Below are 244,224 nucleotides of genomic sequence, written 5' to 3' on the forward strand. Positions count from 1 at the left end.
CTGCCAGTCCCTGATTTTTTTTCTCATTCAGAGAAGGCTGATTGTTGGCAGCTGGTCTATACATCTTCTGCACCTCCAACCTGCTTGTTGCTTTCTGCCATGCACTGAAGCAATACTAAGTCCTCATCAGCATAAACAAATCCCTCAGCTCTTAGAACTCTGAAACCTTATTTCCTTAAAAATGTATCCCTACTCAGGCAATTGGTCATGATAGCAGAAAGCAGCCGAAGACACCATCCATCCATCTCTGGAAAGAAAGCATATTGCATACCTATTATATGCCAAGCATTCAGACAGGAGTAAGCCTTGCCTTCAAGGCCATCCGTTATCAATCCCCCAGATACCCACACAGTAAGATCAGAACGCACATATAAGGAGGAGGCTCTTCCTTACGACATCCACATGTTTTGCAAGAATACAATAAGGGATGTTGGTGAGAGAGTCATGCATGGTCTTGGAGAGGTCCAGGATGTATTGATTTGCTTGGGCTGCCATAATAAGGGACAATTGATGGAGGGAGAGAGCTTAAACAGCAGAAATGAAGTTTCTACTGGCTGGGGCCTAGAAGTCTGAAATCAGGAGATAGGCAGAATTAGCTTCCTGTGAGGGATCTCTGTTTTGCTTATAAATTGCCATCACTCCATCAGTCTTCACACAACCTTCCCCACACGTGTATTTCTGTCTCCATCTTGTGACATGAGCACTATTCATACTGAGTCAGGACCAATTCAAAGGAACTATTCTTACTCTCTCACTTGCTCTCTCTTTCCATTTGCCAATATTATGGCTTGACCTCAAAGCCTTGAGTTCTCACTAGGTTTTGTTTTTTTGTCCAGAGCTGACACTTTTCCAGTGAAACCAGACCTCCAGTTTCAGCTTTCTTGCTGGTTAGTTGGAGATAAGAGTGTCTGAAATTTGTCAGAATGGCCTGGTTTCAAACTGTGATCTCCAGTCTCAGCTTCCTTAGAATGTAGGATTACAGATGTGAGCCAGGGTCACTTTATCTCTTCTTTAGCTTGGTGCTGGCGACTCATACCTGTAATCCTAATTACTCAGGAGGCTAACGTCCAGATAATCGTGGTTGAAAGCCAGCCCCAGCAGAAATGTTTACATGGTCCATCTCCAAAACACCCCAAAAAAGTGGGACTGGAGATATAACTCCATAATATAGTAGAGTGCCATTAGCCCCTGAGTCCAAACTAATACTACCAAAGGAAGGAGTAACCAACCTAAAATTGACTACCAGAGTGCATGAAGTGGTAGAACGTGTTCTTAGCAAGGAGAAGTGCAAGACCTTGAATTCAAACCCCCATATAACCAATGAACAAATAAATACCACAGATAGGTGCATACAGTTAGTTGGCTGTTCAGTTTCCATAAGGGGAACCAGCATGGTGTGGGTGATGAAATAATATTCCTTGTTTATGGAGTTGGGGAAGTGCTTTCACACAGATGTTTTGTTGTTGTTGTTTGTTTGTTTGAGTCTCACAGATGAATCTCAATCTATAGCTGAGAAAATTAAGGCCCAGAGAGATAAAAGTCCTTACTCATACAGCCTAGAACAGACTTCTGATCCTTCACCTTTGACCCCTGACTCTTGACCGGAAATGAGCAGCAACCTTTCAGCATGGCCCCCTGCATTCTCTAGATTGTTTTCGGAACTTTCTGCCATGCATGCTCTTCATATGGTCCTTGACATCCTTGTTAAAATGTTCACTCTTTGAAGGGGCGGGGGGGGGGGGGAAGCTATCTTTGAGATGCATTTACTGTCGTAATTACAGCCACCATTTGGTGAAGCTGAGTGAGAAAACCCCAGTGATTTAAAAGACAAACCACATTCCATATGCCACAATCTGTCAGGGGCAAGCGTTTGACAGAAAACAGTTTGATGAAAACTTTTCTGTTGTCGTTTTAAAGAGCTGAGCGCCTGGCAGGGCCTTGCTGACTGAGGCTCTGTCATGATTGGGCTCTGTCATGATTGGGTTGTGAGTTTCAACTACTTTCATGCACTATCTTTTAATCTCTGTTCCCCCTATAGTCTTTGTTCACCATAACCTTCCCTCCCCCTCCCCGCACCACCCCCCAACTCTCAGGACTCTGGATACTATTAGCAAAAAAAAAAAAAAAAAAAAAAAAAAAATCTTTCTTTTCATTTTCATTGTCTGGCCATTTGTGGAGTTCCAGGGGAGGTTTGTCTAAGACACAGAACAAGGAAGTTTCCTGAAGATGTGATTTTACACAGCAAAAGGACTGGTGGGGGGAGGGGTGTGACTTTTGTGCCTCGCCTACTGGAAACAGAGCTAAGATTCCCACAGCACACCACCCTTCTCCTTTGTATTTTCCATCTTGGCCTCTCCATGTGCCCTCTGGCTCTGATGGACCCTCAGGTTGAGCCTGGAGATTTGCATAAGTTACTTATAGTAGAACTGCATATCCCCACATTCCTTTAGATCAGTGGTTCTCCGCTTGGGATGGTTTTATCCTCTGAAAGACCTTTGGAAATGTCTGGAAACATTTTTGTCTACCACATCTCAGAAGGAGGGACGTGAGTAACGTGTAAGGGGCAGCAGTCAGGGACAGAGGGAAACATCTGGACAGGACACAGCGGCATCCTGAGCAAAGAGCTCTCCGGCCCTGAATGTCAATTATGCTGAGATGGAGAGATCCTGATGTAGATTTTATCCTGTGCAGGCCAACTGTAGAAACAAGGCATTCTGGGTCAACAAGACTTTTGTCCTCTAAAATTCACTGACAAAGGGACATATAACACTGGGTACTGGTGGCTCAGGTCTGTCATTCTTTTATAACCTTTAAAAATATAAAAGAGTACTTTTATCTCATGGGTGCTGTGAAAATGAGCCATCCATCCTAAGTGCTTGATCTTTAAGATACAGAATACAGTTGTGTTAACAAGGAAAATGATGATGTGGTGGTAGCCAGATCTCTTAGAAAATGGTGGTGCTGGTAGCACATACCTGTAATCCTAGCTACTCAGGAGGCTGAGATCTGAGGATCATGGTTCAAAGCCAGCCCAAGCAGGAAAATCTATGGGACTCTCATCGCCAACTAACCACCAAAAGTCAGTAGTGGAGCTGTGGTTCAAATGATAGAACACTGGCCTAGAGTGGAAAAAAAAAAACCCACTAAGGGACAGTTCTGGCATGCAGACCCATAAAAAGGTAATAATTACACGGAGCTAAAAAGAGGCTGTGTTGTCTCTGAGCTCCTGCATGTTGGCCCCTGTAGAAGTGACCATAACTTTTGAGATGGGAATATGAAAGCCACGGCCTCTTCCATGCCTATTCCCAGTCTAAGGAAGCCATTGCCATACTGTAAAGGACTCTGGGGACAGCTGTTGAAAGTCTTATTGTGAGGAAATGGGTTTTTCTGCCTACACCAACAAGAACTTGCAGCCTCATGAGGTAGAAAATGTTCTCCAGACCTAGACAGTCCTTCACAAGGGAACTGCAGAGCTGGCTGGAATCTTTGACTGCAACCTTCTGAGCGAGCTGCTGAGCCCACAGTACTATATGGTTTTTTCTTTAAGTCTTCCAGTTTGGGGTGATTTGTTCAGAGATTGTTAAAGCAGAGGCCTCTAAGGTGGTGAGGATGCCTTTGGCCCCCTCTCTCACTTAACTAGGTAGCCAGTGAGGCATGTGGCGGTATCCATGTTATGTGGACCACAGATGAGGATTTTAGAAACCTGGGACCTCCAGTTCGTTTGTGAATGAATGCATTTCTTTGAATGCCATACACAAATTCTGGGAAGGAGAAGTTACATAATTATCAGAACATAGACTATGGGATGACCTTACTTGCTCCTTTTAGAAGGCTCTGTTGTCTTTTCCCTTCCACCCAATGAATCTTGAAAGGAGAAATCCAAGAAACCCCAGAATACCTTTTTGGCAGAGTCCATGTGTCCAGTGCTAAGTGAGTGCACACAGAGGGCGGTTCAGAGCCAAGGATAGTTGCCACCCAACCCCCAGAACATGTGGGACTTCCTATGCAATTTCCCACATATGTTTTCTCAGATCCAAAATTGAAAGAGTTGAATCATATGGTATTTTAAACTCTGCTCTGATATTTTATAAATTCATGATTGTACATTACTTGCATGTTGCTTTTTTTTAACTTCTGCCAAACACCTTTCAGCCTCTGCCACTGCAGGTCAGTTCTGTCAATCAGATGGATGTGGTAGTGAAGGTAAAATTCAGAACATCATTTTCCCAGAAAAGAGAACAGCAATGGGTGCTAATTTATTTCCCCTATATCACTTACGCTTGTTTCTGTGTGCTATGCCAAGCCCTGCAGGGGCTAAAAAGAAAGGAAGTGGCAAATTCTTCATTGAAAAACAAAAACCAAAAACAAAACAAGAAAGAGTTCAGAGGGAATGGCAAGGACTCTGGTAGCTCTTCTTACTGCCTTTTGTCTGCTCCTTAGACACAGAGCACTTGGTCCAGGAAAAATGATGTCCCCATGAAAGATCTTGGAATAGTTAAGTCTACTGTTAAGGTTTAAAATGCACTAGAACATTAATCTATCTTATGGCAGGACTTAATCTTCTGTTAAAGAAATTGGAGGCTGTAGTTAATATGCATGTATGTGTATATGTGTACACATGTGTGTGTACCAGTCCTAGTACTTGAACTCAGGGCCTGGGCCTTGTCCCTGAGCTGCTTTTTGCTCAAGGCTAATGGCTTTGCCACTTGAGTTACAGCTCCACTCTTGGCTTTTTTTTTTTTTTGCTAGTTGAGAGAAGAGTCTCTCAGGGTGATAGGCCTGGGCTGGCTTCAAGCTCCCATCTTCAGATCTCAGTTTGCTAAGCAGCTAGACTTACAGGTGTGAGCCACCTTTTAAGCACCTGGCTTAATAGAAAATTTTTTAATCAAGTTCGTTATTAGGTTTTCTTCCCGGGAAAAATTAAATAATATAGACTGGAGCTTTCTTCAGCCTAGCACCCCTCTTTTTCTACTCCCGATACATATGGGTTTGGTTAAACTGTCAGTCACTTCTGGTGCTTGCCCAGGTTTGGAGGTTGTGAATGGAAGCCTTGACTCTAATGTCATGGAGACTGAGTAGAGGGAAGGAGACATAGCCTCCATCACGCTATGTCCATATGAGCGGACATCCACTTCACCTGATGTCACAGTCTATAAGGATGAGGTTAAGTGTTCGCTGCCTTTAGGCCATCATCTGTCACAAAATAAAATGGTATTAATATGTTAAAACAAAAGGCGAAGCCAAGACACAGAGAAGGAAAGAGAATGAGAGAGAATAACAGTAGAAAGGTAATAAGGAGAAAGAACCTCTGGATCTAGCCAGACCCGAATATGCCCCCATTTCATACAAACCAATAAATTCCCTTTCATGCATAGGCCTGATCCTTTCCTTGACACACTGAAAGGATCCTGATGAATACCTGCTACCTCCAAGAGTTTTGATGAGGACCGGGTAAAGTAAGATTTTTGAAAGCACTTCTACAGACATCGTCTAGATCAATAATGATCTCTGGGAGCTAACCTTTCATCGCTCCTGAGTACTTAATAAATATTATTTCATTCCCTACTAACCCTGCAATCCTAAGGCCCCAATGATGATGGGAAACCTTCATCTTCCTTCCTTGGATATTAAGCTAATGCATTCCATCTAAATAAAATTCCCAATAACTTAAACCAAAAGATCTCTGTGTTTCTTCAGTGTAGGTTAAAGGCTTACAGCGGCTCAAAGTTAAGTGCAACCAGCCTTTTGCATTATGTAGTAAGCAGCCCTCTAAGGGAGCCCTTGCTGTGTGAGGTTTGACTTGAACAGTGGCAGGATGCTTACTGTTTGGAGTGGAAGAGAAGCCGCTGTCCCCTGCATTTGGTTTTATTGGCACTAATAGGAATCATAGTGAAATGGAAAGATAGACAGAAACTTACATAGATGTGTTCTCATACTGACTTGTTTTTGTTTTCTACCCCAAACTTGAACTCTGCTAAAAGCACATGACTTGGCCTTTTCCTCCAAAAGGTGACATGTGTTTGGAATATACTTTGAACATGTTGAAGATCTATTGCCTTAAATGAAAGCAGAGGCAGGCTGAGTCTCAAAGGTTGGTGCTGACATAAGCCATCTGGGGGCGTGAAGACGCCATGGAGCTCAGTACTTCCTACAAGATGAGCTGTGACCCACAGGTCTCTATCACTTCTGCTTCCTACTTCATGTAACTCAGCATTTTGGCTGGGTTCATGTCCCTGGCCTTTCCTACGTGGTATGATTTTGTCCTGGCACTACTGGACGCTCTGTGGGTATCAGGTCTATTTGTGAGGAGTCTTCTGAAGCAAACATTAGGAACTCAGTCAAATCAGATGAAGTATAAAAAGAAATTATTGGTTGGAGGAACAGAAGGTTCTGGGGTAAGTCACCTTCAGGCAGACAAAACTGTCAGGACTGTACTCGTGTGTTGGGTTACCATGGCAATGAGCTGATGACTGAGGGGCTTATAAAACAGGGTTGTCTCACAGCTCTGGAGTTTAGAAGTTGGCACACCTTTTGATGCAGCAAAGGGGAATATGTTTTGTCTCTAACTTTTTTTTTTTTTTGGTGCTGATCCTGGGGTTTGAACTCGGGGCCTGAGCACTGTCTCTGAACATTTTTGCTGAAGGCTCTACCACTTGAACTACAGATCTATTTCCTATCTTTCTGGTGATTAATTGGAGGCAAAAGTCTCATGAACTTTCCTTCTGTGGCAAGCTTTGAGCTGCAGCCTTCAGATCTTAGTCTCCTGAGTAGCCAGGACTATAGGCATGAGCTACCAGCACCCAGCTCAGCATCTTCCCTACTTTTTATTTTGGGGGATAGCTGGGGAGGGTAGTTGTGAACAAGGAGCCTTGTTCTTTGAGATGGGGTATTCTTAATGTTTTGCTTAGGCTGGCCTTTAACAAGGATCCTCCCATCTGTGCCTCCCAAGTTGCAAGGATTATAGACAATGAGCCATCATACCCAGCAAATCTTCTTAGCAACTATTGACAAACTTTGGTCCTTTGGGGCATGTAGAAGCATTCTTTCCCCATCAAAGAGCTGTTCTTCTGTGTGTGCATGCTTGGCTTTGTGTGCGTGTGTGTTGCTATTCCTAGGGCCTGGATGCTGTCTCTGAGCCTCTTTGTACTCAAGGCTAGCACTCTGCCACTGGAGCCATAGCACTGCTTCCAGGCTTCTCTGAGTAGTTTATTGGAGACAAGAGTCTCTTGGCTGTTCCTGCCTGGGCTGGCTTTGAACTTCGACACTCAGAGCTCAGCCTCCTGAGTGGCCAGGATTATAGGCATGAGCCACTAGAACCCAGCCCTGTGTGCATGCTTTTGTACCAAACATCTCCTTTGAACACCAGTCAATAGATAAGAGGCCCAGTCTGATTAGAGACCCTATTGGCATTTCAGATTTCACATATAAATTGTATGGAGTATATATTTCTACTACTAACAGGCTCCAACAGGATCAGGAGTAATGTTTTCTGTTCATCACCTGGCTCTACTCTCTACTTGGTTGTCTGTCGTCAGGTTGTTACATTGTGTGATGAGAACAGGCACAGGCATTTCCAAATTAGAAAAGAGGCATTTGCTGTCCAGTTGTTTTCAAACATAAATTGTTGCTGAGTGCCAGTGGCTTATGCCTATAATCCTAACAGATCATAGGAGACTAAGATCTGAGGATTGAGGTTCAAAACTAACTGGGGCAGGAAAATCTGTGAGACTCTTATCTCTAATTAATCATCAGAAGAAGACGGAAGTGGAGCTGTGACCAAAGGGCTAAAGTGTTAGCCTTAAGCAAAACAGTTCAGGGATAGCACCCAGGACTAAGACTGGCGCGCGCGCGCGCGCGCACACACACGCACACACACACACACACACACACACACACACACACACACACACACACACAGAGTTTGTCTCTGAACTGGCCTTGGTACTTGGCCTGTATCATGGGGCTGTCCCTGATGTGAGGCTTGACTAAGGAAATGGACACCTTTGAGCTAGGATGTAGGTCAGCTCTACCTACACATAGATTGGGAGCAGAAAATGAGTCCCCAGAGCAAAAGGAGAGATTGCTACCAGCACAGGAAGCTGGATTTTCCCCGTGTACAAGAACTGATGACTTCAATGGACAATGCAGTTCTTTTAGCTGTGCATCATCTGGGAACCTAAGCAAATATTTAACAGTCTTCAGTTTTGTTTTCTTCACCTACTTGAGCCTATGTCACCTTTCAGATGTAACACTTTTATTCTCTTTGGCAATATATTTAAACTCCTTTCCCCTTTGATAGCACTGGATCTAAGTAAGAATTAATTCTATAAAAGAGTAAACTTTCTTTTGGTTCTGATAAAGAATGAGTTTTATTTCCCATGATAACACATTGTCAGCTATCTGACACTGGGAGGTCTTGATAAGATTTATTTAAAAGGAAAAGAAAAGAAAGACAATACAAGTCAGGTACTGTGGCTCACTTCTGTAATCCTAGTTACTCAGGTAGCTGTAATCTAGAAGACAGGAAAGTCCAAGAGACTATCTCTAGATGACCAGCAAAGTGCTGGACTGGTAGCATGGTAGTTCAAGTGGTAGAGCATTAGCCATGAGTAAGAAAGCTGTGTTGTGAGAGTGTGAGGCCACGAGTTCAGCTTTTGGCAGGTGAATGCTCATGCGCACGCACACGCGCGCGCGTGCGCACACACACACACACACAGCTTAATATAGCCAAGAGTACAATGAACTCCCTTACAATAATATCAGAGGACAAGTAGAATGTCTCCATTCAAAATTCCACACAATGAGATTCTTTTCCCGGATAGTCAGTTGCTAGAAAATTCAAGGACCCCACCAGCCCCTCATCTGTAGCAGGCGGTAGCTTGAGAAATTGTACCAAAGTTGGAAGAATTCAGAAGACACACATCTCTCCACAGTAGCATTTCTGTCCACATTTCCATTTTGAACCAGATTTCTTAGAATCTCGCTTACACTTTTGTCAAAGCTTTCGTAAGTAAAGAGATGCTGTGCCTTGGGCATTTATTAATATTCATCATCATTTCCAAATGAAGACCCAGATGAGATGATGTTGTCAGGCTTATGCAAATGTATTATGAAAAGCTGTGCCAGGGATGCTTCTGTGTGTTTTCAAAATGCAGGTGGTCCAGCTTAGCCCACCTAGGAATTCAGCTAACCCAGAGAATGAGCAGCCGTGGGTGGAGGCCTCTATGATTCAATGAAGCATACTGGGGGCCAGCTGGCAAAACTAACCATACTGTGTTAGAGACTTGCAGTGGACCCCAGAGGAACACCACCAGTAGGCGGCATATATAGATACAAGTGCACAGCTAGATGTTTAGGACAAGGAAGGGGCCCATGTGCTTCTAGGGGTGGAAGGTCTGAAGGTCTCAGTGTGCAATGGCAAGCTAGAGACTCAGCCAGTGGTGTAAGCTCTAGACCGAAGGCTGGCAGTCTCAGGACCCAAGAAGAGTTGAGTTTTCAGCCTGAGGTCAAAGTCAAACAAAAAATCAGGGTCTCTGCAAAGATAATCAGGCAAAGATAATCTCTTCTTTTTCTTTTTCTTTTTTTCAGTTGTGGGGCTTGAGCCTAAAGCCTGGGTACTGTCCCTGAGCTCTTTGCCTAAGGCTAGTGCTCTACCACTTTGAGCCACAGTGCCACTTCTGGATTTTGGATGGTTAATTAGAGATAAGAATCTCACAGACTGGACTGGCTTTGGATGATGATCCTCAGATTTCAGCCTCCTAAGTAGTTAGGACTGCAGGTGTGAGCCATCTGTGCCCAGCTTGGATTCTCTCTTTCTTGAGGAAGGGCTACGCTTTTAGGTCTATACAGCCCTTCAACTGATAGGATCAGGGCCATTCACATTAGAGAAGGGAATGTTCTTTACTCCACTTACCATTTAAATATTGATCCCACCCCCAAGTACTTGGATACAGAATACTATTGGCCCAAATCAAAATGACACATAAAGTTAGCTGTCACATGTGCAGACCTAGTTCTAGTGTAGATAGTCTGGGCAAATAAATGAATTTCTCCAAGAATCACTCTCCTCATCTACAAATAAGTAACAAATATACTTGGCTACCAAAGCTGAAACCCAATGGCATGGCAATTGTCTGTAGAAAGTGCTGAAAAAAGCCATGTTATCTTTCTTGTGATTTTTCTTTTGGTTGGTTGTAGTGCTTGAACTCAGCTTGGTACTGTATCTGAGCTTCTGTGCTCAAGGCTAGTGCTCTACCACTTTGAACTACAGCTCCACTTCCAATTTTTAGATGGTGAATTGGAAATAAAAACCTCACAGACATTCTTGCTTTGCCTGGCTTTGCGCCTCAATCCTCAGATCTCAGCCTCCTGAGTAGCTAGGATTACAGGAACATACCACCAGCACCTGGATTCTGTGATTGTTTTTTGAAAAGCCAAGTACTCATTTATATAGAGTTCTTTAAGAAAAAATGGTGGGAGCAAAATTCTGGTGCTTCCCATTGAATCTTAGAAAAAAAAAGTAAAAATGAAGGATGGGGTGGGAGAGACAGAGGAACAGAGGGAGAGGGAGAGAGAGAACATTTTTACAGCCAGAGAGGGAGGAGAGAGAGATGGTGGCATCTTTACAAGTGACAGTCTCTGTTTCCTAGAATACACTCTGCTAATATAAATTCAATGAGTGCCTTGGAGCCTAGTAAATCAAAACTACATTTGAAACGTATTGATTAAATAACAAAAATCAAATCAGTCTTCTCCTGAAACCTATTTGCAGGCTGTTGACAGGGAGAAAGGCCAGCCAGAAACAGAATGTCATATTTCTCTGGTTTTCACTTATGACTTCCAAGTCTAACATGAGATTATACTGACCTAATGAAATAAACGGAAAGGAGCTATAGGATATCTTATATTGTCCTCCCCAACACACACACACATACACAGGTCCCCTCAGAATTTTGTATAATCTTTTTTTTTTTTTGGTAGCTTTAATTGGGAAAGCAGTAAGCACTGAGAGGGATAAGATGCAAGGTTAAGGTGCTGAAAAATATATCTCCTTCCCAGAAAGCATGAAAGGGAAAGGACGCTCAAGATGCTATTTCTATCACATAATTGAGCTTACCATTCTGTTGATAAATGACCTCCTCTGGTTTCTTTCTAGACCTCTAATTTTGTAATTCCAAGAATAAAGCCTCTTGTCTAGTTACTAAGGCAATTAAGGTAAGGCTCATACTCCAGCAGAAGTGAGATTATGGCTGGAGCTACGCAGATAGTGACCGTCAGTTGTTTTCTGCTTTGCTTTGGTACCAGAAGTCTGGCATGCAGAATCAAAAGAAAAGCCCTCTGGATGAGCAAATGGACAATTAGCTCAAATCTCTGAGAAACTACACATATTTAATAAGCTTTTGGTATTTCTGCCCAGCAGAATTGTGGGAGAACTAAAATGATTACCCTGATCACAGAAAAGTATCATTTAGGTTTGGGCAAGCTTAGTGATGATAAGTAAGAGGAGAGCCCTGAGCAAAGGTGATTTCCAAGGCTACTGGAATAAATGATCTTTTGCATGTAAGGATGATCTCAGAAGACAGTAACTTACAAATATTCCCCAGCCTCAAGCTTCCTTGGAGCAACTGCTAGCTCCCTGCAGCACTTCTCACTCCACCTCCACAGTGAATCCCCACCATGAATCCCCACTCTTGCCCTTTTGCCCACAGTAGAACTCATGCTATGGACTTCTGTTTTTCACAATACACTCATCCTTTGTCCTCTGGTTGCCCATGAGGAGGTAGTGAATGAACTACGTGAATGACCTGGATGGTGTATAAAAACTTTTCAGGGCATAAGCTCCTCCCCTTAGAGAGTAATACTAACAAAAGTAATGGTGGAGGTCAACACATCATGATAGGTTTACTGAGCACCTACTGGAATCTGCTGGAATTTTCCAGTCACACACAGTCATTCCTTTCTACTGCAATCTAATGCAGGGTAGATGTGGAAAACATCGCTGATGCATTCACAGACCCAGGCAACTGATTGCTCCTTTTCCTTTTAGGAAAGGGGAGGGATTAGATAAGTGGTCTACACCGTGCGGATTGTGTTTGGTTTGGGGTTGTAAGAGATGAATGGCTTCAAAGATGGTGATCCCCTTCAAATCTGGAATTTTCTGAGACAATTCGCGAGAGATGGTAAACTTGTCCTCCCTATTATTTGCTGAATTTGAGCAATCAGGTTAGGTCTACTTGGTGTAGTAGTTTGTAAGGAAAACAGAGGCCTTCTGTTGGCTGCTATTCAGCTTCTGTGACTCCAACTAAGGCCAGGGTTCAGTTGGCCCCATAGTTCTGGGTGAGTGGACCAGTTGGGGTGTGACCAAGGCACAGTGAAGGATCATTAACTGTACTTCTCTCTTATGCTGTTTGGGGCTTTTCCCGTCACCCTCCCTATCTGCAGAAGGTACAGGCTAAATTAAGCTTGCACCCTAGGGAAGGAGCTTACAGATAATGCTCCATGTCTGCTTTCTTTGGACAGATGATAGTGGGATGGACTTTCTGTACTTTCCAAGAACCCTTGACAGAATTCATCCCTGCAGGGCCAGGAATTTTGCCTAGTGGTTAAAGTGCTTGCCTAGCATGCACGAAGGCCCGGGTTCGATTCCTTGGTACCACATACACACAAAAAAGCCGGGAGTGGTGCTGAGACTCAAGTGGCCGAGCTCTAACCTTGAGAAAGCCCAAGGACAGTGCTCAGGCCCTGAGCTCAAGGCCAGGACTGGCAAAAAAAAAAAAAAAAATTCGTCCCTGCGGCCTACACTCATATCTAGGTATATTTATCCGGTTTCCATACCTGCCTCCCTGCTTGTCTCCTGCTATTCTCCTGTTAGACTAAATGAATTCAAGTCTTTGTCCTCAAATTTGAGGTCCCCAACTGACAATTCAAACTAACTCTAGCTACTCAGAAGGCTGAGATCTGAGGATCTTGGTTTGAAGACAGCCTACTGTGGAAAAGTCCACGAAATGCTTACCTACTATTGATCATCCAAAAGCTGGAAGTAGAGCTGTGGCTTAAGTGATAGAACGCCAGTCTTGAGTCAAAAAGCCTTTAAGGCCTCTAGGCCCTAAGTCCAAGTCCTAGTTACTGGTATACATACAAAAGTAATTCTATATGGTGTACTGTGGGTGTCTCCCATTTACTCTGATTTTTAATTGATAAAATGTCTTATCTTGCTAATTAGGAGATATAAGCTGTTGTTAAATTTTAAATATTGCAAAAAATGTCACAAAGGATCACAGAGGGGAAGCTTTCAAAAAAGCTTCACACAGAATAAAAACTTAAGCTGAAGAATAATAGAATAAGATATTTGTATAATTGTTTAAAAACACCTCAAACACCATATTATAAATATATATATATATACATATCTATATGTTTATGTGTGCCTGTGTGTGTGGCTAAAGGATATATTCCCAGTTTCTGGTGAGGATCACAGGCATAGAAATAAGCCATACAGGAGGTCCTGAGAAGATTTCAATTTTATCCATTTTTGTGAGGCATTTTATTTATTTAGTCAATTAACTTTTTCAGAGTTACTAGCACTTTTAGGTGATTTATTATAAAACAGTAAGGTATAAAACAACAGACAAAGGCCTCATATCTAAAATATATCAACAACTCAAAAAATTGAATCACTCCAAAACTAATCCCCAAAGTAACAACCATCCCATTAAAAAATGGGCCAAAGACTTAAAGAGAGTCTTCTCTGAACAAGAAACAAAAATGGCCTATAGACACATGAAGAAATGCTCCACATCTCTGGTCATAAAAGAAATGCAAATCAAAACAACTCTTAAGATTCCACCTCACTCCAGTTAGAATGGCCAGGATCAGGAAAACGAGTAACAACAGATGCTGGAGGGGATGTGGCCAGGAGGGATCACTACTACACTGTTGGTGGGAGTGCAAACTTGTTCAACCACTATGGAAAGCAGTATGGCAGTGCCTCAAAAGGCTAAACATAGACCCAGCAATTCCACTACTTGGCATTTACCCAACCATCCAGAAACTAGGGCATACTAAATCCACTACCACAACAATGTTCATTGCAGCATTATTCACCATAGCAAAGATATGGAACCAACCTAGATGTCCCTCAGTTGATGAGTGGATCAACAAGTTGTGGTATTTGTACACAATGGAATTCTATGCTGCTGTCAGAAAGAATGACATCGTCCCATTTGTTAGGAAATGGAAAGACTTAGAAAAAATCATATTAAGTGAAGTAAGCCAGACTCAAAGGAACTTAGGCTCAATGGTTTCCCTCATTTGTCATAATCAGTAGAAACCTTGGGCTCTACTAGCAGAGATCTGCAATAGAGCAAAACCTTGATACATAAGGCCATATAGTATGAAGCTAATTGAAACGACCTCCAGGATATTGAAACAAAAGCCATATAACGAATGATTGTTGTCCTTAATGTACTATGTTACCCCTCATCTCCTTTGCTGTCCCTTGGGTATCTCATATTGTTACAGTATCTCACTTTGTTATCTAATATATTGAATTTATTTGTATTTGGTTATCTGAAACTTGATAGGGAAGGGGGGAAAACCAATACGGGGAGTGGGTGGTGGGTGGGGGGAGGGTAATGGATACCAAGACATGTGAAAGGGTATCAATGTATGTGAATTAATGCACCTTCTATCTGGCAAATATCATGTAACCCTTTTATTAATTACAATAAAAATATATAAAAAACAGTAAGGTATATATTTTATTCTGACTTTAACAGGAACTGGCCATTTCCTTTCCCTCCCTCCTCCATTCCCTTTTCTCCCCTCCCTCCCTCCCTCCCTCCCTCTTCTCTCTTTCTTTGTCTTTCCTTCTTTCTTTCTTGTACCAAGGTTTAAAATCAGGGCTTTCCATTTGCTCAGCTTGGTTTGCAATCTACCATTTCAGCTATAGCCCATCACCATTTTGCTGGCTAATTGTATATGAAGTGTAATGGACTTTTCCTAAACTGGCTTCAAATCTTGATCCTCTAGTTCTCAGCCTTCTGAGTATCTGGGATTACAGGAGTGAGATCCACTAGTGGCTAGCTTTATTTTTTGTATTTGTAATTACAACTAACCTTCATTAGATGGACAAACTAAACCCACATTTTGGACTCTTGTGCATTGATTCCATTTGGGATTACTCAGTATTATTCTTTTATTCTTATTATTAATTAGATGTATTGGGAGACAGAACATTTGGATAGATACTTAGGAGAAGTGCCAGATCGATGCATATTTAGGGTGTTTATTTGCACAAAGCAATGATGTGAACATATGGCTCACAAGTTCCAAAGTCTGATACTGTTAGATAGATTGATGCGGGTAATTTATCATGTGCTACTAGGAGATGAATTTCTAATGGCTTCTGCCATCCAGGCTGCACACACCCCTCCGGCCTTTCCCTCCTTGTTTCCCTCTCCAGGTTTTCATAACAGTTGGAGAGGACTTGGTCCTGGGCAGGCCTCAAGAGGAAACACTACAGGATTAAACCACAATTTATTTTCCTCAGAGGCTTTTCTAGAAGGATCTGGGTTTTGCATGCGACAAATCATTCTATTTTTTCTCTTTGTCTATCTTTTTACCCCTATCCCTTACCCATGGGAACCAAGAAAAATGGTTCCTAATGGCTTTAGGAGGAGGAGACGAGGGAGGGTATGTGTAGCAAACCAGCAAAAGTGATTTTAAAACTCTCGACTCCTTTAGATCCACCAGTGCCAAAAACTATAAATAGGAATGCCTGGCAAGAAGGAACAGGAGACAGAGCACTTGGCTTCTCCGAGTCTCTTGATCAGGAGGGAGAAGCAGAAACACTCTAAATATTTTGCACAAAGCCAGGCAGAGCTACCTGGCATTCTGGGAGAGCAGATCGCTGGGGAGGAGTTGGAGCTGAACATTTTTTTTTCCTGCAGTGGCTGTTGTTGTCCTGCTAAAAAATTTAAAATGTCTCCTGGAGGAAAAAAAAAAGAGCAGATGGTTTTCCTCCCCCTTTTTAAAAAGAGTATTTATCTATTTCATAATCTTTTATGGACTGAACTGTGTTCATCTCAATTGTATATGAAGCCCTCACCCGCAGCATGAAGATATCAGGACCTTGGGCCTTTAGGAAGAAAATGACATTAAATGAGGCCAGAGGGTGAGGCCCTAATCCAAGATAATTGATGCATTTGTAAGGGGGAGAAGAGACATGAGGGCAGTGTGCTTGCAGAGGAAAAAGATGGGAGAACACATGGAGAAGGAAACCACTGTTTTAAGCTAGGAAGGAAGCTTCTCTAGAGGCTTGCCCTGATGCCATCTTGAACTTTCAGCCTCCAGTGCAGTAAGAAAAGACATGACTATTGCTGGGTGCTAGTGCCTTATCCTTGTAATCCTAGCTACTCAGGAGGCTGAGATCTGAAGATTATAGTTCAAATACAACCTGGGTAGGAAAGTCTATAAGACTCTTAATCTTTAATCACCAAAAACCTAGAAGTGGAGCTGTGGTTCAAGTGGTAAAGAACTTGCCTTGAGGATAACACCCAGGCCCTTGGTTCAAGCCCTAAGACCAGGACCAAGAAAAAGAAGGAGAAGGAGAAAGGAGGAAGATGAGGAGGAGGAGGAGGAGGAGGAGGAGGAGGAAAAGAAGTTACTGTTGAAGAATCACCTGGTGTTTGGAATTCTGATACAGCATTCCTAGCAAAGAATTATAATACTAACTTTGGCTCGTTTGTGTGTGTGTATGTGTATGCACTCATGCTCTTGTGCACTGGTACCGGGGTTTGAACTTGGGATCTTCTTCCTTCAAGTCTATATACAGTGGTTTATCCCTTGAACCATACTTCCCCTTCCAGAGTTTGGCTGGTTAGAAATAGGAGTCTTACAGACTTTCCCTCCCCAGACTGGCTTTGATCCCCAATCCTCAGATCTTGGCCTCTAGAGTAGCGATGATTGATTGTAAGCACAAGCTTCAGGCACCCAGCTTGACTTTTAACATTGGGAAGCACATTTTATTTCATTTGTCCATGTTACAAAGCACAGGATATATATATATATATATTACATGTAAGGTGGTTAAAAAAAATGGATTGCTGACCTCAGGCAGATCTGATTCAAATTCTGTCGATCTGACTAGTTAGTTGAGTGACCTCTGGCAAATTACCATCACTCTTTATGTCTCTTTACCTGTGGAAGAGGAATAATAACAGATTATACCTGCAAGATGTCTGTGAGGCTTTAATGTATGTAGAAAATGTCCTAGTGGCTCACAGACAGTCCTCTAAAAATAGAGATGTGACACTGATGCTGGGGGCCTGGGGCTCAGTTGCTTATGCCAATATTCAGTTTGTAACATACTTCAAATCAAACAATAGTTTGATTTGATTTTCACAACAATTATCTGGGGGTTAGTTGGGAAGGAAACAGTATACCCAGCCAAGGGAGGAGGAAACCAAAATTCTAAGAGGTCAACTTGTCAAAACTCCAGTTTCTAATGAATGTGGAGCCAGCCTTCAAATTCAGGTCCCTGGCTCTAAATTCATTGCTTTTCTGTCTAAATTCAGTCTCTCTGGACTCCTTACTTCCTTTTTCATTCTCTGCTCTTTTGTCTTTGTCTTCTCCCCACCAAACTTACATTAAATTCCTATCCAATACCACAAGTTTCCAATCTTCTCCTGGACTTCTTTGTCTCTCTCTCTCTCTCTCTCTCTCTCTCTCTCTCTCTCTCTCTCTCTCTCTCTCTCTCTCTCTCTCTCTCCCATTCACTTGGATTTTGAGTGTGCATGTGTGTGCAAGCTTGCCTACATGTGTGCCCAGGTACCTGTGGTCATCCCTCTGGTGCTGGCATTCTCATTGGGAATGACCTCCTATCTTGCAACTCCTTCCCCTACCAGTCAGTCTTTTAATTTGAAAGTATTCTGTTCTCAAGGGCATATTATAAATAGAGCTTTAACAGCACTCTGCTTTCTTATCTCAAACCTGACACCAAGCACTGGGACAAAAAGAAAGAACAGTGTCTGTGGTAGAGCAGATAATCAATTTATCAAAATGATTTGAGACCAGACATTCTCAAAGGGGAGGTGAGAATGGCCCTGAAAATGACAGCCTGAGAAAGTTGACTGGGGTCTCCTCTGTAGTGGGGGAGGATATTGTTTGAATAAGCAGATATCATATTGTGGTGTTCAGATGTAGGAAAATGTCAAAAAATAAAACTAAAAATTTCTTACTCTAGAAACGAGAGGAATTCAAGCTCTGCACAATCTCCTTGATGAGGAGTTGTAGCAATAATGCCTACTGGACAGGAAGATGGATTGTGGATTATGAGAGATGAATTACCAAAATATATCTGGACATTTTGGGAGCTGGATTGAAGAAGCCAAGAAAATGTTCTGTGCTGTCTTTATAAGAGAAGAAGGCCTCAAAGGTTAACAGGACTCTGTTCCCATAGAAAAGGCCAACCAACATTGAGGTCCCCTGTGTTCCAGACGAGGCAAAAGTAGGTACAGAGAGAAGTCACCCGCTCAACATTGTAGTCAAATTTGCGCAGCCAGGTTCTTGCTTCAGCCTGCAAGAAGAAGATAGCTGTGGAAAATAGCAGGGAGCCTCCGTCATCCTCTGCTATATAGCGAGCAAAGGAGCCCTAAGGAGGCAGATACCCACCTGAGTGCTGACTCAAGGAGCCTGGGTTGGAAGATGGAGAACATGCAGAGTAGATTGTTCCTGCTCTTCTCTGGGTGTCCAGAATCCCATGGTGTTCCAGCAAGCTGTTCTAAGGAGCTCAAGTAGTAGAGGGGGGTGGGGGTGGCGGAGGAGGATCATGATACAGCTGGCGGCTTTTTGTGCATAGAAATACTGTCCAGATATGGGACCTGTGGGGTTATTCTTATTTTTTAAATTGTATTACTTTCCAATAGTTGTACAAAGCATTTCCAGTTCAATGTATCAGTTCAGGAGTAGAATGCATCTTGATCATTCCTACCCATTACATCATCCTCCCTCATCTCTCCCAATCCCTTCAAGTTACCTGGCTCAATTTTCACACACACACACACACACACGCACACGCACGCGTGCGCGCACATTGCATATTAGAACTGTGTTGACCCACCCTTCCTCTATCCATTCATCTGCCCTCCCTCCTCTGCCCCACTCTCTCACCTGATAATACATGTTTGGACTTCTTGGTATACATTTTGGTAACAAGAGTTTGGCCTTAGGGCCCTTACCTTGCTCACTCTGCTGTGTGACTGGTCCTTATCACTTGAGCCTCTCCTTTAAGCCTTTGATTGATTTGTTTTGAGAGATGGTATTTCAAGAACTTTTTTTCTTTTTAAATCTAGGGTCAGAAGTGGTGCTGTGGTGCAAATGAGAGAACTCTAGCCTTGAGAAAGCTCAAGGACAGTGCCCAGGACCTGAGTTAGAGCCACAGGCCTGGCAGTCAACAACCAAACTTCCTGGCCTGTGGCTTTCACCCTGCCCCTCATCATGATGCTGAATCTATGACCCTCATATCAGTCTGGGCATTTCCCTCCCACACTTTCTGAATCTTGCCCTTGCTTCTTACCCTCATATTCAAATGACTCAGATCCTGAGCCTGATCTTGACTCAGACACTCGCATCTTTTTCTGATGGAGCTTTGACCTTTAACTTGAACCTCTGATCCCTGGACCTAGCCTGGAACTTGACACTACAAAACTCTCCTCTCTCACCCTGACCCTGCTTTCATCTGCAGATCACATTGTCTCACCCTTACTTTTACTCTGTTCCTTCAATCTGAATATGACATTGCTCTCATTTTGATTTCAGTTTCACCCTAATGTTGAATCATACTCTAGTATGACCCTCAGCGTAACTTTCGGTGACCTTGAATGTGACCTATAATCAGGAGATCACAATTCCTACCATGAATGAAACATTGAATTGGCTGTATACCCTGAGTCTGACACACTTATTTCACTCTCACCCAAACTCTAATACTATCCTTTACCCTTCATGCTCCACCCTAACCTTGACTGTGAACTTGATCCTTGATCTTTAAATTCACTTCACTCTGATACCTACACTATGTCAGTCTTGGCCTGACTCTGATGAATTCTATGCCTTTGACCTTAGCCCCAACCCTCACCTTAGCATGAACACTGACTTGACTACACCCCAGACTGTCACCCTCTCTCACAAACATGGCACTAACCCTCACCCTGAACCTGACCCACATCTTGACAACACTCATCTTTATCTCGATCATAACCTCATCTTTAGCCTGATCCTAACTGTAACCTCACATGCACCCTGGCACTCAGAAGTCTTCCTTCACTCTGATGCTGTGACATTGTCCCTAACTGAAACACTTTTGCTGAAACATACATTAACTCACCCTGCCCTAAGGCCCACTTACCTTTAGTTTACTGAGATATACCCTAGGCCAAGCCTTTGCTCAGAACCTAAACTTGACTCTGACTTCTTTTTTTTTCCTATATATTTTTCTTGTAATTAATAGAAGGGTTACATTATATTCACCAGTTAGAAGATGCATTACTTCACAAACATTAATACCCTTTCTAATGTCTTGGTCAGCTTTTCCCTTCCCTCCGCCCCTCATCTTGTTTTTCCCCCTTCCCTATCCACTTTCAAATAATAACCAAATAAACATATATATAATATATCAGATTACAAGGTAAAATACTATAACAATATGAGATAACCAAGGGACAGCAAAAGAGATGAGAGATAACATAGTACATTAAGGACAACAATTATTCATTATATGGCTTTTGTTTCTATATCCTGGAGATCCTTTCATTTAGTGTCATACTATACGGCCTATGAATCTATGTTTTGTTCTATTGTAAATCTCTGCTAGGAGAGCCCAAGGTTTCTACTGGTTATGACAAATGAGGGAAACCATTGAGCCTATATTCCTTTGAGTCTGGCTTACTTTACTGAATATGATTTTCTCTATTGACTCTGACTTCTGATCTTCTCCTAGAATTGGTCTTCCATTATTCCTCCTCTTAACTCATCTGCATCATGTTTATGATTCTCATCCAAACCTGTCTCTCTCACCCTGGCATTGCTTTGGCATTGACCCTGGCCTCTCTAATGTTCAAAAGTTACCCTGGAACTTAGGTATGAGGGTATGACTCAACTGGTAGAGTAGTTGCCTATCAAGTGCAAGGCCCTGAGTTCAAATCCTAGTTCTGCCAAATGAGAGAGAGAGAGAGACAGAGAGAGGGAGAGAGAGGGGGGGGAGAAAGTTATCTTGAATTTGACCTTCATCCTGATCCACATGTAGATCCTGACCCTAACCAACAACTTCACTTTGACCCTGATTTTAATTATCAACCCCACTTGACATTCACTCTTATTTTGACCATCATGACATTGAACCTAACAATCCTAATTTCAATTCTCGGATAGATCCTTTTCCTGATAGTTTCCTTGAAAAATGCTTCGTTCAAAGTTCTGTAACTTTTTTTTCATGAATGAATACAGAAAATGTGGTATATATACACAATGGAATTCTACATAGCCAACAGACAAGATAAAATAATGGCATTTGCAGGGAATTGGATGAATCTAGAGCGAATCATGTTGAGTGAGACAAGTCAAGACCTAAGGATCAGAAGGTGCATGGTATCCTTAATATGCAGCTATTAAATCCAAAGAGTACAAGAGCGAGGACTCAATTACTGCATACCCAAAGCTATGGACATGGTAATGGAAATATAAACATAACTATATAGACCTATGACTCTATAGACATAATGTTTTATTTCATAAATTAATATGTTTCTATGACATACAAACCCTTAGCCTAATTTTGATTAAGTTCTAAATACTAAGTCCCAGTGATTGTAAATAGAGATTCCCTTCTTGAACACTTGTTTGTTAAACTTGTCATTTAAAATATGATATAAAAATCAACATTAATAAATTCTTTAATAAAAAAATAGGAACATACTTTTAAAAATTATATGTAATTCTGAACTTGCTTATACTTGTACTCCAAATAGTCTCCTTTGATCTGTATTAATATCATCTAACTCAAAGTAAGAACATTCAAAAAGAATGTATGATATTTTTTTTTGCCAGTCTTGGGCTTGAGCTCAGGGCCTGAGCACTGTCCTTGGACTTTCTCAAGGCTAGAGCTCTACCACTTGAGCCTCAGCACCACTTCCAGCTTTTTTCTATGTATGTGGTACCGAGGAATCGAACCCGGGTCTTCATGCATGCTAGGCAAGCACTTTAGCCACTAGGCCAAACTCCCGGCCCATAAATGTATGATATTTTTTTCATTGACTTGCCTCAGATAATGCCAAGTTGATTCTGGCCATCAATAAGAATTTTCATTAAAGACCAATGTCCGCTTTCTTCTTTACTACTAGTTTGTCTAATATTTTCATAAAATTTAACTTAAAACAAGTTACTAGTGAGAACAGTGGGAAAGTAGGAACTCAGTTTTATGGATAAAGCTTAGCTTATCTAAGTTGTTGTAACTTAAAGGAAGAAAATGTAATTTAGCTGAATGTGGGTTTCTGTGGAAGTTTTGATATCAGTGTTATATGCTCTGGTTGAAGAAAAGAGAAGTAGTATTGAAAAAAATTATATATATGTAGAAACAAGCTCAGTCACATATATTCCTCTCAGAAGAACTCCTTATTGCTTTTTAGATTAAACTGAAATAAACACGAACACAGATGGACATGTGTCATTCATGTCACAGGCCCAGCATTACTGTGAGGTACATGAATGAGAAGGGGTCTTAGCAGAGGTACTGAAAGGAAACTGTACGAGGATATACACACTCAGTTTCAAACTTCCTTCTCAGAAATTGAGTGCCTTGTTGCTTCTTGAAGTAAATTAGGATGAATGTAAGAACAACACACTTCCATCTAAAAGGCGTGTTCTTCCCTTTGGAAGGTATTACAGACCTTAATATGTGCCCACCTCAAGTGCATATGTTTGAATTATAATGTGATGTGGTAGGAGGTGAGGCCGCCAGATCCTGTGGTTAAAGTTTTCACCAATGGGATTCTTCCCCTCTCTTTCTCAGTCTCTTTCTCCCCTTCTTTCTCCTTTATTGCCCCTCTCTCCTTTCCCTCTCCTACTTCCCCCACTTTCTCCTTCCCTCCCTTTCCTTCCCTCCCTCTCTGTCTCCTTCTCTGTCTCCTTCTCTCTCTCTCCCTCCCTCCCTCCCTCCACATGAAGACATAAGAAAAAAGGCCATCTGCAACTAGAAAGTCAGGCCCTTACCAGATGCTAGTGCCTTGATCTTAGACTTCCAGCGCCCACAATTATGAGAAACAAATGTTTGTTGTTTATTTACATAGTCTGTGACATTCTGTTATAACAGCTCTAGCTAAGACGCAATAGGGAATCAGAGTAGATTTAAAAAGTCCTATTGAAAATGGCATCAAACTCAGTGCCAGACACTCCTCTTTTAAAGACCTCCTTTTTAGAGCTAGAGATGTGGCTCAGTGCTAGAGTGAGGACCAAGCATGAGGTTCTAAGTTCAAGCCACTAGTACTATAAGTTTCTCTTTATTCTCAGAGGAAACCAAGATAAACTCAAGTAAGCAAAATACATCTCAAAGGCATATTCTCACTAAAAAGAAACACCAAACTTAAACATAATTTTAATCAACTTTTTTTATTCTTGAAAAGTCAGCAAATTAACAAAATATCATCAGTGCTTTTGGTTCATGGGACATACATGTTTGATTTGTTTTCTGAAGTTGTGAATGAACAGGAGATACATAGTTGTAAAAGATACCTGAGCAGTTTTTAACTTTCTGTCCTTTAGGTGTCCCCTATGTCTAGATAAGAAAAGAATGATTACTTTGATTGAAGATAGTAATTGACAAAGAGAGTTGGTTATGCCAGGTGCAAAGATATATGTGTGTGTGTGTGTGTGTGTGTGTGTGTGTGTATTATTTGATTTTCTCATGTAGTTTTAAAAGTTATATAGTTCAATGTGACAATAATAATATTGGTTTAGTATACTGACAATTGTATTTTAAAATACAGTTCAAAGTTTTACAAGTTATACTTGTAAATCTATATGTGTCTCCACACATAAAAAATTAGTATGTCCTATACTATAATTCATTAGGTAAATGATGTTTCAAAGTGGCAATGTTAGAATACAGGTAATTTTTTGTAAAGATGACTTGTATTTTATGCTCAGATCATTCTAATGCTGATTTTTTTTCCAATTCTTCCATCATTATCTTAGAGCTTTTTTGAATGTCCTTCACCCAATTTTATATGTTCCACATTAAGTTCACCTTTTTTTTTTTGTCAGTTGTGGAACTTGAACCCTAGCTCTTCAGCTCAAGACTAATGTCCTACCCCTTGAGCCACAATGTCACTTTCAGCTTTCTGGTTGTTAAGTGGAGATAAGAGTCTCATGGACTTTAGTGCCTAGGCTGGCTTTGAACCATGATCCTCAAATCTTAGACTCCTGAGTAGCTAGGATTACAGGCATGAGCCACTGCGTCTTGCTTTAAGTTCACCTTTAAAATACAACTTCAGGAAATTAAGTCAGCTCAGATGGCTAGGAAATTGTCTTCACCCAGGCTCAACTTCTTAGAAAAAAATAAGAGAAAATATTTATAACTTAAAAAATGAGTTTTGGAAAAAAATGAGTTCTGGGGATTGTCTACAAATTGGATTCATTTAGAAGCAAAGATGTTTCAAATCTTGATTTAAAAACAAAAACTACTACACACATTGGAAGACAAATGAAAGAACTTACCATGGAACCATGTTAACCCAGATAGGTACTCATATTATCACACAGACTAGTTTGGTATGCATCACATCAGCCGTTACTAGTGGCCAGAGAGTAGTCCTTAATTCAGTTTGGCTTGTCATTAGATCTCAGGTTGGTTGAATGATAACACCCAAAGGCTTGAAAATGGAAAGCAACAATATTCTTCAAGTTGGGACCATAAAACAATGACAAGCTAGCAACAGTTATCAGACCAATATTGGTGGCCTAATTTTAAATCTAGATGCTAAACACATTTCCAAAGCCTGTCCCACCTGGCAGTAACACAATCCTAAAGAGCTACCAATGCTACTAACTCTATTAAGTACTTCCCCCCTCTCCCCCTCTCTCTCTCTCTCCAAGCAGGAACCCTACAAATTGAGCCACATGGCAAACCTATTTTGCTTATGTTATTTTTCTAGTAGAGTCTTACAGTTATGCCCCAGTGGCCTGGACCACCATGCTTCCCATTTATGCTTCCTGCTTAGAATGACAGACGCTGCACTACTAAAAAGCTAGATGTGGTGATGCAATTGAGGTGAGATCTTGCAAACATTTTTTTTTAACCTAGGCTGGCCTCGAAACTACTATCCTCTAATATCTTAGCTTTCCCAGTGGCATAGGTACAAGCCACTGCACCCGGCTGATAGTACTTTCACACAGAAACTTCAGCGTCCTTATCATCTGCAGTCCTCAAGATGAAAACAAAGAACTAAGAAAATGGTATAGTTCAAATGAACAAAGCTCCTAGGATGTTTTGATTTCTCAGGTTCCAAAGCATTGCCATTAGCTTTCATGTCTTACCAGTTCTGATGCTCCTTGCTGTGCAACAACTAAACTTTCTGAAAGGCAGTTGAAGCAAGATGGTTGAACCCTATAATCTAGCTGATGCTTCCTTTCCATTTCTTCCCTTGGGGACAGAGGGAATGGAAGTCTCTTCCCACCCCAGGCCCCATGGCCTTCTCCAGTGGGTTTGGGAAAAGACAAGGGAGAATGATGGAAGGGTGACATAGATCAAGATGCTTTGTACTCATAGCCTGACAAGTTGAATTGAGACTCCTCTGTACCGCTACATCATCATCATCATCATCATCCTCATCCTCATCCTCATCATCATCATCCTTTCACAGTTTAATTCTTTTGCCATCCGTCACCCTGCCATTGCTCCAGGGGCATGCTAGCCAGTGTGCAGGGGTGCCCCTCTGGGGAAAGTTTGCAGAAAGAACCTCCTGAGCCTTCCACAGTACCGGAAAGGGCAGGGCTCACTGTTGCTGGGAAACAAGTTGCCATCCTTTGGAGAAAAGCCCCTAGCCCGCTTTGAGCATGCACTACTAAGCATGCAGCTGCCATTCGGCACTCTGTGCCCAGCAGCAACCAACAGGGCGCTCCAGGGGCGCCTGCCCAGACTGCCTTGAGGAGAATCGGGAATTAGCAGAGAGATCTGCTGTTTTCCTCTCTTGCCACTGAAGGAAGAACCATTCAGCAGGCCGGGTCCGGGCCTCGAGAAAGATCTGGATCCGTCCACCTGTTCCTTGAAGCCAGTGGGCATGCGCCAGGCCTGAGCATCTGGTCTGTGTTAGGGGTGAAGGGGAGGAGGTAGAGGGGAGGCAATGGAGAGAAGAGGTGTGGGTGAAGCGTTCCGAGCTCGGCGTCGCCCCCTGCTGGCAGCCAGCTCCACGTATGCACGAGATTTTACAACCAGAAGAAATAAGATCCAGGCATGGTTGAAGAGTTTGCAAAACACATTGAAAATTAACAGAATAATTTGGTGACGAAAGGAACCTCTACAAGGCGGGGGTGGGGGGATTGTAAAAACAGTAGACATTTGACGTGAAAGACTACATTTTGATTTATTCCGTTGGCACATTATATAACAAATAGTAAAGTATATGTATTTACTTGTAGGAATTTAGGCATGCATACATAAAAATTAAAACAGAACAACTGTACATTAAACTTTATTTCTATGTAGAGACCTGTATCTTTGCAAGACTTACTTATATCGAGTGCTGCCTAAGCTACATTACAATCTTACAATCTTTTCTGTTCTCTAGACAAGAAACAGTGAAGCCTAGTGTCCCTTAAAAAAACATCTAGCTCATTTAAGATATAAGAATTTAAATGTTGGGCCGGGAGTTTGGCCTAGTGGTTAAAGTGCTTGCCTAGCATGCATGAAGACCCAGGTTCCATTCCTCGGTACCACATACATAGAAAAAAGCCAGAAGTGGTGCTGAGGCTCAAGTGGTAGAGCTCTAGCCTTGAGAAAGTCCAAGGATAAGGCTCAGGCCCTGAGCTCAAGCCCAGGACTGGCAAAAAAAAAAAAAAAGAATTTAAATGTTTTTGAAATTGCTGAAATGCCTAAGGATCCAATCCTGGCCAAGCTGACTCTATGTCCCTGAATACATAGATGACCTTGCCAGGGCCAAACTAAGAATATTGCTGTCACTTTGATGGACATCATGATGTCTCATAAGAAAGCCCCTGAATGGACCAACTATCCATACAATTTTGTCTTTTGTTGAGCAATTTGGGAGGGATGGGAGGTGAGGGTTTTAGAATGGGTGTTGCAGAGAGAAGGGCCAGTTCTGTGACTGGAACTGTGTCTATGTAGAGGACATAATGAGGTAATAAAGATAGTTTTTAACTGTAGTTATAAGGTATAATTTAATTATCAGTATATTTTAAAAATGTGTCCCAAATTAAATTTATGGTGTAAAGAAACAGCAACAGCTACTCAAAATCAATAGAAAACCAAATAGCACCTGTCAAACCCAGTATAATCAACTCTCTGCATTATTATTATTATCGTAAAGAGAAATAATCATGCATTTGTTTCTTGTTTTGTAGACATAAGTGACACCTAGAGGACAGAACATTAAAAAACACCTGTTGTTTTTACTAAGCATCATCTCAGGCTGATTTACAAGTTTTTCAGCAGCATAAACACACCTGTATTTTCATCTAAACATGATTTTCATATTTTGTTACCACACTGATATTTTAAGAAACCAGAGTCAATGATGACTATGGTTTGTAAACAGAGATATTGTATAGGTATATGAGTGGGCATGCATTTTCTTTTAATAAGAATGTGTATTTGAAGCCACACATTGGTGGCTCATGCCTAAAAATCCTAGCTACTCTGAGAATGGAAGTTCAAAGGCAGCCCAGGCATGAAAGCCCATGAAACTTTTCATTTAACCACCAGAAAACCAGAAGTAGCACTGTAGTTCAAGTAGTAACCACAGCACCTTGAAGTCAAGAGCTTAGGGATAGCGCCCAGGCCCAGAGTTCAAGCCCCATGACCACCAACAACAAAAAAAAACAATGTGCATTTGAAATGAATAGGTTTTGTTATGTTTACATTTTTCTCAGTTAACCCTAAGAAATAATAAGGACATTTTGTTTTAGTGTGCTAAGTCTGGGGCTTGAACTCAGGCACTAGGTCTCTAAGCTTTTGTGCTGAGCCTGGCATTCTACCACTATGAGCCACACCTCCACTTCTAGCTTTTTGCTTAGTAATTGGAGATGAAAATCCTTGGATTTGTCTGGCTTCGAACCTTGATCCTCAGATAATGAGCCTCATGAGTAGTTAGGATTATAGGCATGAGCCACCAGTGCCTGGCTTTTCCCCCCCAATACAAATATTATATCCATCTGCCTAAACTCAGATGCATGTGAGGAAAAACAAACTTCTTCAATATTCAAAAACTCAGCCATCCTCTCTATGACTTAGAACACAATCTGGTAGTCTATCCCATGTATGTGAAATGAACTTATGTTTACATATTGCTCTTATTTTTTTTCTTTTTGTCTGTCATGGGACTTGAACCCTGAGCCTGGGTGCTGTCTCTGAGCTCTTCAGCTTGAGGCTACTGCTGTACCTCCTTGAGCCACAGTGCTACTTCCCATTTTCTGGAGATTAATTGGAGATAAGAGTCTCATAGACTTTAGTGCCTGGGCTAGCTATAAACCTCAATCCTCAGATCTCAGCCCCCTGAGTAGTTACTATTACAGATGTGAGCCACTGCACCCAGATACATACTGCTTTTATTGAGAGCTACAACAAATACAGCTGAAAATTATAGATAGGTATAGAGACAAGTTGTGAAGATAAAGTTGAACTCAGATTAGGACATTAACAAAGACAATTTTTAATGGCTTTTAGAATTAATAGACTTGAGCCCAAGTTTTATTTGAGACAAATCAATGAAAGCCATACATTTTTCTTAACCAAACTTTCTTACTCTGAGACAGACCATTATTAACACAAATCAAAGCATCATGTTTGAAAGTACCCAAATACAAATGGAGGCCAGTTCAGAATAATGTACTGTTCTCTACTTCCTATTGTGAGAAGAAAGTAGATGTTTGGACAAAATTTCATGTTCATACCTAGTGTGTGGATAACCTGTCTCAGCATCTGGTCTTGGGTCTCACCAGGATCAAATCAGTACCAGGCTCTGGTGAGGATCAAGTTCCATTTCATGAGGACAGGAAGGTGGGCGTCAGAATCTGAGACAGGTTTGGAGTCAAGATGTGTGTCAGGATTATATATCAATGGTGAGTGAAGAGCTTGTTCAAGTGCCAGGTCAAGTGCAGAGTCAAGATCAGAGTCAAAAGAGAGGGTATTACAAGAAGTGTCAAGGATAGTGCTCAGGGTCAAGTTGAAAATCATGTGAGCATGATAAGATTTTTGATCTGGAATTTTGTCTTTACGTCCTTTCTGTTCTCCTTGACACTGACAACTCAACTTCATATTAACTCTGTTCCACGGAACTCCAATGTTGACCTCACTTCTATGGTGACAGTGACCCAATGCTCACTGCCACATATCCTTGACAACTTCCTTGACGCTGGCTTACTTCCAGATTCAGTCTAACACTATGACCTTGAATCTCACCTTCATGTTCACACTGGCTTTAACCCTCCTGACCGTCATCTTTATTGTGGGCCTGACTCCAGTCTTCGCTCTGTGATTAGTGTTCACAGTGACACACTTTGACCCTGGCCCTCCCCTCACTTCCCTCTGAGCCAGATCTTCTTTGCATCTCTGGTCCTTAACTTGGCTTTCATGCGAAACCTGAGCTTCATCTTGATCTTGGACCCTGACATTGAACTCGCGCCGTTTGCCTTCAGCGTGACTGTTAGTCGTGATTCTAGCCGTCAGTCTGGATCATGCTCTGAACCAGACCCTCCTCAGATCTCGATGCATACATTCATCCAGTTCATGCTCCTTAACCTGACTCTAAACCTACTGGTGCCCTAACACTGCCTCTTCTTTCTTTACCTACGCTGTAACCTTCATTGTCACCCTGTTCCTATAAACCTTACTTTCACCTTGTTATTAACTTCATCTGAACTTCTCACCTCCCTTTACCCTGATCCTTACATTACCCTGACTGTGATGTCAATAGCAGTTAATTCTTGCCTGGCATTGGACACTGGAAAATTCTTTGACCTTGTCTTTCTCACCCTCCCTCCTTTGGGAAAAAACAAAAACAAAAACCCTTATCCTAAGGACTCTTACTCCCACCTTAACTCTAATTATGAACCCTCTTTCTGAGCTTGAAACTGACCTTTCAGCTTCATCTGAATCTTGACTTTGACTTGACGCTACTCTCATCACAACCCTGACTACACCCCTAAGAGTGGCCTTGATCTTCATCTGAATCTCATCATCCTCACGAGACCAATACTAACCACGAAAGGTACGCTCACCCTTTATCTTCAGGCAAACGCCGACCTTTGAACTATTCTTAACCCTCTTGTCACTAAGCTGCCCTTCACCTACACAGACCCCCAACCCTGACCCTAATTCATGACCCTGAAGAACACGTTGCTCCAGACGGACCTTAACCTTGACCTTCAACCACATCTTTGTATGACCTGGACTGTGTATCATACCTTGTACATCCATAGTCTAGTTTTCATTTTACTCTCTTAAACCTTGGGACAAGCACATAGTCTGAGAACTCTATGTATTTATCAATGGGCTTATACTGGTTGCACTCATTTTCAAAGATGCTTTAGTTCGTGTAAATGTGGTCTGATCCAATGAGGTAAAACAACCCCCATATGGTGGCTGTACTATTCTTACTCGTTGCTATGGTAACTTATCTCAATGGTGGCTCATAAATCAGCAGATTGAAAACTGCACACTTTCCCAGGATTCCAAATGAATTCAAGCACTGTATAATACCATTCTGATTTTTACAACAAAAGATACCAAAGCTGTACGCCAAACATAATCTTAGTAGTATTTATTTGAGATTGGTTCATAGCATACAGCTCAGCCTGGCCTTTGAACTCATAATATTCCTGGCTCAGCCTCTTGTTTACAGGTTTAAATCACCTGTTCCAGCTCCTGCCCCCTCTCCTTTTCTTTCTTCCTCCTTCCTTTCCTCCCTCCCTCTCTTATCATATCTTAAAATGTAAATAGAGGCCTGGAATTTGGTCTAGTGGTAGAGTGCTTGCTTAGCATGCACGAAGACCCAGGTTTGATTCCTTAGTGCCAAATACATAGAAAAAGTGATGCTGTGGCTCAAGTGGCAGACCACTAGCCTTGAGAAAGCCCAAGGACAGTGCTCAGGCCCCAAGTTCAAGCCCCAGGACTGGCAAAAAATATATAAATAGATCAGTAAAATATGAAAGTGCCTATAAATGATATTACATAGATAGTTTTACATTTTTAAATTAAAAATAGGAACTTAGTAGAGCTTATGCTGGCTTGCTTGTCTGGTGTTCTACCACTTGAGCTAAACCTCCAATCTGTGTTTTGCTGGTTATTTTGGAAGTGCTGTCTCTCAGACTTTGCTGCCTAGGCTGACTTTGAACTGTGTTCCTCGGGCTCTCCAGTCTCTGAGGTAGCTAGGATTACAGGCCTGAGCCACCAGTGCCTGGTTCCAGGTGGCTCATGCAAAAAGGTTCTTTAACTTTGACTTTTTGTCTTCTTTTAACCACTGTTTGCTCATGGGAGCTTGTAGCAGTGTGTTGAGGATTAGGATGCTGTATTACTGATGAATTAGTAATGTCTGCCATGTGTACAATATGGCAAAGTTAGAATTCTTGTGATATGTTTGCCATAAATGTGTTAAACCACCCTTCTTGCTTGTGTTGACAGCTAACATTTAAAGACAATTAGTTGACTGTAAAGAAGAAGACTACAGAACTAGGCACTAAGGTTGAATATGGACTAATAAAACTAAAGGGACCCTAAGATAGAAAAGTGACTATCAGAAAAAACAGGTAGTGCTGCTTTCTTACTTGATTAAGAACACTTTTTCCAGGAGAAAAAAAAAGAAGGATTTTTAGGCTTTATTTGTTAGTTGCTGTTACATTTGGATTTTCCAGAAATTAAAAGGTTAGACGGTTCAATGTAACCATGTTTTAACATTTCACTGATTGAATGAAGTCAATGATGTGTAACAAAAAGGTTTTCATGTTTATTTATTGAGATTGTGCATGTACTGTGTTAATTTCACACTTCTTGAGCAGGTACTGCTTGTCCAATTGGAAAGACAAAGGAACATTATTGAGGCTCAGAGATAAAAACATCATTTTAAAGAATAAAGCAATAGATTTTAAATTTTGCGTCCCCGGAGTCTTATATCTTTTTTCTAGTTAGGTAGAAGATACATTTATAAGTCTAGTTATTATTCCTAAACTCGGTTATCTCAAAGCTTTGGGTTAAGATTGACATGGAAGTGTTTGATGTGTTTTATTAAGAGATTGAAGAGGTGCGATATGTTGTTCATTGGTAGAGAATTTTCCTAGCAGGCATAAAACCCTGGGTTTGATCCCTAGTACTACCTACCCACCTAAAATATTGAGAAGAATTTCACTGGTAGAAAGAGATACTGGACAGCACAAACACAAGAATCTAACACCTATATCCAGTCAAAATTACAAGATTTATGTATAGGCCATGTACTTTTCACATTTAGAGTGGATTGTACTTAATTGAATATGTCTATCTGTTACATTTCCTGTCATGTATCACAGGCACAGTTGAGATATTTTAACCTTTTACTTTTGCCTCTCACCTTCTTGATAAATGAAGGACGCTCCTTGGACTGTAGGAAAGAATTATTCCTTCATTCAATCAACATGTATTTAGCCACAAGCCATTATTCAGGTCATTTCCAACTTAAGGCCTCTTGTTCATAAGCACATCTGTCTTGTTTCATAGACAAGACCTAATTTGCATTTCATCTAAGATAAAACCCAATACAACAACTTGGATGTAAGTAGTTCTTAGGGAAGATAAGCCCTGAAAGTGAAGATAAGAAAGCAGAAGACTGAATTGATTTGAAAAGTTACCATCATATCTCAACTTTTGGATGGATGTAGGAGCACATACCAAAGCATCTGCTTCACTGGGAGGCTCAGTTGCTACCCAAATATTTAGATTTTGGACCCTTCTCATCTATAGAAGGTATGTTATGTTGGGGCTGGGAGTTTGGCCTAGTGGTAGAGTGCTTGCCTAGCATGCTTGAAGACCCGGGTTCGATTCCTCGGCACCACATACATAGAAAAAAGCCAGAAGTGGTGCTGAGGCTCAGGTGGTAGAGCTCTAGCCTTGAGAAAGTCCAAGGACAGTGCTCAGGCCCTGAGCTCAAGCCCAGGACTGGCAAAAAAAAAAAAAAGGCATATGTTTGGACCACCTCCACACAAAGAAACCGAAGTCTCTCCCCCCATTTTTCTCCCTCTCTCTCTCTCCCCCCCTCCCTTCCTCCCTTTTCCTCTCTCCCTCTCTCGCTTTCTCCCCCCTCCCCTTGAGCTTCTTTTGTTCAAAGCTAACATTCTATCATTTGAGTCATAGCTCCACTTCTGGCTTTGTTTTTGGTAGTTCCATGGAGATAAGAATTTCTTAGACTTTCTTGCTAGGTCTGGCTTCTAACCACAATCCTCAGATCTCAGTCTCTGGTACCATGCTTTTGCAGTTTTCTCTTAACACAGAGAAAACCTCAGTTTTCCTTTCCACAGCAACATAGGAAGACTCTGCTTCAAACAAATAAGTAAACAACTGCACTGAGTGCTACTCATTGTATAAGCACAATATTTGCTGAGTGCTTATTGGGGTTAGCTTGTATACATCTCACATAATAAAACAAATTTTATAGTTAAAATACTGTAGAAAACGACATTCTTTCTGGGACTTACTCAAAAAAATTGAAATTTTTTACCTATTTTCAAAATTTTTGGAAACTTTTGTTTTCGTTGATTAGAAAATTAAGCATTGCTAGGGAATGAACCCAGAGCCTCATGTGAGCTATGCAAGTGTGTCTTTGAGTCCCATGTCCAGCCATCTGATAACTTTTACTTCCCACCATTCTTTTTCTAACTTTGCAAAGATGAATATCTGTGTTCTTCCTTGATCTTTCTATCTTCTGTCTGCAAGTATCATCTAGTCTCATCAATCATCATAATAACTTTAAGAAAGAGAGATGATTTTGCTCTTGTGAAATGGCCAATGCTTTGCCAACTGGGAGACAGTGATTGCCCTGTTTGGAACCAGTTAGGTTTCTGAGAGAACCCAATTTGTCAAAAGAAATTATGGCAAGCAAATGTCATTCAACTCTGGGAGAGGCCAGCGTTTAGGGGAAATGAGACAGATTACTATATGAATTGCATATGCTATCTCGTGAGAAACACATATTGTAAACATGTGTCCTTTGTTTTTCCAACTGTCACAAACCTAGGAGCAATGGCATAGGTCGTAAGGAGTCTTAGATGTTTGCAGGATGCAGTTAATGAGCCTCAGCTTTGTCACTAAGCTGACTGTGCCACTGTGCTCTGCTCGCCTTCATTCTTTTCCATCCTCTTTTTTTCCCCCTCATCCTTACAGCTGTATTGGGCACAGTGTTAAAATATAATAGACTTTATCCTCATCTCCATGCAGATAACACACAGAGACAGAGGTTAAATGAGCACACAGACCGAGAGTTGCATGTGGCAGTCGGTGCTGAGTGAAAAGTATGATGCTATAGGAAGCAAAAACTGGTGAGAGCAGGATGATGCCAGGGATGGGCTCTCTGAGGAAATCAGAACTCTGGGTAGAGGCTGAACAGGAAGGAGAAACAGGAGAGTGGAGGAAGGATTTGCCACTGAAACGATGGACATGCAAGACTTATGGGAAAGAGGCTGAGTGCCCTTAATGCTCTGCTAAGAAAGAGGAGTAAATGGTGGGGCATGAAGTTTGAAGGTATAATCAGAGTCCAGATCAGTCAGGTGAAAGGTAAAAATATTAGATGTCTGTTGGGAAATAACACCTGTGAAAGGTACCAGACTGAAAAATTAATGGAGGACAGAGACTGCACCTGAATGACAGATACATTACCCTACAGGTAGAAACAGGTTCTCTTGTAATTATCTGGGAAAAGGGCAGCCATTTTGCAATATCAGCAGCACTGAGGCCGACTAAACAAAGGTATTATTCATTCACCTTTTGAACTCACAGGGGCCCACCTGGGGAGAGATCAAGAAGATGAATGCTTGGTTTATAACATTAAGTCTAATGTGTTCATTTAGAATGCATGCTGATCCTTCAGAAGAATAAAAGGTTGTGCCCTTTGGTGTGAAGGCCTGCTGTTTGTTTGGCAGAAGGTAATAAATAAAAAAGACCACACTGCCCCAGAGCTGTTCCAAGAGTTTGCAATGAACAAGGTAAAAATGGCAAACTGAGCCTGGGAGGCAAATAATGATGAGGGAGCTGGTGAATGGAAATTCAAAGCAGTAGCTCTCTTCCTTTAAAAATTTTTTTTTTTATGTAGTACTAAAATAACCCAGGGTCCTGTAGCTCTTAATGGAACTCTTGACTAGTTATTAGTTTCCCCTTTCCTCCTGTCCAGAACAGCTTCTGAAGTAATTTATTGGCTTTTGAGGGGGTAGGGTAGAATGATTGTTTGATTCAAGAATTGCATGTCAGCATGTTCTGTGAGATGGAAATACATAGCTAGACATGGTGACTCAAACCTATAGTTCTAGCCACTTAGGGGGTGGAGATTGGGACATTGTGGGGGGAATCTTTAGTTCAAGGGTATCATGAGACTCCATCTCAGTGGCTAGGTACAGTGGTGAATGCCTGCCATCCCAGCACAACTGGGAAGGAAAAACAGGAATTTACACAGCTCTCGCTAGCCTGGTATACAGTGAGACACTTACCTGAAAAATAACTAAGGTTATAATGGAGCTGGAAGTGTGGTTCAAAGGGTAGAGTGCCTGCCTTGTAAGTGAGAGACCCTCAGCTCAATCTGCAGTACAGGGACTGGGAGGAGAGGGGAGAGAAGAGAGAGGATAGAGGAGGAAGGAGGGAGATCATCTTTGAAACTAAACATAGTAAATAGTTTCTACTTCCTGTAAAGAAGTGTCTTTTTTAACATTCTTGTTTTATTATATTTTATTATCTTTAGGTAGTTGTACAAAGGGGTAAACATTCAACATGTCAGTTTATGAACACAATGCATTTTTTATGTTGTACACATTTTACCACAGTAAGTCTTCCTACTGTTTTAGGGGGGTAGAACATCTGCCTAGTATGTATAAGGTCTTGGGTTGAATCTCAGACAACACAAGTAACTAATTAGAAGGTTACCATTTTAAGTATAAAGCTGAGCAAAACGAATTACATTCATGTCCTAGTGCAATTGTCAACACTATATATCAAAGGAATATTTTTCAAATCTAACAACAGAAAATGTACTCATTAAGCAATAGCTCTTCACCTTCCTTCTCTCATTCTGTGCCGGTCTTTATGAATTTGACAACTCCAGTCAACTCATACATTGCACTTATTTCACTTACCATGAAGTCTTGAAGGCTCAAGCATGTTACAGTGTATCAGAATGTTGTTCCCTTTTAAATCCTAATAATGTCCCGTTGTGAATATAAATATATATAGTTTATCTATTCATTTGTTGGTTCAAGTTTAGGTTGTAAAAAAAAGTGTCTTTATGTGGAGCAAGACTTGATCTTCCTTTTCCCTCCCGTCCCCTCCTTCCATCCAACCCTCCTTCCCTCTCTCCCTTCCTCCCGCCTACCCTCCCCCACCCTTTCTCACTCATTTTTTTTTTAATTTTCTGCCCTTTCTTTTCTCTCTTCTATCCTTTCTTTCCCTCATTTGTTCCTTCCTGGGTAGAAGGAAGTTGGGATTTCACTAAGGAATATTATGGTTGAAAATTTCCAAGAATAGTAATTTATTATTATTAAAATAATTTATTGATTATTTTAAAAGTATGCAATAGAGTATTGTTTGGAGCATTTTTAGGTTCACAACAAAATTGATTTCAAAAGGATTACAAAATTCCTATTTTCTAGATGCTACCTGTGTGACAGGCATAGTTCCTGTAAGCCCCCTCCTCCCAAAATCATCTACCTTAGCTTCAGGACAGGTACATTTATTATTATTATTATTATTATTATTATTATTATTATTATTATTATTATTTTGTCAGTCATGGGGCTTGAACTCTGAGACTGGGTGCTGTCCCTGAGCTCTTCAGCTCAAGGCTACTGCCCTACTCCTTGAGCCACAATGCCACTTCGAGTTTTCTACTGGTTAATTGGAGATGAAAGTCTCATGGTCTCTAGTGCCCTGGCTGGCTTTGAACCGCGATCCATAGATTTCAGCCTCCTGAGTAGTTAGGATTACGGGCGTGAGCCACCGCGCCTGGTTCAGGTACACTTATTGTAATTGGGTCTGAATTTAAATATTGTTATCACCCAAACCCAGTAGTCCAGTAGGCAAATCATATGTGTCTATCATTGCTCTATACAAAACAAACTTTTCTTTTTTGTGCCGGTCCAGTGACTTGAATACAGGACTTGGGTGCTGATCATGCGCTTTTTTGCTCAAGCTAGTGCTCTGCCATTTGAGCTCCACTTCTAGCTACTGCCCCTCCCCCTCCTCCCCTCTGCCCCTCCCCCTCCTCCCCCTCTCCCCCTCCTCCTCCTCCTTCCCCTCCTCCCCATCCCTCCTCCTCTTCCTACTCCTTTTTTCTCTTCTTCTATTACTGCTTCATAGTTAATTGGATATAAGAGTGCCATAGACTTCATTGCTAGAGCTGGATTTGAACTGTAGTCCTCAGATCCCAGCCTCCTAAGTGGCTAGGACTACAGATGTTGACACCTAGCCAAAATAACTGTCACTGCCCTTAAAACTCCTCTCTCTGCCTATTCATCCCTTTCTTTTCATAGTGTCCTGTAAACACAGATTATTTTTTTCTCCAATGCTGAGGATCAAACTCACAGCCTCATAAATGCTATGCCAGCCCTGAGCTATAACCTCAGCTCTCCACTGATCTTTTTATTGTCACTATAATTTTATCTTTTCCAGAATGTCATATAGTTGTACTCATGTAGTATGTACTCTCAAATTGGCTTCTTTTACTTAATGAAATGCATTTAAATTTCTTTTGTGCCTTTTCATAATTCAGTAGCTCGTACCTTTTTAGCACTAAACAGTATTCCATTAACTAGATTATCATAATTTATTGATCCATTCACCTCCTACAGATCTTCTTGGTTGTTTGCAAGTTTTGCCAAGTTAGCTGGTATAAGATATCACCTCATTGAGTGAAAACTAAGGAACTAATTGCTGGATCGTATGTTACGATTATGTCTATATTTGTGTGAAACTTCTAAACAATCTTCCGGAGAGGTAGTGACTTCCTCTTATGGTCTATTGCTTTCTTTGTAGAAACCAGGAATTGGATTTTGTTATGATTTAATTCACAGGATGGTAGTTTGAACTAAGTGACAAAGTAAACAGATTTGTAAGTCAGACTTCTACATAGGGACTGCCATGAAATGTTTTCTTTTTCTTATGCAGAAATGCTCTTGTGAACTGAGAAGGGGAATTGAGAGTGGGAGGTTTTTATGCCTGTTTCAGCTATTCATTAATTACCTAATTAAATTAAGTTTGTGGGTTTTTTCCTGAGACAACGTTTCACTGTGTAGCCCAGACTGCCCTTGAACTGTGATCCTCCAGTATTACAGATTAGCTCCACCACACCCAACCTCATTAGAAACAGCAGCTGCCAACACAGCCAGAGTGGGAGGGGGAAGTGGGGGCTGAGAGGAGGAAGGAGGAGGAAGGAGGAGGAGGGGAGGAGAGGATGAAGGAGAGAGAAGGGAAGGAGGGAGGAGGGGAGGCTAATTTTGAAGGTGTTAGCCAAGGTGTTTTGTAGAGAGGATGTGGGTAATCTCTCAGAAGGACTGAGTGATGGCTTGGGCATTAAGAATAAATCAGAAGTTGTTCTAGAGACAGGTTTTGTAACCTAATACTGCAAAGATAATGGAACTATGAGAAACATCAAGTTGGAGGAGTGGGATGATTATAAAGATAAATGATATTTATAAATAGATAATTGGGGTATGACACTTCCTGAAAGTTCTTATTTGTGTTTAGCTGAGAGACTATAGTTCAGCAGTGGACATTTCTGTTTAAATTGGTTTAAGTGGTAGTACTATTACCCAGCAAGTGTGAAGTCCTGAGTTCAAATCCTAATACCACAGTACTCTACACACACACACACTCAAATTACAATTTGGTTAAGTAATTAACAGGAAACTATGACACCATTTTGCGTTTTTTCCTTCCTTCCTTGTCCCCCCTCTCTATTTCTCTCTTTCTTTTTGTGCCAGTCCCTGGGGCATGAACTCAGGGCCTGGGCATTGTCCTTGGGCACTTTTGCACTCTGCCACTTGAACCACAGAGCCACTTCCAGCCTTTTCTGTGTATGTGGTACTGAGGAACTGAACCCAGAGCTTCGAGCATGCTAAGCAAGCACTCTATCACTGGGCCATGCTCCTGGCCCCCCTCCCTATTTCTTTCTTTTTTTTTCTTTTTGCCAGTCCTGGGCTTGAGTTCAGGGCCTGAGCACTGTCCTTGGACTTTGTCAAGGCTAGACCTCTACCACTTGAGCCTCAGCACCACTTCCAGCTTTTTCTATTTATGTGGTATCAAGGAATCGAACCTGGGTCTTCGTGCATGCTAGGCAAGCACTTTAACCACTAGGCCAAACTCCCGCCCCCCCTTCCTATTTCTTGTACTGCAAAGAAAAAAAAATCTACATTGTCCTTAAATATAGCAATAGTTGGGGCTAGGAAAGATCATTTGCTTTCATTATCTGTGTCAGGGAAGACACCAGGTTGAGCTGCAGTTATCTATTGCCACCTCAGTAGAGGGAAATGATTACAGCAAGAACATTTCTGTGTCATATCTTAGGGTGACAAGTGACAGGCACCTGATGGACACTCACTGCACAAAGCTCATGGTTTTAGAAGAATTGCTACAACTGGATAGAGTGGAAATCTTTGTCAGAATGAAAATTAGCTGAAGTACATTCTATGCTGATATATACACACACACATATATACATATATTTATATGTGTGTATATATATCAATATATATATATATATATCACCTAACCAGAACATTAGGTCAAATATTGACCATAATCCAGTTATGAAAGTAATGAAGTCATTCTTTGTGACATCTAGGCAGGTATATTTCAACTTGCTCAGGGAGAAGGTTGAAGAATGAAGCTGTAGTGAGTAGCTGTCAGCTGGACACAGGTCAGCAATAAAAGACTTCTATAATAACTAGAGTTGCAGCAGTAGCCATTATTCATTAGAAATAGCCAGAGCAATGTGAGCAGAAAACAGATGCATCACTTTAATATACCCCGAGATAATCATTCATTACTGATTTAGTTCTGTGTATCTATAAATTATATACTGCCTGTAAGACGACTCACCAATGAGTCCTGCTGCCTTGTATTCATGCCCTTGTAGGCTGGCAAAAGTCATGGGGTGTTACCTCAGAGATTAGGTTAATTGGGAAGGGGATGGTGGGTGTTTTAATCTAGGACCTTGTGCATGCCAGGTGCATAATGTTATCATTGAGCTACACCCTCATCCCAAGACTGTGGCTTTCAACTGAGTGTCTTGATCACTTATTCTTAGGGAAGTCAGGTCCAAGTTTCCAGGCCTCAGGTGGAGATGCTTATGTGGCACTAAGGAGGGCTGCCAGTCAGAAGGCAATGAAGATGAGTCTCTAATCCAACACAGTAAAAGGTTATTGGTGTTTCAGGTTGCTAATTTGTTAGAAATAGATGAGAAATACAGATTTAGTACCTAGAGATAGAGTGCTGCTGTCATTCCTGAACTGTGATAGTGCCTTGATACCTAGAGCCGTTGAAAGGTGGAAGAACTTAGGAGAATATTAATGAAAACTGATTGATATAGAACCATGGTGGCCTTTCAGGAGGCTGTCAGTGAGGTCTTACAGGAAAAATGTAATTGGTAGAATTCTAAGATAGCTCTGAAATCTCTCTTTATGTACTTACCTAGTATAATTGTTCCCTTTGAGCCTGAACAAGAGCGTGATGCATTATGGGATATTATTATCATGATTTGGCAAAAGGTATTTTGCATATGTATATTAGTTTCCTAAACAATTGACTTTGAGTTGATCAAAAGCAGAACTGTCATTGTATAGATTGTTAACCGGGAGACAACAGCAGTAAAGAGTCTCCTGTTGGTCTTGAGGAAATGAACTAGTACAGTGTCAAAGAGGGTGTTGTGGCAGATAAGAAAGGAGTAATGTTCTACAGGAAGCATGGGAGAGAAGTGTTCTGGGTAAACTGTATTTGAAAACAAGGGGCTTGAAAATGCATCATTTCTTGGACTGTAATTAGAAAGCTCAATCTTGGAGATGTTATGCCCAAACTCCTTAGATGATAGCTTAGGTGGTGAAGCCCACCTCACACCTAAATTATTCTGCTAATCGTCTGCAGATCATTTTATCTAGAAGAGAATAGTTTGGGTGTGTGGCTCACGCCTGCAATCCTAGCTACTCAGGGGGCTGAGATCTGAGGATCAAGGTTCACAACCAGCCCCAGCACAAAAGGACCTGAGACTCTTATCTCCAATTAACCTCTAGAAAATGGGAAGTGGAGCTTGGCTCAGGGGTAGGGTGGTAGCCTTGAGCTGAAGAACTCAGGGACAACGCCCAGGCTCAGGAGTAGGGCTGTAGCCTAGAGCTGTAGAGCTCTGGGACAGCACCCAGGCTGAGTTCAAGCCCCATGATCCACAAAACAAAAAACAAAAACCCACAAAAAAACCTCAAAAATGTTTCTAGCAGCAGCATGGGAAATGGATTGAAAAGAACCTAGATAAGGAGTTTGCTAAGGTTATTTGTGAGCATTTTGAGGAAAGATGATGAATGCACTAAACAAATTTTGGGTTGGCCACTTAAGTTAAATTGGGGAATGGCAATGGTGCCCACCTCATAGGGGTGAAATGTGAGAAAGTATCCACCAGTCACCTGGTACCATGTCTGAGATGTATGCCCTTAATATATAGGGGGGGTTAGAGGATTTTTACTACATGTAAAGGTAATTCTACCTCAAGAAACTCATACTTAAAGACGTGAACTTCAAGGTGTACACGTGGGCACAAGCCTGAGTAAGATGAACTAGTAAATATATGTGTGTGAATGTGTGTGCACACACATGGTTAACGCTGATCTTCCAGCTTGAACTCAGGGCCTGGATATGGTACCTTAGCTTTTTCACTCAAGGCTGGTACTCTACTGGACACAGCTTCATTTCCAGTTTCTTCTCATTTTTGGGGGGGTGGCTGGTGGTATTCATAATTAATTGGAGACCACGGTCATCAACTTTTCTGCCTGGGCTAGCTTTGAACTACAATCCTCAGATTACAGGCATGAGCCTACTAGTGCCCAGTTTACCAAAAAAAAAAAATTTTAAATGAGGCAATCTTTTTTATTAATCCATTGTCTTTGACATAACAGCACATATTTATGCGACCGACGGTACACATTTATGTATGATAATTCATATACACCTATGCGTAATAATGCATACACGTATGCAACAGTCAAGTCAGAGCAACTGAGCGTTTCCATCTTCTTAAAACATTTATCGTTTCTTTGTATTAGGACTCTTGGGACTTCCAGGGCCATACACCCGTCGGGCAAACCAGTATTTGATACTGACTCACCTACCTCTTCCACCGGTGTCCCATCTCCAGCCTCTAGAAACTACTCTTGAACTCTCCTCTGTAAATAATTTAGGGTGAAATAAATGATTCCTGGAGGATGCCATTTTTTTAGATAAAGGATTTTTCTGAAGCATGTTTTCTCTTTTAATAATCTTTTGATAATGAGTTAACACAATAGAAATTCCAAAACGTAGTTTGTAAAAGGGAAGATCCAGGAAATGAACAGCTGATTTGCCTTCCGAATAATGAAAAGAGATCACTTTGGAAACCAGCCCTGCCTCTAGTGGCGGGATCTCGATCGGGAACAGCTGCTCCCATTCAGCTTGGCACCCGGCTGGTTCTCCCAGATCCTAGCCGGACTCGTGTGCTCGCGAGAGCTCGTCCAATTCCAGCCGCTGGCCCCGCCTCTTTCCTACTCAGCTCCTCAAAGGCCCCGCCCCTTCTTCCCTTCGTGTCGCACGTGTACTTGTTGTGGCCTGACGTCACCACGTCCCGGAAGTGGTTACTCTAGGTCCCGCCCCCCCAAGATGGCGGCGCCCAGCTCACGGGTCCGCCACCCGCTTCTGCTCCGTTTCGATTTTCCGTCTTGACTGGGATTGCGGGACCCATGGACGGACCGGGGTTCACTGCCTCGCTGGTGGTGAGTGCGGGGCCCTGGGTTGGGTGGCTCGGATGACCACAGTCCAGCGCTGGAGCCCGTGGGGGCTTCTCCGCGGGACGACCTCTTCCGGTTTTGCGCATTGGCCTCTCCTGGGGTCGCTGGCAGGCGCCGGGCCCAGCGTCCTGTCCTCGCGCGTGTCCTGTCTCCCACAGTGAAAACATAGTCAACCTCCTGTATTCACGGCTGTGCTGATTATTCTTACTGGATCTTCTCTAACAGAGAGTCCACACTTGTTAACAAACACCTTCCTGCGTGCTCATTTGATTTCTGATGCGCATAGAGATAGAACAGCTGTGTACTGAGCCCTTCAGCAGGTGTTGGTGCAGCCTTTTCATAGCTCAACTCCCATAGGTATAGATGGCTGTTTTGCTTTAAGAAATAAGTTCAAATGATGAAAGACTTCTAAAGCAATGTGAATGTTGTCATTTCTCTTAAGTTTTCACTTAATACTGAGCTGTCCCCTGCCATGGGTAGCTTGATTTGGTTTGTGGATGAGCTAGTCCATGGGTGACTTTGGTCCAAATACCCGACTTTTCCTACTTTTTTTCCTCTTTCCTTCCTTCTCTCCCTCCCTTCTTTCTCTCTCCTTCCTCCTCTCCCTCCCTCCCTCTCTCTTTCCTTTTTCTGCAGGTACTGGTGTTTGAACTTCATGCTTTCTTGAGGTTTAATTGGTGCTCTACCACTTGAGCTCTGCCTCTAGGTCTTGCTTTTTTTTTGCCATGTTGTTGTTATTATTTGGTAGTACTGGAGATTGAGTTTAGTTTCTTAAACTCTGTAAGCACTAGCCCCATGATTGTCTAGATCTTTGTTACTGAATCTGGCCTACATGTATTTTTTTTTCCTTTGGGGGATTAGTGTGGCCCTGTCTTTTCTCCTCCTCCTCCGCCTCCTCCTCCTTCTCCTTTTAAAATTCAGTGTACTTTTTTTTTTTTTTGCCAGTGCTGGGGCTTGAACTCAGGGCCTGGGCCGTGTCCTTAAGTTTTCTCAAGGCTAGAGTTCTACCATTAGAGCTACAGCACCACTTCTGACTGTCTCTGTGTATGTGGCACAGAGGAATTGAACCCAGGGCTTTGTGCATGCTAGGCAAGCAAGCACTCTGCCACTTGGCCACATTCCCAGTCCTATACTGTGTGTGTGCTTTTTTTTTTTTTTAAAGTCTGATCTGTAATACTTTCTAAACATGGGGGTAGTAACCCCTTGCTGTCGTCATCAAATGCCTCCTGTGTGCTGATGACAGGAACATTCATAATTAAAATGTAAGTCTAATGTAACCTAATGGGGGCAGATATTAAACACATAGTCAAGATACTCAACTATAATTTTTATTTTGTCATGGGACTTAACTCTGGGCCTTGTACCTGAACTCTTTAGCTCAAGGCTATCTTTCTACCTCTTGAGCCACAGCACCACTTCCAACTTTTCTGGTAGTTAATTGGAGATAAGAGTTTCACGGACTTTTTAGTTAGTGCCCGGGCTGGCTTTGAACTGCAGTTCTGAGATCTCAACCTTCTGAGTAGCTAGGATTACAGGCATGAGCCAGCTAACATTAAATTTTTGACTAGGGCTTAGAATCAGGGAATCTATACCAGAAACAGAGGCATAGGGAACATCTACAGCAGGTCTCTGAAATAAAGAAAATCTAGATACGAGATAAAGATATCTGGAAGGAACTGGGCATAGGAACCTGGAAGGCTTTTCTGGGCTTGAATTCAGGCTTGAATTCTTGAGCACTCTCCCTGAGCTTTTATGCTCAAGACTAGCACTTTGCCACTTTGAGCCACAGCTCCACTTCTGACTTTCTGGTGGCTAATTGGAGAATTTCACAAACTTCCCACCAAGATCCACATCCTCCTGAGTAGCTAGGATTACAAGGGTTAGTGATCATCACCTAGCTTGACTTTTGTCTCCTCCCCCCCACCCTCACTCTCCTGTTCTGGGGCTTGAATTCAAGGCCTACACATTGTCCCTGAGCTGATTTTGCTCAAAGCTGATGCTCTCTCCCTTAAGCCACATTGCTACTTCCATCCTTTGCTGAGTAGTTTATTGGAGAGCTGGCTTCAAAACCAAGTGCTCAGATCTCAGCTTCCTGAGTAGCTAAGATTACAGGCATGTTCTTCTGGTGCTCAGCTTGTCTTCGTGTGTCTTCTATTCTTAGGGAATCAATGCCTTCAAAGTAGCCAACTATGTTAAAAGAGTAGCTTATTGATTAAAACGTAGCAACAACTAGCAAGTATTTCTTTGAACCCTCTGAAGTTATTTTCATGTCTCAGGCTGTTTATGTAGAATTATAGTATTCATAGTTATGGTAATTTTCCAGTGTAAGTGGATTTTTGGGATTTACTTTTGTTAAAAATAGGCATTATTGGGGCCAGGAGTTTGGCCTAGTGATAAGAGTGCTTGCCTAGCATGCATGAAGACTCAGGTTCCATTCTTTGATACCACATATATAGAAAAAGAAGTGGTGCTACAGCTCCAGTGGTAGAGCTCTAGCCTTGAGAAAGCCCAAGGACAGTGCTCAGACCCTCAGTTCAAGCCCCAGGACTGGCAAAAAAAAAAAAAAAGGGCAGTATTAGAATATTTAATTCTTGTAGTTAACTGTTGCATTAGTTTTATAGAGAATACTCCTGCAAAACATTTAAAGTATTGGCTAGGCACCAAGCTTTGTACTACCAGAGCATTTTGTAAACTGAAAGGATGGATATGGCTGAATTTGAACTTTGCCTGTGTGAACAGGAGTGTTTCTTTCTTTCTTTTTTTTTTTTTTTTTCTGTCTCATGGAGTGTGTGTGTGTTTTGTTGATCATGGGGCTTGAACTCTGGCCTGGGCAGTGTCCCTGAGTGCTTCAGTTCAAGGCTACCACCCTACCCCTTGAGCCACAGCGCCACTTCCAGTTTTCTAATGGTTAATTGGAGAAAAGTCTTTGAACCTTGATCCTCAGATCTCAGCCTCCTGAGTAGCTATGATTTCAGGTGTGAGCTGCCGCGCCTGGCAGAATGTGTTTTTTGAATGTAAACTTTTATTTTTTATATATGCAAGGTGGTTTATTGAAGCACTTTAATGGACTAAATCATTTTTACAAGAAAAGTAGCCAAGTAAATTAAGGTCCATCCTTATAGCATGTTATGTAGCTTTTTAAACAGAGAAATTTCCTGTTACTCAGCTATGTGGAAATAACTAACATATGTTATGAATTATTTTAATTCAGTTTTTTCATCTGTACAATGGGGAGGTTAGACTATGTACTAAAGTATGACTGGATAAAACTTAGTGGTAGAATGCATGACTAGCATGCACAAGGCCTTGAGTTCCATTTCCAGAACTACAGAACATCAGATTTTAAAACTATTCTTTATAATCTGAAGAAGTGATACATTCACATGATAGGAACAGGAGAAAAAAGAAAGAGGAAATTCAGTGGAAAATTATCCTGTAGGCTCAAGCCTGTAACTCTAGCTATTTGAGTGGTGGAGACCAGGTGAGCTGGTTCAAGATTTGGGGTCAGACCCGGGGAGCACAGAGGAAAACTTACAAGTCTCTCTACCATTGCCTGGAGTGGTGGTGCATGCCTGTATCCCAAGGTAAAGGGCTGGAGGGAGGGGACAGTTACCGGGCTGGATGCTGGGGTGCTTTAATCGTGTTAGTGATGTATCGGAGCACAAATAGGATCAAAGTAGTTACAAAAATGTTCTCTAATACACACTGGAATCACAACTAAAGACAGAAACAAAGAATAGTCTCAGCAAGGCAAAATTTACTTTTCCACAGAACAGTGCGTGTACCACCATTACCCAAAATTGAGGCAAGGCTCACAGTATCCTGTTTGGATCCTCAACACAGCAGGCCCTGCCCTCTGTTGAAAATGGCTGAACTTGGGCTCACAATATGCTGGTGATTGGCTAGTTTAAAGAAGGGAAAAAATGATTTTTTTCCCCAGAATGTGGCCTAACTAACAGAAATAGGATGCAACGAAAAGTTAATGAGCTTATTTGTAATGGGATGGCTTGGCAAGAACAGGGATAGGATGTGACTAAGACGTAGGCCTGTAACAAGATGGAGGTGACGTTCTTTGACCCACTTTGATAGAAAAGATGGCTTCCCCCTCCCGCTAAAGTCCAGGCTATTGTGGGTACCAATGGAGACCATGCCACAGAAATTACCAGTGCAATGAGGGACTGGCATACAGCTCAAGGGGTAGAGCACAAACTGTGAGGGAAAAGGCCATTGAAGAGATCGATCAGGCTCCAGTAGCAAGCACATTAAAAAACAAAAAGATGAGGGCCGGGAGTTTGGCCTAGTGGTAAAGTGCTTGCCTAGCATGCATGAAGACCCGGGTTCGATTCCTCGGTACCACATACATAGAAAAAAGCCAGAAGTGGTGCTGAGGCTCAAGTGGTAGAGCTCTAGCCTTGAGAAAGTCCAAGGACAGTGCTCAGGCCCTGAGCTCAAGCCCAGGACTGGCAAAAAAAAAAAAAAAAAAAAAAGAAAAACAAAAAGATGAATTCAGTAACATTCATTTAAAAAAATTTAATACAAGATTTACAGTTTGCAATCACAATTATGGTTATCTTTTCTAGAAAAATGTTTAGCTTAAGATAGAAAGTCCTTTGTGCACAGTTTGCACACTGGAAGGTATGTGAAAACCTGCATGGCAGCCAGCTTACTTTAATGTAACCTTTTTTTTCTCTCTCCACCCCACCCCACTGTTTCTTTAAAGGCTGGAGGGGTAGCAGGTACATCTGTTGACTTGATATTATTTCCTCTGGATACCATTAAAACCAGGCTTCAGAGTCCTCAGGGATTTAATAAGGCTGGTGGATTTCGTGGAATATATGCTGGTGTCCCTTCTACTGCTATTGGATCCTTTCCTAATGGTAAGTTTTCTGATGATACTCTCTGATATCTAGCCCAAATAAGGGGATTTGTTTTCAGAATGGCATATGGTATTGTGTAACACAGAATTCCTTTTGTGGCTTTATTTTATCTTTTTTGACTCCATTGCTTTTGAACAGGTAGCGCTGTAGAGTCCATTCCAGTGTTTTTATCATTGGAAAGAGTGATTGGTCTTTTGTTCTTTTTTGTGGGGGGAGGCAGGGCCAGAAAGGTCTGCTAGTGTCCAATAGCTGGCCTCTCCTTTGCTTGACCTTGCACAGACCTTCACCTGGAACCTTTGTGCGCCTTCATTTCTAGTTAGAGGAGTCTTTCTAGATGCCTTCTGTTGGGGGGCAGCCAGGGCAAAGAGCTGGAACTTGTGTTCTTAAAGGACTCAAGATGCCCAGAAGTAGCTGTAAGGTAGACAGGCCTGAGGCACTTCTTGAGACCCAGGAACATCATTACTGTTTTTCTCCTTTTTCCTGGGTTGGGAGTGAGGTAAGTATAGGGCTCCATGTAGCTGCGGAATTTACTTAGCTCTGATTTGCTGGAGAAAGCCAGGCAAAGACCCACATATTGGAGTTGTCTGTGACTGCTGCGTTATGAGTTAGTAATTATTCCTGTGGGCTCCTAATTTGTCCTGTTAGCAGGCAGAGGGCCCTTCGGAAGCTTGTTGACTTTGGGAAAGAAAACTGCTTTTCCCCATCAAGCTGTCTCCCCAAGTGTTCTCATCCTTCCAGAGGTGAATTTCTCATTCCTTTATCTTCTACGCCTTATCGTTTATGAAAGTGATACATCTTTTCATTAATTACGTACGGAAAGTCTTAAAGCCCTTGTGCACACCTATGATTTGTTCATGGCAGTGGGAGGTCACTTTCCAGAGATTTTGATTTCTGGTTTTAATTAAATGGTTGATTTTTTTTGTAAAGGTGAATGGAGGTAGTAAAATGTAGCCATGGTTATTTTGAGTAACTACCCATAAAACACAATAAGTTTAAGTTAAAGAATATGTTTGCAGTTTTAATCTATTTATAAATCAAAGAAGCTGATCATTTTATGGCCATGTATAATGATACTTCGGATCACAAAACCTTTATCCTTTTCTAAAAGGTCAACTAAAAACTGTTCAGTGGCTTGTCAGTACAGCATGACAGTGCTGGGTTCTGTTGAGGGGAAAGATCATGTTTTCTGAGTCCTCCAAGCATGTTAGTTCAATAAATTCTTTAAGAGTGAGGATGGAAAAAGATACGCATTTGTCATCTTTCTATCTTATCTCATAATTGAAAAATTATTGTCAGAGGATTTTGTTGTTGTTCTTGTTGATGTTGTTGGTCGTGGAGCTTGAACTCTGGGCCTGGGTGCTGTTCCTTAGTTCTTCAGCCCAAGGTTATCACTCTACAATTTGAGCCACAGTGCCACTTCCAGTTTTCTGGTGGTTGATTTTTGTTCCTGGGCTGGCTTTGAACTGCGATCCACAGATCTCTTGAGTAGCTAGGATTATAGGTGTGAGCCATTGGTGTCCGGCTTGTCACAGGATTTTAAGAAGCATTTTTTGGAAATGTCTGGCTTGCATTTCATTTCAGCCGCTGCATTTTTCCTCACGTATGAGTATGTGAAGTGGTTTTTGCGGACTGATTCAACTTCTTGTTTCGTGCCTGTGAAGCATATGTTGGCTGCCTCTGCTGGAGAAGTGGTGAGTGACAGGTTCTGCGGTACTGGAAATTGATTAAAATGAAATCTGTTTTTACATTAATAGAGAAAGCATAAAAACTGCACACAATTTTTATACTTGCTGTTATTTTAGCATGTGTGTAGATTGTGTAATGTATTTATTTGTATTTATTTATATACCTGTGTTGGGGCTTGAGCTCAGGGCCTGGGCACTGTCTCAGCCATAGCTCCATTACTAAGTTTTTGGTGGTTAACTGGAGGTTAAAGTTTCATGGGCTTTCTTGAACTAAGAATTTTAGATCTCAGCCTCCTGAGTAGCTAGGATGCAGGAGTGAGCCGCTGTTTACCATTTATTTTGATGCTGAAGAATGAACCTAGGCCTTAGGTATGCTCAAATAAGCTCTCTATCACTGAGCCATGTCCCTAGCCTTTATTCTGTAATGTTTAAATCAAAGTAAACATGTTTATTCCCTCAGATTTTATTATTTATGTATTAGAAAAGTTATTTCATTAAAAAATAAAACAGTTAAAATTAAAACAGTTCTTTTAGTCAGGTATGGTATGGGCTCAAGTCAGGAATTGTAGTTATTTGGAGATAGAGATTGGGGGATCACAGTTGGAGGCCAGCCTGGTCATAAAATTTCTTGCTATGCCTGGTTGCTCATATTGTAATCCTAGCTCCTCAGGAGGTTGAGATCTGAGGATTGCAGTTCAAAGCCAACTGAAAGTCTGTGAGACTCTAATCACCAGTTAAGCAAATAGCCAGAAGTGAAGCTGTTGGTCAAATGTTAGAGCACTATCTTTGGTTAGCCTTAAACTACATCTTTATAAGATTTGTGTTATTTTGTAATTGTATTTTTATTGATTCATTTCTGATATATTTTCCTAGGTTTTATAATTGGTTTAAATTTCCTAGTATGCTGTTGGAAGTAAGCAGTAAATAAACTTTATATTTATCTCACGTCACACGAGCCCAAACTTACCTTAAACCTAGCATTCATATTGAAGAACAGACTTTCTTCAGTTGTTAAACTTTCTGTACTTTTGACTTACCAAGAAACTATAAAATATTATAATAAGGTAGGGCAGTAACAGCTGTTAGATTTTTCATGCTAATGATTCATCGCTTCAGTTTTAGAAAACATTGTGTTTTTTTTTGTTTGTTTGTTTTTTTGCCAGTCCTTGAGCTTGAACTCATTGCCTGAGCACTGTCCTTGGGCTTTCTCAAGGCTAGAGCTCTACCACTTGAGCCACAGCACCACTTCTGGGTTTTATCTATGTATATGGTACCGAGGAATGGAACCCAGGTCTTCGTGCATGCCAGGCAAGCACTCTACTACTAGACCAAACTCCTGGCCCAACATTGTGTATTTTAATGCCTGTGTTATTTGCAGTTGTTATTTTTTTTTGTAAGTTAGAGCCTTTTAAGTGTAATAACATTCTTCTGTGGATTATTGAGCAGAAGAGGTGAGAGAAGACTGTGGAATTAGGAAACAAGTATCCATAAGATTGGAGATATGCAGTTCTGAGACATGTTCATCTTCATCCTTACTGCTTGTCTTAGGAATTCGTGTGTGTGTGTGTGTGTGTGTGTGTATGTGTGTTGTGGGACTTGAACTCTGAGCCTGGGTGCTGTCTTTGAGCTCTTCAGCTCAAGGCTACTGCCCTACCCCTTGAGCCATAGCACCCCTTCCAGATTTCTGGTGATTAATTAGAGATAAGAGTCTCATGGATTTTTTTGGTGCCTGGGCTGGCTTTGAACTGCTATCCTCAGATCTTAGCCTCCTGAGTAGCTAGGATTACAGGTGTGAGCCATCTCGCCTGGCTTGTCTTAGGAATTCTTTGGTCCCTTAAGCATAAGGCCTAAGTGTCAGGCACTTGTTACTAGTTTCCACGGTTCCTGAACAAGCTTAAGAGGAAACCAGTAGTAGGTCATGGACGTGTATGAACCGTTTCTTGATGGTGACTTTAATTGATCTCCTTGTTTTTGTAATTTGTTTCAGTTTCTTAAAGCACAAACCTTGGTTTCTGACTCATGCTAGAAATAAGACAAGAAACAGGTGAATTTAGAAGGAAATAGGCTTTCATATGTAAAATAAAGAATAAAAAATGAAAATAGTTTTAGCTGTCAATGGTCAGAAAGGTGTAGAAGCCTAGGAATAATAAGAAATAGCATAATGGGGTTGTCATTGTATGGCACATTGCTTTGATACAAACCTGGGTTGCAAACAGGTTGCCTAGAAACAATAACATATTTTGTTATTATTAAGCATACACATAGTTCTTTTGTTGTAGCAACCATGGAAGCAACTAAGAAACTAAAGAACACTGTCAAAATAATAACCATTCCTTGTAGCAGCCGCTTGATTAAATCTTAATGATGAATCAATACTACTATAATTACAATCGTCTATCTTATGCTTGCAATTTGAAATACAGGAAAATCAATCAAGTAAGATTTAATAGATAACCACAGCAAGAGAGACCCATTTGTGCCCCTTTTATTAGTAAGTTTGCTGTACCAAATCTCTAAATCCCTACCTCAATTATTTTACAGCTCAGATTTCATCACACACAGAATAAGTGCTGTGAGAAGAAGGATCTGTAATTATACCCAAGATTGGAGCAGGTTTCCTTTAGTAGTACTGATGTTGTAATAGTATAGCAGCAGTAATTTTTTAAAAAAGTTTTCGTGATTTGATTTTTTTTCCAGCCTCAGAGCTTGAACTCTGGGCCTGAGCACTATCCCTGAGCTTTTGTGCTCAAAGCTAGTGTTTTACCATTTGAGCCATAGCTCTACTTCTGGCTTTTTGGAGATAAGAGTCTCACAGACTTTCCTGCCCTGGCTGGCTTCAAACTTGAACTTCAGATCTTAGCTTCCTAAGTAGCTACAATTACAGATGTGAGCCCCTGTGTTCAGTATGCCCAGGTGATATGTAGATGTTCTCACACACAGAAAGGATGGTAGAATGCCCTTTTCTAGCATCTTAGATAGTGGTTCAAGTTCAGCTTCAGCAAGACTCTATCTCAGCAAATACGCAGAGCATGGTGGTTCATGCTTGTGATCCCGGTTACATGGGAACCATAGATAGGATCGTGGTCTGAGGCAGCCTAGACAAAAAGCATGAATCTCTAAAACCAAAGGGCTAAAAATGAGGCTGAAGTGCTAGCAAGGACAAGGCCCTGACTTCACAACCCATTATCACCAAAGGAGAAGAAAAGAAAATACTCATTTCATTGGAAGCTGCTAGTTTGTAAAGGTGAATGGAGGTAGAGATTTCCCAGGCTTTGTCACACAGAAGCTGGAGCAGGGCCTCGTGTGAGTCAGGCACTCTCCTTGCTGATACATCTGATCATACATCCCTGTGCTAAGGGGAGCGTTTTCCTTGCTTGCCAGCCTGGAAGCAGAGAAGCTTTTGTATTCATGTGGAGGCATTGAATACACAATGCAGGCCAACTTTAATGCCTTCTAAGCAACTGTTAGCTATGAAACTACACAAAAATGATCCCAGTGCCACCTTTTTAAACTCTCTAATTTCTCATCTGTATAAAAAGTCTTCAGTCTGTTCCTTACATGGTTTTTTTTTTTTTTTTTTTTTTTTTTTTTTTTGCCTGGGCTTGGGCTCAGGGCCTGAGCACTGTCCTTGGGCTTTCTCAAGGCGAGCGTTCTACCACTTGAGCCACAGCACCACTTTTGGCTTTTTTTTTTTCCTATGTATGTGGTACTGAGGAATTGAATCCGGGTCTTCGTGCATGCTAGGCAAGCACTCTACCGCTAGGCCAAACTCCCAGCCCCATTACATGGACTATTTTATCAGCTAATCTGGATTCTTTTTTCACTGTCTGATCTTGTTCAGCTCATCGTGGCTTCATCTCTTGTTCACTTTGCCTGGTAGGAAGCATGGAAGTAGTTGTGAGTCCTTTATGACAGAAATGACAGAGATGTTGTGTTGGAGAGGCTTGCTGTCTGGAAGTACAGGTGGACATAAACTGTTTTCAGGTGGTATAGGTGTTTGAAGAAGAAGCGGGTACCCCTCCCTTGACTTCCTTGTGGAGTGAGAGAAGGAGGGGTTGGTTGGTTTGATATGGACTGCAGTGGATAGATGGATGCTGGTACAGAAAGGCTTCACACAGTGATTTGTCTTTGAGCCATAGTCAGTTTATATTTAAAAACAATTTGTGTACGTTTAAGTGCATATCATGTTATGGGACATATATTGGGGCAAGGTTGTTATAGTAGTGAAATAAATAGCACATTCACCATCATCTCCCATAGTGTGGTTACAAGCTACTCCTTGTTCAGGCTTAATAGTAGTGAAATCTATAAATGTATGCATGGGGCTTTTGTCATCCTGTGAAGCTGTAAAGAAAATGTGAAAGTGAAAAAAGCCACATCAGGCATACCTTTTGGCTGTATAAAATGTTTTTTGGCTGTATAAAATTCTGTGAACAGCTTTCATACACAAGGCCAAACATTGATTATACTGCTTTTTGTTGAAAATACTATTAACCAGCCATGTAGTCTAGATTATCAGGGACAGTTGCAGGAAAAGAATACCAGCACCTATAGAGAGTTTTTTTTTATTGGCCATTAAGTGGGGAAAAAAAATTTAAGGAAGATAGTTGACCTTATAAACACAAAATTCTGAGTTTAAAGGCCAGTACTGCTAAGAAAGAGTTTAATACTCTTAAGCCTAACTGAAATGAATGAAAATTCAAAGTTTAAGCGGTCAAAAATGTACAAATTACTTTTGGATTTGTCAGATGGTGCAATTTTATATGCAACCAGAAGGTGGCAGTCTTGACATGCAAATGAATTATTCAGTTGTAAAAGTGTTCCACTTTAAATGGTGTATAGTGTGTGTATGTATGTGTGTATATGTGTGTGTGTGTGTGTATATAAAACACCATATACACACACACATATATATATGTATATACATATATACATTGCTTTCTGAAGAGAATTTTGGGAAAGACACAAAGCATTTGGAATAAAATAAAAATAAACTCAGCATTCAAAAAACCTTAAATATTATGAGTTCTTCTAAATCTATAACATATGCTTTATTTTGAATAGTATTAAGCTTATTTTGGCTCTAAATAGCATATCCTTAAATTCCTGTAAGTTTGTTCTAAAGTTGCTAATTGAAATATGTATAAAGTATTTATGGATAGCAGACTTTGTAAGTTCATTAAGTATGTGTAAATGTGATATAGTATAATCGAAAAATGACAAGATTTGGATTTTACTTTTGATTCCTGAGCCAGGCAGCTCTGTAATTAGTAACATTCTCTGATTGCTGACTTTATTAACCAGTTTCTAGTTAACATTCTAGAAGAATGTTCATAGCTTGTTAATTGAATTACTTACATCAGGTCTTTTTTTTTAATTTTTTTTTATTTTTAATTTTTAATTTTTTTATTGTAATTAGTAAAAGGGTTACATGATATTTGCCAGATAGAAGGTGCATTAATTCACATACATTGATACCCTTTCACATGTCTTGGTACCCATTTCCCTCCCCCCCACCCCCCCTTATATCAGGTCTTAAATCAGGTTTTTATTTTGTAGGTGGGGAAAGATTGAACTTAAGGCTTTGAACTTGCTGGGCAAGTGGTACAACTGAGTCATGCCCACAAAAATAAAATTATTTAAAAAGCAAAATACATTGAAATGCTTGTGGAAAAGATACATTAACATAAAGTACCAATGGGTGAATGGCTTTGAAAAATATTTCAAAAGTGAGAGGACAGTGTAAAACCCTAGTAGAAAATATGTTGGAGGTCTGGAACTTGATTGTAGTAATGAAAGGAGCCACAAGTTTAGTAGCATCTGCCTTTTTCTCCATTTTCTCCCTTTGTTGCCCTTCTTCCACTTTACCTAATGTGACCATGAAGTTCTCTGTAATTTACTCTTAGGCTTTGTATTGTTATTAATTCTAATGGCCTTAGCATTCCATCTTAATGTACGTTCTTTGTGGAAACCTTCATTGTATTATTGTCTTTGATAGGACTTTAACATGAAATATTCTTGGGTTTAGTGAAATTGCCACCATTCCTGTGTTGTGGTTTGATCCAGAAGCCGGGATGGGTGAGGAAAGTGTGCTTTTCTGGTGGATTTGCCACCGATGACACCACCTTTATTTGTTTTTCACAGAACTGCAGTGCTATAACAAGGTTTTGTTCTTGTGCAGTGAAATACTCTGTTGTAGCTCAGATTCAAATCTCAGAAAGATCAGAGTTAATGGAAAACCAAATGGAAAGCACAAATTCGCCACGCCATACAAGTCAGGAAGCCATACTGGGCTTTGTACCCTCTGGTTCCTTCCATTGCTTTTCATCTGAGAACCTTTTCAAGGTTTCTTTTCTGCCTTTGTGTTTCTATAAAATAAAATTGTAATATAAGAACATGGAGCGTTATGAAGCATGAAGTTCCATAAATATTTATGCCAAGCCTCAAAAGTAGACAATTCCTATTTTCTTGACATATTGGGGTCTTATTTCACAATTGACCTCTTGAATTGAAAAATAAAAGGAGTTAGTATACCCCTTTCTTTCTTCTTTTCTTTGTTTTCATTGTTTTAATGAGTTTTAGATGCTGGGAACTCTCCTTTAGGTTCATGTAAGTTTCAGTGGATTTTATCTTTTATCTTGGTTTGTAAGTGTCTTCCTGAAAGTTAATACTCTTATCAAAAGAAGCAATTTATATACAATTTGAGGCTTCACCAGTAAGCTATTTAATCTGTTTTCGTGGATTTGTTCTTAATAAATGAAAAATAAATCTTTTTTTGTCAAGGCTAATAAGTAGGTTTGCATCTACAGTGATATTTCAAATTAGCCCTTTCTCTACCACTTGTAATCTTTGGTCCATATAGGAATTTTTGTCCTTTGAAATTATTGTTTCTTTTTGAAAAAAGAACCAAATCCTTACCAAATAATAATACTAGTAATGGGGAAGAATGTGGAAAAAACAAGCAGAAAAGATGCAACTATGTAACCCTTTGCTATGTTTTCTGGTCTTCATGGAAGTATGTATATAGGATGCTTAGTACAGTGAGAGCATTAAACAATGGAGAAAGTATTTCTACAGAAGTAATTATTCGGGTGTTTTACACCTTGGCTAATTTCATTGGCTTTCTGTATAATTAATAAAATTTTTTTCTGTGTTTTGATTAGTAAGGTTGGTACATAGCTTTTGGTGTTTATGACTTAGTAATAGATAATAAATACAATAATTTAAGTTGTCTAAAGGTGATTTTGGATTTTTTTTTTTTTTTTGCCAGTCCTGGGCTTGAGCTCAGGGCATGAGCATTGTCCTTGGACTTTCTCAAGGCTGGAGCTCTACCACTTGAGCCTCAGCACCACTTCCGGCTTTTTTCTATATGTGGTACTGAGGAATCGAACCCAGGTCTTCATGCATGCTAGGCAAGCACTTTAACCACTAGGCCAAACTCCCGGCCCCATGGATATCTTTTTTTTTTTGTTCTAGTGCTTGAACTCAGGATTTGGGTGCTGCCTTTAAACTTTTTTGCTCAAGATTAGTGCTCTGCCACTTGAGATACTTGAGACACTGCTCTAGTGTTCAGCATTTTTTTTTTTTTTGGAGATATGAGTTTCACAGACTGCCTAGGCTGGCTTCCAACGCAGTCATCGCTGGGATCACAGGTGTGAGTCACCAGTGCCCTGCAGAAAGGAATTTTTGAGGTAGAGAAGAAACTTATGATTTCAGGGAAGTAAGAATTCTAGAATAAGTACCTGAAGATATCTGGTGCAGGTCAATAAGAAAACTTACCACATGGGGGCAGGAGTGGGGGGGGGAAGTGGGACAAAAACATGAGAAACGGGGATGGGAGTTTGGCTTAGTGGTAGAGTGCTTGCTTAGCATGAATAAAGACCCAGGTTGGATTCCTTGGAAAAAGCCAGAAGTAGTGCTGTGGCTCAAGTGTTAGAGCATTAACCTTGAGAAAGCCCAAGGACAGTGCTCAGGCCCTGACTTCAACCCCAGAATAGGCAAAAAAAAAAAAAAAAAAGTGAGCTGGGTGCGGTGGCTCACACCTGTACTCCTAGCTACTCAGGAGGCTGATATATGAGGATCATAGTTCAAAGCCAAGCCCGGGTACTAAAGTCTGTGAGACTCTTATCTCCAATTAACCACTAGAAAATGGAAAGTGGGGCTGTGGCTCCAGGGGTAGGGTGTCCCTGAAGAGCTCAGGGACAGTGCCAAGGCCCAGAGTTCAAGCCCTATGACCCATTAAAAAAATAAAGAAAAACCCAAACCCACGAGAGGGTGGTATCAGTGTTCAAGAAGTATCCACTATCTGACAAATGTAATTGTATCCCCTATATGCATTACCCGGACAATAAAATACAATTAAAAAAACCCCCACATATACTGTTGGTTTTCCTCCTTCCTTCCTTCTCTTCCTTTTTTTTCTTTCATTTAAGTAGTTGTGCAAAGGAATTTCACATCAACAAATCACTTTACAAGTACAACACATCTTAATGTCACCTCTTCTATCTTTCTTATCTTCTCCCATCTTTCCCAGCTATTCTTATAATTGTATTCATACACATTTACTACTCGTAGGAAGGCTTTTAATATGAAAGACAGTCATGCCACTTAATTTTGGAAAGGCAAAGTCTTACACATCCAAATAGAATCCTAATTTTTTCTTACTGTACATAAATATAAGGCTCCCACAGAGACAGTGGACCTGATCTATCTATGGGTCTTCTTCCCTGAACCCTGCTGCCCTTTCCTCAGCCTTTCTTTCCATCCTTTTGTAGCAATGTGCCATGTGGTTCGGCCAGTTCTTTAGTCTTTTATTATTTATTTTATTATTTCTGAAAGTAAGTAGGCTACCTTTAGAGTGTGAAGGTAAAATCCTGGAAGTGTGAATTTGTAGTAATAGGCACTTCTCCCAGCAGATCACCAAGGCCAGTGTTAGAAGTGTTTGTTGACTGATAAAGGTATGAGTATGAGAGCCAAGGACTCAGCTGGAGTTTCTCTTCCAGATTTAGGTGCTGGGCTTGGGTGTTGGTGGAACCTGGGAAAGGTTGTGGAAGGGTAGGGTGACCAGCTGGTGACCAGCATTGAACCTGCTAACATGTTTAAACAAGGTTCATTCTTTGACCAATCAGGATTAGGATTCTGCCATCTGTCACATGCTATGTGGGTGTTGGGAAGACTCAAGAAGTAAATGTACTTCCAGCTGGTGAGTGGCTCATGGATGCACTCAGAATGCTGTGGCAGGAAGTGAGAGCATAAACAAGACAAGGGAGAAAGCTTTGGGGCTGACAACTACCATGTTTATCCTTTAAGGACCATTTTAGGTTAAAAACAAGAGAGGCTAGGTGATGGAGGATCATGGCTTGAAGCCAACCCAGTCAGGAAAGGGCAAGTACCCAGGCCCTGAATTCAAGCCCCAGGACAGCACAAAACAACAATAACAAAACAAGAGCCAGATTGTTTAACATTTTGAAGTAAACTTGTACAGAATACATTTTATTATAAAATGTGCTTATGAGAACATTCAATTTTTGCAGTAGTTACTTCTTTTTAGGATATATTTAAATGGATGTATTCCAGGTTGCCTGTCTGATTCGAGTCCCTTCTGAAGTGGTCAAGCAGAGGGCACAGGTCTCTGCTTCTTCAAGGACATCTCAGGTCTTCTCTAACATCTTGTGTGAAGAGGTAAGCTTTATTTGGGGGCCCACTGTCTCTGTCTGTGTTGAGGAAAATTTCATAGTTGTTAGTATGAGTGATTTGGGATGTGTTCTATGAGCCTTTAAGGCAAATTTCACATCCCGTTATAGTAACTTTTTGCTTAGATTGTATTTGCCTTGCATTTACTTGTTTGAGGTTTTTATTTCACATTTTGAAACAATGTATTAATGTTACTGTTGTAGGTGCCATGAATTTAATCTTCCTGTAGTTATTTCAGAAGCAGATATAGAACAAATGATAAATATGTAGAGTGAATCCAGATATTAAAATATATCCATACAGAACTTAAAGGTTTACCGAAAGGGAGTATAATAATACTGGTATTATAACCATTGTGATATTTACATCTTAACATAATTTCTCTTCTTCTGATGTCTGCTAGCTGTGGCTCAGAAATTATTCCCGCTAGCCATGTGAATAGAAAGTACTTACCTGTTTCCTTTATGTGTTATATAGGCTGGCCTAGAACTCTTGGGCTCAAATGATTCTCCTGCCTCAGATTTTAGAATGGCTAGGATGATACGCATGTGCTGCCACACCTGGTGGATTTTTTTTCTTTAAATACAAGTCAATCTAAATGAGTGTAGGTTTTAGAAAAACTTCCTTTGGACTAGGGCTTGAACTCAAGGACTTCTTGCTTAATTATTTTGCTTATGGCTGTACTACTTCCAGGTTTTCACTGGTTACTTGGAGATTAGAGTCTTACGTATCTGTCTATCTGGGCTGGCTTTGAGCCTCAGATCTCAGTCTTCTGAGAAGCTAGGATTACAGAAGTAAGCCACTGGTGTCTGACCAGAAAAATTGCTCTTAATGGTCACTTCGGTGAAGAAACACTGAATATCCCTTTATGGAGTAAGTCAGTTTTGTAGGATCCCATTGGACTGTTTTGTCAGTCAAGTACAGAGAGCCCAATTTATACAGAAATATTTATTATTATACTTTATTGACTGATTATTATTGAATTTCTCATGTGAAAACTATAAAAACTCTCTCTCTTTTTTTTTTCTTTTTTGAATGTTGGTCCAGGGGCTTGAACTCAGGGCCTAGATGCTGTCACTGTACTTTTTTGCTCAAGGTTATCATTATACCACTTGAGCTACCACCTGACTTCTGGGTTTTTTTGGTGCATGATTGGAGATGAACATCTCATGAACTTTTCTGGCTTTGTAGATCTCAGCCTCCTGAGTAGCTAGGATTGTAGGTGTGAGCCACTGGCACCTGACTATTTTAAAAGGAGCTAACCTAGGCGCTGGATACCATAAACCAGTTTTGAACATTTAGCTGTTGTGAGGATGAATGTTTTAAAACAATTCAGAATGTCATCTAGAAATGTTTGCTATTCTAACTTACTCACCTCTTGTATGTTTCAGGGTATCCAGGGATTGTACCGAGGATATAAAAGCACAGTTTTAAGAGAGGTAAGCCACTCAATTCCAATGTGAGGGTACGAAAGAAAGATGAGATTGTCCAGTAAAGTTAAACTTATTAACCATCAAGAATACATTTGGAGAAACTAGTTTAAAGAATCAAACACTGTTGAGTCTTGTCTTGGTTCTCAGATGTAATGAAATGGTGGCTTAGGTTGCTGGAAGATCCATCCCCATGTTCAGAACAACCACACATGTAGCTAATCTATTAGTCTAGGTGCTAACTGTCCCTTATAGCTAAAATATTTTTTTAAAAAATTACCAACTTAGAATAAGCTAGTGAGGGGCTGGGAGTTTGGCCTAGTGGTAGAGTGCTTGCCTAGAATAAGCTAGTGAGGTAGTTAAAGAGCCATCAGTGAGCAGATGGAGAGCACAAGTCTCTGAGTTTAAGTCCTAAAACTGGTATATGATGTGTATGTGCATACACACACACACACACTCACAGAAAACTATCAAATTGCTTCTTGTATACAGAGACTAATGAAAACTGTCAATGGAAAGAGGCACTTTTTTTTGGTGGTTTATTGGAGATGAATGTCAGTGATTTTTCTTCCCAGACTGGCTTTGAATCCTGTCCTTAGATCTCAGCCTCCTTAGTAGCTAGGATGGCAAATATGAGCCACAGCACCCTGGATGAAAGAAGCACTCTTAAGAGACAAGCATTTCAAAAGCCTGTTTGGGAGATGGCTTTGTTTCTCCGACAACAAAACACAGTGTGCTGAAAGGTCTGTTCTGGATTGGGAGGCCCGGCACTGTAACAACACGGTGTACCATTGGATAACTCACTTCTCCATGCTTTCCAGATCTAAAATTCTGTAAGTCAGCATGTGGTCAAACCCCCTTCTGCCCTCCCTCCCTAAAAAAGCAAAATAGTTTCAGTGAACAATTTCAGAGAGCTTATTTTATTTTTGTGTCTCCCACTAAGGAGGCTACTTTCAAGTTCAGATGTTAATTTTTAGATATATACAGTTTCAGACTTTGATTTTGGACATCATTTTCTTTCTTTTTTTTTTTTTTTTTTAGGGAGAGGGTGCCAGTTCTGCATCTTGAACTCAGGGCCTGGTTGCTGCCCCTAAGTTGCTATTTATTTATTTATTTATTTAGTAAGTTTGCGATCCTGGGGCTGAAACTGAAGACCTGGGCACTGTTCCTGAGCCTCTTTGTGCTCAAGGCTGGCACTCTATTACTTGATCCATAGCTCCACTTTTGGCATTTTCTGTTTATGTAGTACTGAGGAATCAAATCCAGGGCTTCATGCATGCTAGGCAAGCACTCTATCACTAAGCCATATTCCCAGCCCTCTGAGCTTCTTATTGCTTAACACTAGCACTCTATCACTTGAGCTACAGCTCTGTTTCTGTCTTTTTGGTAGTGAATTCAAGATAAGAGTCTCACAGACTTTTCTGCCTGGGCTGGCTTTAAACTGAAATCCTCAGATCTCAGCCTCTTGAATAGCTAGCTCTATACGTGAGTCATGGCTACCTTCCGTCATTTATACAAGTAAGACCCTGAGTATGTCTGTTCTGTGTCTGTTTTCTACTTAAAGTTTCTGGGATACTGAAGCAGGCTAGTTGGTATTTTTAATGTAAATAATATCAAAGTTGGTAGAATGTTAAAATTCTTTGAAAGTTCTCTTTTTTATTCTCATGTGGTTTTTTTAAAAAATTTTAACTTTAGCTATAGATTATAATCTTTTCAAGGCATATCACACTGTACACATGACTTAAAGATTTACCTTTCAGCCAGGCATAGTGGCTCATGCCTGTAATCTTAGCTATTCAGGAGGCTGAGACTTGGGATCTAGATTCAAAGCCAGCCCAGCACTAAAGACCATGAGACTCTTACCTCCAATTAACCACTAAAAATCGAGAAGTAGGGCTGTGGCTCCAGGGGTAGGTTGGTAGCCTTGAGTTGAAGAGCTCAGGGACAGCGCCTAAGCCGAGTCCAAGCCCCACAACGGATGGAGGGGGGCGGGGGGAGAGACTAGAGACAGAGAGAAAGACAGAGACAGAGAGACAGAGAGAAAAAGAGACAGAGAGAAAAAGAGACAGAGAGACAGAGAGAGACAGAGACAGAGAGAGAGATAGAAAGAGAGACAGAGACAGAGAGAGACAGTGGGAGAGAGACAGCTGGAGAGAGACAGGGGGAGAGAGACAGGGAGAGAGAGACAGACAGAGAGGTCTTTCACAAGGTAATATAGGACAGCCTAGTTAACATAGAGCTTGAAGAACTTCAAGTGACATACTGAATGTTTCAAAATAAGTCATTTGTGTGATGATGTCTATGCCTGTCTTTGAGAAACATCCATATTGGGCCTTCATTCTGTACTGATTTTCTGCATCACTAAATCCCTGTTACTTTCCCACATTTCCCTGGGGAGGAGGGAAAAGGGGAGGGGGGAGAAATAAGCCTTTCTTTCTGAAAGGCACCGAATAAATGAATATATTTACATTCCAGAGAGTACTCATTTTGCATACAAAAAGATAAAACACATGGTTACAACTGTATTCTGTTTATCGAAAAATTTGTTTTGACATCTGTTGTGCTAGTAATTAATTTTTTGGCTGCAAACCTTGCAAATAGTGTGACCTTACTGAGATGACTTAGTTTACACAAAGTGGCAGTTCTTTGTTAGAAATTTAATTGGGGTCTTCTGCATTATGTGGATTTGCAGAAGATCCTTCAGGCCTGATTTTATTTGAAGTATTGCTTCTGTACAGATTCTGAGTTGGAACGAGAGAAGAATTATTGCTGAGTGAAACATAGCTTCTTCTCCATGTGAGAAAAATAAGAAGTGATAGGTCTGCTTTAAACAAATTTTTTGCATTATAAATAGTTTCGATTCTTCCATTATTCTGACACCAATATCAAATCTTTTGCCAAGAGCTTGTTTGATTGTTTCAATAAGAAATACATGGAAGCTTTAGTGAGAATCACTAGGAAACTTATACAGTTTATTCTGTGTGCAATTTTTTTTCTTTCAAATAGTTTTTATCTCCCTAGCAGTAGCCCATTAGAATGAGATTGAGCTTTGAATCTATGCATTATAAGGTAGATTATGTTTGTTCTTTAGATTTTGTGGATTCTGTCACTTTTTCCCGCCACATCTGATGTTTGTGAAGATTGCATGCTTATCCCTTATGTTCTCCTAAACCATTTGACTTACTGGGGATTTTACACTGAGTCTAAGCAAGGTCAACAGATGATACTGTTTATCTCACCCTTTCAGTTTTCATTTTTCTCATGATGTCACCAAATTAGATGTGGCCGAGCATCTTGGTGCCATGGTTTCATTGCAATAAGATGTAAGTAACTGCTGTCATAGCCAAGGTGATTTCAGGTAGCCCATCAGCCTGCAAGTCCTGTACAGAGCAAGCTAGTAATGATGAGTGTGAATTAAAAGGAGTTCTGTAGAGAAAACTAGCTGAGGAAAGCAGTTTTTTTCAAAAGAACTTGGAATGAGCTCAGTTCAGCAGGTGTCTATTATTCACAAACTCAAGGGTCATTTTTGAGTGCCCACTGCAGGTGGACATTGTGCAAGAATACTCTCTTAAAGGTGTCATATCCTATGGGGAAACATGTAGGGAGTGTACCCTTTGAAATACAATGACATGTGTACCCAAGATGCACATGGGCTTAGAGAAGAAGCACTGTTGAAGTTTTTGTACTCAACTGTCATTTGTTATATGAGCCAAATGAGTTTTAGCTAAACATACTGGCACATACTTATAATCCCAGCATTTTAGAGTCTTAGGCAAGCAGCTTGAGGCCAGCCTGGAATATAGGGCTAGGGCCAGATCCTGTCTAAGGAAAGAGAGATGGAGGGAAGGAGGTAAGGAGGGTGGAAAAGGACAGGGAGAGGGAGGGGGCTTGAAACAGAGGGAGGGAGGGAGAGAGAGACTGAGATACACTTTTGACTTGATTCTTGTGGGAGTGAAGGAGACAGGATGATTAAGCAGCATGAGTAAAGTCACAAGGGAAGAACATGCATGTGTGTTACTTATCTTTTTTTTTTTTTTTTTTTTTTTTTTTTTTTTTTTTTTTTTTTTTTTTGCCAGTCCTGGGCTTGAGCTCAGGGCCTGAGCACTGTCCTTGGACTTTCTCAAGGCTGGAGCTCTACCACTTGAGTCTCAGCACTACTTCCGGCTTTTTTCTATGTATGTGGTACCAAGGAATCGAACCCGGGTCTTCATGCATGCTAGGCAAGCACTTTAACTGCTAGGCCAAACTCCCGGCCCTTGTGTTACTTATCTTAACAGAATTGAGAATTTCATGCTATAGGAGGGAGTGGTTTTCCAACTCTACCCCAAGCCAATGGAAGATGCTTCAAAAGTGCGCCAATGCATTCTGGGTATTTGCAAGTGGTTAAATCCCTCACCTTAGCTGGTGGTTTGTCAGGGGACTGGAGGGGAACACGTGGGAAAAAGCACTGGGCAGAGCATCGATTTGTGGCCTGTAGAGTTAGGAGGACAAACTATTGGCGTGTGGCTCCTGACTGTACAAGTCTGAAGGAGAAAAACTGGTTGGAACAATGTTAGTAATCCGCTTTCTTCTTGGGTAGTGTTTAGAGATTAGGATTATTCCCTCCAATCCATGCTTGCTATAAGCAACCAAACAGTCCAAGCAACCCATTCAGTGTGTTCCATAAGATCCCAGTATTTAGGGCCTGGAGTTTGGCCTAGTGGTAGAGTGCTTGCCTAGCATGCACAAAGACCTGGGTTTGATTCCTTGGTACCACATACATAAAAAAAAAGCCAGAAGTGATGCTGAGGCTCAGGTGGTAGAGCTCTAGCCTTGAGAAAGTTCAAGGACAGTGCTCAGGCCCTGAGCTCAAGCCCAGGACTGGCAAAAAAAAAAAAAAAAATCCCAATATTTAGGTGTAAAATGCCACTCGTTCAAACCATATCATAATAGACACAACACCTTTCTAAACTTTACTATAAGAATTTCCCGAATCGTTGGATTATGTACAGGACCCCGTAGGATTCAGCCTCTTGATTATCCTTGAAAGTTTCCTTCTTGGCCCTGCTGTCTGCCCTTGGTGAGTCTCCCAAACTCTCCATGTTATGGTAGTCTCTCAAGGGTCTTCCTGAGGCTTCCTTTCCTAAAAATTCTGCAGTCTGTATCTTGTTATATGTTAGTCTCATGCATATACAAAGCCATTTTCTTATTTTTGAGATGATTTCAAATCATTTCATAAAGAATATCATTGTTCATGTGATTGTGTAGTACTTCCTTGAACACGTCAGTCATAAAGATTGAAAGGAGGAATATGGAACAGTCAGATGAAGAGAAACAGGGTGAGGTCTGCAGAGGCCCCCAGGTACAGAAATGGGTGCTCTACCTTGGAACACTCGATGTGTTTACTAAGCTAGAAGTTCCCTGAACTCAGTCCTTTCGCATTAAAACAAATATTGTGGCTTTTTTTTTTCCTTTTGGGTTTTCATAGGTAATTTATCACATAGTCATGATTGACAACCACATTGGCCACTGATCAATTCCACTTTTAGCTCCTTTTCCCTCCCAAGAAGTTGTGGATGAGCCTGAAAATGCCAACTACCCAACCATGTGATTGATCCTAACAACTTTCCTCCTAAGGTTTCTGAAGAGTCCACCAGGTCACATTCGAACAAAAGAGACTGATCACCCAGAAAATTACAAAGGTTTCGGGAGCTCTGTGATGACTGTGGCCAAAGACCACATGAGCCATTACAAACCAGTTCTCATAGGTGGATATCACAAATGTGCTACAGTGCATAATATTGTACATGAGTCACTGGTTTATAGTTGAGACAGTTTTTAGGTTACATGCCAAGAAATAAAATTACTTGGTTAAGGTGCAGACCCTTGTCGTTTGATGGTTGTTCTTCATGGAAGTACCAGTTGACACCTTTGTGAACAATGCAGGAGCCTCTTTCCTGCCTCCCTTTCCCCCTAGTTGTCCCAGTGATCTAGAAAGTTAAAAATGTCATTGTGGTTTTAACTGTATGCCTGAGCATATGAAGATATATTTGGGAACTATCTTACAGTCTTTGTACCGATTATTTGAAGAATCTGACGTTCTTGATAGAATTAAATGAGAGGATTCATGGGTTTTCTTTGGTGCCTGTATAATCTTTTGTACTCAGGATGTACACACAAGCTGTGATTTTCTCAATATTCTAGTAACTAGAAGAGCCTTAAAGGATACCTGATGGAAAGTAAAACCCTCCTTACTAGTGATTGTCCCTTGGCTAGTAGAAATATTTTGGAAGTTAAGCTTGCCTGCACATCTGAGGAACTTGGTGTAGTCTGTTATCCTTGAAGTTTTAGAGCAATCCTGATGGAGAGCATGACAGCCATATGGAATACAGAAAACTCAAAAATTGTCCCACAGTTGTTAGTTCTTGTACAGGAGTGTCACCTGGAGCCGTTTGCATGTGTATGTGTGAATGCTGTTTCCTAAGGCTAGTAGCAGTTGCTGTGTTTGCATGAGAGGGTAGACAACAGGTACTGCTAGCATGGCTTCTCAGCTACAGTCCCAGTATTTTAGCCAAGAAAATTGATAATTTAGAACAGAGGATGTCCACGTATGACCCAAAGACTTTCAGAGATTACAATATTTAATTGTTTACCATTGAAAAAAATGTTACGAAGCAACTATAGCAAAGTTTCTTCATTACTTCTTTTTATGATAGTAAAAATAAGAGAGAATTAGTACTCTGTGATGACTCTTGTATCTCTGCTGTGTATGTAGGTCTAGTGGGTGTGTATGACATTGTTTTTTCTTTTTGTTTTTATTCTTTCTCCTTTTTTCTTTCCCTCTCTCCCTCCCTCCTTCCCTCCCTCCCTCCTTCCCTCCCTTTCTTTCTTTCTTTCTTTTTTTTTTTTTTTTTTGCCAATCTTGAGGCTTAAACTCAGGGCCTGGGCACTGTCCCTGAGCTTTTGAGCTCAAGGCTAGTACTCTATCACTTAAGCCACAGCTAGCTTTTTGGTGGTTACTTGGAGATAAGAGTCTCCTGGACTTTTCTGCCCGGGCTGGCTTTCAACCATAATCCTCAGATCTCAGCCTATTGATTAGTAGCTAGGATTATAGGTATGAGCCACCAGTACCTGGCACATTTCCCATATTTTAATGTTTGTGTTGTGTCTTGTCTTCCCAGATAGCATAAAATTCCTCTTGAAACTATTAGATTTTTTTTTTTAACCTCTGCACCAGAGGCTAGCGTAATACCTTTCAAATACTGAACATCAAGGAGCATTTACTGTTTTCCATTCTGTTGAGCTTATTTTTTGTTCCCATGCCTCTCGGACACCATAATTCATATTAGGGAGGGAACTCTACAGGGTAGTAATGGAGCCTTTTTTTTTTTTTTGCCAGTGGTGGGGCTTGAACTCAGGGCCTAAGCACTGTCCTTGTGCTTTTCTCAATTCTAGAGCTCTACCACTTGAGCCACAGCATCACTTTCAGCTTTTTCTATGTATGTGGGAGTACCAAAGAATTGAACCCGGGTCTTAGTGCATGTTAGGCAAGCACTCTACCACTAGGCCAAACTCCTGGCCCTGATAGAACCTTTTGATGCCTCATTGCTGTGCTCTGTGTACTAGAAACTGATGAAGTTCCAGAGAAAATAATTCTGAAACCTGGGAAAATAGTTTTTGTAACTATGGTTCTAGTAGAAAAGTAGTGAGTACTGTAATAACTCACTTATTTGCTGTATCCTAGCAATTCTACTGAAAAAGAGAAAATAATAATTAAAAGCCTTTCCAAACTTTTAATGTGAATTTTTTTTTTCAGTTAAAATCCTGTGCAAACATATTGGATCCTATTTTAATCCTGCATAATTCATTTTATTAACTATGACCAAATAGAACATCTGTTAAAATTCCATACTGTTAGCTTCATGGGAAAAGAGAAAAAAAATCCCTGTTTGCTCTTGGAATTTGTCCATTGTTTTGTTGTCCAAGCTTTCAGAAAATGTGTAATAAGACATTCTTTTTAATGAGAATATTAAACAAATGAAAATAAAATTCCCTCTTTAATCACAGATGTCTGTAGAATGAGTCACTTACATTTACATTATTGTAAATTATGTAGATGCGTTGTATGAGGAATGAGGGACAATTCAATTAATTCTGTCATATAGAAACTTAAAATTATTACTCCTCTGATATGAATTTGAATGTGCAGTTTTTTTTATCTCCTCTTAAATAGACATTTTAGGGAGAACAATTAAGTAAAATTATCTTAATGTAGAAAAGCTACTTTAGTCCCTTTAGGACATATTCTCATGTGTTTACATGAAGCCAGCTGTTATTCCCTTTTCTCAGTCTTTGGACAAATTTTGTTTGCACTATAAAATTTTGAAAATGCTGCATATTTTATTTCTGCACATTGATCTGTTTCCCCAAGTGGTACAGTGGTAGAGATGTAGTTTACAATAAAGCTGAATAAAGGTGACAATTATCTCTTAATTCTTCATTTTAGATGATGCAATCATAAGAAAAAGTTTTGAAGCCGTTCTGTGTTTTTAACCCTTGGTGTTTTTCATCTCATGAGGAATATCTTCTCTCTGGGTTAGTTTGCCTCATTAGATTTAGGGTGCAGGGCATAGAAAGGTTTTATTTTATTTTTCTTTTTGTAACAAATCTGACGAGGGTTAATTGAAAGCTGATATATTTGTTCAGTGATGGAAGAATCTTTTCCCTCCTTCCATTCTTCCCTCCCTCCCTCTCTCCCTCCCTCCCTCCCCCCTTCCTTCCTCTCTCTCTCTCTTTTCTTTTTTCCCAGTCCTGGGGCTTGAATTCAAGGCCTAGGCATTGTCCTTGGACACTTTTTTTTTTTTTGTCGGTCATTGGACTTGAAATCTGGGCCTGGGCACTGTCCCTGAGCTCTTTAGCTCAAGGCTATTGTTCTATCCCTTGAGCCACTGCACCACTAGTGGTTTTCTAATGGTTTATTGGAGATAAGAGGGTCATGAGTTTTAGTGTTCAGGCTGGCTTTGAACTTCGATCGTCAGATCTTAGCCTCTTGAGTAGCTAGGCGTGAGCCACTGTGCCTGGCTTGGACACTTTTTTTTTGCTCAAGGTCAGCACTCTGCCGCCTGAACCACAACATGACTTCTGGCTTTTTTTGTGTATGTGGCACTGAGGAATCAAACTCAGGGCTTCATGCATGTTAGGTGAGCATTCTACCACTGAGCTACACTCCTGGCACCTCTTCCTTTCTTTTTTCTTTTTTGGCTAACACTGAATGCCTTGGCTGATTGAGACTTCAAAATGGCGGACATACATTTAGATATTATAGTCCTGTTCCAAGTGTGAGGAAGGAGAGGGTAGGACAGTGTACCTGCTTCCTTCTGGAAAACAACCTTTTCTGGGCCTTTCTGAATTACTTGGGACCAGAATGCTGAGTAGGTAGATTTTCAATCTAGAAGATGAAGGCAATGCTGTTCCTGAGCCTGCCACATTCTGAGTACTCAGATCCTTATAGTTCAAGTTCAGAAACCACTGTATGCATCTCTAATTTCAACCCATATTTCAGTATCCTGTTATCATTCAGGAAAGTTGCTCCTGTGACTATTTTATATATGAAAGAAAATTTCTGAAACAGCATATAAAAATAAAGCAATTTGTTCAGATGTGTGCAAGGAATCTTCATTCAATGCTGTGTGGAATAGAATTAACTTGAAGATTCATCTTTATATCATCTTACTGTCTGAAAAACACCACTATCTTTTTTTCTATTCCACGGCTTGAGTGCTGTCCTTGGGCCTTCTCAAGGCTAGAGCTCTATAGCACCATTTCTGGCTTTTTCTATGTATGTGGTGGTAAGGAATCAAACCCGTGTCTTTGTGCATGCTAGGCAAGCGCTGTACCACTAGGCCAAACTCCCAGCCCCACACCACTGTCTTATAAGGAAGATTAAGAAAGTAGCTATATTTAGGTATTAAGAGAGGTATAGTTCAAGTAAGGTCAAGGACAGTGGTTGAAAATAGTCATTTAAAGGAACTATTAAAAATGTATATCTCTAGAGTTTGGCTACCTGGTCCCAGATTACCTTGGTCTTCTACAATAAAAATAGTTACTTACTAATTATAGTTGAGTATTTTATATGTGTTTTTCACATCATTAGATTAAAGTATCAAATGCCCAGGCATTAAAGTCCATGTCCATGAGACTCTTATTTCTAATTAACTACTAGAAAACTGGAAGTGACACTGTAACTCAAGGGGTAGGGCAGTAGCCTTGAGCTGGAGAGCTCAGGGACAGTGCCCAGGCCCAGAGTTTTGGCCCTACAACTGGCCAAAAAAAAAAAAAAAAAAAAAGGTGATCCCAGGCTAGGAGTTTGGCCTAGTGGTAGAGTGCTTGCAGCCTACCCATGCATGAAAACCTGGCTTCCATTCCTTGGTACCACATACATAGTAAAAGCTGGAAGTGGTGCTGTGGCTCAAGTGGTAGAACTCTAGCCTTGAGTAAGCCCAAGAATAGTGCTCAGACCCTGAGCTCGGAAAAAAAAAAAGTTTTGAGTGAGTAATCTGTTCTTTTCCCTGGACTTCAGCACATGTTATGAGTGACAGGGAAATAGGTGGGAAAAAGTTGGTGATGTTGGTATGGAGGTGGCCTTGGTTCATGTCCAAGTAATCAACTGATGATTCGACTTCTTGAATGACAGATGGGAAAGAAGAAATCAATGGGACGTGGGTATTTCTTTCCCTTTCTAAAAATGCTCTTTTTTGTTAATGAACTTGTGTGTGAGAAGCTTGTAGCACTAGAGGGTGCTCAAGGCCTGTGTTTAAAATTGTGATGGCAGAAACTTTACTATGAAGAACCTAGAAGCCGGGATGCTTGCCTGACACTGATAAAAGTGGTTCAGATTAGAAAACCAAAACCCAAGCCATGATAAGTAATTTTTCAGATCTGTATGTGTGTGAACACAACTTCATTTAAGTTTTGTTTCTCTCTCCCCACCTTTCCCTCTCTTCTACCTTCTGTCCTTTCTCCTTTTTCCCCTTCTCTCCTAGGGCCCCTTCCCTGTCTTTCTCAAAACCCTTTCTTCTCCTCCTTCCCTCTTCTCCTCTTTCCTCTCCTCTTCCTCTTTCATACCCCAGTCTAGCTTTGAATTTGGGATCTTCCTGCCTCCACCTTCACTTAGTATTTTATTTTGTAGCAAGCTTTAAAGACACCAAATTAGATTACTAACTTCCATCACAAAGCTTGAGCAGTTACCAGCTCTTGACCAATATTATTCCTTGAATACTCATATATTCTTCCTGCTTTTATATATTAAATTGAAAGGAAATACTAGTTACCGTGCTATTTTTCCAGAAATACTTCATTGTGAATCTCTAAAGGTATGAGTTTTAAGTATATTTAACTTCTCAAAATGAATGTCTTAAAGACAAGTACTGCACGAACTTACATGTAGAATCCTAAAAGTTGAACTAGAAGTAGAAAGGAGAGAGATGGTTTTCAAGGACTGGGGATGGTGGCATGAAAGAGATGTTTGGGTCAAAGGGTACAAACTTTCAGCTACAAAATGAAGATCTTCTGGGTATTAAAAATAAAGAATGGGGGCCAGGAGTTTGGCCTAGTGGTAGAGTGCTTGCCTAGCATACACGAAGACCCGGGTTCGATTCCTCGGCACCACATACATAGAAAAAAAAAAAAAGCCAGAAGTGGTGCTGAGGCTCAAGTGGTAGAGCTCTAGCCTTGAGAAAGCCCAAGGACAGTGCTCAGGCCCTGACCTCAAGGACAGTACTCCAGGTCCTGAGCTCAAGCCCAGGACTGGCAAAAAAAAAAAAAAAAGTACAGAATGGGTTGACAGGAGTATGCTTTGTTAATTTGCTCATGAGAATTATACAATGTAAGCATATGTCAAATTATACATTTTAAAAATTATTTTTGTGTGTTTATTTTTTATTAAAGAATTTATTAATGATTTTTATATCATATTTTAAATGACAAGTTTAACAAACAAGTGTTCAAGGAGGGGATCTCTATTTACAATCACTGGGACTTAGTATTTAGAATTTAATCAAAATTAGGCTAAGGGTTTGTATGTCATAGAAACATTATGAAATAAAACATTATGTCTATAGAGTCATCGGTTTTTATGTCTATATAGTTATGTTTATATTTCCATTACCATGTCCATAGCTTTGGGTATGCAGTTATTGAGTCCTCGCTTTTGTACATTATACATTTAAAATTATACATTTTAAAAATTATTTTTTAAAAAATGAATGACATTGTATCAAATTATTTCCCCAAGCTATGTATCCACTACAAAGAGCAAAATAGTAATTTTATAGTTGGGAAATCTAGCAGACACTACTTTATCCAAGTGAGCTGTTGTAACATCACCAGTAAGAAGATACAATGACATAATAATCCCCAATACGAGGCATCAAGGGACATAATGTCATTTCTTTGATTTTCTTGCCAAAAGAATGATTAAATGTGATTATGAGAAACCTAAATGAACAAAATAGTTAAGGTCATGAAAAATGAAGATGAAAAACTGTCACATACAGTGACAACAAGAGGCAAGAAGTAAATGCGGGAGAGAACCTACACACTGGATCCCAGAGCCAGGAAAAGCTGTGTGTGGGAAACTGGTGCAGTTATATAAGGTCTGCAGTGTAGCAGTGAATATTGCAGCAGTAGTAGTAGCTGGTTGGTTAAGTTGGTTAAGTTAGTAACAGGGAAACCAGCTGTAAAGTAGGCGTGAACTCTGCCATTTTAGTAACTTTCATGAAAGTTTATACAGTACTTTGAAGGCTAGAGAAAAGCCAGAGTTGGATATAGTTTGCCATACTTCACTTTAAATGATCTTCTAATGACAAAGGTAAAACTTCATTTGTTCTAAAGTTTTGTCAGTTATCTGTGTAGTCTGTTGTCAAGTCTGATCTCACAAGACCAATGAAAAAGCAGCAGATCCTGTCTGTCCCTCTCCAGTCCTCCCCTTGCTCTTTAGAGGTGAGCTTTTAAAATGGTTTCCTTTTGGTTTGTTTTCGTTCTATCCATCCTTCTGGAGGATATGTTTAAATGTCTTTGTTCAGTGCTCAGCGGTTGAGTGAATCTTTGGGACAGAAATGTGATGCAGCCCAAGTCACACATTTCCTCAACCAGATACACAAGCCTCATTCCTTCCTTTTTGTTATGTATTTTCACTTTTCTTTCTTCCTTTCTTTTTTAATGTGTGTGTTGGTTGAGACTTAGGGCTTTGTACTTGCACCTGTTCTTATATATTTCTTGTCCCACACATTTTCAGCACCTTTAAACTTTCTCTTCACTGGTCATTGTCCAAGCAGATGACAGCTTGGTCCTGTCCTTCACTCAAAGTCACTGCTTCCTCTATTTGAAAAGTTGAATTCTGGCGAACTGGGAATGTACTATTGAGACCGAATGTGACAAACAGTGTTTGAGGACTCTTCCTTCTGTGTCCTTCCTTCTCTTGCACTCCACCTGTTGCTTAAACTTACTCCTACAATTCAATCTCCTGAACATTTGGGACATGACCTTTTTTTTTCTTTCTTGGAGTTTCTAATTGTCTTTGTTGCTGCTGTTGTTGGACTTTGGGGATGCATTATTCCTACATTTAGGTGTGACAGCTTTGAAGTCATACTGTCTTTTGTGCCTAGTCTCTTTCCTGTAAGAATCTTGGAATCTGTCATCTTCCTTTTCTTATCCAGTGTTCAGTGCTGACAGCCCTTTTGTGCCTTAGTGAATTGGTTTGGTTGTTTGCTGAGGGGCTGCAGAGCCAGTGGTTCAAACCATAGATGCTTTAGCCAGGCCCCCACTCTGCCTTTGTCTTTACCAGACTTGTTGGATGACAGTGGCTCAAGGTCTCATAAATGTAAGGCTACAGCTCATTTGTAGGAGTGCCTTTTATTTTATCCCAAGGTATTGGTAAGGTAATTATATCTTTCTCTAATACCAAATATAATTTATAGCTCTCTTATTAGAGATGCCTGATGATAATCATTGTGATTCTTAGGGCCTTAAATATATTTCACTGATTTTCAACATTTATTTTTATGTGTTTGAGGCAAGGACTCAGAAGGTAGCCCACGAGGAATTTGGACTCATGCTCCTTCTGCCTCAGCCTCTTGAGTGCTGGATTACATACAGGTGTGTACTGCCAAGTGCAGTTCTTAGTTTTTTGGGCTTTTTTTAAGTAGAAATAAAATAAGTTGATGTTAGGATTGTTATAGAAGTAAGTACCTTGATCTTTGTAGTTTACTGTTAGGAAAATTATGTTGGGAAAACAGTGATTAAATTAATGTCTGTAGGAGTTTTATAAACTCATGACCAACCAAATTTCTGAAATTTATCCACATATTTTAATTGTTTCCTGTTGTATGTGAACTATTCTGTGCTTCTGCTTTGGATAGTGGGTTGAGGACCAAGTTGCAAATTCTTTTGGGATTTTGAGAGTACATTAAATATTTGAGTCATATTCTACTATTAGGTATGGTAGAAGATACCAAGAATATCTATGTTGGGAGGTGACTGTGTTGTCTTCCGTTGCACAGATCATGTGAAAGTTACAAACTGTGCTGGTTTACCCAGATGTTTTATGAGTGGTTGCTTCATCTTTTTAAACACTTAAGTTAGAAAAAAGCATTTGTGGATCTGGAGTGTGGCCTAGTGGTAAAGTGCTTGCCTAGCAAGCGCGAAACCCTGGGTTCGATTCCTCAGCACCTCATACATGAAAAAGCCAGAAATGGTGCTGTGGCCCAGGTGGTAGAGTGCTAGCCTTGAGTTCAAGTCCCAGGACTGGCAAAGAAAAAAAAAAAGAATTTGAAATACTACTGTCCCCTTCAGTAGTAAAAACACAAAAACACTTCCTTGTTTATTCAGGAGCCAACATGGATCACACACTGTGTTTATTTTTCCCAATGACATGGACATTCTGGTAGGCACTTGTCCTGTGAAGTTTCGGGGCAGTTTGTTTGATTTCCTTCTGATTGGATTCAGATTACTTTATTCACACTTTATTTTTGCAGTAATCTTACTAGGTATTGTTGGGTGTTCATTTAATGCTCTCCTGGGAGGTATATAATGTCCCACCCTTGGGCCAGCATTAGTCATTTCAGTGAGCTGGTCTTCTTGTTTCCATGCGCTAAAGATCACTTCTTTGTTGTTAAGAAGTGGTCTGTGAGGCATTAGACTTTTTGATTATCCTGTTCCCTAATAATCTTTCACCCAATAGTTTTTAACATTTGTAGATGCTTCTTGCCTGAAACATTTATTACATCAGTATTGCAAAATTATGTTTCACTTAAGATGGTCTTTTTTTTTTCCCTTTGGATTTATAAATTACCATTCTTTAGTGAAAAAGAGCTTCTTCTTTCACCCCAGTGTTTTGTTTCACTTCCTTTCCTCCCTCTTTTCCTTTCTCCCTCCCTCCTTCCTTCCTTCCTTACCTATGGACTAACTAACACCTTAAAAAAAACAACAACAACAGCTTCACTGAGATATCTGTGTATCACACAATTCATGCTTTTAAAGTGACAGGCCAGTGGATTTTGTGTGATACAAATGCATACTACCAACCACCACAGGTTAATGGGCTCGTTCTTATTCAATATATATGGTTCATTATCACTATTCTTGTGGATACTTACACTGCCCTAAATTTGACTAGTTAGAAACTATTTAGCCCTACTATGTCTCTTAGGGCATTTGCCCCGTTCGTCCTTGAGAACCTCCCTTACTAGCATAACAAACGGTTCCAGGCTTACTGTTGCCTCATAACCCAAGTCCTTGTCATTCCCTACAGCCCTTGATTAAGCTTGGTAGGGAATAGCTTTCGGAAACTTAAGATCTAAATATTGACAGAAGATCTGAATGAATTGTGTTTTCTTACCATAGAGATTTATTTGTTTTGTTTTGTTTTAAAAAACTGTTTTGTTTTTCCTGAGATATGATCTTATTATATAGCTCAGGTTACCCTTGAACTCATCATGATCCTCCGCCTTAGCCTCCCAGATGCTGTGGTTCAGACATGTATCACCATACCAGTCCATTGAGTTGCCTTTGTACCTTTATTAAAATTACCTGGCATGTTTGTATGCATCTGTGTCTGGAGCAAATGTGTATTTTCCTTGTGTCTCCCAAAATAACTTAAAAGAAAAAGCATGACTAAAGGCATTATAAAACAAATGTATCTTTCACATTTTTTCTTCCATGCCTATTTTCTGTTAATATGTATACATCAGTGAGTTAGGTCAGTTACTCATCTAACTTTGATTCACCCCTTATTATCCTCTTATCAAGAGATTGAGAGACAAAGTTTCTGCCTTTTAATTTTTTGTCACTTCATCATTAGTAAATCTATTCAGCGGTACTTTTTTTTTTTTTAAAGCCCAACCTTCTAACTGAAATCCTTAGATCTCAGCCTCCTGAGTAGCCAGGATTACAGGGGTGAGCCTGGCAAGTACTGTTTATTTCCTTTTCTCCTGGCACAAAGCATCTTGGCTCTCTAGTGTTCACGAGATCTGAACTGCCTGGCCAGGATTTCTTGTCCTCTTTGTGATAAAGAGAAGCTTAGAACTCAGATTATTTGTTAATCTAGCAGTCAGTATGAGGGTTTTTTGTTGTTGTTTGTTTTAATGTTGAAGGCAGGTTAGAGAACTTGTCTTCATAGCCTGTGGCTCTTGCCTTGGAGACAAGAATGTTTCTGTTACTGAAGTGGATCTCTTTGTGACTCAGGGAACAAAGCTTCTCCCTGATTGCCTCATTGTGTGTGTGTATGTGGTGTAGCCATGTACATGTGTAGCACATCTCATTAACAGGTGGACATGAAAGCGTGGATCAGCTTCAGCTGGCGAGAAGCCCCATCCCCAAGTGAGGTGAACCTGGGGTCATGTTTTTACAAAACTTCCACAACAAAGGAGAGAGTAATGAAATTGGTATGTTGATTTTTTTTTCTTTTGCCTTTAAGACAAAATTTTAAGTGAAATATTTGTCAAGAAGTATTAAACCTCCGAGTCTGGACTTCCTGTCTGGATCAGATGTACTAAACCCCTTTGGGTTGAGTCTTTTGTCAGTACTTTTTTATTTTTTAGATTCCTAACTCTAGATTGAAGTTAGAGGAAAAAAGTAAAATTCCAAGTTGCAGTGGGATTTGTTAGGAAGGCTCTCTATATTTTCATGAGGATTACAGGAGTGGGTTACCTTAGAATATCAGTATTGGAAAGAAAGAGTTTAAAATGCCCAAATCTAATTTCATCCTTGTCCACACTCTTCTTGTCATGCTTCGGCTGATTAGTGTTGAACTAATTAGCATGGTGGTAGTCTCCCTGCTAACTCACAAATTGGTGATACGCTTAGTTTGTACCCTGTTCACTGCAGACTTTTCATGGATTACCACAAGTAACAGGGAAATTGGGGTGGCAAGTGTAGCCACAGGGCTCAAATGCATAAGTTACAGAGATAACTTGGCTGCCAAGTGTGGGGTTTCACATAGGAGATCTTGAATAAATTTACCTTAAAAAATAGATTGGTAATCTTTCATCACGGATACTTGACCTCCATTTCTTATATTAGAGTAGCATTAGATACATGCCAAAACCCACAAAAAATGATTATACACATTAAAAATCGCTGAATGTATTTTGAATAGAACATGTGCTACTTTAATAACCATGGTAAACACTGAATAGAAAACAAGGATGGTAAATTAAGTTATTCTTTTATTTTTTGGTCCGTCATGGGGCTTGAATTCTGGGCCTGGGTTCTGTCCCTGAGCTCTGCAGCCCAAGGCTACCACTCTACCACTTTCAGCAACAGTGCCACTTCTGGTTTTCTGGTGCTTAATTGGAGATAAGAGTCACGCGGACTTCCATGCCTGGGCTGGCTTTGAACTGTGATCCTCAGATCTCAGCCTCCTAGGTAGCTAGGACTACAGGCATGAGCCACCGGTGCCTGGCTCCTTGGGAAATTTTTTTTAACAAGGACATAAAATTTCACATTTAAGGAAACAGATGATAGGTATTATTTAATATATATCTTATTACCTCTAAACTTTTACATTTAGTATGACTTGAACTGAAAAGTAGATATATACCACAGAGACAGACACATACACACATGAAATGTGTCAGAGATTAATGTGATTTGAAGGTATAGGAATATGGTTATATTTTCTATATTTGTGCTTTTTGAACTGCATTTTTAACTATTGTTGTACTTGGTATTTTGTTACATAAGTATGAGTAAAACACCATCTTTAACCTCCACCCCCCCACACACAAAAAAAATTGTTGAATTAAGCTCATGTAAAAATGAAACACTCAAATAATTTATGGCCCATTTCATGGCCTAGAGAGTACTAAGCAGGTATCATGAAGCTATGGGTTTTTTGAGGTGATACTCAGTCTGTGATTTTATGTGCTTGAGCTGGCCTTTGCCTTTACTCAAAGTTGCCTGTGCATGTGTTTTAAAAACTATTATTTATATTCTGTTCCTTAAAGAACTGGAGCCATCAAAATTGGCAAGGGTTAGGCATGCTAATTAGTTCAACATACTGACCAATCCTCTGAATTATTAGTTCAAAGAAGCACATGGACAGGGATGAAATTAGATTTGGGCATTTTTCACTCTAGTTGTTTTAGGATACTCAGTTTTGCTTTGATCTGTAAATAACAGATGTTTTTTTCAGTGCACGGTCCAGGATACATCAGACATGTTCAAAATGTCTTCTTAGATCTAGCACTCATCATTTTGCAAATTGAATATGCATCCACTTTTAACTCTTGCTGCTTGTAGACAAAACTTTGCTGTTTTGGTAGTTAAAGCCAGCAGATTTGGTGATTATCTTTATTAAAAAAAAAATCTGGGCTGGGAGTTTGGCCTAGTGGTAAAGTGCTTTCCCACCATGCACGAAGACCTAGGTTCAATTCCTCAGTAGCACATATATAGAAAAAGCCAGAAGTGGTGCTGTGGCTCAAGTGGTAAAACACTAGCCTTGAAAAAACTCAAGGACAGTGCTCAGCCCCTGAGTTCAAGCCCCAGGACTGGCAAAGAAAACCAAGAAACAACCTGATATAACATAGTTATATCATAAAACTTAGCATTTGCTAAAATATATTGTTATTTAAATCCTGATTTTAAGAATAAAAACAGGCAACTATGAAATCATAAACATATGTTTGCTTGTTCATGTTTGTGTCTGGACACATAAAATTACATAGGAGATAGATGCATCTATGCATGTATATGTGTATATCTCTATATCTATATATATGGTATATATCTATCTGTCTGTCTGTCTATCTGTCCATTACTGCATCCTTTTCATACAGGTGGTAAAGGTAAACATGTTTGCTTTATTTACTAAGTATTTCTGTTTAGGTTTAATAATAACTAGAATTAAGATGTAGTGCCTTGTTTTTTAACTCAAATATCATAGTTTATACATTGTTTGGCTCTTAATGTGAGAGAATATTAATATTGGGAAACTTTTTTGTAAAGAATATATCAAGATGGGATGAAATGTTACGACCAGGAAGGTAAGAACAAAGAAATTCTCCACTCCCTGCTTTCTCCATTCCCTTAACTGAAGGCTCAGTTGGTATAAACCCTACTCCAGCCTAGGTTAGGAATTCAGGCCATGTGACAATATAGATACTGTGCTATGTCAGCCTTCTATTTACAGGTAACATTAGAAATAATACTGTCTTCCATTATAGAAATGAGTTTTTGTTGAGTAAAGTTACCTCTTTTTTTCTTCATTAAACTATGTGATGTAATATAGGTTTGCTCTAACAGTAGTAGCTCCTTTGCTATATCAAATGCAAGGGTATTGCCATGGATCTTCTGAAATGTTTTTTCATTCTGGCATTTATTTCTTTATTTTAATTTTTTAAATTTTTTTTATTATATATGTATTTTTATTGTAATTAATAAAAGGGTTACATGATATTTGCCAGATAGAAGGTGCATTAATTCACATATATTGATAACCCTTTCACATGTCTTAGTCCCCATTACCCCCCCCCCCGTCTTGGTTTTCCCCCCTTCCCTATCCAATTTCAAATAACCAAATACAAATAAATCCAATAAATCAGATAACAAAGTGAGATACTGTAACAATATGAGATAACCAAGGGACAGCAAAAGAGATGAGAGATAACATAGTACATTAAGGACAACAATCATTCATTGTATGGCTTTTGTTTCAATATCCTGGAGGTCGTTTCAATTAGCTTCATACTATATGGCCTTATGTATCAAGGTTTTGCTCTATTGCAGGTCTCTGCTAGTAGAGCCCAAGGTTTCTACTGATTATGACAAATGAGGGGAACCATTGAGCCTAAGTTCCTTTGAGTCTGGCTTACTTCACTTAATATGATTTTTTTTCTAAGACTTTCCATTTCCTAACAAATGGGTCAATGCCATTCTTTCTGACAGCAGCATAGAATTCCATTGTGTACAAATACCACAACTTGTTGATCCACTCATCAACTGAGGGACATCTAGGTTGGTTCCATATTTTTGCTATGGTGAATAATGCTGCAATGAACATTGTTGTGGTAGTGGATTTAGTATGCCCTAGTTTCTGGATGGTTGGGTAAATGCCAAGTAGTGGAATTGCTGGGTCATAGGAGAGTTCTATGTTTACTCATTTGAGGCACTGCCATACTGCTTTCCATAGTGGTTGAACAAGTTTGCACTCCCACCAACAGTGTAGTAGTGATCCCTCCTGGCCACATCCCCTCCAGCATCTGTTGTCATTCGTTTTCCTGATCCTGGCCATTCTAACTGGAGTGAGGGGGAATCTTAGAGTTGTTTTGATTTGCATTTCTTTTATGACCAGAGATGTTGAGCATTTCTTCATGTGTCTATAGGCCATTTTTGTTTCTTCTTCAGAGAAGACGCTCTTTAAGTCTTTGGCCCATTTTTTAATGGGATGGTTGTTACTTTGGGGATTAGTTTTGGAGTGATTCAGTTTTTTGAGCTGTTGATATATTTTAGATATGAGGCCTTTGTCCGCTGTATGCTTGGTGAAGATCTTCTCCCACTCTGTAGGCTTCCTAATTAATTTACTAGCTATGTCCTTTGCCATACAGAAGCTCTGCAGTTTAATGCAGTCCCACTTATCCAGCCTTTCTCTTATTTGCTGTGATTCTTGGTCCTTATTAAGAAAGTTTCCACCTGTGCCAAGGAGGCCTAGTGTATCTTCTATTCCTTCTTGTAAAGTTTTTAGTGTGTCAGCTTTTACCTCCAGATCTTTGATCCATTTGGAGTTAATTCTAGTACAGGGTGACAAAGAAGGATGCAACTTTAGTTTTCTGCAGGTGCTTAACCAGTTCTGCCAGCACAACTTGTTGAAGAGGCTGTCTTTCTTCCAGTCTATTTTTTTGGCTCCCTTGTCAAAGATTAGGTGGCCATAGGTCTGTGGTTTAATATCTGGGTGCTCAGTTCTATTCCATTGGTCTTCAGGCCTGTTCTTGTGCCAGTATCAAGCTGTTTTGATAATTATAGCTCTGTAATAGAGTCTAAAGTTTGGAATTGCAATTCCTCCAGCGCTGTTCTTTCTGCTAAGAAGTGGTTTTGCTATACGGGGTCTTTTATTATTCCATATGAAATTTTGGATTGCCTCTTCTATTTCTTTAAAGAACTGGCATTTATTTCTTCATTTAAAAAAATGATGGGTAGGGCCAGGAGTTTGACCTAGTGGTAAAGTGCTTGCCTAACATGCAAAAAGACCCAGGTTTGATTCCTGGGTACCACATACATGGAAAAAAAGCCAGAAGTGGTGCTGTGGCTCAAGTGGTAGAGGCCTAGCCTTGAGAAAGCCCAAGGACAGTGCTCAGGCCCTGAGCTCAAGCCCAGGACTGGCAAAAAAAAAAAAAAATGGGTAAAAGCTGTGACTTGTGAGCCATATTTGCAAGTTGCAGCTTTTACTCATCTTTTTTTTTTTTGTAAGGAAAATTGTTTTTTTGTTAGGAAACGTCATTGATACACAGCCACCCTGAGGTTGTATAGTCATAAGAGATGTTTTGTGGCCAAAAAAAAGCCTAGACTGTTTATTATCTTATTATCTTGCTTAATATGGGGGAAAAGTTTGCCTAAACCTGGACAAGGTAACCTCTAAAGACTGCTTTGCCTTGGAGTAGATTTCCTTTATTCTAAAGTCCAACAGTCTTTCCCCTGATCAACCTTGCTAATAATCAAGAGAACGATAGTGTCTACTAAATTTTTGGTTCTCAAAGTGTGTGTGTGCCTGGATCCAGGATAGTAGCATTATCTGAGCACCTATTAGAAGCATCCTTTCTAATGCAACACTCCAGACACTCTGGATCAGAAATTTGTGTTTATACCTTGAGATAAGAACTGAGAGGACCATTGCACTAGATCATAGCAAGCTCACTTCTAAGATTTTTTTGTGGGACTAGAGGTGTAGCTACGTGATACTGTTTGCCTACCCACGTGCAAGACCCCAAGTTCATCCCCTGGTTTTGCAGGCCAAACACACCAAAAAAGACAGGATTCTCTTGATCTGTTTAAAAAACAACAAACCCAAAACTTAAATTCTTCAGCCATTTGGGAGGTAAACCAGGAGAAAGATAAAATACTGGATATTACAACTTGTATGGCTTATGGTTTCTTCTTCATAGAAGATTCTGTCATAACTTGTGAATTTTTACAATTTAATGACAGATTGCTGAAAAATGTGTCCATGTCATCTTTAGCATGGTATTTTTAAGGGTCAGAAAGTAAGCAACGTGAATGTCTTCATATGGTTTTTCTTTTTCTTTTGAGAGGATACTTTTAAAATTATTTTAAAGCTAACAATTTGAAATAAGCAGTTTTCAGTATAAAAATGGCATTAAGAACTATTGTACTTATGCTTTAAGAAAAGAACATTTAATCATCCATCTTCTATGGCCAGATTTCTTACCCATTTTAAGTGAGATCACTGTTGAATTGACTTTATTCTTAGGGTAAAAAGCTCTAGAAATGAGTGCCAGAGTATCATGTCAGTTAGGAAAGATTGTAAACATGGTGCTTTGTACAAAACCTCAAAGAGAAAACTGGTGAAGCTGTGCATGTCAAGAAAACATTACAGGATGACGTTGTTATTTGGAGAATTGCTTTCATCTCTGAGAGACTCACACCTGCTTCATTTGGCACAGAAGGTTTCTGTCTCCTGAAAAACAGCCCTTGCGTTCCCCACAGCCCAGGAGATAGGGATTTAAGTGCAGTAACAGGGGCAAAGTTTTAACACAAAAGCTTACTTATAAATGGCCATCTAAGAATCGGGCATAAACAAAGTTAACAAACTTAATTTTGTTGAAGAGGATCACATTTTCTGGTATATACAAGCTGTGTGTAGGTATATTAGTTGGTTGATGTATGAATGAATATGCTCATGATACCTTATGTGTGTACTAGATGCATACAACAAACTTTTATGTATAACTACCTCTGGATCTGTGGTAACCATCTATCACCACAACATTGCTGTAGGCGGTAGTGCATCCTATATATGTATCTGTGCTGATTGCTTTAATTATCTCCTTTTTATTTGTAAAATTATTTACTTGTTTATTTATTGGAACTTGAGCTCGAAGACTCTTGCTCAGCTTGCTTGTTTAGCTGATGCTTTACTGCTTGAGTCATACCTCTAGCTCAGTTTTTTGCTGGTTATTTTGGAGACAGAGTCTCATAGACTTTTCTCCCAGCTGGTCTTGAACTACAGTCCTCTGGACTTCCCAGTGTGACTCATTTGTTTATGTGCCACACATCCAGTGTGATTTCCCAGATCTAGAATGTGTGCTTACATGAATTTGCATATGCTTGTGGATGAGTTCAGTGTGTCCAAATGATACATCCTAAATTATGTGAAGCTACTTTTCTTCAGAGAGACTTGTCTGCATATTGAGTTTGTGCTTTTGTTTTTTAGTAACTATCATAGTTATTTGTATAACTCTTTGAGAAGCCTTTCTTGTATCAGGAGGTTTTAAAGAAAGAAGTATTTATTCCTTTTAGTTTTTCAGAAGGTGAATTATGACTTTTTCCCCCTCACATTTTATAGATGACACATTTGGCTATCCTTGGACAAAATCCAGTTAAAAATAATAGCAGTTAATATTTAATAAACTACCAGGATTTTGAGCCATCTGGAACTTTATTTTCTTTGCACACAGCATCTGAGTTTCAGCTGTTAGCATTCTCCTTTGCTCTGGGAAGGGTCAATTGCTTTAAAAGTCTTTGATGCTTGCTGTGTCAGCTCTTTTCATATTTTCAAAATGCCCGTGTAAAAGAGCTTTTCATCCATTCATGCTGATAATTCTTTTGAACTTGAGGTTTGAACCAAACTAATCAAATTTAATTATAGCTCAAATCTTGTTACAGTGAACTCCAATAGACTTCTAGGCTAAGTTCTTTTCTTTTTCCTTTTTTTTGGTCATACTGGAATTCAGCCATTCCCAATATTACATTAAGCAAGAAGGCCATTGACTGCAGTTGGGGAGACCTATTTTAATAGCCAGATTTTTGTCATATTGACATTAGTAATATGATTTGAACTTTATTCTCTTCTAAAGGAAATAATGCATTGGTCACAAGTAAAATTTCTTTCTTTGCCTAATACTTGTAGGTAATCTTTTCCTGTTCCTCATAATACTTTAAATGATTGGAACTCACAATTAAAATCTATAAACTACTTTAGTAAAGCCTTATTTGGTTTTGTAGCTCATGTGATATATTTTGTTGGTAAGATCCAAAGCTGAATGAAGATTATCCATCCTCCTGGGACTACCACGGTGATTTGTGCATATTCATCCAGTATTAAAAGAAACAGTGTCTTCGTTTTTGCTTCATTAAAGGACTTTGTTTTGAGTAGTAATATTTGGTGGAGAGAAAGTAGGAAATATAAATGTTTAAGACTGCAGCATATGTTGAAGGGGCATGAATTACTACTGATATTTTCAGTGCTTCAAAATGATTGGCAACATGTGTATATTATACTGTAGTCTTGTTAAATTCACTTGCTAATCTATATTTATGCCTCTGTATATGCAGTGTGCTTTCCCCCTAAATTCTGTTCATTTTATTTTATTTTATTTTGCCAGTCTGGGGCTTGCGCTCGGGGCCTGAGCACTGTCCTTGGACTTTCTCAATGCTAGCACTTAGCACTTGAGCCTCAGCACCACTTCTGGCTTTTTTTTTTTTCTGTGTATGTGGGACCAAGGAATCGAACCCAGGTCTTCATGCATGCCAGGCAAGCACTCTACCATTAGGCTAAACTCCCAGGCCTCATTTTATTTTTTTTATTTAGTTATTTTGCCAGTATTGGGGCTTGAACTCAGGGTCTGAATACTATCCTTAGACTTTCTCAAGGCTAGTGCTCTACCACTTGAGCCACAGCACCACTTCTAGCTTTTTCTGTGTATGTGGTACTGAGCAATTGAACCCAAGGCTTTGTGCTTGCTGGGCAAGCACTCTACTACTAGGCCATTCTCCTGGCCCCTGATCATTTTTAAATTAAGTTTTGTTTGCATTTCTAAGCAGATTTAGAAGAAATGGTATTAAAATACTTAATATTATTTTTTAAAGAAAATGGACACATCTGTATAATTGACATGTAGGAATCAACTCCCAAAGCTCATTCTTCCTTCAGGACACTTATTCTGAATGTGTAGGATTCCTGTTAACTTGAAAATTGACTTTTTGAAATGTTTGATAGTGGGGTTTGAACTCTTAGGCCTCCCAGGACATTGCCTTGCCTCTGAGCCATGCCTCCAGCCTTTTTGAGGATGGTTTTTTGTTTGTTTGTATTTTGGGGTGTATGTGTATGTATATGTATATATATATATGTATATATATATATATATATATATATATATATATATACACATGTGCATGTACATGCACTGGTACGAGGGCTGGAACAAAAGGTCTTCCACTCTCAGCTTTCTTGCTCATGACTGGTGCTCTACTACTTGAGTTCAGTTGTAGTCTTGCTTTTTGCTGGTTAATTGAATTAGAGTTTTTCCAACTTTTCTTCCCAGACTGTCTTTACCCACAGGTCTCCAGGTCTCTGCTTTCCAAATATCCAGGACTAAAGGCATGAGTCACTGGCATCTAACTTTACCACTAATTTTTTAGAGCTCCGTTGAGGTATCTGCCCAGATGGAAAGAGACTGTTTTAGGCTTTCTTTTGAGTTGGGATGATAGGTGCATGCCACCATTCTCAGCTTATTCCACTGAAATGGAGGCCCTAGATCTTTCTGCCTGGGCTGGCCTCCCAGTCTCATCCTCCTGTGTGTCTTAGGGAGGTAGATATGTACCACCTTGCTCAGCCATTCATTGAGAATGAGTTTCATAAGTTTTTCTACTCTTCTGGACCTCAGCCCTCCTAAGTAGTGAGGATTATAGGAGTGGACTACTTGTACCCAGTGACTTTTCTTTGTTTAATTCAACCTAGAACAGCCAGTTTTCCTGAACTAATTACATATAACGAGGGCTCTTATTTTAAAATGATGAAGTTAATTTACATGTTGGCTACTTTAAAGCATGCATTGTGAATACATACTTAAGGGAATGTTACTAAGAGTGCTGCCATATGTAGGCCACGCTCACGCTGCAAGTCTGCTTAGCAGTACAGTTGTTGGCCAAGTTCCCGCTAAGGTAGGCATGGCCAATTCCTGGACACCTTTTGACTCAAATTCCGGGGAGTGTGGCGTGCGCATGTTTGTCCCATTACTTAATGCACTGACATGCTGTACCAGGTTTTGGTATATCAAAAGTGATTCCATGTAGGTTCATATAAGTTCAGCGGTTTTTACACAGTGATGAAATTGCTAAAGGGTGCATGTCTCAGGACATTCTTGGTTGTTAAGCAACCTATTAATGTATCTACCTAGAACTTACTTTCTGTAGCGTAGAGTATTATTAATGCAGTAGCAAAAAGAAGTGTATTTTGTCTCCTGCCTCTTTGTAGCTAAGCCTGAGTGCTACTGTCTGTTAGAAGAGGATACCTAATAGATGTCCAAGGACCAATTAAATGGAGATCCTGAGCTCTTGTTGGGAGCTCTGTGAGCCTCTGAGCCTTTCTGTGTTTGAGGTGTCAGAAGATGATAATCAGGATGTCTTCTGGGTGGAACGGAGGCTATGAGTCAGAAACATGACCATTTAGTCTTTTGAAGTGTTCTATAATAGCAGGATCCCATAGACAAGCATCTAGATGTATGCTCGGTAGGTGGCTGCATTTCTGTTACTCTGTGGAATAAATCACTGCACATTTAGTGGCTCCAGACAAGTACTTGGATGTCACAGCTCATAGGCAACAGTCTGGGCATTGTATGGCTGACTTCTCTACAGCCAGGGTGTTAGCTGAGATTCCAGGGGCAGATTTTACTTCCTCGTGACTGCATGGCGAGAATCCTGCCTTGTGTTGGTTGTTGAAGAGGGACCACACATTTTCTTCAGAAGTTGTTCTTAGGGCCTTGCCCTGTGGCCCCTCCATCAACCCTATCACAACATGGCACTTAGCTTCTTCAGAGTTAGTAAGAACATCTCTTTCACTTCACCTCTGAGGAAGAGAGGCCCACCCAGCATTAGCTCCCTTCCCCCCCCTTTTTTGGGGGGGTTCAGTCATGAAGCTTGAACTACAGGCCTTGGCACTGTCCCTGAACTCTTTTGCTAGAGGCTAGTGCTCTACCACTCTTTTGCTAAAGGCCAGAGCTCCACTTCCAGGTTTTTAGTGGTTAATTGGAGCTAAAAATCTCCTGGGGACTTCTCTACCCAAGCTGGCTTTGAATTGCAATCCTCAGATCCCAGCCTCCTAAGTAGCTAGGATTACAGGTGTGAGCCACTGGCACCCAGTAATTTTGTGGTTTTTATAGTTTGCTAGAATGCTGAGATTCCTTACTAGCAGTTCCCCCCCCCCAACTGAGAATTTTTTTTTCCCCTAAGAACTAAAATTTGCAATTGCAGCTATCAAGAGACAAAGTTTTTTGTTTTGTTTTGTTTTGGTTTGGTTTTTTTTTAGGTGTCTCCAGCACACTCGCTACATACAATAATTCTCAAGCTCATTACATGTGCCAGGTTATCCTGCCTTCTCTGTGTTGTTATGTATCAAGAAGTTTGGAGAAACAGTAACTAAATTTAAATGAGTTCTTTCCCTCTTCAGTTGGCAGAGTGCTCTTGTCCTTGGGAACGGTGTGTGGCTGGCTCAGCTGTGATGCTGGCCTTCTCAACCTCTTCTCCCCAGCCCCAGCCACTTCCTGCTCTCCTACCTGTGAGCTCTTGGCTCTTAGATGCATTGTTGCAGCTTGCTGATAGTTTGTTGGCTATTTTTTCCAGTTTGTGAATGAATATATTTAGTGTGGGAAAGCATATCTATTTCAGTTTTTATTTATTTATTTTAGTATCATGGCCTTGTGCTTGCTAGGCTGGCACAATACCACTGAGCTGTGCCTCTAGCCCATCCTGGAGGCTGCAAATATGGTACCAAGGGACTGGCATCTGGCAAGGGCCTTGTGTGCCATCCTCTGGGGGACGTGGAAGGGCAAGGGCACAGTAAGGGGATAGAGGTGCTGTGTTGTGTACCAATGAGCCAGAGGCCCCAGCTCTTCATACTTAAGAGAACAAGATAAGGGCGTTGATCTCATGAGGGCTTTCAAAACGATAGCAGACTTGTTTTAAATACAACATTGTTGGAAATGATGGACAGAGGTGGTTAGGAAGGGTGGAAGTTTTTGAGAGGATTCTGTTTTGCCCTGAGAATATAAAAAGGGGTTTTTAAATCCAGTCCTTGGTATTAATCCAATGTCACTTGAATGAGCTTTAGTATCTGTTAAATAGGATACTTTTACCTTTTACATCTACTACTTGAAGATAGTTGGAGTTGTATAACACATTTTCCTATTAAAGAAGTAATGAGCTCTACACTGTCCAGTTTCTGGGGTAAAAAAGTAAAACTTGGTCAGTGATTGCCACAGCTCCATTTCCTGACAGTGGGGGTAGAGCTCTGTAGTAAGACACACCAAGCACAGGTACACATTTCAGCTTAGACCTCATAAGGCTTATCACCAGAGCTAGTATTGGAATTGAGTGTCTTGGCTTTAGCAGAATGTTAGAGCTCTATTTGTTTCCCACAATTTTCTACATGTTTGTCTCAAATGAACCATAAGACCATTCAGTGCCAACATGTGGTTTTAATAACAAATAGGCATGGGCAAATAAGTGTTGACTTATAATTTGAAGCTTTATACCATATGCCATTGACATCTTCTAAATCAATTTATAATCAATTTAGAGCTCCACATTCAATGTTAACAAATTTATCCATCATTCTTTGGGCATTAATGTTTTGGGGGTACCTATTGATTATAAGCCACACATTTCCAGTAAGCTTTTCATAATATGTTTTTAGTCAAATTTTATGATTAAGTGAGAACAAATTTCCCTCAGGACTCTTTTTTTTTTTTGGCCTCTTGTCTCTGAACTATTATGGTTTATATTACATCAAAATGAGACTTTCAAAATAATTAACTATGGTCTTAATGGTATTATGTAGTTCACTTCTTCACAAAAGTTAACTAGACTTTTTTTTTTTTTTTGCCAGTCCTGGGCTTGAACTCAGGGCCTGAGCACTGTCCTTGGGCTTTCTCAAGGCTAGCCCTCTACTGCTTGAGCCATAGCACTACTTCCTGCTTTTTCTTTCTTCCTTTCTTTCCTTTTCTTTCCTTTTCTTTCCTTTTCTTTTCTTTTCCTTTCTTTTCTTTCCTTTCCTTTCCTTTCCTTTCCTTTCCTTTCCTTTTCTTTTCTTTCTTTCTTTTTTGTCCAATCCTGGGCTTGGGCTCAGGGCCTGAACACTGTCCTTGGACTTTCTTAAGGCTAGAGCTCTACAGCTTGAGCCACAGCACCACTCCTGGCTTTTTTCTATGTAGGTGGTACCGAGGAATCAAACCTGGGTCTTCATGCATCCTAGGCAAGCACTCTACCACTAGGCCAAACTCCCGGCCCACTTCCTGCTTTTTCTTTGTATGTGGTACTAAGTCTTCATGCATGCTAGGCAAGCACTATACCACTAGGCCAAACTCCTGATCCTAGCAAGACTTTTGAGGCCAAGTTTTCTATGTTATCTACTTTGAGTGCTAGGATTGGGCACAAGGGTATCTTTCCTCTTTTTTTCCTCACCTGATGGGAAGCCAGAAGCAGCTGTTCAGTCTGAATGTTTCTTCTCGCAGGTAGCTTAAGGAGGGAAAGAATAGATGGCAAAGGATGGGGAGAGACAGCTACTTACAGAGGCCATACTGGACTTGGGTATCTTGTCTTTAACTGACCTGGAATCACATTTTCAAATGGGCTTTAAGGTATTAAAGTATTCTGGTGTGAAAAGTTGAAGTAATGTAATATCTAAAACAATGTATTGCATTAGTTTTTGAAGTTAATTTGTAAATCTAGTTTTCTCTTGCCTTATTTTATGTCTATATTTTAGGATGAAAAGAAATTTAACTCTTGGAAGTAATGGTTGAGGGCCTGTAAATTATGCTGACAGATTAACAAGGAAAAAAAAGAGTTATGTGTGCATACACAAAGGTCACAACAAATGTAATTCAAAGAGTTAGTTAAAATTTTGGGACTGTAAAACTTGGGCTCTCCTAGCAGAGATTTACAATAGAGCAAAACCTAGATACATAAGGCCATTTAGTATGACCTTGTGAAAGGACCCCAGGATGTAGAAACAAAAACCATATAATGAGTGAATCGTTGTCCTTAATGTACTATGTTATCTCTTATCTCTTTTGCTGTCCCTTGGTTATCCAATATTGTTACAGTATTTTACCTTGTTATCTGATATATTGTACATATGTGTATTTAGTTATTTGAAAGTGGATAGAGAAGAGGGAAAAACAAGATGAGGGGCGGGGTGGGGGGAGGGAAAAGTTGACCAAGACATGAGAAAGGGTATCAATGTTTGTGAAGTAATGCACCTTCTATCTGGTGAATATAATGTAACCCTTCTATTAATTACAATAAAAAATACATGAAAAAAATGTTGGGATTGTATACCATTAAAGAAATGTTTTGGGTCAGTACTGGGGTTTGAACTCAGGAGTTTGTTAGGCAATTACTCTACCATTCTTTACCGTGGCCCATTTGTTTTTTTTTCTTTCTTTTAATTTAATTTTATTGTTGGGTTAACATATAGAGGGGTTACAGTTACATTCATCAGGTACATTACTTCTTGAACATGGATATCCCTTCCCATGTTTTTCTCCTACTTTCCCTCCCCTCACTCCCTCCCAGTTGGGTCTAAGGTTTTGTTGTTGTGTTTGTTTTGGTTGTTTTTGCTAGATCTTTCCTCCAGCCATGATCCTTCAGATCTCTACCTCTCAAGTAACTGGAATTACTGGTGTAAGCCACCATACCCAGCCTGTATACTACCTTTAATAGAGCAGAGGGTCCCATCTGAGAGAAGACATGACTTCTGAGAGTGGGGAGAGGGGAAAGGACATTTATGGAAAACCAAGATAGAAAAGAGGGGGAGAGGAGGAGAGGAAAAGGGGGGGAGAGGGAGGAGAGGGAATGGGAGGAGAGAGAGGGAGGAGAGAGGGAGGAGAAGGAGAAAGAGAGGGAGAGAGAGAGAGAGAGGGAGAGAAAGCACGCGCGCGCGCAAGAACAGTTTTGTAATAGTGGTATTGATTTCTCTAGGAAGAGGCTTCTGGGGAAGGGCTTTGTACCAGTGGAGTTCTTGGAGCAGATTGTATAAATGTGCCACAATTTGTTTATCCATCCTCTGTAGACATTGAGTCTCCAGTTTGGGGTTCTGAAGCAACTGTGGGTATTGTACACATCTTTGTGTAGATATTTGTGTTACTTTCTTTTGGGTAAACCCTTGAGAATGAAATTTGTGGGTCATATGTTGTGGGTTTAACTTTTAAAGAAACTGCCCAAATATTTTCTATAGTGACTGTGCCATATCATACTTTGCCAGCTGTGTGAAAGTCCTAGTTGTTCTGGTGCTTTCTTTTTTCCATTCCAACTCAGGGTCATTGAGTTTCTTCTTACTTTATGGCATCAGTGCATCGTGTTGTTTCTCAGCTCAGGGGAGAGGCACATGATCTTTTGCCTGATTAAGTGTGGTAGTTGCAAGGTTTCCTATACATATTCCTAAGATTGGAAACATTCCCTATTTTTCATAGTTTGCTACTTGTTTGTTTAATTTTTCAAGTACTTTTCCTGCATCTGTTGAGACCATCTGGTGTTTGTTTGTTCCATCAGCATGGCAGATGATGTTGACTGGAGGGAGTGAAGGAAGGACGCGGTGTCCTGGGATTTCTGGGATATGCTCCTGGCTCATTACTGTGAATCACGATTTTCATGTACCTTTGGGTTCACTGGCTAGGGTTTTGTTGAGAATATTTTCCCTTAGTTCTTTTCCCCTTTGGGTTTGGCTTCACTTTGTTGATTCCTTTCCAGCATCTTAAGTCGCAAACTTATATAATTGATCGATAGACCTACCTTTTTTCTCATGTGTTTGAAATCATACATTGATCCCTAAACACTATGTTAATAGTGTCTCCCCAAACTCTAGATATGTTGTTTTCATTTCAGTCATTACATAAGATTTTAGATATTTCCTTATCATGTATAAAAACCATAGAGAAAATAGGAAGCTAATATATAAAATGATAGTTCTGTTCCTTGAATTCATCACCCAGCTGAAATAAGGAAGTGAACTGAATTACCAAGGGTTATAATCCCCTCCAAGAAAGGGTAGAACACAGCAACTTTCTGCTATGGTAGAAAGGTGGGGGTGGGGATCATAGAAGTAGGAAGAAAACATACTCTATTATTTTTTAAAAAATGGTTTGTGACAGTACTAGGAATTGAACTTTGAGCTCCAGTGCTACTTGCATTTTTCCTGCTGGTTAGATGGAGTTGGAGTCATGCACTTTCTTCCCTGGACTGGCTTTGTACCACGATTATTAGATCACAGCCTCCTGAGTAGCTTAGCTTACAAACAGGAGTCACTGGTGCCCATCTCCTAGTTAATATATTCAATTACTTGCAATTTACTGATAATAAATTGATATCTTAGAAATTAAATCTTCATGACCATGCCGTTATCTTATAAGTTGCTTTATTGTTTATTAAAGGACCCTAAAGTTACAGTCCAATACTTGAGGAAAGGTAAGCAGCTCTCATCAGATGGTAGATGATAATGACCAGAAAGGTGTTCATAATGTAATTGTATGCCACTAGTGATACCTGTCTCTTCCTCCTGTTTACCGCATGGATTCCTCTTTATCTTCCTCCCCTGGAATCCTCAGTAATTGCTGGAGTACAGTTGTTGCTATGTTTGTTTGTCATTAAGTAGAATCCAAATTGAATTTTAGCAGATTTCCTCTACATCTGTGTCTTTGATGGTAGCTGGGTTTATGGCCTCTTACTTATTAGTGCTGCGGGTCGTAACAACCTTATTCAAACAGAACATCTTACACAGAGGCTTTAAACAGGTCATGACAGTGAGTGACTTTATAATGTTTGGTGCAATAAAGTGAGTATGCTGCCTTTTGGAGTAGAAGACCTCTAAGTGCAGCTATTCATTTTGTTCATCAATAAAACATTGTAGAATAACAGCTTACATCTGTTTGGGGTATAAAATTGCACGTTTTGAAGAACCATCACTGTTGTGTAACTGCAGAGCTGACTCCGGTGGGGAGATAGCTTTCAGGCAGGGCAGGGCCTGGCAGCTGTATTGTGCTGAGGCCAGGGGAAGTGTTGTGTTCACTGTGGAGCTGTTTGTGACAGTTCTTCCCCACGTGTGCAGCACATTGCCACCGTGGTTTTCTGTCCTGGAAATGATGGGAAGTATGCAACACAATTCAGCTTGAAGAACTTTGAAGAATTTTCACACATTAGGAGTTTTTTTATTATAGAATTTATTAACATTGATTTTTACGTCATATTTCAAATGACATATTTAACAAACAAGTATTCAAGAAGGGAATCTCACTGGCACTTAGATTTTAGAACATAATTGAAATTAGGCTGAGGGTTTGAATGCCATAAATACATATTAATCTATGTGTTAAAACATCATGTCTATAGAGTCACAAATTTTTATGTCTGTGTAGTTGTGTTTATATTTCCAATACCATGTCCATAGCATTGGGTACGTGAATGATGAGTCCTCACTCTTGTACTGTTTGGATCTAATAGCCACATATTAAGGATACCATGCACCTTTTGATCCTTAGGTTTTGACTTGTCTCACTCAACATGATTCGCTCTAGATTCATCCACTTCCCTGTGAATGCCATTATTTTATCTTGTCTGTTGGCTATGTAGAATTCCATTGTGTGTGTGTGTGTCTGTGTGTGTGTGTATATACACCACATTTTCTGTGTCCATTCATCTGCAATAGGGCATCTGGATTGTTTCCATCACCTGGCTATTGTGAATAGTGCAGAGATGAACATAGCTGAGCAGATGTCCTTATCATATCCTGGGTTATGATGTTCAGGATAGATGCCCAGAAGTGGTATGGCGGGATTGTAGGGTGCCGGGGCCAACCGGCAGCAAACCAGGGTTCGCAGATTGGGGTTCCTGAAATAGGGGACAAGGACTAGGAAGAAAAAGAAGAGAGACAGACACACCGGGTCCGGGATGTCCGCAGTCCAGGCAAAGACTGCCGAGACTGCCGCGTTTATTTTCCACTCCCCTTTCTTCCCTCCTCCTCTCCCAGGGAACCTCCAGGTGTTACATTCATATGTTAATTCTCAGGTCATTTACATAGAATAGGGCCAGAAAGCAATAAGACAATATAGCCATCATCTGATGCAAGTCAAGGTACAGTTTGATTCCACTCTGGCTCCCAACAGTAGGGAAGGTCAATTTTCAGTTCTTTAAGAAACCTCCACATTGCTTTCCAGAGTGGCTGAACTAGCTTACAATCCCACCAACAGTGTAGTAAGGGTTTCTTTTGCTCCACAACCCTGCCAGCATGTGTCATTGTCTGAGTTCAAAATCTTGGCCATTCTTGTTGGGGTAAGGTGGTATCTTAGGGTTGTTTTTATTTGCATTTCCTTTATGACCATAGATGATGAACATTTTCCAATATGTTTTTCTGCCATTTTAACCTCTTCTTTTTTTAAGTTTCTCTTTAGTTCCCTTGCTCATTTAGTGATTGGTTTATTGGGTTTGGGGGGGGATTAGTTTCTTGAGTTCCCTGTAGATACTGGATAGTAAGCATTTGTCAGATGTATTATTGGTAAATATCTTTTCCCAGTTGGTTGGCTATCTTTCTACTTTAGTAGCAATGCTTGTATCTGTGCAGAAACATTTTATTTTTAGGTAGTCCTATTTATCGAGTCTTTCTCCAATCTGTTGTGACCTTGGGATTCTGTTCAGGAATCTTCTGCCTGTGCCTATGAGTTCCAGCACACATTAGGAGTTTTATCTTACTAGAAGCCCAAAATAAATTTAATTATTTAGGCACTTGTCACATATTTAATTGTCTTTGGCTGTCAGTTAGTTTTGTTTTAGAGAGTAAAGTTGGGGTTTACTGTTAGTTTGCTTTTAAAAATAAGTATCTAATGGAATAATTTGGCTCTTCCAGATGTGTGATTTTTTTTTTTTTTTTTTTTTTTTTTGGTGCCAATCCTGGGCTTGAGCTCAGGGCCTGAGCACTGTCCTTGGACTTTCTCAAGGCTAGTGCTCTACCACTTCAGCCTCAGCACCGCTTACGGCTTTTTTTCTATGTATGTGGTACTGAGGAATCGAACTCAGGTCTTCGTGCATGCTAGGCAAGCACTCTACCACTAGGCCAAACTCCCGGCCCCCAGATGTGTGATTTTTAAATTACCTCTTTAAGCCAAAAACTTTTGATAAATTTAATAGAAGAAAAAAGGCTGAGTGTTTACCCATAGCACGCATACTCTAGTATCAGTAAGTACCAATATAAGATAATGTTTAGCTGTAACCCATTTTATGGGTTCTAGCAACGGTTGTTACAATAAATTTTAAAGCTTTTTTCATCTTACAAATGTGAAATATTTATATTGCTATTAGAATATGATAAATTTACATCTGAGAAGAGAAGAACCAAAGAAGAAAATAAAATAATCTACAATGCTAATGCTACCAGTTAGTCCTTTGGGGTATATTTTATTTTTATTGCACATCATAAGGGTTGTTTTTTTTTTCCAGTTGTGGGGCTTGAACTCAGGGCCTGAGCACTGTCCTTGGACTTTTCTCCAAGCTAGAGCTCTACCCTTGAGGCACAGCACCACTTCCAGCTTTTTTCTTTGTATGTGGTGCCAAGGAATTGAACCTGGGTCTTCGTGCATGCTAGGCAAGCACTCTACCACTAGGCTGAACTTCTGGCCCCACACCATAAGGTTTTAGAACTTTAGAAAAGCCTTAATTATTGAAAATGCAGCTCATATTTGAATCAGACCATGCCAGGTCCTTTAATGTTTGCTACCCAACAACTACAGTTGACTTCTCTAGTGGAACTTGGATACTCAGAGTGAAATGGTTGCTCATTTGTTACATGACAAATGTTTCTGAGGTTCTATGCTGCCAAATTAGTCCAAACTGTCAGCACTGATCATTCCCCCCCCCCCCCTCCATCTTTGCTATTTCCTTCTGAATAGAAGACAGATTTTCTTTCTGTGGTCACTGTCAAAATTCAAGGCTACCTGTTAGTCTACAGAGTTATGCAGATGTTGGTGAACTTTAAATTTCTGATTAAATACAAAAGCCTAAGAAGCAACTTTATGCCCTGATTCGTAAGAAGCAAGTTCCTCTTAGGTTTCTGACCGTGCAGCACACACCCTTGCTGATACGTTCAAGTCCATGTTGACCACCAGCCCAACACTAGAGGCAGAGGGCCACAGTGGGCCAGGCCTCGTGGCTGCAGCTCTGGTCATTTGGGCAGCGGGCAGATGGTACACAGGGGGAGTCCACTGGGATACAGGCTTTTTTATTCATCATAAGAAACATTTACTTTGTGTTTCTGTGGCCAGGTCCTGTCCAAAGTGTGCTTTTCCCTCCATTTCTCACTGTCACTTTATGTCCCGGGGCTAGAAAGCTAGAAATCTGCAGTTATATTGCTCCTCTTTTTCTCAACCTGTATATACCTACGAATTTGCTTAATTATCTCTATTTTTATGTATATGTATATGTAAATTTGTAAATATAAAAAGTTAAAATGAAATGTCTACAGATTTTTGCAACAAATAATGCGACATAAATGCTGATTTTTCCTCATCTAATTTTTTTTTCCTCCCCAGATTCCTTTCTCTTTGGTCCAATTTCCCTTGTGGGAGTCCTTAAAGGTAAGTTTTTCAGTGTTTATATTGAACCTTTAATTTTCACAAGTAGAATGTAATTGTGAGTTTAAGATTCAGTACTACTAACAGCTGAGAAGATCTTGTGCACATGACTTTCACACTGGTCTGGTGTTAGGAATGCACAGAGCAGGCAGGACTGACAAAACAGCTTTGTGTTTGCATCTTTCTATATTGCTGCTGTTTCTCTCCACACAGATGTGTTTTATTTCACTATGTGAGTGTGTAAGCACGTTTGTGTGTGTGCATGTGTGTGACAGAGAGAGAGAGAGGGGGGGGGAGGGAGGGAGAGAGGGAGAGAGGGAGAGAGGAAGAGAGGAAGAGGAAGAAGAAGAGAGAATAACAGTGAGAGTAAAGCAAAGACAGTGAGGCCCTGAATGGTTGAAAGGCCAGACTCCTTGACAGGCAAGACGGGGACACAGGGCCCTGTACTTTGTAGTTTTTGTCTTAATCCCAGCCCAGCCCCCTAGTAGGACGTGGAGCCCCTAGTGAGAAGCAGCAGTAAGTGTATGGGCAGTTGTGAATAACTCATGGAGGAAACACTCATTTGTTCAGGAAGGAAAAATAATTTAAAATCTGTTTACACATAGACCTTGCATTAGGCTTTGCTGTAGTGATACTTGAAAAGCGTGGAGCATGGTATAAAGTGCATAGTGTCTGCCAGCATTTTAAAGACTAATCAAAAACTAGAGAACTTTTTAAAATTTTTGCCAGTCCTGGGCTTGAACTCAGGGCCTGGGCACTGTCCTTGGGTTTTCTCAAGGCTAGTGCTCTACCACTTGAGCCACAGCACCATTTCTGGCTTTTTTTGTGTGTGTATGTGGTACCAAGAAATTGAACCTAGGGCTTCATGCATGCTAGGCAAGCACTCTACCAGCAGGCTAAACTCCTGGCCACCGAGAACTTCTTACATGTTCTTGAATTCTTATTTATATTGGGTTTCTATATATTTGTTGCTGGGCTAATTGTGAAAAAAAAATCAAAGTGTCTTAGTCAAGTAAAATGACCCATAAAGAACCAAAAGGTAAAATGGCACAGTATCTGGATAGCTGTCTGGGCTGGTTGCTGTTTGCTGATGCCTATAATTCTACTTAGGAGGCAGACATCTGAGAATTCAGATCCAGAGTCAGCCTGGGTAGACAAATCCGAGAGATTCTTATCTTCAGTTAGCTAGCAAAAGGCTGGGACTAGAATTATGGCTCAAGTGGTTGAGTGCCAGGCTTGAGCAAAAATCTCAGTAAGAGCTAGAGGGCCTGAATTAAAGCCCCCAGACTGGTGCCCTCCCCACAAATGCCCAAAAAAAGAAAAAGAAAAGAGAAAAAAATCTAGGTGACTATTAGATAATATGAAACAAAAAGAATCCATAATCATGTAGAATTACTATTCAGTGAATGCTTATACAGAATATCCCTTGAATAATGTCATAAGTTATTTGAACTCTATTGAAGTTATTCGCTGAAGAATAATAGATTTATATAAAACATTATTCTAGCTACTCAGGAGGCTGAGATTTGAGGATTATGGTTCAAAGCTAGCCCAGGCAGAAAAGTTCCAGAGTCTTATCTCCAATTAACTGCTCAAAAACCAGAAGTGGCACTATAGCTCTAGTGCCTTGATTACAAAGAAGCTCAGGGACAGTGCCCAGGCCCTGAGTTCAAGCCCCACAGCTGAAAAAAATACATAAATTAGAAAAATATTAAGTATTAAGAAATAGTTTTTAATATGTGATCTGGTTTTAAGAGGTAGTACTATTCGTTCAACATAGCTTTTTTTTTTTTGGCCAGTCCTGGGCTTGAACTCAGGGCCAGAACACTGTCTTTGGATTTTCTCAAGGTAGAGCTCTAGTGCTTGAGCCACAGCACCACTTCTGGCTTTTTCTATGTCTGTGGTACCAAGGAATTGAACCCCAGCCTTTGTGCACTCTACCACTAGGTCAAACTCTCTGCCACCCCCCCTTTTTTTTTGGCCAGTCCTGGGGCTTGGACCCAGGGCCTAGGCTTTGTCCTTGAGTTTTCTCAAGGCTAGTGCTCTACCACTTGAGCCACAGCATTCATGTATTATAGGCAAACACTCTACCACTAGGCCAGGTTCCTGGCTCCTCAACATAGGTTTTTGAGTCTTTATTGTTGTTTTGTTTTATTTATGCTATTTTCTGTGTGATGCATGATGAAAATAGTTTTCTTAGGCCACATTTTGGGGCACGAAGTGAGAGCCATCCAGTGAGAAGGTCACATTCCATTAGCATACCAGCACTCCCTTTTAGTGTGTGGCAGAGAACAATAAGCCAACAGCTGTCCAGCAAACAAGCCTCACTTTATGTGTGCCTCAATAAGCAGCATTCACTCAGATCCGCACACTCCAGTGTCCTCATGCCTGAGCTCTGTGAAGGAATGTCTGGAGGCCCAAAGAGGGAAAGTCACAAGGCTCACTTCTTTCCCCTGTGAAGGACATATGGAGGACTCTGGCTAGTTAAGATACATCTAGGATTTCACAATAATAGATAAGAGACTGTTTAAAGAATTTAAACATACACACACACACACACACACACACACAAACACAAAGATGCTGTATACATGTACATATACATACATATACATGTAATATATATATACATGTAATATATATATATCAGTCCTGGGTCTTGAGCTCAGGGCCTGGGCATTGTCCTTGGGCTTTCTCAAGGCTAACACTCTACCACTTGAGCCACAGCACCATTTCTGGCTTTTTCCGTGTATGTAGTACTGAGGAATTGAATCCAGGGCTTTGTGTATGCTAGGTAAGCATTCTACCACTAGGCCATGCTTCCAGCCTAGATGCTGTATATTTTTAAACATGACAAGTAAATACATATGATAAACTTCACTCTTGAAAAATATGTTTTACAAATTTTGACAGATTTTGTGAATCACCACTGCATCCCTTGAGTTCCCTGAGTGTTCGCTCTGCCCCAGCCTTTTCCAGACTGTTTCCCTTTTCCATGACATGACATCTTGTGCCTTCCTTCTCTTCAGTAGAACTCTTGACATTCTTCATGCTGAGTCTTTTTTTTTTTAATTATTGGGGTGATGTACAGAGGGGTTGCAGTTACATTCACCAGGTAGTGGGTACATTACTTCTTGAACATTATTACCCCTTCCCAAGTTTTTTCCCCACTTTTCCTTCCTCCCACCTCCTTCCACTCATCTTGTTTTCACTTACCTTCCCATTTTCAAATATACTAATAAACATATATACAGTAGACCCAAGTACCAAAGTCAGATACAGTAACAACATGAGATAAACCTTAAGGGGAAAAAAAGAAAAAAGAAATAGCTTCATGAAGTACATTAAGAAAAACAACCACAAAGATAAACCTCTTGATTCCATATCCTGGAGTTGCATGTCACTTAGCCTCATCCTATATGGACATATGTATATAGCTTTTGAGCTATTATGATTCTTCTGTTAGGAGAATCTTAGACATATACTAATTGTTATAAATGAGGGAAACCATGGGGCCTATGTTTCTTTGGATCTGGCTTACTTCACTTAATATGATTTTTTTCAAGTCTTTCCATCTCCTTACAAATGGGGCGATGCCATTCTTTCTGATGGCAGCATAGAATCCCATTTTGTATAAATACCACATCTTCATTTGTGTTGGTAGTTTTTTAAAGATTACTTTATTGTATTTCTTGGTATGTGACTATGCAGTACAGCGCTTGGTTTTTCCATTCATTATTGATATGCATTTGGGGTGCTTCCAGTGGTGGTGGTTATGATAAAAATGCTCTGAATGTTTGCTTATAGGATTGTATTGATGTAGGTGGTTTAGAGCATGGAGGGGTGGTGTGGGTGGGTCAGAAGGAAAGCATGTGTTTGGTTTTTTAAAGGAGCTATGGACGTTTGCTCCCCAGCAGCTCCGTTACTCCACCTTCCCACTCAGCTCCCAGTAGCTCTGTCTCTGTGATTACTTGTTAGTTGATTTTTTAGAAATCAGCTGGCTATTAGTGTCTGATTGTGGTTTTCATTCCTAGTTGCCCTTATGGCTAAATAATGCTGAGCATCTTTTTCTAAAGTTGTAGTTTAAAAAAAAAAGTGCAAAACTCTCCCCAAAGCTGTGAATGTGAGATTGTGGTGTTTTTGTAGAAGTTGGCAGCTTGGGTACTTGTTTTGTTTTCATGTTTATGATTCTATCCACTTGAACTTGCTTTTGCAACCAGGGAAAGAGATTTTGTCCAACTAGGCTTATGTGGGAATGCTCCTCCGGAAATGTTCCCAGTCAAGACCTGAGCAGTACACAGTGGGCCTTAGAGAGGTCACTGTCGCAAATTGGTCCTTGCTTTTCTTCTAAAGTCACTCCATTCTTCCATTAACCTCTTTAGAACCCATGGCCACCTGTTACGGATTCCTCGTAGGTCATGCCTGGCCCACGTCCTAACGAGTTCTCTACCTTCTCATTCTTTTTCCATACTAGTCCTCCTTGACACTTCTGTGACGTAACCCCTCTCCAAAAATGTTCTCGTGTTAGCAGGCGGTGAAGACCTCCTAAAACTCCAAAGCATGACGTTGTCGGCACTCAAGAGTCTCCCCACTGTGCCCCTTGCTGGTTTTCCCAGTTTCTTTCTCCTCATTTATTTTTGTAAAGTCCCATCTTCTCAAATCAGAGTGGCTTCTTTTCTGCTTTTACATACTTCTCTCTCACTTGTTGGCTTCTTTCTGGATGATGCTTCCAAGGTTCCAAAGGTGATGCATCTTTCAAAGCTCAGTTCAAGTTTTGATCTACTTGATTCCTTCCTGGCCAGTACATAGACACTGACCTGTTGATGGTCTCGATTGCTGGTGATATTTAAGCATGCACTGTATTGTGTATAAGACATTTTTAGAACCAAGCTTACAGAATTCAAAGAAAGCTTCAAACTTCTATCATTGATAGACAAATGGCACCTGTAGTGGCTGAGTCTTTATTGCCGCCTGCTTTGAGCCAAACAAAAACAATGGAAAATATTTATATTTACTCCAGGTGTTTCTGAACGCCTAGAAGAAAAAGCATGTTGGAGTTCATGGTGTTTAGTATCTGACAGGGACTGTAGCTTATGATTTCATCTTGTCCCTTGACTTTGGAGACTGCCTTTAGAGTTTTGATTCTCACATTAGTAGTTCTATAACAAAGCACATCAGTCCATTCTACCAGCCTAGCACTACCATCTGTCTCCTTGACTTCTCACTTGAGGTGGCTCTGGGTATGAGGGGATGGAGATGGAGAGGAAGGTAGAAAAGGAGAGAGAGAGTGATTCATGTGGCAAAGGTTATGGCTTCTGGAAAATCTGCCTTCGTCGACTAGCTCCTCAGTCTGATCTGTGTACCTAACTTTTAATACTTCCTTCTGAATTTCAGTCTGTGAAGCCAAAAGCTTACCACCTAGTTCATTTCTATCATTTTTATGACCTGAACCTAAAGGTAAGAGTTAGCACAGACATAGTGAGTTTGGGTCATTTGTCCAATAAAACAAGAAAAGTATTTCTGAATTCTTCCTTTGTCTTCTTTTTATTCAACCCCCCCCCCACCACCTCCTTCTTTCTAGATCTTATTCCAGGTGCTCTACCACTGAGATACAGCTTCAACCACCTTTATCATCTTTCTTTGAGTCATTTTCTTATTCAGGTTTATGACTAAAATGCAACAGATACAATCCAGGAAGACAGTAAGATTCCTGTTCTAAGTCACTCTGCTTTTTAAATTCAAATTATCAAGCATAAATTCATATTCAGCATTTTCTGAAAATGCCTGTAATGATTCATCACTCCTTTGGGAGTATAAGACTCTGTCAGTATGATTGAAAGGGACCCTTCTAGATACTTGAATATAATTTCTTTTATTATTATTTATTGTGTGTATGTGTGTGTGTGTGTGTGCATGTGTGTGTGTGCACGCGTGCACGCGTGCGTGCCAGTACCAAGGCTTGAACTCAGGGATTCGTGTTCTTTCTTGGCTTTTTTACTCAAGGCTAATGTTCTACCACTTTAGCCACATCTCCACTTCTAGATTTCTGGTGATTAATCAGAGATAAGAGTCTCTCAGATTTATCTGCTTGGGTTGGCTTTGAACCATGATCCTCAGATTTCAGCGTGCTGAATGGTGAGAATTTACAGAAGAGAGCCATCAGCACCTGGGAATGTGGGAGTGTAAGCTTTGAAATCTTGTGTTCTTTCCACTTGTTCATGTTGGGCATGTCTTGGGGTTTGGGGGATGTGGTGAGATGGGATGTGTTCCCTGTTTTGTTCTTCCTCAGAAGATACTGTGGTTGATCCCAGTCTTTCTTCCAGCCAAACCTGAACTCTCTTGAAGGCCATCTCAGCACAGCACACAGGTGCTGTTGAGTCATCTGTGGCTGGCCCCTCTTTGCCATTCCTCATTCTTACGATTCTGTAACGTCAGCTATGTTGGTTGGCCTATTTATACTTTTTTTTTTCATTCTTTGCACAGTGGAAAGTTATCAAATGCTACTTACATTGTAGGGACTCATGTAGGCACCAAATATTTACCTTCTTTCTTTGAGTAGCCGCAGGGCCCTGTAGAGCTCTGGAGATGACAGGGATGGGGCTCCTGTCTTTACCAAGTCCTGCAGAGCAGAGATTCCTTTAGGGATCATGAAAGCTTCATGTCCTTCCTCATATTTCTCTGTTGGGGTATAAGACAGAGGCCGGCTAGTGTGTCTGTTTTCAGATGAGTGGGTCCTGCCAGGACAAGGCCTTCAACTCCTGCCTTTGAACTATTTTGAATAAACATCTTTCTAGAAGGTTTAATTTTTAATTGATGTAGCGATTGTGCATTTGGGGGGGCAATATGTGGTATTTTAAGACTTGTGCAGTGGTCAATGGTAAGGGAGCTTAGATATCATTCATCATTTGTTTGTGGCAATAATGGCCCTCTTTCTTAATCATCCCCTACCTCTGTTTTAAAAGGGTTGTGCTGTACTTAAACATAACAAGAAAAGTGTTCTTTTGCATAAAAAGTATTAACTAGACCTTTGGTTGACACATAATCAACATTAAGGAGCATTGGTTATATTAATTATTTTGTTGTAACTTGAAATTTCTCAGAGACAGTGAGATGATAATGAATGAGGGAGGGCTTTAACCCCAAAATTAATTTAATAGAACAAAAACAATTCATACATACAGAAAGCTCAGAGAACCTTCAGTCAGGACAAATAACCCAACAAACTTTAACCAAATGCATCTAAAAGTATTACTGTGAAAACGACATACTTAAATATTATTGAACAAACCTAGCATTGTATCCCAGCCTGCTTTTGCTCAAGAATAGTAAATACCTTTTCCTAGTCAAGACTTTTTTTTTTCTAAAATCTTGTCTTTACCACTCTAGTTACATAGAATATATATTGCTGAATACCTTTAACCTGCCCAAAGTACAAACCAACCCATACAACACTGGTGCTACTGACACATTCTGAGAGTTTCATTCTAGCTGTAGGTAGTTGTTACCAGAATAAACAGTGTACTCCGCATGAGTCTGTTTAAGCAATTTGTGTGTCTGTGCGTGTGTCCAGTATTAAAGGAAGACTGGTTCTGTGTGAGGAAACTATGATTACATTACTGGAGCCATGGAATGGCAGCAGTGAGTGGTGCCTGCTTTGTCTAATGTTCTTTACAGTTTTCCATGTTAGTTTTGGAATTAGGAGGTTCTTAAGTTCAAGGCCAGCTTGGTCTGTATAGAGAGATCATGTCTATGAATGTGTGTATCCATTAATGTGCACAGAAGAAAAACCAAGGATATTTTCAATAGCCAGTCTCTTTAAACTAGCTACTCAGGAGGCTAAGATCTGAGGATTACGGTTTGAAGCCAGCCTAGCCACAAAAAATCCATAAGGCTCCAATTAATCTCCAGAAAATTGGAAATGGTACTGAGTCTCAACATGCTAGAGCAGTATCCTTGAGTTGAAGAGCTCAGGGATAATACTCAAGCCCATAGTTCAAGCCCCATGACAACAGCAACAAAAAAAAGCCACAATCCTAGATCTGGATCCACTTGTTTATCTCAGACCACATTTCCCCATTCACATCCCAGTTTTACCACTAACTTACTGCTTACATGTTGACAGGTTACATAACACCTGAGGCCAACTTTTTTGTCTATGGAAAATCACAAAATATTAAAATACATATGAGAGAAGATTTGTGGGGAAGACACTAGGAGTTAAAGTGTGTTTTGTAACTGCTGTTAGAATCAGTATGTATGGATATAGGTATATGTATATGTGCATATGTTTATGCTAGTGCTTGAACTCAGCCTCATACATTCATACAGGTTTTTTTTTCACTCACAGCTGGTATTTTGCAACTTTGACAACTTTTAAATCAATACTCAGATAATAGAATTATTATCCCTAAAATGTTCATAACATTTTTCAAAAGAACTGAGGGATTTGGCATGCCTGTTTAGAACTAACTTTTGTGAATTGCAGTATATATGTTTAGAATTATATAGGAAATATATAAATATATAAAGCACTTCATTGTCTTTAGGGAATATCATCTTTATTTTGTGTGTGTGTGTGTGTGTGTGTGTGTGTGTGTAAGTGTAAAATATTCCCTGAAATATGTTTCTTTTGCCCACTGGCTCATAGCTGCCTCTCTCATTTCTTTGACTTATTTTAGAATGAAGTTAAGTCCTTGGGAAAGTCTCTGAGGTCATCGGTGAAGAATGCCACCAAAATAGCTCCTCACTTTGGTTCCCATCCCCAGAGCTGACCCACAGCAGGTTCCGATAAATGCAAAGATCCAGTAACTTGTGTTTTTCTTTCTCCTTCCACACAGGCCCTCTGGTCCTGGCGGCAGGATCGTGTGGTGGATTCTTGGCAGTCAGCAGTCTGTGGAGCTTTTGCAGGTGCAAAGGATTATGTTATACTGGGAAATACCAAAGAGGGGGGGGATGTGAAAATATTAACTATGCAAAAACAACATTCTTTAGGCATTCCAGATTGTTGAGATGGAAGAGCTTCACTAGCTGAGAGGAGTGTCCTGGGGGGAGAAAGTACCAAAAAGGTGTCTCTCTGAAAGACAACCAATTAGTTTTTGACAAATTTCCTTTTTTCTTTTTACCTTTATGAAAGATTTCACTCAGGCCATTGCCTTATCATAAAAATGACTTATGAAATCCTCTGTGCGCAGGCCTTGCTGAGGGTGGGAAGGTGGAGCAGAGCTGGCGCAGCTGTCTGCCTTGAGCAGTACTTTGGCTGTGACTCACAGGTGGTGTGACATGTCTGACAGCACTGCAGATTAACTGGTATTGGGAGAGCACAGGCTACTCTGCAGCTTACTGAAGGCTGAACTGCGATAGGCGGAAACTGCCGTTCAAACATCTGGACACTTTGGGGACATTAAAGCGAGGTCAGAGTCTCAATGCGCATGTCATGTCATCCTAAGTCATGTGAATCTTTTAGGAGGTCTTCATGAGAACTCAGGTGCTTTAAAGAAGAGACTGATGGTCTTAAAGCCTGAGAGAAACACATGTCATTACAAATAAAGATGAATTCTAGTTACAGTTGTTTTGATGTACGACAGTGAGTTGATGGGTAGGTAGATTTAGGTCAATTTTGCTGGAAAATAAGTCTTTTCCAGTTTGCTGGATTCATTTTGTTGATAGTGACTAGGAAAACAACAGAAATCATGATTTTAGTGGATTTTTTTTTTTTTGGATAGTGGGGTTTGAACTCAGGGACTCACATTTACTAGGCAGATACTCTTATCACCTGAGTCACACTGTTGGCCCCTTTATGGATTTGTTGTTTTCAAGGTAGGCTTTCAATTTATACCTGGGCTGGCTTGGACTGTGCTCCTCCTATCTACTTTTCAACATTGCAGGCATAATAGGTGCATGCTACATGTCTAGCAATTGTTCAAAATAGTTTATGTGCCCAGGCTGCCCTTGAACATGGATCCCTTGCTCTCTACCTCCCAAATTGTTAGGATTACAAACTTGAGCCACAGCAGCTCCATAGTATCTTTGATAGTAATTATGGATGTGCGCATCAGGAATAATCTTGTCTCTAGACAAGACACCAACATGGAGTGATTAGAATGGGCCATGGTTTCCACTGAGACAGTCATTAGCTGTGTTAAAAGAGTGGGTAGTCTTTGTTCACTTCACAGCAGTCAGGGGTCTTCCCTACCTAATTTAAGGAAAGAGTGTATTTTTGTTGACTCCCTCTTGGGTTTCTGATCAAAGTGAGCATTATGGAAATTTAGTCATCTTAGATAAGGAAGGCCACTTCAAGTTAGCAACACTAAAATTTCCATGTGTTAAAATAAGTATATATCCTGTGACCATACATATGCCTTAAATAGCAAATTCAAAGATTTGCTGTCACATGCATTGACAGTACATATTGTGGAAATTGGCCTTCGTTAGAGCTCCATTTTCTGAATAAGCACATTTCCTCGACTAAGCACAGTTGGCTGAGGAGAAAGGAAGGAAAGTTCTGCTCTGTGATTGGAACAGGCCATCCCAGCCCCTTCGGGTCACGTGGCTCATAGAGGCTGAGGACTCTGAGTTCTGGAGCTGGGCCGAAGGTGCTGCACTGGACTCTCCCACCTTGCAGTCTCAGGTCAGCAAGAAGTTTCTTGTCTGCCCCAACTCCAGCAAGAAATGATGGCCTTCCCTAGTGCCAGTTGCCGTACTTGTTTTGTAGGAACTTTCTGCAGGGACCAAGTAAATAATGTATGTTGTCAGTGCTTTGCAATCTATAAGACTATACTTCCATAAATAGCTGTTGCTTTTTCAATAATAAGTAAAACTGAGAAAATGAAAAGCTATTAGAATAGTTCATCTTCTCAAATGCATTAAAAGAGCAGTGCTAATAGTCCCTGTGCAGACTAATTTCTTCTAATAGCTTACAGATTTTAAGTAGTCATCTTTTTTTTCAGATGACGTTCTATCTGATAAGTAAAATGTAAAAATCCCATTGCCAACAGATGTACATAGTTAGCAGAAAAATGCCTTGGGGCTGGGAGTTTGGCCTAGTGGTAGAGTGCTTGCCTAGCATGCACAAAGAACCCAACTTCCACCCCCCAGGTTAACTTGGCTAACTGATGGCCTTGAGCCATCCTCTGCGCCATCCTCAGCTCTCGTCCTTGCTTGTGCTTGTTTTGTAAACTACTTGGCACAGATGGCCAAAGCTGCCTCTTGGGGCAGGTGTTGATGGGTTGTCACGCTCAGAAATTCCCCTGGCTTCTGGTTAAACAAGGGGGAAAGAAGGACTTGCCAGCTTTCTCACTTCAAGTTCATGTCTGAGTGCAAAAGCATGAAGTTCTCCAAGTGCTCATGCCACTTGCTGTGGTGTTTCTAATCAGTGTCTCCTAACAAACACCTGTCTGAGAGAAGGTAAGGTTTGAAATTCTCGACAGGGTACAGGAGTATGTGGGTAGCAAAGGATGCCTGACATAGTCCTTAACACATGCGATTAAGCGCGCTGGGGACACCCATGTGGAGATCATGAGTGAGGGGAGCTGGACAGAGCACTTGTTTTCCCACACTCACTGGAGTAGCAGAAAGCCTGGAGAAGCAGCGGGTATAGCAGGCTGCCAGGGGTGGCCTCCTGATCTCTCCCCTCTAACCCCACCGCTCCCAGCCGCTGCTCAGAGGTTATAGCTCCAGACATATTTTGGGAAGCGGCTCATTTGTCTAAGAAGGTAAAGATGGCATCTGTTTTCTAAGGAAGCAGTAGAGGCCATTTGATTATACCAAGTTCTGGCCTGACAGTCACCTACCTTGAATGGAGACCACCAGATTATCTCATGTGTGTGACAGGAGCATGCAAGCAACCTGAATCACTGTACCAGTTACTTCCTTTCTGATTGTTAGTATGTTCTTATGTATTTCTTACTCATTGTTCGTCTAAATCCTCACTCACCGTCTCCCTTATTATGACCATGTTTTGATAAGACCTTATTTTTTGTAAGTCCTTCTTGCAGCCTCTTGAGAAACTCTGGAGGTCTGTGCTTTATAGTCTGATATTTGAAGACCTTCAAATTGCCTTGTGAACGATGTTTTCAGAACACTTTCCATTCTGGTGATAAAATGTGGCCCCATGAAGTGAATGTGTTTTGGGCCATATGTTCTGGGCTGAGTGAGGCAGAAACTTGTAAGAGAACCTTGGCAGGCATCACACTGGAGGATGGTAAACACTTGCAAGGGGTTGGAATAGTCTCATTTGATGTAACCATACTTACATTCCTGGGTAATGTTTAGTCTGTTTTAACTGATTTAGGATAGTTTCAAATAGGAAAATGAGATTTAATTTGGCCTGTCTTATATCAGGGTCTTAGGTAATAGAAAGAGCACTCCTTTGGAAACAAATGCTGTGTGGCCTGCCTGGCAAGAGGACAAATGGGACTCAGAACACCTGTGGAGCTGAAGCACTGGAAATGGTGACAGCCGAGCCAGATCAGAAGCCAGCACAGCGCAGGTGTCAGCCCCACCCTTCTTCTCTGCCTTCTAGAGGCTGAGCTCACGTTTTCAGTTTATAAAAATGTAGATACTTGTCAGGGCAACCACTGAGCATTTTCAGTGTCTCCTGTGCAGTGGGCTAGTGCTGGGAAGAAAGCCGCCTTTGTCCCGGTCCACCCAGGGGAGCTGATTCCTTGCAGCACTCTATGTGAGCCGTGCTTTGTGCTAGATACTTGCCTAGACGTGGTTTGTCTGCTTGTTACAGAGAACACTGAGGCACTAAACCAGTAGCCAGGAGCTGTATGGTTCTGGAGTCAGACTATAAGAATCATTCTGGGCTCTGCATTTACTTGCTCCTTCTGCAAGTTGGCTTCCAGAAGTGTCAGTGCCCTGCCCCCACACAGGGGGCATCTCATGAAGTCCTGTCACTGGAGAGTCTGTAGTTTACCCTTGGCCGGTCACGTGGTACAGCTGATTGTAAGCCATAGTCCTGACTACAGAGAACTGTGCGCAAGGCCAGGACATGCAAGGCCTTGCTTCCGGTCAGGGAAACCGCTGATGATTGCAATGGTTCAGGGAAATGGAATGATATGAGTGTGTTGCTTTTGTCCCCTTTTGTTTTTTCTTTCTTTCTTTCTTTTTTGGTTGGTTGTGGGGCTTAGGCTCTGGCCTGGGTGCTGTCCCTGAGCTCCTCAGCTCAATGCTACTGCCCTGTCCCTTGAGCCACAGTGCCACTTCTGGTTTTCTAGTGGTTAATTGGAGGCAAGGGTCTCATGGTCTTTAGTGCCTGGGCTGGCTTTGAACCGAGATCCTCAGATCTCAGTCTCCTGAGTAGCTAGGATTACAGGTGTGAGCCACCATGCCCTGCTCAATTCTTTTTTTTTTGAAGGGTGGGATTCTTAGGAACAGGTCTACAAATTTGTGAAGTGTAAAATATTTCTAAATCTCACATATTCTTAATTCAAATTATAAATTCGATTAAACAAAGGAGGTTCTTAACAAAGGGTTGGCTAATTGACACTCCTTACCTGGAAAGAGAACAATGTGCATGGCTAACTAAATTAGAAAATAAGTGCATAAATATACCTTTCCATAAGTGTCATCACAAATGTGACCTGAAATTGGATGTTTACCCCAGTGATCTTATTTCAGCCACACATTTGGAAATATATTTGGCAGAGATCAAATGCCTCTCATGCACAGAGGGAGAACACAGCTGTTTCTAGATGTGTTTGACCCTCACAAAACTTCTGAAACACTTTACAGTTTATGATTTCTCTCTGTAGGACCTCTTGATTTCCAATACATCTTCATACCATACTAAATGCAATATTGAAACCATGAACTGTAGTTTAAGCTAACTAGAAAAGTCTTTTGGTTCATGTGTGCATGTTGGAAAATCTGTGGGCCATTTGGCCATCACAGCATGCGGATGGAGAACGTGAGAGAAGACAGGGTGGTATCCATAAGGCAGAATGCCTGCTGGAACTTTGTGGGATTTGAAGATGCAGAGAAGCCTGGAAGCAGAGGAACTCCTGGGCTGTTACCAAGAGTCTGTGAAATACCGAAGGATTTACTCTTGAAGAATCCAGCCATACATGCAATAAATATATCTTTTTATGACTTTCCCTTTTGCTCTATGTGGAACAGAAACATCAGGCACATTTTGGAATGATTGTGTAGAAAAGCGGCCTTAGAGAGGCACAGAGACCACCTGAGAGCTATGTGCCTCTCACAGGGAGAAGAGTGCATGGCCACACGCACTCTCCTTGAAAGTCCAAGATGGACTGTAGAGCTTAGGGAGGATGCATTGCGTTTGTCTCTTTTATTTGTGGCCCCAGATTTATGCAAAAGAAATGAAGCCTGCAGGTAAAGATTCTGCACTCCTTCCCTGAAGCAGTGAGCAGCCAGGGTGCTACAGGGATTTCAGCAGAGCTCTAAGGACTGTAAAATGCCATAGCTGCCACCTAGCACACGGAGCTCATCTCCCTTCTGTGTTGTCTTGTGCACAGGTGGCTTTGCAGCTGTTGTCACCACCCCTCTGGATGTGGCAAAGACAAGAATTATGCTGGCAAAGGTAAGTGGGACAGTACTGTGATGTTGGATTACAGGAACATAAATACAGGGAATGAAATGTATCTGCTGAGAACAATAGCCACAGGATCCCTGCAACTACTGGTAACGGGTGGTAGCATTTCGTCGTGAAAGCAAATAGGCCTGAGTGCCTTTCTTGGTGATGACATTTTCAAATCTGTTTTTACTGGTGACAAGCCTAGGGTTCAGACAGGTTGACTTGCTTCATGTTAGTCAACAGCTACGAATGTAGGCTCTTTGCTGAGGCCATCGTTGACTAGATAAGTTCTGATAGTTGCCAGAACCATTAGGAAAATTACTAAAATGTGTTTACAAAAATAGACTACTAGACTGAGGAATTAAAGGTAGGCCACACATATAAAATGTCTAGACCCAAACCAGTTATTGGAAAGTCCTGTCCTTACAGGATACCACAATATGTATATAATTTGGGTACATAGGGAGACAAGACCAAGTGTAAGAATATGGATTATGTTTTAAATGAAACATAGTATTCTTTATTACACGTGTTTACTAGCTGTTTAGACGTGTGTGTGTGTGTGTATGTGTATGTAATGGAGGCTTGAATTCTAGGCCCCCTTCTCTGGTTTGTCCCTCTACCAATTAAGCCATGCCTCTTTGTGGTAGTTAACTACAGAGATAAGAATCTCAGATTTGTATGCCTAGGCTAGCTTCAAATGTCAGTGCTCAGATTTCAGCCTCCTGAGTAGCTAGGGTTACAGGCATGAGCCATAGGTGCTTGGCTTAGACAAGTGTTTCAGTTATGCCACTTTGCAATTCCTGACCCCCCTCAATCTTTCACCTCAGCAGTCAGGAGGTGTGTGTCCTCTGTGGCATGGGGCCACGTTAGCTTATTTGTGTGTCTGAATTTGAATGCTGCTGGGCCAGCAAGACCCAGGTTTCATATCTGAGCAACTCATTGCACTGTTTGTAACTGCTGTAGCTGTCTGAGTGGGGAGTGGGGATGGTGCATTTAATAATGTCTGAGCACCCCAGCAGTAACAGCTTCTGTGTCTTTTCCTGCAGGCTGGTTCCAGTGCTGCTAGTGGGAACGTGCTCTCTGCCCTGCATGGAGTTTGGCGGACACAGGGATTGACAGGGTGAGGACAGAGGAAAGGGTCAGGGTTAGGGTTTTGCCTTCTCTACCCACTCTTCTTAGCCTTTTACCCTGCATCAGAGGAACCCATCAGAGGAACACTTTTCTGGTCCCGCTTCTGCTGTTCTGGTTGGGGTCTACCACTTGTATTCAGTGCTACATAAGTGCAATAGTGACCTAGCACAACCCTGATGCAATATGGTAGCACATGGCTCTACCTTGTCTGTCTTGACGATGGATGACATTCACATTCTGGCCAGCATATGGCTACGGCCTTGGTAAAATAAGCTTCCAGTTATATGATATAGGGATTCAGGTGGCTTGGAAGAAAGTCTTCGTGTTTGTGGTATTTTAACTTCATAGTGGCAGGGTCCTGCCATGCATTGTCTTGTGATAAGAATGTGGTTTGTCAATAGGTAATTTTGAGTTTTTTGGTCTTTTGATGGTAGTTCGTGTTGACATTATGCAGATATTACAGTGTGCTTCCACCCACTGCAGTGGCATTGTCTCCTGAACACCAGGGTGTCCAGTCCAGCCTGCTGCTGTCAGGCTGCAAATCTGGATGCTGTGTTCCTATTCTGACACTGTAGATAGTAAGAAAAACATAGGTGTCTAAACAGAAGTCACGAAAGAAAGGATTAGTAGAAACGAGCATAGTTTTTCTGCTGCATTAGAATCTCGAGAGACCACAATGTTACATGCAGCCTGTGACTGTAATCTTCATGTAAGAACTGCTTCTGCCCAGCTCTCCCTGTGTGCCTGGCCTCTGCAAAATGCTGTACATTTAGCCGCTTATGATTGGTGGTCACTGGAACCCAGCCCTGCCCTCCTCCCAAGTCTGCCACCAGGTTGGGTTGGAATGCTCTCTGTATTCACTGTATTTTAAAGCTGCAGGTATGACAGTAGATTCTGCTGTCACCTAACAAAACCACAGCACCTAACGGTGCGCAGCTTCCCTGTGCCTCTTGCCAGGAACCATAGAGCTCACAGTTGGAAACTGCTGAGCTCAGTAAGGTAGAAGGCTGAAGCACAGGCAGGTACAGCCTTCTGCAGCCCAGCTTCTGTTCACCCCCACTCCTTCCCTTGGTAGGGCAAGGCAGAGGAAATGCATTGTTTCAGGCCAGAAAGAGACACAACGGTCTTGTATATTTTATCATCAAATGACCTCAGGTGCATACCTCTGTGTAACACAGAGCTGAGCAACCTTTCCTTCTTTACAAGTATATTTTGGCATTGGTTATCCCCAACGACTTAAATCCAGCGTCACTCATGATCAGGGGCTCTGTGGTGAGATCTCACTTTCCTCAGAGGTGCTGAGTGTTGGCTGGAAGGGCTGGTTGACTTCTGAGACTGCCAGTAGCTGGGAGCTGCAAGTATTCAGGGATTTCCTTCCTGGCAGCTTTCAACCTCCTCCACCACCATCCAGCCGGGCATAGAGGTTTCCTGAATCTCCAACACATGTGCCTGCTAGCACAGCCCAACAGTTTTCTGCCCTAGACCTGGTTTGCAGTCTTCTCCCTGTAACCCTAGAGCTGTGTGTGTGTAGAAGCTGCTATGACTCTGTCATAGGTCAAGTCTGCTTCATTTGCAGTTTTTAAAATCTGTGGTCAAATGGGCTTGTTGCTGCTACCCTATATTATACATTTTTTTATGGTTGTGTCTACATCCTTATCAGCTGCCTGGTCTTGTACTGTTTATACTATGGCAGGACTCGTATAACAGGCAAGGGTCCTTTGTAGATTTGTGAATGTCACAGTGAACATCATTTTCTCTTGTTTTTGTGCTGGGGCTTGAACTCAAGTCACCCCTATGCCCTGGTTTTATTGTTAACAGACGAGTTTTGTAGACTTTTCTATCCAGGTTGGCTTGGAACCTCAATCCTTGTATCTCAGCCTCATGAGCAGCAGGATTACAGGTGTGAGTCCGCAGCGCCCAACCTCAGTGACTGGCTAGGACTACCTGTACGTAACTGTTGGGCACACTGAGTAACGAAGTCCAGTGTTCATTCCTAGTGCCATTGTGTTCTGTTGGCATTATTCAGCGTGGCTCCTATGTACCACCGGCTACCTTGGCTGGGTACTTTTACTGCCCAGGGACTGGACACATGAAGTGGTGTTACTCTCCTGCCACAGCCCCATGCCTCTCCTGCCTGTCATTAGACTGACCAGGCAAACAGGTGCACAGGTGCCATTTCTTCTGTGGCATGCTAATTATGGGTCTCTGAGGGAAAAATGTGACGAGTTGCCAGGAGCAACAGAATGGTTCAAAATCCTGCTTCTGCTGGGCACAGTGGCTCACACCTGTAATCCTACCACCTCAGGAGGCTGAGATCTGAGGATCAAGGTTCAAAGCCAGCCTGGGCACAGACTCTTATCTCCAATTAACCTCTAGAAAATGGGAAGTAGGGCTTGGCTCAAAGGTAGAGTGGCAGCCCTGAGCTGAAGAGCTCAGGGACAATGCCCATGATACACACAAAAAATGCTCCTGTCCCATGGGCATGCCCTCTAGCTTTGACTACTGGTATTCGAGCCCTGCTCCTGTATCGCTTCCTATGTGCTGTGTGCACAACGTAAGCTATGCAGCTGCAGCTGCCATGTGCCAACTGGGGAATGGAACTTGGTCCCCCTCCAGGGGGCAGTTTTACACAACTGACTCTTCTTCTCACCTAGATTATTTGCAGGTGTGGTCCCTCGAATGGCAGCCATCAGCCTGGGAGGTTTCATCTTTCTGGGTGCTTATGACCAGACCCGCAGCTTGCTGTTACAAGTGAGCAGAAAGAGTCCGTGACACAGAGGCATGGCTGGCGTAATTCCACGGGGAAGGGTGCGCTGCAGATCTGCCATTTGCTGAGCGGCTGCTGAGCCTTGTGCAGGGTGCAGTGCTGTGACTGTAACACTGACAGTGTGTCACCTGCCAATGGCCAGAATGAGGAAACATGGCCATGAAGCCCTGAGACCCTTCTACCCCCCCTTCAATAAATACACTTGGTATTGCTGAGGCCAGGACCGTCAGAGCTTTCTTTTGACCCCTGTGTGATCTTCCATTTCGTTTGGGGGATTCACTGGAAGGTAGGTGCCTTCACTGTGAAAAGAATGGCAGGAGTTGGGCAGAAATTGTGCATGCGGGTGTTTCTCCCCCGAGTTAGTTGGCCTGTTGTATGACAGTTCAAATGGGGAAGGAAAGATCTGTGGGTAGGTGTATGGCACACCTTCTCACTCTTGGTTTTAAACACCTCAGCTTTTCCCTAGGAAAACAGGGTGGTGTTTTACAGAGAAGTGTGCAGTACATTTGTGCTACATGGAAGCCCAGAGGCGAGGCCCAGTGGAGAGCCCCAATAGGGAATAGGTCGCTTCAGCATCATGGCTTTTTTGTGCCCAAGGTGTGAGGTTAGAATCCTTTGGGAGTTCAGGACTCTATATTGAAAAATCAGGTTATATCTCAGGAATCTGGCCATGTTGTTATATGTCTTCCTTGGGGAACCACTGTGACTGCACTTTGTGTAAGTACCTTGCATTGGTAAGGGAAAGAGTTCCGGAATTAATGATAGAGAAGGGGTAATTAACACTTATAAATGAACCTTTATTAAAGACACTTCAACAGCATTGTTAGACACTTCAATATTTTACATGTTTCTCAATGTACATTGTACCAAAATTTCTATAAATAAATAACTTTGTACATAAAAGTAATACTTCCTTTTTCACATTGCCTCTCAGAAGCAGCAAATTCACATATCTCATGGAAGTAACATTAGTTAACTGCTGAGAACAGCATATTGAATTGACTGTGCTTACCTTTGTGGACAGGGGACGTGTTGTGAGTTCCTCCTTCAGGACTCTGGCTAAAAGAACTTGTTTTCTGACATTTTAAGGACCTTGGTTCAATGTAATTTTTACTGACTTTCACGTTGGCACAAGATGGGTAGGTCTCAAAGTGCAAATAATAGCTTCAGGTCTACAGCTGAATCTTGTATGGTGTGAGCCCAGCTCCTTCTGCTCGAAGGAGGAGGGGACGGGCCTGCTCCTCAGTAGAAATAAGCTAGCCCTGAAAAGTGAGAATGTCGTCGTTGTTCCTGGTATGGCATTTCATTAGCAGGACTAAAAACTATTGAAAAAAATCCACAGGTAACAACACCAGCAGCCTTTACCTTAGTAAAAACTCGTAACAATCCAAGGACACTGGCTGACAAGACCACATTTGCTTTCATCACAAAATGAGCTGTGAAGAAGGCAGGCATTGCTGACCCAGTCTCAGCGAGGACGACCAACCCTCGTTCTCCTCTCCAAAGGGAGGATTACAGGCAGAGGTCCTTCGCTGCCCACACCTACTCTCCAGGTAGGTTGTGTCTGTGGGTGGTGGTGCCGCTGCTGCACATAAAAGCCACAGACTTAGCAACCTTCCTACCCTCCCGGGAAACAAATGCACTTGTTCACCTCTGAATTCCAGCCATGCATTAAGGCACCAGAACTATTTCTTGACCCTCCTCAAAACAGCAACCTGATATGAAAAAATAATAGTCAAATTCCTTTGTTAACCATGCACTAAAGATTAAAATAGCCTCTGTAAAAGATATATAATATATATGAAATCTCTGAAAACTCTTATGTACAATGGTATCAAATATTTCTGCCTCTGTACACCACCTCTTGCATTTCTGTGCTGCAGATGTGAATCCTGTGATCACCTCCGCAGGAAGTAGGAACTATGTACAGATGAGTAACGCTCGAACTCCAGCTTCCTCACCTCCTTTCTGTGCACCCATACAGGAGCTGAGGTAGGCAAAGCCTAGCTTTTCGGTGACAGTAGCAAGGGTCCCCTCCGTTTCCCGGGGAGCTCTCCTGTCAGTGGTATGGGCTGAGGACTGGAGTCACAGGTCTTGGGGAGATGGCCATTGGAAATAAGCAAGTGCTGGGCTTCACTGGGGACAGGAGGAAAGCCCACGGGGTCATTCGTGACATCTGGGTTCCCCGAAGTTAATGCAGATGAAGGCTGCAAGTCTGTGGAGTCCGGGTCATGCAACCTTGCTAAAGTCCACGAAGAATCCCCTAAGAAAAGTAAGCATGTGTGCATCAGGGTCTCTGCACTGGCCATACAAGTGGTCCCCAGCCCACCCACCACTGGCTCCTCTGGCAAAATTACCTTTTCCATCCGAGGCCACTGGCTGCTGCTTCCCGGATGGCAGCATTCTGTCGTGGTTGCTGGGGTAGAGAGGTGCTGTGCAGTCAGTGAGCGTGCTGTCCACAGTCCCACTGTGGGCACAGTGTGGATAGTGTTCTCGGTGAGTCAGCCTGGGCTCCTGGCCACTGGGCTGCGCACTGTCTCTAGACACAGGCTGAGTCGACAAGGCTTGTTCTTTGGAGTAGCTATCCATGTCAGGGCTGCTGGGCTCTGAGAGACAGGACCAGAGACTGGTCAGAACCATGGCCCACAGCCTCTCTGTCCATGTCCGATCTTCCACCCCCAGAAGGTGAGAGTCCTCTGCCTACTCCCCATGTAGTACCCGTTCCCACTAGAGCGCATGCACAGAAAAGGCTGCAGTGAAGCACAGAATCTGTTGCAGTGACGTGTTAATGTGGGACTTGGAATGCATCGTGCTCTGGCAGTCTCCAGGTGGGTTGCCTAGGGTTTAATGAACTCTGAACAATTCAGAAGTGTGGCTCCAGTGAAAGAGTAACGTAGCACAATGCTTAAGTGCTTGATTAGCATAGATGAGGCCATGGGCTCCTTTCTTCTGTGCTCACCAAAAATGTTTATAAAAGATACCAAAAGGAAAATACACTCTCAGGCTTCTTACTGAGTGTCCGCTTTACACTAGTAGATCACCCCAGTTTGATTCCAGAATTCCCCAATGAAAGCATCTCTTACCCATCTTGTGTAGACCATGGGTCCCACTGGCTTTCTCCACCACTTTCCAGGGCTCTTTGTTATATCCCACGCAGAGCCTGGGCTGCCTACATGCAAGGCCATGAATGCTGACCTCTGGAAAGAGGCTGGCATCTCTCAGACAGACACCTGCAATGGAGTCCCCACAAGCAGTGAGCCTCCCAGAGGCAAGTGGCGAAGCTGTAACAACAGTCTCCACCCACACATCTGCTTCAGGACTATGGATGGTGCCATAAAGACGCCCTGCAGCGCTTGCTTTTTAACGTCTACCCAGTGGCCAGCTCCTGGGGACTGCTCAGAGTTCCCCACCAACTGACGTAGCTACCTCCGCTCCTTGAGAGCTTTTAGAAAGCAGTCTAAGCACACAACGGTGCTCAGGTCCCTTATAAAATGATGCAGTATGTTTTATTTTAAATAGACCCTACCTACATCATCACATGAAGTCATCTCTACTTGTAATATGGTACCCGGTACTGTTTATAGAGACAAATGGCTTTTAGGAACAGTCTATGAACTCTGTATGGACAGTCTTGTTATTTTTTTTTCCCCTATTATGGTGCATGGTTGGGTGGACCTAGGGCATGGAAGGCGCCTGCGCAGCCCTGAGATGCAAGGTTGTGCCCAGCAGCCCTCCCTTCTCTTGATGGGAGATTTAGTGCTAAGCCCAAGGTTGTGACTTCCTGGGACAAAATATTAAACTTGAACAGGGCATGGCTAAATCAAGACAGCAGGACGTGTCAACCCCACAGCCTTGTTTGCTACACGTGCACATGGTCCTGTGGAGCCCTGAGACCCTACCATTGCTCTCGATGTGCCCATTCGCATGATGGGCGGTCTCGGTCCTGACCACAGTTTCCTGCCTGTCAGAGAGTGTCCCCTGAGACGAGAGGTAGCTCGGAACATCTGGTGGTACAATGGTTTCATCTGCAAGGAGAAAAGATGGTGAACGTGAGGACAACAGTGAGGAATGTAGACACCCATCACTGTCAGTCAGACCCAGAACTTCCCCCCCCCCCCCAGTGGGCCACCAAGGCTGTGCAGCGAGATGGGATGGAATGGGTGTGAGAGACTGCTGGGAGCCTGCTCATCCTTCCTCAGCCCCAGGTGTATAAGACTGGCAGTCAGCTGTCTTGGGGTCTTCAACATACGGGAAGGGGGCTGAACCTGACAAAAGTGTAACCCTGTGAAGTGTTACGAAGCCCCAGCTTGCCCGGAGGCGAGAGGTTCTCGGGGACACCCCACCTTGCATGCCCGCCTCTGCTTCTCCCTCCCCTGCAAGCCCGGGGCCCTGGGGCAGGACCTGTGTTGGTGACGCTGTACTCCTCGCTCTTCTTCCTGGTCTGGTAGATGATGCACACCCACACAAGCGACGTCAGGACAGTGCTGCACACCACGGCAATGGTGAAGAGCCCCACCGTGGTCCCATCCTTCCTGCAGCCAGGGGTGGGCAGGATGCTCAGCTGGCTGTGCGCCCGCTCCGTGCCCAGGGTATTGGACATCTCGCAGGTGTACCGGCCTGCGTCCTCCGCTACCACATTCTGAACGACGAGCAGCTGGTTGCCTGGGGTGAAGTGGTGCCGCTCGGTCAGGCTCAGGGGAAGATCCCCCTTGAACCACGTGATGCGGGGTGTAGGGCTCCCGGTCGCTTTGCACTGCAGGGCCACGGTCTCTCCCACAGACACCACCCGATCTTCCAAGGGTGCTGCCAAGGATGGGGTCTCTGCGAGAAGGAAGTGGAGACTGGGTGTTTATCCTCGTGCCCGCAGTCCCACCTGCCATTCATCAGAGGCCATCTGGGATCATTTTACAAATGAAACAACCGCAGCATGCTCTGTAGAGCTGTCTCACAACCTTACTTCCAGGAAAGTATTCAAGAGCCTCAGTCTCCCCATGACACCGCCCCCCCCCCCACCTTTTCAGTAGCCTAACCTAGGACAGTGAGGGTAGCATTCGCTGAGACGGAGCCGGCCGAGTTCTGAGCAGTGCAGCTGTACACGCCCATATCATCTATTTTCACATCTGTGATGAAGAACACGTCGTCATCAGGCATGACGTGCATGCGTCGCTCCCGAGCCGCAGGGAAATCTGTGCCTCCATCCTTCTGCCAGGCAATCTGGGGATTCGGGTGGCCGGTGGCAGCACACTCGAGGCGGGCCATGGTACCAGTCCGAATGGCAATGTCGTAGGGGATTTTGGTAAATGATGGCAAAACTGGAAAACATGATAGGAGGTTATGAGGCCAATGTAAAGGCTGGGAAGTCCTCCGGAGAGCATTGCCATGACACCTGTGAGTCCACTTGCTACCTTCCAGACCATGTCTGTCCAGCACTGCCATCTTGAGTCAGGAGCACAATGCCCTCAACCTCTCCTGCACGCTAGGCTGCCATCAACCGTCCATGGAAAAGGAACATTCTGCCTTCTGTAGCTTATATGGTCTACCGCGGTGTCCCCAGAAGTAGGGGCCTGATGCTCACTTGCCCTTAAGTACCCGCCATGAGAAAGTGGGAGACGCACAGACCTTGCTGGGTGAAGATGCAACCATAGAGGAAAGGGCCAGCACACCTTGACCCTGGGGAAACTGGCAGACAGGTGTAGATGGCACACTTATCAAGAAACCTAGCACCGAGATTTAGCTCAGTATTAATGCTGACAGGATGGTCAGCACTAAGCTCCAGCTGTTACCAAAGCCAGTTTGGTGAAAACTAATTGTTTCCAAGCCTACAGGAAACCCTGAGGGTGCTTTTAGCATAAACCAAGATTGCCCAGGCTACACGTGGCAGAGAATGTGCCCGACAGCGCAGAATGAGCCAGCACATTTGGTAATCTAAGTCACCACTTCACCACGTGTTCGATGATGGGTCCTGGCCTGGCGAGCTGCCTGCTCACACTATCGCCCCTCCCCTCCCTCTCTCCCAGCCTCCTGAAGAAAGCTGCTTCGGCAGGCTGCAAGGCACCTCATACAGCCTCCTGACACGGATTCCCTCTGGCCCTGCTCTCCAGGCCTGTAGTGGAGACAGGTCCCCACTTGGGGCTGGCCTCCGGCTGTACCATCTATTCAAAGAGAAACATCTTCCCCAGGATGCAAAGATGCTTAGAGGCTGGAAACCAGACTTCTGACAGGTCAAAACACAAGGTTTAAATTCACAACTGTCAGAACTAGAAATAACTAGGGCTTCAGACACGGAAACCAAATAATAAACGACCAATCTGGGGCAAACTCAGATTAAAGATTCAAGCCCAAAGAGGCCATGAGTCTGCTGCCACCACCGGCATGTCTACACTGCCAACCAGGCAGTGAGGGTGTGGGTCATGCATCTTGTCCTACCGTTCACAGTGAGCCGGGCCTTGTGTGAGTAGGTTGAGCCGAAGTGGTTGGTGATGACACACTGGTAGCGGCCCTCGTGCCCGAAAGTGACGTGACGGAGGTGCAAGATGGTGGTGTACTCCATCACTTCCCCATCCTGCGCACGGACATGTGCGAAGTTCTCCATGTCCGCGTTGGCGAGGACCTCGTTGTCCTTCTTCCAGGCAAAGGTCATAGGGGAGCTGCTGCTGCTGGCGGCGGAGCATGTGAAGCGGATGTCCTCGCCCACCACCGCCACTGTGGTCTCGGGCTGCGTGATGATCTGCGGCTTTGGGAAGTCATCTAGGCAAGAAGAGTCAACAGTGAGACGCCAGGCTCGTCCCCCACACAGGACCCAGCAAGAGACGGGGGCAGATGCTGAGCGGGGCGCACAACCACCTACAGGGGACACTGAGCCACCCTGTGGCTCTCAGGCCACACCCACTCCTGGATGACTAGTCCATCATCAAGCCAACTGGCTCCACACAGAACAGAGACGGGCATTACAGTCATGGCTGTACGGATCCTACTCAGAAAGGGTTTGGGCGTTAGTAACCTCCAGAATGTTTGGACTTTCAAAAATCCCTGTCCCCACTCAAATAATGAAAACACCCACAACAAGGGTCACAACTCAGATTTCTGAAAGTCAAATGCTCATCACAACCCATGAGTACTGCATCAAAAAAATGACTATCTCAATAAGAAAAGTCAGCTCTTCAGTGTTTCAACTTAGGGTCTACGACATGAAGCCCATCAGTTGGCATCTACTGAAGGATCCACGTGGTCTAATAATAAAAGACACTGTCAACTGTATTCTGTTTGGCAGCAACCTGAAAGCTTCTCTCATGAAGCTGCATGTATCTGGCCTTATGGAGTATGCTCAGCAGAGGTCGCCCTACCTGTCACTGGGCATGTCATAAAACAGGCTGCTAAGGTTAACACTGCTGCTGAGGTGACCGCAGACAAGAGGGACAAACAAGAGGCTGGCCAACCAAAACAAGGTGAAGGAGATCCTCGTAAGTAGGCTCTGAAAATGCCCAGCAGCTGGGTACAGTAGCTCATGCCTATAATCCTAGCTACTCAGGAGGCTGAGATTGGGAGGAACATGATGCCAGGCCAGCCTAGTCGAAGAAGTTTACAAGCGGCCTCTACCTCAACAGAAGAAATTCGCAACACACCTGTCATCCTTGCAACTGAAGAAAGTGTGGACAGGAGGACTGTGGTGTCTGGGACAGAAAGCAAGAACCAATCTCAAAAGCAACCAGACCAAAAAGGGAATTCTAGAATCACCAAATACGGTGACAATGCTACACAAACATTACCCAATACAGCTAATGATGCAGTCAAGCCTCGTTATGCTGACTTGAGGCACCAGGGAGCCACGCGCTCTGGTCTTCTCAAGCACTTCGTGTAGAGAACAGGGGCTCCACAAGAAGACCCCCAAAGACTCAATGACCAGGAAGATTTCGGTGATGCAGAGAAAGAGCATGAGGGATTGTTTTTACTATGGTGGCGGGCCTCCTGAGACCCACTCTTCCTGTGTTTAACCTCTCACTCTATGGGCTGAAAAGAAACACTTTCAAACCTCAGCCTCAGACACTAAAGTCACAGCCAAGCCCAGCGGCAGAGCCATCTCCCTGCAACAATTACTCTCATGTGTAGCTGACCCCACTCTACTTCCTTTGGTGAAATGCACGTACTCCAGGAACCACATAACAAGGCACCGCACAGCAAATGTTGTGTGTGGTTTCAGAAATTACAGGCACCGGCGAGCTGTAAACATGGGCTGCACTTTCCCAGCCCCCAGGAATCACTTCCACATTGAGGTTTCCTCCTGGCTCCTTGCCTTCCTGAGGAAAAAGAACAAGACTGTCTTACCACACACAAAACTCTCTGGAGGCACTGAGAAAATGCTCTGGCCCTTCAGCAGCTCTGGGTGGGCACAGGTGGCTGTCACAGAGGCCTGCAGTGTCCTGCTCACAAGCCATGGTGGCAGCCATTTCAGCTGACAGTCACATAGGAAGCTCTCACTGCTGATGCGGCTGAAAGACAAAGCAGAGGTTTCGTGTGGGCCGGGAGATGTGTGATGTGCAGAATAACCCATTGCCCTGGTCAGTTTCTGATGTTATCGGGGATAAGCTTTATTCAGGCTCCTCTCTGGTGATGCCGAACTGCGTTTACTGTGTGCAGTCTCCCTGGGCATTCTGCTGAGGTGCAGCTATGTGTGGAGGTCAGGGTGGAACCAGGCCCTGTTGATTGCCAGACGCTGGTCCAGAGATGGCACCTGCAGCACCAGTCACCTGCGTGTTACCCTTGTTCTAAGGCCTATACACCCTCCCAGATACACCTGACAGTGACAAAAGCACAGTATGGTTTTTCCATCTTTTTTTTTTTTTTTTTGCCAATCTTGGGCTTGGGCTCAGGGCCTGAGCACTATCCTTGAACTTTCTTAAGGCTAAAGCTCTACCACTTGAGCCTCAGCACCACTTCCAGCTTTTTTCTATGTATATGGTACAGAAGAATCGAACCCGGGTCTTCATGCATGCTAGGCAAGCACTCTACCACTAGTCCAAACTCCCAGCCCCGGTTTTTCCACTTTTTTAATAAGCCACTTAAAACTTCAAGACTCAACCTAAAACTTTGATCTGAAATCAGCAGCAAAGTCAGGGAAGTCTTCTGGTCCTGAACGGCTGTCAGGTTTCTAGTCAGGCCATGCCACATGCCTTTTACTTCCAAACAAACAAGCCTCACTATCATTCTGCCCCTTGCTCGGATACTCGTCTCTACCCGCAGTGCATACTGGGTAAATGCCACTGCCCACGGATCATGAAAATGCTCAGCTTGGTTTTGTGGAGCTCCAAGGAAAACAAACTCTTATTTTCCTTTCATTTCTCAGCAACCGATGACAAGCTTTTCAAACAGGAATTAGGGGCCGGGAGTTTAGCCTAGTGGTAGAGTGCCTGCCTAGCATGCACAGAGACCCAGGTTCAATTCCTTGGTACCACATACATAGAAAAAGGCTGGAAGTGGTGCTGAGGCTCAAGGGGCAGAGTGCTAGCCTTGAGAAAAGCCCAAGAACAGTGCTCAGGCCCTGAGCTCAAGCCCAGGACTGGCAAAAACAAAAAACAGGAATTGGATAGCCATCTGAGTGGACATTCTTCCCTGGGAAGTCACTTGAAGATAAGGCACCTAGAGTTGAACCACCTTCATCCCGGAGAACCAATCTCAAGGCTTAAAGAACAATGGCCAGCCCAAGACAAGGGACAAGATCAAGAAGAAACATGCCGGCTCCCCGGTCCATGAACTGCCAACCTGTATGCTGTAAGCATGCTGAGTACCTACACATCACACCAGACATTTGTTATGCCATCTGCCCCTTCCCCAGTCACCACTGTCCTCAGACACTAAAAAAGCAGCCACTTGATAGGCCTGCTCTTCTGGCTGCTAAAGCCTGTCCATCACAGAGATAGTGAAGCCATTACTGCCACCCATGAGATGTGGTGGTGACCACAGGCAGGGAGGGGAACACGGCAGGAATGAGCTCTATGTGGTGCTGGGCTGGCTGTGCCAGGCCTGATGAAGGTGCTGTCAGCCCCCACTGAAAGAGCATGTGTGTGTGTGTGTGTAAACATGACAGCCTAGAGTAAAAGGCCAGGCCATTTCTGTGACTCAAATCACTTACGCAGGGACAGAAACATCTGTAACTGAAGGCACGGCAACAAGTTACAGAAAACAAATTTGACTTCAGTTCATCCAATGTGGATGGAAAGGGTTAGAGTATACCACATCTGGAACATGTGCTAGGCCCTTACCCCAGTGAAGCTCACCTTGGAGAGGTTCCCTTCGGAACGGGAGGCTCAGTGATGGGAAACCAGACAGTAGTGAAGACACTAGTTCCCTGAACACTCCCCGAGTTCTAGACCAAGGCTAGACTGGATAATGGGATGAAAGCAGCCCCAGGCTCTACAGACGCCTGTCCTGCTTTCTTCACTCTGTTGGTGTTTGGCCTCTTGAGTTGCCATCTGAGGTTCCCACACCAGCTCACTGCTGGCTTGCACACTGCGTTTTCATGAGTCCAGCTGAAAGTGTGTTTCCAATCATGGCTTGTGGAAATTTACCCAGAGGATGACTAAGTGAACATTACAACCTGCTGTCATCTGATGGGGAGGAAAGTGACCGAGTACAACTGACCTGCTTCTCCCATCAGACAATGGGGGCCAGGACCAGCCATGGCTGGCACTTGCACGAGACCAAGGCCCAAGCACTGGTGTGCCTGGGGAGGGTGTTTTTGTTAACAGCCTAAAAATTGGTCTCTTCTCCTTTCTGCTTTAATTAAAATGTTTCTGACCTTAAGGTAATATGTGAAAGCTTGAAGAACTCTACCGTGAGCGATCAGGAACTGGTTCCCCACTGATCTGTTACAGTCATGGATCACTGTACTTGCTTTATCATGGATCTGGCCTCGAATCATCAGGCCCCTTCCCTGGAATGAGAACTACAGAATCCTGCATGTTCTATCTGGGACAGTCAGGAACTGAGGCTGCAAGCAGGGAAGGGGCTAAGTGAGCCTGCTGTGAACGCCACTGGACAAGAGTGTGTGCTCAGCAGTCACAGGACTGGGAACCAAAGCTGCAGCAGGAGAAGCCTCAGCAATAGGCTGAGGTTGGGACACAAAAAGCTGCCCTTTGGCCTCTTCTTAAAAGCACTGTTAGCAGCCAGAGTCACACCTGAAAACAGTTACAGCTAGAATTTAGGGGCCTGATCTTCAGAATCACACAGAGAAGAATGTGATATTGCTACCTGAGTAGCAATGACCCTCTGTCTTGTCCCTCCGGAGTCTACGGGGAAGTCCGGGGAAGTGGGTCCCCATGAGTACTGCCAACCACCAGGGCTTTGAGCCTGGTGTGACTGGATATCAACACCTATGCCTCGCCCAGCTCCAGCAAGAAATCCTGTTCATTGTAAACCTGAAAGATGAGCCCTTGTCCATGACATAAAGGAGTGAATTCCTAAAGAAGCAGCTTTATTTCATATCATCTAGAACAGAAGTGTGCACAAACTCCAGCCTGCAGGCCCACTGCCTGTTGCTGCCACTATGAATTTAAGGTGCCCAGACACACCTATTTGTTGTGTATTATTTATGCTGCTTTCTGCTAGAACACACTCCTAAGTGTTTGCCACCCTGATTCACTGTGAGCTGCACGGGGCATTTTTCTTTGAATGACAACATAGCTTGCATCCACCTATAAATGGTTACTTATTACAAGTATAACCAAGCATTTCTCTTCTCAATCTGCAAGTATCCACTTAAGTAAAAGACAGCCATGGAATCCCCAGTACTTACAGCTCTTTAAGATTCTTCATCTTCACAAAGGCATCAGGCTGAACAGACCTGATGGCATTCTCTCCCAGGTTCCTGGAACACAAACACATGCAGAAGTCCCTCTGGAGTCAGCGAGGACATGCAGGGATTTTCTAGGACAGTTGTGTTTCACAGACAATCCCATGGCTCCTTTGAGGGGCTCCTACTTGTTACGTTCACATGAGCACCCAGAAACGAAGGGACAAAGCCAGCACCAAGGGCCTCTTCAAAGCCAGGTGGAGGCCTCCGTAACTCGACAGGCAATCCTCCCCTCCCCCAACAGACAGCTGCCCTTGACTCTAGGATGAAATAAAGAACCACACTATCAGCCACAGGGCAAGACTGGCTCTGTCCTCTTCCTGCCGGGTCAACCAGGTAACCTTCCCCATAGCAAAGGTCCCAGTAGGACCCTGCATGAGCTCAGCATGGCTGAGCTGCTTAGTGGAGATCCCTGGCTTAGCCAGGATGAAGCACACTATGGAAATGGCAACGAGACCAGGGGTCTATGTGTGGGTGACACAGGGAAGCCTGCGGGAGAAGACATTTGCTCCAATACCAGTTGCATTCATGGGAACACAGCCATGGGCCATATGTTCTGAGACTGGTCTTGGTGTAGGCAAAATAAAGACCAAAGTTGATGCTGACTTATAATGAGGAGGAAGCAGCTGGTGTTTCCAAATAGCCTGTTTCTCGGTTTACAAAGATGCGATTAAATTGCTAGCAGGCTTCCCCAGCAGGCACATTTGGCAAGCCTCTGGGTCAGGCAAGGTCTGGTAAGATACTCACAGGTGCTCCAGGCCTTCCAGCCCCGAGAAGGCTCTCTTCGCCACAGACTTGATCTTGTTTCCAAATAGACTCCTGCAGTTTCCAAACATCCAGGCAAGGCATGGGTGGTGGGGAGGGAAGCGGGGGGGGGGGGGGGTGAGAGAGAGAACAGTTAGGACAAGTGGGTGAAATGCTGGCTGGTGCTGAGATTCTAGGTCTGCAGGCCATCCCCTCTCTGAAATGGAATCGCTTTGTCTTTGAGAAATTCAGTGTTGATAGGTTGCAAATGAACACACTGGCAGCTCTCAAAGGCTCCTGAGAGCATCAATGGAAGTCTCAGTGTGTCCAGTCCAGCCCACCTCTCCAAGGACCACGCGAGGGGGTCAAGAGTGAGACTGGTGGTGGCCTCAAGAGAAAGGACAGGTTACTCTTCAGTGAGGAAGCAAAGCCTTAGAAAGCAATGACAGCTTCAGAGTGAAATGCTGCCCACTTCTGACACCTGCATCCAGGGTAAAGGTTCCTAAACTGGCAAGAAAGGGTAGGAAAATGGACGTCAATAAAGACAAGATGGCACCCTGGCAGCCAGGATGCGACTGTGTCTTGCCCTCCAGGCCTGCTGAAATGCCCTGCACTGCCTGCTTCTCAATCAAGGCTCCAGGCTTTAGATGGAGCAGGCTAGAGGTTCATTCAATTCCAGGTAGTCGGGTTCTCAGAGGTCAACTGTAGACGCTACCTAATGTCCGTACTCTTAAGACTCCCAACCCAAGAGAAGCAGCTTCTGCCTTACAAAATTCCCATACCAGTCTGGGCAGACATTAGTAACCGTTTTCTCAAAGAGACCTTCTGACCCCTGCAAGGCACATAGCAGAAACTGCGCCTTCTGCTGGGAGGGAACCTGCAGCTCCTACCCAAGGGACCCCTAGAATGTGCTGCATGACAAGAATGAGGCTTCTTCCCTCCTCCTTATTGTGAGGGCCTCTCCCCCCACCAGGGGTCCCCCTGGGGTGACTAGCACTGGAATCTTCCTGCCAACACACAGTCAGCTCCACATACCCTTTCAGAGTCTCTAACAGGCCTGAAGAAGGTTTGGAATGCCTGGCGATTCTGTCTAAGACAGAACAACCAGGAGGAATGAAGAAAAAAAACCCTGGAGAGAGCCTGTCTGGCTCAGCTACTTCCTGAGAGGGCCGTTCTTGTCTAAGAATCAGAGAAAAAGAGCAACTAGTGAACAGTTCTGCCTTCAGGTTAAGACTGGGACTCAGGAAAGGCAACAGGAAGTACCAACCCATCCCTGAACCGAAGAGAAAGGAAAGGGGGGCCCTAAAGAACCAACGAGGGCAAGGCAGCCTGGGGGGCACCCATACATAGACCAGACTGCAACCTAATTCCAACAGGCCAGGGCGGTGGCTGCCCGCGGGCGCAGACGCTCAAGCCTGGAACACACAGCTAGCACAGCCCGGATATGCACCAGGGTCCACAGGCCAACTTCCGGAGAGCAGGCCAAGGGGCCTCATGACCCCTACTTCATCAAGAACAGACTCCTCCTCTGGGGCCTCCATGTCAGCAGCCCCCAGCAGTCACTGGGCAGTCAGGCATCAGACAATGCCTGCTCTGTTTCCTGACTTCTCTGCCTTGTCTTTCTCTCTGAGGCAGGCTGCGGGGATGTGAAAACAATCTCATCCTGAAAGTGTTTCCACAACCTCTTGCAATCTGGAACACATATTTTAAACAAACTAAACACACAGCAACCCAGCCTGTGCTCACTCAGGCCTCTGACCACAGAAACTAGCAGTGGATACAACCCACGGGCACCAGACTCGAAATGCCGCCTGAGAGTGTGCCAACTTCTACACTTACTCAGATCCCCAGGCCGTGGCACTGTGTGCTCCAGGTCCCAGAAAAAGTGAGCTGAACTGTTTAGAGAAATCTCCGGTACACCAGATCCAGGAAAAAGCTGGGCTTTATTTCAGCCATTAAGCATTAGTCACATCGACCTCTTTTACAGGCTGTTATTTCTAATGGTGACAATAGCAATAAAACAAATTCTCAAATTCTCAATTACACAGGGCCCAGTCATCCTGCTGGTGGACTACAATCTCACCAGCCCCCAGCAGATGCTGGGTGCGGGGGGCCAGAGAGGGCGCTGGTTCTAACCAGGCTGCCCAGTGGAGACAGAGTGGAGGGATGCTGCTGGAGGGATTCTCTTGTCCCATGAGAGCATCCGGGGACGTGGTATCAGGCCAGACCTCCCCAGCACTGACTTGGCACAGACATCGGTCTGGGGACTCTCTTCTCAAACCCTCATGCACATCCCGCCAGCCCTGCTGTGGGCTCCTGAAGACCGATTCACTGCTTGCTCAAGCAGTCGTGGCAGGCAGTGGGGTGTGGACGACAATGCTAAGGAGGTTCCTAGGAGGAGCCCCAACATGAGCCCCACCCCCACGCCCTCTCCCCTCAGTGTGGGAACACCACCCAGGACAGAAGCCAGAAACTGCATCACCATCCCCTTCCACACATTCCCTTCGCAGGGGCCCTGCACCAACTCCGCCCTCACCCCCTGAGCAATGTCCTGGAGAGAAGTGGGGCCAAGGGGCCTCACCTGAACCCCCTGACCTGCACTAGTCACTAGCTGTTCATTTGGGGTCCAGCATTCTTCCTTGCTGATGGTGTTGCCCTGCAAGCCCCTAATAGGTGAATGCCAGAGGCTCCAGGGCGAAATGGCAATGGAGAAATGAGGGGGCTTCAAACATAATGGCCACTTCCCCAAGCCCAGCAGAGCCACAGAGCTTTCCCAACCCAGTGAGAAGGGGATCAAAATGTTCCATTTCTCACTTGTGCACTCATTCATTCAGTTTTCTGAGACAAGATTTCCCCATGTAGCCCAGCGGGTCTGTAGCTCCATATGTAGCCAATGCTGGACTTGTACTTAGGATCCTCTTGCCTCAGCCTTCTAAGCGTCGTGATCACAGGCATGACTACCACATCCAGCTGCCCAAGCCCAGCAGATTTAATGAGAGAGGAAAAACTAGGATTTGGATTTGCGGGGCAAGGCGGCTCATGCCAGTAATCCTAGCTACTCTGAGGATCAAGGTTGAAAGCCAGCCTGTGCACAAAAGGACACAAAAGGACTCTTATCTCCAATTACCCTCTAGAAAATGGCAAGTGGGGCTTGGCTCAAGGGTAGGGTGATAGCCTTGAGCTGAAGAGCTCAGGGGCAACACCCAGGCTTGAATTCAAGCCTATGACCCACAGAAAGAAAAAAAAAAGTGAGAAAGAAAAAGAAAAACTAGGGTTTACTTTGTTCTTTCCTTTGCACGTGCAAATTTTCACACACCACCACAGTTCTGTGGATTCCACATGGGGCCACACACCTTATTTTTTCTTTTTGCAACATAATTGTAATTTTATCACACCTGCAGCTGTTATCAGATTGTGTTCAACTATTTTCTCAAAGTCTCACTCTGGATTACGTAGAATCCAAATCACACACACACATACCAATGACTGCACATATTTGCATATATTAAGGAATTCTTGTTATTATCCCACTTCCTCTAATTGAGCACACGTCTCTTCTCTCTCATTCTTAAACACACACAGCACCTCCAGTCTCAGGTACTGACTGCATGGAGCTGTGACTGAGACCCTGCAATGACAAGTTCTCGGGGTGGGGGGTGGAGGGGGGGGAATTGTGCTAGGACAGCATGGAAGGCACATCTCAGCAAGAGAGCATGTGTCAATGTGACACAAGTGAGAACAAGGTGAGGCTCTTTCCAGACTCAGCCGCTGAACCTGGTGCCTCCCCCAGGAGATGACACAGGAAACATGGGGTGACACTAGGGAAGCAGCCCTACGACATGGCCTGCAAAGAACAGGGAAGGGCCACCCACACTCCCCTGCCTCACACGTCAGCTTCAGGGAGGCTTGAGGTGACGGCTGCCCAGAGGCTCCATACCCTACAGGATGCCACCCTGCAGTTCCTCTTGTCACCAGCCAGCCTGTACCCTGGCCACATGACTGTTTCTGCTCTGTCCGATTACTGTGTATGGGTTGAGAGTCAAGAGTTTGTGTGAAGGAAGCATAGGAGGCAGGAATGCTCTAGAAGAAATGCAATCCTCACAGCCAAATGGCTTGTTCTTACTCAGTATCTTTCTAACACAGTGTGAACAAGCACATGCTTCAAAACCAACACTTGTGACACACTATGGCAGCTTCTCTAGGGCCTCCAGCCTCACCAGGGCTTTCAAAATATTTACATCTGCATTCTGCTCAGCTCCCCGACATGGGGACAGGCTCAGGACTGAGTGGTGATCATTCCATCTAGCTCTGGTGAGATGCCCTCCTCCCCACCTTGTTCCCCTCGAAGGCCACCTGCCTGCTCCTTAGTGGTGCTGAAGGCTGTGCTGGAGACACACAGAGGGAAACTAGGAAGCAACACACCAGCTTGGGAGACTGCTGCCCGCCAGCTGTGGCAGCCCGGACCACATCCCTTCATGTCTCTCTCCTTAACGCTAAAAAGGTTGCAAGATGGAGCCTACCCCGATGGGATGAATACCACACACAGACACGCACATATGCACACATGTCCTGAAGAATAACTGGCAAATTCTAGTACAAGGGGGAGGGGTGAATTCAAAATACCTATTATTATTGCCTTTAGTAATGATTATCCCCAATTGAGATTAAAATTAGCAACAAAAAATATTACAGATGCTTCAAAACAATCAAGTTACTTGGCTTGAGACATTTCACTCATTTTCCACAAATTGAGAAAGAAAGCAGATTCGTTTGGGCAAAGGACAGAAAAACAACAAAGCAAATATCTTAGCTGGATGCTGGTGATTCACACCTGTAATCCTAGGTACTCAGGAGGCTGAGCTCTGAGGAACCCACACTTAGCTATTTTCAGATCGTCTGTGAGCTGAGCCCCTGAGAAAACCTCTCTTGCCACCCAAGGCCTAATCCGCAGCACTGGGAACAGGCCACACCGTGAGGAGACGCCCAGCCTGAGAGAAGCTGGGGATTCTTTCGGGCTTAAGCTCAGCCTCTTCTCCCCATACAACAGAAAAGGCTCAGCAGAACCTGCTTCACAGTGTGCACCCAGGACACAGGGAGCTGCCAAAGTCATGAGCCACATGTGCTAGCATGAGCAGAGCCTGGCACTTGGAAATACTCACAGCTTGCTGAGGTTGTCAAGTCCCATGAAGGCGCCACTGGTGTCCTCTATGGTGCCAGAAATCTCGTTATGGTCCAGGTCCCTGGGAAGAAGACAGAATGTAAGCGCACCTTTGTTCCTCGGCTTGAAGGGGAGCACGACCTTACACCTAGACTTTCACTTGGAAGCTCAAAGCACCCAAGCGAGCACCAGAGGCCCTGTGTCACACACAGTCATGAGCAGTGTGGCCCTGGAAGGAAACCCTGTTCTGAATGCCTTGTGGTGTACCTGGCTCCTCAGCCTTTCAACAAAGCTCTTCTACCCCTCACCAGGCTTCCCTGCTGGACCAGGAGAGGTGGTGCACACATTGCCGGGGAAGCTGGCCTGAGTGGGCAACTGGCCTCCACACAGACAAGCAGTCTCAAAGGTTCCTTGGATTCTGTCTAGTCACTTTTCTGGATCTGACTGGGGAACTGTGAAGGGCACATGGAAGACTGATGACAAAGGCAAGAGGATCTGGCCTGGGGACCCCTCTGTGGTCACCAGGGGGTCTGAAGTCTGGAGTCCAGCTCCCCACGAGGTCTGCTCAGCACTGGACTCTGAGCCAGGGAGGACATCTGGGTGCTGAGTCAGACTTGTGACCCACTTGCCAGGATGGGAGCAGTGAGGCCAACTGCACAACCTAGTTTCTCCAACATGCAAATCTCAAGGCCGATGAGTCACCCCACTCACGGCTTCCAAGGCCCGGCCACGGATGCCGGGCGAGACACCACACCTGGCGGCCAGGCCCCCGAGTCTGAACACACTCAGTCCTCTCTCCAAATTTCCACAAGGCTCTTGGTTCCTGAACTTCCTTTCCAGAACCCTGGAAGACCTGACGAGGAACAGAGATTGCTCTTGGCTCCTCAGAGAACCTGGAAGGACACTGTCAGCAGAGAAGAGAGCTCTCAACTGAAAAGCAAAATGCTTGCTTGCTGTGGTCTTTATTTTACAGCAGAAAGCTCAAAGAGAGAGACTTCATTTGCCCTGAAGGGTCTTCTGTTTCAGTGGGAGGAGTCCCTCCCTATTATCTGTAGACTGAATAAACCAGGGGCCTGAATCCTTGCTCCTAACCCTGGCTGCCAAAGTTTTTCTTCTTTCTGGCCCACTTAGCCTGAATGTTCCCAGCCTTGTTATTTGGGCCTAGCAAAGGCTCGCAGGCTGACCCCAGCTTGAATAGCTTGGCTGTGGCTCTTTCACACTCCCAGCAGTGAGTCATCGTTAAAACGCGATCTGCCAGGTGCAAGTGCTGAGGCCTTCCTGCCTGCACGCCAGGCAGGCACAGAGGGCCACACTTGCGAGGAGGCCTCAGAACAGGCTACAGCAGTCTGCTGAAATCCCTGGGCCCTCTTTGGGGACTATGTGCTGATGGTTACTTAGAAATTATGTGGTACTGATAAGGGAAAACTTGGGTAGCAGTCCCAAAAAAGCATCCTGAAGCAACTTCTGGCAACCTCACTTCATGAAACATGTTAACAGGGACATGGTATCAGTACCTCCGCTCTATTACTGGATCCCTCTCTCAGGAGCTCTCATTTCTACCTCTTTTAGATACTGGGGACAGAATCTGAAGTTCAAATGCTAGGACCAAGAAATGAATAGTAGCATTCCACAACTTGGAGAAAAAAAACTTACAACACACACACACACACACACACACACACACACACACACACACACACACAAGATGGAAATTCCAAGCCAAACAGCCCCATCCTACAGAAGGGTCATTTTTTTCTGCCTCAACCAGTCCTCTTTCAATTGATCTAGAAATCTGAGTGGGCCCACAGCAGGTCAGGTTGGGGTCTGAAGGCACCTGAAGTGGATTCCACAAAGCATCTGCTTCGAGTGGCTCTGCCCTCCCACCCATGTCCCCTCAACTCTGCCACCCAGGCCCCTAAAGCCGTACAGGATGCGCAGGCTCTTGAGTCCCTTGAAGGCGCCTTCGGCGATGTGGCTGATGGCATTGTGGCTGAGACGCAGGACACTCAAGTTGCTCAGGTCTGCCAGGCTCTCCTCATCCAGCCGTGTGAGGTTATTGAAGGACAGAATCCTAAGGAAGGGAGGAGGGACGCAAATGTCACCACTGGGCCATGTGGAGCCACTGCTCTCCAAAACAATTGAGGCTCAGTGGCTGGGTCTCCCTTGGAAGGGGAGTCCTGAGAGCTAGAGACGTCTGGGGCTCAGCATCCTTTAATCTGCCAGTGCAAATGGTCACAAAGACCACGGAGACCAGCATCATCACTGCACTGTGAGGACGACACAGGCCAACACTAGGAGCCTTAAGACCCAAACCCCTGCTGGTGTGGGTGGCTGTTTTTGATTCAGGCTACTGAAGGCCAGGACGGATTCTGCAGTTATACATCTTGCATCCGCCGGTAGAGGGCACTATGAGCCACTGCCTGGGGCAGCCATAGCAGGCCCTCCCACCTCGGCTGGGTGAGACTGGCAGCTCCTGGTCTGAGCTGGAGGACCTCTGCTCCTTCTGTAAGCAGGGCAGGGAACATGCCCTGAAGTCAGGGCTCTGCCTCAATAGCCAGAACTAGCCCTCCTCTCAGCACTTCCACACCTCTCACAAAGCCCTGTGTCAGTTACTTGGCACATTGGTCATCTGAGGGTGAAAAATGGCGATCTGGGCTGAGGTGGGAAGAAGAAAAATAATTCGGTGAAGATTAATTAGTTTTTAAAGGTGGCAGCAAGCAACATTCCTTCCATCCTGAAATAATAAGTCACGGTGTCTGTCAGTTGCAAAAACTGGCAGGAGATCAAAACTGCATCCTCACCTGCAACTGGAGAGTTTATTTTAAAGAAGGGGGCAGGGAGCACCCTAGAAAGCAATCCTACAACTGGTCTGCGGTTGCATGAATATGCAACAAACTTCTAGGACTCTAGGATGGATCCAGTCATGTCTCTGAGTCTCAGACTTTGTGAAGGGCACAGGAGCCATCTTCACAATGTCGACCAACGGGCAAAGGGAGCAGGGAATAGGCCTTTCCCCATGGCCTCCACTCCAGGAGCTCACATATATACTCTGGTAACAGAAAACAGATCATATCCTACTTATGGTTTTGGGAACCTATAAGGACCTTTCTGCTTCCCCATAGCCCCCAGGCCTAGCCAAGAGAAACCACCTGGACTTGGAGTTCCCTGTAAGATTAAGCCCGAGTCAAGAGCTTGTTAGAAACCATCTAACGGCACCTTTAAGTATCAGCAAGCTGACACCAAGGGGCCAACACTAACAAACACACACAATAACAAACACACTCACAAAATCCCAGGTAAGGGAGTGCAGGATGGGTTCATGGGATATAAACTCCTGGGGGTAAGGGGATTCTTCCTCAACAGAGCCTGGGGACAGAGGACCCAGTAGGCTGGATATGGGGCTCCTGTAGTCCTTACTATCCACAAGCAAACTGGGGAAGAGGGGAAGGCAGGAAGGGGGCTCAGCTCCAGCAGCCGCTCTGGCCATCTGTCTTCCCTGCAGACCTCCCCACCTGAGCCTCCCGAAGGCCAGTGTGCTGTGAAGTGCTTCCTGGGGTCTAGAGACTTCTCACAGCAGTGCTGTAGACCACTTACAACTCATGGAGCTTCTGGCAGAAGCTCCAGCCATCACGGTGAATGCGAGAGATAGAGTTGTTGCTAAGGTGCAGTTGGTGCAGAGCTGTGAGGCCGTACAGCGAGCCACTGTTCACTTCCACCAGGCTGTTGTACTCCAGGTGCCTGCAATGACAACCATGTGTGGCAAAGAGGAAGCCAGGGTCAGCACCGAGGAGGTAACAGGACACGAGCACAGTGAGTCTACAATTGGTGTGTGCATTTATGCACTCATCAGGAAGTGCCTAAGCAGACAGAGTTCAGAGGGCAAGGGGAAGTTGCTCTAGAAGTCTCTTTCTGGATGAGTAAAAATGAATGAGGCAAATAAATGGGCAGAGAGACAAGCTCTTGATGAGGGCAAAAAGACCAGAAAGAGGAGACAGAGGCAGCTTTTGTACTCCTCCCCATCCTATAGTTTTGTAAATAGTGAAGGGAAGAAACAGATAAAACCCAGGGGTAGCTGAAAATGTGGGGACGCTGGGCCCTGTTCAGGAGACCCACCACAGAGGTAACTCCTGGAATGGAACACTGAGTTACAGCTCTAGAGTCAGACCACTTACACTTAAATCTCAATTTTGCAACTGTGATGACTTCATGATCCTGAACACTGGAAATATCCACAAGTGTTGCCTCCATAAGCCCATGTGAGAAGGCACTAACCACGCACACAGGATGGTTAGCGCAGTGCACAGGACTTGGCTGTCAGTGAATTTGTCCTTGACCTGCCACCATAGCTCAATTTATGATTCTTTTTTCACTTTATGACAGGGCAATAGCCATATACATGCAGCAGACACTTCAGTTGCAATTTTGAATGTGGCTTTTTTCCAGGTCCAGTGTTACTTGTTCAATGTTTTTTGTTTTTGTTTTTTGCTAGTCTTGAGCTTGAACTTGGGGCCTTAGTACTGTCTTTGGGCTTTCTCAAGGCTAGAGCTCTACCACTTGAGCCTCAGCACCACTTCTCGCTTTTTTCTGTGTATGTGATACCAAGGAATCGAACCTGGGTCTTCGTGCATGCTAGATAAGCACTCTACCACCATGCCACACTCCGGGCCCCTGTTTCAATGCTTTTGCAACGTGGGGCAGGAAGAGTGGCTCCCAGGATGCTACCAATCACAATGTGAACAACTGATACGCTACAGGAAGTATGCTGTTGATCTTTACTTTTCCAGTTTCTAATGGCTTATTGTAGAGTAACTCCACGGTAAATCAGGTACATTACTCACAACACAGCCCATGATCCTCCCAGATAACAAGCCTCTTCAATAAGTCATTAGTTCAAACTCTGCTCCATGTTCAATGTGAAAGGACTTTGAGCAACTATGTCTTTTTTTTTTCCTTTCTATCTTATTTTCTCCCACTGTTCAGAAAGCAAGCATTTAACTTATAAATAACCGTTAAGGCAACTTATCACAAGGCAACTTATCACCTCCTGAAATTTGTACAATTTTGTTCAACGTAAAAACCAAGTGGCAGAGCCTAAGACCATTTTTTCGGAGAATTAATTCTCCTAACCTCAATGCACCTAGCACACGATCACTTTGATTTCAGATTCTAAAATGACTGCTTTAAAGAAAGAAAAGTAGTTTTGAATCCATGAAATGGAGACATAGCTAATCAGAAGTGGGTGACGAGGAGAGGGAGAGGTCATACAGGCTTTGCTGTCACACAAGCCGAGTGTGTGATGAGATGGTTGGCGGAAGATGAATTTGTTACATGACAGGACGGCACAATGTGCTGATGGCCTGGACCTAGGCTTCTGGCTTTGGTTTCAGTTACAAAAATATCTAATCAAGGATACAGAAGGCACGACAGAATTTGCAGAGTGGTGTGAGTTGAGCCACTGACTGTACAGCAGAGAAATCTCCAAGTTCATAAGACAATGGTACCCCTTGGTATCCATTTGGTAATATCCACAAGCAAACAAGAAACCCCAGAAGAGATGTGCTTAGAATCAACTGTCCCTTAGGAGAAGCACTGGGGTGAAGCAGGTTTAGAGAAAAGAGGAGAAGAGGGTAGTTTTTGTATTGTCTGATTTTATTTATTATGCAGATGTATTACTTTTGATTAAAGACAATCAGCAATTGGCTTTCTGTGTGTTTCTGCCCCTCCTAGTTACTCTGGCAGCCAGCAAGAACTGCGGCAGACACACTAGGCCAAGGCAAATGCTCCCCTGATAAAAAGCTGCACATCTGCACCAAAGTTCATGATAGCTCACAAGACAGGAATAAATCTCTAAGGAAGAACTGCACATTTTCAGCTCACCTGCACATCAAGACAGGCTGTCAAACCCAAAATAGGGAGAGAAGGAACTTCCTGTAGAGTATGGAAACAGAGAATGTGGGAAGTCACCCTGAAGCAACCCAGGTCTATGGAGGAAGAGGGTAGGCAGAAAACAGGGCCAGTAGTGTTCCAAGTCTCACCTCCTTATCAACAGAACCCTTACTAAAACCTCCTCTAAGAACTGTTCCTACGCTGAAAGGAAAATATTTTCAATTTGGTCCAGTACAGACACAGAGTTGAGCCTGGAGACAGGGCTAGAGCCAACAGAGGCAGAAGTGCAGGTGGCCTGAGCATCCGTCACTCAGCTGCATGAACCTGCCCGGCAGTACAGCACATAGGTGAGAGCACATATGGGCTTACACTTACACACTTACACACACACACACATGAAAGCCCTTTTTTCTTATAAGCCCAGCCGGGGTACCCACTTACAGGACATGCATCTTGGACAAGCCCCAGAAGGCACCATCTGTCAGCTTGCTGATGTTGTTTCGCTGAAGCTTCAGCACCTCCAAGCTGTCGAGTCCTTGGAACGTGAGGCCTTCAATTAGCCGAATCCGATTCCGATTGAGATCCCTAAAGATAAAGCCACATAGTCACAGAATCAGATGTAGCCAGTCCCAGGCACGCCCAGCTGGAGTTCTGAACCAATGGAGACATCATGGTAAAAGATCTAGGGGAGCCTCACGTAGACCTCCCCAGCACGGAGGCCCAAGCCCTGCTCCAGAGAAGCACGATGGCTGCGTGTGGTCAGCTCCCAGCAGGCCCAGGGAGTCTGAATGTGCTGGCACCCACACCCTCTCCAGGAGGACATCTTCTCCATGATTCTGCAACTGGTCCAGGGCATAACACAGGGAGGCAGATGTCCTAGGTGAGGTGTCTCTGTTTTTAGTAACAGAATTCCATACCAGATGCCTTGAGATTCAAGACAATTGTTACGCTGGATATCAAATGGCAGGAACACTGTCTACTCTGAGTATCGGACAGGCTCTCCACACAGAAGAGACATTACAGCACACAGGAAAGGGGAAGGGGAGACACCAACTATGAAGATATATGTTTGGCTCCTAGCCTCAGTAACAAAAAGATGGCAGGTGGGAGAAATGGTGGGTGGGCTAGATCCATTAGCAACTAAGGGTAAGAGAAAGAAGAACACTGGGCTAGCCAGAAAGCTCTTGGTTTTCCTCAAATGTTTCTACATTGGCCAGGCAACAGCACCCTCATGCCTGTAATCCTAGCTATTCAGGAGGCTGAGGATCATGGTTCAAAGCCAGCCTGAGCATGAAAGTTCCTGAGACTTATCTCCAATTAACCACCAGAAAACTGGAAGTGGTGTTGTGGCTCAAAGTGGTAGAGCGATAGCCTTGAGCTGAAGAGCACAGGGACAGTGCCCACTCCCCGTGAAAAAAAAATATATTTCTACAGCTCAGTCTGTGGAGACTTCTCCACAGACTGAAAAGAGTGAAGTCCTGACCCATCACCCAGGAGAGGTGACGTGCTGCAAGCAGTCACTGGAGCTCTCCCTGTCCTGTGGCCTGCTTGGCCTTCAGCAACTGTTTTGTTCTGTTTAAACCAAAGTTCCGATATTGGTTTATTTTCCTGAAATAAATTCTTAGTCTAGGAAGACAAGATGAAAAACAAAAACAGAAAACAAGTTCACCAGGTTTTGATTAGTAGAGTTTTCTTGAATCTCAATGCAGAACTCTCTGCCATTCTTGAAAGACATTTGGCCTTGGCCACTGAAAAACTATATAAATCCTCTTAACAGAAAATAAGTCAGAGACTGGGAGTTTGGCCTAGTGGTAGAGTGCTTGCCTAGCATGCAAGAAGACCTGAGTTCAATTCCTCGGCACCATATACATAGAAAAAAAAACAACAAAGTAGTGCTGTGGCTCAAGTAGTAGAGCTCTAGCCTTGAGAAAGCCCTAGGACAGTGCTCAGGCCGAGTTCAAGGGAGGGAGGGGGGGAAGGAAGGAAGGAAGTCAGCCAGCTACCCTGTAAAATGAGGTAGTCACCTAATTACTGCTAACCACATTAGCTTTCTTATCAAACTACTCAAGAAGTGTTGAATATATTGTGCCCAAGATAGATGCTGTCCAGGCACCTGTAAAAATGAGACTAAAACCTGTGAGGTAAGAAAGAAATGATGCAGCTTAAGATTAGCCAACACCAGCAAGCCTGCAAGACTCCTGTTTTTGTTTTGGAAAAGGCCAGCAAGGACAAGCATGTATACACTCAGTAGATTTTTTTCTGCAGCAAGCTGACACAAGCTGCCAACACCAGATCCAGCTCTTAATTTGCTTTTAGTAGGTGTTGCCATAGGGCCATTAATGACAGTTTATGCAGCTTCACTGGGGGGAGCAAGGAAAAGGGTCACAATTGGTTCAAGGTCCTTGGGGAAATCTGGCTCCCGTAAAGTTTGGCTAACCTTTAATTAAAGTGCAGGTTTCAATACTCACAATTGTGTCAGCCTGCGAAGCTTGAAGGCTTTCACAGGAAGCTGGGTGATCCTGTTTTTGCTCAGGCGAAGAGTCAGCAGCGACCTTGACAGACCATCAAATGCTCCTGACTCCAGGGTGCTGATGCGGTTGCTCGCCAGGTTTCTGGAAGATTGGGGGGTAGAGGGGGTGGTGAATGTAGTGGCAGTGGGAGGCCTTCCTCCAACATGGGACTCAGCTGGGCCAAGAGCTGGAAGAACATACTAAGATGGGCCAGAGGGACAGAGCTCCACTGAGATGCCTGTCATCCCAGGATTTTGAGGCCCTCCTGACTCCCAGATAGGGAACCAGAGAGAGGCTGTTCAGTGAAGACCTGGAAGTAAGCCTCGCTCCAGCTTGAAGCCCACACAACAGCTGCCTCAGGAGTGACCTGCGGGAGGCAGCCCTCCCTGCCACTGTGACAGGATGAGGAATGCCCTTGGAAGCAGGAAGTCAACTGCTCCTTAGGAAAGGTTAGAGTCAGTTTAATACTTTGGGGAAACAGCCTTTAATTTTGAAGTGGGTCTCACTACATGACTTTACATGAATTTGCATAAACCAACTCCTTTGAATAATTCCAAATGCCTCAAAAAAGCACCCTAAAGAGAGTAGTGTACCAAATCCTTTAGAAAACAAACGGCCCTCCCTCATGGTGCTACACTGAATGGTTGTTTGTGAGGGGCTGACATATGTGGTTACTGAGAGATGTATGTTTTCTAGGAATGTACTCCAGTACACACCGCAGATGCATGCATCTCACTGTGCAATTTGCATCAAGTCACACAAAACGGGAACATAGCAAAGCTGTGTCAAGTTATGCCCACACCTCTCTTCCTGCCTTTCCCAGGCAAGAACTGCTGTTCTGGGTCTTAATGAAAAGGAGAAAGAGTGAGAGAATCTTTTAACCACAGCATGGGGGGCGGGGGAACACAGCTCCTCCAGTCTCTCCATCAGGCAGCGGCCCAGGACAGGGCACTCAAGGACTCTGTCAAATGTGCCTGGACTGTTTGTTCTTAACACTCCAGATTAAAAAACAGTCAGTGTGATGAACACATCAGACACTCACTGCCAACATGCAAAGTCACGTCCTCGATACTCACTTCATGCAGGGAAAAGACATGGCAAGTCGGTTAAGCGGTTGGTGGTTTCTTCCCAAGAAAGGAAGTGCTGCTGGATTCCATCTGAAAGCCCCAACTGAGACCTTCACAGAAGCCAAGGCCTCTTGTGCAATTCTGGTACCTTCTTTTTTTTTTTTAAGTGCCAGTACTGGGACTTGAACTCAGGCCTCTGTGTTTTTGCTTCACTTTTTTGCTCAAGGATGGCACTCTACCAATTGACACACACCTCCACTTGTGACAATTCTGTTGCCTTGATGTAGCCTAACATTAAGGAAATGAATCTACAGGGTCTTAGACAGACTTGAAAAATTCATGTGCCAAGAAGCCTCATCTTCCCTGAAGAAATTCATCATGATGACCTATAAATCAGCCTTACAAACTTCCAAAATTATTCAAAAGCAGTAATGATATAGGGAACAAAAATTACTTAGAATTGGGAAATGTCTTTTTAGCCTCGATTTTCAGGTTCTTTCTCAAAGCAACGCCTACTAACCAGCAGTGGACTATATAAGTGTTCCTCAAAGTGGAACACACATTAAATGAGTAAAGGAGTGGGGCTGGGAGTTTGGCCTAGTGGTAGTGTGCTAGCTCAGCATGCACAAAAACCTGGGTTCGATTCCTTGGTATCACATAAGTAGAAAAAAAGCTGGAAGTGGTGCTGTGGCTCAAATGGTAGAGCTTTGAGTACTCAAGCTTTGAGTTTAAGCCCCACAACTGGCCAAAAAAAAAGAGAAACAGCTCCAGAAATCTCTGGGAGGTCTGGGAGCTCAAAGCACAGAGTGATTGCCTTTCTAAACCTGAAGACTGGTTTAAGTGGTGCACAGTCCTGAACGATATGCACTGGTAAGTTCAAGTAAGCCCACTGCCGTTATGAGTCTTTGAAACACCCTTGAAATGTCTGTCCATGCTTTTCTGGGAGGCGGCCCAATAAATGGGAATTAAGGCAGCTTCTTGGTCACGACAGACCTGGATCTGAGTCATAGCCCTTCCTCTGTGAGGGATGACATTCTTAGTTAAGCTCTCCTTGCCTCAGCTTCCCCTCTGCCTGCAGCATCAGAGGGATGCAGGATTTGGAAATTCTTTATAAATGGGCAACCAGAAGACAAGAGATGCTCTCCCCCACCCACACACCTTGCAGGGAAGCTAAAGGTCTGTACTGTGCTTGCTGATTAAGAAGACTTGACACATACTGGACACACAGTGCACTCAGAGCTGTATAAACTGCTACCCAGCCTGGAAGCTCAACAATGGGCGGGGAGGGCAAAGGAACTCACAGCTCCCGTATGTGCAGTCCATGTGGAAAGCAGGTACTCCGGATTTCTGTGATGTTGTTTGAACTCAGATCCAACACTTCCAAGGACAGGTATGGCTTCAGCTGACTCCCTTCCACGTTCCGAATCCTATTGTGCTGCCTGTGACACATACATGAGGCAATGATGTAAGCATGTGGCATGACTTTTTGCAAGGTACAACACTTTTTGGGTGGTACTTCACTTAGCTACAAACAGTTTTGACTCTTACATAAAATTACAGTTCAGCTTTACATAAAACAGATCTCATGTTCCTTTTCCCATTAAGTTCTCATTGCTGGCTGGGCACTAAAGACTGCACTGGATTTTCTGTCTGGGATAGGTTTTATGATCCGGGTGATGCTCAGTACCAACTGAGAGCACCATGACCAGCATCCGATGTGCAGGTCTCATTCTGGCACCTGGCCCAGCCTCGTAATATTCAAGACTGTAGACACCAGAGACGGAGTTCAGTTTAAAACAACTTATCATTACACACCTCACTGTTTACCACACTTGGCCTGTGCCAAGCATTGTCACAGATGCAAGGGATTTAAAAGAGCACACAAAGATGAGGATGACTAAAAAAGGAAGGTGATCCGACCAGAACCTCTGTTGCTATGGTTCATGACTCCATGTCTCAATTTTTCTACCAGAAAGATGGAAAAAGATGAGACCACAACTGTCATTTCAAGGATCCAGTCTGAAACCAAGCTAAGCAACTAGCAGTGTTGAATAACTAGAGTGTTGAATATTTACTGCCTCCCAAGAAAAGTAGCTTCCACGATGGTTTATTTACATCTTGAATCCTCTTTTCATCAAGTCCAAAATCCAACCAGCCACCTCATAGTTACTACTCAGAAGGGCAGAGTGAAACCACTCTGTTGTGGTTTTGGCTCTGCCTGGCAGATTCACCATTGCAGCCCTGACTCCAACAGCAGATACTCAAGAGTGCTACATGGTAGAGCTGGGCCTGTGGGTCCCAGTCACTCACTTGGGCCAGCTGTGAGTAAACCCTCCAGCCAATCAAAGCTTTCTCGAATACAGACAAGCAAGCCAGGCGTCACTTACCAAGTGGCATCTCCTTTAAATAAACACTTGACCAAAATCAGTTCCAACAGGCATAAACAAGGACCTCTTTCCCAGAAACCTAGGGCTTCTCCTTAACTCCCCTAGTTGTTTTTTGCCCCCCCCACTCCCAGTCCCAGAAATTCATTTACAAAGCCACAGCCCTGCTACTCAGAATAATGGAAGGACCTTTTCCCTCCACTCTATTCCCAGCCTTGAAAGCTACTTCCTTTGAGTTCTTTATTAAGTTCTTTAATAAAGGCAGTCTCTTCCGTTTTCTGACTCCAAAAGAAAAAGAAAGAAAGAAAACCTTTATTATGCAAAATATGGGGGGAGAAAAAAAAAAACACGAAAAAGGCCATGCTGAGCCTCATCCGGGAACTGTGAATACAGTACCAAGGAGCCAAGAACCAGGGATCTGGAATCAGGAGGTATGAGACTTCTCAGTCCAAGGATGCACAAAGAGGGGTCTTGGCATACTCAGGCCCAACACAGGCAAAGCCATCTGGACAGCTGGGGGCCCTGGACACTTCTCACACCATCCTGTCTCCCACTGGGCCCTCACAGAACCTACTCTGGCTCCTGGGTCTTTCTTCTTTGTATTACACCTTTCTTCTTTCTTTCAGTCTATTTATTCACTGAATCAAATATTCTGGGCCTGACTCTGGATAATGGACATGTCTTTTTCACAAGCTGGGGAAAGTTCTCCACTTACTAGAATAGGCAGCCATGGAGATGGAGTGAGGAAGGGACAATGACTGGAAGAATGACAGGGAAGAAGGACTCAGGGCAGCAGGAAGGACAGCACTTTACCCAGCCTGGAAGTTGTGAAGCAAAGGCCTGTGAGTGGGCGGCTGAGTCTGAGTCTGGGCCAGGCAGGAAAGCAGGGAGCCTCAGTCAGACTGTGCGGCTGTACCACACCCGGAAACAGATCAAGCTAGAGCTGGGACAGGCCTTACCATGGGCTAAGAAAGAGCGGTGGCACAAAAGAATAAGAAGGGGCTATAGGAACTAGAGATTAAAGCTGGTGAAACCAAGCTTTCTAGTGCAGAGAGGGCAAGAGTCAAATGTGCAGGCCTCTGGCTTCACCTTTTACCCAGCCCAGCAACCTGTCAGAGCCTACTAAGCACAGGTCAGTTTTGCTACCCCCCCCCCCCAGACTACTTAACAGAAACATCTGATAAGGAAGGAATACCCAGAGGACAGGCAGCCCTCTGCTCTGTCCATAAATTCAAGAGACTGCAGAAAAAAAAAAGTCTGCACTGAACACCATCACCACTCCCTAGCAAAACAGCATTAACATGCATGCATTTGCCCTGATTAGATGTTCAAAAGTAATTTGGAGATTATTTGAAGTTTACAGGAGGGTCCATGGGCTTGAGTGTCCATGAATTTGGGGGTTTGTGGGGGCCATCCCAGATGGCTAAGTGGGCAAAAGCACTGGAGGCTCACATTTGTAAGTCTAGGTACTTACAAAGCTGAGACCTGAGGATCACAGTTCAAAGTCAGTGTGCACAGAAAAGTTGTGGAGACTCTTATCTCCAATTAACAACAACAACAACAACAACAACAAAACAAAAAACAAGAAGTGGAGTTGCAGCTCCAGTGGTAGAATACTAGCCTTGAGTTTGAGCTCCGGGACTGGAATGCTCACTCCCAAGTACATATACATGCACGGGTGCAGGTGTGGGCGTGCGCATGCACACGCACACGCACACACGCGCGCGCGCACACACACACACACACTGAACAATAGACACTTCCCCAAAGAAAATATATAAATGGCCAACAAGTATATGAAAAGATGTGCAAAGTCAGTATTCATTAAAGAAGTGAAATCAGGGTGGCTACTAATGGATGGGTTGAAAAGAAAGACAATAGGCTGGGAGTTTGGCTTAGTGGTAGAGTGCTTGTTTTGTATGCACGAAGACCCAGGTTCAATTCCTTGGTGCCACATACAGAGAAAAAGCCAGAAGTGGTGCTTTGGCTCAAGTGGGAGGGCTCTAGCCTTGAGAAAGCCCAAGGACAGTGCTCAGGCCCTGAGTTCAAGCCACGGACTGGCGGACTGGCAGACTGGCAGGCTGGCAGGCAGGCAGGCAGGCAGGCAGGAAGGGAGGGAGGGAGGGAGGGAGAAAAAAGTGAGGGGAAGGAGGAAAGGAAGACAGACTACATAACAAATTTGTGAGAAGATCTACAACTGAGGTGCTCATGCTGGAAAAAAAAAATATGGTAGAACTGCTGAACACAGAGATAAGGACTCCTCGAAAAAGCCAACGTAGTCACCTGTGGTCCAGCACATCTGAGGTCTAAAAGGACTATAAACTGGTTGAAAGGAAAGCTTTGCACATCCATGCTCATGAAAACATCATTCCCAGTATCCAAAAGATGAAATAAATCCAGCAATAGATGGATTGATGAAATACAGTATAAACGTCCACAGAATATCACTCAGCCATTAAAAACAGGAAATTCTGCCACGTGCCACTGAAATGTATTCTCCTTGAGGACATTATACTATGTGAAACAAGTCAGTTACAAAAACCTAGATACTGTGGTTAAAGTAGTTAAATTCACAGAAGCAAAAAGGCATTTGCCAGAGAATGGGGAGCTCGGACAATGAGAAACTGCTGTTTACCTGACAGGGGACTTTAGTGTTAACAAAACGGAAGAACTTCTGGAGACGAGTTGCACAACAAGAATGTACTTAACTCTATTGAACTCTACACTTAAATTTTATGTTATGTGTATTTTACCACAATTTGTAAACAAAACAAAACACAAGTAAGCCCACAGGACTTTTCTTCCTAAAACAAATGACTCTCATGCCTTTCTTAGTGGTAAACTTTTACAATGGCAGTCAGGGTCCATGTTACCTTACCCCATCCCCCAACTCCTCTTGCTCTATGCTCTGCCCCACACCGGCCTTCAGACCAGCCATGGTTCAGGAACTTCTACCTGCTGCTCCCATGGCCTGCAAACACATCCTCAGAGACACACTTGCGACCCACGGCCTTGCCTCCTTCCCAACCTTATCCATTCTTCCCTTCGTGCCACGACCTTACCCAGCCACCCTCACGAAAACCTCAGCCTCTTCACCACACACATGCTGCTTCATTTTTCTCAGGAGACCTAATGCCATCTAACCTATTAGTAACTGCTTCTCTCCAGTTTAATGTTTGTCTCCCACCATGATGGAATTCTATGTGGATCTGTTTTTTTTTCCTCTGTAATTATTTATTATGGTTTGAACTCATGGTATTGCACTTATGGGCATGTACTGTACCACTTGAGCCACACACACCCTCCTTTTTTGTTGTTGTTTTGGTGTAGTTCCCCCCTCCCCCCATAGGATGTCGTGCATTTTACCAGAGGCTGGCCTTAGATGGTGATCTACCCACCCCAGCTCCTGCAGAGCTGGGGTAATAACTGTTCACCATCTTCCCTGGCGTACTGGTTGAGGTGAGGTCTAGCCACAGCTGGCCTCCAACCATATCCTCCTATCTCTACTTCCCAAGCCGCTGAGACAACAGGCACAAGTCACCTCCCTGCCCCTTCTAGATTCAGCATTGGGTTTTGAACTCAAGGTCTTTCCCACTTGGGCCATGATCCAGGCTTTTGACTGCTTTGTTCGCTTGTACTTCCTGCCACTGGAAAAGCCTGAGGGATGCAGGTGTTCACTAAATATTTGATGAATGAATCACGAAGAATGAGTCTAGGTTACATGAGGAAGGGCTGAGGATGTAAAAGAAACCCACGCAAGCCTAGTAACTCAGGCAGGAGACTTCAGAACGGGAGGAGAGAGTTCGCCAGAGGTCTTCTAATAGTCCTGCCCAGACTCCAAACTCCAGGTCCATGACAGCTCCAAGAACCACAGGCCTCTTGTGTGCCACCCCACACTGCTGCATGCCACCCTCTCTGCTGTTGACTGCCACCCACACCCTGACCAAACCTTCCTTGGGGTCATCTCTGCGCTCTGCCTTGCAGGGCAAGGACTCCTCCACATGATGTGTCTTCAGGAGCCTGGCAAATCTACACAAGGCCCTAGAAGCCCTGTCCTTAGGAACAGCACTGTGGAAGAGTGCTGGTGAGTACTGCCACCGAGTTCACGCCCCAGCACAACACTCCCAGGTGTGACTCTTGGAGGAGCCTCCTATGTAAATGGAGTATCGAGTTCTATGCTCCCACTCTGGCTGGTGTGACCTGACATGTAACAGTTGCTCAATAAAACGAGCCTTTGTTTTTATTAGTCATATTTGTATCCTCAGAACCAAGCTGAAGATCTGGTTTATAGGAGGTGTTCTGGAAAAAGAAAACACCATTAATGAATGGCTGGTTCTCCCCAATGCCTTTGCCACATTTCAATGCAATCAGGCAGGCCTGGCTACCCTCTTAGGAACAAAGGGTTGACTCAGAGCTCTCTCGTAGCTTTATGCATGAAACAGACTTGCTCCAGCTGCACAATGTTAAAACACAGACACAGAGAACCAGCAGACTGTCTTAGGGAACCATGCTTCAAAGCAAATCCAGCTTGCAACTTCAGCAAGACTCAGGGGAGCAAGAGAATCAAATGGCCCCTGGAACAGCTGGACCATGTATCCTCCTCACTCCCACAGCAAGCCCGTGTCCCTAGTCAAAATGTCAATCTCCCAATGCCACCTTTCCAGGACTGGCCTATCCACAACACTGCCTCCAGGTCTGCACATGAAGAATGGATAGTGTCCCCACTTCAAAGGAAGGTCCACCCATGTTACACAGCCAGTGCCTGTTACAACCTATCTGCTGCCCTGATTGACCCAGCAGCCCAGTTTTATGAGGATGCCCACATTCTCAACGTAGTGTTCAAGCACAGATGGGCTTCACATCACAACGCATCAACCAGGAAGGCCCACAGGAACTGTTGTAACCTCCCAGTCCTGTTTCAATTCAGACTGCCGAATGCCTATCACCTACGTAGCAAACACTGGGGGAAATACCAAGGAAATCGTGCGTCGATTTGAAGAGGTAAGTACTATTACCACTGCCATTCAGATTACTAGAAATCTGATGCTCAGAGTTGGCTGCAACCACCCTGAAGTCACATGGCGTGGAAACGAGGAGGCAAGATGCAAATTCAGGGGAGTATGACTCCACCTAGTCCACTCAAGAGGCTCTTTCTCTCCAGCATTAATCTTTCAGGGCACTAACCTAGTCACACCCATAAGCCTTCAGAAAAGTCTGACTAAGTGTGAATGCTAAAACTGGCTATTTCTCTGTCATTTCACCCAGGTCTGTGTAAATGAATTCTACCAGATGCCCCAGATTCTGTATCAGCTTCCTGGAGTCCTGGGTGTGCAGGCCCTGAGTCCCAGGCTCAACAAGCACAGCAGATGGAACTAGAGTTCTCCTTGTGGATGCTCCAGCAGCTCCCATGAGGTCCTGTCTTCACAGCTGCCTAAACTTACCCTGCATTCCCAGCCAGCAGCACAGGGAAGACTTGCAAAGATTCCCACTTAAGTGTAAGAAAAGGTGAGGACAGTAGTGCACTGCCAGCAAGTGCTGTGCTGGGAAACTGAGCTACTAGCCACATCAAAGGAGCTCTCCTAAAATCAATGTTTCTGCAGTTAAAGGGACAGGACTGGGGAATCATCAGGTCACATGGTTTTCCCTTCTATCCAGTGTCAGTTTACCCACCCTCTAGGGAGAGGAGAGCTTAGTACAGCAGAAGTCTATTAAACCAACACCTGTTAAAGACTTCAAAAATAAAATCGGTCTTCAAAGGCAGAGAGCAGGCCAGATAAGCTGTCCTCATTTGGTTACATTCTCAGAGCTGATGTTAAATTAGACAGTAAAACAGACAGAGGCATTTGAAACCAACACTTGAAACTTTCTACCATAACTGATGGCTCCACTCTGATTCCGTGAAAACCTAAGTTTGCAAGTTACTCCAGTTAGTGGCAGCAAAGATCTCACGACACAGGAAACAGACAGGAAGAAAGGGTGATGAGATCAAACTCAGAATGGCAAGATGGGTCAATTCTGACTCCAGAATTATGCACCTATTGTCTACAGCAGGGATCCTCTGTAACGAGCCAGCAGGTGAATATTTTAAGCTTTATGGGTTACACAATCTGTGTTGTAACTACTCAGCTCCACGGTGTAGTGTCCAAGCAGATTCAGACAGTAATTCACCAGTGCAGCCATCTTCTACTAAAACTTGACTTAAAAAATAAGCAGTAAACCATGACAGGCCCACTAACTATAACTTGCTGTCAGTAATAACAGGACAACCAGTTTGGGTTTGGTTTGTGGGGAGCCAGATTCTAACTGTAGCTCTAATGCTAGAAGGTTGAGCCTGTGTATAAATCACTCTTTATGGTTTAACCAACTACAAAATGAGCCAAACCCCTCTCTGCTGAAGAGAGAAAACCATCTGTTTCTCTCTATAGTGTCCATCTCAGACATCACTAATCAATCTTTTTTGATGTCTTTTCCACTTCTTCAGAAAGTGAAATGGAACCCAGGTCTACACATCTTCATGTTCCTGAAAAGATGATCCACTGGAAAAGACAGGAAACAAGGTTATAGAATATAAGACATTCACAATATATGTCCTTTCTTTTTAGCACTGCCAATTACTTCAAAACACAGGGCCAATTCACCAATCCTAACATCTAAGTAGAGATGACTTTCAGGTCTTCCAAACTATCATGGTAACTGTCCACTCCTTGAGGGTGGACTCTAACCAGAAACAGCAAACCTTCCATAATTTTACTTAAACACCCAAATTAGGGCTCTTGCCCGGATTTCTAGCCAGAAACAGTTTCATGCAATGTAGGTCTGGAATGGGAAAAAGTTGGACTTTCCATACCTCCTATGCTCCCACCCCCATTCCAATAATACCCAGAACCCACTATGGTTCTGGCAGACATAATTAATCAAACACCCTGACAGCTCCAAACACCCTACCAGCACTTTGCCCACCTTATTCTTACTCTGAGAATCGTCCAAAGATTCTTAACCTTAGCACAGGGCCCACTGCCACCTATAGCAACCACTCCAAGGTCTGGGCAGAATGACTCAAGTCTTACACCCATCTGTATCTGTCAGGTGACGCTACAGCTCAGCTTAACATGCTCTATACAGAACTCCCACACAGTGAGGCAAGTGACATGCTAGAGAGTAAAACTCAAAGTGAGGCGGAGCAGCCCTGATGCTTATCATAGAGTCTCTACGGTCTGACTGCAAACAACTGAAGATACTGACCTTCTAAGAACACACTGAATATGTAAACAGTCTTTGTCAAACAACACAGACACCACCAGAGAGGCCAAGTGTCTCCAGTTACTTCATCCCAACTATGAAAGCTGTCCTGAGAGATGCATACATTATATGTGCAGAGTTCAAGGTAACCCACAAAACCACTGCTTACTTCAAGACAGAGACCAATATCAGTAACCCAGAAGTCTCTCTCCTGCCATTTTCCTGATTCCCCAAAGTGGAAACTAGAGAACTTCTGCCTTCTATGATTAATGTAACTTTTTTAGTGTGCTTTATATACACAAAATTGCTCTGTGCATACTCTCCTGTATCTGGCTATTTTCACTCAACATGTTTAAGATCCATCTACCAGGTTGCTCTTTATTATAATATTTCTTTTGAAAAAAAATACAGCATTTCTTTTGAAAAATTTACTTCTTCATTCCATTATTGGTAAACACTAAACTATTTCCAGCTTGGGCTGCAGCAAAATCTCCAGCTCTACAACAAAGCTGGTTGTCATCTGCTAGCCTTCTGTGGTGCTCATATGTAAGGGCTTCTCTTACAACCACACAAGCTCTATGAACGGTATTGTTACACAATGTCACCTACCACGTGAGGACAAAGTTAGCCCAATGAGACACTGGGGATGTTCTTTGAAACCTTAACGCCAGCAGGCGTGCCTATAATCCTAGCTACTCAGGAGGCTGAGATGTAAGAATCGCTATTCAAAGCCAGCTGAAAGTGGAGCTGTGGCTCAAGTAGTAGAACGCTAGTCTTGAGCCAAAAAGTTCAGGGATAGTGCCCAGGCCATCAGTTTGAATCCCGGAATTGGCATCAAAAAATAATAAAGCAAAATGCCTGAGGTTAAAATAAATCTTTAAAAAAAATAGTGTGTGTGCATAGGCATGTGCTTCATTCAACCACATTTCTCACTTCATCTACCTACATCCCTGCCTGTACCTCACTAAAAAGTATTAAGAATACAGCCTGGGCACAGAACATGGGTAACTTACTGGAGTGTCAAAAATAATTCCTTTTTTAAGTGAGGATGTAAGGAGCATCAACAATACTTATAAGAACCAAACTAGCAAAAATGTCAAGACCAGAACGTACAGAATTGCTTTCCAAACCCAGACTAAGGAAAGGCTCTTGTCTCAAGCTGAGTCAAGACCATCACCATTTCACTAGCCTGCTTTACATCTATCTCCTAACACATGAAAACCAAAACCATCTGCTCCATCGCATAAATTGATGATCCACTTGAAGAAACCAGTATCTCGTAAGAAATGGCCCAGCCTGGATTATTTGTGGGACAGGAAATGAGAGTCAGAATAAGCAGGTCTCTCTCTCTCTTGCTCACTCCCTCTTTCCCCTGCTGCTGGTGAATCACTAGTTCCCTGGGGAATTTTGGCAGATTCTCAGCCTGGCTGCAGATGACGTTCCTGATCTGTTTATTCAGGTGGAGATCGGAGAAAAAACAAGAGCAGTCAGTCCAGTGGCCGGATAAACAGCCTCCTCCAGGCAAGGTCAGCCCCTTCGAAGGCAGGACTGGGCTATGTCAATCAACTTCCCAGACCTCTCACTTCCTTTATGGTCATCATCGACTTGGGGTCTTCAACAGACAGTTTCCATTAACTATTTGCAAAGATCTGATATCCCAGCCCATGCCAGTGCCTAGTCCCAAGAGCCAGATACCCATCAGCTTGTGCCTATTAAGCTAAAAGCCCAAGGTCTGAAATGAAAAGGCTAGAGTCAATCAAAAGACAGCTACTACTGACCTGTGAGAAGTCCACAATGAACCTTGCCCATGAATCAATCCTAACTTACAGAATGTTTCTGTATTTCATTTTAAGATGCATAAGTAAAAACAGTAATAAAAAAACCCACTCCTGAGGAAATGTACATTATTAAATAAAAGAAGTCCGTATGAAAAAAATTAGTATCTACTGTATGATTCCAAATACATGACATTCTGAGAAAGGTCAAACTATGTAGACAGAATTCTGCCAACAGTAAGAATGATCATTGGAGGCCAGGGCCCAGAAATGAGCAGGTAAAAGGGAGGAATTTTAGAGAAGTAACTTTCTGTGATACTGTAATATCCGTACATGTCACAATATATTTGTCAAACTCACAGAAAATACAATGGCCAGCAGGTTACTCTCAAGTAATTTAAGGTAACAATGTATCAATATTGGTTTAGCAAATGCATCCAATGTACCAATCAAACCAAAAAGTTAATCATAGAGAAGACAAAGCACTGGGGGAAATAAGAGAGCCCAGAAGGGAATCTGGTAATGCTCTGTACTTTCCAATTTTTTTTTTATAAGCCTGAATGGCTCTCCAAGTATTTTTTTTTTTTAATCCTAAAATGGTAAGTAGTCTTCAGGTCAACATGAGGAGAATGAAAGCTACCCGTGGCCTCTATCTTATTTATTGCCATTTCCTTGGCACCCAGGAAAAAAAATGCTTAGGATATAAAAGGTGCTCAACCAATATTTGTTGAGTAAACAAATGAATTAGAATGCTGGTTCAATCTCATGAAGATTACATAGATTAAAACTGATACAAGACCAACCAGCCTACTAAAAACTTCTACAAGGAAAATAAGATGTAACATAGAGTTAGCTTTCATTACTTTCAGCAGGGATGCTGGCAGACGTGTTTAGAATTGTCAGTAACTTCACTTATCAATTTGCCCGAACACTGACATTCATCAACCAGCCTGGGCTGGCAACCCCTAGGCTCTACTTGTCTTAGGTTGATGGAAACTCCCTTTTGGCCCTGGCCAGGAACTGGCTGTCAGAGCAGGTGGACCCACCTGAGCTCCAGTTGTGCAGCTTCTTTCCACTCCTGCCCAGGAGTTCCAACCAGACATCGCTGACCTGAATTACTCTGCAAGCCATGTCTGGTCAGCACTCCTGAGAGAGGCCAAACTACCTTGACATTGGTGGGGCTTCTAAGGACTTGAGGAGTCCCTTCCATGCCTGCAGGGACGGAATTTGTCCTGGCATTTAGGAAGGGGAAAGCAGTACCAAGTTGAGTCAGGCAACAGGAAGGCAAGGACGAGTCACCTACACATATGGATACCTGTGGAAGAGAAATGTCTAGCGTATTTCTCATGTCTATAAATCCTAGTTATTCAGAAGGCTGAGATCTGACGATGAAGGTTTTAAGCAAGCCTGGACAGGAAAATCCATGGACTTATATCTCCAATTAACCACCAAAAGGCTAGAAGTGAAGCCTATGACCTCAGTGGTATGGTGCCAACCTTAAGCACAAAAGTTCAGGTTACAGAGCCTAAGGTATTGGGTTCAAGCCCCAGGACTGACCAGGAATCTGACCAGAGTCAACATGACCTCCTAAATGATTTCTCCTAAATGAATCAGTGTCATACTCTTTTTCATTTCATTTTTGTTTGCCTTTCCTTGTTAAATGACTACCTCATATACTATAGGTGTTCCTGTAAGACCTCAACCCTCACGAGTGTCGGTCCTAGCCTGCGTTTGGGAGAACACCAAACTGCCAAACTGCAAGCATGTTGAGCCACCAATCCTGGCACACTCAGGGAGCCCGAGATGGTTGGCCTGACCTCGCCTGACTTCTCACTGAGATTAAGTCTAAGGTCACTCTGCTTACAACTGTTCAGGTCCTGAACCTGTGCTTCTTTATCTCTCTCTAGGGAAGGAGGAAAAAAACTTCAACTTGAAACAGCAAGAGAAGCACAGAATGAGCTGAGCTACTATCTACCCAAGAAACAGACAAGGTGGAAAATGAAAAGGGCCAATAAGCAGGGAGAAGACTCCATAAGGGTAGCATTTCTAACTGGCCTGCTACAACCCAGAGGTTCTTTCCCAGCGAAGGTGGGGAGAATCCCACGCCCAGAGCACGTGGTGTCAGAGTGAGAGCACTTCCCCAGCAGGGACCCCCTACTGCCACGGGCCACAAATGCTGCTCATCACTGGGGGAAGAGAGGGAGGAGGGTTGCAGAGGTCCAAGACCAATGGGCTCTGTCAGTAGTTTTTATGGCATTTCTGATGATTTTTACCAATCAGGATGTGAATAAACAGAATCGCAAATGAGAAACAACAGGGTGACTTCATTCCACATTCCCAAACAACACAGCCTCTTTCAAGGTCCGCCCTTCCGTTTCGCCTTCAGGCATACCCAGCATACTCAGACAAATGTCCATACCACCATGTGAAACTGAAAAGCTGGATTCAGGGCTGACAATCTGGGTGACAGTGGCTTTCAAAGAACTAGGTGAAAAATGTAGGAAATACTACAGGTGGCTCTCAGACAGAGTATGTGGCCACATGGAATTACCCTTTCTTCTGTTTTGCACAGGACTGTACTGTGTCTGTTAACTAGGGAAATAAAGTAAATTTCTATTTACAGAGCAGTTACTGTGAACTTAGACACTGAACTGTGGTCCCGATCCTTTAGTAGAATGCCTGGGCCACAGGGTGAGGAGTAGCAGGGCCAACCTCAGCAGTGCCAACCCTAGATGCCACTGAGGATCTTGGGAGATTCTGGGGTTCAGAGTCTCCTCTGGACCCTCTGTACCCGGACAATCTCATGGCACATGAATCTGCTCCTGGTGGTGACAACTTCAAAGGGCTTTTGTACTGGAGCCTGGGATGGAGCCCTGGGGCGCCTGCAGCTGCCAGGAAATGATTCCAAAGCCACAGTTTCTGCACAGGGCAGCTTCTGCTGGCCCCTCAGTCCCAAAGGGCATCCTGCACCTTCCTCAGCAGAAAGAGTAACAGACGGGGAAGTGGCCTTCCCACAGGCTCACTACCTCACTGAGCTTCCACAGCCAGACTCTGCTCCCCATCCTGCAGGTGGGGAGGCTGAGGCACAAGAGGCTAGCTCACTGCCCAGGGCAGCAGCACTGGCCAGGAAGGGAGCCCACAACAGGCAGCCACATCCTGCACTACCACTACAACTGCCTCATCATGCAGGCAGGCAGAGCCACTGGAAGGACAGCTTCTCTGGACACAGCTTTAAACATCTCACTGTTTCTTGTTGTTGTTTTTTAATTCTAGGCCTTCACCAGGGAGGAGCACCCCATACATACCCCTGCTGGTGCAAGGGTCAGAATAGTAGCAAGCCTCATCCTGTGCAGATGTAGAGGGGCAAATCCTGCTATGAACCACTACACACTCCACAGTCCTCATGGGCCCTCAATCCAGCAGTGGAAACCACTGCTGCTGCAGGGTCTGAGCAGATCTTGTCCATTCTTCAGTGAAGAGAGAAGGATAATCATTGTTCAGCAGGTGAGGTAAGTGGCTCCCATTTCCTCAGGCAGAACCCCAGACAATTTCTGTGGAGAACAGTATACCCTCAGCTGTCTGCCATATCAAAAATATCTCCTAATTCAAGCTCAGAGTCCCTGGAATCCCCCAACTAAACAGGAGGTGAGCCTAGATGTCTGACTCCAGGTGTAGTTGCTTGTAGGGCAAGTGCAAGCAGTTGTATTGAAAGCTGTAGTTCTTTATTGAAACAGAGGATGGGATGCTGGGGTGTCCTTGAAATTCCCTTAGGGGCTACAGAAAAGCTGTTTGCATCTGTCTGCCACTGGCACATTCCCCAACATGCATATGCCAGCTTCCTGACAGTTGTGCAGTTCCAGGCTGAGGAGGAAGCTGTTTCAGCACTTGGCTGTAGCCTTCAAGACCAAGTCCTTCCCCTCTGGGGAATGATACCACTGATGTGCCTTTAAAAATAAAACCAGGCCTGTTTCCTGCCCCATCTGAAAGACGTTTGATCTCCCTATCATATGATTTAGGTTATCTCTTACCATGCAGTTTCCCAAGTCTTTCAGCATATGATCTGACTCTAGCTGGAGAGTTTAGGATGTATATGAGGGGATTACAGAACTCACCCTTTAAGGTAGTCCTCCTTATCCACCCCATAGATGATAAACCCATCACCACATCAAAGTGGCACCACAGCCAGTGCTTTACCTCTGAACCACACATCCCTTCATCTAGCCTGATCTGTATTCCTACGTGAGCCAACACTTGCTCTTTAAAATGTGTCATCACAGCCTTAAATGTGAAAGATAAAACACTTCCAAATCGTCTAAAAAAAACTACAGGAGAAAATCTCTCAACTCTGCAGACAGAGTTCATAAATCTGACTCTGAAAACACAAGCCATAAAATTAAAAGTTAACACATTATTCCCAAACTTACATTATTTTGCTGTGACTCAACATTATTCCCAAACTCCGACTGACAAAATTAGCAGATCGGGAAAATTTTCGAACACACATGCAACAAAAAGTATCTAGAAAAAAATTATACACACCTATGTATGTATGTACACACATTCATAGAATTTGAACAGGAAAACAAGTAAAATACTCCTGTTAGAAAGTAGTCAAAAGGATCAGTAGATGACAGATAAAACATAAGACATTGTTGACCATCAGAACTACAAGAACCCCCTATCCGACTGTTAAAAAAAAGTGCATCAGCAAATGCTGGCTAGAATGAGGAGCAACTAGATTATTCATACATTGCTGGTAGGAATGTAAATTGGTATAGTCATAAGGACCTTTTTGATGAAAACTTTAAAACCCTGAAAAAGGAAATAAAAGCAGAACTGAGGAAATGGAAAAACCTCCCATGCTCCTGGATTGGAAGAATCAACATCGCGAAAATGACAATCTTGCCAAGGGAAATCTACAAATTCAACACAATACCCATCAATATCCCAATGTCATTCTTTAAAGAAATAGAAGAGGCAATCCAAATTTTCATATGGAATAATAAAAGACCCCGTATAGCAAAAACACTTCTTAGCAGAAAGAACAGCACAGGAGGGATTTCAATACCAAACTTTAGACTCTATTAGAGAGCTATAATTATCAAAACAGCTTGGTACTGGCACAAGAACAGGCCTGAAGACCAATGGAATAGAACTGAGGACCCAGATATTAAACCACAGACCAATGGCCACCTAATCTTTGATAAGGGAGCCAAAAAAAAATAGAATGGAAGAAAGACAGCCTCTTCAACAAATGGTGCTAGCAGAACTGGTTAATAAGCACATGCAGAAAACTAAAATTGGATCCTTCTATGTCACCCTGCACTAGAATTAACTCCAAATGGATTAAAGACCTCGGGGTAAAAGGTGATACACTGAAAACTTTACAAGAAGGAATAGGAGATACAATAGGCCTCCTTGGCACAGGTGGAAACTTTCTTAATAAGGACCAAGAATCACAAAAAATGAGAGAAAGGCTGGATAAGTGGGACTGCATTAAACTGCAGAGCTTCTGTATGGCAAAGGACATAGCTAGCAAATTAATTAGGAAGCCTACAGAGTGGGAGAAGATCTTCACCAACCAAACAACAGACAAAGGCCTCATATCTCAAAAAATTGAATCACTCCAAAACTAATCTCCAAAGAAACAACCATCCCATTAAAAGATGGGCCAAAGACTTAAAGAGAGTCTTCTCTGAAGAAGAAATAAAAATGGCCTATAGACACATGAAGTAATGCTCGACATCTCTGGTCATAAAAGAAATGCAAATCAAAACAACTCTAAGATTTCACTTCACTCCAGTTAGAATGGCCAGGATCAAGAAAACTAATAACAACAGATGCTGGAGGGGATGTGGCCAGGAGGGATCACTACTACACTGTTGGTGGGAATGCAAACTTGTTCAACCACTATGGAAAGCAGTATGGCAGTTCCTCAAAAGACTAAACATAGAGCTCCCCTATGACCCAGCAATTCTACCACTTGGCATTTACCCAATCATTCAGAAACAAGGACAGACTAAATCCACTAGCACAACGATGTTCATTGCAGCACTATTTACCATAGCAAAGATATGGAACCAACCCAGATGTCCCTCAGTTGATGAGTGGATCAACAAGATGTGGTATTTGTACACAATGGAATTCTATGCTGCTGTCAGAAAGAATGACATTGCCCCATTTGTAAGGAAATGGAAAGACTTAGAAAAAATCCTATTAAGTGAAGTAAGCCAGACTCAAAGGAACTTAGGCTCAATGGTTTCCCTCATTTGTCATAATCAGTAGAAACCTTGGGCTCTCCTAGCAGAGATTTGCAATAGAGCAAAATCTAGAGACATAAGACCAAATAGTATGACACTAAATGTAAGGACCTCCAGGATAAGGAAACAAAAGCCATATAATGAGTGATTGTTGTCCTTAATGTACTATGTTATCTCTCATCTCTTTTGCTATCCCTTGGTTATTTCATACTGTTACAATATTTGACCTTGTTATCTGATATATTTTATATGTGTTTAATTGGTTATTTGAAATTGGATAGGGAAGGGGGAAATCAAGATGAGCAGGGGGTGGGGGGAAGGAAATGGAGACCATGTCATGAGAAAGGTAGCAATGTTTGTGAAGTAATGCACCTTCTATCTGGTGAATGTAATGTAACCCTTCTATTAATTACAATTTTAAAAAAAAGAAAAAAAAGAGTCGGGTTGTTTCTTAACAATCTAAATATGTAACTACCATACAACTTGTCAACTGAATGTCTTTATCCGAGAGAAATGAAAATTCATGACTCAGCTTGCCAGGTGCCAGTTACCACTCAGGTCTGTGGAATTTACGAAACCTAGGGATATGCATGAACTGCTTAATTACTTTGCACTGTGTTATGAGTAGGCAGAAAGGTATAGACTCCTAGAAACAGAAGTATAAATGATAAGTAAAAGTGCTGTGACTTAAATGGTAGAATGCTAGCCTTGAGCACAAGGAGGCTCAAGGACAGTGCCCAGGCCCTGAGTTCAAGCCCGATAACTAAAACAAACAGAAACAAAAGTAACCTTAGGACAGCTTGATGCCTTGCCTGGCACCAGGGGCTGTCATGCAACCCTGTGTCCTCTGCCAGCATCTAGCCAAAAGAAGAGCTTGCTCAATGTCCACACCTACAGAGTGGTAGATGCTGGCTGCCAGACTCCAAAATTTCCAGATTCACAAACCACCACCCCTGTAATACCAGCCGGGTGGGGGGGAGGTGGTTCCATGAAAAGAGCCCTGGGCCTCATCAAGTTTGAGAACAGGTGCATATACTCTCCACACCTCTTGCAGACTTTCACAGTAGGTTGGCAAAGGAAAGGCGCTAATGAGCAGTCCAACAAAGATGCTTTTCATTCTGCTGGATTCCGCATTTGCTACACTTAATAAGACCATGAGACCCCTTTTTCAGGACCAACAGTTAACATCATGTAGAAAGAGTGTTCCAGGTGGCTCATTATTTATGAGGAACACCACACTTTACCTCCTCACTAGAAGTCTTATGGCAGCTAAGAGCACATAATGCAGAGCCCAAGGAGTCTGGTGGCAGCCTGCAATGAACCTGCTCACTGAAGGGTCTCTTGGAGGCCTCATGGGCAGGAAATACAGCTCTTGACCCTGGTGGGAAATTGTGGCCCTGGAGGATGGCCTCTGGAGTGGGGGAAGCAGCACTCCTCCCTGAGGACAATGAGTACTTAATAGAGTTGTGGTGAAGCAATCTCAGAAATAGTTGCTCTGTCTCTCAAGTACACACTCAAAATGAACTTCCAAGGCATTAAAGCATCTCCCAAGTATGGTAGCAGAGAGAGGTACCTTAACTAGATGTTTTCAACATTTTAACTACAAACGTTCTCTTAGCCCTCAAAGCATCTATTGCTATCTCTAAACCCAAACACTCCTTACTGTGATTTTTTTTTTTTTAAATCACTGGGCCTGCCCCATTTCTCCCTACTATCTGCAGAAGAACTGTGTCCTGGGGGTAGGCTGGATGCCTGGAAATGCACTGGTTCATTTCAGTGTGGGCTTTCACTCTACCCAGTGAAAGTTCAAAACCATGATGAAAGTTCCAGACAGGAAATGGTGAGACCAGGAAGAAATCAGACCAGGGCCAACTGTGAAAAAAAGACTTTATTCTATTGTGAAGGGGAGGCATGGGAGGACTGTTCACTTCATCAAATACAGCAGGGCAGCCACAGAATGGGCCCTTCACTGGGTGACCAGTGTACATTCAGAGCCCTTGAGGCAGTGTTTGGGAAGAGTAGTACAAAGAGGAAGAAAAGAGCCAGGTCTGGAAAGGGGGGAGGGGGGGGGAAGGTTCTGGGATCCCTCTTCTGGGACACTGGACTAGGAGGATGGCTAGGAAGCTAACTTCCAGTATTACTTCAAGAAGAGTCCATAACACAGAACACACAGCTCGGCCAACCCTCCAGAGAGGCCACAGTATGACAGCCTCCAGCAGGGACCCAGGTGGCTTAGAGAATGTGGATTCTCTATTGGAATACCCACCAGTGAGCAGCCCTGGCAGAAGTATTCTGGGCTTTACCAACTTGCCAATTCCTTGACCCTTTGGGCTTTCATCTTCCCCAAGGAGGAGACCAAGGCCACTGAAATGAGATCAAGAAGAGCCCTGTTCTCTCCAGCATGCTGGGCAATGTACACTTCTACCTAGAATCTGCATACATTTCCTCAGAACTGGTACTGAACGCTAGCTAGGTGTACAACAGAAGTCAGTGATGAAAGGTTTTAACAAGGCGGTAGGTAAGGCCATGGGCAATGGATGCCCAGCTTCACCTTCTCAACAGGCCAGCAGCCCTTCATTCTGACTCACATGAAGCAAATGGCAACCACAGAGCAGAAGTTCCCTATGCAGGCTGATCACCACAGTCTCTCTGCTTCAAAAATCGAATTGCTATTTAAAGAAAAAGTCCCATTCTGAAAAGACCAAGAGGAATTTTTCTGTCATTTGCAAAATGCTAGTTACTTACTCTTTGTGACTTTGCAGAATCCCATCACACAAGGCTCCATGTGAGCCTCCACTCTATAATACTACTATATTTACTATAAGACAGTTGGGGGGGATCATTTCATTTCCTATACTATCTACTCCTTCCATACATGTTTATATTTTAAAAAAAAACCTTCTATTCCTTTTGGAATAAAATGAAGTGTTTACAGATCTCCAAATGCATGTTTTACCTATTGCTTTGCTCTTATATAGAGACCTTTTCCACTATTATAACGGGTGGTTAATTCATATCCAAGGTGGGTGGCCTAACTTCTAGGAGATACAAAAGACCCAGATTAGGGGCACATTCACAAACCAATTCCATGATCAACAAAGGAGGGGGACGGGTCTAATCAGACCAAATACCCTCCCTGACACCACAAAAACAATTTCCCAGGCATTTTAAGTGGGAAACTACAGAATTTTCACATAAAATCAATAAAAAGAGGTAACTAGAAACTCTACTAGTGAAACCCAGAATGCTAAGGGCTAAATTGAAGGCTCACTTTAGTATTTATTTCTTCTCCACCTGAAGAGAAAAAAAAGAAAAGAAAACAAGGCGGGGGGGGGGGGAGCACTTAAATGATAGGTGTGAGAGGGGAGGAAAGAAGTAGAACAAAGCCTTCCACCTGCAGTACCAGCTTTAAACAAACAAAACAAAAAAAGCTGAACGCTCCAATGTTTCAACCCACTACTGCTCCTTGCTGTCCCAAACTCCCAAGCAGATTCCATATACCTGGCTCCTGACATTGCCTGGTTATGCAGTTCAAGTTCCTCAGATCCTAGGCTACCCTGCAGCCCAGGCTAAGAACTACTGCTTCCATGCTGAGCTATGCTCTTGCCTACCAGAGAGAGCACCAGGCAGTAAGAAAAAAGGAGAAATCTGTCCTGCCAATAGTATACTCAACAGCTTCTATAAAAAGAAGGAATACTCTACACACTCCAAGGTTTACAAGACAGTGTGACTTAGGGACATCTGCAAATAAGATCCAATTTTAAGGCATGTGGACAGGCATCAAGCAGGCCTATGGGTTCAGGTTAGAGAAAGAACACTCAAACCCTTCACAGCAGACCAGCAAATGCAGGGCTCACAACACCCCAAACCTGAGGTACTCAGGCAGGGCACAGCTGCCAGCAGGGGCTCTCACCATCTCCCTGGCAATGTTCTGAGGACACAGATTGTTTAGTTAACCCTAATCACCACCCTTATCTCCAGGATCTTTACAGAAGAAGAGAGGCCCAAGAGAGCCTACCCAGGTGGTTCAGCAACAGTTATGGAGACTGGAATCCAATGACAACAAGCCCTCTCTTCACCACTGTGCCATACTGATCCCTTCTGTAAAGCTACAAGACACAGGAGTCAGTATAAGGTGAAGAGATCCATTTTACCTACATGTATCATAAAGCCATGTGGAAAAGAAGCCCTGGTATCTACAAACTAACTTCTCAGGAGTCCTCCCCATGTTGAAATGTTTCTTAGCCCCCTCCCCGAAAGACACAGCAGATCAAAAACAAATGATGCTAAAGTGGCCAAACCCTGAGCACTGCAACCTACACAGCACTCACTTTTGTCTCCCACTTGGAGAAGTTGGGAGGAGAAACCCACAATCTGGCACCGCTGCCTCAGCTGTTTGGGGTTGAAAGGCATACAGAAAGTGAAGAAACTGCCTAGGAATCCACCCTCAAGTGATACCTTTGAGTGCAAATCAGCACTATGTGCAACTCTGCTGGCACAATTGCACAATTCCAGGCTCTGGTGGCCCCTCAGGCCCCAGTGCACCTAAAAGATGGCTGATCATAACCATTGGGAGCAACCAACCTGAGTGTGGGAAGGAGCAGGGACAGCACTGGTCAGTGCGTCTGAGGAGCCCTTCATGCTGTTTTCTATCAGAATCATATCAAGCCCTGCCCCAAGTGAGCTTACCAGGACCAAAAGGAGGCTTGTATATCAAGGACACTTCCAAAGACGCTTGCTATCTTTCCTGGGTATGTGCCAAATCATGCCACAACCCAGACCCACAGGCTTAAACTGTCCTACTACAGTTTGGTATTTCAGCACTGTACACAACAAAATCTACCCAGACTCCTAGAACACATCACTGTTAGAGCAAACCTTGAGATCAGGACTCTATGATAGCAGGGAAGGTATTGTCCTCTCAGTCTAAGGGCTCCGGCAGTGCACAGCTGATATAATAAGATGAGGCCTGAGAAGGCACACAGAGCAATGCCTGCCAATGTCAACGAACAACATCTGCTGCTGGTACTGTTACATTTCAAAGTCTGGACTATATGAGACTGCCAAAAACTGACCACTTTTTACACTGCAAAAATGGTCATTTGTTAGACAAGAGTGGCTGCCCCCTGTAATCCTAGCTACTCAAGTGGCTGAGATCTGAGGATCAAGTTCAGAAGCAAGTCCAGGCGGGAAAGTCTGGGACATTTTTGTCTCTAATTAACCAGCAAAAAAAACTGGAAATGGAGTTGTGGCTCAAGCAGTAGAGCACTAGACTTGACAAAAAAAAAAAAAAAAAAGGCCCGAGACAACACCCAGGTCCTGAGTTCAATTAATTATCCCATCTTAACCCTAGCCTTTACACTAACAGTGAATCTAGTATTCCATATGTATTACCCAACAATGACTGGCCTTATGAAAGAAAGGGCCAACATAAATGCAAACACATTTCTTCCACTTGGGCTGTAAAAGCTGAAAATGGTTCCCAGGTGTGAGCAGACACAATAGGCTCTGCCTTCTTTGCAAGGTCACCACGCAGGTCAAAGTCAAGCCAGCCATTTTCGGATTAGGTACATATGCACATAAGGCTTCCCCAGTGGTAACTGGATTACAGAAGCCACCTGCAGGAAGTGGGGAGGGGGTGGAGGAGGAGAAGGAAATGGTCCCAGTTGGAATGAGACTGTTGATATGAGCAGAAGCCAGTCCCTTTTACACAGGAGATTGTGCAACAGCCAGAGCAGCTTCCCTTGCCGGCTCCATTTCAGAGCCCTGGACAGTGTTCAGCACCCACTGCCCACTGCTAGAAAGAGCCGTACTTCCCTCCAAGTCCACCTCAAATTCAACGTCCAGGGCAGCCCAGATTCCCAGTGGATCTTGCGCTATATTTAAAGTTTACACATGGTCATTGGGAAAGATGGGGGGGGGGTGAGCTAAAGACCCAACAAAAGCTAATTCTCAACAACAGAAATTAAGCTACTGAGTTCCCATAAAAGGCAGGGACCTCCATGACCAAGTGCATTTTCCACGGGCTCTCCCCTGCCTCAACTCCCCCAGCCTTGCAGCTGGTGTTCCCTCCACTTTCTCAGCAAATAACTTGCAGATGTACCTCTCATTTGGCTGGCTCACCACCCCCACTCTGGGGAAGGCGGAGGAAAATGACAAGTCATGGCTGTGTGTAATTTGGCAGGCTCTTGAGGAGGCCGCTGTGGCTCCTTTCCCAGCCTCAGAGAAAGGCTCCCTTCCACTGGGGGCAAAAGGACGTCTGCATTACAGATCCCTGGGAAGTTTCTGGGACTGAGGGCTGCTTTCTTTGCAAATTGGGTGTTTAATTTGAGGCTCATTGGTGGTATCCAGCATAGGAGCAGCCTGCAGTTCTAAGAACCACAGTCCCCGCCCTGCCCTCCAACAGAAGTCTGCTGCCTTTCCTAACAGCCTGCCTGATGACAAAGAAAAAAGGAGGGAAGTGCAAATTTTACCATGTATTTTCAGTGATCCTCTGAAGTCCCTAATTTCTCAACATGGTGGCTGAACATATGAATGTTTAAGACGTTCTATAAATTATGGCACCTTGTGTGGAGAGAGTTCCTAGAACAAGGAGCTTCCGTTGAAATGTCACTTTATCTGCAGACCTTCCCTGTCATACACCCCAAAAGCAACCTAAGAACCTGCCCCTCCCCCAACAGTGCTCACCCATTGTATGACAGCTATCTGTTCACGCACTTCCCTGCCCTTAGATGCAGTTCCTTAGGAAGGGCAGGACTTCGCCCTTTCGATAGAGCCCACAACTGTATCATGAACCAGCCTGGGTAACCTCCGCTTTTCCCCACTAGATACCCAGCTGCAGGGAACTGGTGAATGGGAATAAAACCACATCATGTACCTGTGGCCAGGACCGGGGCAGGGATATGGGGTGGGGTGGGGGTGTTTTCTGTCTCATTAGAACAATGAGGGAACTAGATATCACCAGCCTATCTCATCAGTATTCTTTTTAACTTCCACCTGGCACAAAGAGGTGCCATTCAAGACTGGTGAGGACAAAGCTCTATCAGATACATGGGTCACAACCAGTGGGAAAGGCATGGTGTTAAAATGGACTCCTGCTCTGAGAAGCAGGTTTCAAGTGCACCACCAGTGGCCAGGTGTGGAGATGACAACAGGTCTCCTGTCAGGCCAGGCTGCTCATGAGAGCTCTGCGCCTTTCATACCTGCTTACATCTCCCACCTGATGGGAGGACACAGCCATGTGAAAGGAAAAGGTCCAACATCCCAGCACTTGCTGCCAATCTTCTCTAACACAGAAGCACAGCAACACCACAAGAAAAACAGAAATTTCAACAGAAATGGCACTTATTTGCCAGACAAAATTAGTTACTGTGGGATCATAATTTGAGTCTCCTAGACTTTATTTTGTAAAAACCTATCTACTGGCAGGTTCTGCTCCCATTTAACAAAAGTCTGCTATTTTTTGATACGTATTCTTATGAAATACTTATCACTGCCTCACTCCAACCCAGTCCTATTAAAAGTTTCCCTCTCATTTTATGCTTCCTGATATGAAGGACAAACGGCCGCAGCATGATCCTCAGCACATGATACAAATAAATCTGTTTTTGATAAATAAATGAATTAGATCCCTTTAATCAAAAAGTATTAACCAACTGAAATCGTGTTGTAGGACATCAGTTCCCAAAAGTCTGGAACTCCCTTGTGAAGCTTTGGTATTAAAGCCAGACTCAAGAGCATAACTCCTCCTATGAGCCCCTCACAGGTGTGATACCCAGTAAAGGGAGATGAAGAAGGGCTGACAGTCACATCTCTGGGGTTTGAACACTCTCTCCCTACTTTTCCTGATGCATCTGCCTAGAAATTTATCCCAAGAAAATTGTTCCAGCTCCTCTGGCCTCATCTTCTGTCCTGGTCTTGTAGCTACTGATGATTTTTCTCATCCTCCACCTACCGAGAAAGGGGAAATAAGAATTTTGGGATTAAGGACGCTAAGTATGTCACTATTTGTTACCCTAGTTTCAGACATTGTGTTAGGGCTGCCATACTGCCTTAGGACAGACTCTGGACCACAGCTACAATTGCAAAAAATGTTCAAGTTCTGAGTAGCAACTATAGACAAGCTATAGACCCATCCTTAACAAAGCCAGGGCAATGAAGAATCCCCACACAGATAAACAGGTGAACACTGGGAAAGATCTCTGGTTTATCTACTCCCCATTTTGTATGTAACCCACATGGGAAGTACAGAAAGGCATCTAGGATTACAAAATTATCTATAATCATGCTTCCCATAAATCACACTAAGTTCTTTTGGGGGGACAGTGGTGGGCAGTACTGGAGTTTGAACTGAGGGCTTTGAACTTGCTAGGCATGCACTCTACCTTCTGAAACTATCCTGTGTTTCTTTTTGTTTACTTTTTTGTTAGTATTGGGGCTTGAACTCAGGGCTTGCACTCTGTCCCCAATCCATTCCATGCTCAAAGCCAGTGTTCTACCACTTGAGCCACGGTGCCACTTTTGGCTTTTTCTGAGTAGTTTATTAGAGATAAGAACCTCATGAACTTCCTTTCCCTGGCTGGCTTCAAACTGTGATCCTCATATCTCAGCCTTCGCCTTCTCAGTAGCTAGGATTACAGGAATGAGCCACTGGTGCCTGGCTGGCTTGGTGTTGGGTGTGTGTGTGTGTGTGTGTGTGTGTGTGTGTGTGTGTGTGTGTGTGTGTGTGTGTGTGTGTGTGTGTGTGTGTGTGTGTGTGTGTGTGTGTGTGTGTGTGTGTGTGTGTGTGTGTGTGTGTGTGTGTGTGTGTGTGTGTGTGTGTGTGTGTGTGTGTGTGGCTGGCTTGGTGTTGGGGTGTGTGTGTGTACTCACCTCGGTTCTGTTCTGTGCTCAAGGTCTAGCTCTACTTCCAGTATCTGGTAATTAATTCAAGATGAAAATCTGACTTTCCTGCCCAAGCTGGCTTTGAACTGTGATACTCAGACTGCAGCCTCCTGAGTAAATAGGATTACAAGTGTGAACTACTGGTGCCTAGCTGTCCTAGTTATTTACAAGATAGTCTCACTTTATCCCCAGGCTGGTCTGGACTGTGATCCTGGACTGTGATGCTTGGTCTCACAGAGTGACAACAGGCATGCTGTACTGCAGCTGGCTACTTCTGGCCTGGGCTGACCTTGACTTACCATTTTCCCAATTTCTGCCTCCTGAGGACCTAGGATTAGAGTTGATGAGCCATTAGTGCCTAGTTGCAGGCAGTAAACCCAGTCACTAATCTAAGAACAGGGAAAACAGGGACCTCAGAAAAGATTTATAAAAGGGGCAGGGGAAGCTAAGATGCCACTTAAGGGTGCTGCACTTGCCTAATAAGCATGAGACCCTGGATTCAATCTCTACCACAACCGGGTGGGGGGGGGAGATCACACAAAAGACCCTGGCCCCGTCAAATGGAGATGAGTTTTAGGCAAAAGAGATGGCTGCCAACACTAACCTGCATTTTCCAAACTGAATCAAAACAGGGAGGGAGTCTCTTTTTTTTTTCTGCTTTACATATTTCAACACTGTCTAATGGAATAACAGGAACAAGGCCAAACAGTCCCACTGCTCTTGGCACTGGGGCCAAGGAACAGAAATGTATTTTTAGTCAGCAAAGCAAGGTGAGATTGAAAGTGCCACAGACCCAGTAGAGAGATGGGAGTGGGAGGGGGGGTGGCTCCTATCTCTGGCATAGGGCAGCTAGGAATCACCTGGCATGCTCCTGGGCCAAGTACAGGGGTAGATGTAGAAGTCACGCACTTGTGTCCACCCTCATTCCTCCTCTCCACTTTGCAGATTAGATCTTTAGGGAGCTACAACTGTTAAAACAGTATAAAGATGGTCTCTGTGCGCCTAGCTGCCTGCCTTATCCAGCAAAGAACAACAGGAACCAGCACTTACTGCACTTTAACAAGAGGGCAAATGGCCAGAGAACCTTGTTTGATGCAGCTTCTGATGGGTGTGGTTTGAGATTGTGAATTTCTAACATGCCCAGAGTGGACAGGACATTGCTGCTTCATGACCTGGGCTACCAGCAGCCAGAAGTTATAAGTATCTTCAAGTGTTCTGCTTTATGAATACAAAGGATTATCACATCCCTAATTAGCCTCGTGTAGACTAATGATGAATTTAGTCAGTATTTAAATACCATGAAGATGCTAGGCATAAAGTGCCAAGGGGGTGCCTATCCATCAAGAGCCACAACTTTCAAATCAGCACTTCACAGCAACAAGGGTTGACTCACAAATCCTGAGGCTCTAAAGATCAGAGCTCACCAAGGCCCAAGATAGCTGTGACAATTAGGCACCCGCCAGAATCAATGATTGTGTATCATACATTTCCTAGGTGTATACATGATAGCAAACACTTCATGTGCACTCTGCTTCTCTAGCCCTGGTCTCCCTCTCCCCCATGTATAATATGGGTCAGAAGCATTTTGTGTGAATGAGAGGAAAAGGAGGTGGGCGGGGGGGGGGAGTTACCTGTCCTGAAGAGAGAATGGCATTTCTACCCTCAGGCTTTCCTGTAGCCCTACCAGGAGTATTTCACAAGAACACAGCACTCCCTAAATACAGGGCCAGTGGCCAGCCTAAACCAGATGTGCAAGCCACACCAGAAATCTTATTAACAGCATGTTCCTGGCAAATCCCTCTACTCAGCCTGCTGAGCCCTAGTGGTAAGGGGAAAAAAAATGTATACAGATTAGCAAATGAATTCTGAAACCAAAAAAATCAAAATAAAGTAAAAGCAAGGACTTTGGTACAGGCAAGAAATTCAACGTGAAGAGGGAGGTGCTCTGTTTCACAAGCTGCTGGTAAAACCTGAGCTGCTCATGGCTGGTGTATCTATAAAGACCTCTGGGTGATCTTCAAACCACCCCTCACCTCCACCTGACAGCATAGGAAGGAAGTGAGACCAGTTGCTTAATCTCTAGGAAAGACAGGAAACACATCAGATGCTAACAAGCCCAAAGCTTCCCCTCTTTCCTTTCCAGTTAAGGCATTTTCATTTCCACTGTTCTGTCCAACAGTCATATAAAATACATTTTTGTTTCCTCCAACACTTGATCATAACAACTAATTCTTCACTTTTATATTGATTTCAGAGGTCTGGGCACACATTTTTTTTCTTTTTACAAAAAGTCATAAAAGTAAACAGTCATACTACCAAATTCTCGGACACAAAGATACATTTGCCATCTTTCATGAAAGCTGCCCTTAAATTCCAGTTCACCCAACCAAGTTGCAGGTGAACCATATGAGATTTATTATTCTGATTCTCCAAGAAGTGGTTAAAACAAAACACAATAACAGAAACTTTTCCCTTAAACCAGAAGAGGCAAAACTTCCTACTTGTAATTATATAGTCTCTAAGACAGAAACAACGGCATGTGCCAGGATCATGATGCTACAGAAAGAAAGGTTCTTCACTAGCATGCATACAACCTTATGTTTCTCAGCCAGCAAGATAATACCACAACCCCAATCACACTGCCCAGGGACTCCAGATGGCAAACACTTACAGAAAGAGGGAGATGATGTGCCTCGATGCAGCACCTAGGGATGGTATAGCTGTCAGTTCGTTATTACTGAGGTACCTGTAAACAAGAAGAAATTGATTACTTAGAGGATTTAGATGAGCAGTGTGAAATTACACACATAGAAGGAACAAGAAAAATACTGCTACTTAGGCAATAATCTACCCTAAGATAAAAGATGAAGAATTTTAAAGTGAGTTTTTGTTTGTTTTTCTGCCAGTCCTGACGCTTGAGCTCAGGGCCTGGGCACTGTCCCTGAGCTTCCTTTGCTCAAGGCTAATACTCTACCACTTGAGCCTCAGCACCATTTCCAGCTTTTTCTGTGTATGAGGTACCGAGGAATTGAACTCGGGGATTTGTTCATGCTAGGTGAGCACTCACCACTAGGCCACCCTCATGGCCTGAAGTGAGCTTTGTTTTTTTTTTAAAGAAACAGAAATCATATGAGGTAATAATATTTATCACATCCACAGTAAGAAACAAAAGATTCTAAGAGGAAATTATTCTTCCCAGCTTTCCATCAAGCTCCGAGATCAAGATTAACTGATAAGAAATAAGGAGAGCCAGCCAGGATACAAGTAATCAAAGATGGGCTGTGACCACTGGGACAAGTAGTCTTATGATCAGGAAAGATTTGGGGTTTCTTCTGTTTTTTGTTTTGTTTTGTTTTTTGACAGTCCTGGGGCTTGAACTCAGGGCCTCAGCACTGTCCTTGAGCTTTCTTAAGGTTAGTGCTCTACCACTTGAGCCACAGCGCCACTACCGGCCTGTGGTAGTATGTGGTACTGAGGAATCAATCCCAGGGCTTTGAGCAGGCTAGGCAAGCACTCTACCTACCACTCCGCTATGCTCCTGGCTCCTGTTGTTACTTGATGAGGACAGAAACAGTCCCCTCCTTGTTGTTACAGTGTTTTGTCCTTGCCAAGGAGTAACATATATGATGAGGGCTGGAGACCCTCATCACAGACCTCTCTATCCCTCTTTGTTCCAAGGGCCCGTGATCCACGGGGCCAGTATTTCAATATAACAAGGGAACTAGATAGAGAGATCCTCAGGCTTTTGAGGTTCTAGCTTCTCTGTACTCTGAGGAACAGTCTTCTAGGAAAATAAACACTTGGACATTTTGAAAATCCTCTGCAGATAAGACTTATTCTCTGAGTTCCCTTCTCTCCAGAACATTCTAAATCTGTATTGCCACAGTTAATATCTCTTAATGGAAGGGAAAATCCACAAACAAAAACACAGCTTGCCTGGTCTGCTCCTGGAGGCTGTGCAATCTGGCCTCCTTACATGGACATGTATTTCCAAATATGGAAAGAGAACCCAAGTAGACTTGCAACATGAGCCCAAAAAGCCTCGAGAAAGTCAATGCTTAAGAAAGTTCAAGCTTTCTGCCGGGTGACAGGCTAAAAAGAAAACTGTACGAGACTTGAAGTCAAGAGACTAAAACCTGTATTGTCTTCTCAATATTTTAAGGGCGCTACATCACACACAAAACATCTTATTTCTGTTCGAAGACTAAGTTGCTGAAATGATAGCAGTATTCAGACACATATATAACTTGCATTGGCTTGAGTAGAAACTGGTTGTCTGCCATCTTTTACAGAAATGAATAGAAGGAAAAGAAGGGAAGAAAAGGCCTTCAATTAGACCATTTTCTTTCTTCAGTGCCAAAGACAGCTAAAGATGAATGTTGGCAGTAGCTGTACTGTGGATAGGATGCCTATTTCAACAGCTTCATGAGTGAAGCATCTGTTAGGGAAAAGGCAGATCCAAATCATGAGGGAAATCCTTTCTCCACTTAAAGAGCCCTTGTTTGTGTGTTGAAATAGACAATTAATTACTTTAACAGCCTCTTATCTGACTGCCCCCTAAATCAGATAGTTTCTGCTTCACCTTTAGCTCATCCTGGTTCAGGCAAGGTGAAAACTCTCTTTATTTCAACTAATAAATCCATAGTGTTATTATTACTACAAGGGACTCTCAAGTGGTTTTTTTTCTTTTCTCTTTTTAAAATCAGAGCAGAGGTCTGCTACCAAGAAGGCAGATGATAAGAACTCTTCATTTTTTAAGATTTATTCTAAAACAGGAGGATGGTAGTAATAATGATAAGAATAGACAACCTATCAAAGGTTTACTATATGCCTGGCACAGCTCTAAGAGCTCTTCAGTGCATTAACCCATTTTTAAGCACCTAGAAGCAGGTCCTGGGAATGTTCCAGTATACCAGTGAGGCAGCTAAACACTGAGGTAGTAAAGTAATTTGACAGAGGTCATTAGCATTAAGTGGCAGTGGCCTAAGAAGTCAAACCCCAAAGTCTAGGGTCTGAACCACTACCCTCCCTTTTTAATACTGAAAAAAATTCCATAAGCATTAACGGAACTTCATCAAGAACTTCAAGTCAAGTTACCAAGAACTAATACTGTTCCTTATATTTCAATAAGTTGGGTATGTTTAAGTAACTAGCCTAGCACAATGACCAGCAGGCACAACCAAGAGATGGACGAAGGATAACTACAAACCAAAGAAGATTAAGAGGTTACCAGGTCAACCAGCATGGAGCAGGCCAAAATCCCTTAAGTAACACTAAAGTTGTTTTCAACCTGCTTATTGTCAGACTTGATTTTGAAGCAAACAGTACAGGCTTCTCTGTAGGGGAACTTGGTTGATGAACCAGGTTTCAAAGCCATCCTACTATATATGTGACCAAATGTTCCATTCAATTTCACAGAAATAAATGAACAAGGAAAGGGGGCACAATAACATTTCAGACCTGCTGGAAGTGAAGCATGCAAGGACAGTGGAGCAGGGCTAAAGATTAACAGGCACTGTATGTCTGGATGAGCAGTCCCAAGGCAACTGGCTCAGTCAGAAATAGCAGGCTCTAATCTCAACAGGGATGCCTGATTTATGAAGAGGACAGTTGGGGCCCATAGGAGAGGAACTGTGTAGCTAGCTTACTTTTAGATCGGCTTCTACTTTAAAAAACAAAAACAAAGACAGACAAACTAAAAACTGCTGGTTCAATGAAAGTTGCTAACTCCACCACTATTGGCTTCCTCATTATTCTCTCTGTCCCTGTTGAAATGAGAATGTGATCGTCAGAAGGCAAGGGAGGCCAAACTCACTGAGACATGAAGAGTTTCTTGCCAGACTGAAATAGAGACTGGTCAAAAATAGTACTGCTGGAGTGTTAAAGGAAAAAGCACTGGGGCTGTTTAGCACAGTCTCCATGAATACAGAATTTCAGGGATTAAGGACAGTGTGTGATGAAATCTTTTTACTATCTAGGGTTATGCGGTCTTCTGCCTCCTCATATGCTGCCCTCACACATCCCCACAGTTAACTTCCCCTTCTCCTCCCAAGTTCATTCTCACCCAAAGCCCAGGAAAAAAAAATTCTTCAGAACTGTCTGGGTTCTATAAACTTTTTCCTGATGATTCAGGACTAAACAGTGCCTCCAATGTCACAGACCGTGAATCATGGCCCAACCCCGGAGCTGGAGGAGGTGTATGTAAGGTCAATGGGCTGCATGAGCTTCCTGACCTCGGGGCAGAACCTGGAGGTGGGATACTTCCCACTCAATTTTTAAGGTCAGCTGGGACTTTCTGGCTTCTCAGCTTTCTTTCAAAACTACCATTTGCTTGGCGTGGTTAAAGGATACGTGGTATTTTACAGGATGTGGATGTGAAATGTTTAAAAAAAAAAAAAAAAAAAAAAAGGCTGGGAGTTTGGCCTAGTGGTAGAGTGCCTGCCTAGCATGCATGAAGACCTGGGTTTAATTCTTCAGTACCACATATACAGAAAAAGCTGGAAGTAGTACTGTGGCTCAAGTGGAAGACAGTGCTCGGGCCCTGAGTTCAAGTCCCAGGACTGGCAAAAGAGAGGGAGGAGTACATTTCATAGCATACTGTCATATATATCTTAATCAAATTTAGTTTTAACAAACATACCCATCATCCAAGGAATAATTGTGGGTGACAGTTTTTTTTTTCCTTGCCACTCATTTAATAGCTGATATAGGCACACTGTAAACACATCAAACCCTTTCAAAAGGAGTGCAAACATAACTACTAGCTCAGCAGGACCCAGTTAACATAATTAAACTTAAGGGTTCAAAATATAGTCAGTTCAGGGCCAGGAATTTGGCCTAGTGGTAGAGCACTTGCGTAGCATGCACAAAGACCCGGGTTCGATTCCTCCATACCACATACATAGAAAAAAAAAAGTTGAAAGTGGTGCTGAGGCTCAAATGATAGAGCTTTAGCCTTGAGAAAGTCCAAGGAGGCCCTGAGCTCAAGCCCAACACTGGCAAAAAAAAAAAAATTATATATATATTTATGTTTATATATAGAGAGAAAGATATATATATATATATATATATATATATATACAGAGAGAGAGAGAGAGAGAGAGAGAGAGTGTTCAATAGGAAATTCCTGACAGTGAAAGGAATTCCCCTCCCCTAAAATAGTACTGTGAACAACATCCCTCAGTATTACACCTTTTTAAAATGTAAAACCATCACAGCCACCCTGCAATACACATGTACACAGATGTGCATACACACCAACAGTACAGACAGAACTGAAGCTAGACAAAGGGGGGGGGAGCGAGAGCAGATGGATCTATAAATAATACCCCCATGGCAGGGCACATGCAAGGCTTCCTTGCCGAATCCAGGAACCACTTAGGTCAGAGGGCCCTGGACAGCCAAGGCAGCTCCACAGTAAGCATTCTCTAGCCAAGCAGGAGTAACATGATCTGAGCACAGGTTTCAGAGGCCTACATAAATAGCCCTCTTATTACAGAGGGGTTTGGTGTCCAGAATTCTGGGCTAAGGCCCTCCTTGGTGGGCTTCCCTCGGGACTGTGGTCAGGGAAGGCCATGTGGCTTGGAAGCAACAAGTGACATGTCCTCTATGGGCCTCCTAAGGGCTTGCCTTCTCTGACCAGCCAGCCCACAGTGTTATGTGGTTCTAGGGCCTCCAAAATTAACCACCAGTAAGCCAACACCAGCTCCTTCAGCAGCCTGTGGCTTCACAGACTGCAGGTTCGGGAAAAGCTGACCACTCTAGGAAACAGATGGCCCAGTTAATGTGGAAGCTGTATGATAACTTTTTCCTTCTCTTCCATCTCCCTTTCCTTCTACTCATTTCTGATACTCCTGCTCTAGGATATGTCACAGCTCCCTTGGGGAGTGCCCCTGATTGTTACCAGTGAGAAGTTCTGCTGATCTGGGTACCATGAACGATCATTGATAGTGTAGTGAGGGATAGAGGAACGGGACGTGGTCACAATAGCAAAAGATTTAACCCGTCAGCCTTCAAGACTGTATTTCTAAACCAAAGCATAGTTCCAAGAATTTCCAAAAAGAAGGAAATTGTAATCCACAACCCTTTTGCCATGGCCAAAGCCCTATGCATCATCTTTAATGAAATCAAACACAGAGTAGATAAGGCACTTGTCCAGGCATACAGATCCCAAACCAGAACTGAAATTCACTGGCTCTTATTACCAAAACGAGCATTTCCCTTCCTTAACCATAGCATAGCCACAACGTCAGGTGTGCCTTTGTAGCTGCAGCTCTGGAAGGAAGCCTGGCCACAGGAGCACCAGGGAGGCAGAGCCCAGTTCTAAGATCTGTCATAGAATTTGAACTACAAGTATCAAAGACACCCTGGAAAGCACTGGATTATCAGCCCCACTGGCTCCTGATGGATTGGGTTTATCATCTTGAGTGACTACAATGGGATGACATGTTTTCTTCCCAAGTTCCTATGTTTAAGCTTTAATTTCGAGTACCTCAGTGTGCCTGTTTTTGCAGACAAGACAGTAAGGTGACTGAGGAGGTAACTTAATAGAATACTTTCCTAGCTGGTAAAGGCCCTGGATTTGATCCTCAGCATCACATACACACAAAAAGAAGTGATGAAGATTATGTGAGATCACATGCATTGGTCCTATATCAATATGAACAATGTCTTTATAAAAGGAAATTAGGACACAAGAAACACCAGGGATCTATCTATCCAGAGCACAAGACCACATGAGGCAGCCATCTACCAAAGAGAAGAGAAGCTTCCAGAAGAAACTCACCCTCCAAGCCCCTTAGTGTTGGACTTCCAGCCTCCAGAACTATGAGAAATAAATTTCAGTTGCTGGAACCATCCAGCCTGTGGTATTTGTTATTGAGGTCCAACGCAGTGGTCCTCTTCTACTTCCTTCTGTCTGCCCCTCACATACTGACTTTATGGTAAAATTTAGGTTCCGGACAAAGAATTTCCCAAGACCCTTCCGACTTCGATGATCCTCTAACTTTAGAAATCTAAACAGTTTTTAACAGATACAGGGGGGAAAAAAGGCCAATTTAAAGAATCTGGAGATGGGGGTAGAAAATGTAGGTACCTTATAAATTGTACCAGTTGATAAAAGTAAATTTTCTTTAGAATAAGCTGTCAATAGTAGGATCAAAGAGTAACAACCAAAGACTTTTACCAGTTAAACAAAAATGTGTAAAGAGCTTACCTAGTAATCTCTAATGAAAAAAAAAAGCCTAATAGCACTGAGTGGTTAATTTATAGAAATCAATGCATGACACATAAATATTAAAATAAGGCATTCCAAAATTTTGATTTATATAAGAAAGTATTTAGAATACTACACACACACATACACACACACACACGTGAGAAAGAGAGAGAGAGCGCATGTGTGTGTGTGTGCGTGTGCGTGTGCGTGTGCGCGTGTGTATGTGCCAGGCATAGTGGTGTAAGCTTATAATTACAATGGAACTGAGACAGAAAGACTGAGGCCAGCCTGGGGTACATAAAGAAGATCCTGTCTAAAACTTCTCTACACCCCCATAGATTTGATATCCAGTTTGATTCTAAAATAATGTGTACTCACAGGTATATGTTTCTTACCAAGTATTCATAATGGTTATGCCTGGATAAGAATAATGATGACTTCATCAGTCTCCATATATTGTCATAGTTACAATTTCTTTTTTCCTTATAATATCCCTGTATGACCTGTGAAGACCTCTGTAAAGTTTCTATGAAGCTAAAATTCCTGATTACTCTAAACTTCACAGCAAAAGCAGATTTACATCAAAAGGAAGAAAAAGTTTCAGCTATGAATGAAGTCTACGTAAGAGATTCTATGTGGGAAAACATCTAACACAAAACAAAATGATTCATGTCTCTAGCAAACACAAGGCCCTGAGTTCAAACCCTAGCACCACCAGAGAAAACAAATAAGGTCCCAAATTAAAGGATGCTGCACAGTAGTAAACCAGGTGATCTAAAGGCAGCAATGCCTAGCTCTGTTGGGACTGCTCAGGAGGAAGAGAAGGGCTGCAGAAAAAGGGAGGTAAAAAGTGTCTTCTTTTTCCATGGGGCTATATTCAAAGTTTCCCCACAACCCCAATGGATGCTAAAATCACATTAGCACTAAACCCTACATATACTATGTTTTCCCCACATATGCATATCTGTGATAAAGTTTAATTTACAGGGGCCTGAGTTTGAACTAGCAGTAGTGTGCTTGCCTAGGATGCACAAAGTCCTGACTTCAATTCCTTGGTACCACATACACAGAAAAAGCTGGAAGTGGTGTTGTGGCTCAAGTGCTAGAGCACTAGAGCCTTGAGAAAGCTCAAGGACAGAACTGAGGCCCTGAGTTCAAGACCCAGGACTGGCAAAACAAAGTTTAATTTACAAACTACAGGTATAGTAACAGATGGACAGCAACTATTAATGAAAACTACAACACTTATAACAACATACTGAAATAAGAGTTACAATATGATTATGAAGTCTCTCAAAATCTTACTATATTTTCACCTTTTTGTCAAAAAAAAAAAGAGCCCTTCACAGCTTCTCTTTGCCACATCCAAATTGCTAGCGCCATCACTCTCATGCATTAGGGGCTTAATTGGATAAAATGGGAGTTACTTGAACACAGGACAATAATATCATAATTGATAACTGAGATGGGCAGGTATAGTATGGATATATTAGATGAGATGATTCATGATATGGACAAAACAGAATAACAATTCATCACATGGCTCACAGTATCTATCATTTAAAACATATGAAATATTTATTATCACATTTTTCTATTTAATATGTTCAGATTATCACTGGCCATGCGTGATCAAAACTATAGACAAGTTATGTACCACTGCAGTATTATTTACCATCAATGGTGCATAAATAAATGTTTCTCCTCACAAACTTAAAGACTGTCCATCTAACAGAGAGAATGCTACAAAATGACAGGAGCTCTCCATCCACGCCCCAATGGTTTGGGGAAAAACACTTACACTTCCTGTAGATTCGGCAAGTTCTCAAAAACAGCAGGATCAATCTCAGAGAGTTTATTGTGACTCAGGTTTCTGATAAAGGGAAAGAAAAGCGATGTGTTAATACTTGACATTACACCCTGAATTAAGAAATCTTGCATCCTCCCACAAGTCAACAGCCAACCCTATCCCTCATAATTTCCCATCTCCACTACTTTAAGTAGTATTAACACTAAGATTTGCAAATATATCTCTCCTTTCCACTTGTATTCATAAGCTAGTGGCACAAAATTAGACTGAAAATTCAAAGCACTTGAGGTTGGCTAAATTCAAATGGATTTTAAACAATACTATTTTATTACCAAGCAACTTTTAAAAAAATTCAAAGACCAATCAGTCCTTTATTTACTTAAAGTGCCCTGGTCTGTGTGCTTTGTAACCTAGCAAATCCACGGCTCTTTTTTTTATTATTTTTTTATATTTTTTATTGTAATTAGTAAAAGGGTTACATGATATTTGCCAGATAGAAGGTGCATTAATTCACATACATTGATACCCTTTCACATGTCTTGGTTCCACGGCTCTTTTGAGCAGTATAGTTTTGTTCATGTTTTACCAAAGGAGAAAGCAGTAACAAAGGCGATGTTAGCTCATCATTTTCTAAGCTAATGGTTCTCAACTTGGGGTGATTCTGTCCCCCTGGGGGACCTTTGGCAATGTCTACAAACAAGTTTGGACATCAAGGATGTAGTGGGAGAACTGGTACTGGTTGCCAAATGTCATTAAACTTCCTACAATGCCTTGTCATTCCACCCAACAGAGCAATATCCAGCTCTAAATTTTAGTAGTAGCCAGAGATTGAGAAAGCCTGGTCTAAACAAGAACTTAAGCCTAAAAGTTGGCTCAAAAGTTTAAGTGACTAGAAAATAAGTACATCCAGATTCAGACCCCTAAGGCTATTTAGGAACACAGTATTCTTAAAGTCAATGAAGAAATATTGGGGATGATAGTCATTCAGGAGAAAGGAGCCAGTTTTAAATTCATGTTGATGTTAACCAGTCGGGGGGCGGGGGGGAAGAAAACCTTCCTATGAACAGCTGTCTCCAAATGATAGGATAGCCTCTGTCTCTCTTGTTCAGAATTCTACCTCTCCCCCTTCAACACCCAGCCATAGCTGTGGAGGCATACAAAGACCAAGCTGGTCAGTGAGTGTTCAGTCAGTTGAGGTTCCCTGCCCATCACCTCAACCCAGTCCAGACTCATCTTTCAGGAAGAGAAGCCACTAGAGATGACCCAAATGAGCCCTCTCTGCACTGCCACTCTGCTTCCTGCCACCAGTCCACAGAGCCCTTCCTGTGCACAGGAGATTAACACGTTTTGTCTCAGTTATTCATTCCATTGACATCACTGACAATTAGCAGAACTGCTGATCAGGAGTGTAAAGTCTGAGCACATAAAGAGTCACATAAGTGGCAACTATGTTTTAAACTTACTCCAGAGACATTTCAATCAATACTAACCCAGAGCTGATAGCCATTTCACTGTGAACTAGAAGACATTCATCTAAATAAAAGTCAAACTGCACTTGAAACTAATGGTCCATCTGCGTTTGTGGCATGGACCGAATTAAAAGCAATTTGTCCAGAGATTAAGTTACCATAAAAATTGAACGTGGTAACTTTTAAACCACATACTGAAGTCAAATATGAGCTTGCCTGTGCTTGGGTGCCTTTATTAATGGATAAGTAGAAGTCAAAGGGTAAAACCTGAAAAGTCAGATAATTCACTACATTCCCTCCCAAAAGAATAGAATGAGTTTTTATTTTATTTCTGGAGGCAAAGACACTGAGCATTCATAGGCTGTAAGGGGTCTTTCACAGGTAACAAGAGTGAAAGGCATCTTAGAGAAAGACTATTAGAAATCACAAAGGCTCGAAAAGCTAGAAGAGTGAGCAGGTCAGGCAAATGGGAGAATAAGGCCAATATGAGAAGGGGAAAAGAAAAAGGGACAAGAGAATATGGGCCAAACCAAACTGTCTGCTATCTGGCCTGAGGACCAACCACTGTCTCTCCTGAACATACAAATGGTGAGGGTGGAGCTGGAGCTCAAAGCGTCTTCTGCAGTGAAAGCTCTGTTCTGAACTATCTGAAGTGAAATCACTCTGCTCCTCTCCCAGGAATAGTCCACATTCTTCATCAATTTAGAATTAAAAAAAAAAAATCTGAAGCCACACACCACTGATCTGATCTGTCTTTCCCTGAAAGAGCAGACAACATACATCGAAATTTCAGAAAGGTTGCCTAAGTTCTGTGCCTCAGATCAGGCTACTTGAAAAAATAATTGCTCCTACATTAATTAGTATTATCTAGAAGCCGAGGAACCTCAGGACTTAATAGTGAGGTGCCAGCAAGCAGCTACAGAGATAAACATTTTCATGAAGAAATGCTGGTTCTCACTGGGTCAGCCTGGATGTGCCACCTCTTTTAAGTTTCAATGAACTAGAAAAGCCATGGATCAACATACAAGTGTCAGGGGACTGCCTAGAAAGGAAAGTCTTCTCTCAGAGAACCTTAGGGGCAAAACAAAGAAGAGACACAGCTACCCCAGCTTTCAAGTTTGGGAAATAAGTGGTCCTGAAACTCAGAACAAGCTGTTGAGTTTCGAATATCTCCCCAGAAAGTAATGAGGAAAAACACATAAAACAAAATTCTCACCTATACTTTCGTATACAGTCTTCCATTTCAAGGAGACAGAACCCTAAGCATCAGTTTGTTTTGATGCCAGTCCTGGGGCTTGAACTCAAGGCTGAGCTTTTGTGCTCAAGGCTAACGCTCTACAACTTGAGCCACACCTCTACTTCTGGCTTTTTGGCAGTTAACTGGAGATAAGAGACTCAATGAAGCTGTCACCGCTATCGATGCATAACATACTGCTATTATTGATCTTTTTATATAAATATATATACATATATAATTTGAATTTTTGGAAACTTTAGCTGTGCTGTCAACTTGGGAAAAAGTATCCAGTTTACTGTGTTGAGCTGGCATTGTACAGAAACTAATAGCCATATTGTTCTAGAAATGTTAAACTTTTTTTCATTTGTACAGGGGTAAACACACTGTATTAAATATGTAAGGTCTTATCTACATGGGTTTGATTACAGAAACTAATATTCTGTAAATAATGGGAGGGAAAAAAAGAGACTCAATGAACATTTAAGATCCCCAGACTGCAGCCTCCTGAGTAACTAGGATTACAGGTGAGTCAGAGGTGTATGCCTAGCGGCATCATGCTTTATTGTGGCAAAGTGTATATAACATGACTCATTATGCTGACCATTTGTTTTTTCAGTACTGGGGCTTGAACTCAGGGATTGGGCACTGTCCTTGGACACTTTTTGCTCAAGGCTAGTGCTCTGCCACTTGAGCCACAGTACCATTTCCGGCTTTTTACTGTGCATATGGTACTATGGTATGGAAGTATCAAAACCAGGACTTCGTGTATGCTAGGCAAGCACTCTACCCCTAGGCCAAACTCCTGGCCCATTGCTGACCATTTTTAAGGGTGGCATTCCATATAGTCACATCCCTGAGCAACCAGCACCCAGATTAAGAACTTTCTCAACATCTCAATCTCAAAGTCTGTATCTACTGAATATAAGCATATAAGCTCTCTACTCTGTTCTAGCCAGGGCCACCACCATCCTCTCTCTTTCCCTACCTCCTTCCTCCCCACCCCTTGGTACCCTGTAAAATACATTGTCAGGGTTTTGTTTCTTTTCATGGCTAAATAACAGTCTTTGTGCTAACATATCACATTTTGTGTAGCTCTTCATTTGTGGTCAAGACATTGCCCCCCCCCCTTTGGCTACTGTTAATAAATGCAGTCCCTATTACAGCAAATATACTACTATACACAGTAGTGAGGTTCCCCCCATTCCCAAATTAAAAAAAAAAAGCAAAGTTTTTTTAACCCCATGACTCCTATGCTTGGTGATGTTTATTTCTGGGCAAGTAAGGAAAAACAGCCTATGACATGAGCAGAAATATGTGTGAATTCTTATCTCAGATCCTAAGAACAAGCAAAGGGTTAAAGTGAACGAACATTTTTAGTGAATCCCTTCCTCCAGGTGGCAGCTGACACACCTAAAGCATTTCACTTATTCTGAGGAATACAATCGCCCCTTCCCAGGCCTGACATCTGAATGGGTCTTCAGTGGAAGGTTTCAGTTCTCCTGTCAAAACAATTCATCTGTCAGCAGGACAGATGCTGTCAGAAGCATTTCTGCACCTTTCAGTAGCAAATGGCTCCGGGAATTCAGTTCCTGCCAATTGCAGCTTTCATTAAACATTTTGTCAGCCATTGTCATAACACAAATTTTTCCCTGTTCTTGCACAAAGGGTGCGTAGATCTTCCAACAATTGCGCTCAGCCATAGATATTCTTTCAGCTAATCTGCTGAAAGAAGACTGTGGCCCACCAATTGCAGAACACACAAGAGGCATAGTGGTGGAGAACAGCTCAAGTTCTATCCAGGCATATCTGAAAAACAAGCTTTTTAACCAGGCAGGACAATGCTTGGCTCACTAAGCAAGTTTCCTGACAAGGCCCAGTCCTGCCCTGAGCCCACAGAATTTAGAGAGCTCAAAAGTCTTTCAATAGCTGAGAACATGCTACCAATATCTAAATGCAGCTATCACTTTGGTTATTTCCATTTAAAATACTTAATACCACGTAAAACTTCAGATTCATTGAGCATTCCTCAGCCACATGCAACCATGTTTCCAGCATCCAGCAGACACGTGTGACTATTCCACTGTAGCCATCATCACTGAAATCTCTACTAAACTGGGTGTAAAGTTATCAACAAAAACTTCTGCATCTTTTGTTGCTCTTAAATTACTATGTTATTTCTCTTCTTTTTTTTTTTTTGGCTCTTATGGTTAATCTCATATTGTTACTGTATCTGACTTTGTTACCTGGTATATTGTATATATGTTTATTTGAAATAGGAAAGGAAAAGGGGAAACAAGATGATTGGGAGGGGGTGAGGGGAGGGAAGTGGGAACAAAAAACATTAAAGGGGTATCAATGTATGAGAAGTAATGCACCTACTACCTGACAAATCTAACCTTAACCCCTCTAATACATTATCCTAATAATAAAAAAAAAAACTTCTGCATCTTTAGATATTCCACAAATACCTCAGGTGAAATGGCACCTGCAGAAGAAACTTCGATTCTAACAATAAATCACAAAAGCCAAAGGTATAACTTTTGTGTAGCACATATGAGGCCGTCCCCAACATCACAAAGAAAATAACAATAATGAAATAGGACTCATTGTATAGCTCAGTGGTAGAAGACTTGCCTAGCATTTAGAAAGCCCTGGGTTTAAAATAATAATAAATAAATCTCAGTTTCCTGGTAATTCAGAGCTTTACTGAAAATGTAGGAAGGATGTGCACTAGTATTAACACAAGTTCTTTAAGCATATAGTCCTTAACTATCTCAGCAGGAGAAAAGGCCTTTAAAAACTCAAATCCTTAGGAAGATGGTCTAATGAAACTGCCTTCAGAGGGTAATTCTATAGGCTTAATTGGTATTTACATAATCTGACTAGCACCTTCCTGGATTACAGCCTAAAGCACAAACTTGGCAAATCTTCTTTCAAAGCTCATGAACAATAATCCATTGACTTCTTGGAAACTGAGGGACAAAAAGTTCTGTATACTTTTGAGAAAGCTGTGGGGAGGAAATAGCCCTACTTTGTTAGACAACATAATTATTTGTACTTTATCCCCTAAAACATAGCTCATAGACTATTACCTCTTCAGGAGAAAACTCACTGTGCAGTGCAGCAAAATGCAGAGATCTGTATTCAACATCAGGATTATAACTCACACTGGAAGAAACTGGTCCTAAATCTGTGACAAGCATGCATTCTTTAAAGAATGAAGGTTTCCTATGCAGTTTGGTTTCCAGGCTAGCCTATTTCCCATTACTCAACCCTGGCTGGACTGACTCCTGAACATCACAGCACTTGCACAGTTTAAGCTTTAAGATGTTTGCTAAAATGAGTAATACTGCTGGAAAAAGATGACCCAACATTATAGCACAAGTGGGTGCCCAGGGCTACTCTGGGAGATCTGATAGCCTGTATATCTCTTCCTCCGCCTCAGAACTTTCTCTCTCAAAATGAAAACACCTAAAAACTGGGGAAAAGATATTGGTTTTTCCAGATTTCCAGGGCTGTGTGTAAGGAAGAATACATAACTTGATAAAGTCATTTAATCCCTTAAACTGTGTGTGTGTGTGTGTGTGTGTGACCAGTATTGAAGCTTGAACTCAGGGCCTGAGCACTGTCACTCAGCTTTCTGGCTCAAGGCTAGCACTCTACCACTTGAGCCACAGCTCCACTTTTAGCTTTTTCTGTGTATGTGGTACCAAGAAATCAAACCCAGGGCTTTCGTGCATGCTAGGCAGACCCTCTACCACTAAGCCACACTCCTATCTTGCTCATTTTTTAAAGTAAGTGATTAGGAGGGCAATCTTAGGCAAATATGATTCTGGACAATATATAATAATTTAGTACTTATTTGTCTTCCCTAAAGAAGGAGGTAATGAAAATGGTTTGTTTAAAATGAACACATTTGTACAAACAACAGTTTACCTTATGGTTATGAGCAACTGGTATCTCCCCTGCTTCTATACAAAAAAAAAGTAATAACTACTAAGTGAGTGTAAGAAGCTTCCCAGGCTGGAGCTGCCATGAGGAAAATTCTTCCTGAGGTGCAAGTTTCAAGAGGATGTTCTGAGTTGCCTAGCAGCTTCCTTTTACTGACATGCGTCCTGACTTCACAATGGAAATCACAGCCACTTCTTATAAATGTCTACAACATCCCTTTGAACCTGCACAAAGCCAAAAAATCTAGAGTCTATAAAATGAATGCAAACATCAATGTTTACTTGTATTTACCACAGTACTCTGTACTAAACACAGATAAATGCCAGCTTCCTTAAAACATTTTCTAGGGCTAGCTTTTCCTAGCTACCTACCAAACTTCAAAATGAAGATCCCTCATATCCAGGGAGTAGAAAGCTACTATTGAATTAAGCAATTGAGAAAAGTGAGTCCAATCACAAGTTCTCAAGAGCACATCTGCTATCATAACAGGGAAGCAAGCAAACTTGTCTTGCTAAAGTTAAAGAATATGCAATGTTTTGGATGGTCAGCTACCTGGCCAACAGTTAAGTTGCCCACTTTATTAGCTAATTTATCAACATGGACTCTCATACTGCCCATTTTTCCATGGGGCTTTTAAAAGTGTATTTGTGTTGTGAAACACTTAGCTGATGCCAAAAAGTCAAGTTTTTCTTTCTACAATACTAAGACGTCATGAAACACTCTCAACATAAACGACAATCCTCCATGATTTTTCTCCACTTAAGAGTGATGGGGCAGTGTCAAGTGCTCTGCTCCAGTGGCTGATATGGCTAGCAAGATAGGAAGTCAAGGTTTGACTTAGCAGACCATTTCAGCAATCACTATTTTAAACGGACTGCTCACAGAACTTCCTTCCAACTAAAATCATAAGCACAAAGTATCAGATGACTCATATAACCTCCATCCTTAAATATACCAAAACTTTACTATTTCAAAAGGAAAACTGAAATGATCTAGACAACTTGGGGGGGAGGGGGGAAATCTATGTAGTCTTATTGCCAACCACCTGAACACTAGAGGTGGAGCTGTGGCTCCAAGCAGTAGAACACGAATTTTGAGCAGCAAAGCTCAGGGACAGTGCTCAGGCCCTGAGTTCAAGCCAAACCAAAACTGGGAGGGGAGGTGAATGAAAACTGGCTACAAAATAATATACTTTCAGTTGCTCAAAAAGTTGCCTTACCTCTTCCCACATGGTCAATAACTGTAAGGCTCATTCATGGTCAGCTGTATCACTTCACTTTCTCCCCCTGCATACTTTACAGTCCCAGGTCATTTTAGTCCAAAGGATCTGTCTTAAAAGTTGGTTTTAGCAGTAAATTATATTTGCTAGAGCATAATAAAATGACTACTATGGGATGAGCCCAATTTTTTTAATCTTTTTTTCCATATAGTTTTTTATTGTAATTAATAGAAGGGTTATACTATAATCACTAAATAGAATGTGCATTACTTCACAAATATTGATACCCTTTCTCATGTCTTGGTCCCCATTTCCCTCCCCCACCCCCACCCCTCATCATATTTTCCCCCCTTCCCTATCCAATTTCAAATAACCAAATAAGCATATATACAATATGTCAGATGACAAGGTGAAATATTGTAATAATATGAGATAACCAAGGGATAGCAAAAGAGATGAGAGATAACATAGTACATTAAGGACAACAATCACTCATTATATGGCTTTTGTTTCCTTATCCTGGAGGTCCTTACATTTAGTGTCATACTATTTGGTCTTATGTCTCTAGATTTTGTTCTATTGTAAATCTCTGCTAGGAGAGCCCAAGGTTTCTACTGATTAGGACTAATGAGGGAAACCATTGAGCCTATGTTCCTTTGAGTCTGGCTTACTTCACTGAATATGATTTTTTCTAAGTCTTTCCATTTCCTTACAAATGGGGCAATGTCATTCTTTCTGACAGCAGCATAGAATTCCATTGTGTACAAATACCACATCTTGTTGATCCACTCATCAACTAAGGGGCATTTGGGTTGGTTCCATCTCTTTGTTACAGTAAATAGTGCTGCAATGAACATTGTTGTGCCAGTGGATTTAGCCTGTCCTTGTTTCTGGACAATTGGGTAAATGCCAAGTAGTGGAATTGCTGGGTCATAGGGGAGCTCTATGTTTAGTCTTTTGAGGAAATGCCATATTGCTTTCCATAGTGGTTGGACGAGTTTGCATTCCCACCAACAGTGTATTAGTGATCCCTCCTGTGAGCCCAATTTTTAAAAGCAAATCACCATTAAAGATGGTTTATACATATCACTAAGTTACTTGTGTTGAAATACTACCTAAAGGGAGATGCCTACAAAACATGTCTCTCTAGAGACTCTACAACCTCTCATGCATTAGGGAAGAGATGAGCTATTCAACTCACAGATCATCTTCACAGTCCAACAGGAACTCAAAGCCCAGGGGTCATACCAAACCCAGGTACCCACCAAGTCAGTGACACTAAGGCAGCCACCCTATAGCCAGGACTTTTCTGCCACCAACTTGTGGGATAAACAAACATACTATCTCCAGCTCTATCCATCACACCTTTTCAAAAACTAAATCAAATTTCAGTTTTTCAAGGTCTTTGCTCAGCTAGTCCTACATCATATGACTTCCCTCCAACAAGCACATGAGCCTGGTTTGGTGTTGCACACTTTACACTAATGAAATTCTCATCACTAGTCCCCTTAAGAGACAGGCTGAGTCTTCCACACAGGATCAATGTATGGCTTGAAGTGCAAACACAATTTACTTAGAAGGTACTCAACTCTCAGACTCCACCTGTAACCCAGAGAAGTCTGGCTTTCCTTGCAATCCTGTCAAAGCCAATAAAAGGTCCATCCACTTGGTCACACAAGCATGACTGTGCAAAACTGTGCTGGCAGCTACAGTCATCTGCCACAAGCTCAACCATGATCAATATAAACCAAGGCAAGTTTAGATTCAGTTACGTTTAAGCTTGCACAAGCACAAAGGGAAAACCACCCACTCTCAAACTCCTGAGGACCAGTGTAGCACGCACCTGCACAAACTCGTCAGGGTGGTTTACCAGGCAGGTCATGAGCACCTGAGAAAAGATCTTTTATTCCTAAGGGCATGAGACAAATGGTAGGCCTGTCACATGGCTGTGTCAATATTTATCTAAGCACTGGGTATTCATGATGGTATAAAACCAGGCACCTTTTCAATGCTCTCATTCACATAATTTGCCACTACAAAGCCCCAAAACAGAGATTCATTTTCAGCTCAAATTTCTTCTCTTCTACTGCCATAGAGGAGGTTGGCTATAGGACCCATGGGTCTATGTCAGCAATAATCCCAGCAGTTTGAGAATAATACATTCAATGTATTTCAGATCAACCAATATCAAATGGCATTGCACCAGAGGACAATGGACGTGAATAAGAAAGACAAAGCACCTGCTTTCTTCCTTCCCATGGCATGCAAGTTTTCTGCCCTGGAAATGAGCAAAGCTTAGGGCTTTCAGTAAAGTAACTGAACCTGAAGAATCATGCCCAGGCATTTCTAAGTGTGACTTACAGTGCATGATTACTTCAGCCACCAATACCCAAAGGCATCTGAAACTCATAGGAAGACTTGTGCTAGCAAATGGACTTTTTGTGACCATACCTTCCTTCTTTATCCTTTCCCCCTTAGCCTCCTCCCACCCAAGGACCCTCTCCAGAGAAAAATCAGAAGAAATGACTAGCCCATTGCTGTTAACTTTAAGGGGCTCTAGGGACTAAATGGTTGTATGATCAAAGTGAAGTTCACAAATGGTTATCTCCAAGTCACTTTGTGTGACTCTTAAGTCCTCTATGGATGCTACAGTGCATCTCCCTTGGTCAGCTCTGCCAGCTTCTTCCAAGGTAGAAATGGAAGCAGTAGAGAGGAATGGCTTTTCAGAAACAGGTTGAAGAACCTACCTCAAACTCTCTTGTAGAGTTACTGGTCAAGTGACACTGGACACATTTCTCAAGCCAATTCTTTATGATTCTCCCTCCAAACATACTTTCCTGATATCAGCCACCCAGTTTTTCCCAAGTAGACAGGCATTCCTACCAAACCCATTCCTAGGATTCTGGGCAGTTGGTGAAGGTTGATAAGAAGCATAACAATTATAAATCCCAGCCCAGCAGTGCGAAAAGCAAGCCCTTTCCCTTCAAAGCAAACTGACGGTGATGAGCTACCACACATGGCACAAGTGTGGTCTGTGAGGGACACATTCCTATCTCAGAGAGAGGGGGGGGGAGAGAGGAAGAGAGGGAGAGAGAAAGAGAGAGAGAGAGAGAGAAAGGAGGGAGGGAGGGAAGAGGAGACGCTCACGCTGGCAAATACTCAGCTCCAACTGACAGCAGCTGAGGGTGTGGTCTGTTTTATTTTTTCTTACATAAAAATATGCCTGATACTTAAGTGAACAGTATTTCCTCATGCACACTGAAGTTAATAATTCACAAACCAGTTAACTTTCATCAAGGATCAAAAAATGTGAAGGCTGATCATGCAAACACTCCTGTTCTTGTTCTTACTTAACAGCTGGTTTATTTAACTGATTGCTTCTGTTACCACGAGAAGCCAATAGCACTTCTAAATATTATTTGTGTGCCATCAGACTACCACTACTGGGATCCCTTGGCCTCTGGGCTCCACATTAACACCTACACTTCTGTTGCATCTCAGACGGATCACAGAGACAAAGGGATGCAAAAATATGCCACAAAATGATGCTACTTTCCTCGTGAAACATTTCTGTTTGCATTTCTGTTTCTATTTTAGCCCTTCCAAATGGACAATCTCCACAGATACCATGGCATAATGGGGCAGTATGTAGAACGAAATCAGGCTATCAAGCGGAAAGCCACAACCATCATACCACAATCACACCAGGGAGAAGACACTTCACTTGCTCCTCAGCACCCTATCCCCTCATCTTTTCCCCACTCCCCCCAGGCATTATGATCTCCATCTCTTTTCTTGGTCTCACTTAATTTTACTCTCCCTCATTTTGCAGGCAGGATGTAATGCTGGAACAACAAACCTAAAATTTGGCATGCAAGTAGTGGGGACAAGGTAAGCCAGAAAAAAAAGCTGCTGATGTCCCCTTTCCAGCTGCTATCATCTTCAACTTGCACCAGAGCAGGATGCTAACCAAACTGTAACTTCTAGCTGTCATTTCAAACAAAAGAAATTAAACCTGAGGGTGTGTGAGTCAGCTGTAGAGCCTTACTACAAACCATGATGCAGAGCACAGGCTTATATATCCCTAACAGTGGAAAGGCCACACATTAAAGTCCACCCAAGTCTTGCTAAAGACGTTACACATTAACCACCACACACCTCACACAAGTTCCCTCCACCAACTCCACACATCTTACATCACACCTTCGAACAGACTTGCTGGAAGTTATGTGCCGTTGGAAATAAACGGAAACGAGTGCAGGTTTTGTGTTTGGTAAACAACTGTCTGCAGATACAGGTGGACCTGAAAGTGGGTTTAGGTGGACCTTAGTAGGTCCAGTAAATAAGGGTTAACCTCAAAAGGGTAGATCTGCAAGACAGGCAGTATGTGGCTATCCCTGAAGGTGTGTAGGGAGTCATTTCAGGGACAGGAGAAAACCATGCCTGCATAACAGAACACTGCAGAAAAAAGCCAACAGTTTTGCACCGTTGCTTGGAAATGCGTGAACACATCACTGTTTATTAAACACCTAACAGGTGTTAGGAGTGGTGCTGGACTCCAGGATTTGCAATCGTTGAGGAAGGGCCACACACAGCTGAGTCAGGAAGTAGAGCAGTGTTCCAGAGGCCAGTTAGGCACATCCATTCTTGACCCTCGTTCTGACAGGAGGTTGACCTGGGAGAGGGGCAGGAGTAGTACCAGGCACACCAGTGAGGGCAGAGGCAAAGGCCCCAAAGGAAAAAAACTTGGCTGCTGATGAAACAACCTAGCCCTAAGTGGGTCAGAGCTCAGAAAGGCCCTGGAATTAGATGACAGCAGAGGAGACAAGGATATGAAACTCCAGGACTTGTAGCTGAGCCCTTCTAGCATGGGAGCTATCACATTTTAGATCACAAAGCAATGTGTCTACAGCTTCTCAAGATTCCCCATCCAAAGTACCATGAAATTCTGACCACAAGGTCTATCCAACAGTTAGAAAATGCCTCCTGACTGCTGAGCGGTCTAAGCAAGTGCCATGTGTAGCTATGAGGCTATGTCTAGAGAAATCAGCTAAGGCAAGTGACCACTACTGCTCTCTTAATGGGGTCTCCAAGGCTGGGGCTCACAATGTTCTTTCAAAGCCTTCTTATAAGTTTACCACTACCACCCAGAATCCCCTGTCTACTCAGTTCTAGAATGTGGCTAACCAATGGAAAATTAAAAACAAAAAAAAAAAAACAGAGAGTCTAGCTGCCTATACCCAGGTTGAAGGTTCTAAATGCTTGCAGAGATTCAATATTAACCTTCTGAGTAACTCAACAAGCCATTTTCCCTCTGGTTTCTTGCTTTAAAACAAGGCTTTGGCTTCTCTTCCCATTAAAAACCACCAGGGCCACAGTTTTCAATTACTTGTGTTAGCCCACCACCCTGCAGCAGCTCAAGTTCAATATGTCATCCCTCCCCCAGCTTCCGGTCTCCATCAAGCACTTCACACCTCCCTATTGTAAACCTGTCCAGAGCAATTATCCAGCCTGCATTTAGATGGCCTTGGAACTACATTTCTGTCTAATTTATAGCTGCAAAGCTCAGTCTATAAAGCAGGCTTGCCCCAGAGCAGAAGAAATCCAGCAAAGATGGTCAGAGCCAGTGATAAATGCATATGTGCAGTAAATTTCCTTAGGTTCAGCAAAGGCAATCATTGTATTCTAGTGGGGCACACTATGATAAACTCCCTTATACACTCTGAAATTGTAAGAATAAATACTGCTGATTTCTGGCACATTTACTCTTCCTCTTAGGAATTACAATCAAGGGACAAATTACCAGGTGAGTATAGACTGTGAGTGATCCATTTAGGTTGGCTCTACAAGTTAACTACTTTTTTTTTTTTAACTTTAGAATGGTTCAACAGTCAGATACATTAAATAAAAACTGTATTAGGAATTTTGAATTGTAATCTTTTCCCAGGCTAGAGAGATACATTGTCAGACCCAACATGCTGGGCAGCAGTAAGCCATAGCTCCCAGCAACCAACACTCTACTCTGAGTGCACTATGTTGCTAAGTTACAATGCTCAGTGGGTTAGGTGTCTTAAATGCATGCTCTACTTCCAATGAGTTACTGGCTTCCTAAATCTATATGACCTCAAAGTTCTTAAAATCGTGCCTGTAACCATAGCTACTCAGGAGGCTGAGATCTGAGGATCAGGATTCAAAGATAGTCTGGACAAGGAAATTCATGAGACTCTTTATCTCTAATTAACTGGCAAAAAGCTGGAAGTAGAGCTATGGCTCCAGTGATAATCTTGAGTGCTAATTTTGAGCAGAAAAGCTCAGGACAGCACCCAGGCCCTGAGTATGAGCCCCAATACAGGTGCACAGGTACCCACGCATGCACACGCACACATACACACATTCTTAAAATCTAAAAGAAATTTTCTTCTCACTTAAGGTTTGCTAAAGAGGAGTATACCTACCTAGGAAATATCTCAAACCACCTGAAATGGCACTACTTGTCTCTTTGGGGAAGGTATTCCACCTTACAACTGAACAAGGGGGGGTGGGGATCAAATGGTCCATTTAATACAGACATTTCTCAAAAGAGATAGAAATGGCTAATAAATAAGAGGCCCAACATTCTGGTCATAAATAATGCAAATCAAAACTACTTGACACTCACTAGGATGGTTAAAATGACCAAGTGTTGTCAAGATTGTGGAGACCTGGAACCTTCTCACAACAGTGGAAATGCAAAACGGTGTACACAGCCTCTTTGGAAAACAGTCTAGTGTATGGTTCCTTGAAAAGTTCAGCTGTTACCATAGAACTCAGACATGTTATTCTTGATACATAACTAAGAGAAATGAAAATGAACACTCAACACAATTGGAAATAACCCAAAAGTCCACGAATTGATAAATGAGATATAACCACTTAAATATTCAGATGTAAGAAATGAACTCATACCCACATATCAAAGAACCTTGAAAACATCCTATTAAGTGAAGAAAGACAGGCACAGAATATGAAATATCCAGAAAAGGCAATCCATAGACACAGAAAACAGATGCTGCTGGGAAAAGGGTAGGAAGAAGAATGGAAGGAATTAGAAATGGGTACAGGGTTTTCTTATCAAGTGGTTAAAAATGTTGCAGAGTTAGGGGCTGGGAGTTTGGCCTAGTGGTAGAGTGCTTGCCTAACATGCACAAAGACCTAGGTTCGATTCCTCAGTACCACATACATAGAAAAAAGCCAGAGTGATGCTGAGGCTCAAGTGGTAGAACTCTAGGCTTGAGAAAGTCCAAGGATAGGCCCTGAGCTCAAGTCCAGGACTGCAAATAAATAAATAAATAAATAATTTTAAAAAATGGTGCAGAATTAGTGGTGATGGCTCCATGAACCTGCATACACTGAAAACTCAGAATCCCATTACTTAAAATGACCAGGGTATTTGAATTCGATTGCACTAACACTTATTAGGAAAGAAATTCCTGCAGCTTTATGAGGCTCTCAAAAATGCCAGACTGAAAATGCTACCTTGCTCTTCTTCTACCATTAAAAAAAAAAATGTAGATAAATGATAGAAGAAAAAGGATGTAGAGGCCAGACTGGACATGCATGTTTAGGATATATGTAAACTATGATGCTGCTTAACACACACACACTGCCTCCTCTTTCTTTCCAGAAAGAATTATGCCTGCCACCATGCTCTGCCTATGAATTCACAGGCATGGAAATCCGCAGCTAGAGTTTATCCTCCTGAAGAAAACAAATTCTCAGGATTTCCAAAGAGTTTTTTTTTTCCTTGAGTAATTATTTAATAATGCTGTGGAAAGCAGAGTTCCCAATGGCCAGCCATTCAAAAAATAAGAACAAGCCAGAAGGCAGAAGGAAATGTCACCACAACAGGGAGAAAATAAATTAGTTAGATTAAGATTACGATCTAACCCCTTTCTGTGGTTGGGGCAGACAGATTTAAAATAATCGCACACTGTTTCTGGAAAATCCTTCCAGAGGAAAAGCAGGGCAATGCAGCTGTCTGACTATATGTTTTGATGTGACATTAAAATCACTGAAGCTGATTGAAAATGGATATAAGTGACCAGTGTTTCTCTTTGTAGATATGCTGGCCCTATGTGTCAAGAGTAGATCTGTCTACTCCCCAGGCACCACACGTCAGCCCTGCCAGCAAAGATGCAGTTAAATGGGAAGCCCCAGGATCTAATGGGGCCAGGATGCTGGCCAACATCAAAGAGATTCCACTTGCTTCCCTTGTGCAATAAACTCCTTTCACCCAACATCATTTCACACTTTGAGAGTGCAAAGTTCACTCTGATATTGGTGGCTTTCTCACTTTGTAGCTTTTTTGGCAAATGCCCCTCGGCCTAGTTGTTCATTAATATATAATCAGAACATTAAAAGCATTGTTTCTCCTTCTATGGGAGGTTGTGTCCAATTTAATAAAGCCGACATCGTCCCTGAAGTAGAAGCACCACCTTGAACCTGGCACTGAATGCAACGATGCACGCACAGCCCAGAGGGTCTGCAGGTGTGTGTATGTACATGAAAACACACGCAAAAAGTATTTCCCAAGATGTTTCTGATATTCCCACATGACAAAGAAGCAAAATGAAACGCTATCTCACCACAGAAATTGATCTGGTATTTGTTTCCCCTTAATCCTTTTAGCACCAAATGACTCGTTGCTGCCAAAACCTTTACAGGAAGTAGTGATCTCCACAGCAGGAAGACAACTAAACAAGAATCCATGTCTTACACACTATCAGGACTATGTGAGAATGCTGTTTCCGTACACTACTTTTACTTTCAAATCAGGCACACAAGATGACAACTCACTTTGGTAACCATGTTTACTTTGCTGAAAGCCACATTCTAAACATGGGCTCATTTGTAGAAGGGAAGCGGCTTACAATCCAACTTTGTTTATGCTCCAAGAAGGTTTGACAGAAAAACCACATCAATTTGTTTTAAAATAATTTCCATTTGCTGGAAGCTGTTCCTGAAGGGTTCTCTGCCATGCTAATCTGCTCTGATTTCTACCAGCTGTAGGTACCATGCACACTGGCCAGACACGGTGGCTGTGGCACAAGACGGCTGGGCTAGCTCTGCAATGACAGTAGCAACCTGGAATCCACAAGAACACTCCAACACTTCCCCCTCCCCCATCACCCCTGAACACAAAAGCAACACGGACCTAAGAGAAATGTGAAAACATGTCCTGATTCAGAGTCCAAACCTTACTTCGTTACCCAGTTGGAGCAGTTTTCTACATAATTATACCTGTGTTCTCAGAGCATACCAGCTCTGGTCCTACAGACAGGGATCTGTGCTCCAGCTGAAGGCCCACAGCAGAAGATACCAAAATTAGTTACTGGGTAGAACATCAAAACTCCCCAGGAAGGAAATGCAAAGAGTAAATGTCTGAGTAATCCATGAGAAGTATCCAGCCTCACCATCCAGTGCAATGCAGATTCAACATCCCAAAGCATGTGCCTAGGAATAAAAGTCAGCAGCTCGACTCCATGGAAACTGGTTGCCTCTTCCTTGTGAGGAAGTCGTAAGCATCAACATGTCCTCGAAGTGCCAATGAGTCATGCCTGTAATCCAACTACTCTGGAAGCTGAGACCAAATGATCCTAGGTTTGAAGCTGGCTGGGGTAGAAAAATCTGTGAAAGTATCTTCAATTAACCAGCAAAAAAGCCAAGCTGGATGAGTGGCTGAAGTGGTCATTCATGAGTGCCAGACATAAGCAAGCAAGCCAAACTAGCACAAAGAGCTGAGTTCAAGCCCTAGTACAAGAAAGAGAGACAGACTGAAAGACAAAAAACAGAGCTATGAATATATCTGCATACCCCAAAGAATCTGAATTTGGCAACTCAACCTAAGAAAATAAGAAATGTATAAATAATTGCATATGCATGTTATGTGCACACACCCACAAAAGCTAGCAAAGTTTGGGGAAAGAAACTTACATGTCCAATGCCAAGGCTTTAATGATTATTTAGACCTTATTTTTCAAAACTTTAAACCCAGAGAAAATAGCCATGACAGTGAGTTGTTAAAATATTACCTGAAGCCAGGAACTGTGGCGCACACCTGTAATCCTAGCTATTCAGGAGGCTGAGATCTGAGGATGGGCACTCTTATCTCCAATTAACCACTAGAAAATTGGAAGTGGCACTAGGCTCAAGGGATAGGGAGGTAGCCTTGAGCTGAAAAGCTCAGGGACAGCACCCAGGCCCAGAGTTCAAGCCCCACGACCAACAACAAAAACAGCAACAAATGTGTGTGTGGCTAATAATTTCAATTATTTTTTATTTTGCAGTTTCCTCCATATTCAATATAAATTAAAATTAAAGACATAGTAACTAGGCTAAAAGGTCAATACAACAAAAACACCTCAGAGTATTTCCTCTTTCATTCAACTAGTCCAGCTCACCAGGTACAAAAGCTTCCTGGCAGAATCACAGCCCAAGGCCTCTGATGATTCAAATCAACATCTAAAGGGGATTTTACAGGCAAACAAAGCTCCCAACTGCTATTTGTTAGCATCTCTAAGAAATTGCCTAGAGATGACCCACAGTCAGTCTACAGTAACCTCCCTACCAATGGAGTTTGAGGGTGGACAAATGCTGAAGCCACACACCAGAAGTCTTCAGAAAAGGAGCCAGGTTTAGAAGTCTATCTTCAGCCTGGAGCCTCCTGCTGTAGAAGTTACTTGGCTTCATCCACTGAGATCAGGGACTCTGACTCTCACCTGCTCTGATTCCTGCGGGCAAGGAGAGCAGTCCCTCTCTCCTCCAACAGCAAAGAAAAGCCACTTTGGCCTGGTTGTCCTTTTTTGTCAAAGTAGAAGTCTTAGCAAAGTAAGAGTCCCAACAACCAAAACCAGCTGCCTGGCGAGTGCTCAGCATAAACTGAGCAAAATAACCACAAGGGGAAGGGTGTCTAGACAGCTTGGTCTATGTGAGGAGCAACCCAACCCTCCCCAACAGACTCCACAATAAGACTCTGGCAAAAGTGCAGATGAGAGACCAATGTCAACAGCTGGGAAATGCACCATGGACACCCTAATCCAACACAACTCAGAGGAGAGCTGGGGATACCCAGCCCATCTGTCAGAGTAGCCAGTGCCAGTCCAGCAGGAAAGTGTGTCCAGGGACTCCATGTAGGAGATAGGTCCCATGCAGTGCTTCCACTGAAAAGGAATGTCAGTGAAGATACTTAGGATTAAAACACCACCTTCTTAAAATTCAAGAGGGACTGTTGGACATATTGATGCACATCTATAATCCAGTACGTGGGGGCTGATACTGGAGGAGTAGGAGAGTTCAAGGCCAGTAACTCTGGTTCTGTAGGTTAGAACCTTCTTGTTCTTCCAAGTTTCTCTACAGGAACACTGCAGTGGGAGGGAGAAGAGGCTACCAAACAAGCAAGAAATATTTAGAAATGGACAGACACTTGAGTCTTGAGAAGTCTAAATGACTCTATTTTGTCTGAGAACAGTTATTTCCATAGGAGTTGTAGAATTATAGATGGGGGGAGATGGGGAGATATCAAATCTGTACACCAGCATCTGTACTATGCATTATGTGACCCAAGATTCATGCTAGATTCTAGAAAAATGGTGGTGGTAATAAAGAAAGATCAAAAAAATGATGCTAGTTATTGCATGCTAGTAAGGGAGCCACTTGTCAAACAATCATCGAAAATATCTGCAGGAAGTAGTAAAGGCTCTCTAGAAAGGAATCCAAGTTAAAAGGAACATAGTAACTGGTCCAGGGGAAGACACATTTAAGATGGATGGAAAGTCTACGAGGCAAATACAGAACCGTTCTATGAAGCACAGGACAATATAGGGTCTACAAAATGCCTTGCATGGCAACACAGCAGACAGAACCAGCAAGGACAACACAGTGAAGCTGAAGAGGTGGAGGATGCCCGCCCACCTGCAGGATTCATGTGTTCTAACTGTGACTCTGTAAAGACCCCTGTCACTGATGGTAGAGGGCCCAAACACATTACAGTAAAATAACTCTACCCCCACCCCCAAAGTCTACATATCACACCAAAGAACGTAATAGAGGCCAGGCACTCATAGCTCGAATCAGTAATCTTACCTACTTAGAAGGCTGAGACCTGGGCCAGGAGTATGGCCTAGTGGTAGTGTGCTCGCCCTAATGTGCACGACGCCCTAGGTTCGATTCCCCAGAACCACATAACAGAAAAGGCCAGAAATGGCGCTGTGGCTCAAGTGACAGAGCAAACAGTGTCCAAGAACAGTGCCCAGGCCCTGAGTTCAAGCCCCAGGACTGGCAAAAAAATAAAAATAAAGACAGGCTGAGACCTGCAGAAATGCAGCACAAAGCTAGCCCAGGCTGCCATCTCCAATATAAATAAACCAGGATGAAGGTGTAGCTCAAGTGGTAGAACACCAGCAGAGTAAGCTCAAGGCCCTGAGTTCTAAAACCTACTGGAGGAAAGCTCTCTGCTTTCTTCCATCTCGCTGTTGTATTCCCTTTTATAAAATGAAGGGTAAGGGGCTGACGGCATTGGTAACCACAGAATTTCCCCAAGACCACAAATATTTCCCAGCGCCACCCGGCCGGAAGCATGCCAAGGATTTCAAGCAGAGTATAAACTCCATCAGCAGGCTAAACTGTTTATATGTTCTTGAGTTAAAAATACACCACTTGGGTCAGCGTTAACACCAGGGCCTTATCACCAAGGCTGTTTGTGAGCTGGTTACACAAGGCTAGATGACGACTTGCCCATCTTTTAGATGGCCCTCGATCTGCAAATTGTCTAATGATACATCAGTGAGATTAGAATAAAGCCACCAAATATACACGCATTTGAGAAAAACACTTTCCAAACCCAAGGATACTTTACTGTTTATAAATAGTTTACTTTTTTTTGATCCCCAAGCATATAATATTCGCAGTTGCTCCAGAAACCAAAGAAACATGGAACAGGAACACAAACCACAAGCTAACAGAAACAATAAACAACAGATGGCAAGACATATGCACATGTTACCACCCCCTTCACCAAAGAGGCCAACCCAAAAACAATTCTGACACAGAAGCCTACCGTGATCTTCAAAAATCACATTCAGGACATCATCAACAGCATACCAGCTGTACGGCTAACACTGTGCTAGGTGCTCCAAGCCACCAAAGGACTAAAGGACAGATGAGTGACCTCACGGAATTCAGATGTGAGAGAGTAAGAGAGGCAGGTCTAGTACTATGATTATATAAGTCAAGGACATACATGTTTGTGTTCTAACAACTGGTAAACCCTACAAACCATTCGATCACTCTGCGAATATATTTCATAGGGTTAAGATAGTGATCAATTAGCTGAAAGAAGATGTATCCTTTTGTAAAAACATAAACTGGTACTGCTACACTTGCAGTAATAATCCTCCTCAAGCTTCTACTATGTGTGAGGCAATGATCTAAAATTCATTTTTGTTCTTGTAGTGAACAACTAAGTGAGGTGGGCAGGAAGAAGCTAAGAAATTGACCAAGGCAACCCAGGCTTGAGAGATGCCCTCTCACCACTGGAGCCACCTAACAAGGCTGCTTCACCCTTCCCCAAATCCCTCTTCTTATAACCAAACATGTGGAACAAAGGATGAGGCCTTTGTGTTCTCCTTCCCACCTGGAACTTGAACATTGTTCTGGGCTTTTCACTGGTGAGGAAGGCCTGAACTTAAGAACTCAAGACTAATGCTTAAATAAGTTCCCCTCAAATCATTCTTAACTATTGATTCTGATTAGTTCATGTCTATGGCATTAAAAAAAAAAGTGTTGTCTATCTCAAAACGAAGGGCAGGGGTCTCAATAAATGTGGTTTTCATACTGCTTTCCCTATATGGACATTATCTATTTTTAGGCATCACAATCTCATGTTCAATCACTCTGCCAATTTCACCTCAATGCTAATTCTTTACAACTGACTAGAATTTTCCAACTGTACTGTAACTTTAAGCTTTTATGCTTCTTCTACATTTAAAAAGAATGCCATTTCCCAATATATAACTCCCAGATGCAGAATTCACAGATGATTCATCTCACAGAACAAGTGTTTTGAGACATCAGCTCCAAATAGAGGAAAAACTTGGAATCCCCTTCTCCCTCAAAGCAAGAACTTGCCTAGATCTGCTTTGCTCCACAAAGTTTGTTTTCAATTATATTTCCAAATTCTTTTTAATAATAACTGCGCAGCTTCTGGCACCAACACATCTGACTCTTTGAAGTGGTTCTCCAGCAGAAAGTAGAGACTAAAGAGAAAGGTGGGGGGGGATTATAAGGGAGGACAACCATCCATAAGTTTTGGTTTTTTGTTTTGCCATCCATAATTTTTGTTGTAAGTCAAATATTTTCTCCAGAAGTTCTCTCTGACACAGAATCACACAAACAAGATACTGGGTCTTCTCATTGAGGGTCTACACTATGAGGCACATTGACAATTGATGAAAGCCTAACTTGCCACTCTGTCCATTCCACTGGCACCCGTTAGTACAAAGGAAATTGTACCTCACCCATATTTAAGTTCCCAAAACACCTCTGGGAAGACTTCCATAGAGGTCAGTGAGAAATAATCACACTTCAGGGGTGAACCTCAGAAGCCCACAGAGACAGGGAAACCATGGGATCAGTTTTGCTCTTACTGTACCAAGGCTCAAGATGGAGTGGTATGAGGCGTCACGCAGAATCATCCACCCAGAGCATTCCTAGGCACATGAAACAAAATGGGCTTGCTGGCCTCCTAGCCTAACTACAGAAAAAAGGGATGTGTGAAAGTTACCTACTCAGACTGAATGAAAATCCTCTAAGGAAGGACTAGTAACAAATTCCTCTGAGGAATGTCAGGTGGTTACAGCACTGACCCAGAAGGGGCTTGAAAGATCATTTGCATATCTTGATGCCAAAATGAACAATGGAACAAGCTCATCATGAGGTCTTAAAGGAAAAACATTAAAAAAAAAAAAAGATAGTTTTCTGGATTATTTTCTTTATTCCAGAGTTTGTCTCTTAATTCCTGTTAAACTTCTGTCAGGACATTTTCTCTCTAACTTCATTGCATTTTACAGCACCCCCAAACAAAGGTTTGAGTCCAAGAACATACTCTAAAGAAAAAAACAACAAAATAAAAAAGGAAGGGTAAATCTTCATGTTTTTATTTTTTAAAAATTTACATGATTAAAGAGTTTTTTTAAGAAAAAAGTCTAAGAATTTCTCATGAAGGAAAAAAACGAAAACATTAAGAACACAGAAAATAAAAGCTTTTAACATGTGAATGATAAACAGACCAACTATGACAAGAATCAAGATATTTTAAGAACAATGTTGGATCAAAAGGAAACCAACATAAACTTAGGTAGATAGGTAACTAGATATGAACTGGACCCCCCCCACCCCAACAAAAGGAGAAAGATTTTTAAAGTGGAAAAGCTACTGGGCTATAAAATGTACACCAACATACATCTTATTGAAAAATAAACAAGAAATATTTCCCCCTGTAATAAGATGTGAAAGCTGCTTTAAAACCCACTGTCCATGCATATAAGCAACATCAGGCTGGCTGGAATAGCACAGTGAGTAGTGAGTGCCCTAATCGCCACCTCTGCTACTGAATCTGTTACAGGACAGTTTTTTTATCAGCAGCACCTACAACTTCACTTATCCAGATATTCATTGCAGTAGCCCTAAGAAAGTTCCTAGAAAATGACCCTTTCAGATAATATGCCTACAAATTCTTGCCCTTTCTCAAACCTAAATTATGTTTTATATATGTATTTACCCATACGAGAGCTTGAACTCAGAACTTGGGCACCATACCTTAGATTTTTCACTCAAGGCAGACATTCTATCACTTTAGCCACAATTCTGCTTCTGGCTTCTTGTAATTGGAGATACGAATCTCAAACTTCCCTGTCTGGGCTGGCTTCAAACTATGATCTTCAGATCTCAGCCTCCTGAATCGCTAGGATTACAGTTGTAGTGAGCCACTGGTACCCAGCTAAACCCTAAATTAAAGATCTAAAGTCTTCCACAGTTTTCCTTGGTCCAGAGGGGAAAAGGAGAGAAGACTGAGAATTCCTTATCTGAAATGCTTGGGGCCAAAATATGGCAGATCTCAATTTTTAAAATTCTGGAATATTTGCATGGGAGTTGGACCCATGTCTAAAACACATTTGTTTATGATTTACATACATCTTATACACATACCCTAAAGGTAGTTTATAGACTAATTTAATTATTTCAGGCACAAAAACAAAGTTTCACAATATGGAACTTTCCGCTTGTGGTGTCTTAGCCTTTTCCCCTTTATTGCTTCATTATCCATCTGAGGACTCCGAGAACTCTAAACATACAATAAGTACTTATTTAAGCAGATTATCTTAGATGTGGGTTAATTTATAAAACTTATCAGTAAATCCAAGAACAGTAAATTCACTCCCTTTCTTCTCAATTAGACTGGAATCATAAACTCGAAAATGAGTTTGGGAAGTCGTATATCACTTGATAGACAAGAAATCAGGTGACCAGCCCAGGTCACACTGTCAATCAGCAACAGAGCTGGCACAAAACCCATAGTCTCCTAAGAGTCAGCAAAGTGCTATTTTTCTACTGTCACATCCCTGCCTTCATAGCTTTAGAAAAATAACATTTTCCTTTTTGATCAATAGTTTTCTTCCTATTTAGTCAAGAATTCCTTTGAGAAACTTGCCAAAAATGTAGGCTCCTTGCTACCAGAAGTATGCAACTACAAAGATTTCATCCATGCACATTTCAGATACAAAACACTCCTTTGGTCCAAAGAAATGTATGGAACCTAGAAACTTTACATCTTTAATTTAGCTTTTAAAGAACTTAAGGATTTAAGACAAGCAAATTAGAGAATGTGAAATAAAATCCCCCAGATCCCAAGTAAATTAACATTCAGGGCAGGCTAGTCTTGACTTTAGGAGTGTTAAAAATTGAACATGTTTTACTAATACCTAAGTATTGGGAAGGAATCAGGGCGGGGGGAGGGAGGGAGACCACAGAATTCTCCTTATAAACATTTCTAATTTTTCTCTTGGTCAAATCATAGCCCTTAATGAAGATGAACCACCCATAGCTGAGAGCTCTATACAGACACCAACCAGAGAAAACAGTCAAGAGGAATTTCAGGTGAGGCAGCCCTTGACAGCTACACAGTATTTATTGCAGTTTTCTTGCTGGATCTCTTTTCCAAAGGAGGAGGAGGAGGTCCCATCCCATTTGAACTGCAGCTTCTGCATCCATCACTTGGTTGCATCAACAGCCCACTTCCTGGAAGCTCCTTTGGCTGTTTATAAAATTCTGCAAGCACTAGGAGCTTGTGTGCCAGAAACTCACACTAGCCCAGGTAGAGGGAGAAAATCCCAGACACAGACACAGACACACACAGACACACACACACACACACACAAATTATTTTAGTTAAAAAATAAAAAAGATGTAGACATAATACATGACACTGAACCAAGGTTCCATACTCCTGGAACCAGAAAGAAAAATGTTCTCCCAATTTGCAAAAAAAAACATAAATCCATAGTCAAAAGTTCTCAAATTATCCATAAATTCTTTGAAACTTTTTGGTGTGCGCTGCATTGTTCCTAAACAGAGAAACACTGTTTAAAAAAAATGATTTGTGAATGGTATCTTAAGTTTTTAAGATTTCAGTTTTGGGCCAGGAGTGTGGACTACTGATAGAGTGCTTGCCTAGCATGCATGAAGCCCTGGGTTTGATTCCTTGGTACTACATACACAGAAAAAGCGGGAAGTAGTGCTGTGGCTTGAGTGGTAGAGCCTAGCCTTGAAAGGACAATGCTTAGGCCCTGAGTTCAAGCCCCAGGACTGGCCAAAAAAAAAAAAAAAGGAAAAAAAAAGAATTTAAGTGTTAAGATTTAAGTCTTGTATCTTAAGATTTAAGCTTAGACCAGAGTTTAAAACTGACATTGTTGGTCATGCTTTTAAACTAGAAAATACACAATAATAAAGCTAAATTAGAATTTCACAGGCAGAATATGGAATTATCCTATACACTATGACAAAAACGAATGAAACAGGACTAACTCCCATTCAGAGTGCACCACACTGCTGCCAACATAACCTATTCCAAAGGAACCAACAAGACAGTAGAGAAATTAAACCATGGATGTCTATAAAACAAAACAGATCGCTCAGTAGATACTTGGAAAAATTTCCAAATCTGTCTGATGTTTAAATTGAGCCCAGAGGGTTCTAGGCACTTGGTTCATTTCTTTTTTTTTCTTTTTTTCTTTTGAGGATTCTCCTAACAGGTTTCATCTAACTATTTAAAACAGACTAGGGTAGACACAGCTGAAAGGTCAGGCAATACAAAGTAAACAACAGTTAATTCAGATTCAAGACTTCACTACAACCAATGGTCATTTAAGCCAGTATTAATAATATCTGAAATATAATTTTTAAGTGATCCATTGTAACTGCTTTTGTTCACTAATGGATTTCAATCAACAATTAATACTGTGTTAGAAGACTCCCAATTAGGGGAAAGAGAGAATGGAAAGCATACCAGAATTGCACATTCTGAAAAAAGATTAAGCACAAAAAGACTTTCTAAACACCTCCTGCAGAGAAAAAAAAAAAAAACCAAAAAACCAAAAAACCAAGCCCTATGTTGTGAGAACATAGGAACTAGACTTCCCACAGTATAAATCAATAAGCATTCTGTAAATACATACCCTTCCAAAACTCTCTTTGGGAAAATAGACAAAATAAGTTTTTTTTTTCCAGAAGTTGCTCAAATTCACATTTTTTAATCATCCCTTAGTAAACAGTATCATGAATTATATCTTTATGAAAATGCCATTAATATTTTTAAGTTCTATACATGTACAAAGGAAATGATGTCCTTTAGATTTAGGCTTAAAGAAAAACAAAGAATATGAAAGGGATCCTGGGAATACCAGCTTATATCTGTAGTACTGCGATGGAGATGAGGATTACAGTTCCAGACCAGCTGAGGAACTGGACTGCCACAAAACCCCATCTCAGTGAAAAAGTTGAATCACTACTGTCATCCCAGCTATAAGGGAGGTAATAAGGATTGACTCTTCCTTACAAATAACTAAAGGCACAGAATGTCTGAGGCTTATGTTTGTAGTCTTACCTACTGGGAAGGCTGAGATCTGAGAATCATAGTTCAAAGCCAGCTTGGGCTGGGAAATCTGTGAGACTCATCTCCAATTATCTACCAAAGAAAAACCAAAGTGGAGCTGTGGCTCACTAGCCTTGAGGAAGCAAAGTTAAGGGATAGCACCCAGGCCTTGAATTCAAGTCCTGGGATAGGCACAAAAAAAAAGTAAAAGGAACTGGAGTGTGTACTCTGGAATGTGACAGAACACCTGCCTTGCAAGTGTTAAGGCCATGAGTTGAAAACCCCAGCTGAAAAAAGAAGGGGAGAAGATCCAATAAGACAGGTCATGACTGTTGAAGCTGGGTGAGCTACACGGTACGTCTGATATTTTTCTGTCCATTATGTAGATATATGCCTTGCTCCATTTTTTAAAGGAGGTAGGGGGGAAGAATGTAAAGCATCTTGCTGCATATAAAATATTTCCTTAACTTAAAAATATTTTTTTAGCTAGACGTGGTGGCTCCTGCCTATAATCCTAGCTACTCAGGAGGCTGAGATCTTAGGATCACAGTTCAAAGCCAGCCTGGGCACTAAAGTCTGTGAGACTCTTATCTCTAATTAACCACTGGAAGATTGGAAGTGGTGCTGTGGCTCAAGGGATAGAGTGGTAGCCTTGAGCTGAAGAGCTCAGGGACAGTGGCCCAGGCCCAGAATTCAAGCCCCTTGACTGACAAAAAAAATATATAATATATAGTATATATTATATAATATGTACATATATTATATAATATATAACATATATAATATATAGATATATTATATAATATATATATTAAGGGGCCAGGAGCATAGCCTAGTGGTAGAATGTTTACCTAGCATGCACGAAGCCCTGGGTTTGATTCCCCAGAACCATGTACACAGAAAAAGCCGGAAGTGGCGCGGTGGCTGAAGGGGAAGAGTGCTAGCTTTGATCAGGAAGTGTCCAAGGACAGTACCCAGGCCCTGAGTTCAAGCCCCAGGATTAGCCTTCTTTTAAAAAAAATTTCTATCTTTTGTAGCATCTCAGAGGAAAAAGAAGCTACATCTGCCACAGGCCTCTTATCAACCAATAGTAATCCAACCCCAAGTGCTAATACTTAAGATAAAAATGCTTTCACACACAGAGATTGTAATTAGAGATTCCCTCCTTGAACACTTGTTTGTTAAACTTGTCATTTAAAATATGATGTAAACATAAGCCATATAATGAATGATTGTTGTTCTTAAGGTACTACGTTATATCTCATCACTTTTGCTGTCCCTTGGTTATCTCATATTGTTACACTATCTCACTTTGTTACCTGATATATCGGATATATTTGTATTTGGTTATCTGAAATTGGATAGGGAACGGGGGAAAACAAGATGAGGGGTGGAGGTGGGGGAGAGGGAAATGGGGACCAAGACATGTGAAAGGGTATCAATGTATGGGAATTAATGCACCATCTATCTGGCAAATATCATGTAACCCTTCTATTAATTACAATAAAAAAATATATGAAAAAAATAAATAAATATGAAACCAAAAAAAAATGCTTTCAAACAAAGAGCCTATAAATCTACAAAATTTGGAACTAGAGGCAGATTATTTGCCCCCAAATAAGAAAGTGTTCCATCCTTCTCATTGCATCTAATAGATAATCTAGGGAAAAAAATTTCAATCAGATAAGCAGTAAAATTACTTGAATGGAAGGAACAAGGACAGAGTAGAGGGAGGGGGATATTTGCCAAAGGCCACATAAAGGAGAGTTAAAAGATTGAGGCCTTGGCCGGGAGTTTGGCCTAGTGGTTAAAGTGCTTGCCTAGCATGCATGAAGACCCGGGTTCGATTCCTCGGTACCACATACATAGAAAAAAGCCGGAAGTGGTGCTGAGGCTCAAGTGGTAGAGCTCTAGCCTTGAGAAAGTCCAAGGACAGTGCTCAGGCCCTGAGCTCAAGCCCAGGACTGGCAAAAAAAAAAAAATAAATAAATAAAGTTTGCATTTGAATTATTAAAAAAAAAAAAAAAAAGATTGAGGCCTAGTGGTAGAGGGCTTGCCTGGCCTGCCCGAAGACCAGGGTTCAATTCCTCAGTACCACATGCATAGAAAAAGCCAAAAGTGTTTCAGGTAATAGAGCTCTAACAATGAGAAAGTCTGAGGACAGTGCTCAGGCCCTGAGTTCAAGTCCCAGGACTGGCAAAAAAAAATAGTAATAATTAAAAAAAAGTTGTATGGGGTATTCTTTGCTTTTTGTTTCCAATAAGCTTTGAAGAGGAAAAAGCCCTCCATTATCTCTGTAGCTAATTCTGCTAGTGGGAAAAACCCTCATTTCATCTACTTTCAGTATCTGCAGGTCATAAAAGGTTAGAGACCTGCCTCCCCCCAAAAGTTTAATGAATAATTAATGCAAAGCACTAAAGATAGGCCGTGCTTTCTTGAAACCTTCTTAGCACTGTCTCTGCCAAGACAAACTGACCAAGTGGTGATTGGAACCCGCATCCTGGTTCATAAGGAAGCTGAGACATACTAGGTCCTGCAAAGATGAACGGATTGGTTGTTCACAAAATAGGCTTTACCGGTTAGGCTAGATTAAATAGTAATAAAGGCTCAAACAATTGTATCCATTCACATGGGCAGGGCTGTGAACATGTCCATTCACAGGGGAAGGGATTCAGATACAGGTGCAACAAGAGCAAAAGCAAACAGTCACTGGCTTTCCAGGTGGCATCCTTGCCAGGCTCCTCAAATGACCCCCACAATTACCATAAGATTGTAAACAGACCAAAACAAATGAAATGTGTTCTCAGCATACAACCCAACAATTGTCTGCCCTACCAGTCCTCCTCCCTCAAGTCTTTCCAAAGAGAAGTGGGTGCAGTGAGGGTGCAAGCCAGGCCTAAAGTCTGTAACCTAATCCCAATGGGAGAGTTACACAGCTATTGACAGAGGGGCACGGCTTACTTCTTGGTAAGGTTCAGTTTCAATGACATGCTGGGACATAATGGGATAAAATGATTAGTTTAAGGACCTCTCACTTCCCTGCCTTTTCTACCCCCTTTCCCAAAAAAGTAATGCTAAAATAAATAGTCAGCAGTATTTGTACAACTGGAACAGATTGTAAACTACTTCAATAATTTCTGCTAATTGTATAATTTGCTGCAACTGTTTATGGCTTCCTGCCTGTTCGTCTGAGATTTCCATGGGCACATGAAATTCCACTTTATATGTATACTCAGCTCTTAGGGGAAAATGCTTTTTGGATTGTGAACTCTGCTGTTCTCTTACCGTAAAGACTCCTTCACATTAGAAAGGTAAACTTTTTCCAGAAAATGCTTTGTCATTAGGAAGTCAAACTTGGAAAAATAAGCCAAGGATGCAAAATTTGAGTTACTGAGGCCTTAACCTTCAAATTATGCTCCAGAATCATTAGCTCCCCACACTGAGAACTGGGCCACACTCAGGCATCATCTGACTTTGTCTTTAAAGCAGCTATAAGACAGAATACCATGACCCCCACCCCTTTTACAAATAAAAGAGAAGAGCTTACTGGAAATCGCATGTGTAGTTTGAGAGCAGAGATCCAGAAATAGATCCTAAAAATAATTTTCAGTCTATCCATTATTACTGCTGGATAGCACCACCACATTTAGCAGAAGAAAAGTGAAGAAAGTTCCATCCTTACTCATCCTGCACCCCTATCATAATAATCTGACAAGAGACTAAGGAACAGATGAGTCGCAAGTGTCTCTCTCTCTCTGTATTTGTTATCTGCTTTGTATTTATCTGCCTGCTGGTTGCAGGTTTGAGCTCAATGCCTCCCACTTTTCAGTTAGTACGCTACCATTTCTTGGTTATTTTCACTTTGGAATTTCAATGACTTCTTTGTTGGGGCTGGCTTTGAACTGTCAATCCTCTGATTTTAGCCTCTTGAGTAGCTACAATTAATGCAATGAGCCAGTCCCCCCCACACCTTTTTTTTGTATGTGAGATTTTTGTTATTTTTTGAGATAGGGTTTCATTACATAGCCTAGACTGGTCTTGAACTAGTGGTATTTCTTTATGAACCATCCAAAGGTAGGATTACAGGCATGCCAGCACAAAGACTATTAATAGGTTGTAAAGAACTCAAGGGGGAACGCAATGATCATAAGAATCAAGGAAATGAAGAAATGGCTTTTTAAATAATAGTGACTTTTTAAAAATAGAATGTCAAGAATTATCACCTGGGTTTCAAAAGAATATGCAGTGAGTGCTTGGATAAAAACTATAAGTAGGCTGGGAGTTTGGCCCAGTGGTAGAGTGCTTGCCTAGAACTCACGAAGACCAGGGTTTGATTCCTTGGTACCACATACATAGAAAAAAACGGATGTGGCGCTGTGGCTCAAGTGGTAGAGCTCTAGCCTTGAGAAAGCCCAAGGACAGTGCTCAGGCCCCGAGTTCAAGTCCCAGGATTGGCACGAAAAAAAAACAAAACAAAAACCTACAAGTAATAAGTTGTACCAACTTTTAACACTGTGGAAATATACAAAACATAAATCCTTTGGAAAAAAACTCAAATATTACCCCCACAAAAACAAATGAAAGAAAATAAACTGACAAATTTCACTTTGATCAGTGAAAAACTGCAATCTTCATTACTTTCCGTAATCTTTAAACTTAAAAATTTCAACCCCAGTTACATATCTTTAGGTAAGTGACCAATTATTTAGTCAGTCTGGAGTACTATCCGAAACTATTGAGTCCTATAAAATTCCTTGGGCAAAACAAAAATACAAACCAACAAAAAAATCAAGTTCCAGAGGTCAAACTATTATAAAAAGTTTAAGTTCTAGTCTTAGAAGTTCTTATCTCCTCTACTTCTTTGTAAAGCAGATAAGGACAAATCTGAGTTTCACATTGATTCCAGAACTTGAAACAAAAAGCAAAAGACAAGCATAGCAAGGACTGAACCCCAGAAGGAGAAGGAATAGACCCTTTATGTAAAAATAACACCTAATTATCATGGCCCCTAAACTTTCACAAGCCAGAGAACATCTAAGATTTTTGGACATTTTCCCTCCCCTGCCTGGGAATTTTTTCCTCAGCCCTTCCTCATGTCTCAAAACAATGCTTTCAGCCTTTGAAACTGCATCCATTGTAAATAGCTCTGAATATTAACACAGTCCAGAGTTCTGCTCACTTGTAAAAGACCCCCAGGGTTTCACAACTGCAGTCACTTGGGAGGTGGACTGGGTCGTCACTGAGTAAATGTCACCAAGCACATTCAAAAGGAGCTGGTACATTAGGCTTGCTCATGAAACCTAAAAGTTCCTCAAACTATGGGGTAAGGCAGAGGAATCCCTTTTATGTTTTAAACAAATGAGAAAAAAAAAAAAGACCTGGTACAGCCAACATCCTTTATTGCTTACAGCAACTTCCAGCTCAATGATTCCCACTTCTAAATTTCCGTCACCTGTGAACATTACTTTTAAAATAACCATAGGCTACTCTATTTAATCAATCTACATCCAGACCTTCCTTCCTTCAGGGCTTTAGCAGGTGCACAACAGTGGTCCAGGTGCATTCATTCACACAAACCCCTGTTGCTCTCTTGGGCATTCCTGCCTACTCTGAAAAAGGAGGATGCTGAAAAGACTGAGCCAAGGAGACACTCCTGCAGAAAAGGGAAAAGGCCCTTTCATTGTGAGCATGGTGTCTGAGGGCAAGAGAGGTCAGCCAGAGGGCTTCCCAACTGGTCAGGGAAGCTGTGCTGGGAACCCAAGCAAAGGAATTAACCCTGGAGGGGGAAGCTGGATAGGAGAGCAGAAGAAGCACCATCAGGAACCAGGTCTCCCCTTACATAACACTTCAATTTCCACATCTTTTCAAAGATGTTCTCAGGAATTACTATTAAAAGGCATCCTCAAAGGTGAACTTTGTTAAATCTAGTAACCAAACATAATTAGAAAAAGAAATCAACACACTCTTAAAAATAAGTTCCTTTATAAAAGGGCAAAAGAAACTTGCGTGGAGTTAACTCAAAGGGAGGGGAGGATCTACAAGGCTAACTTCATAGTGGGCAAAAAAAATAAAAGAAAAAAAGCTAGGCAGGTACCTGTGGCTCACTCCTATAATTCTAGCTACTCAGAAGGCTGAGATCTGAGGATTCCTGTTCAAAGCCAGCCCGAGCACTAAAGTTCGTGAGGCTCTTATCTCCAATTAACTACTAGAAAACCAAAAGTGGCACTGTGGCTCAAGTGGTAGGATGGTAGCCTTGAACTGAAGAGCTCAGGGATGGCATCTAGGCCCAGAGTTCAAGCCCCACGATTGAGCTGTAATTTCCTATCAGCAGAATTTAAACACTTCTTTTTCTCAAGGCAATCTGTGACATTATTATTTGCCTGAAATCTACCTTTGTACAAAACAGACATCAGAGAACTAGCAAGATGTAGATTATCTACCATCCAGAAGAAAGTGAGGCTACCCTTCAGACACATGCCTCATAGAAGAAAGAATTGTAAACTCAAAGGAAGCACTCTGAAACCTTATATACTTGTATACCATACTCTTGGAAACACTTCCAGTGCAATATCTGCAACGACCCTGTGTTCAAAATGCTCCCTAAGGCTGAGCTCAGAAGTCCAGTGTATAATGTACGAGAGGCTGAGAACTTGATTCTCCACACTGCAAAACAAATGTGGTTCTCTAGCCCAAACAACCTAAAACATTCAGACATTCAAGGTCCCAATGAGCTCCCCTTAAGTAATAGGGAGACATAAAGAAAACTGGGCAGTATAGAATGTCTAATGACCATTTAGGAATGTTATATTCTTCATTTAAGTAAAAACAAACAAGGGGTATCAATGTTCGAGAACTAATGTACCTGCTACCCGACAAATGTAACCCCTCTATACATTACCCCTACAATAAAATACAATAAAAACAACCCTCAGTTTAGGTACTAGAAGGATTTGGTTATTTAATTTGCATAAACAGAATGGGAAGTAATTTCCAAACCCTTAACTCACAACACCCTGCACACCTGGGCCTTGAAACCCAACTGTAAACTCTAAAGAACAAAGGCTGTTTGCCTCACAACTACAATGGCAATGTGGATTGTGCTTTCTCATGTGATCTGAATTGCTACTCATGTGCTCAAACCATCAAGGTTAGATTTGAACTACCCAATTAGGTACGCAAACCCACAATACAAAAAGACCCAAATCAGGGCTGGGAGTTTGGCCTAGTGGTTAAAGTGCTTGCCTAGCATGCATGAAGACCTGGGTTCGATTCCTCGGTACCACATACATAGAAAAAAGCCAGAAGTGGTGCTGAGGCTCAAGTGGTAGAGCGCTAGCCTTGAGAAAGTCCAAGGACAGTGCTCAGGCCCTGAGCTCAAGCCCAGGACTGGCCAAAAAAAAAAAAAAAGACCCAAATCAACAAACTTGTTTTCATTGGGTGTGCTTTTGTCAATGTCCTTGCATTTGAATCCCAGACATCTTCCCTCCCAGGAGTTTAAGAATCAGGGTTTGTCCTTCCACTAGGATCCACCTGCCTCCCCTCTCACAACTCCAATAAGCCATTATTTAGCTCACTGTATTTTAAGACTGCAGTATTTTGTGATTAGACATTCCTCAAGCTTATGCCACAGGTAAGATTCTAAGGTAAACTGCATTTAATAATTTTAAAACAACTTCTAAAACCACACTCTCAAAAAATAATTTTCAAAGAAAGCAAATATCTGAGTTCTAAGAAGCTCAGCTTCTTAGGTTCTGGGAAGTTGGGATATGGTTTGGCAGTGTCTGGTGCTATTTATGAATGTGCTGGATGGACCATGCCAATCTCATCTACGTAATGGGGGGGGGCGCTCAGTGATGGCTCCAGTACCGTAAGTTACTATGAGGAATAAGTTATCCTCCAGTCTAAAAGGATCCCATTTCCCCCCTAACCAGCATCATCCCAGTTTTCCTCTATTCACACTACGTTTATAGTCATCTTTCCTCAGATGAGGCTCCAAAATTAGATGCACTGTATACAAAAGGAAGAAGAAAAATAAAGTCCCATAAAGCCTCAGGTCCCATGCTATCTCAAACCCACAGCCTGGAAATTGTTTGAACTGGCTGCAGTAAATCTAGTTCATGGGCTTATAAACTAGCTTAAGGCATTTTCTAGTCACAATGGATTTAGAGGGTGTAAGCTCAGTGAAAACACAAGTTATCATATTATACATGACGACTTTCTCCACTCATGGATTGTTGAGTTGCAGACAGGAAGGTGAATAAATATTTCCATGTCTTTATGGAGATTTCAGAATAAAACTAATAGTATAAATTGAGATCTGAAACTCGGGGGGGAAAGCATGCTTGATTTCTCTGTAATGAGAAATAAAACTACACAAATACCTTTCAAAGGATCTCTATTTTGTACAGAATACATACAGAAATACACAGCAGAAATAACACTGCTCCAATCTTAAGATCTAATCAGGTTAACATACAGAATCTCTTAAAGTTCAAATACCCAATTTGGTATTTTTTGATCAGTAGACATGAGTAAAAAGATTACAATGTTAAAGGTATTTGTGCTGTGTGAAATACCACTCCTAAGCAACTGAAGGCCTAAAAAACCAACTCGAATTTTTTGCTCCAAAAAAGGGCAAGGCAAAGTGAGTCTTGTGACCATAGGAAAGTGCAAATGAGAGAACACTCTGTCCTCTCCTGGAAGTTACAGCCCGGGAACCAAGTGTCTTCCCCACAGTGCTGGACTTGAATGCGACGCAAGTCACTCTTCCAACAGGTGGTCTCTTGATCAGACTGATTCTGCCACATGATTCTATTTAAAAAACAAAAAACCTTAAGTATGTAAAAGAAAAAAAAACAACAACTTTCTAGTCTGCCTCGCTAAGACAAACAGAGATCCCATCTCCCCAGTACTGGACAGAGCCTTTGTTGGTGTTAAAAACTACCAGGTGGGCAGATTTCACAGCAGAAGCAGATACAGGAGAAGACAAAGTCTCAGGGGTCCTAGCCAGCTTGCAAACTCTATACTAGCTCATAAAACCAGATGCAAGGGACATCTTAAAGATTTCTGCCCATCTTGAGAAAAAAGATCTTAACATCTGAAAGGAATTAACTTCTCCTCACACAAGCCAGACATTTAGATCACATGTTCTATAACCAAGCCACAGGTGTTGGTTAAAACTTGCCTCACCAATTTTCACTTAAAAAGGTGCCAATGGCATGCCTGGAGTTACTTCTGTGCCTCTCCTATGTTCTCAGAAAAATAGCCAATTAAATGGAGAAGCGGACTATTCAAGCCAGGCTTTTTCTAGAAGGTACTGATAGTTCTACAGAGATGTTCATTCCTGATAGGCAGGATTTGACTCACGGACCAGATACTTTAGAAGTAAAAGAGGCAACTCTATTCCACCCCGTTTACATAAGCTTATTGATTTTTTTGTCCCCCTAACAAATCTTCTGCAACAAGTGTTCTACTAACTCCCGACAGGCCAAAACCCTGACAGCACACAAACGCGCCTCTTTCAGGGTGAAACTGCAAAAAATCGGCCAAGACCTCTGGTACCCACTCCAGAAACAGCACTAGTCTACACCTAATTTGCACCATTTTCAGAAGAGAAACTCGAGGGTAACTCCCGCCCCTTACTGGATCACCAAGCTCAAAGGGGGCCCTAGGGAACAGACAGGAAGGGTCTGGAACACAGTTCCCTAAAATGCCAACCGGGCGGAAAAGGAAAACTCCAGCATTCTCAAGGTTTGGTGTCTAACCGCCCCCTCTCCCCGACACACGCACACACACCCCCACTCTGCCTCGACCCTCCCGGGTCTCCAGTCGGCCTTCCGCCCCAACCAGAGCTAAACAACCCCGGTCCTCGGATCGGGAAGCGGCTACACGCACACTCACTCAGTAATAAATAATGTAAGTGGAACACTGGAGCCAAGAGTCACCTTCATTCATTACCCACTGGAAGACCAGGGCGCTCAGACACCAAAGAGTTGGATTACAAGAGAGGAAAAGAGAAACACATACCGACAGACCCCCCCCACCCCACACACACCCAGACGCCCTCCCTCCGCCGCAGACTGACTCAGCCCGTCACCCTCGCCTCGCACTCGCTCACCCCCACGACCCACAATCGCCCACGTTGGGGCACACTCGCTCACCTCCACACCAAGAGGCACAGTCGTTCACCCTAGTACGGATTGATCGCTCACCTCCGCACCCTCCCCACCCTTCGACCCACGATCGCAACCCTCCGGGCCCCAGACGCGCGCACTCTCCCCGGGTTCCCCACGCACGACCTCGCGGATGCCACTCACGCGAACGAGTCCAAACACCTATAACTCGACCTACTCCCCCTCCCCCCTCCCCGTCCCGCCCCGGCGACAGCACCCAGGGGCGCAGGGAGGGCGGCACTCACAGGCTCCGCGTCCAGGAGGGCAGGTCCGCGGGCGGCGTCGCCAGCCCGCGCCCGCCGCAGTCCAACGAGTCCCCAGCGCAAGTGCAGGCGGCCGCACACGGCTCCTCCGCCGTCGCGGGCTTCGGCCGAAGCAGTAGGAGCAGCAGCGGGAAGAGCAGGCAGGGCGGGCGGCGAGGGGCCCGGAGCGCTCCCCGGACCCGCCGCGCCATCTTGTCTGGAGCGCCTTCGCAAACCCCGGCGCGGGGACGGCGAGGTCCCGGGGCGGCCGCGAGCGCGGGCGCGGGCCGGCCCTTGGGGGGCTCCGTTCCCAACTAGGCTCCGGGCCGGGGCATGGCCGGCCGGCACCGGTTCTCCCCGCGACCGCGGCTCCCGCGCTCAGCGGGCCTCCGCGGTCCCGGCCGCTCCACGGCGCCCGGAGCGGGCCGCCAACTCCGCGCCCATCCGGACCGACTCGCCCCGCGCTCGCTGCGCACCCCGCGGGTCCCGGCGAGAGGTGCGGGGCCGGTGCTTCACGTCCTCCCGCCGCCCTCGGGCGCACGCCAGGTGCCGCGACTTCCAGACGGACACTCAGCTTCGCAGCCCGAGCCCGGCGCGGGCGGGCATCCTCCTGCTGGAGACCCCCGGCCGGTCGGCCGCCCGCGCGCTCCTCAGGCCCCGCGCGCCTCGCCGGCCCAGCGTCGCGGGCAGGGTCGGACTCAGCTCGGCTCGCCTCCGCGTAAGCCGGAGCCCCACAGACCTCGCGGCCGAACAATCAGCAGCTCGCCGCGAGTCTCCCCGCGGTGCAGCCCCGGCTGGTCCCCCAAGTCCCGCCCCCGGCCGCCGGCCCTCACACACCCCCTCGACTCCTCGCCCCGCGGCCGCCCGCAGGCCCACGTTGGATGCTTTGCCACAGCGCTACGCCACGCCCCTTCTCGCTGTTCATTGGCCGCCGGAGTCCTCGGAGGCCAATCTCGGACGCCATTGGAGGGTTTACCTAGATCCCGCCCCCTGGAAGCCCAGCTAGCCACCCCGCCCCCACTCTCCTTTTCCCACCCAAGGTGTGAAGGGCGGGGGACTGGGAGGAGAAGGGGTGGGGCGTCCCCCTCGCCTGTTAAAGGAGACGCTCGGGTTGTAGGTGGGTGTCGAGGACTCGGGCCGCGAGGGAGCACTTACTGTCGGGCACTCGGCATCTGGGGAGAAGAGAAAGTTGGTCAGCAAGGTAAAGCTAGCCTTTGGGAGCTGTCTGGTCCCAAGATTTTCTTCTCTCTTTCCCAGACTGCAAACAGGACCGTAAAGTTCAAGAGCCTGGAGATTTAAAACTTCACACATTTCCTCCTTAGTTTGTTTTTGTTTTTTTGAGTGGTCTCCTTCCTCCTCGGATAGCCTGGAATTCTTTTCTGCTCCTGACCTGTTCTCAATACGCTAAAAATCCAGCAGTATGTCCTTCATCACTGAAATGAATGCAAAAGGCAGAAACCAAATCTCAGAGGTACAACTCCTTCCCCGCCCCTAGTAGTTGAAGGATACTTCTGGAAATGCTCCAGGCTTCCATCCATCCAGGGATTGCTGTCGTTTTCCAAGTTTTCTGAGCCTTTTAAAACCAGGTTTGCTTTTTTTTTTAATTTCAAGAAGTTATCGATAGAGAAGAGGCAAAGTAAAAAGAGAAATAATAGTAACAGAACTAATCACTTTGGTTCTTTCAGATCAGAACATATGGAATTGTGTACGAATGTAAACAGGGCTCATGTGCACACGAAGAGTGAGCACACAAGACAAACATAGATACATAGATACTGCACACACATACACATACTGGGGGGGGGCTATTAGCACTGTACTATATAGGTGCAGCTCTGGGCATTTTGGCTCGCTGGGAAACTTCCAAAAAGTACTAAAGTTTCTGACATAACTGCATGCATTGTCAGAAATATAAGCAGGTCCAGTCTGCTGAAAAACATTTGCTCCTGCACCTCAGCCATGAGGTCACCTCTTTCCTTTAACCAAAGTTGCCAGGTTTGGTAGTCAAGTGATTGCTTTTTTGAAAAGCACACACACACACACACACACACACACACACACACTTGTGTGTGTATACACATATATAGGAGGTGCATTACTTCTCACACATTAATACCCCTTCTCATGTTTTTGTCCCATTTCCCTCCCCCACCCCTTCCTATTTCAAATAAATAACTGTATATACAATATACCAGCTAATAAAGTCAGATACTGTAACATTATGAGATTAAGCAAAGTGGTTACCTTTCTTTTTATCCCTTCCTCACTGTCTTTTTCCTCTTTTAAGTTCTTTGAGGGGGTCCATTAGCTGACCATTCAGCCATGATACCAAATCACTACTCATATAGGCGTGTAAATCTACCTAAGAAACATTATGGGAATGATGCTGCTCCTGACCCATTCTACCAAGTGCTCATTCACCATGTTTTGTGTTTCATTTGTAATCCATCTGGACAAGGAGAAAAATGTCTCTTTGCTTTCATGTCTTCCTTGTGATACGAAGGGACTGATGAAGTCTTTCATGTGGATGTTTAAGTTTTTCAAGACCAAAGAACACAAAAGAGTAATTTAATGCAGATAATTTAATGCAGATAATCATTTCCTTGAATTTGTCACATTCCACACTACACACATATACACACCACACATGTACACACACTAGCACATGTAAAATACACGAAACTGATTATATTTCTTTAGATCCGGACCTAAAATTACCCTTCAGATCAGTCCTCTTATGAGTATCATATAAAGGTTTCTCCGCTGTGAAATTCATTTTGGGGATCCCAGGTTTGGGGATTCTTCACAGCAATTGCCCACAAATCTGAAGTGTCCTCTGTGGTCTGATTATAATACCATTCAAAAGAAGGATTCCACACGAAGGAATCAGTATGGAGAAAGGGGCGCCCGAGCCTTGGCAGTTCTTCTAGTCTACAGCAAAGCATGAAGTCATGTCTATTCCTCATACCATGTATGGACGTTTGCCCACATACTTGCAACCTGTGTGTGATTGCAGTTAGAGCGTGGGCTTGCAGAACGGTGATATTCAGTTCAGGGAAGAACTGGTGTCCACAACCTAGATAGCAAGAACACAAGGCATTTGCTAATAGAACCCATGTACACAAGAGCAAATTCTGGTCCTTTCAGCACATGACCACAGCTGGATTGGCAACTCTGGATGTTCATTTTCCTCTACTGCCCCTTTCATATTTTTAGTTAGTGACTCCTTGAGTGGGTCATCCAAGCATTTTTGCTATTCCAGTTCAGTTTAATCTGCCAGAGACCAACCTCCAGAGCCAGCATGGAATCCAGTCTGCCTTGAGAACCACACTATAGGTTACTCTCCTAAAAGCAGGAGTCCTGACAGTGAATCATTCCAAACCCATGCTAGACCGAAAAACCTTGAATCATCAAGAACTGAAAAGAGGAGCAAAGAATAAGGAAGCAGGTTAATTGCAGGGATTGTTGTTTTTAAAACACACCTTCCAAGGGTTTGAATTGTAGCAATTTGCCTGAATCTAGGTATATTCAAGCCTAGTTTTAAAGAGTGTAGAGAGTTAGTTACAGCTTCCTTCCTAGTGTTAAAGAGATTTTCCCTCAAGCTAAAAGAGGGATGTGGGGGGGCTGGGCAGGGAAAGGATAGAGGTGTATAGTAAAACACTTGGCATGCAGGAGGCTCTGGATTTGTGACTGACTGCTACTCCTCCCCTTGCAAAAATAAAAAAGGAAGGAAGAAAGGAGGGAAGAAGGGAAGGGAGGGAGGGAGAGAGGGATAGGAAGAGAACAAGGAAGGAAGGAAGGAAGGAAGGAAGGAAGGAAGGAAGGAAGGAAGGGAAGGGAAGGGAAACAGCCCAGGGCAACTCAGTGTTCCAGCCCAGGCCCTGCTGTGAGGAAACCTATGTATGGTCATTTCCTTGACAAAACAAGGATAATGATATCTTCTGAAGAGGGCACTAAAAGAGTTAAGAAATGATCCATCTTAATAAAGGACATAGAGTTGTTATAAATCACTTGGGGGCCACATACATCTAAGGTGTATTTTCAAAGTGTTAACTGAATTTTAACTCTGAAAAACTGATAGGCCATTTATCTATTAGAGATAAATAATCTTCATAGGTTCTTTCAGTCCAGAAGTTTCTTTGCCAGAAATGCCACAAAGGGTTAATAATTACCTGTAAAATCCCTAAAGACTTACAGGGTGATGACAGCTTAGCTTTGAGTCTGTCTTGTATCTCTCTTCCAAGGAAAATAAAACTGTATACTCATTAACCCCTTCCTCACAATAAGCTTGTCAAAGAGATAAATTGAGGGAGCAGGGAAGAAGAGAGTATGCTAATGAGTCTTAGGAATGGAATGCAAGGAGAGAGATTTCTCTGACCCTGGTTCTAGCATTTTCCTTGGGGTGGGGTGGGAGTGAAGCAAGGCGTTTCCTGTGGCTATTGGCAGGTTGGTTGCTGGGTGCCTGGGCATGGCCTAGCCTGGGGATACTCGGAATCTGCAACAGGAATGACTGATTACTGAGGCTCAGCTATGATCCTTCAGATGCCCCTGCCCTACTCCCTGAACATTACCAGGCAACAACCAGAAAAATTCTAGAATCTGGGCACCTGTCCTTGCCTGGTGAATTTGGAATTTTAACTCAATCACTGAAAGATTTTATTTCTTTTTAAATTACCAAAGCTATAAATATTTCGAAATCCTGAGATGCTGGAGTGAGGCACAGAAGACCCAGCCCTTTAGCTACAGAGACAAGGGCTAATGACATCAACATTATCAGAGTTGTACCCTCACACCCCTTTCCCCCCTGCTGCTTTTCCAAATGTCACTGAGAAAAGTATGTTCCAGAGTGGGCCGGGGTGGGGGTGGGGGGGACAAAGTTTATGTCTTTCTGCCAACAACTAAGATGCAACACTTCCATGTATATTAAGAACAGCACATTTATCACAACCTATCATAATAATCCGCACAAAGTAACTGTATTTCTCCAAAGCCACGTCACATCTAAACAGCTGTCATTTACTGAGCACATATTATGTGCCAGTTGCTTTTCAGAGTGCTGTGTATACTTTGTTCATTGAGGGAGGAGTCAAGGAAAACACTCAAGGCCACATAAGCTACTAAGTAACAGACCCCAGATTCTAAGCCAGCTCTGGCTTAGACACTATGACACTGGAACCTTATAAACTCTGGGGTGAAGGGGCTGCTGTTGTTGCTTGAGACAGGGTCTCACTGTGTTGGCCAGGCTAGTCTCAAACACCTGAGCACAAGTGATCGTCCTATCTCAGCCTCTGAGTACTAGGATTATGTCCATGCACTACAACACATGGCTAGCCTCACAAACTTTGAATATGTCCATCGTTACAGTTCCTACTTTATAAAGGAGAAAGTTAAGGAGATATGATTATCCCAATGTCACACAAGTCAAATAGAATTTCCTTTACAATCACTCTTAGCACATATACAGTATGGGATTCTTGAGCTACACTGCTTGAAAATTTGATGAAAAGAGACATAACTATTCCCTTTTCCATACCTACTAGATCGCCAGGATTTCCTCTATAATTAATAAGGTCACATTTTGTTTGTTTATTTATTTATTTGGAAGTGAATCGTCATTTATTTAAGGTTTCTAATGAAAGTTCAGTAATACACTCACAATCTTCCCTTCTTTTCAATTATACATCCCTTGCTACTTTACATGTACTTTTATTTAATAGGGTCACATTTTAAAGATACACATAATTGCTGGGTGCCAGTGGCTCATGCCTTTAATCCTAGCTACTCAGGAGGCTAAGATCTAAGGATCACAGTTCAAAGCCAGCCTGGCAGGAAAGTCCATGAAACTATCATCCCCAATTAACTACCAGAAAGCCATAAGTGGAGATGTGGCTCAAGTGGTAGAACACTAAACTTATGTACAAAGACTAAGGAACAGCAGACCCTGAGTTCAAACCCCAGGACAGGCACTCAAATGCACGCAGACACAAACACACACACATACACCACATAATCTTTCCTTCCTTCACTCTATAGGCAGACTTTGTATAAAAATAATGGCTAGTAATTACTGAGTTCCTACAATGTGCTGGGCATTATTTCACATTATAGCTTATCATCATTGAACTTCTGTGAATTCTACAAAGTTCAAGCTGGTAGTTTAGTCTACATCAGTGCAGAATGCCTGCTTAGCAAATGTATGCCCCTGGGTTCAGTCATCAGCACTACAAAAGAGAAGGTGGGAGGAAGGAGGAGGAAGAAGACCAAGAAAAAGAAGAGGGGGAGGGGAAGGAAGGAGGTGGAGGGAGGAGAGGACAGAGGGGAATAAAGGGGAAGGGGAGAGGAAATGCGAGGAGAGAAAAGAGGAGAGAAAGGGAAGGGAAGGGAGGGATGAAATTATCTAAACCTGAGTTCATTTCGTTCTCCCTGCTACTTGAATGTTGAGCAGGAATCTCAGCCGTAATCTACACAGTAAACCCCACACCTTCTCTTATCATTTGTGTCAATTTCCTTTCTCACTGATCTCCTTCCAGAAGCCCACCAACTGAGTTTCAATTTGAACAGGGTATCCTCATTGTCTAGCTCAGTTTCAGACAAAGGGAGGCACAGAGATATTTGCCTCTGGAAGAGAGACTTGTCAAGACTCCACCACATTTCATACACAGGCAAACCTGTGCCCAGAGTGTCAGGAGCCTCGAGCCTTCACAGCGGCTGGGTTAGTCCTGGCCCTTTAACAAGATCCCTGGCCCATTCCTCTGTATATTTAAAAACTCCAAAGCTCCAGGTCATCACCAATTCTCCCCACACCTCATATAACTCTCTCTCAGTGCCACGTGGTAGCACATACTCTTTGCACCATCTATATTTTATATGCACATATGTGTTTACATCTTCCATATTTTCACAAGCCCTTAATAAAATAATTTCAAAAATAAAGGCAAACATGTGGTTGGCATTATTGTGCCTAAACTGAGGCACATTCAAAACATGTGCTGCCCACAAGATTTTGGTAAAAATTCTCTTGTGCCATTCCAGTGTCTTTTTCTTTGAGATGCATTCATGCTAATAAGAGGCATTTGTGAATTTTATGGCCTGTTATATTTGTTTCCAAAAGGACAGTTGGGTTTATGACACACATCAAATTTATCATAAACATATAGACAGACTCATATAGGCTTTTCAGTCATTCCTATCCTGTGCTATGTTCTTTAAATAATCATTTAAATACCCTGGGTAAATTCTGACAATCTTCTTGGAGTTGTATGCCATAAATTGAAGTCTCTGTTTTGTCACCCAGTCTTCAAACCCTCATTTCACAAAACAACCATGTTTTCCTGGTTAAAATTCATTGACTGGTAAGATTAAGAGAACCAAGTGTGCAGACCATTAGTTTACAAATAGGGCCACCAGCAATTTCTCCCATGAAGAGGCAGTCTAAAACCCAGGCTCTAGTGGGTACACCTGCAATCCTAGCTACTCAGGAGAGCTGATGATGAAGGTTCAAAGCCAGCAGGGGCATGAAAGTCCCTGAGACTCTTATCTTGAATTAAATGACCAGAAAACTAGAAGTGGTACTGTGGCGCAAGTGGTAGAGCACTAGCCTTGAGTTAAAGAGCTCAGGGACAATACCCAGGCCTCATTACCAACCAAAGATAAAAAATAAAATTAAAAAAAAAGAGGCAGAGTCTTATTTTTCCTTCCTTCTTAGATATGGATTAGCCTTGGGAATTGCTCTGACCCTTAGTCTGTGGTGGAAATGACGTTGTACCAGTTTTTTTTGGTTTTTTTTTGTTTTGTTTTGCCAGTCCTGGGCTTGAGCTCAGGGCCTGAGCACTGTCCTTGGACTTTCTCAAGGCTAGAGTTCTACCACTTGAGCCTCAGCACCACTTCTAGCTTTTTTTCTATGTATGTAGTACCGAGGAATCGAACCCGGGTCTTTATGCATGTTAGCCAAGCACTCTACCACTAGGCCAATTTTTTTTTTTTTTTTGCCAGTCCTGGGCTTGAGCTCAGAGTCTGAGCACTGTCCTTGGACTTTCTCAAGGCTAGAGCTCTACCACTTGAGCCACAGCACCATTTCTGACTTTTTCTATGTATATGTGGTACCAAGGACTTGAACTCAGGTCTTCGTGCATGCTAGGCAAGCACTCTACCACTAGGCCAAACTCCTGGCCCTGTACCAGTTTTGAGCCTGGAAGATTTTGTTTCTGTCAGTCCTGGGCCTTGAATTCTGGACCTGGGTGCTGTCCCTAACCTCCTTTTTCTCAAAGCTAGTACCATTTGTGCTAACAGCACCACTTCTGACTTTTTTTTGTGGAGCTAAGCCTCTCATAGACTTTCTTGCACAGGCTGGCTTCAAACCACAATCCTCAGATCCTCAGCTAGGATTCCAGGTATGAGCTACTTGCATCCAGTGAACCCCTAAGTTCTGACTTGTGCCCAGGTCCCCTACAAAAAGATAAATAAATACATGAAGTATTCTATCTTCAGCCAAAAAGGAAATGCAAATCAAAACAACTATGTAAGAGCAGGCTCCGGTGCGTCATGCTTTTAATCCTAGCTACTCAGGAGGCTGAGATCTGAGGATCGAAGTTCAAAGCCAGCCAGGGCACCAAAGTATGTGAGAGTCTTTTTTTTTTTTTTTTGCCAGTCTTGGGCTTGAGCTCAGGGCCTGAGCACTGTCCTTGGATTTTCTCAAGGCTAGAGCTCTACCACTTGAGCCTCAGCACCACTTCCAGCTTTTTTCTATGTATGTGGTACCGAGGAATCGAACCCGGGTCTTCATGCATGCTAGGCAAGCACTTTAACCACTAGGCCAAACTCCCAGGCCTGTGAGAGTCTTATCTCCAATTAAGCACCAGAAAACCGGAAGTAGTGCTGTGGCTAAGTGGTAGGGTGGACCGTCTTGGGCTGAAGAACTCAGGGATAGCACTCAGGCCCAGAGTTCAAGTCTTACACCAACACACACACACACCAACAAACAAAAAACCAGGAAGATTGCCTGGCACCCCAGTCAGAATGGCTGTCATCAAAAAGACAAACAATAAATACTTGCCAGGATGGGATGGGGAGGCTTTATTCACTGTGGGTAGAAATGTAAATTAATCTAGCCATTATGGAAAACAATGTTGGGGTTGCCTAAAACACTAAAACTAGAACTACCATGTAGTCCTGCCATACTCTTGGTCATATATCTAAAGAAAAGTCAGCACACAATACAGGCACCTGAACAGTGATTCTTTCTTTCTTTCTTTCTTTCTTTCTTTCTTTCTTTCTTTCTTTCTTTCTTTCTTTCTTTCCTTCCTTCTTTCCTTCTTTCTTTCTTTCTTTTGTTGGTTGTGGGGCTTGGATTCTGGGCCTGGGTGCTATCCCTGGGAGCTTCAGCTCAAGGCTACCGCCCTACCTTTTGAGGCACAGCGCCACTTCTGATTTTCTAATGTGTAATTGGAGATAAGAATCTCAGGGTCTTGGGCCGGGAGTTTGGCCTAGTGGTACAGTGCTTGCCTAGCATGCATGAAGACCCGGGTTTGATTCCTCGATACCACATACATAGAAAAAAGCCAGAAATGGTGCAGAGGCTCAAGTGGTAGAGCTCTAGCCTTCAGAAAGTCCAAGGACAGTGCTCAGGCCCTGAGCTCAAGCCCAGGACTGACAAAAAAAAAAAAAGAATCTCAGGGTCTTCAGTGCCCGGGCTGACTTTGAACCTCAATCCTCAGATCTCAGCCTAGGATTACAGGCATGAGCCACCATGCCTGGCTAAAATATCCATATTTACTACAGCATTATTCACAATTTGAAAACAAGTTGTTATTAGCTTAGGTGCCCATTGGCAGATGAAGAGCTTTAAAAAAATGTGGTAAAGGGCTGGGAGTTTGGCCTAAGGGTAGAGTGCTTGCCTAGCATGCATGAACACCAGGTTCGATTCCTCAGCACCCCACATACATAGAAAAAGCCAGAAGTGGTGCTGTGGCTCAAGTGGTAGAGTGCTAGCCTTGAGAAAGCCCAAGGACAATGCTCAGGCCCTGAGCTCAAGCCACAGGACTGGCAAAAAAAAAAAAAAATGTGGTAAATACATATAATGGCTTTTATTTTTGGTCCTAGGTTGTGACTCATACTCGGTATGAGTGCTTGCTTATTGGCTGGAGGTCTATCATCTGAGCCTATCTCCAATCCAGTGGACTCTTCCACTTTTTTTCTTTTGTAGTACTGGCATTTGAACTCAGGGCTTTGACTTTGCTAGACAAGCATTCTACCACTTGACCCAAGCCCAAGTCTTTATAATTCAAAGCACAGTCTTTTTATATTCAGCCATAAAAAAGAGTAAAATTGTGTCATTCACAGAAGAAAAAAAAAAGAATGGAATTGGAGATAATTATGCTAAGAAAAATAAGCCAGAGTCAGAAAAAAATACATTTTCCCTCATATGGAACCAAGACTTAAAAAAAATAAGAACATGAACATAAAAAGGGAACTATTGTTGGGAGGAAGCCAATGGGAATGGGGCAGAGAAAAAGAGAGACTATAACTGAACTATTCTGTAAGCACATATGGAAAAGATAAAGTCAAGTGCCAGTGGCTCACACCTGTAATCCTAGCTACTCAGGAGGCTGAAAGCTGAGGATTCTGGTTCAAAGGCAGCTCGGGCAGAAAAGTCTATGAGATTATTTTCTTCAATGAATCACCAAAATGATGCAAGTAGAGCTATAGCTCAAGTGGCAGAATGCTGGCCTTGAGTGAAAAAAAGCCCAGAGACAGCACCCAGGCCCTGAGTTCAAGCCCCACTATGGACACACACACACACACACTAAAAATGAAAAACATTAACACAAGAGAAAAACTGAAGGGCCAGCCAGTAGTCAGAACCATAATCTAGACCCGAAGTGTGAAACCATGGCAGAGCTTTTAGCTCAGGCAAGCTACCAGATACCTTCAGTGCCCTAATGTGGCTAGCCAAGACCACATGAACAGGAAGAATCCATCTCCACAGTTCTCACCTAAATTCCTCAAGTACAAAGTCACAAACAATTTAAGGGGGAAAAAAAGACCTTTTTTCATGCTACTAAATTTGGGAGTGATTTGTTTTCTAGGGCGGTAGATAACAGACAAGTACACTGAAGTGAATACGCAATAAGACATGAGTGGATTTTAAGTGGAATACAATCTAATCAGATAAATCTGTCCTTAGCCGCATCAAGAAAATGAGTGCTCTCTCTTTGACCTGTGCTTTGGATGGAGCTGGGGTGTGGGAATAGTGTTTGATCAAATGCAATAGGCCAACAACTTTCTGCTGCTTCTGCTGCTGCTACAGTTTTTTTTTTTTTTTTTGCCAGTCCTGGGCTTCGGCTCAGGGCCTGATCCCTGTCCTTGGACTTTCTCAAGGCTAGAGCTCTTACCACTTGAGCCCCAGCACCACTTCCGGCTTTTTTCTATGTATGTGGTACCGAGGAATCAAATCCGGGTCTTCGTGCATGCTAGGCAAGCACTCTACCACTAGGCCGAATTCCCGGCCCAACTACAGTTTGTTTTTTTTTTTTTATTTAATTTTATTTAAAAATTTTTCCATATATTTTTATTGTAATTACTAAAGGGTCACATTATATTCACCAGATAGAAGGTGCATTACTTCACAAACATACCCTTTCTCATGCTTTGGTCCCCATTTCCCTCCCCCCCACCCCTTCTCCTCATCTTGTTTTTCCCCTTCCCTATCCGATTTCAAATAACCAAATAAGCATATATACCATATATCAGATAACAAAGTGAAATACTGTAACAATATGAGATAACCAAGGGACAGCAAAAGAGATGAGAGATAACATAGTACATTAAGGACAACAATCACTCATTATATGGTTTTTATTTCTATATCCTGGAGGTCCTTCCATTTAGCATCATACTATATCGACTTATGTATCTAGGTTTTGCTCTATTGCAAATCTCTGCTAGGAGAGCCCAAGGTTTCCACTGATTATGACAAATGAAGGAAACCATTGAGCCTATGTTCCTTTGAGTATGGCTTACTTCACTTAATATGATTTTTTCTAAGTCTTTCCATTTTCTAACAAATGGGGCGATGTCATTCTTTCTGACAGCAGCATAGAATTCCATTGTGTACAAATACCACATCTTGTTGATCCACTCATCAACTGAGGGCATCTGAGTTGGTTCTATATCTTTGCTATGGTAAATAGTGCTGCAATGAATATCATTATGCTAGTGGATTTAGTATGTCCTTGTTTCTGGAAGAGTGGATAAATGCCAAGTAGTGGAGTTGCTGGGTCATAGGGGAGCTCTATGTTTAGTTTTTTGAGGAACTGCCATATTGCTTTCCATAGTGGTTGAATGAGTTTGCACTCCCCAAAACAGTGTAGTAGTGATCTCTCCTGGCCACATCCCCTCCAGCATCTGTTGTTATTAGATTTCTTGATCCTGGCCATTCTAACTGGAGTGAGGTGGAATCTTAGAGTTGTTTTGATTTGCATTTCTTTTATGGCCAGAGATGTTGAGCATTGCTTCATGTGTCTATAGACCATTCTTGTTTCTTCTTCAGAGAAGATGCTCTTCAAGTCTTCAGCCCATCTTTTAATGGGATGGTTATTACTTTGGAGATTAGTTTTGGAGTGATTCATTTTTTTAGCTGTTGATATATTTTAGATATGAGGCCTTTGTCTGTTAGTGAAGATCTTCTCCCACTTTGTAGGCTTTCTAGTTAGTTTGCTAGCTATGTCCTTTGCCATACAGAAGCTCTGCAGTTTAATGCAGTCCCACTTATACAGTCTTTCTCTGATTTGTGTTTCTAGGTCCTTATTAAGAGAGTTTCCACCTGTGCCAAGGAGACCAGTGTATCTCCTATTCCTTCTTATAAAGTTTTCAATGTATCTGCTTTTACCTCCAGGTCTTTGATCCATTTGGAATTAATCCTGGTGCAGGGTGACAAAGAAGGATCCAACTACAGTTTTCCGCAGGTGCTTAACCAGTTCTACCAGCACCACTTGAAGAGGCTGTCTTTTATCCATTCTATTTTTTTTTTTTTTGGCTCCCTTGTCAAAGATTACGTGGCCATAGGTCTACACACAGTTTTTTGACTGACGAAATATCCAGACTCCTTAGCAGGCCACCAGGACTATTTCCCTGCTTGGGAATAGGTATGGTATGTATTCAGAGTACCTACCAGTTTATGAAAGGTGGCTCCTCCCACACAACCCTCCCTAGCGAAAGAAAATAACCAGCTGAGAGGATGAGATCATTGATGTCCTATTACATTCTTCCTGACAAGAAGGCTTAAATGTTCATTTTACTTTTCAGAAGGACAAGAGGAAGGATATTTTTGTCCAGTATATATATTATATATATGTATGCATATATTTTGCGGGGGGGGAGGGATTGGTCATGGGACTTGAACTCTGGGCCTGGGTGCTGTCTCTGAGGTTTTCAGCTCAAGACTAGCACTCTACCACTTGCGACACGGCATCACTTCCAGTTTTCTGGTGGTTAATCAGAGATAAGAGTCTTACAGACTTTCATGCCCGGGCTGGCTTTGAACCATGATCCTCAGATCTCAGCCTCCTGGGTAGCTAGGATTGCAGGCATGAGCTACAGCCACCTGGCCCAGTTATATATATTTTAATAGCATGCATTGTTTTACAAGGGATTTTCCTTTTCCCATTAGTTATATAATATACCCTGTCAACTTCACCCTCTCTCTTTCTCTTATTGCCCCTTCCCTTTTCTTAAAGCAATTTCAACTGGCTTCATGGTTCTATTTTCATACAGGTATATAAAAACTTTGACCAAAGTCACCTTCATTCAGCCTCTCCATTCTCCCTGCCCTGCAATTGAGCCTGTTTTGCTCTCCTGCCACACACAATTTTTTTTATATACCAAGGGTTTTCACCAAGGTATTTCACAGACAGACACATATTTTAATCAGAACAAACCCCTTCTAATGCTCTCTTTACCCCTATTCCTCCAGGGAAATCTTCATATATAAATGCAGTTTAATATTATTCACCCTAATTGAGGCATTAAAAAAATGGAATCCTCCCATAAAACTGACACTGCTGTGGAATCTGGGGAATTGGGGATGGAATGCTGAAGGGTCTGTGGGTATATAGACCATTGTGCCTACTTGGCAACAGAATGCTTACCTGTACAGTCCACTAGGCATCCCTTTCTGCTTTCTCATGCGTTATCTTCTGGTCTGTCTCAGCTCTCCTTTAAGATCCCCCATGGAGCACGATTTAGCACATGGGTGCCCATAACAAGGGCACTTTGAGGAGCCTTGGTCTGTAGGAGGATAGAAAACAACAACAACAAAATGGGCTGGGGGCTGGAGTGGAATGTGGAGTTGGAGAGTTGGTTTGGTTTGCTTGGTCTGAGATGGGGAAAATAATACAGCATTTGAAATGATGGAAGTCTTACACCTATAGTCACAGCACTGCAGATGATGAGGTGCAAGGATCCCAGTTTGAGGCTAGACTGAGCTAATGGGGAGAAAAACCAATCACATCCTAGGTGATGAGTGAGGAAAAGTCTAAAAGGAATAGCCTCCCATTCCGCGCCCCCCCCCCCCTGTCTTTCTCTCTCTGAGGTACTGGAGTTTGAACTCAGGGGTTCATATGGGCTTAGCAGGTGCCCATCCAGTTTAGCAATAGTCCCAGCCTTTTATTTCTTTAGTCATTTTCCAGGTATGGTCTTACCGTTCTCCTACATATGCATCTTGTATAGCTGGGATGACACACATGCATGACTCCCAGCTTTTTGATTTAGATGGGCTTTGGGTAACTTTTGCCTAGGTTAGTCTTGAAGTACAAACATCCAGATCTCTGGCTCCTGTGTAGCTGGTATTATAGGTGTGAGTCACTCTGCCTGGCCTAAGAGTCATATTCTTAAATAGGTCAGAGAGGACAAGTGAGAAGAGTGGGCTTCCCTAGGCCCATAGAACCTGAAGCAAGCTGTGTGACATGGTGGCACAGAGCAGATAACTGTGGTGCTGAGCATTTGTACCTGGTCTTTTCACATTGCTTCTATTTACTTAGAGAGGCAGGTGGCAAGATGACTGACAGAGAGAGATTAAGAGTGTAAGTGTTAGAGGTTTGAATAACCACAGGAAGGTAGTAGAGTTGTGGTTGTAGAAAGGAAGCTTGGCCATGGAGGACTGACCTTTCTCAGCAAAGAAAGGGTCAGGTGTAACCACAGAAGTAAAGAGGTAGAAGAGGAAGATTTAGCATGCTATAAATATTTGCTAAATGAGGATGGGAATCATAATTACTAAAGCTGATCAAAGTAAGACCTGAGAGGCCAAGCCATTTGTATGAATATGAAAATTATCAGGAATCATGGGAAGAATATTAAGAAAATGACAGTATGCTAGGAGTTTAAATCCTCAGGGCTAAGTAGGTAGATGAAGGTAGTAGAGAGATAAGGGGATAAGGGTAGAGAATCTGAAGTCTTGAAATTCAAAGCTGAAAGGGGAGGGAGGAAGAGAAGCTTCTGGAAATGTCTCTGATGGTCAAGAAAAATGTCTATTATACCAGCTGATCCAGTAACAGAAGAGATGTGAGGGAAAGATAAGCCATTAGCTTTGGATGGAATTAAGATAAGTAGGTATTTGCTGAGATAGCTATCAATACCAGAGGCAACAAACTTTCTCTGGAAAGGGCCAGGTAGTAAATGTTTTCAGCTTTTATGGGCCATTGTATTTCTGTTACAAGTGCTCTACTCAACCCTAGTAACTCAAAAGCAGCCACAGGCAATATGTAAATGACTGAGTTTAGCAATTCCAACTTATTGTGACTATTGTTTGTACAGCATTGAGGATTGAACCCAGGGCTCTGTGTTTGGAAGGCAAGTATTCTGCCACTAGTTATGCCTCTAGCCCATAATAACCACCTTTACACAGTATCTGCTCTGTACCATATACAATGTTGGAGGATAAACATGATCTCAAACAATGCCCCCAACCACCCTGGAAGATATTTTCCCTTTTTTACTTTGAGCTAAGCCCCTTTCCTAATGTACTTCAGCTAGTAAATATCTACCCTGAAGTTTTACCTGATTCTGTCTATTCCACTCTCAAATTGGCCACAGGGTTCTTTTAGGATGACCTACTAAAATATGTATTAAGAACATTTCTCCTGGAAACCTAATTAAAAATAATTACATACCTTAAAAGACATTAAGAATCCAACAGACATGCCAACAAAGAAGACAGCTTTTATTATATCAATGTCTTTATGGGTTTGGATTCTGTTCAGAATGGCCCAGAAGGAAACTGCTGGCAACATGCAAAATCCATCAACCCATAATTAACATATGACAATTATTCTAATTGCTGCTAACAACATTTCTATGTTTTTAATTGTAGAGCAATTTGCCAATGGGATCGTTAATTGGCAATTCATATTTTAACTATGTCAGGGACAATAAGTCCGTATTTCCTCTGAGCCAACGGAAGGCATTCATTGACATTTCAATAGCCATTTTCTTAATTTTTTTCTCTGACCCCAGGATTCTCTTTGGATAGTTCTGACTAGAGTTCTTTCTGATCCAAATATATTTTCTTGGGGTAACTCAATCTCTCTTTAGCAGTTTAATATGTTTTCCTAACAATTTTCGTAGACCAGACACTTGGTTCTAGCTAGACACCCTGAACAGGCCCCCTGTTGACTTCAAAGAGAAAATAAAGGGGTGCAGGGAAAACCAGGAATGTGGTTCTTGGTTCAAAAAACCTCCACACACCATAAAACCTCCCGGTGTCTTCCTGTGTGTGAAGAGCCAATTAACACACGTGAGGGAAGCCTTTGTATGAAACCACCCTGGCAGCTCAGGAACTTGCTGGAAAGAACTGCAGCAAATGTGAAAGTAAGTTTAGCAGACTCAGTTCTCATACAGACCCCCCCAGTTGTTCAAGGGGAGTGAAAAAGTAAAAGTTACTTCAATAGCCAGTAATGCCATAAAGAGAGCCACATTCTCTCTTTATTTTTCTCTGTTTATCAGTCTGTTTCTGTCTCTTTCCATGACATGCATTTATAATTCATCATGGGTCTAACACTGAAGTAAGCATCAGAGATTTTAAAAATTATTTTTATTTATTGTTATTTTATTGTTTTACAAACATAGTCACCCATGCATTGAGTTCTTTAAGGAGCATCTACTCTTGGGAAAGAATTTGCATTGAATCTGGAGCTGAGACAGTGTGGCACGCTCCTCTAGGTTGCTGGCCATCTCCTTGGGGCTCTCACCCAGGCTTAATTTGAGCCACCTAGTCCTGTCTATGTGGACACCAGTGGAAGGGTCTAGAAGGGCAAAGAGCCCTTCACCATAACCATGACCTTGACGTCTAATTTATGAAGTTGTACTAGGCTGTATGAATGCAGTGTTAATCTAGAACCTAGAGGACAAAACTTACAACCACGTGAAACTCTCGCTGTTTGCATGACTGCTTACCCACAGGCAGGAGAAATTAGAGACAACAAACACTTCGACAGTCAGTTCAGATTCCAGCCTGGCACTTTCTCAAATTGGGGCATACTCTCCCCAAAGCATCTCTTTCATGAAGTACAAAGAAGCTAAACTCTGACTCCCAGAACCTGACTAGTCAGAATCCTAAATACAGTCTGAACACCAAAGTCTCTCTTTCCCCAGGCAATTCAAATGTGCAGCTCTGGCAGAGCATATTGCCCTAGGTTAAATCTTGTATTTCTACCAACCCTTGAGGGGGGTAGGGTAGGGTTGGGGTTGGGAGATGTAGATCCCCAAGCTGGAATCATTCAGTCTAGACCAGAGTTTGCAAATTGAAGGCCCACCCACAGGCTAGAGTCGGCCAGCAGATGTGTTTTGTTTGGCCCACAAGGGTTTAAAAAAAAAAAAAAACACACAACAATTACTTGCCAACATTCGTTAATGGGAATATATTGCACACACACAAAAATCTGGAGATCTGGCTTCTTTTGGAAAACAGGACTATCTAGCCAGTCTTGGTCTGCATTCTTGTGTGGTAACAATTGGCTGGAGGTGAGCCACTAGCCATGTAGATTGTAGATACAGCCAGAGACTCTGGCCTGTCACCATCCCTACCTCGCCTCATACCAAATGTACCTCACTCACAGACCTTTCTGGTCCTTGAAGCTCTGACCAGTGAGGGAGAGGGAGAAGTAGAAAACAAAATACACAAACTCTTTTAATTGACCTCACTGGCGATGAGAAGTCTTGAGGTCAATGCTCAGTACCATAAGAGTCATTTCAACCAGTCAATGTAAATGGCTGTTATACTGTACTGCTTAGGGAATAATGACAACATTGGTCATGACATATGTGTTTGGTACAGATATAATTTTCATCTGAACCTGGTAGTGGTCCAGACTGTGATAGATTCCAGCATTAGGGAGGCTGAGAAAGGAGGACTGGCAGTTCAAGGCTAGCCTGCAATTCATAGTGATACCCAGTAGAGGGAAGAAAGAAGAAAAGGAAGAAAGCAAAAGAGAGAGGGGGGGAAAAAAGGGAGAGAAAGGAAGGAAGGAAGGAAAAAGAAAAGAAGGGAAAGAGAAAGAAAAAAGAAAAGGGAAGTGAATTAATGTTCTATATTCAACTTAATCTCCACATACTCTTGTCTATCAGGAGGCAGTATGGAATACACTTTGGGGTGGGTTTATGGCAAACCTACATTGCTCAACCTCAAGCTTGGGCTTGCTTGTTCAGGGAAAAAAAAAAAACCCTCCCACCACCACTAGCTACCCACTCAGTGATGCTCAGATACTGATAACCGATGCCTAGGGCAAGGTCACATTGCCAGAGCAGATGGCCCCACACCTGTCTTCCTGGGGCGGTATGTCTTAACTGTGTGGCTCACTCACCTCTAGGCTGATTCCGGTGCCCCACCCGAATGTGCTATATCTGGATCTCTCTGAGTAGGGCAGAGTCTTCTCATTCCTTGAGACAACGGACTAAGTGTTAACAATAGCAGCTGCTAACCACAACTCCACAGGTGTTATCTCACAGAATCTGCACAGAAATTCTAGGGCTGGAGAGTTGGAGGCTATTTCACAAAAGTAGGAAATATCCCACAGAGAAGTTAAGTAACTTAAGGCCATCCAGCCATGGATACACAGAGCTGAGATTCAGGTCCTCTACTTGTCCTAGCAGAGCTCTCAACAAGAGGGAGGCATGGAGATTTCGTGGGCCCAGCTGTTTAAGGAGGGAGTGGAGGAATTTTGTCAATTACAGTAATAAAGTAGAGGCCTAGCTTTCAGATCCTTGTACCTGTATGCTGGTAGATACTAGACAAAAAAGTATTGCCTGTAACATGTGGTACCATAGGAATGGATGACAAAAAGCACCCCATGTCCTGTGAGGTCTGGTTACTCTGGGCTCTTAACATTGTTCACTCGATACTACTGTCTCTCTACTGTTCTCTTGGTCACTGTGCTGGGACTTAGGTTCTATCTTAATACCCTTCACTCAGAACTGGAGTCAGCACCTCCTTTTCTTCCTCCCTCCTTCCCCTCCCCTGCCCTCTCCTTTTCTCTTCCCTCTCTCCCCTCCTCTCCTCTCCCTCCTCTTTCCCTTACATGCAGGGGAGCATGGACAGTGGAAACAGGCTTTTCTCTGCTCTTTGCTTTGGTTTCAGGCCACCGTCAGTATATGGTTCTCCTCTTCTCGGACACACAATCTTTGTCTCCACAAGAGTCACATTTCCACCGCTATCATAGACAGCTGGAGATAATTAACTTATAAAGAGAAAAGGTTTCGGGTGGGGGTGAGGGGGTGGGGGGGAGGGAAATGGGGATCAAGACATGTGAAAGGGTATCAATGTATGGGAATTAATGCACCATCTATCTGGCAAATCTCATGTAATCCTTCTATTAATTACAATAAAAAATATATGAAAAAAAAGAGAAAAGGTTTACTTTGGCTTACAGTTTGGGAGACTGAAGTTCATGATGGGTCTGGATTGTGCTGAGGTAGCACATGATGAGAGAGCTCATGACAGAGCCAGAACTGTTCCCTTCATCGGCAGGGAAAGCTAAACAAAGAGTATGGAGGAGGCTGAGGTTCCACAAACTCCTTTACAGGCAATGGCCTGTAGACCTCTGCATTTCTGTAATTGCGATTATTCAGGAGGCCGAGGAAGATGGTGGCTGGAGGCCAGCCCGACAAAAGGTAAGCAAGACTCTATCTGGGAAACAACATCAATAATAACAATATCAAAACTTGGGGGCAAGTGCAAGATCCCAAGTTCAATCCTCAATACCACCAAAAAAAAGTGTCGTTAAACAATACAAATCCATAACATGAGTGAACATTTACTTAGTATTCCATATGGGCCATAATCCACCTTTCACTAACCACTGGGGTAAGATCTGATCAATTCTGATGGGTAGATGAGAAAACAGAAAGCTCAAGATAATGAAAATATTCTCTATTAAGTGGAAGAGCCAGGATCAAGTCTCCAAGGCTTTCTCATAAGCCCATGCTTTCCTTATTCGTTGTATTATCTAAGAAGTTTTTTTTTATAAAATGTGATTGCTTATTAGTGTGATTATTACCTTCAGATAACTATTAAATGTATTCTTTTACATTTCTGTAAGACCTTTTCAACCTCTTCTTACAACAACAACAAAAAATGTGTGTGTTTATGATAGTTTTTAATTTTGATTCAAAATGATCGAACAATCTCACTTATCATTAGAAGCTCAACATTTACTATTTTAGCCATTTCTATCACAATGAAAGTTTGAGAAATCTAACCTATGGTCCCAGCATCACAGCATCCACAGTCCTGAGCATCACTGTAGAAGACAGACATGAATAACACCACCTCTACTTAATTTCACCTAATGAGTAAAAAAAAATTATCCTTCACTCACATAATTGTAAGAATAAAAAGTTGACAATGAAGCTGGGCATGGTGGCTCACACCTGTAATCCTAGCTACACAGGAGGCTGAGATCTGAGGACATCGGTTCAAAGCCAGCCTGGGCACTAAAGTCTGTGAGACTCTTATCTCCAATTAACCACCAGAAAATCATAAGTGGCACTGTGGCTCAAAAAAAAAAAACCCACAAACTTTTTTAAAGTATATTTCTCATTTCAAATTATAAACAATATCTGGAATTTACTGCTGTAGTCTCAAATGTGTTTTTATCAGATAGAGTAGAACAGCTGGACAAATTTGCCAAGTCCTGAGTTCAGAATTTACAGAATGTAACATACCTGGTATATTATTATAACACATGAGAATAAGTATCTTATAGATCACAACTATCATCAATGAATTATTAATATTAGTGTTAGAATCACTAATAACAACAGAAAAAGTGAGCTACCTATTGGGATGCTATTCCTAATGTTGACATTGACCTAGAAACAAAGACTGGCCTGAATGACTTAGAGTAAATAATCACTTGTAATTGAGAAAGTTGAAAGAAGGTAAAAAAGAAAATCCTATTTTCTAAATCTTAAAGCCCTCCCCATCATTCCCAACTAAACCGAACAAACCATTATGTGGGTATATATATTATCTTTCTAATTAATTAGGAAATGATACACAAAACTCAACTTGATCTTACGTTCTTGGAGGAAGCAAGGGCCAGTGACCTACTCAGCTAGTAATTTTTTTTTTTTTTGCCAGTCCTGGGACTTGAACTCACGGCCTGAGCTCAAGTCCTTGGGCTTTCTCAGTGCTAGTGTTCTACCACTTGAGCCACAGCACCATTTCAGGTAGTAGGTGCATTACTTCTCACACATTGATACCCCTTCTCAAGTTTTTGTCCCCATTTCCCTTCCCCCACCCCCTCCCAATCATCTTGTTTCCCCCCCTTTCCTTTCCTATTTCAAATAAACAATAAACATATATACAATATATCAGGTAGCAAAGTCAGATACAGTAACAATATGGGATTAACCAAAGCCCAGCCAGTAATTCTTAAGGAAGTTCCTGTTGAGTAAGAAAAAAGAAGGTGCAAAGGAAACCCATCAATCTCCTGAGTTGTAATCTATGTAGTGACCCTGGAGTTGTTTCCAGTTGAGCTTCGGTGCCAGGAATAGCTCTAAATGTGGACATCTCAATATTTTCAAGGTAGTTCGATTTGAGTTAGGCATTCTGGCGCAAGGCACAGAAATTTCTAGAAAAAGAGATGCTATTGTGTTGCGGGGAAAGGAGTCAGCATCTGGGGGAGGTGTGTGTGACTACTGTCATGGCTCTGGGGATCGAAGGTCACTGTGTACAAGTCCTAGTTCTATCGTGGGAGTGCAATCCCATGCCAGTGACTTCACTTCTGTCTCTGGCAGCTGTAAACGTAAAGCGAAAAAACTCACAGTGCCTTCCTCCTGCTCCTAGACTTGCCCATGTGCCTGGTGAGTAGTAGCAAGAACTCCAAGTGAGCTTTCATTCTTAAAATGAGACCTCTGGTAACTTAAGACACATCCTGGCATATAGACTAGACTGCTTTCTTGTCATGTATTCCATCAGTGACTTCCCTTCCCTGTTTTGTAAAACTTTGGGACATTTATGTACAAAAAATTTAAGTCCCATATTGATATTCTTTATGAGTTATTATACAGACTCCATAAAAATGGGCCTTTTCTCCGGCAGAGCCTGTGACTTCGGGAAAAGCTTCGATTTACAACCATCCCCAGGACCATATGTCACAGCTCAAGCAGAGGTGGATTCTTACAGATTAGCAGAGCTTTGGTAAGCTGGTTTTGTCAGCTTGTTAATTGGTTCCCATGGAGATAGAGGAGGAAAGAATCAACCAACCTCCTTCTACTATAAGCCTCCACCTTATCTCTGCTAATTATTACGGGCTTCTTTTTCATGAAGGACTCATGCCAGAGAATCCACTGATTGACTGTAATGATGCCCACAAGTTAAGATAGGGTATGCCTAAGCATCTTCTGCCTTGGTAAAGAGAATCACAGGCATAGCCAGAGTTGTTCAGAAGTGGGTGGAGTCTAAGAAGGTAAGGGAATAAGGCTGGGGGCTACTCCTCCTCCCTGCTCCCCCAAGCTAGGGAGATAAATGCTAAGGGTAGCCATGGTAAGTACAATAGCCATGTAGACTACCATTGATGGAAAGAGATTTGGTTTGAGCAAAGCTAGTCAGCTGAATTATCATCATTATCCTCTTACAAAAGGATTACTTGTGGTTTAGACACTAAATAGCTTGGCTAAGGTCTTACTCCTACAATTGACAAAGAAGGAACGCAAATAGGGCTTGACCCTAAAAGTGGACTCAAATATAACAGGCTGAGTGAACATCCCCGCTCTGAAAATCTGAAATGTTCCTAAACCTCAAACTTAGAGAAACATTAACATAGAGCTCTACGAGGGAGATTTTTTACCCGTTCTCAAGTGATGGGTAACAGTCAAACTGCAGACGCACTAAAAACACAGAATACCTTTCGGCTAAAGCAGACATTAGCTAGTGTTGTCACCCTAATATGAAACTTAGTTCTCACTGACCGGGAGGTAATGAAGCATCTATTTTCATATTTTGAAGCCAAACTAGATGGTGTTCATCGAGCAATGATAAAAAATGTCTACTTGGATACCAAAAGCTCAACTAATTAAAGAAAGGAATTGTATGCTTTAAATAATGTTAAAACTCAGGGATCAGGGGTTGTAGCTGTGGCAGAGAGCATCTGTCTCGCATATATGTGTGTATATATACATATATATGTTGTAGACTTTACTGTTCCAGCTGGCTTTGAACCACGATCCTCAGATCTCAGCCTCCTGAGTAGCTAGGATTACAGCCATGAGCCACTAGCACCCATCTGTTTGTAATATGTTTTATATGCTGCTTTTTAAGATTTAAACATATTTTTATATCAGAGACAATTTTGTTTTAAAAAAATGAAGCAGTTGGGTGTGGTAGTTCACATTTATAATCCCTTAGGAAGCAGAGGCAGGAGGATCTGGAGTTTAAGGCCAAGCCTGAGCTACATGAAACAGCCGAGGTAAAATTTTTGTTGTTATTGCAACTTCTGTTAGTGTGTGTGTGTGTGTGTGTGTGTGTGTGTGTGTGTGTGTGTGTGTGTGTTTCTGTTGTGTATTTGGTTTTGGCCTTTTGTAGTTCTGGGAACTGAACCTTGGGCTTGCTGGGCCAATGTTCTACCACTTGAGCCATACCTCTTAGTCCTTCTTAATTTGCTATATAGTGCAAGCCAACATCCATATTCAAAGCTGTGGATAATCAAATTTAAAAGTCAGCTTTATTTAATCAAATTTGATCTGAAATTTTGATAGTTGGTCATTTCAGCTGTGGTGTGTTTTTTTCAATCCAATGTATTTTAAAATATATTTCAGAATAGAAATGATAAATATTTTATTGCTTTTCTTTGCTTACTTTAATGTACATTTTAGCCAAAATGTATACATACTTCTGTGCTTTTGAATTCGTGAATTATCCTTCGGTTTCTTCTCCATCTTAGTTTTTCTTTTTCTTCCTTTTTTTTTTTTTTTTGTCAGTCCTGGAGCTTGAACTCAGGGATGGGGCACTGTCCTTGAACACTTTTTGCTCAAGGCTAGTACTCTGCCACTTGAGCCACAGCACCACTTGTAGCTTTTTTGGAGTATGTGGAATTGAACCCAAGGCTTGGTGCATGCTAGGTGAACACTCTACCACTAGGCTACGCTACTGGCCCCGTCCACTTTAGTTTTTTATATAGGGCAAGTTATGATGGTTAATTTCACAGTCAGTTCAAAACTTTTATAATGTGATGGGATCCAAAGGCATTAGAGGAATGGTCACTGAGTAGTAATCCTGCCTTTGAGCTGTATGGAAGAAGTGAGGCTGCCTCGTGTTGTGTTGCTTTGGGAAGTGGGCCGAATGCATTTCTGGCTCTTGTGGGGTTTGGTTGTTCAATATTAGCTGGAACTTGATTTTACTTTTTAGACCATGAATATGAAGTCAAAGGAGAAAGTGAAAGGCAGCTCACTCCTTTTGAAATGGGGTCTCTAATGGTGTGTGCCTGGGGTCCTAACCACAGAAGCCAGTGAGAAAGTGAAAGAGGATGCATTGTCCTTCCCTCCTCCCTCTGGATGCCACAGAGGGAGTGGTGG

At 42.6% G+C, this 244,224-nt stretch overlaps 2 protein-coding genes across 5 annotated transcripts; one reads left to right on the forward strand and one right to left on the reverse strand.

The window, feature by feature from the left end:
* The first annotated feature begins 43,327 nt into the window (after window positions 1-43,327).
* Window positions 43,328-117,126, forward strand: Slc25a26 (solute carrier family 25 member 26). 2 transcript variants are annotated; one of them, XM_090323742.1, is made up of 11 exons: window positions 43,328-43,455; window positions 48,191-48,347; window positions 49,929-50,038; window positions 59,609-59,713; window positions 61,117-61,164; window positions 77,958-78,074; window positions 98,430-98,474; window positions 107,309-107,378; window positions 112,952-113,016; window positions 114,060-114,133; window positions 116,799-117,126. In XM_090323742.1, the coding sequence occupies exons 1-11, from the start codon at window positions 43,423-43,425 to the stop codon at window positions 116,914-116,916; spliced, it is 942 nt and encodes a 313-aa protein (XP_090179868.1). In that variant the 5' UTR covers window positions 43,328-43,422; the 3' UTR covers window positions 116,917-117,126. The 2 variants fall into 2 exon arrangements, with proteins under 2 accessions (XP_090179868.1, XP_090179877.1); XM_090323751.1 differs by lacking the exon at window positions 77,958-78,074.
* Window positions 117,127-117,687: 561 nt separating this feature from the next.
* Window positions 117,688-219,468, reverse strand: Lrig1 (leucine rich repeats and immunoglobulin like domains 1). Of its 3 annotated transcripts, none has more exons than XM_090323755.1 (19): window positions 219,166-219,468; window positions 181,681-181,752; window positions 173,334-173,408; window positions 145,423-145,560; window positions 143,013-143,156; window positions 140,986-141,129; window positions 138,253-138,396; window positions 136,586-136,729; window positions 134,660-134,740; window positions 129,504-129,575; window positions 128,700-128,771; window positions 125,234-125,397; window positions 123,338-123,658; window positions 121,942-122,223; window positions 121,313-121,732; window positions 120,811-120,936; window positions 119,995-120,141; window positions 119,269-119,517; window positions 117,688-119,174 (listed from the first exon to the last, which is right to left on the reverse strand). In XM_090323755.1, the coding sequence occupies exons 1-19, from the start codon at window positions 219,372-219,374 to the stop codon at window positions 118,915-118,917; spliced, it is 3,264 nt and encodes a 1,087-aa protein (XP_090179881.1). In that variant the 5' UTR covers window positions 219,375-219,468; the 3' UTR covers window positions 117,688-118,914. The 3 variants fall into 3 exon arrangements, with proteins under 3 accessions (XP_090179881.1, XP_090179898.1, XP_090179889.1); XM_090323772.1 differs by lacking the exon at window positions 219,166-219,468 and adding an exon at window positions 188,332-188,349; XM_090323763.1 differs by lacking the exon at window positions 119,995-120,141.
* Window positions 219,469-244,224: the final 24,756 nt, after the last annotated feature.

Source organism: Megascapheus bottae, chromosome 2 (genome assembly GCF_031878675.1).
Source record: "Megascapheus bottae isolate mThoBot1 chromosome 2, mThoBot2.hap1, whole genome shotgun sequence".
In the NCBI taxonomy this organism is placed as follows: domain Eukaryota; kingdom Metazoa; phylum Chordata; class Mammalia; order Rodentia; family Geomyidae; genus Megascapheus; species Megascapheus bottae.

Excerpts from the sequence above, each read along its gene's own strand:
- Slc25a26 (XM_090323742.1), top strand. The coding sequence starts at position 43,423 with ATGGACGGACCGGGGTTCACTGCCTCGCTGGTG. Across the intron at positions 43,456-48,190 it reads GGTTCACTGCCTCGCTGGTG|GCTGGAGGGGTAGCAGGTAC; the intron begins GTGAGTGCGGGG and ends GTTTCTTTAAAG. Across the intron at positions 61,165-77,957 it reads AAAGCACAGTTTTAAGAGAG|GTGGACATGAAAGCGTGGAT; the intron begins GTAAGCCACTCA and ends TCTCATTAACAG.
- Lrig1 (XM_090323755.1), bottom strand. The coding sequence starts at position 219,374 with ATGGCGCGGCGGGTCCGGGGAGCGCTCCGGGCCCCTCGCCGCCCGCCC. Across the intron at positions 121,733-121,941 it reads TGCTACCCTCACTGTCCTAG|AGACCCCATCCTTGGCAGCA; the intron begins GTTAGGCTACTG and ends TCCTTCTCGCAG. Across the intron at positions 119,518-119,994 it reads CCATGGTCTACACAAGATGG|AGCCCAGCAGCCCTGACATG; the intron begins GTAAGAGATGCT and ends CCTGTCTCTCAG.